We start from the raw sequence: 247,623 nt of genomic DNA, 5'->3' as shown, positions 1-247,623 counted from the left end.
GGATGGAGTTTAAAGTATTTTTTTTCTCTTTGGTTTTTAAACTTTCTTTTGTAACCAGCCTCCCCTTCGCCCAACAACGCGAGCGGACATCCAGCCACGGCGCGAAATGCAATCGTGAGGCTCTGCTGAGCTAGGACGCGGATTAGCCCCACCAAGTAGGTGGAGGTCCAAGGACCAAAGGTATTACAGAAGTGTAAACTCCAGAAAGCAGGCCTGCATTAACCTCCCTCCATTTATAGGCTCATGCTGTATCTGATAAGCTCTTTTTATGTAGGGTTCCCTTCCATCCTTAGAACACAAGCTGGTTTTGGAAGTGGCCGGAGCAAATTTGGCTGCAGAAAGGGTTGGTGACCCATCTCTGCTTGTGCCTCTGCAAGGACAAACCCAAAATACTCCTAGTTCTGCCCCAATGAGGAAACATCTCTCAATATTTATACTTCTAAAGGCATTTGCTATTTTCAGTTTTCTTCTAGAAAGTGTCTAAAACTCCCCAGAACGTGAAAATTTCCTCATGCCTTATCCCAAAGTGCACAGGCCTGTCCCCATCCTCCTGCCCAAGCTGATGAGGAATCACCACAGGCAATGCCCTCCCAGAGCTCTAGAATCCTTCATCATGACCCCCAAACCCTTCACCATCAGCACAAAACACATACTTGCAGAGATAAGCACCCAGGAGCAGCAAAACAGCAAAGGCATAAGCCTGGAGCAGCAGCAGGGAGGAGTTTTATCCTGGAAGTTTCCAGCTAATTCATTTAGGTCCCAGCTGATTCCAGTAAGCACCAGCACAATCAGCTAATGGTGGAAGGCACCAGCTCAGGACTGGGATTTCAGATCTTCTGCTGAGCTCTTAACAGACCTCACCCCATTGTGGTGAGGAGTGGGGTTTTAAGAAGAAAACAGCCAGGTTCTGCTATCCCATGAGCTGAGTCCCCTTTGTACTACAGACCAGTATGGGCTCACCCAGCCCACGAGTGCAGCTGCTGAGAGGAGCTCCCAGGCTGGTCACAAAAGTGAAGCTGCGTTGTTAGAATTTACTCAACAACCAGTGTGTGGGCATAGAGATAGAGCTCATGAATGAGAAACTCCCTGGTGGACTGGCAGGAGAGACCACCAGAACCAGGAAACTCTTGGTGAGGCCCAGGCTGGTGCCTGGGGTGTGATTTAAGGGTGAATCCAGTGTCATAGGACCTGAGCAGGGAAACTCAACTGCCTCACCTTATACCTCCTCCCAGCAGGCTGAACCCCTGGTTTCTGCACCTGTTTTTACAGCAACAGCACTTCTCACAAGCTGAGTCTGGTAACCTCCCTCTGAGCCTCTCTGCTTTTGGATGATGTGGGTCAGGACCATTGGCCTGAGCTGCAGAAGGTGAAGTGCATGGACTCCCCAAAGCACCAGGGCTGAGCTCAGAGCCCAGTGACACCATCAGCACTGTTACTGGTCCCAGGACCACCACTGGCTGCTGTGTCCCTGTCTTGGCACCAGTCTCACACCTAAATTCCAGTGTACGAGGGACTGAGCATCAGTGCTGGTCACCCACTGTCCAAGTACAAGGACAGAAGATGGCCAGTAGAAGGGAGAAGGGATTGGACACCATCTTATAAAGAAAAAGAGCTTTTAAAACTTAAAACACAACTGCCCATGAAAACCAAACATCAGAAAGGTGTTTTCTAAGACTGGAACCCCTGAGGCTCAAGCCCCTCTTTACTGAAGCAGGGAGGGTAGAAAGCCTGACTGCCTTGAATGAGCTCGGCCTTGGAGATTCAGCTGCTGCTGAAGTGTTTGCAAGCCACAACTTTGAACGAGGACTGCTTGAGGTGCTCTGAAAATGTTTTTCTTGATCCAGTTCTCATTCAATAATATTGTTCAGAGGTTAAACCTGGGTCTACAGTAGGTCATCTGCATCATTGACTTGTGTGCCCAAAATTTCTGTACCCTCTCATGGAGGCCTGAGTGCTGCTGGGGATCAGGTCTTACTCTGCAAGAAAAATTGAACTACCACAGCTTCACTTCACTCAGGACCGGAAGCTGCCATAGCACCGACACATCCTAGAGCAAACTGTTCCTGGTTTGATGGCCTGTGCTGGAAAATGGCCTTTTGACAGCTAGATGGCAAACAGTTCATCTCAGAGAAACCCCACGATGGATCCTGCCTCAGATCATCCTGCAGAGTAAGAGTTACTAGACTGGGGCCTGCAGCAATAGGCACAGGACAAGGACTGAAGGAAACTTGGGTTCATTGTGACTCTCCTGCTGCCTTTTGTGGAGATGTCCAGTGAGGATTGGTACCCTTCCTCTACAATCTGCCACTCACGGCCCACAAAGCCAGGGAGGAGGGCCAGGGGAACCCTCAAGGGCTATTCTGTCTATCCCACGTCAACAAGATGCTCATACAAGTATTATGGAAAAACAGTAGGAAATTGTCAGGTGCTGCTCCTCCTCTCCCTCCACTGATCAAATAGGCATGAAATGTGCCTCTGGGCTTTTGATCACAGGCCATGGTGAGGTCAGCAGCTCTTCTGTCTCTGCAGTGGAGCAGGAACCTTTCCACCTCCACCCACAGACCTCCCTCACCCAGCAGCTGGGCAGCCTGAGGTGTGTGAACCACCCCCAGGGAATGCAGCCAAGCAGAAAGCTCAGCCCAGAATAGGCCTAAGTGTCACCAAAGCTGCAGTTGAGAATAAAAACAAGCCCTGGATGAAAAAGGTGTGACGGTGACACGCAGAATGGCTGGTGAGCTAATCATGGCTGTAGAGAGGAGTTCATACTCCTCTAGATACAAGTCAAGTGCAAACTGCTTCCACATGTGCTGTTACTGGATCAATAACAGCCACACAGGTGACTACTTTACAAGGAAGGAGAAAACTTAGAGAGCTATAAAGAAAACCACAAATGTGATTTAGGTGGTGAAAGTAAATTTGAGAAAGCCTTTAACAGGCAATCTCTGAAAGCTCATCCAATGAGCTTATCAGAAGTTACCAAGGGGTGACTTGATTAATTAGCTTTGAAGGAAGGAAGGAAGTTTTCAGAGTAGGAAAATAGCTCTTTGATTTGGCAGAGAAATACATCAGAAACCAAAAAAATCAATAGCCAAGAACTGCCCCAAAGATACATTCTTGTCAGAAAAGCTTGGCTTGCTCTAGAAGTGAAGGGAAACTCACCTGCTGAGCTGGACAGAATAAAAGCCAGTGTTTAACTGAGCTGGGCATTCAGTGACAAGCCCTCTCTTCATAGCCAGGCTCCACCAAGCACCAGAATTTTATCCCTGTGGCTGTTCTAGAGCAGCTCTGCAGGCCCATGGAGCTCACTGTATCTCCCACTCTAGGGGGATACGGCATAGACTTATGAGTATTATGTTCCCAAGTGACATGAAGAGAGGAAAGGGCCTCAAGTTGCAGCAAGGGAGATTGAGGTTGGACAGTAGAAAAAACTTCCCTGAAATGGTTCTCAGACACTGGAACAGGCTTCCCCAGAGACATGGTTGAATTCCCATCCCCATAAGGGTTTAAAAGAGGCAGAGACAGGGTGCTGGGAGACATGGTTTAGCACCAGATGTGGCAAGAGTGAAATAATGGTTGGACTGAATGATCTTAAAAGGTCTTTTCCAACCAAAGCAATTTTGATCCTAAAGCTCCAGCAGTAGATTGGGATCAATGGTCCTGGTTAAAAACATCCCCCTAAGTGCTTGTACCTCAGACAAATCCAAACCAAGAACTTGTGAGTTTCCAGAACAATTTATTTACCTAAGGCAGGTCCTGTGCTAGCAGTGGTGTATATGTTGTGATAAACTGACACCAAGAGGGTTTAACAATTTCTTCATTTAATAAGTGATTCTCACTACATGGTATTGTACACTGTTATCTGTTCAAAAAAGATTAACAGGTTTTAAAAAACAAGATTCTGTGAGATTCATATAAACCAAGGGTCAAGATCAGTGCCTCCAGTCGGCTCCTCAAGTTCTTTCCCAGGTTTCTTTGTAGAACACAGTCTTTCAACTAAAAAGCACAAACCATTTGGGCAGATCTAGAACCATATGGGTCACCTCCAGCCGTCTGAGAGTGGCTGCAAGGCCTGAGGCCACCACCAGACCGTCCAAGTGATGGAACGCACGGAAACAGTACAAAAAGTGTTTACTGTGGCCAAGAACAGAACAGACAGCACAGCACTTCTGCTGCCTACTCCAGCCAGGACTTCCTCAGTCTTCGTGAGGAGGCGTGGACGGGAAGCCCTGCAAGCTCAGGGTGCTGGGGTGTGTACCAAGTTTTCTAAGCAAACTTTGGCTTCAGGAAAGACACAAACACTTAAAATAATGGCTTTAATTGTCATCTGAAGAATACGGAGAGGGGGGCGTGTCTGAATTAAATATACATCATACCAGTGATGCTGGCAAGGTTCAATGTTACTCCTAACGTTGACAGCAATAAAACTAACGTGTAGATGACGAGACAGTAAAAGAAAAAGCAATCCCTTTAAAACAAACTTGAATGTAAAAAAAAGAGAAGTTCACAGTGGTCTGTATAAACAGTATGTCATTCTGACAGTAACAAATCTCTACTCTCACAGCACACTAGTGCCCTCTTTAGCTCCTAAAGAAGAAAACAAGCATTGCCACTACTCTCCGGAGAGTCAGTTGTACAACTACCCATGATAGGGATAAGCTGCTGTGGAGTGTACAGCTGGAACACCAACGGAAGGGGACTTTAAAACTCTCTTTCCTGGGAGGGAGTAAAGTCTTTCATTCGCTGTTACAACCAGCAAATGCCATTCATCGAATCAAAAGGAAAACCACAAACACATTTATCTATTTTGAGCAAGCTGAACAGTACACATGACAGTTTAAAAATGGAGGTTATATATTATAGTACAAGTCCCAAGAAGGCAGCGCCAGAGTGACTATTTCTTCGCTTGTTTTGTGATCATACCCCTGGGAGGTGTTACGGGTCTGCTGGAATTGGGCTTCTTCTTCTCTGCAGGTTTCAAAATCTGCAAAGAGAATTCAGTTGTTTAGCAAAATATTTTTCTTGTCATCAAATAATTAATTCACTGATAAGGCTGTTAGATCATCTGGACAAGTCACAAATATGCCAGGAAGTAAGTGTTTCTACTCAGCCCTAGGGCAAGGGCTTAGGGAAGCTGGTTGGTGAGCCCATGCCAGTAGAAGCTGGCTAACAGCTGATGGATGATTTAATTCCAGCATAAACCAGTTCATCTACTCGTACCAGCATGGGCTGATCACATTCTCAAACACCTGAGTGCCAACAGCCCAGCCCTGCCCACATGAGATACCTGCAAAGATCTGAAACAAGCATTATTGTTTTGGAATAGAAAAGCATCAATTCAAAGCAGGACAGATTCAAAGTGTGAGGTAAGATCTTCAGATACACACCTGAAAAGAGCACATTAGAGTTTCATCCACACTCATCATGGCACCTGCATTATCAAATTCTCCACAGTAATTTGGGGCAGAGAAGAGAGTTACCAACTGCCTCTTTGCAAAGAACTCATATCCATCTTCAACAACCTTTAGGGAGAAGAGCAGAAATATCAGACCAGAAAACTTCTTCCGACCAAGGTGCAAAGCAGCTTTAACAGAGTCAGCAGATGGAAAAATCTAAGCAGCATGAGTTCCAAATTTTCAAATCAAAACAGGAATATCATGGCAGGATACAGTTCAGCAACAGCATCCTAGGTTCAAGACAATCTTGTTCAGAAACCAGTTTATATGTATTAAGAAAAAAATGCTCATTACAAGGGTTACTAGGCACTGGGAGAAGTTGTTCAGACAGTGGAGTCTGGGTATTTAAAACTTGGCTGGACAAGGTCCTCAGCACCTCAGGCTCACACTGGCCAGTTCCATGTTGAGGATATGTATGGAGGATTGGACCAGATGATCACCTCAGGTCCTTCTGAACCAACATTCAGTGGGTTAATGTACAGTACTGAAATACCTGATGAGCTCTGCATATGAGATCCAAATCATGTTTATGGAGAAACTTCGCAACCACTTCAGCACCAAACGTAAAGGACACTCCTCTGTCATTTTCACCCCATCCCAAGACATCCTTGTCAGGGTCTGACCACAGGAGATCACAGAGCAAACCTTGATCTGGTACATCAGTGGGGCGCATAATTCGCCTTATCTGCTCCATTGACTGAAGGTCTGGTGACAAACCTGTTTAGAGTTAAGGCAGTTCATGTTTTAGTCCAACATTCCTCTGCAGGACTGAGGTATCAAAGGCAAAAACGATCTGCGTTCAAAGCGATTCACCGCTGCAGTGTTACGCAGCTCGATGGCAACGTTAACTGACATTTAATCCAGCCTTTATTGCACAGCCTTTGTGACAGAGACAAGTCACTTGCTAGAAGCTGAAGCAAGAGCAGCAAAGCCATTTCCACATTTTACAGGATTACGATAATCTCAGTGTAATATTTTGCAAGCGTCTGTTACAAGAGCTGTGAAGGAAGAGAGGCATTAACACTAGACAGTACAGGGCATGTTTACTTTAGGGATCAGGCCTAGGAAGATGAAATACAATATCAAACAGCCCTTGTGGCATTTCTCACCCATGCCTCCACAGGCAACTGGAATTACTTGTGGGTGATAAAACATTTGGGTGCAGTATGTATTGGTACTTCTAAGAGGTGCATGAAGCAGGTATCACAGCATAACAGAGCCAGTTCCTACCACTGGAGTTAAATCTCTCAGCCTGGCTGGGGCTTTGAGCAGCCTGATTTAGTGGAAGATAGCCTTGCTCATGGTGGGGGGATTCTACTGAGCCATCTTCCAGTAATAATGCTAAACCATTCTATGAAAACATCTGTTTTCAGAATGTACATAAAACTCATGGGCACATCAAGTCTAAACAAACCTACATGGATTCTTTACTCAGAAGGATAAGGCCTATTTAACATGCTTGAAGTTCTGAAGCTTCTGCAAAGTCAACATGACATTGCCATGATAGATACCAGAGCATTTCAATTCCTATGTCAACCCAAGGGACCATAACTCACCCCCATGACAGCAGAATATTTTCTCATCCACAATGGCTGCAATGGGTAAACAATTAAAACAGTCTGTGAAGGTTTTCCACAGCTTAATATTGTATCTTCTCTTACCTAGAAGACATTTTAGAGAGAGAAAAAAAAGTCAATACGCTTTTCAAACAACTACAACCAACTTAACAATGCTGCCTTATGTTTAAGGGCTTGCCAAACATTAGTATTAAAGCCTACACACAACTGATCTTCTCTGCTAGCTGCTGACATACTTTATTGCTTCCAAGAAAACTGTGAAGGTCTCAGTGTGGCAAAGTGCTCTGAGGGCAGCACAGAACTGTGCAGTCCCAACACTGCTTTGAAAAATTATCCCTTGGAGAATGTGACCCATTTCAGGAACTCTTGCTATGTGATATTTCCTTCAGGAGAAGAGAGCAATTCTTGGAAAGCAGATCTTCTTTAAAATCTTGCTAGTTCTTCACAGAAAGTCCCTCCAAGCAAAGAGATGGGACTGAAAAATGAAACCGCGAAGATTATACTTTCAAAGGGACTCTCCCCCCAGACATGAACCCTGAACACATTTGTGATATATGACTAAGCCTGTGATTAATCTCTGAGGAGTCAATTCTGAAATACCAGACATCTTTGTTTCCTCTCTGAAGGAGAACAAGACATGGAGAGTACATCTTGTGAGCTGTAAGCCAAATACACCCCAGAACACAAGTTGTGCTTCAGCGCACCAGCGTTTTAACCAGTTAAGTCCTCTACATTATCTGGATCAATGAAGTCACACCCTTTGAAACATGCACTTCTGCTTCACAGCAGAACTACTTGTTACCTTAAGGTAAGGTTTACAGCACAGTCTTGGTCACAAGAAACCTTGATGCACTCATGGTGACAGATCTGTACCTTACCAGCTCAACAGGAGTGCTCATGATAACCAGGTAAATACAAGCACATTTCCTCATTGAAAGGGTGACACACTGGTTCCAGCAACAACTGCAGCTGAAACCACCCATCTGCAAATACCTGGTGCTTCATCCAAGCACACATCACACTGAAGGCTTTGCACAGGCTGTGTCCCATTTATGAAGGAAAATGCTCTTTCAGGCCAAAGCACCAGCACAGAATGCAGCAGGACCACATCCAGAGAAGGACAAAGTCTTTTTTTTTCCCCATTACAAAGTTACAGGTCTTAACGTCAAGAGGACTGCAAGCAATGTAACAACCACAGCAAAGACCAGCTCATTTTCCCAGTTAGGATATAGTACAAGTGTACATCATCATCCCTCAGATGAAAGGAATGGGAGCTTCTATAAAACACCAAAAGTAAAACTCCCTCCTAAAATAAGGTCTCATTAGATGACCCTGTCTTAACAACTTTAACTACATGTGCCAGTGAGAACTGAGGGTTTAGGCAGTGGTCAATAAATTGCCCTACCTGCTTGCTGCTTTGTAATGTGAAGCTTGGATGCCAGGGAAAGGACACATTTCCCCTTCTAAAACAGGCCAAGGGCCCCCCACAAGTGTGCAAAGAGAACTGCAGCTGGGTAAAGAACCACCTCACACTGCAACAGCACCTCCTTGCTCTGCTTCCCCAGCCAAAGACGCACACATCTGTGTTACTTACATTCATCGTAAAATCCATAAATTCTATTGATGCTGGCACATTCGTGGTTCCCTCTGAGCAGGAAAAAATTCTCTGGGTATTTAATTTTGTAGGCCAATAGAAGACAAATTGTTTCTAAAGACTGTTTTCCTCTGTCAACATAATCACCAAGGAACAGGTAGTTGCTTTCTGGTGGAAAACCTCCGTATTCAAAGAGTCGAAGCAAGTCATAGTACTGTCCATGGATGTCACCTGAAAGAGGATTCAGAAATTACACGTAAGGGACCCTCTGCTACATTCTTTTGTTCTATCTTCACAAAAAGCCTGCAATTAGGTGCTGTCTACAACACACTTAAAAATTACAGATTATCTTAATGTACATAAATGTATCCCATTCTGAAGTCTGACACCTGTGGTTAACTGCACAAAGATGAAGTTTGTAGCTACTTCAAAATACTCACCCACGTAAAACAAAATCAAGATTCCAAGAAACTGGATGAAAATATGACATACAGTTAAATGTTCTACTTCACTAGTGGCTGTGAGATCAAGAACCTCCACCTCATTCTTGGTATTTCCACACAGCATCAGTAGCATTGATGGAAAACTGACCACTTGAGGAATTTGCTTTGCATTGTACTATTGCTGATGCCTTTCTGAAACACCAATTCAATTCTAGCAGTGAAATGGTGTTGAAAATAAAATTGGTATTTCTGCCTTTGGTTTAAATTATGGTTTGGTTTCTAGCAAGCAGAACACTGGATCGTGATTTTAGACTACCAATGTTATAAATATTGAATGAGCTGCTTTCTCAGAGCAGAAGATGCTGTTTGCTGGAAGCTCTGAAAAGTGCACTTACTGAGGCTTTTTAATTCTTCATTCTTTTAGCATAATGAGACATCAACGTGTGTGCAAAATGAGCACCACTGTGTACACTTAGGGTGAAATAATCAAACTAGAAAGTAATTCCAAGAAACAGGACAGGAAACTGAGTTTCTAGCAAGTTTTTAAAATATTCTCTGAATGGAAGCTACAATAAACCCCTGCAGTTCTCCTTTATTTCCCCTTGCTCAGTCACGACTGGACCAAGCACTATGTCACTGATACAAAAACTCCTTCCAGTTCTTGTTTGGGTTTGGATTATTTTGGTCTTCACTCCAATTCCCATGTTTATTATTCCCTCCATATTTCTCTGCCCTAAGCAACCAATAGGGTTTTATTTTCCCCTCTTGCTACAGTTATTTATTAGTTCCACTGTTAATAAATGAAAGTAGCATCTGATATTTGTTCTCTCCTTAACGTCTGCATTTACCTAACACCCCAAATCAGAACCAGGGTACTCACCACAGATTTTCAGTGGAGCTTCAAGTTCTAGTAGAATAGGCTGACTCAGAAAGATTTCTCTGGATTTCAAGCACAGTCCTCTGATTTCATTCTCTTGAAGCTGGACATTTTTGCCTGGTTTTGATCCTCTTACTGTTAGGAGTCAGAAGTCAAGTTAGCAAAATCAACAATGTCCCTTGTGTTATTTAAAGAACCCAACTAAATGCCACTGTAATACAGAATGAGAAGATAAGGGAGTAATGTCAGTCTGTGAGGTGAAACTGTACTGCTGTGTCACACGTTCTGCTTTGGTTCTGTTATTGCCATGTAACAGAATTCATGCTTAACACTTCCCCCATCAAATGTCACATTTTAAATAGCATCAATTTAGTTCTATTTATTACAAAGCCATCTCTGACAATGTGACTACACATACATATTTATTTTTCGGACAAACTGGCTCTACACCTGTTCTCCAGAAAGCTACTTGAATTTAAGAGAAGTCTCCCATCTAATCATCAACACCATAGCACAAATGTACAAATTTCTAACTGTGCCCAAGACAGCATTTAGTGAAGAGATTCCAGCACCTACAGACACTGTGCTGCCCTGTGCTACGCTGCAGTTAGCAACCATGAAAGAACAGTAAGCACAACTGGAAGGTCTGAACTATAGGCAAGGAGACATTTTTGGATTACAGATAGATTAATTTTCTTTATCCCTGCCTTTGAGCACAGTGAAGAACAACTTAGTAGGAAATCTACCACTTCATCCCTCCCACATCACTGTTTCTATCTTCTCACTGCAACAATTCACAATACCTGGTTCCCTTTAATATTCCCCAAAGACAAGGGAACCAGCTTGACCTAACAAGTTTCCACAGCAGCAGCATATCTTTCTCTCCATTTATCTATCACTTCTACTCCAACTTTCTGTTCCCCAGAAATACAAAGGCCATTCATCTGGCACAAGTTCTGTGACTATGACTAAGTCATGCCACAGTTCTCAGGGTTAGGATGAGAAAACAAGAATTGTGATTATGCCATAACTGGTGAAGCTTGTTATATTTTTATTTGGTGTCACGACCAGTGACGACACGGAGAATGAAAGCAAAAAAAATCCTTTAGCAAATTCCACTAAGATTATAGAGTAAAAGCAGTCATCTTTACAACATAACCCATTGGTTTGGCTGCATCATGAATGACCTCAGAACTTTAGGCTCAGATGCCTGGCAACACTCTGACAACAGCTCCAGAAACAAAAATCACTGCACTTATAATGCTGTCTAGACAGGCAACTTACTGTGTACAACTCACTCAGCATTAAGACAGAATAATCTACACTGCTATCCAAAAAAGGGTTTGTCTTTAGTTTCAAAAAAGGCAAGCAAACACAAGAGCCTGCACAATATTATCTTCCTGCATTCCTGAGTAACTTTCAAAGTACCATTTCAGTCTACCTTGCCTGATACTGTTTAAGCTCTGAATGAGAAATCCGGATACTATGGAGGAGACAAATCTCTGTATGTCACTGTGGGCCTTGTGCTAGATGAAATCAAGAAGCGAGAACTGCTGGAAGTAAGGCTGGGCAGAGGGCATGTTTTAAGAAGCCCAAGAACAAAAATGGTTCTGTACCATAAGGATTACAATTTATCATTTGAACAAAAGCTTCCTACTTTTGTGCAAGCCTCTGATCTAGAGTAAAAACCACTGTTCAGGCAGCATGCATCTTATCTAGACAAAGAATGCAATCATGATTCTTTGATACCTATTCATAAAATCAAATGCCACTGGACATAAACTCTGCCAGCACTCATGGGGTTACCATCAAACCAGTTTGTCCATGTACACTGACTCCCAGAGATCCCAGTCAAGGTGGCACAGGCTGTCCCATAGAATCACTGTCAATACCCTAAAACATACTACCTTTCCTCAAACAAGCTCTGAAATTAAACTTTAGTTCCAATTACAGTATCTACTGACAGTGACATTCAGTTAATTGTAGGTCAAATGTTAAGGCTTCAACACTCTTATCTTTCAAGCACTACAAGTTCCTTTATCCACCACTGCTGATGTATTCTCACTCAGCACTGACGTTACATGGCAACACTGGAATTACCACTAAGCTCCATGTCTTCCATTAAAATATTGGAAGTAATGAAGCATATAAATGAAAGCTAAAGCTTTGTCACAGCAGTTTATCACACACAAGGCTTTTCATCCAGACATTTCTTCATCCGTAAAGTAATTTTCCAAACACTCCCGAGCAATGAGCAAGTCACTCAAAATGCCAAATAGCCACAAATGTATACAAGAAAGTGATCAGCTGGCTGGATTAGAAATGTTACATTTCCCCCTGCTCTTATTGAAGTTTATAATTTTTCTTTGCTTACAATCATTTAGGTGGAAGACCTTCAAGATCATCAAGTCCAATCACTAACCCAACATCACCAAGTCCACTACTAAACCATGTTCCTCAGCATCATGTCGATGCAGCTTTTAAATCCCTCCATAGATGATCACACTATCACTAAGGTTGGAAGAGACCTCGAGGATCATCAAGTCCAACCTATCAACACAGACCCCATGACTAGACCATGGCACCAAGTGCCACGTCCAATCCCCTCTTGAACGCCTCCAGGGACAGTGACTCCACCACCTCCCTGGGCAGCACATTCCAATGACGAACGACTCGCTCGGTGAAGAACTTCCTCCTCACCTCGAGTCTAAACCTCCCCTGGTGCAGCTTGAGACTGTGTCCTCTTGTTCTGGGATGATTCAACCACTTCCCAGGACGGCCTGTCTCAGGCCTTTTGAGATAATACAACATACTTGCATTCAGCTTTCTAAGAAACCAAAAATTGAATTTTCCATGTTTTGGTCTTGTCAGAAATTGCTAAAAACAAACTCTGTATTTCACATCATACATTAAAAAGTGTAAGATGTTATACAGACTCTGTAATGCACTGAGTCACTAAAGCTAATGAATAAAACATATTCATTGCTTTTTGATGAAGATTAGAGGAAAATGTTATGAACTACTGTTTCAGACCCAGCTTTCCTATGTTTCCCCAATATATTTTTGTGGAACCAGCACAGTCTTCATGCAGTCACCTACTTATCCTGACACGATAAAATGCTGCTTTGTTGCAGTTCCAAACTCACTATCAGACAGCAGAAGGAAGAAAGAACAGGACAATCCGATCCCATTCTGCAGCACACTGCCTGCTGGTGACATGCAGATCATGTTCGTCCAACGCGGAATAAACAGAACAAACAGGAGTGTTAAAATTCTTCTAATATCAACCTATGTATCCTGAAAAGCTGTGTGTGTGTGTGTGTGTAAGTTATTTTGGGCTTTAGGAGAATCAAATATGCAGAAGTGCACTTTGGTTTGAGAGAGAGCTGTATTTTTAGTGCAAGGATTTTCTCATCCCCGATGGAAGAGTTGGCAAGGAAATGCATGATGTTCAGCCTGAATGACTTTTTAAAAGGTTTCTCCGAGTCTTCAAGTCACTCAGTCCCACTGAGAAAGGCAGAAGTAATATACTATGAAAAAGATGTTGTGTTTACAGTTTCTTTTCTCTGCTTTGGAGCAAAACAAAGCAACTTGTTGAGGTCAGACAATATGATACTAATTGGCAGCTTGGTCATAAAAGTCAAAAGAACAGCTCGATAGTACTGAACGTGCACATTTGTTCTTCCAGTGCATAAAAAAATAACCTCTCAGAAATGACAGCCTGGAACTGACAGAACAAGCCAAAGATTAATCAGCTGAGGAAAAAAAGTCAGCTCATTTCAAATGATATTTTATTTATGTCTTGTCTCAACATACTGCTGCACTACTTCCAGACATTAATGTATTCCAGTCCTCATTTAGGCAGATGCTCCTCTTCTCAAACATCGTTTTTGTCAGATGAATGTCAAAGTCCATTCTGGGCAGTCTCCTAACAAGTAAAATCTCCACTGTACAAGCCTGAGAAGTTTACAAAAAGTAAGTTCTGCACTGCATAGAAAAGACTGCAGAAGAGATCCTTCCCTGGAGCCTGGATGATCTCTCCAGAGCTACTTACTTGAACGTAGGTTCCAACTGCTAAAATTAATGCTGCTTTCCAAGACAAGGAGGAGAACTGCTGGAAAGCAACAAAAGAGGCCAAGACCAAAATGAGTTAGAGAGGTGAGTGCAGTGAGGCAGCCGCCCAGCAGAGGGGGAAAGGAAGGAAAAGGCAAAAGAACAAAAACGGCACCCATGTCATTTTGGTGCAAGCACAGAAAGCTGCAATAGCCAGGAGCTAAACCACCACCTGACATCTCAGACAACTTTAATGCTTCCTTTGTTTAGAACGAATGGGTCAAGAACTGCAGGATCTAGACTGTGCAACAGCCAGCAGACCACATCCACATAGAGTGTAACAGATCCCTAACACCACACCCCATCACCAGTACCTTTCAATATTCAGTTTGGTACTACCATCCGTAAGGAAAGCAAATGCTGCTATAAAAGTGAGTAGATCACCTCACTCCAAATTAGTATGAAAGGGATGAATTCTTAGGAAAGCATTCAAAAGTATCAGTGATTCCAGTGGTGTCATTTTCCTTCAGTGTGACATTAAAAGCAGCAGCTGAAATGCTGCCAGCTGAAGTGCTAGAATCAAGTTCTTGAATAGAAAATATTTTAAAGAAAACAGTCTATCAGCAGGGCAGTTCATTTTCTGGCTTATTAAACCAGTCTCTCAGTTTTACCCTAATTTATGTGATGCCTACAATCCCAGAGACAGCTCCAAAAATACCACAGGTTGTTTTTAATCTTGTTTTTAGCAGTCCCTGATGACAGTTTTGCATTCAAGTTTTGCACCACATGCACAAAGGGAATAAATAACTTCCAAGCGGTTGACATTAAAAAAGGTTTTACTCTACTGCAGGCACTACCAACTTTGATCAGATCATTTCATATTCAAAATTGAAACTGAAAAGCAAATCCTCACTGCCTCAGCTTCTAAAAAGGAAAAGCTGGAGTCTGCTTTTTAGCATGACGGGAGTTCACAGCAGCATTATCAAACAAGATTCTGCGTGACTGAAAAACGTTCACCTTGTAACATCTTTCTGCACTGGAGAAAGCTACACAGCAACAGGTACTCGCATCCAAATTCCTCCGTTTCACTGATTGGACAACACAGAATTCAACTGATTTAGCTGAATCCCCAGCAATGACAGGAATCAAATCCTCATCTTCCCAACACTGAGCTCCTACTTCCCATTATTGAGACTGCAGAAGGTAACAAGTAACGTTAAGCTACACAAACAATGGAAAATTAGATGGTTTGAGGTTAAAAAGTGCTGCTTGCCTGTTAGAAAATCACAGTATCTGCACAATGAAATCTGACCATATTTCAGATGAACATCTGAGAGAATCAGATACTTACTGCAGTATATGAAGCTAAACAGCAGCTTCCTATCAAACCAATGCTGTATTAGGCAGAAAGGTGAAAAAAAATCAGAGAAAAAAAAAATCTCTGTTCTCAGCAGAAGTTTATTCTTTAGTTCAACTATTTTTAATAACTTGGATGAACCTCCTTCCCCATTTAAAGCAAATTAGAGAGAATATCTCCTTGACAGCTATACAACAGGCTTTACCGGGAATAGAACTCTGTGGGTGTATAAACAGCAAAGTTTTGAGGATTTAGAGTCTTTTTGCCCATTTTAGTGCACTAACCAGGATTTTGGCTCTCAGAATGGCTACCATCATTCTAGCCTCATGTGGCTTTATCCACAGCAGCCTCCATTCATTACTAAGTTTCCCCTTCATAGCATTTGCAGAGAGGCTGCAGCCCAGAAAACATTTTCAGTATGGTATTTCGGCTTGGATTGCACTTAAATACCTCGGAATAATGTTTTACCTTGTTATTTACTGTTACCGTGGTAAGGCCAGCACAGCTCAATCTTGGTTTGCAGATATAGTTCTATGAGCTCCATTCTCAAACCATACCCTACTTATCTGTGAACAGCTGCCAACACACTAGATGGAGGAAACAGATAAGGGGGTCAAGTTCTAGGAACACCACCTGACGCGACATGAAAGGAAGCCCTGCTCATGCTCAGGGAATGTCGGGATTTGCCACTCATTCTTTACCTGGAGCTGAGCAGGAATTCTGCCATTTCCTGCAACTTTCTGTGACCATACAGACACCACCGAATTTTCATCTCAAGGGAGCTTTCCAGCATCTTCTTGTCTACCATCAGATGGGTAAAGTTGCAAGCTCAGAACCATGAAACTACTTACAGCCTACAATACTCATCCTAGGAGAGTAATTTGCTCTTGTGTTTTCCCCTCCTTATTCCTCAGTACAGCGAGTTAGTTCCATCAATACTTGAGCCTTTATCCACTATCCAGGGCACTGAGAAAACATTTCAATACCCAATGCAGGATACTGTCATTTACTATACTTTAGAAGCATTTGTCTAGTGAAAACAGTTACTAAAGTGACAAAAATGAGACAACCTGAACTCATGAAATTGTTTCTGGCAGAACACAACTCTCATGAGTAAAGAAGCTAACAAATAAAAATTCAATTACAGAACAGAATCTGTATGTTCAAAGTTTTCACTGAACAGCTTTCCAAGGTTGAGAACAATGGTAGCAAAAAATGCTTTTTGTGACATTTCAAAGCCAAATGGCTCTGTACTACAAACATTTGGATCAAGACTCTTCAAATATTTACCTTAGAATGAGAAGCTAAATATATAATTCTAGGCCTTTTCAAAAACAAACTCATAATTCCAGCTAGCTAGCTTCATGTGGGTGGGAAAATATCAACTATTTTGGGGGAAAGTAAGAATAATCTCATTGAATCAGAGACATCAGGATTGAAAGCAAGTAAAACCTCTCACAAATACATCATTAATAGCCTGTATTAAGAATAAAAGCAAGAGCCACTTTACCTCAAGCATTAGGCTAGATCCCATTCCTGGTGTCACTCTTGGTCACTTCCACCAGTGCAATGCTAGGGCATGTTATAATCCACAAGTATCTAGAGTTTTGCACTGATTTGAAGTATTTCACCAAGAATCTCCCTAACACTTGGGTTTGGTACCTCTAAAAAGGAAGGGATAATACTCCCTGCCCACAGCCTCTGCATTTTACTAGCAAAATCGCCTAAAGTTAACTGTTAGAAAAACATATAAACAGTAAGAGTTTAAAGATGTTTGTAATGGAATACCAAACTGCTCTAAAAAGTAAAGCTTGCAGAAAGGTTTGGGCCCCCCAGTTTGTGAGTAAGCTGACTATTAAGGCAGATTTTGTTTTCATGCTCAAGTACAATTTTAATCAGTGCACAGCCTTGTCTGAAAAGGCTGTCACTGAAGTAGAGCTGTGATGCAGGCACAGCAGACTTTGCATTGCTAACACCATGCAGTTCTACCACAACCACTCAGAAGATTTGTTCCTTGCTTGCTCCAAATCTAAATACACATACTCCAGGTATTCTTCCCCCTCCACGTAATACCATGCAGATCTTCACCTTAGAAGTTCAAACCTGTCACCCATCTAGCCAGACCATTGTGATTTCAGAGAAAGGATGAATCAAGCCAGTTTTAAACAACCCAGGAGAATGGTGTTTGCACTGTAAATCACACAGTTCTGCACCCCATCAAAAAATGCAGCGTTGGCTAAAACACAGCAGTAGCATTTTGCCCTTTTCTGGAAAAGGAATATAAAAATGACAGATGCCAGAAAGGTCAATCATTACTCTGTCTGCCAAAGGCCTTTGTAACAGACATTTAATAAGCAACAACAAAAAGCACTAGCATGAGTTACTAAGTGTTTTAAATACTGCAAGCCAATCATTGCCTCATGGAATCCCAACTCCCAGCAGAAATGTCAATAAAGGAAAAAAATTAATGTCAGTTCTGGCAGCTGATACAACCTCAGGTAGCATCTTTAGTTGCATGAACCTATCTCTTAAAAGATCTTGTCAGTAAACCTTCTGAAGCCTGATTTACCAGCTCTCATCTCCTCCAAATGTTTAATACCAGTATAAGCTGGGCAACAACGTAACATATTGACGTGGGACATCTTACTACCTTGTGAAACTTTAGACAAGTAATTCAGAGCCACTCAGATCTCTTTCTAGGATGTTTTTGATATTAAGAATTTAAACTTTCAGAAAACTGAAAGAGTTAACACTAGGGGAAATGGAGCAAGAATAATAACCAATACCTGTAGTAAAGTTCAGCATAGATTAGTATGTCACCAAATCTATGACACATAGGATCTGACATCTACAAATCATACCACCAGTTTCAGGAAAATACTGGTCTACATTTATGAAGGGAAACCTTTAAAGATTTTAAAGCAGTAACCAGCAAAACCCAAAACAAAGCAGAGGAAAAGCGCCACTTACTTTTACTCATTCTAGTTCAACAGTCTCAGAAAACATCTACAGGATTTTAAACTCCAAATAATTTCTACAGTAGCACTATAGTTCCTCTGCCTGACCTTTTGCCATCCAAACCATTACACAAGCAACATCTTCCTCTAAGAAGGAAAGGGTGTAATAGAGCTGAAAGACATTGCTTCACCATTTGCCTCAGTAACATCTCAGATGACTTCATGCCAAATGGAAAAAAGTTAAATCCCTGACCAAGCGCTCTTCAAGTGGAAGTGCAGATCAGATGCATGTCCTGACATACACAAAATAAGGCTGGATCAGGCTACCTTCCTTCTCTGAATAATTATTTTTCTTGATATCCGGCTACTTTCCAGCGTCTAAGAAAGATCAGTAGTCCGGTGCTAACCTCTGCAACCCAAGGAATGGTGCCCTAAAACACGACCTGCAACTTCTATACGTTCCTTTGATTTAGGAACTCCCAAGCTACTATTTCCAACACAAAAGCACCAACAATTACAGGACAATAAGCGCGTCCACAGACTGTGAGAAGCACCGAAACCCAGCCCTTTACTCACACCTAAAGGGCCACCATATGTTACGAATTAAGAGCCAAAGTCCCATGATAGCACGAACGCAAGCAGCTAATCAAAACTAAACCCACGGTATCCTGAAACCCATTGCAAGTCTCCTTACGACTTTCTGAAACCCTTCCCCAACAGACTCTTTCAATATGCGAGGTCTTATTCCAGAGCCCCACGAGTACTCAGCCGAGCACAGACCCCCATGTGCATCTGTGGGAGGCAAGAGGAAAAACCCGGAGTGTTTAAAACACATTCCTACGAATACTAAATTAAGCCTCTTCCTAGAGCTGTAGGGGAGGAGGAGGGGGGCAGCCGGCTGGTCCCAGCACTGCACCGGGAGAGCAGAGGAGAGCAGAGGGCAAGAACAGCTCGGAAACACAAGCGCTGTGGGAAAAGTTGGGGCTGAAGGGCTGAGCCACCCGGCGCGGCAGCGAGCCCCGTACAGACAAAGCGCCTCGGGGCCCCTCCATTTTGGTCGCCCCGAACCCACCGGGCGGGCAGGACGCGGTGCATCACCCGCGGCGCTGCCTGAGGGGGAACCCACGAAGCCGCCGCACCACCGGACTCCCCAGCACCGGCCTAGTCACCACCGACCCCACGGCCGCCCACCCGGCGCCTTCCTCGGCCCTCACCCTCCAGTAGCCGTTGGATGATGCTGTCGATATTGAGCTTGTCTATATCCGCCATCGCCTCTCAGCGGCCGGGCGGACCTCTCCCCGCGGCTCCCCTCCCTCCGCTCGCCGCTTGGCCGGCCCGACTTCTCTCCTCGTTCTGTCCCGGTTTTCCCCTTCCTCCTCTCCTCCCCGCTTCTCTCCTTCTCCCCCCGCCCCCCCTCCCCCCTCGACCGCTGCTCTCAACAGAAACGGAGCTCCGAACAAAATGGCCGCTACGGCCTCAGCAAGCGAGCCTGGCGCACGGATACTAGGAGCGCGACGCGGCTCACCGGAAACCCTTTAGAGGCCAGCGGGAAGAGCGGGGCGGGGCAAGGCAATATGTTGAGTTCACTCTACGCTACGGTCGTAATATCCTTCCGCTCACGGGTGGGGAAGTAGTGCGGGGCTACTGCCTCTTCGAATCAAGGGGGCTGCAGGAGTTCGGGCCGTCCAAATCCAGTCATGAGCTGGACCGGGGAGGCCGTTTGGCGCATGCCGATGACGGGAGACGGAGGCTAGGGTTGGGCTTCTATCAGTGCTGCCTTCTCATGGCACTCGGTCTGAGGTTACGCTGCCTGAACCCGTGAGCGGGGAGCACGAGAGGTGCGCTGCTCTTCTAGGGCATGGCTGCTCCCCCAGCCCTAAAACACAGCAAGCAATACTAAAACCACGCCTGCAGCAGCTAGCATAGTCCCTTCTGGCTTCCTATGAACCCTGCCCTACTGGAGACCGATGGTTGCTCAGTGCCCATCAACAGCTCTCTCAGATCAGGACCTGGTTCCTGGTGAGGTGCCTGGCTGTGAGCTCCCATCCTGCTCCTGCTCGTTTGTAGGAGCTTCACCCCAGTCATCCTGTCTCTGCTCACTTCCAGGAGCTTCACCCCAGCCATCCTACCTCTGCTCATTTGTAGGGACTTCTGCACACTCAGCCATCCCATCTTGGCTCATCCACAGGGGCTTCTGCAGTCAGAGCAAGCCCTAAGAACTTCCCCCTGCAAATACTCTTAAGTAACAAGCACAGTGTTTCAAAATCCATCAAGAATATTTCATTGTTTTGTGTTACACTCCTGCTATTATTTTATCCTGTATGTTCCCTATGGCCTGACTACAAGCAACAAAATGAGGTTCTGCTCATAAATTGAATGGCATGGACTGTGCCAGCCTTTCCCACCATTTGGTTTGTATTTTTAGAATAAACCTTTATTAGAATAAACCAAACCAGGTTGGAAGAGACCTTCAAGATCATCGTGTCCAACCCATCAACTAATCCAACCCACCCAAACAGCTAACCCATGGCACCAAGCACCCCATCAAGTCTCCTCCTGAACACCTTCAATGACGGCGACTCCACCACCTCCCCGGGCAGCCCATTCCAATGGGCAATCACTCTTTCTGTATAGAACTTCTTCCCAACATCCAACCTGAACCTCCCCTGGCGCAGCCTGAGACTGTGTCCTCTTGTTCTGGTACTGGCTGCCTGGGAGAAGAGACCATCATCAGCCTGTCTACAACCTCCCTTCAGGTAGTTGTAGAGAGTGATAAGGTCACCCCTGAGTCTCCTCTTCTCCAGGCTGAGCAACCTCAGCTCCCTCAGTCTTTCCTCATAGGGGTTGTGTTCCAAACCCCTCACCAACTTTGTTGCTCTTCCCTGGACTCGTTCCAGCAAGTCAACCTCCTTCCTAAACTGAGGGGCCCAGAACTGGACACAGTACTCGAGGTGTGGCCTAACCAGTGCAGTTGCTTATAGTTTAACTTCTTTATTTACTCCTGCTTTAATTTGCAAGGATGGCCATATCCTCCTCTTTTCTCCCTTCCTCCCTTCCCCACATGAATTGCTCCTGCTATGCCCGCTGGATTCCTCCTGCTGACTGCTATACAATATTCATAACAGCTTATTGCTGTGGTGGGGCCAGAGCAGAGTTCAGGTTCACGAGACTGATAAAGCAAAGGACTTGCAGTCTCAGCACACCCTAGATCTGTCAGGAGGAGGGAGATAAGAGGACACAGAGTCTACCTGCAACACAGGCACTTGCCCATTGCAAAGTGCAGCTTCAATGCTCGGCTTCTCTGAGCAAACTCTTATCGTAACAAGCAGGCCCAAGCTGATATGTTAATCTTAGTCACGCTGGTGTAAGCCCAAAGTAACCCTGTTGAAGACAATAGAGTTACTTCAGATTTACTTCAACGTGACAGCCTTTGCAGATTTACATCTATTTTTGTGCTGCACCTTTCTGGGGAACATCCTCCCCCTGTCCCAGGTTCTTTGGCCCTGAGTACTCTTTTTCTTTCAAGTCCCTTCTAATTCTGTGGGCAAATTGTTCTCTTGGACTTAACTGAATTATTTAAAAAGGGAAATTTGTTCTGTGTTTCCAGAAGAACCTTGCTGGTCTTGTTTTCCTAGCTGAAATATCTTTGTCATATCTCAATCTGCAGCTGTTACTTGTCTCCTGGGACAAGTCTTTTGAGGATATAAAAACCTTTTGTAGGGTGCTGAGTGCCTTGCTGAGTGCCTTTCACACCTGTTAATGCACTGGGAAATGAGCTAGGGGGGGAGACCTCAGAACCTTCCAGAGTGTGGAATTCACTGGAAATGGTGTACTTCTGGAAGAAAGGATCTGGCCCTTCAAAAGAGACCAGGATGCCTTTTGTCAGGACAAAGAATCAATCTCACTTGCTGAACTGCCTCAGTCAAGGTCCAAAGCACTGTCAGCTCTTGTTAAAAGAGGTGTAGCCAAGGGGACGGGAGAAGAGTGACAGATAAAGGCAAATCTGCTGAGGTCCTGTCATCACCTTGCTATCCAATGTGCCTTGGTCCAGCTCTGCATCTCGACAGCAGCTGCCAACACTTGATGTCCTGGTCAGTGGGGGCTGCATTTCTGCACGGGGTCTTTTGCATTTACAGTTTTGCTATGCGGCCATAAAACTAACAACCCTTGCTTAGCCACGGTAAACTCTGTGATGAGCCACAGATTTTTAAAATAGCACTACAAAATTATGTATTTTTTATAAGCTGACTTTTCTCTGCTGGAATGAACAAGCCTTGCCCCACGCCTGATTAGAAAAGGGACCCAGCCATTGTGCTATAAATATTCTGCAACTATTTTGTTCTCCAGTGTTGCTCACAACAATGATTTATTTCTAGAGGGAGGAACAAGGAGGGAAATCCCTTTGTCCTTAGTCTGCACACAGGCTTGAAGCATTCCATGATTTTGAAGTTTATGGTTCATATACTCCCCCCCCCCCCTCCCTTCTTTCCATTCGTCTACAATTTCCTTTCTAGTTCGCTGAATACATGATGACGTAGGATTTATCTTGCTCACAGCTCTGACACTTTTGTGTCTTCTCCTCCTTCCCCCTCTAAATTCCACAAATAAATCACTGCTTTGGTAACGTCCCTTGGAAGCCTCTGTGTGAAATATCTTTCCCTACTGATTTGTCCTCGCTATCTCATGCACTTGCCACTTTGTTTGTTGTACAGTTGCTCATAAGCTGGCTAGGTTTAAATATATACATTATATATATAATACCCACCTACCTACAGGAGCAAAATAAGGAGCATTTCATTATTGGTCTGGGCATTATATAGCCAGAACATATACACACGCACACATATATGGTGTGGATAATCTCCTGTGTCTATATGCTAGACACACACACACACACATGTATGTGTAGATAGGTGCAGATAATAATGAAAAGCTCCTTATTTTATCCCTGGATGTAGGTGGATCCTAAGAAATGCGAGTCACTCCCCACTTCCCCTTGCCTAACATTACATATTTGCTAAGTCTGTGAAATTCAGTGTGGTTTGTGTACATTTTAAACACAGCTACACAGGCTGTTCAAACACTGTGAAAACAAAAATGGGTGACTTGTGGGTCAAATGTTATTTTCCCTAACTCAGCACACAACCATGATTTAAATGTTTCCATAACTCCTTCTGTTTGTGTCCAGGTTTCCTTGTGTTACAAGCAAGATAAAGCTTTTATCCACGCTTCTTGCTCCTGGTGGCCAAAACATTTTGCTTCTGGTGTCTAAACCATTTTGCTTCTGATGGCTAAAATATTTTGCTGACCCCCCAAGTTTTAGATGCTGCAGAGTTGCAGAAGTAGATGGTGCCAATTTGTCAGACAAGAAAACAGCAGCTGGAACGTGCAGTGAGGCTGATCTGGGGATGTAGGGGTCTGTGTCCTGTTTGGGAGGCAGCTGCTGACGCACAGGCAGGTGTTTTCTTAGTGTCATATTTTATTTACAAAACATGGGGTGTGATGATCTCCCTCCAGCAACAAAACCTGCAAACTGCAGGCAGGCAGCTGCACCATGCAGGACCTGGCAAAGAGCTTGGGGCCAGCTGCTGCTCCTGAACTTCTGGCTTTGCCTTGGGCTTTGCCAAAGCCTAAAATTACATGCGGAATAGCAGAATCCCAGCATGGCAGGGGTTGGAAGTGACCTCTGGAGATCATCCAGCCCACCCCCCTGCTAAAGCAGAGCAGGTTGCCCAGGATCACAATGTCCAGCTGTGTTTGGAATCTCTCCAGAGAAGAACTCTCCACAACCTCTCTGGCCAGCCTCCTCCAGGGCTCCCACACCATCACAGGAAAGAAGTTTTTCCTTATGGAACCTTCTGGGTTCCAGTTTTGCCTGTTGCCCTTTGTCCCATCACTAGGCACCACTAAAAAGTGACCACAATAGGGTTTTTCCTGCTATAACTGTTTGGGTTAAGAAAACACAGCACATCCCACCTTCTTAGTGATCTTCTTGTAGGAAACAGAGTTTTCAGGCTAGACCAGGCACAAGAGCTGTTGGGAGAACTCACCAACTGATGTATCTTGCCCCCATTAAGCATCCCTGGCAAACGTGCTGAAGGTCTGCTCTGGCACTTTGAAAAAGTGGAGAAATGAGGCTAAAGGAGACTTTGTCCTACTTTAAGTGGAGAACAGCCGTAGTGGATCACTTGACTTTGCCTTGGCAAGGAGCAGAGCTGCTGTCCTCCCCTCTTTGGTCAGGAATCTCTACGCTCCGCCAAAGCCTGAGTTTCATAACCAGCTAAAAAGCTCTCATGAGGTTCCACGAGGCTCCGCTGAGCTGCTCATGGAAGGGGAAAGGAAAAATGTATGTGGAAGTCAGTGTTACACATCCATCAAAGGGCTTTTCAGCCTTTCAGCTGGCTTATGGTAGGACAACTATAATTTGTCTTTTTTCTTTGTTGTGTGAGGGGCGAGGCAGTGGGGAGCTGTGTGGCTCTCCGCATGGCTCACCTCACTCTGCCAGCATGTGGGTACAATGGGATATGAATAGTCCCATGGTATGGAGCAGACTTTGCAAGATGGGGAGAGGCAACTGCTTCTCAGAAAGATCAAGTGGCACATTTTTGTGTAGCTCCAGCTTCCTGTGTCTTGAAGAAAGCACTTTTTTGGTGTTCCTCATTGCATTGGCCAGAAATGCATGTTAGCAACCTGGGATGTGGCTGGTTTCTTTGCTTCCTCTGATTTGACCCCAACATAATTCTGCTTCATGGATGAGCTACTTCTCTAATTAAAACTGATGAAAAAGAGGACCAGGAAGGCTGCCAGGGGAGTGGGAAAGTGGAAATAAGATGAAGGTCTGTTGATCTGCTCTTGATCAAATGACTGCTTTGACTCTGTGGACCCCAGAGGGAGACATCACTGAATATGAAATGCAGGAGTGAGAAAGGAATCTTCCACACACATGGGGATCCCTGACTCTACTGGGGATTTTGAAGTACAGATAAAATACATGGGAAATCTCACCTAGAGGTGCCTGCAGGCTTCCCAAAAGCTGGTGCGCTAAAGCCTCCCTTGGCCTGGGATAGGCAGCAAGTATTCAGAGTGCAGAGGCTTTGCTGATCCAGGTTTTGTTTTCCCTTATGCTTCTAAAAATCCAGAACAATCCCACTGATGGCTCCCAGCCACCTGGAATTTCTGCTTACATGCAGCACTGGAAAACGTGGTCAGCTGTGGAGGTAGGTGCCACGTGTGCTTATTTGTTTCTGTTCTCACCTCCTCTTTGCTGCTTGCTGCTCGCCAGCCTGGCAGATTTTCAGGAGCTGAGCTGAGCTCAGCTCTTACATAACATTGCGCCAAAATCAGTACAAAAGGATTTGGAGTCACCTTTGATCTCTGGGTTCCCTTCTGGTTTGTCCATGCAGCTCAGGCATGCTGTCGTGAGCTGCTGCTTTTGCCCTGGGGCATTCTCTGCTGTTGGCATCTCTTGGAACTGGGTGTAACATGGAGGCATCCAGCCATGCTGCTCAGCAAGTGCTGCCTTTGCCATGGCTTCCAAACAGCCAGTGGGTTCCTGTGCTGGCTCTCTTGGGCATGCATCTGCTTACAAGGACAGCATCTCCCAGGTTCCTCAGAGACCGTGGCCAGAATTCAATACTGTATAATTAATGGTAATTATCCAGCTGAGGGAGTGGGTACTGAACAGATTTAACTCATCTGAAACCTCAGCCTGAGTTGTACTGAGCTGTGTTCTTGGCTCAACAAACCTGCACCTGCATCCAGAGGATGTCTTAAGTGAGTTGAGGAAGCCCTCTTTCTTCTGGGATGGTCTCTCCTCCACATCAGGGACAGCTTCAGCTGGGCAAAGCCTCTGGCACTCCTTGGAAAGGTCATGGGTGCTCAGCCCAGCAGTGAAGAGGGAGATCTTGCAGATCTCCAGAATGTTAGAGAGCTTGCAAAACACTGTGGAGTGCACCTGATAGAAAGGTGGGCAGAGCTCACAACGGCACCCATGGCACTTTGGGTGCTGCTATGAGCTGATTTAAAGCAAATGTGACCCAGGTGCTTGCAGTCCCATCTCTGGGTCACAGCACAGCAGACCCAAAGCGATGGAGCCAGGCTCTCTCCCACGCTGGTCTCCAGCTGGGTGCCTTTAGTGATAAATCACAAGTGTTTTGGTTTGGATGTGGTGATAAATCTGAGGGTTCCAAGTGACAGCACACACAATGGTGGGGTTTAACCAGTAAATGGGACTTTTACGTAAATGCTCCCCTGCCCACATACGCTGGCAGGCAGCAGGTGAGACAAGAGCTGGAAACATTCATCTGTGGAGAAAAGGGAGCCCTGGAAATCTGCCACCTTTGTTCCAGTCTGCTCTCTGGGAACTTGGTTTTCCCCTTCTTTTCCCCCATGATTTACTTCATATGAGTTTTTGCCTTTTAAAACTAGATGCCTTGTTTGCAGTAAAAACACCCTGGGTGTGTTTGCTCAGCAGGTGAGATTCGTCCCACTTCAAGACTTAGATTTAGGTTAGACATAAGATTTAGGTTAGATTCAGGTTAGACATAAGTTCTTCACAATGAGAGTGGTTAAATACTTGAACAGGTTGCCCAGAGATGTGGTTGAGGCCCCATCACTGAAGACATTCAAAGTCAGATTGATGGGCTCTCAGCAGTCTGATCCAGTTGTCCCTGCTGAGTGCAGGGGAGTGGACAAGATGATCTTTGAGAGTCCCTTCCAACCCAATGCATTCTGCAAAGACTGGGATTGGGTGAGACTTCAGCATAGTATTGGATCTGGGTCAGCTGGATCGATGTGGGGCTGACTTTTAAGTTCTGCCTCAGAAGAAGAAGGGCAGTCTGGTTTTAGCATTTTGAAGAAGAAAACAAAGATTATAGGAACTGTCCAAACTGCAGCCAGGACAGCTTTGGTTATCCAAGGATCTGTGCAGGATTCAGATGTATCATCACATGTTGTTACCAAATTGCCATCCTGCCTTCCCATTCCCTGCCCTGCCATCCCATTAGTTAAGGGAAGGTGCACAAGTTAATGTGCTTTGTAGGAAAGACAGAGGAGTACAAAGGCAAACTATGGGCAGAGAGTGAAACCTGAGTATGTGTTGCCTTGCACAGTTGTGGCACAAAATGGAAGACGCACTGTAAACTGGAGAAGACTGTACCAGTACTTTCAGCTTGAGTACCCAGTGCTGCTGTTTTGGATTCAGCACGTGCAGCTTGGCCAAGCCCACCACAGGGACAGGTCCCTTCCCATTGCACACATGGAGGAAAAGTGAGTTTTGAGGCCGAAAGGCAATATTTTGTTGGAAAGTAGCTTATGAAAGTTTATGTGTGTTGGGAGGTTTATCTGATGATAACAACTTCTCCTGTGTACCTCCTCATGGGATACTTTTCCCCAGGTAATTCAGCCTGAAACAAGCATCCAGAGATGAAAGAGGAACATCTCTCAAGTAGGAGAAACCCCACCAGGGGTCAAGGAAGTCCCATGCACTTGGACATCTGGTTCTCTGCAGCCTCTACTGAAAGCAAAGGTCTTAGTGACCTTCACAGCCCTTGGGCTCGACTTTCACTCCTTTTCTGATATCATTTGACTTCCTGCAAAGGGTTTTCCTCTGTGCTAAGCTTACTGTGAATTTAACTTTTGTGACACAAGGAGAGGAAGAGACCAGTAAGAGCTGCTCTTGGCTATCTCCATGCACCAGTGGATTTACATCACAAGCTCCCCAGCAGAGATTTGCTCTGGACAGTGCCTGCATGGGGAATGGTCCACCCCAGCTCTTGGCTTGGTGACCCCCCCCCTTTTGCTGAGCCATTCTACCTTTTGCCACTTCTTCCAAGGCAACCTCTTACAAGTGTTGAATGTTTTTTTTCCTTGACAGCATGTAGGTCACTGGAGAGCCTCAGGGACCTAACAGCTGACATTCATCCTTGGTTTTGAATGCGTGCGTCAAGCTTTCTGGAGGCAACAGAAGTGCAATTGCTGGTGAGACCGACTGCCTTTTGTGTGGCTTCAATTAAAGGTCTTTCTCTGAGTGGGATAGATGCCAGAGCTTTTTTTCATTATTATTATTTTTTGTTGAAATAAATGGTTTTATTTAGATAAATATATAGCAAAAGAAAAAAAACCCATAAATCCCACCTGGCTTTTTGGAAGGGTTTCAGCTGGAACGTAACAGATCTCATATTCTTCCATAAAAAAGTGAGCTTTATTATTCAGCTGAACTTTTCTCCCCTTTTATAGCTGTGATTTGGCACCCATGAGGCCTAAGCAGAAGCAAGGTCACTGCCCTTCCCCAGCCAAGGAAGGAAAGCCACGGCACGTGCCGGGTCTGGTGACACAGGGACAACGGCTGAGGACAATCCTGGGAGAGAACAGAGGCTCTGGGCTGGCCCCCAAGACCTGCTCACCACTGCAGTCCGTGCAGGAGCCCTGGGGCAGCTCAGAGCCCCCAGGAGATGTGTGTCCTGGCTACTGCAGAGCCTGCCCTGCTGATGAAATGACTTCACAGCTGTGACTTCTGGAGAGGACCCATGAGGACAGTGATGGCAAAGCACATGCTTCTCCCAGCCCCTTTTGCTTTGTCTTTGCTGCTCTTTCAACCCAGGCTACTACCAGCATGAGCAACAGGTTAAAACAAGGCAAGCAGCCACCTCTGCCTCTCTTCACTTTTTTTTCTGCACCCTTTTAAATTCTTATTGCTGAATATCCTCTTTGCTCCTGAACCATGCTGCCTGGTGTCCCTTGTGCCATGTCTGGGTGCTTCAGTCCCTGCTGCAGTCTGCAGAGGAGGTGGTACAAGCCAGCAGCTCTTCACTGGGTGTTATGGTGCTTGACTGCAGACACATTTTAATTAATTTATTTAATAATTTTTAATCAAGATTGCACTTTCTTTTTGTTATGCACCCAGGTCAGGTTGTTTGGGGCTCTGAGTAACCTGTTCTAGTTGCAGATGTCCCTGCTGACTGCAGGGTGGTTGGGCTACATGACCTCTAATGGCCCTTTCCAACCCAAAACAGTCTGTGAGCCTATGATTCTCAAAGGTGCACACTGCGCTCTCTTCCCAGCCCTCACTGGTGAGGTGACTGGCCCCATCTCATCTGTACTCACTCCTTCCAGCAGCAGCAGGCCATGGCAGAAATGCTTCAGCAGCTGAAGCGCTTCAGCAGCTGAAGCACATCAGCCCAGGGTAACAATTGTGTGAGAAAGTGGTGAGCAGTGAGCTAATGAAGTCTGAAGGAAGAGAGGTGAACCACTTAGTGAAACTGTGGTACTGCTGAATTCCCTGGGGCTTAAAACTAGGACCCAAGGAGGGACTGGAAATCCCAGGGATGTGAATGACCAGGGTGATGAGAACATACCTGATCCTCATGTGGCAGGAGCTTGGCCATGCTGACCAGCTCGTTTGTTTGGTGGTTTTATTGTGCCGAGATTAATATGGAAATGGTCATAAATCCCATCCTGGCTGACCACACATCCCTGTGCTTTCACAGGTCCTTGTCTGGAAATGTCTTTTGGGGCTGTGGGGCATCGCTGACTCCCCCGGGTTGCAGTGGGAGCACAAAGTGATGCTTTAAATCCTCTGCCTGCTGCTCCCAGCTTCTCCCAAGCAGAGCCATTAAAAGCCATGCCATCAGCTGCTTGATTAATTGCTGCTCTTCTGTTTCACTTGTTTGATGATGATGATTTTCAGTGATGTGACTGAAACTCACCTCCCAGGGCAGAGACACTCTCAGGCACTGGAACAAGCTGGAGGTGTATTTTTAGTAAAACAGTATTTTCAGCTCAGGAGTTGAAGCATTTGGTCATTTCCCAGTTCCTCTCTGAGTCACACGCTAAGTCCTTTCTGTTTCTTGCACATGTTGAAGGTGACAATAATCTGGGAGTTAAGTTCTTGGCTTTAGGAGAGAGAAGGAAGTGAAGAGCAGGATGAGCTCTCCCTGCTCCAGGCGCTCAAGCTTGTGGCAAAACCTCCAGGGAGATCTGGTTTATTTATATTATTATAGAACTCATGGACTGGGAGAGGCACATGGCAGGATTTAAGGCCACCCCATGTTATTGTTTGGCTCAGATGAAAAAAGGTGAGGAATCATCCCCATTGCCATGGTCTGGAGATGAGCACAGCAGGGCTGGCTGCTCATCTATCTGTCCATCCAGGGCTCCTGCCAGTTCTTCCCAGACCCTAGAAGCAGCAGGCTTGTGGTACCAGAGGGGATGGGGGGGTGCAACACTGGCTGGTGAGCTAGGCTGCCCTCCTCTACTGCCACTTCAGCAAATATTCCTCTGCGCGGCTTCTCGCCTCTGCCTGCAGGCAGGGACTTGAGCCAGAAACGCTGTCAGTCAGGTTTGTCCTGCCAGCATCAGCTCACCTTGGTGAGCCCTGCAACGGTGCTCAACCTGCAATTCATCTCTGCAGCTGCCCCAGATGGATGCCAGCATTGTCAGGACTGGATCCTAAAAGCTGGTACCCTGATGCTTCCCTCTTCACCCTTACAGCCCAGATTTCCAAACTCTCCATCAGTCAACAGACACTTGGAGCACCCAGAAGTTTCAGCACAGGGATGGGGCAGGGGCTGTCAGCATGCTGGACTTGTGCCATAGGACCAGAAGGAAGCAATGTGGTTATGGTCTGGTATTTGCCTGCTGTGCTCTGTGCTGGGACAGACTCATGTCCCCTGGCAGGACCAGCTGTGTCCTGGGTGGAAGCTTGCTGTTGGAGCAGATGAGCTACTGGAAAATCTCTCTCAAACCCAGCAGCACCAGTTTGCTGCAGGTGAAGGGAGAAGGCTGAGCTCTGGCTGTTAGGAAATGTGCTTTTTCCACTCTGGTGGGACCACACATAACTCATTGTTGGTGATAGGAAGAGGACACATGTGGGGACAAGTGTGTGTAAGGCAATGTGGGGTCTTCCCAAAACGTCAGGGTCTTGTACTGGGCTGGAGCAGCGAATCCGGAGAGGACCAGACAGGCTGTCAGAAGCACTGAGCATCAAAGACTCTGTGTGGCCTCTGGAGCTACAGGATTTGCTTTCTTCTCCCTGGGCATGTATCCCAGTGTGTAAAGCCCCCATTTCTGATGTATGGGGGTCCACAGCCCTTCTGGCATTCCCACTGGAGCAGGAACGAAGGGACTATATGGCAGTGGGGCTATCTCTGCATGCTGCTGACTGCCAGCTGCATTGCCTCACTTACCCCCAGCTTTGGGGACACCAGTTTTGGCTGGAGGGATGGGTGGTACTCCCTGCAGAGCTCATCTGGGCAGAGAGAGGTGTCTGAGTGCCCTCTCAATGGGAGTATCAGAGCCTGTTGGGCAATTTTGCAACTCAAGAGAGGATTTGCCACCAGTGAGGGCTGTGCTTGCTCTCTAAGAGCAGCCGTCCAGTTACCACCTTTCTTCCTCTTGAAGGAACAAAGAATGTGGCAATGAAAATGTAGCTGAGGACAGTGCTAATTGCTTCAGAGTCGGCATGGTGGCCTGGGACTGAGGGGATAGTATGCTGCAGGGTTTAAAAACCACAGATGAGTGCCCAGTGGGATATTTTAGCATCTCAGAAGGAGATGGGAGCGGACTTAGTGCCAAGCGAGGGAGTGCACTGCACAGGCAGGTTTCTAGAAGCAGCATGAGTTGAGCTGGTAAATTATAAAATGCCACACTTGAGGTCTGTTATATAACATCCCTTTACAGAACCTGGGAGCTAAATATAAAAGAGAGTTACATTTTGGGCCTGTGTAAAACGATGCTCCAGAACGGGTTTGTGTGGGAAGGAGCGCTCTGCTGCGCTGTGAGAAACGGAAAGGCTTTCAGGACCCTGGGCTCTCTCCCAGCCTCCATAACTTGTTTTCTCTGCAACCCTGTAAAAACCATTTACTCCCCAGGTCTCAGTTTCCCTCTCCTTAAATCATGAACAAGAAACCCTTCATTTCTTTGCAGCTGCGTTGTCAAGATTAATTCATGTTTGCACAGTGACCTGAGAATCTATAGAAACCTGAACAGTATATCATTATCCCCATCTAAACTTAGCATAGAATATCAGCAGGCCAAAGTCCCCTCCCACACGGGAGGAGAAGTGATTGTGTCAGCATAGCCGAGAGGAAAATTCCAGCCACTGTTCCTAACCAAAAAATCCAGAAGAGAAAAGCCTTCTCAGGCTGAGACCATTTTGTTTTCCTGGAGGAAATTCCACCCTTCATTAGCTCTGAGCAGAAGGATCAGCTCCCACACAGATTGGCTCATGCTGAAGTGCAGAGGGGGCTAATGGGAGTTTTGTATGGCTCATCCTTCCCCTCTGGAATGGTGATGGTGATGCTAGGCTCCTGCAGGACCTGCTGCCACTGTCACCAGCTGCTGCAGGTGACAAAACCAGGACTGTCTCTGGTGGGAAAGGCAAGAGGCAGAGGAACAAAGTAGAAACGCAGATTGCTGATGTATGTGCTGGGGTCCAGCCTGCTTGGCAATGATTTTGGGGCTATTCTGCATTCCTTCAGCTCCTGCTCTATTCCTCTTTGGCTGTATTTCCATCACCAAGCACAGTGTGGCCCCCAGTGTCCTGCTTTGCTCAGCAAATGCTCCTTCCTGTCTGTGTTCTCCATGAAATGCTGGGAACAACCTGGCCTGTCTTCATTCTTCTTGACATCTGCATGCAGAGTGAAGGCTCAGTTTGGGCACTCGAGGAGGCCAGGTACAGATTAAAAGATGGCTGAAGCATGGATCATCAGATGAGAGCCTGGCTGGAATGAGGAGGGGATAGTGCTGCTGCAAGCCTTGCTCCCACAACTTGCTTACTTTAGAGAGAGCAAGGAACAGCTAATGGAGGGCCTGCCCTGGCCAGTGGAACTGGGAAGCAGCTCACCTGGGCTCCCATCTGCAGCTCCTGAGGTGGCTCACGTGCCATTTGTGCCTGTACATGGGAGAGTGGAACACTGCTGCATCTGCTGCCTTTTGCTGGAACACATACAATGCAGAGCAGCATAGGCTCAGAGGAGGGGCTGAAATCACACAATCATAGAGTGTGTTGGATTGTGAAGGGACCATTGAAAGTCATCTTGTCCAACCCTCCTCCAGTGAGCCGGGACACCAACTAGATCAGGTTGCTCAGGGTGCCATCAAGTCTGGCCTTGAATGTCTCCAGGTATGGGGCTTCCAGCACATCTCTGGGCTACCTGTTCCAGTATTTCACTTCCTCCTAATGTCCAACCTAAGTCTACCCTGCTCTAGTTTCAAACCATTACCTCTTGTCCTATCACCACAGGCCCTTCTGAACAGTCCCTTCTCAGCCTTCCTGTAAGTCCCCTTCAGTTATTGAAATGCAGTTAAAAGTTCTCCCTAGAGCCTACTCTTCTTCAGGCTGAATGACTCCCACTCTCCCAGTGGGGTATTTGTATTTGTAGGAGAGGTTCTCCAACCCTCTGATCAGCTCTAAGAAGCCTCATCACCTGATTGCATCCCTCCCTCCATATTTCACAGCCTGTGCCTGGCTGTAAGGTCAGGACCTGGCCAAAGCAGATGTGCCACCCCTCCAGGTACAGTGTGTGGATTCTTAAAACCACCTGATCAGCCAGGCCTGATCCTGTCCCTGTGAAACCCATCTCAATCTCTGGAAAAAATGTTTTCTGACAGGATGGAGATTTGCAGGGGAGTTGCCAAGCAACTGGTGCAGCTCTGCCACCTCCTGCTTCTCTCCTCCCTCTGAGCAGTGAGCAGGCAGGGGCTGGCTGCATCCCTGCATCCCTCTGCCCCAGCCAGCCTGGCACTCCCTGGCTGTGCCAGCCCGCCTGGGGAGGTACTATTGTGAAATTAGTACCACTGGTGGGTGGTGGGACAGGATGCTTCTGGCTGGTGGGGATGACCACTCCTGCCCACCCAAGCCATGGCAAACAGCCATCAGCGGCAGGGTTAGAAGCAGGCTCTTTCTTCCAACCCATCTCTGAGCTGTGCGTCTTCTTTTTGAACTAGTCCCAGAGATGTGGGCTAGCACATCAAGCAAAACACCCAGGAGAACTCATTATAACCCGGCTTTGATCAGTGTCACCTCTGCATTTCCTTGGGAGCTGCTTCAGATTTATGCTACGAGAAATACACAGCCTGAACACTTGGGATTGTCTTTTGTCAAAGTATCAATTTAAATCAACTCTTGAGTAACAACTGCTCGTTACAAAAATCAGCTGATGTCTCTCATAATGCCTTGGACCTGCAGCTAGGGCCATGAAGCAATGCCTGACAGGAGGGGAGGCAGCTGATAGCTGTGATCTTACAAAAGATCAGTTGCTGAGTGTGTGGCAATATACAGCACATGCAGCCAGCTCACAGAAATGGCAAATGGACCAGACTGTTCAGAACAATCTGTTCTTTCTCCAGAGAAGGGCTGCAGTGCTGGTGGTAGCCTGGGAAAGCAGCTATTCTCCATGTGAAGCTGGTCTGGAATTCTGCTTCAGAAAAATGGCAGGGCCAAGACAGGGCAATTACAAGGAGACACATCCTAAACCAAACAAAACAGCTGCAGGTGCTTTGATGGGCTGACTTTTCTCCAGGGAGGTTTGTGCTGCAGGAGCTCTGCTCTGCCTCATCATCCCATGGATCTGCTCACTGCAGGGAAATCCTGCTGATCCACCTCAGGCTGCTCCCCTGCACTTGGTCCTGCACTTGACTGCCTCCTGTTGTCACCTGCTGACTCTGGCATCAATGTCACTGAGCCAGGGGAGCAGCTGGTGCACTTAGTTTCTTGCCTAGTGCTGTGATTGATGTTGGAAGGGGATAGACCAGAGTGCCCATTCCTCTCCCTTAAAGCCAAAACTGGGGTGACAGAAAGGTCTGGGACTGTGCTTATCAACACCACACCAGGCTGGGCTTGGAGTGTAAACCCTCCAGGCAGATTTCTTTCAGTTATTCTGCTTTCCTTAGAGGGGCTTGTGGGCTCCCCCAGGATTCTTTCCTCCTATGCCCACCCTAGTGATCAAGTGTCCTTCATTTGATTTGGAAAAGTAAAAGATAAACTGAATGAAGATGGTGCAGAACGCCTGTACAGCAATTTAATTAATTGACTTTAAATATGAATTCAAAATAGTTTCCCTGAGTGATCTCATATAGGCAAATCCTCAGTTGCCTTAAGCCACTTGCAGAGCATCTTCAACTGATAAGGTATTCTTAGTCCAGACCAAGAGCGTTGCATGGGACAATGATCAGGAATGATTAATTGGAAATAGCTCCTCTAGAACAGACTCCTCTCTAACCTGCTGTGCTGCCCCATGCTGCTGAGCTCTGCGAGAGCTGACCGGGAGCTGTCAGGGTCCATAGGGAAGGGATTTTTCTCCCTGACTCCCCTGTGATGAGCTGCTTTCTCAGCTGCAAATCACCCTCCCACAGCTCTCCCCACTGCTCTCCAGCTAGATCTGGCACAGAGGGTTTCCAGCAGTGTCTACATTTGCCAGCAGACTTCCCTGGGGAAGAACAGGATCTGGGAGGTCATGGTGGGAATTTATTAGCTTGGCTTAGCTATAGCCAAGTGTCTCACTGGACTTTCAGAGCTACTACATTGCCTATCCCACCCCTGATCAAAACCCTGTGTCCTGCTTTGGTCTGATGCTGTAAAACGTCTCTGCCTCTCCAAAACTGCTGAGGGATCAGCAGTCCTGCTAAGAGTGTTACTTTGTGCAGCTTTGCCTAAAATCGCAGATGAAACAAAATCTCTGCCCAGAGAGCCCTGTTCCCGGTCAGGCAAGACTCTGTGTGACAGCAGCTTGTCCTTGAGTCCTCTGTTCTCTCCTCGTCCTTTAGCTAAAATCCTCCCCCAGTGTGCGAGTGCTTGCTTCGTGCTAGGTTTGACCTCAGGCCAGTGATATTTTCAGAGGTCTTTTCTTGCTCTCAGACGACAGCACGTCCTCGGCTATTTCACTTCGGCGTTTTGCCCCCCACAGCGGCAGCCTTTGAGCAGTAATTCAGCACCGTGTACCTGGGAGCTGCATAGAGGGATGAAGCAAATCCCTATTATTAGGCTCTGCTGGAGGGGCCGAGCCTGCAGTGGAAAAAGAGTTTCACTTTCCCAAGGTCAAGGGCTGGGAAACTTGCTCCTAAACGACCGTCTAAAAAATACCGTGTGATGCCACGAAGGAGCTGGTTCACTGCTGGAAATCACATTTCACTGGGTGTCAGCAATTCAGAAGAAGCCCATCTGCAGGAAATTACAATGACAATTTCCTCTGTGAGTGAAGAGGAATTACAGCTGTAATTTGCTGTAATCGAGGAGGCAGCAAACAGAATCACAGAATCTCAGCGTGGTGGGGGATGGAAGGGACCTCTGGAGATCATCCAGTCCAACCCCTCTGCTCAAGCAGAACAGGTTGCCGAGGATCACAATATCCAGCTGTGTTTGGAATCTCTCCAGAGAAGGAGGCTCCCCAGCTTGTCTGGGCAGCCTGTTCCAGGGCTTCATCATCTTCACAGCCAAAAAGTTTTTCCTCCTGCTCAGATGGAACCTCCTGGGTTCCAATTTGTGTCTGTTTACACTTGTCCTGTCACTGGGCACCACTGAAAAGAGTCTGGACCCAGCCTCTTGCTGCCCCCCACCCCTTTGGTTATCGATCAGCATTGAGAAGATCCCCTGAGCCTCCTTTCCTCCAGTCTAAACAACTCAATTTCCTCAGATGCTCCTAGTAAGTTTTCTAGACCCTTCTGCTGTGCTCTAGACCTTTCACCAGGTTCATCACCCTTCTTTAAGCACACTCCAGCACCTCAGTGTTGATGTATTTGTAACGGTTTTAGGACCAGCACTGATCTTCCTTGCTGAAGGTTGGTATGGGTCATGCTCGTGTGTAGATAATCACTCATCAGAAGAAAGAAACAAAAATCTGGGTAGAGACCATGCTCATGGGAGGCCATTCTCAAGCCAAAGCTTGTTAAGGTGACATCATGAGGCCAAGGTATCACTCCAGGCCCATGGGACAGCTTTTCAGCTGAGAGGGATCTAGTGTGTCTGAATTCAGGACCTCTTCTGTGAGGTTTTGCCATTGGACTGAAGTCTGAGAAGACCTTCCCTCATCACTAGCTGCTTCAGCAGTTGTCAGCATCCTCCTGCTCCTCCCAGCAGTGTTGCTGGAGCTGATGGGAGTTTGATTATGATTTAATCCAGGTTTTTAGAGGAGGGCAAAAGAAAGTTTTGACAGTTCCATATATAGTTCTCTGACTCACAGATTTCATGTGTCAAACAGTGAAGATGGGTTAAATAGAATTAAACTCTGGATTTGTTATAAATAGGCTTTAAGTACCATGAATATATTAGATTTGCATGAAAATATGGCCCTGATTCTCCAGCCTACCCCAGAGATTGTCTTTGATGTCTATGGGACCCTCCCAGGGTAGGTAAGCTCAGCTGAGAGCCAGCTCTGACCACCCCTTGCAGCCACAGTTTCACTGAATCCAGGGAGATGGGGAAATCATTGCTGAAGTCAGGAAAGATTTACATCTCTTGCACAGATCAGAATTTGACCTTTAAAACAGCACAAGGAGTTTTAATTAGACCCCAAATCTGCAGCTGAAGGAATAATTTCTCCATGTCAATCAGTGCTAAATGCACCTATTAAATCAGGGAAGATGGGTTATGAAATCCATGAAAATTGCAGGGAAAGTCACTTTTCTTCTCTTTCTCCCAGAAGATGGAGATTCACTGGATTCAGATGTTACAGATGATCCCACTCTGCTCCCATCACTGTTCTGCTCAGGCACAGGTTAAAGGACCATTCCAGACAATGAAGTCGCCCTCACTCAGAGCATCCCTGACAGTCAAGCATTGTTTGGGTGAAAAGAGTCACCTTTAGTAAAACATATGCTTCTGCAGTGAGTGTGACAGACACAGACCCTACCAAATCAGATCCTTCCTCAGTAGCTTAATTTACTGACTTCTTCATTGATAAACAGTTGAGAATTGGTGCATGAAGAAGGAACACTAGGGCACAAATCCAGGCTGTATTTTGAGCACGGACTAGTCTGAGCCAAGGGAAAACAGGCTTTTGAGCCACCCAGTGGCTTTATTATTGCAAAAACGATGTCCATTCCTGCAGCTCTACCTTGGTTCTGAAGTGGAGGTTTGGCCCTGTTTCTGGTGAGAGTGAAGAGAAGCAAACCAGAGAGAATGGACGTGCAGTATGACAACCTCAGTATGGACCTCAGCAAGGCCTTTGACACCGTCCCCCATAGCAGACTGCTGGCCAAGCTGTCAGCCCATGGCTTGGACGGGAGCACACTGCGATGGGTTAGGAACTGGCTGGAGGGCCGAGCCCAGAGAGTGGTGGTGAATGGTGCCACAGCCAGCTGGCAGCCAGTCACTAGTGGCGTGCCCCAAGGATCAGTGCTGGGCCCTGTGCTCTTTAGCATCTTTATTGATGATCTGGATGAGGGCATTGAGTCCATCATCAGTAAATTTGCTGATGACACCAAGCTGGGGGCAAGAGTTGATCTGCTGGAGGGTAGAGAGGCTCTGCAGAGGGACCTCGACAGGCTGGACAGATGGGCAGAATCCAACGGCATGAGATTGAACACATCCAAGTGCCGGGTTCTGCACATTGGCCACAACAACCCCATGCAGTGCTACAGGCTGGGGTCAGAGTGGCTGAGAGCAGCCAGGCAGAGAGGGACCTGGGGGTGCTGGTCGATGGTAGGCTGAACATGAGCCTGCAGTGTGCCCAGGCAGCCAAGAGGGCCAATGGCATCCTGGCCTGCATCAAGAACAGTGTGGCCAGCAGGAGCAGGGAGGTCATTCTGCCCCTGTACACTGCACTGGTTAGGCCACACCTCGAGTACTGTGTCCAGTTCTGGGCCCCTCAGTTTAGAAAGGAGGTTGACTTGCTGGAACGAGTCCAGAGAAGAGCAACAAAGTTGGTGAAGGGTTTGGAACACAGCCCTGTGAGGAGAGGCTGAGGGAGCTGGGGTTGCTTAGCCTGGAGAAGAGGAGACTCAGGGGTGACCTTATCACTCTCTACAACTACCTGAAGGGAGGTTGTAGACAGGCTGATGATGGTCTCTTCTCCCAGGCAGCCAGTACCAGAACAAGAGGACACAGTCTCAGGCTGCGCCAGGGGAGGTTCAGGTTGGATGTTAGGAAGAAGTTCTATACAGAAAGAGTGATTGCGCTATGGAATGGGCTGCCCGGGGAGGTGGTGGAGTCGCCGTCATTGAAGGTGTTCAGAAGGAGACTTGATGGGGTGCTTGGTGCCATGGGTTAGCTGTTTGGGTGGGTTGGATTAGTTGATGGGTTGGACATGATGATCTTGAAGGTCTCTTCCAACCTGGTTTGGTTTATTCTAATAAAGGAGTTTATTCTAACCAGGGCCACCAAGTCAGAGGAACAACTTCATCCCTGGAGAGGTTGTCAGTATTATACTGCAGAGCTGACAATAATGGAGGAACAGCAGGAAAAGCTCTGGGAGAAACCCCTAGCCCTGGCAGGATCCTTGGGCTACAGTGCCTTCCCAGCTTTGCTCTGCCCCCTGCTTTTGCTTTTTCTTTTCTAACACCACCTCCTGCTTTCTGCCATGAAAGTCATTCCCAATTCAATACATCCTCAGAGCCAACCTGGCTGTGAACTAGCCTGGAACTTGATGGCTGGCTTGTTAACTCCTCAAAATCTCTAGGATAAAGGGAGATAGATGCCCTGTGCTCACCTTCAACAGTTCTTTATTCCACTTCATCCCAGAGCTGAACAAGCAACACCAGGGCTACAAAACACAGCTCTGCTGCAGCCTCCATTGCTGTCTCATGCTTCTGATCTCCGGGGATCCCAGGGTTTGCTGAGTACCCAGGAAGGAGCTAGCCACATGCTCCAGTTTATTGGGAAGGGATTATCATGGCTCTTGTGACTCAACCCACAGCTCCTGTGTGCTTCCCTGCATAGAATGGGGAGAAGCAGGTGTGAATCTTCAAATGATTGCCCATGTTGGTGGCCTAAATAGCCTCTGTCCCCAAGGACCTACCACGAGTTGGCAGTGCCAACCATTGCTGCTCTCTCAGTGGTGGCACCTCAAGGACAGCTAGATGCTAGTGGCAATGAAGTGATGAGATGATTGCTGCCTCTCCATGAGCAAAACAGAGAAACAAGGCAGGATCTGCATGGAGGTAGCTGTAGGGCTGGTGAGGAATGGAGAGGAAGTGAGCTCTGCGGTGCTGAAGTGGTGCTGGAGTTGAAGAGGTGGTGGTGTAAGGGGAGACCAGTGGGCCTGGTGTGACACCTAGCCAAACCTTTGCTGGTAGGAAAAACTAATGGAAACCATGAAACACCCAAAATCTGGGGGGCCTGGTGCTGAGATAGGGTGTTGCAGGTGGGATGTGCTAAATGTCATTTGGGGTTGGTAGAGCAAGGTCCCAAAGTGAACCCCATGGCTGAAAATCCTCAAGGCATGTGGTTGACACAAGCTGCATGAAGGACCTGGCTTGTTCCCCTGATTGCCCCCACCATATCATGGACACTTCTTCCAGCTTGATTACCCAAATGCAACTAAACACACAGAGACCTCCCTCACTGCCCTCTGAGCTATGTTAGCTCTGGTGGCCTTGGACTAACAGAGCTGCATGTGGATACAAGCCTTGAAGGCAGTCCAGTGGCCCAAGAGAATACAAGAGGAGAGTGGCTTATAAACAGCTTCTTGAGGTGTCAGAGGACAAAGAAATGGGCTAGCTCCTGATTAACTCTGTCAAAAGGGAGGAGGAGAGCTATGGCTCCTTCATCAATGCCATCAAACTGAAGGCTGATCTGGAAAAGATGCAGCAGAGGATTAAGAATCTCCAGGTCTGTTCCAAGATCTTCATATCTCCCCTTTCACAGATGGTGCTTTTGGGCTGGGGTGGGCTTTTCCTCTCCCCTGTGTCCAGCATCAGTGCCCACAGCAGAGCCCGGCTCACAGCCTGCCGTACAGGTGGGATGTGGGGAATGCAAAGCGGCTGCCGAAACCAGCAGAGCAGGTGACTGAACGCTGCATTCTGAGAGCAAAAAGTGTCACAATGCTGCCACCGTGTACCCAGCACAGAGACTGCAGGAGCCAGGAGGGCCGAGAACTCTCTGAGCTTGGTGTGGGGCTGGCTGGAGTGAGAAGTGCTGACTGTTGTGGGTCATTTTGCAGGTTGGCAGTGCCAGTCATTGCTACTCTCCCAGTGGTGACACCTCGAGGGTGTCTGGACACTGATTACAATGGGAGTGATGTGCTGATCACTGCCTCTCCATGAACAAAAGAGAAAGAAACAAGGAAAAAAGCTCATGGAGGTGGATGTGGGGCTGGTGAGGAAGATGAGGCCAGCTCTGTGGCCTCAAAGTGTTGTGGACGATGGCTAAGTCCTAGATACTGGTGGGGATAGGGAAATCCTAAGTGCTGCTGGGGAGGGCAAATCCCTGGCTTCTTCTGGGGATAAGCATAGCCTGGCTGCTATATTGTGGCCACAGCAAAATGTTTCAAGTCCTCACTTTGGGGGCAATTCCAACACTGCAAAGGGAAGTAAGATCCAGTACAAAGAGGATTCCAGCTTGCTGTGGTCGTGCAGCCAGGGAGGCACTGGGAGCACAGGTCTCAGGGCTGGCTTTGAGGCATGCAAACCCCTTTGATCCGTGTAATGCAGGCTCCCAGCATTCTCCATGAGGGTGGTAGGTGTGCCTCTGCCATACTCCAGTTTCATTCTCCTGTCTGATGGTCACAATGAAGAACCTGCCCACACTCCAGTGAGACCGCATTGTCATGACAACCAGGTCGGTGGCCAGTTCCCTAGAGACTGGGACAGTGCAGGTTGCAGGACTAAGTTTCTGGTCTGACTCCTTGCTGGTTTCTCACCTCTTCTGTGCTTCCCACTGAGAATACGAGCTGTTCTTTGGGAATACTAACTATTGCTGCATCACATCCCCTGCCTGCAGAGGAACTGCAGTACACTGAGACTAGGTGAGCAGTGTCAAGGGGGACAAGAGAGCTCCAGGGTCTACAGTGAGGCTGGGGAGGACCAGCTTTGGAGGTGAGTGCTGTGGGATCAGCCCTAGTGCCCTCCCTGGCTGCAGTGGGACTGGGGCTATATCCTTTAATTCATCATGCAGTCATCTGTGGTTGTCACCTCATGCCAGACTTGTGAGCTGGTGCTGAGGAACGGGCAGGGAGACACAACCCCTGCCTCACCTGAGCTTGATTTCTTCCCTTGGATAGCAGGCCTGGTTCCGCAGAGACTTCCTTGTCCTCTTCCTGTGGTGTCTGCCGAGTAACCTGTGCAGTTATCTGGAAGAAATGAAGGGCTCAAAGGTAAAAATGGAAGCACAACACGAAGCTGGCTGTGGCTCTGTTGCTGTGGTCAACAGGTCCTGATTTTGGGGTCTGTTAACACCTCCTTGCTCTGGGCAGTGGTGGAAGCATGGGGTGGGTTACTCAGGACATTGCTCTGAAGAGGTTCAGAAGTGCTCATGGAGTTGCTTTATGGGGCTCAGTGCTTGGACTGGTAATGACTACCTCGGGTGGCTTGAAAGAGCTGAAGATGGTGACAGAGAGCTGGAGATGGTGGTATCATGATTCCCTGTGTTCAGGTCCATTATCTACCGCTGCTAGTGGTGTTTGCTCAAGTGACCAAACTCTCTCACTGCGTCAGCAGGGACAACCCTCTTCAAGGCAGAAGCTTGCAGAGATGCCTGCAAAGGAGGAGGCAAAACTGGTTGCAGACGAGATTAAGAGGCTACAGAAACAGATTGGGATTGCAGCAGAGAAGAGAAAAAGTTATGGAGCCCATGTGAAGCGGCAGTTGCAGGCCCAGCAGTGAGTGCTGCTTTGCTCAACTGCCTTACACTTGTAAAGTTCCTCCATGCCGAGGTCTGGGGCCCCAGGTGCTGAGATGGAGCACTGTAGGTGAGATGTGCTGAATGTCATTTGTGGTTCCCTTCTTACAGAAATGAAATCAAGTCGCTGACTCAAGGACACCTAGAGGTGGCATTAACAATGCGCCAGATCATGACCAGCAGAAGCCCCATCCTGGCTGACAGAAATCGTGTGAAGATCAACCGCCTCCTGCAGATAAAAAGCCAGAACGAGGCAGTGATTAGAGAGAGAAAAGCCCAGCTGGCTGAACTGGACAAGCAGGTAGGAACATCTGGAGCGTTCCCTGGCTGAGCATGGTAGAGCAGAGTCCCAGAGGGAGCCTTATGGCTGAAGCTGCTCAAGGGAGTGTGTTTTCTTTGGCTAAGTGTCCTGACAAGAGTTCAGAAGGTAGGGGTGGAGGTTAGATTTTATTTTTCTCTTTTCCTCTGTGTGTGCAGATACTTGAGCTGGAAAAAGAGATTGCAAAGCAAAAGCAGAGAACAGTGAAGGCAAAGCAAGCCAAGGATAGCAAACTGCTCCAAAAGAAGATTGAGATGCTGGAGAAGCGTCTCTACAACGTAAGCTACCAGTCTGCAGAGCTTTGGAGACCATGTGTGGGGCTATGCTGGGGCCTGTGTGCAAAGCCCCTTTTGGTCAGGACAAAGTGTTGTATTGCAAATGAATTTGGTTGTCACAAGCTGCATGAAGGACCTGGCTTGTTCCCCATTGTCTGATTGCTCCCAGAGTATCTTGGATGCTCCTTCAGCTTGGTGACCCAAATGCAGCATTTGTGCCCCAAATGCAGCATTTGTGCCATGCCAAGAAGCCTGAAGCTCTGCACCTGTTTAGTGATAAAACCAAGCTGCCTGAAGCCACTGTGTCTTGGATAAGGCCAGCTCCAGGTCTCTGCTGTGATCGGCCTGGCCTGCTGTTGCCCCTCTGTTCTTGAGAGGGAGGATAGTGCAGGGACAGCTTCAGATCTGCTGGGCTGTGTTTGTCTTAGCCCTGCTCAAGGTCTTTCAAACAGACTGAGGCCCCCAGTCAATTCCAGGTTCAAACTGTTTTCCTCCCCCTCCCCAGGTCACTGTCCGGTTCAATACCAACCTTGCCAGAAATAACAAGCTCCGTGAAGAGATTGAAAACATGAGGATCCAAAAGGCTGTTTTGGACAATGTCTATTGGAAGCTCCATAACAAGCTGGAGCAGCAGAGGCAAAGGATGAACACTGCCATGGAGCAATGTGCAGAGGCCAAAGAGCAGCAGTATGTAGCCTTGCAAACCCTCCCTAGCAAGCTTGGCACCAATGGGCAGTGCAAGGGATGAATGTTGATGTCAGGAGAGACTGATGTCAGCTTGAGAGGCAGGATCCAGAGCTGGGTGCTGAGAGTTGGGTTCCTGGTTAGTACAGAGAGATTGGTACCTCCAGGAAGATCTACTACTGCACCTATCTCAAATGTTTCTTGGAATGGGGTGAGGTGCTCCATGGAGTGATCTCTTTCCTCTGAGTCCCAACCTGAGCCCACATAGAGGGATGCAGCAGACCTAGAGCAGAGGCTGACTGGCTGTGGTCAAAGTGAGCCTGGCTTGCATAGCTGGGTGCAGTGTCCAAGTACAGCCCCTCTCCAAGAGCTATGTGAGCTTGCTGCTGGCCTTGGGCTAAGAGAGCTGCCTGGTGGGTGAGAGCTGGACAATGTGCAGAGCATCTTGGGGACTTCTCTGGCTTAAGCACTGAGAGGCATGGGAATGGCTGGGAATACAAGTCCTTAGTGTAACCTGCTGCTTTCTGTGTGCAGGGTGGAGGCACTGTCAACAATAGATGAGATAAAGAAAAGGAACCTCCAGGAGACTATCCAGTACAGGGAGGAGCTGGAGAAGCTGAAATATATCCCCATAAAGGAGACCAAACTGAAAAACTTCATGATCTCCAAATTAACTGATCGGTCTAGATTGGAGGAGAAAGGCAAAAAGGAGAAAGGTATCAGATGAGAGAAAGAAGGTGCAACTGACTCCACAAACCATGAGTCTGCAGGGCTGGTAGGGGGGCTGCCTGTAGCTCTGCACCCCAAGGACAGGACCTCTCCCTTGCCTGCAGGCTCCTTTCCTTTACCTAACAGAAGAAAAGGATGTTTGAGGCCACTGAATGAGGCCACCCCAAACCATGTGTTCTGGGGTGGTGTTCAGGGAGAGGGAGGGATGAGTCAAGGAGCTGCCTCCTTGTACAACCAGGGCTCCTTTTTCTCTTCCATGGGAGAGATCCTGCTATTTTTGCCCCGTTCCCATTCCAAACTGTGAGGTGCTTGCTTAATTTCTGAGGGAAATGAAGACACTTTGTGCCCCTCCTGCCCCAAACACCCTGCCAAACCTCACAGCACTCTCAGGGAAAGGCTCTGGAAAGGGCAGCCCGTGGGTAGACACATACCAAGCTCTCCAGCTCTCCCCCAGCCTTGAAAGCAGCCGAGCGAGCCAGGAAGAGACAGTGGGAGAGCATAGAGAGCCGGAAGGTGTGTTACAAGCGCCTTAAGGAGATGTCAGAGGACAACGACATTGACCAGCTTATGAACACCTTCATGAAAAGGGAGGACAAGAACTTCTCCAGCTTCAGCTACTCCATCAAGTTGCAGGATGATGTGGAGAAGTTGAAGCAGCAGATCAATGACGTCCAGGTCTGTTCCAAGCTCTTCACATCTCCCCTTTCTCAGATGGTGCTTTTGGGCTGGGGTGGGCTTTTCCTCTCCCCTGTGTCCCGCATCAGTGCCCACAACAGAGCGCGGCTCGTAGCCTGCCACACGGGTGGGATGTGGGGAATGCAGAGGGGCAGCCCAAACCAGCAGGGCAGGAGACGGAACGCTGCGTTCTGAGAGCAAAAGCTGTCTCAATGCTGCCACCCTGTGGCCAGCAGAAGCACTGCAGGAGCCAGGAGGGCCAAGAGCTGCCTGGGCCGTCTGGAGTAAGAAGTGCTGCATGCTGTGGGGTCATCGCCGGTCCTCCTGGCCTGGGGACAGTGGCCTCAGAGGGGTAAAGTGGGGTGTCTCTGCTGTCTCTATTAAACTCTATTAAACTGGCATTCAGCCAGTGTCGCCTCCATGTGCTTGTGTCACACAGATCAAAATTTCAGCCCTCACCACAGACCAGAAGCATGCAGAGAGGGACAGCCTTTGTGTCTTGAAGGAGCTGAAGGTAAGAAGGGCAGGATTTCCCTCTGCAAGGGCAGCAGAGCACTCGCTGTCCTGGCAGGTGTCCTAGGGATTCTGGTCCTGTCAGTGTGCTCTGGCCATCGGCTGGAGCTACATAGAATCATAGAATCAATAAGGTTGGAAAAGACCTCAAAGATCATAAAGTCCAATCTGGCACCCAACACCTCATGACTATTAAACCATGGCTTCAAGTACCACATCCAGGCCCTTTTTGAACACCTCCAGGGACAGTGACTCCACCACCTCCCTGGGCAGCACATTCCAATGGCCAACAACTCTTTTTGTGAAGAACTTTCATGGGCAGGAAAGGGCCCTGCCCGGGTGTCAGCAGCCCTTTCTGCCAGTGCCAGGTGAGAGGGTGAGTGCAGGGCTCCTGCCAGCTCTGGTCCTCTGGCATCTGTGGCATGGGGAGCTTGGCATCCCCTTCACAGAGCCTCTCCCCAGCATGGATGGGAGCATCCCAGAGCCTTTCCAGGGTTGTCTTCAGTGTCCAGACTGGAAGTAAGCAGCAATGGAGTGTAGGGAAGAGCAGGGGGCTGGTTTGACACCCACAAAACCTTTGCTGATAGGCGAAATTAATGGACACCATCACGGAGGCCAACTTGTGTGAGGAGAACTTGAAGGAGACCAGCAAAATCCTGGGCCAGAAAAAATCAGACATGGAAGCCCTGCTGAAAGAAATCAACGGCGACAATGAGATAATAGAGGAGCTCAAAGAAACAGGGCAGATCACCCATCACAGCCTGGTGCAGTTTTTTGGTAGGTGATGGCTGCTTGTCTTCTCTTGGGATGTGGCCCAAACCTCATGTGTCCAACACCCATCATCTTTTGTCCCTGCCTCATCACAGAATCAAAGAATCATTTTGATTGGAAGTGTCCTTTAAGAATATCAAGTCCAACTGTTAACCCAGCATGTTAAACCACCTCCCTCAGCATCACATCTGCACGGCTTTTAAATCCCACATGGGATGGGGACTCCACCAGTTCCCTGGGCACCCTGGTCCAGGGCTTGATAACCCTTTTGGAGAAAGAAATTTTTTCTAATATCAAATCTAAACCTCCTCTGCTGCTACTGGAGGCTGTTTCCTCCTGTCCTTTCTCTTGTTATGCATGAGTGTCCCTGATGTGACTTTGTGATGTCAAATGTCCATCAAATCCTGGAACTAACCCAGCTGGTGCTGCCTCCTGCCCAGGTGTCCTGGAGAGGATGACCAGTGAGCTGCTGCTGAAGGAGTCCATCATACGATATATATTAGCTGAGGGCTCTGATGAACCCCAGTCCTTCATCAGCCCACTGCTGGGTGGCACTGGACTCACCCAGGAGACAGATCGGACCCAGCTCCAGCTGAGGCCCCCATCCCTGGACCACGCTGTTGATGTTATCGCTGCCCGTGAGTGCAGGAGGTGGGAGGGAGGGAGGGGCTGTGGCCAGGCAGCCAGCCAATCCACAATTCCCCCATGGCCGCCTGGCCAATCCCCTGCTTGTCACCTGTCCTTCCCAGCCAATCCCAGCCAGCCTGTCCCACCCCACCGGGTATATCAGGGCTGGGTGTGTGAGGTGTTGGCCATTTTCTTGTGCAGTGGAAGAGCCACTGGACCACCAGCAGCTGCGCCAGCTGGTTCTGCAGAGCTACCAGCAAGGATCGGAGTTTTGAGAGCCCGTCAAGGGGTGAATTAAAGAAAGAGCTTCACTTCTGAGCTCCCTCTCTGCTTGTGTATCTTGGACATTGTTCCATCTCCCATTGTTCTCTGGAAGGAGCCCACCACCTTCTGCAGGGTTCAGAACCTCGATGGGTGATACTTTGACATGGTTTCTCAAACTGCCAACAGTAGCCATGGCCAAGGGAGGGAACAGCTGCTCCCCAGTGGGATGTTGTCCCCCTTGTACAACCCAATGTGCTTCCCACAGCTGGGCATCATGTGTTTGCTATGGAGGAGATGGGGACCATGCTCCTGGTCCTGCACCATGACCATTCCATGCAGCCCAGGGAGGGTATGGGAGGCCACATAGGGATGAGGGCACTTGCTGGGGTCCCTGCTATGCTGGGAGAAACTAGCAGTTCTCTGCTCCATAAAGTAAAACTGAGCTCCATGCTGGTCCTGATCTGGTGGGATCTGATGGCTGTTAGCCACAGTCCAGTGTGAAAGGTGCTGGGGGCACCAGGGCAGGGGGACTTGAAGGCATGTGAGGGTGATGAACAGTGGGGCTGGGAGACTGGATTCATCAGGGTCTGGGATGGATCTGGGGGCTCCTGCTTGGCACAGAGTCACCACACAGACACACCACGCAACCTTTCCCACCAGTGGCTGGGTTGTTCCTCTCCAGTTTAATGTGGATGCCACTCAGATGTTCCCCATGGGGAGGGGCAAAGGGACACTGCAAGCTGAAGAGAGGTGATGTTACAGTGCCAGCCCCAGCGCCAGGTGTGGGCTAGTCCTTCTCTTCGCCGTGTGTGATGACATGGACAAGGTTCTTGTAGTCCAGGTTGCCAGACATGTCTGGAGGGAAGGCTGTGAACATCTGATCGACCTGCAGGGGAAGATCTGGGGTGAAACTTCAGCACAGAAGGGCTTTGTGGCTGGGGCTGGCAGGAGGGCTGGGGCTCTGTGGGGAGGGAGGGCATGGCAGCCTGGCAGAGGGTGGGAAGGAGCTCCTACCTCTTCCTGGGAAAACCTCTCGCCCTGTGTCATCAGCATTTCTTTGATGCTGCAAAGAAGAGAACGCAGTGAGCACCAGGGAGGTGTCGATGGGGACACCTGCCCTCCCCCCAGCACTGTTGCACTCACTAGTCAGATTTCAGGCCTTTGCCCTCTGGATCAAACACCTTGAACGCATTCAGGATTGTCTCCTCCGGGTCAGCACCTGCAGAGAACATGGCCACAGGCAGAGGACACAGCAACTGTCACAGAAAGTAGTGGAAAAGGAAGCTAGCAGCAGCCTCCTGCTTCCCACTGGCTTTGGGGGAATGGCAGGGGACAGGTTGGGAAGCAGGGGGTCTGCAGGAATGCTGACCCTACACCTGGAACCTCGAGTGTAGAGGAGCAGATGCAGGGTTGTAGTGTGCCCATGGAGCAGGCTGTCACCACTGCCCTGGCATCTGGTGTCTATCTAATCTTTTGGGTGTATTTATAGAGCTCCAGACACAGGCCCTTGGGGCTATGTAGCTCTGTGGGGAAGCTGCCTGCCTTGGGTTGTGTAAGCAATTCAGGGTGCAGCAGGACAGAGCTGTTGAGTCCTGCTTTGCCAGGGTGGCTGTTGGTGCAACTCTTGGTGTCAGCAGCTTGTCCTCTCTTTCCATGGGGACAGCAGCATCACAGCCTGTTGGGTTTTTTACACAACTTGAGAAACTAAGGCACAGAGACCTGCTCACACCCCCCGTCAGGTTGGGGATGTGAGCCAGGTTTGGACAAGCAGTCCCAACTTTGCCTTTGAGACTGTTGGTATTGCAAGTCAGCATGAGTTTTGGGGTGCAGGGATGTCCCTGGGGGCAGTTGCTGACACTGCATTTGTCCTATCTGCAATGTCTCAGGACAGGGAGACTGCCCAAGTCCCATGATTTTGAGACAGACTGGTGCTTGGGGAGAAAGGTTTTTACTGGGAATTATCCCACCACAGCCTCTTCTGTGGAGCCACTGGGATAAGGTGGCACTAAAGGATGTTGGAGAGATGGATCAGGGAGGTCATTTCACAAGTATCTTGTGGTTGCCCCCAGAAGTCTCTTCTTGGCCCTCATTTGGAAGACATCTTTGCTCTGATTCACTTCTGGGGCTTTCCATACCACAGCATGCCTCACACTGACCTCCCCTGCAGCTGCCCAGGTGCCCTCTCACCCTTGAGTTTCTCCCCAAACATGGTGAGGAACACAGTGAAGTTGATTGGGCCAGGTGCCTCCTTTATCATCTCATCAATCTCTTCATTTTTCACGTTCAGGCGCCCTAGGGGAGAGCAGGTTTGGGTGAATTGCATGTCCCTGTCTGGCTCCAAATGTGTGCAGACCTCCAGCCTCTGCTCTGTGTGCTGGGGGCTAAAAGACCCACCACGGGAACCTTCCTCTGGAGGTTCTTCTTCCACCCAAGGGAAGTGGCACAACCCTGGGGAGCCATCTCTGCTTCAAGGACCATCAGCAGCAGAAGTAGGGAGGATCATGTGCTGGCAGAGGATGGCTGGGTTGGACATCTTAAACTCTCATTTCTTAGGCTGCTACTTCCTTCCATCACCACCCCACGAGCTAGGCAGCTTCAGCACTCCTCAGAATCATATCATAGACTTACAGAATGGTTTGGGTTGGAAGGGACCTTAAAGATCAACTAGTTCAAACCCTCCTCTGCAAACCCTCCTCCCCCCATGGTTAGGGACACCTCCACTAGACCAGGTTGCTCTAGACCCCATTCAGTCTGGCCTCAAACCCTTCCCACTGCTGTGGGAGCTGTTCCAAGTCACCCCACGTGGGATGTCACCACTTAACAGAAGTGGGTTGGGCCGGGAGGTTTTTGGCAGAACAGGAGATCCAGTTAACAGCTGGGATTGGGTTAAATGGGTGCTCACAGCTGGTTTCTCAATAGGTCTAATGTTGAAGTTTCTGGGGAGGGGAGGGCCCTAAAAGGGGGCTCACCGAGCGCAGCAAATGTGTCTCTCAGATCGGCCTTGTCAATGAAGCCGTCTCGGTTCTGATCCATGATGGTGAATGCCTGGAAGCACAGGAGGAGGACAGGATGCACAGGGAGAGGGAGAGATGTTGGCTCTTGCAAAGACTTTAATACCCTCCTCTTCTCTTCAACTTGGATGGTACAAGGGACACTTTGAGCACTCCCAGGAGGAGGCTCTGAGGGTCCTCACTCAACAAGGAAGCAACAACCTTCACCTTAATCCAGCAGCAGTCCTGGCCCCTGCACCTTTGTGTGGTGTGGTGTGGTAGCTTCCTACAGCACCCCAATCACTAATGCCAAACAAAACCCATGCCTTGGCCAAAACCATCCCACCTTGGCATGAGACCAAATGGGAAGGACAGCCTGAGCCACAAGCTCCCTGAGCTGGGACCAGTTATCTCTGTAACTGGAACCTGCACAGAACCATGTGCCAGCTGTGCAGGGGCTAAGTCATGAGGAGCTCCTGACACAGAGGCAAGAGCTTGCTGGGGGATGTGCTCCTGCCCTCTTGGATGCTGCCAGCAGGGTACAGGCTCCTAGGAAGCTTTGAGGTGATGCCATATTTGGTAACGTCACCGAGCTGTTGTTCTCACTTTTAAAATGAAACGACTCAAAACAGACCATGCTGCCTCTTGCTGCACACCAGATGCCACTGATCTGAGAGCACTGAGGGAAGAGCTGAAGGTCACATTGCATCAGGAGCCCTCAGTCATTTCTCCCAAACCCACCTACCTCTTTGAATTCCTGGATCTGGGCCTGCTCGAACATGGAGAAGACGTTGGAATTAGCACCTTCAACCCTCTTCTTGGCTTTCTTGGGTGCCTGCAGGGGTCCAAGTATGTATCACCACCTCACTGGTTTTTTAAGGTATGGAATAAAAGCATGAAACTACCCTATTCTTAGTCGTGAGTCCTTCATGGTAGCTTTGGGCTGGCACTTGGGGGCTTGGTGGTTTCCCTGTGCATTGCTCAGGAGCTCCAGACACATGCAACCCTCCAAGATACTAAGGGACATTACAACTCCTGCTTCAATTACAGCCCCATCTTTGCTTTCCTGATGAATTTAGGTAAATAGGTCTGCAGAAAGATGATTTGGGAAATCACTTGCCCACCAAAGGCTACAGCAGGTAAGAGGATTGTCAATGGAGTTGGGTGTGCCTGGGTGGAACACCAGGCTTGGGAACACTGCTGAGGTTGCACACAAGGACCATAGTCACTGGATGCTTCCTTACCCTGCTGTGCCTCTTGCTAAGAGCACAGCATTCCTTAATTAAAATATTTACTTACTAAAGAAATCTGCCTTCTCCTGCACTGAGAATTGAAACAACCAGAAATAGATCAACACACCTCTTGATCAGGAACAGAGGACAGAGCTGCTCACCCTCCCACCCTGCCCATAATCCTTCATTCCAGACATGTTCCTTTCCCTCTGATACAGGGGGGCCTGCCAGGGGAAAGCAGAGCAGGAGGGTTTGGGGTGACACAGCAGCCCTTCCTCTCACTGCATGCTGGGGGATAAAGAACAAAGGTGGTATTCGGACCCCAGAGTGGTCTGCCTTGGTTGGAAAGCTCTGCTAGCACAGGAGACACCTCTCCTCTGCCAATGCACTCAGGTGCTCCCGGACCTCCTCACCGACCCTTTTTCAGGGCAGGAGAGACCCTTGGCTGTCAGGTCCCTGCTACCTCCATCACCCCCTGCCTGATAAATCTATCTGGATTTTGCCTGTTCCCACTGGAGCTTCATATTCTGGGTACTCACCATGGCTTTGCACAGCTGCTGATGTTGCTGTGAGAGGTGTCTCAGAGGCAGTTAATCACTTCCCCTCAGCTGAAACAATAAATATGTCCCAGTATGGGTTAAAAATAGCCCCATGCCCACTTATGGCTGTAATAGGTAAGTTAGCCACCCCCCAACCCTCTTGTCTCTGACTTTCTCCATCCCTCTCTCTCTAATCTGGAATAGCAGCTTGTTGTTGTCACTGGCTGACGTGACATGTGAGCCAAGAGAGGGTTTCAAGGTTAACAAAGTGCCAGGCTGCCCTACTGCTCCCACACTGGAGATGCTAACCCATGGTGGGGACTGCACAGGAGCAGTCCCACTTGCATCTGGCACTTAGGCTGTGTCTGGGTTTTTCCACTCTGCTGGGATATGCAGGGATGACTTGGCCCAGAGGGTACCCCTGGCTACAGTCACCCAAGTCTGTGGACATGGATGTTTTGCCTTGGTCCATTGCTGGGAACTTTCATGTCTCCTTACAGACCTAGACAGCAAATCTGGGTGCTGCTTGGCTGCTGGTGGTGGAGGATCCTGACTGTCCTGGGTGCAATGGGGTCCTACCATTGCTTGTGATGCTCAAAGAGCAGGAAAAACTACTGGCCACCCTGTCATTGGATGAAATGCAGCACCCTGTCTGAAAACACTGGGACAAGGCTGGAGGTGGATGCTGAGCTCCCACAAAGCCAGGCAGGCATGAAGGGTTCCTCTCTCATGTGTCACCCCACACTGAGCCACCTGTCTCCCAGTTAAACCAAACACTTGCTTGCCCTGATCTCAGCAAAACACACACACAATTAACTCTTCCCATCCTGGGTGCTGGTAGCTGGTGTAGGGCCATGTCATACAGCACCCAAGAGTACCAGCACTCATGATGCCTGACCACCATTACTCACTGGACACGGCATGGCATGGCACAGCATGATTGCCCTGGACAGAGGGCACATTTCTGCAGCAGAAGCCACTGAACCTGGGGGCAGGCAGGCAGCAATCCTGGAAAACCTCTGCTGGGATGCAAGAGCTGACCCCCACCCTTGCAGAGTAGAGCCACTGTTGACTGGGGCAGCTCTGCTCTTGGTATTTTTAGCTTGCTAATTTTATCTCCCTTCCTTATCTCCTCGCCTTGGAGGTGTGGACGTGCTGGGCTGGGAATGATGCAGGGGGCCCAGTAATGCCTGTCAGCCACCACCACAGCCCCCTATGCTCTGGAATGCCTGGTATGGCTGTGACCTGGCGGCTGGGACACGGTGGGGGTTGCCAGTCTTGATGCCTAGATTGCTGCCTGGCATGGTCTCCTCGGCATGTGGAGTGAGTGGGGAGGGCTGGGAGAGGGCTGAGAACAAAAGGCAACATGAAATGAGATCCCTGGAGCTCCCAGCTCTGCCCAGACACAGCCCTCATTTCCCCAGAGGACACAAATACCCTGTTTAATCTCTGGAACTCACTGCTTGGTCACACCTCAGTGCCCATCGTCAGAGCCAGTGGGATGGCATTGCATGGAGGATTCAAGCAGCAGCAGAGAAATGTATCAGGAAAAGTGCCCAGAGAAGAGAAAACTCCTAACCCAGGAGTGATCACCCCATCTGGATGGTACTGCAGCTGAGGGAAGGGTTTCAGGATGAGTTTTGGGGTCTGTGTGAGCAAAAGGGCAGGTGAGTGCTGAGGGGCAGAGCTGGACAAGGACCAGTCCTGGGCACATGAGCAGGATCAGTCTCAGCATGCATGCTCCCTCCTCCTGCCAAGTTCAGCTGGATTCATCAGCCAGCCGAGCCCAATTACCTTAATTTGTGGCATTAAAGAAAAATCCATAAGCATCAGGGAAGCAATGTGTAGTGGCTTAACTGGACCAGTTGGTTGTGGAGCTGCTGGGCTCCATGTCCCTGCTGGGGCATGGCTGGTGGTGTGGAGACAGCATAATTTCTACCTGCCCAGCCTGGAAGAGGTCAGACCTTGGTGTTGCCCATGTTGTGGCTAGGGGTGAGATGGTGGCTGAGGGTCTTCAGGGTAGCTCCAGGCACATCTTTTCTTTTTTCTGCTGTGGAAATTGGGGAACTTCTTGGCATCCAGGAAAATCTGAGCGCTTTAAATGTGCACATAGGTACCTATATGCCTACAGAGCTCTGTAGTGAATAAAAGAGCAGTTGGGAAGTGACTGAAGCTTGTGGATGGTGTCAGGGACTAACCAGGTGTCTGTGTCATGTGTTTCACATGAAAAAGCCTTTCTAATTAATAGGACAGCTCCTCTTGACCTCCATAAAACATGGAGTCAAATGGATTTGATTAACCCCAGGTCTACCACTACCCAAAGGGGGCCTACAAGAAAGCCAGAGAGGAACTTCTTACAAAGGCTTTTGTGATAGGACAAGGGGGGATGGCTTTGAGCTGGAAGAGGGAAGATTTAGAGATTAGGAATAAATTCTTTACAGTGAGGGTGGTGAGACACCAGAACAGGTTACCCAGGGAGCTTCAAGATGCCCCCTCCCTGGAGGTGTTCAAGGCCAGGTTGGAGAGGGCCTCGCGCAACCTAATCTAGTGGAAGGTGTCCCCATGGCAGGGGTGGTGGAACTGGATGACCTTTAGGGTCCCTTCCAATCCAAACCATTCAATGACTCCTTTCAAGGATCATGGTCGCCTGAGTGTGACCTGTGCCTGCACCCCAGCCAAGTCCTGCTTATGGCCAATAATAGGCTCCCTTCACAGTATCACAGTATCACAGTATCACAGTATCACTTAGGTTGGAAAGGACCTCGAGGATCATCGAGTCCAACCTATCAACACAGATCCCATGACTAGACCATGGCACCAAGTGCCACGTCCAATCTCCCCCTGAACGCCTCCAGGGTCGATGACTCAACCACCTCCCTGGGCAACCCGTTCCAATGCCGAATGACTCGCTCGGTGAAGAACTTCCTCCTCACCTTGAGTCTAAACCTCCCCTGGCGCAACTTGAGACTGTGTCCCCTAAACCCAGGTAGCCCAGCAGCATCTTGCCAATGGATAGCACCAAGTCTGGACATAGACAGAGCCACTTTTGGGGTGCTCCAGTGCCAAGGCTGGCCAAGATGGCCATGTTGGCATGCTGGGACGCTCTGGAGCCAGCCCTGCGGCTGCTCACTCTGTGCTGTTGTGGGCTCCTTCTGAATATCTTCTGCTCCAGACAATATTTTTTTTGCTGTGATCAGATACATTTGACTAAACTAATACATATGTATTCACACCAGTACGTTCCCATTCAGACCAATGTAAATTACCTCTGACCAATACATTTTCCTGGGAAATCAATGCATTTTAACACGGGATAATATTTATGAAATTGAATTTTCTTTCTTTCTTTCTTTTTTTTTTTGTTTCCTTATTGAAGCTAATGCAATTCCCTTCTATTTTATGCATTTTTATTAAACTAATGCATTTTAAATTAAACCATGGTATATTAACTACAATGGCTGTTGGTACTTACAGTAAGATAATATATGTTTGCTGAAATCAATACATATTCCAAACCTGGAATTTCCAGTTAACAAGGCTAGATCACACATAACAAATGCATGTAGCTACTTAATTTGATGCTTATATACACTGCCTGGTTTATTTGTTTATTGGCAATGATTATTTTTAAAGGGAGAAAGCTTATTAAAGGTAGAAAGATGGATTCCTGCACTGCTCGGGGCTGCAGTTTGAAGCTTGCGGTGTTGGCCACCTCATCCCCAGCGCTCACAGCAAGGGGGGCAATGGGGGTGGCTGACATGTCCCAGTGCTATCTGGTGGCTGAAGCCCATCTCCTCTGCCATGGATGGCCTCTGCAACCTTGGCCACATCCCTATGCCTCAGTTCCCATTGCATGGGGATTTGGGAATACCTTTCCCTTCCCTTGGGCTTGCCCTTGCCCACCACACTCATCCCACAGCCCCTTTTTGCTGGCTTCAGGAGTATTTTGAGGTGTCCATCTCCCCTTGGTGTTCAGAAGGTTTCTGCATGTAGCAGCTTATCCCAGATAGATTTAATTTAGCAGCTTTTCCTGATTCAGCTCCATTTTCAGTCAGAAGGATGGGTCATGGCAATAATGGCCAGGAGGATTTGCCCAGCTCAGGGGGCTGGAGAAGAGCTGCCACCCACAAAATGGATCCATGGGCCACTAGCCTGAGGATGGGACAGCTGATGAGGATGAGGACAGATGATACCCCCCATTTCTGAGCTGCTGGCCCATCCCAGGGATGTGTCCCCAGAAAGAGGCAGCTGTCCTGGCCTCCTGAGTCACGCCATTGATGGGAGAAAGCCATAAATAGCAGCATTATCGGCCGTGCACTCGCCGAATGGCGCCAGAGTTGAGATAATTTGGGTGAAGCAATAAAAGAGGCAAATGAATTAAAGAGCATGTGCTAATTGTAGGGGGAATGTGCCTGGATAATAAGTAGCTGTGGCAGAAACGCAGATGGTGGAGGGGTCCAGGCACTCTCTCCATGTATTTAACAGGGCACACAGCGGGCACCGAGGGCTGAGGCCAGGCACAACTCCTTGCACACCCTGCAGGAGAACCGAGGGGAGATGTGGGGTGCTATGCCCGTCACCCTGCACTCCTGTACCCCTTATGTATCCCTCTATGTCCCTTATTGCCCCACTCGGAGTATCCCCCCGCGGTAAGCAGTCATGTCTCTCCCAGTGCCCCTCAGTGTCCCCCAGCCCACCCCGGCCCGCGGGATTCGCTGCTCCTGCAAAGACTACCGCCAGGTGGCGCCAATGTAGCGGGCGCTGTGCACAAGACGGGAGGGGAAAGAGGCGAGAAAAGGCAGTAAAGGAGCAGGGACACCGACAGGAGGGAAGAGAGCTGGGGGTAAAGGGACAGTGAGCTAGCAATGGGCCCTCGTGGCCAAGAAGGCAAATGCTCTCCTGGGGTGCATGAAGAAGATTGTGAACAGCAGGTCAAGGGTGAGTCTACTGCCCCTCTTCTCTGCCCCAGTGAGGACACACCTGGTCCAGTTCGGGGCTCTCCCAGAGAGACAAGGAACTGTTGGAGAGAGTCCAGTGGAGGGTCTGAAGATGCTGAGGGGGCTTGGAGCATCTCTGTGAGGAGGAAAGGCTGAGACACCTGCGGCTGTTTAACCTGGGGAAGAGAGCCTGAGAGGGGATCTTCTCAATGCTCAGCAAGAGCTAAAGGGTTGAGGACAAGAGGCTGGGGCCAGACTGTCCAGCAAAAAGGACGAGGGGCACCATCACCCATCAGCCCTGGTGAGCTTGCCACCAGCATCACTGCTGGCATGGGGCTCTCACTGTCAACACGGTCCCTTGGCTGCTTCGTGGGGCTGAATCACCGCACAAAGGACTTACCGTGTGGATCACAAATGGCAGGAAGGCAAGAATGAATTAATGCCTGAAATGGGAGTGTGCTGAAATCCTAACTTTTTGTTTTTTTTTTTTTTAAATACACAGAAAAGCCCCTTCCATATTTTAATTAAAAGCCTTTCAGAAGAGGAGGCAAGGGGCTGCCATTTACAACAGGCTTTTGTCAGGCACACAAAGCAAACCATTCTGGAGACAAACTGATTTATTAACCTGTGCCTTGCAGTGCTCCCCAGGGCGGGTGAGCTCAGTGTTGTGGTGGTGTGGTGGGATCAGGCTCCTCCTGTTCTTCCTGGGGTGCCCTGAGGCCAGCAAGGCGGTGCCAGAGGGACAGGAGGGCACAGGAGATGGAGCATGCCACCCCACAGCTTTCCATCCCTCTGTGCACCGTGGGGTGCAGACCCTCTTCTCTTCCTTACATCTCCAATTGATTTATTAATGATTTGACTAAACAGAAACATTCCTCCAAAGCCCACAATTTAATTTGCTCGCCAACGATGCCAAGTTAGTTTTATTTCTGATTTATGAGCAGGCTCTTCTGTTCCCTGAGCAGCAGAGTGGGGCAGTGATTTATGGGTGTGAGATCAGTTTTGTAGGCGGCAGGGAGAAGGTCCCCTCCCTGGGACCTGTCTCTGATGGTGTCCAGCAGTAGGTGCCTGAAGCATTTTGCTTGTGAATGGACAGAGCTATCTGCGTTTCCAGCATCAAACACTGAGAAACAGATCTCACCTCATCAAAGACCATTCATCCCACCTGGGTTTATTGGCCTATATATGACCACATGTCACCCCATACATAGCCTGAGAGAGGGATGGAGACAAACTCCCACGGAGGGATCCTCCCTTGTGCTGCATTCATCCTTTCTGCAGATTCAGAGGCAAAGCAGCACCCACAGCTTGTGAGTGTGGGGAGACACTTCAATACCATATCCACCTCCATGGGGTGTAGGGTCTGGCTCACCCCACACTGGGTCTTGAGGAGTGGAGCTGGGGTATGGGTTTGTGTCACAGCCTGGCAGGGGCTCCAGGCTGGTCTATGCACAGAGGTATGCACGTGTCTGCATGACAGCTTATGGGGTTACCTGCTCCTTAGCAGGAATATTAAAACTCTGCACTTGCTTGGTCGGCAAATACCTGCCTGCAGAATGTACCCCACGAGGCAGCTTGGCCTTTCTCTGATGGAAAAACAGGTCGTGGTCAGTAGAGCTGGGGTCCCTCCAGTGCAGACATGGCATGATTCTGCTGGATGCTTATTGCTTTCCACTGGGGAGAAGAAACTGGTGCTCAAAGCCCCGGGGGTGTTGGTGTGGCTGGTGTGACAGGATATGTGGCAACCTGGGGCAGAAACTATAAAAAGCTTTAATCTTCTTTGGTCAGAAAGCAAAGGGGGCATTTCTGGACAGAGATAAAAGGAGGCTGAGGGGAGACTTTCTCACTACAACTCCCTGAAAGGAGGTTGGAGCATGGTGGGGGTCAGTCTCCTCTCCCAATGAATAAGTGATAGGAAAAGAGGAAATGCTCTCAAGTTGTGCTGAGGAGTTTTAGGTTGGGTATTAGAAGAAACTTCTTAATTGGAAGGTTTGTTAAGCCCCGGATCAGGCTGCCCAGGGCAGTGGTGAAGTCTCCTATCCCTGGCAAGGCTTCAAAACCATGTGGATGTGGTGCTGAGGGACGTGGTTTGGTGGTGACCTGGCAGTGCTGGGCTAATGGTTGGATGGGATGATCTTAAATGTCTTTTCTAACCAGAACGATGCTATGGTTCTCTGTTGGAGCCCCAGTACTCTGGCTGTGCTCTGTTCTGCTCTTTATATGGCTTTAATTCAGAGCCCAGCTACCTGAAGTAATTAAAATGTCTAAATTCGGTCATTTTCATGGGCGTGCTGTGCTGTGCCTGTTTACTGTGGCAATTCCAGGGTCAAAAGCGCTGGATGGGTCAGGTTAGGGAAAAACCCAAACCATGAAACAAGCTGGAAAAAGTTTAAGCGTCGTCGATTTTCCTGGCTTCCCGGGTGCTGCTAACCCCCCGAGTCTATTTATTTCTTTTCATTGTATTTTATTTTTTAAGAATAAATCACTTGCACGGCAGGTCCTTGCCGGGCAGAGCCTGCGCGGGGTGTATGTGTCCCACGAGTCGGTGGACCCAGCTGTATTGAGGGGGGGAAGCGATCCCGGGGGGTGGACACGGGTGAGATGGGGTTGGTAAGCAATGCCCGAGGGTGGACTCTGGTGAGTTGAGGGGGAAGCGATGCCCGGGGGTGGACCCGGGAGCGGGGGGTGTCCCCGCGGAGCTCGGGCGGGGCCGGGCGGCGGGGCCGCCTCCGGCGCTGGAGGCGGCCGTTCCCCTCTGCTCCTGTCCGCGCTGCTCCGCGCCCCTCCGCGCCGCCGGTCTCCCCCAAGATGGCCGCCGACGTGGGATCGATGTTTCGATACCGGACGCGGTTTGATGTCCGCCGGCTCCAGGTTGGTGGCGGCGGCGGGGCTGGAAGGGAGGGGGGGAATCCGGGCGGCCGCCCCCATCCCTCCCTCCCTTTTCCCCCTTCGCTCCCTCCCTCCATCCCTCCTTCCCTCCGCCCTTCCTCCCCTTCCCCATCGATAGGTATCAGAAATTGATCCCCGCCGCCGCCGCTCTTTGTTCGGCACCGCCCGGGAGCATGGAGCAGCGCTAGCGGCAATGGAGCCGCGCCGCCCCGGCCCCCGCCCCGCCGCCCCCGAGGTGACAGCGGGGCCGGGGGGGCGGCCGCCGCTCCGCCCCGGCGGGAGGGAGGGAGGGAGGAAGAGGAGGGAGAGGGAGGGAGGGAAGTTCGGCGGTATGAAGTTGCGGGGAGCGCGGCCCCCCGCGCCGCTCCGCCAAGTTTCTTGCGCTCCCTAGCCCGGAGGTGCCCGCGGGTTGTAAAGTGTCCCCGGTGTGTGTCCCCCGCCTCTTCCCCGCTTCCCGGTAACGGCTCTGTAATTGCATCATGTTTGGAGCCGGGAGGGCAGAGACTGTTCGCTGAGCCGATGGCTGCGCGGTAGCCCGGGGGATGGCGGAGCGGGGCTGCCCGAAGCCCCGCCGCGCTCCCATTGTTAGTCGGCGCCGGGGCTTTGCGGGGCCAGTACCGGGGCTCGGGCAGCCCTGAAGGCGATGGGCAGCAAGCGGCTGCTGGCCGGGGTGAGGGCTGGGTACCGGCGCTGGGACCTGTGATGGATGCAGAGGGAGAGAGAGATCCTTTGTGGCTCTGGGCAGGTCACGGATGCCTTATCCCGCTGTAGTGCCCTCGGTCCGTGAAATTACCGGTAAGTCCTTTGTTAACGTGTCCAAGAGGACGGTTCGTCAGGGGATGCTGACAAGTCTGTGACCTTAAATAGGCACCTCTGTAGCGGGGAGGCGGATAATTACACAATAGCTCTCCCAACATAATGGGATGAAACCCAACCTGGATCTCCTACAAAAGCCTAAACGCTCATTTACATGGATATTAAATGGGTTTATCCCTGTAGGATATAACGGAGTTTAAAATGCAGCATGCTTCGTCGGGGAGTAAACAAATTGAAATGCGATTTATGAGGCTTCGCTCCCGTATCAACAGTTCCAGCATTTAATACATTTTGACTTTTAAGCAGATTACGTGCTACGTCTGCACTACGCGACCCTAAAAGTACCGCAGGTACCGCGTCCGGTCGGCTCGCCACGACTGCTCCTTTATGGCATTGTGGTGGGAAAGGGATCACGGCTCCGGGCGCTTCGGCTGCGAAAGCGTGGCGCTAATGACTTTTCTTGGGTGCACTCAGACCTTTATTTAAAGGCAAATATTGGCAGCTACTTTTGCGTGGAGGGTTGGGAGGTAGGTTGGGATGTGGGCAGCCCTCCTTCGCCGCCGTTCTGCATGACTGGGTGGTTGTGGCTGGAGCTGGAGAGGGAGCGGTGGGGATTGACTTCTGTCCAGGCAGCAGTTCTGCCGCCTCACTGGGACCACGGTGAGAAAGGTGACCTTGTGCCAGCTTGGCCTAATGCCCTCTATTTAAAAAAACAAAACAAAAGCCAAAAAAGGAAGGGAAACAATCCATTTATTATTCTTCCAAGAGCTTTTTCCTTTTTTTCCCACCCCCCTCCTCTTCCTTTTTCTTTCATGCATCTGAGCAGCTCTGCTGGCCTGGGGCTGGCTGGGAACGGCAGAGTTTGAGGAACCCTGATGAATGGTGGGCATATGTAAAACATGTAGATAATGTGCTACGTGGCAGCACCGTGATCGAAACGGTGTTGAGCCTTTTTACAGCAAATAGTCTCGGAAATGAGAAGAGATAAAATTCCATCCAAGATAATACCAGACATATTTCACTGGGTTACGAGATTGCTTTATTGTGTACATCACTAAATGCAGTATTTTTTTACGGCTTTCTTGTGTATGATAGTCATAGCGGGATTCGTACCTTTATGGGGGTTTTGGGGTTTAATTTGCTCGGGGTTTATCATGTTCTGGTTGGAATTGTGTGGATCACTCACTCCAAGTGCTGGATGCTGCTTTCATCTGACCCGTTCTGTATTAAAACCTGGGGGTGGGGGGAAAATAGGGAAGAGTTGGGCTGTGGATTTGGGATAATAAATACAGCCGTGAGTGAGGGGAGAGAGACCAGTTATAGCCATCTTTTATAGATGTCTTCACATCTCATTATGCAGATGAGCTCTGGCTGTATGGCTCCAGTGTTTGCTTCGCCAAATAAAATGCTCTTCGTTTTATTTCCTGTAATGCAAATGCTCCTGGCATGCCGGCGTGGAGTTGGGAAGAAACTTCAGCGGGAGCCTTGGAGCGTGGTGTGGTTGATGAAATGTTGGTGGTTTGGGGTTTTCTTTTGCTGTTGGAAGTTTAGGGGAGGAGGTAAAAAAAAAACAAACAACCCCAAAGCAAACAACAAGACAAAACCCCAAACCACAACCCAACACTGTGGATGTGATTAAAATATTATAACCTTATGATATTCTGAAGTGCATAAATTTTACATATCAGCTACAGAGGGAGTTTAGACATCCATTAAATGATATGACAGCTTGACTTATCTAAATGTGCTATCATTTAACAATGTGTCAAAATTCTTCTTTATATAGACGACAGCAGTAAATAAGCTATCAGTCCTCCTGGCTGAGGCTTAATTCTTGGAGCTTGGACTAATAAACTCAGCTGCACTCTTGTGGAGCAGCCCGTGGTCAGAATAAATGCAGTGGGAGGCCATGGTGCTTTGGGGGCTATGAACTTCACCTCTGCAAACTCCCACTGTTCCATGTGGTTTTTTTTGGCTCTTACGGAGAGACCAATGGGATCTTCCAGTGTCCTCCAGCATCCAATGCTATCTGTTCCCATCCCAGATTTGCAGAGGTGGGATGGTGCTCATGATCACCGTGCCCAAGGGGAAGAGGTGGGAGTCCAGGGATGCTCTAGGTGCCCCCGTCTCAGGAAGATTACATCTTTCCAAGCGGAAATCTCAGGGTTTGTGCAAATGCAGCCCATGCCTGGGGCTGGCTGAGGAGTGCTGTGGGGCTGTGACCATCGTTTGTGCTTTTCAGTGGCTCCAGTTGCTCCCTGGTTGTTGAGGTGTAGGTACTGTGGACTCCTGTTTAATATGAACTCAGGAGCAGTGGCACTAATGAAGCCTGGTTCTTTGCCGGTGTACATCTCGTGCTTGAGTGTATCTGGTGTCTGATTGTTGTGTGCTCTTCCTGTGAGGATCCCTGTGAGTAGGGAGGGTGTTCATGATGGTTCTCTTTATGTGAATTCTCCACCATCTCCTATTGTGTTTGTGCTCTGTACCCCATCCCTTGGCAGGGGTGCTAGTAATGTTTGTTTCATTCCTGTTTCCTTAGAAATCTGGGGCTATGGCAGCCAGAAATGTTTGTCCCTCCCATATGCCACCAGGAAGGTTCAGCTGAACTGACAACCAAGTAGTGTGGCCTTTTAAAACCTTGACAACTGGGGGGACTTGTATTTTTGGACATCACCAACACTGACCACTTTGCATTGTGCCCTTTTTTGCACACTTCCACCACAGCTCCCTTCTTGGGACAGATGGAGGTGCAGCATCCACCCCCCCATCCCACCGTTCCCCCCACAAATCCTTTATTAGAAGCAAATGTTTGGTATTCCCTAGTATTTCCAACTTATTTGAAGGGGACAACAAGATCGGCCACGTTCCTGGCCCACCTGCTGTTGGATCAATGTTTTGCATTGGCAGAAAGTCAGATCATGAAGTTCCTGAAGTGAAATGTGGTGGTGGTTTTTTTCTTTCTTTCTTTTTTTTTTCTCTTTCTTGTGGCTGAATAATTGAGATGCTGCCAGACAAGAAGAGAGCTGCAGAAAATGAGAGTTTATCTTTAGCTCCTCAGCTCTCACTTTAGAAACTGGTGACCCCAATTCCAGCCTGAAGAGTGACTTCTTCCCTAATTAATAAATCCATTAATTAATTGTGTGCGTGCTTCAGCCCATTAGAGATGTACATGCTGGCCTCCTGATCCAGTTTAGTGGATTGTCTCTGTGGCCTTGGAGAGGAGGGGGTGGAAAAAGGGGATTGTGACCAAGAGGCAAATGGGGGTCAGGCATGGAAATATAATTTGATTCTGTGGGACCAGAGGGAGGGAGATTAGCTCTGCCACCTCCTGGTGGGTTATCCAGCCTGGAGATGGATATGTAGGTGAACTGTGGGTTCAACCTATTGTAGGCGAACTGGCTTTAGCACAGGAGTTGGACTAGATGATCTTCAGAGATCCCTTCCATCTCCCACCAGTCTTTGGTTCTATAGGGACAGCAAACAGAGTGCTTGGGGTTGCTGCACTCACCAAAATGGGGGAGAGCATGTAGTGGGGGACAGTCATGGGATGGAGGCAGCTGCCTGCTGCCCTCAGCTCAGCCAACCTGGGCAGTTAAGGAGCCTCTTCCATTGGTGCCCTGTGTGGCTCAATGGTGAGAGGGGAGCCATTTCATTGGGGTTCCTGGGCAGTGTCATCACCTCCGGTGGCCACGAGTTTGGCAAGGCTCAGCAGGGCTTTTGAGCTGCAGGTGGAGCTGAATGTTAACATGTTTGGTGATCTGAATTATTATTTATGACCAGATTAAGCAAACAGCACACTCCCAGCCTGTGAGTCCTTTAGGAGGCACTTGCTTAACTAGATAACCTCAGTGGAGCATGCAGAACTCGCTATTCATCTCCCTCCATATGTTGGCACAGGAGCTGCTCCCTTCAGTTAATTTTTCTTGCTGTCTGCAGAGGCTTCAAATAAAAATGCAGGCATAATTGTTGTGTGCACCAGTCCCAGAGCTATGGTTTTCTCTGCTGAATGGAAAGTTAACTGCTGGCAGAAGAAACACCATCTTTAAATGCAGAAGGCTTTGCTTGCTTATGGATTTGGGGGCTGGTGGCCCGTCTGCTCCCCTATTTCTCCCTCCTGTTGTTGTTGGTTGGAGAAAATCAGGCTATTTGGCTTCCCAGGGTGGCTTCAGATCCCATGGGACAGCGACAGTGCTGCTCTTCTCCCCTCTTGGGTGCTGGTGTAATTGCAGTGCTGTTCAACCCTGGCTGTGGGAATTCCCATGTCTTGAATTTCAGGGAATTATCCCGGGAGCTGCCGACACAACATGGCAAATTGAAAATGCAGGGCCATTGTTTGCAGGGAGGGAGCTGCAGCATCCTGCTCCTCAACAGCTTGCCTTGAAATGAAATGAATTTGGGGTTCAAAAGTGATGGGGTGTGTGTGCTCCCCTGCTACCAGACCTCGAGGCAGAAACCCCACTGCAGCTCCCTCGCTGTATTAATGGGCTAACAGATTCCCTCTCAGGCTGGAGAAGGCACGTTGCAGGCATCCATCCGCCCCAAAAAACCTTGGGTGAAGTTTCTCAGAACATTTTGTGCCATCCTGCTCCTATTACCGAAAGATGTAATTCCCCAACTTGGGAGATAATAAGCAGGTATTGACTTCTGCTGGGGTCATTATCAAGATTTATTCAGTCAATATGGCTTCCTGGGTCAATAAATCTTGAGGTTGATAAAGGAGGAATATATACTTGCAGACTTTATTAAAGTTTTCCCCTTTCGAAACACTTTCTTGTGAGTGTTGCATTAGGATCTATGACTGAGTTTCCTTTGATTACCCTCCCTCACCCCGCCCCAGTTTCCTGTAGTTTTTAGTGTGTCTTGCCAAGACAGCAAAATCTGGGAAGCAGGATTCAGCCCCCAGCCTGGCTGGGCTCACTCAAGATTGTTGCCTTGCTAAGATTCCCTTCCCTTGGTTTGGCTTTGGCAATGGGGTGGGGGGCTTGGGGTCTGCAGGGGTTTTACCCTTGATGGGTGGGGAGAATGGGGCTCTGTGTTTGGTATTTGGTTTATCTGCAGGAGGCTTAAAACTCAAGATGCCTATTCTCAGCCTACCATGAAATAATGGAATCATGTCCCCTTCCTACCTCTGATTTAGGATGGAGTGAAACAGCTCCAGTGCTTGGGCTCTGTCCCAACATCAGTTTCTTTCCTTGGGCAATGGCTTTGTGCCTCAGTTTCCCCATTCCTGGGGCACAAGGGATGGAATATTCTTGCAAAGCAGAATTTTGGGGTGAATCACCCCAAAAAGTCTCCTGGCAGCATCAAGGTGGCTGTAGCCATGCCCTGGGTGGGTGGTTATGTGCTTGTCCATCATTTCCTGAAACAAAGGGCCTTCCGTAGACTTGTGTGTGCCATTTCAGGTGCCCACACAGAACATCTTGGGGAGCATCTCTGCAAAGGGGTCTGGGCTGTATTAGTGCGGTGAAGCACTCTCTCTTGAAGCCAACAAGCTGCCAGACATGGTGGGAGTGGTCATCACATCTTACCAAAAGGTGTAGAAAGCCTGGAAAGCCAAAGTGCTCAATATTTACTGCAGAGCTTGTTAATGAGCTGAGGTGCAGGAGCACCCATCCTTCCTAGGTCAGCCCCAGCCAGTGCTGGCAGATCCTGTCTGAAGTTCACAGAATCACTGAATAATAGGGATTGGAAGGAACCTTTGGGAATCTTCTAGTCCAGCCCCTCTCCTCAGTCAGGGTCACCCACAGCAAGTTGCCCAGGGTCACAATGTCCAGGCAGGCTTGGCATACCTCCAGAGAAGGAGACTCCACAACTTCTCTGGGCAGCCTGCTCCAGGGCTCAAGCACCCTCACAGCAAAGAACTTTCTCCTCATGTTCAGATGGAACCTCCTGGGTTCCAATTTGTGCCCATTTCCCCTTGTCCTGTTGCTGGACATCACTGAAAAGAGTCTGGCCCCATCCTTTTTGACCCCCACCTTTTAGATATTGATCAGCATTAAGAAGCTTGCTGGGACAACCCTTCCCAAGGAGGGCAATAACTGATCACCTCAGGCTTGCAGGCAGGAATCTTGCTGGAAGGACAGCGTGTGATGATGGGCTCCTTCAACTTCATCTTTGTATTTAGTATGATTTATTTTGGCCATTCCTCCTGGAGAGCTGCTCTGCAGTGTTCCCACAATTGGTGATTTTTCTTTTCAAGTTGAGCTCCTCGATTTCATGCAGCTGAACACACCAACACCTCCTTCCAAAATGGTTTCACTGCTTAATTTATTTTTTTTTTTTTCCTTCCTTTAGTATGGCTTTGCTGTGTAATTATTTTTTTGACTTCTTTGGTGTAGCACTTAATGATTTCCCCAAAGCTGCAACAGGACCCTGGAGTATTGATTTAGCTGCAGTTTAAGCGACTCGCTGCTAATGCGTGGCCGTTTTAATATTAATTGCTTGGCGTGTGTGTGCCTGGGCTGAGTTCTTCTGCAACACAGATGCCTTAAAAAGGGAAGGGAAAAAAAAAAGGAAAGAAAGAAAAAAAAAAAAAAAAAGAAAAGAAAAGGAAAAAGAAAAAAGTAAATAACCAATTTGAACCCCGTGTAAATATTCCTCTGGTGGGAGCTGGGCCGTGCGTCAGCCGCTCCGAGTACGCTGCCGTTGCCTTTGGTAACGCTCCTGCGGTTTTACACCGAAGTCAGGACCTGGGGCATCCTTTGTTTTCTTCCGTGGGGATAACATAATAAAGAATTACCTGGCGCTGGCAGCGGGGCTTGTAATGTGCGGTGTAAGCAGAGCCGCTGCTCGGCGCCGGGGCCGCGCCGTGCTCGCCGAGCCTGGCTGCAGAGGACATTTATTCTTTATTAATCACGCCGACGAGGAGAGCTGCCTTCGTCTGCGGCTCTCCGAGCGCTTTCCAAACATTGCTTCATCCCTGCGAGCCGGGTAAATGATTACCCGCCTTGTCCCGACGGTTTTTAAGCCAAGGGGGAAGCAGTGGGGGCTGGTGGTGCAGCCAGGGAGTGAGGGGCCCTGCCTCTGTGGGGGAATGGTTTGGGAGAGTGGTGTTGGTAAGTCCCTGGTGCTGATACTCAGCGATCCTCAGTATCAAGTATCAAGCCAGGTTGGATGAGGCCTTGGGCAACCTGGTCTAGTGGAAGTGTCCCTGCTCATGGTGTGTGGGGAGGAGGGTGTTGGAAATAATGACCTTTAAGGTCCCTTCCAACCCAAACCGTTCTATGAATCTATGAATCAACACAGGCTGGGGATAAAAGCCTGGAGAGCAGTTTGATACCTCCATCAATTACACAGAGGGATTGGGTGCACCCTCAGCAAGTTTGCCAATGATACTAAAATGAGTGGTGCAGTTGACACACCTGAGGGATGAGATCCATCCAGAGGGACCTGGACAAGCTTGAGAAGCAGGATCATGTGAATTTCAAGAGGTTCAACAAGGCTAAATGTGAGGACCTGCGCCTGGGTCGGGGCAATCCTTGGTATCAATCCAGGCTGGGACATGAAGGGCTGGAGAGCAGTCCTGTGCAGAAGGACTTCGGGGTACTGGTGGGTGAAAAGCTGGCATGAGGTGGCAATGTGTTCTCACAGCCCAGTCCCAACCCTGTCCTGGGCTGCATCCCCTGCAGCATGGGCAAGCAGGTGGAGGGAGTGGATTTTGACGCTCTGCTCTACTGGGACCCCACCTGCAGTCTGGGGCCAGCTTTGGAGTCTTCGGCTCAGGAGACCTGAGCTGGACCTGTTGGAGTGGGGCCAATCACAGCAATGATGGGAGGACTGGAAGCCCTCTGCTCTGGGGCTACACTGAGAGAGTTGAGGTTGTTCAGCCTGGAGAAGAGAAAGCTCCAGGGAGACCTCCTGGTGGCCTTTCAGTACTTAAGGAAGAAATCTGGGGGCAGACAAGCGGAAGGGGCGATGGCCATCCAGAGACAGCAGCATTGCCTACTCCATTCTCAGCCAGGTGCGTGCTGATCCCAACCAGCCCCCAGCACCAGTCCTGGCAGAGCTGGGGGTTGGTGGGTACCTGGGGCTTGTGGGTGCCTAGGACTGGTGTGACCTAGCTCCAGCACGTGTCCTGGCATCCGGGCCGGTGGCGGCCGTCCAGGGCCAGCAGCCTTGCCTGCTCTGTTCTCGGCGGGGCGCACGCCGCAGAGGTAGCGTCTCCTGCCACTGCACTTTTCTTTCAAATAAAAGCAGCTAATTAACATTATTCTTTAATTATTGCCTTTATCAACAAGGGGTCTGGTTTATACCAGCAGGATAGTCGCTTTCCCTTCCACTACCCAAGCGGATGCTTCGGTTCCTGTTGCTTTTGAAATGAATTTGATGTCATCTGCCCATTGTCACTTAATGGGGACACTTGGGTAATGATTGCGCGCTCCAGCCCTGTTAGCAGCACTGCGAGCGTGTAATTCAGCCCCTTAGGCAACGGTACTTTTGAAATCTCTGGATAGTTTTGAACTCTCAGTTCTTAATTAAATATGCAATTTTTCACGGTAACCAGGTTAATTCTTTTGTGTTGTGTTGTAATACTGTTAGGAATTTTCATAGTTCTTATTAAACATTATTCAGGCATTGTGAATTCCATAATTAAAAAAAATGAAAAGAACAAAGCTTGATTCACTTCTTCCTTTTCCCTGGTTAATTTATCAAATGAATTTTTGCAAATTTTTCTTTTGCTCCCCAGACAGCGTGCCAAGTGTTTTAAAGGGGAAGGATTTAATTGCTCTGTAGGGATTGGTTGGTTATGAAGGATTTGGCTGTTTGATTAGTAAACCCTACTGGGAATGGTTTAATGCTCCATGATCTTAAAAATTGTCTGATTGTTGGGCTCTCCAAGGATGTTTTCTCTTTCTCCTTCTGTACGGCAACAGCTTCGCACAAGTGTGATTATTAGATAGCGAGGAGGGAGCAAAGGGGTAGGTGGTTGGTGCTGGGTGAGCCTGCCTGCCTCAGCAGCGCCGAGGGAGCTGCTATGGCCACTGGAGTGATGGTGAGGACGATAATGGTGAGACAAACCAGTGGTTGTTAATTTGCATCCCTGCAAATCGCTGGCTGCACCAGGATTGGGCTGTTCCTGGGCTGCATCCTGTGCTTAGATTCTCTTCCAAGACTCATTCCCCAATATCTACCTTGTAATAGAATGAAATTACGCAGAATATCTGATTTACCAAGAGACAAACCTTGCTGTGCTCTCCGTGTCTGAATCACTCTGGTATCCCACAGGGCAGCATCTCTGCGTGGATGCTAAAGTGCACAGGGAAGTCTTGCTGGGAGACCTGGGATGCTGAAGTGCATGGGAAAGACTCAGTGGGAGAACTGGGATTCTAAAGTGCATGAGGAGGTCTCACTGAGGCACCTGGGATGCTGAGTGCACAAGGTGGTCTTGCTGGGTGACCTGGGATGCTGAAACAAACAGGGAGATCCTGCTGGGAGAACTGCATGAGGAGGTCTCAGTTAGGGACATCCATGCAGACCTGGAGCCAGGCAGAGGTGTAGGGCTGCTGTACCTGGGGCTTTAATCCAGGTATCTCATAGTGGAGGACTTGTAGAGCCCCAGTCCAGGAATTCCATGGGCAATCAACCTGCTCTGGCTGCAGAGCCTGGGAATGTCCTGCCAGAAGCCTTTAACCAGAGGAGCTTTACAAAAAGGGTGACAGGCACAAAAATGTGCTGCCTGTTTTTATGGTTTTGCTGGCAGGGATAGTACCCACTGCCCAGTTGTTGCTGCTCAGTTATTTCCCCCACCCCTGTGTGAGAGCAGTCTGTGGTCTGCCCTCATGCCACTGGCCCCGACACCTTCAACTGAGATTGGGATCCAAAATCAATGGAGGTGACGTTGGCACACTGACGTCAGGCACGTGGGGACAGGCTGTGACACTTTGGTGTGCCAGGGAGAGGGTGGCTCTCAAATCCTTGCTGGGGATGAGCTCAGCATTGCTTTCAGGGCTGCTGGTGAGCTTCCCTTGGGTGCTGCTCCTGCCAGTGGTGCTCTGGGTTCTTTTTAAAGTGCTTTTGGACTTAATATAGGGTGGGGAAAAAAAGTCAGTGTCTGATATTTTCAGTCACACCATGCCAGTTGGGGTCCTGCTGAGGTTGTGGGGTGAAGGATGGTGGTAGGCTCGCCCCAGTGTCTTGCTGGCACCTAATGGTTTTTTTTTGGGGGGGGGACAGGAGAGGTTTTACTTCCTGCTCAATGCATGGAGCATCCCCACGAGGTGCTGCTTGCTAGGAGATCGCAGCCCAGCTGGGATCGATTGTGGCTGGGCTGTGGAGGCTCCCCAGAGGTTATTTGGGCTTTAAGGAGAGGTCAGAGAGTCATTAAACTTATAAATATATTACAATTTAAGAGAAGAGCTGTCGTTGTCTTCAAGCTTGGTTTATGTGGCGCCAGTTTTTCCCCTTTCTGGTTCCTCTTTATGCTGAGTGGATCAACCAGCAGCTGATAACCAGGCTGGTTGATCTATCCCAAGGCATGTTGGGGTAGAAAATAAGGCTTCCAGCAGTGTTGGGCAAGGGGTCTTTGCTCCAAAACCCATTCAAATCTGTACTTAGAAACTACCATTCCCCCAAAATCTTTGATTTGAGGTTTGGGGAGTGAGGCTGCTGTGGTTCAGCTGGTGGCAATCTCAACTTCCTCTGGATGCTGGTACTGGCACGGGGTTGGAGCCTGTGCAGGTCTCCTCTGCATGCCAGGTGCTTTTGGGTGAACATGGGAGGTATGAGTCAGCAGCATGGAAGTGCCCAGGCTCAACACTGCAGCCTTGGCAGAGTCTGCAGTGGCCTGCAGACTCTGCATGGACCACAGGTCTGGTCTGTGCCAAATGGGTATCCCTTGAACATGGTGTGACCAAGAAGGAATGTCATCAGCCCACAAAGCAAGATCCAAGAGGCAACCTACAAGGCAATATCCAGCAGCAGGATCAACGCATTGCAATGTCTCCAGCAGTGTGTTGAGCAGTGTGGGTGAGCAATGCAAGAAGGGCTTAAAAATACTGATTAAAATGAAAAAAAATTCCCAGTTTCTCCCCCAGTTTCCCTGTTCCTCTATGAGCCAGAAATACTTGGCTGCAGCTAAAGCGGGGATGCAAACTGTTTGCTCTATGGAATAGTGGGTTCAGTTTTGGGACAAGAAGGACGTTGAGGTACTGCAGTGTGTTCACAGAAGGGCAATGAAGCTGGTGAAGGATCTAGAGCACAGATGTGATAAGGAGTGGTGGAGGGAGCTGGGATTGTTCTGCCTGAAGGAAAGCGAAGCTCAGGGTGAGACCTTCGGGCTCTCTACAAGTCCCTGAAAGAAGTTGGAGCCAGGTGGGGGTTGGTCTCTTCTTGCAAGAAACAAGTGATAGGATGAGACAACACAGCCTCAAGTTGTGCCAGGGAAGGTTTAATTTGCATATTAGGAAAAATTTCTTCCTCCAAAGGGCTGTCAAGCCCCAGACCAGGCTGTCCAGGCCAGTGGTGGAGTCCCATCCCTGGAGTGATTGGAAAGCTGTGTAGATGTGGTGCTGAGGGCCATGGTTTGGTGGGGACTTGGCAGTGCTGGGTTAATTGTTAGACTTGGTGATCTTAAAGGCTCTTCCAACCAAAATGATTCTGTGATTCTCTGAATTCTGCTCTGTGATGGTGACCCAGAGCTTGGGCAGAGACCGGCTGTGCCCAGAGGGCTGCCCAGGCTCTGCTGAGCCGGCAGTGTGGGGCTGCTCCCTGTGGTGCTGTGCTGAATCCAGAAAGTCCTTTGAAAAAAAAAAAAAAAAGAAAAGAAAAAGAAGAAAAAGAAAAAAGAAGAAAACCTACCAAAAAAGGAGTAGACATTTGCAAGCAGACGCCGGTAATGTATTCCCAGGCATGACACAGAGTGGCAGCGTGTCGTGAACCGCGTCCCTGGGGACCCCCGGGTCTGTGATATTGGCTTTAACCCCCACCGGCTCCGGTCGAGGCGTAAATTCATCAGACTTACGGGTATTGCTCTTGGACTACTGAATAATTTACAGTTGCAGAGCCCAGCCAGGTTCAGGTCATTGGGGTTCATGGGTTAATAACAGGTTTGGGTTTTGTTGTCAGCAGCTGCCTTGATAACATATGAAAGAATCCTATTCTGTTGATTAGATTTTGAAATGGATCAATTTTTAATCAGCAGAACATCTGACTCACTCAATAAGAGGAGTGTGCTGGAGACAGGACGAGGGGCTCGGTATTTACAGGATTGTTTGTTTTTACTCATACGCAAATCCTCACCGGGAATGGAGCCTGGCCCCTGCCTTCCCTCTCCCCGGATCCCCCAAAATACATCCTTGGGATTATCCATAGCCTCGTGCCAGGTATTTGATTCATCCACCGATTGGGGTAGGAAATCCATGACGCTGGTCTAGAGGTCTGAGAGCACACTGAAGCTTGGATTGAACTACCCCTTGTTATCGATGGAAAAACATTTACTTACCAAAATCTTCCAATCTTATCTAGAAAAGCACCTTGGGGGTGCTTACATTGCCCCTTCCCAAGCATCCCCACAGGGAGTTCCCCTCCCTGGAGAGCACCAAGAAGCACCTTCAAGAGGAGCTGGTGGGTTCTGGGAGATCAGAGGACAAACTCCAGTGGGATGTAGAAAGGTCCTGGCCAAATTGTTTACCCTGTAGAAAAGAAGGCTCCAGGGAGACCTTCTTGTGGCCTTTTAGTACTTAGAGGGACCTGTAAGAAAGATGAGGACAGACTTACTTCTTAGCAGGGCCTGTTGTGACAGGACAAGGGGTATTGGTTTAAACTAGAAGAGGGAGATTCAGACTGGAGGGAAGGAAGAATTTTTTTCTGTGGAGGGTGATACTCTTTGGGTGTGAGCAGAGTTTCAGAGGGAGCAACTTTGAATTCACCATTAATGCTAAAAGAGCTGGATTCCCATTAAAAGTTAAATACCAGGTGGGGACCTGGGCAGATGCTTCCTTTGTATTTTAATTATTCTTCATTACTTGGGGCATAAAAGGCATCCCAAACTTGGCATATGTCGTTGCATCTTGATAACTGCATGACTTTCTGTTCATAAAGAAATTCATTAAACACAGGGGTTTTTCCTGGGTGGAACCCAGTGGGTCAAAACTCAGACTTGAAGAAAAGACCATAACAGGACTCTCTGAAAACAAAACTCTGATATTTGTTTGTTTGTTTGTCTTGGTTTTAAACAGAAAAGGTGAAAGTTTTGTAAATATGCCTTTGGAAAGAGAGTCACCAGAGAGGGATGACTCTGTGGTGGCTGTCTGTTGCTGGCAGGTATTGATACAGATAAAAACTGATGGTAATTTGCATGGGTTTTTGCCCTGGGTGCTTTGGGATTTTACTTTTCAAACTTGTGCTTTCTGGCAGTCTCCTTAACCTAAATAAATATTGTTGCCACAGATCAATTAAGATCATGGCTTGAAGGTGTGTGGGGGGGGGTTGCTCCTGACAGGGCTTTTATTTCTCTCTCTCTCTTTTTTTTTGTTGGTTTTTTTTTTTTTTTTTCCCTTGAAGGAGTTGCCTCTTCTTTAAATTTGAGTGCCCTGATGAATTTACACATACAGGGCTCTTGCTGATTGGAGGAAGTAGTGGTTTAACCAGCGGGAAAAGTGTGCTCCAGATGGCATTGGAGATTCTGGTAGTGGGATGTGACCACGGATCTGAGTTCCCTGGTCTTGCTGGGTGCTGTAGTATATTCCAGCCCTGCATGAGCCCCTATGTCCCACGTGTTTCATGGAGTCTCATCATAGTGGGGGTTGAAGGGAACATCTAGTCCAACCCTGCTGCTAAAGCAGTTTGTTCAGGATCACAATGTCCAGATGGGTTTGAATCTCTTCAGAGAAGGAGACCCTACAACCTCTCTGGGTAGTCTGCTCCAGTGCTCCAGCATCCCCAAAGCAAGGAAGTTTTTCCTTATATTCACATGGAACCTCTGGTTTCCAGTTTGTGCCCATTGCCCCTTGTGCTATTGCTGGACATGACTGAAAAGAGTCTGGCCCCATCCTCTTGCCTCCTGTCCTTTAGGTATTGATGCAAAGCTCCCCTCTCAGTCTGCTCTTCTCCAGGCTGTTGTTTGCTGACCTTTGGCCACAAGCAGCCACACTTTGAGGTCTCCTTCACAGTGCCCAGTGTTATGACCATACCAAAAGCCCAAGAGCTCATTTCTGTAACTACCTAATGGGTGGTTGCTAATAGCCCCAGCAGTAGCTGATGGGCTTGTGCTCCTGTCAGTGACCATGGGCCATATATCAGCTTCTGATAAAAACATGAGCACCATCAGGAGGTTAAATATTTATATTATATCATCCCTGGCAGTTTTATTTTCTGGAGAGCAATGAGTGTCACAAGTTCATGACTTCAAAATTAAGTTTGTTTTAGTGCTTCTCTGAGCACTTGCAGGTGATTTTCTGAGATGAGTTGAAAGAAAAACCTTTCTGCAAAGAGTAGAGGGGCAGCTTAGCCTGGTTTGTGTTTAGCAGTGGGTTCTTGGTGATCAGTCTCTGTGTCCATTATTGGGTAGTGGGGAGCTGCCCAGTTCTTGTGTTTAAGAAAGGCAGCAGCCCCTTTGGTCAATTATTAACTCTCAGATCTGCCCTTGTGTTTAGCAGCTGGGTAAATGAGTTGCTGATGGGTCACCAAGGTTTAGTGCCATTGCTGTGGACAGGATCAACAAAAAGTTGTGCCAGGGCTGGCTGCTGCATGGCAGGAGCTGGGTCCTGCCTGTGGTGGGAGAAAATCACACCAGTGGGCTTGGAAATAATGCTTTGCTGTTTTGTTAGAGATTTCAGATCATTCAAAGGGGTTGCTTCTTTACAACTCAGGGTTCATTTTTGTGTTTGTGAATTTGTACTCAAGATGATCCCAAGGCTGGTGGGTACAGTACCATGCGTTGCTTGAAGGCTTCACTAGTTCCAACTGGAGTTACAGAGACAGCACATAGTCCTCTCCTTTTTCTTCCTTGATTTTTAAGCTATTTAGCTAGATATGAATTTAACCCAGTGATTTTGGACACCACAGGGTATTTAGGTTCATTAGGTCTTGCTTTGGGGGACATGTAGATTGCCTTCTCCTTGATGAAAACCCCTCCTTCCTAGCAGGATCCACAGCCTGAGCCTGGAAGGGTTTCTGTGGGGTTTTGTTTGTTTCTTTCTTTGCTTTTAAAAATTTTAGGCTAATAATTAAAGGATAGGAGAGCCCAGCATCTCTTTATTTAAAGAGCAGATGGAACATCCAGAATATTAGCATGTTCCTGGCTCTGAGAGCACTGGTGAGTCCCGGAGCTTGGAGTTTGGATGTGCCCCCCACTGACTAAATTATTGGGCAGGCAGCAGGCAGCAGCCCCATGGGGTGCTGGCTCTGCTGCTCAAAATTACAAGGGCATAGAATCATAGAATGGTTTGGGTGGGAAGAGACGTTTAAAGGTCACCTAATCCAACCCCCATGCAGTGAGCAGGAACATCTTCAACTAGAAGCAGGTAGAGGTGAGCCGAGATGATTTTTTCTGCTCTTTCTTCTTATTCCATGACTGAATTCCAGTGAGCTGCTTCAAAAAGCACTTTTGGGCTCTGCTGGGTCATACCTCCTTCCCATGATCTGAATTGGCAAAATCTGGTGCAGTGTAGCTGCCATGGGTTCACCTGGGTGTCCAGTGCTCTTCTTCCATCCCACCTCTGCAAAGAGCAAGTGAACAATCCAAGGTCCTGCAGCTTTTAGGGTTATAACCGGTGTGGGGTTTTCTGGTGACAAATAGTTTATAGTGATAGTCATAGAATTGTTTGGGTTGGGAAGGATCATTGAGTCCAACCATCAACCCAGCACCACCATAGCCATTAAATCATTTCTCAGAATGCTCTGTCCATGTGTTTCTTGAACACTTCTGAGGAGGGTGACTCCACCACCTCCCTGGGCAGCCTGTTCCAATGCCTGAACATTCTTGCAGGGAAGAAATTTTTCCTAATATCCAACCTGAACCTCCCCTGGCACAATTTCAGGCCATTTCCTCTCCTTCTATCACCTGATATCCCTTGTATCCCTTCTATCCCTTCACTAGGGGGAAGACAGCAACCCCCTCCTGGCTCCAACCTCCTTTCAGGCTAATCCCAGTCTGCTACTTGAAAAAGCTACAAAAGCAAAGTGCCCAAGTACTGGCTTCTGAGCCTGCCCAGAGCTGGTTGCTTCCTCCTTACCATCACTGATGTGGAGCTGCTGTGATGCATTTGAGGCTGTCACAGAGGGTCTGGATCAATCATCAGCAAAATCCTCATCTTTCCCCATTTTGTCTCTACCCAGCATCACCATCTCACAACTGTTGGTGTTTACCTCCCATGCTGACTCTTCATTGAAACCCCCTATTTTTCTATTTGTTGGTTGTTGGGTTTTTTTTTTTTCCCTTTCCTTAAGCAGCTCCAATTGATAATTTAGCTCTTGGATAAAGCAACTGTCGAGCTTTTTATTTCTCAGAGGCCAAACATTGATGTTGTGTGAAATGGGAGCTTTGAGGAGGCTTTGTATGGAACTTAGCTTCCTGAAAAATTTATTTCCTGCGACTGTGATCTGCAGGAGTGAATTGATGTTTATCTGGAGTCATTCTTGCCAGGAAAAAAAAAATAAAAATAAATGCATAACTGCACTTTCTTGGGAAGCCTTGAAAGGCCTTTTAAATAAGTGTCTAATAGTAGGCTTTCAATAGCAAGCAGCCAGCTTGATAGACACTGTACAGTATATGATGAACTATAAGCAGGCTTAATCTTTTTCTCATGTTTTAGGGAATGCTTTATAACCTCGTGGCCAAAGAATTCATGATGGCCAGGTATTTGAAGCTAAGCAAAATTATACTGGCTGTTACTGCTGGGGGATCGATACTGCTGCCGGGAAGCACGCGGGGCTGCGAGCTCCTGCTTGCAGCTCAGGTCCTGGCGTCAGCTGCTCCCAGGTGATCCTGGCTGTGGAGCTTGGATTGAGATGATGTGTCTGTAATGGGGCAGGGGGGTTATCCCTGGAGAGGGATGCTCAGAGGGGTTGGGGTTTATTACCCTTTGCAGACCATAGAATCATAGAGTGGTGTGGGTTGGAAGATCACCTCATTCCAGCCCTCCTGCCATGGGCAGGAATACCTTCCACTAGACCAGGTTGATGAAGGCCCTGTCCAACCTGGCTTTGAAGTCTTTCAAGAGGGAACATCCACAACTTCCCTGGGAAACCTGTTCCAGTGTCTCACCACCCTCACTGTAAAGAATTTCTTCCTAATCTCCAGTCTAAATCTCCCCTCTTCCAGCTCGACGCCATTGCCACTCGTCCTATCATAACAAGCCCCTGTAAAAAGTTCTTCCCCATCTTTCTTGTAGGCCCACTTCAGGTACTGGAAGGATGCTATAAGGTCTTCCCAGAGCTGTGTCTTCTCCAGGATGAACAGCCCCAACTCTCTCATCCTGTCCCCAGCTCTCTGATCATCTTTGTGGCCTCCTCTGGACCTGCTCCAACAGTTTGATGTCCTTCTTGTGTTGGGGGCTCCAGAATTGGATGCAGTTCTGGTGGGGTCTCAAGAGCAAAGACTAAAAGGGCAGAATCACTTACCTTGTCCTGCAGGTCATACTTCTTCTAGTGCAGCCCAGGACATGGCTGCCTTCTGTGCTGCAAGTGCAGATCGCTGGCTCATGTTGAGTTTTTCATGAGCTGGCAGCACCACATCCTACTCCTCAAGGCTGGTTTCAATCCCCTCATCAGCTAGTTTGTATTCGTGTTTGGATGTCAGGTGGGAACTGGAGGTCCTGGCACTGCACTGGGGTCATGCAGAGGTCCCAGTTCATTGATAGAACCTCATCTCAGGGCTTGGTGGGATGGAGCCAGCTCACCTGCATCTTTCCTTTGCTAACCATGGCACAAAAAGAGCAAATGTTTTCTGTCTTCAGTGTTTGCCTGAAGAAGAGGGTGCTGAAGTCCCTGGTGAGCCTCCAGCCACCACCTTCACTTTACTGTCGCTGGGGTAATCTTGGCCACATATTTCACTGCCCTCCACTGCAGTTGTGTTTTTCTGCTTTTCCTGCTTTGCTGGATCCTGGGAGCTCTGGCCAGGAGTCAGGGAATCAATAGGTGGTTAAGGTGATAAGTGGCTTTGCTAAAAACCAATTTTGCAAGAGGAGTTTGCAAAGAGGTTAGTGAAGAGGATCTGCATCCGTTCCTCAAACAGCTCACTCTGGCCAGCAGCTCGCCTCCGACCTGAATTAACCCAGGAAGCATCCTCAGTGCAGGTCGTGCTGCTCTTCTCCTGCCTCTGGAAATCCCTGTGGATCCTATGGGAGGGTGAGCCTGAGGAATAAGTCTTCTCCCTGCAGAAAGAGTGTCTGGGGAGAGTCACAGAGGTGCCTGCCTGAAGGCAATATGAAATTAAACAAGCAGAATTTGCTCAGCTGATGGCTTCTAGCTGGTCTCGGAGCCAGCGGCTCTGCCAGCATTACGGAAGCCATGTTTACACAGGGATGAAGTGTTCCCGCACGGCTCCTCCAGCACAGCCAGGTCTAAGCAGGCTTTTCTCTAATCTCCACCACGGCTGGCTGCTGCTTCCAACTCTATTTTCCCTTGAACAAACATATTCGTTGCGCCCACCATTAAGAAGATCCCACAGCCCATTTACAATGGGCATAACTGATGTGGTGCTGCAGGTGGGATGATGCTGTGCAGAGATACCATGCTGCCTCCTGGCTCCCAGCATGAATGTCCCCTGGGCTTGTGTCACCGTGTAGCCCCCTGCTACCTGTTGCTGCAAGTGATGGATTTGGGAAGCATGGGCAGAAATAGGGAGCAGCACATCTCAGTGGTGTTTCACCAAAGCAGGTTAGACCATCAGCATCTACTACATGGTCTTTTCAGAGGAGATGAAGCTGATGGCACCAAGATCTTCCTTTCTAACTAAATTTTGCAAATAGTATCATAGTATCATTCAGGGTTGGAAGGGACCACAAGGATCATCTAGTTCCAACCCCCCTGCCATGGGCAGGGACACCCCACACTAGATCAGGCTGGACAGAGCCTCATCCAGCCTGGTCTTAAACACCTCCAGGGATGGGGCCCCAACCACCTCCCTGGACAACCCATTCCAGGGTTTCACCACTCTCATGGTGAAGAACCTCCTCCTCACATCTAGCCTGAATCTCCCCACCTCCAGCTTCATTCCATTCCCCCTAGTCCTATCACTGCCTGAGATCCTGAGAAGTCCTTCCCCAGCCTTCCTGTAGGCCCCCTTCAGATACTGGAAGGCCACAATTAGGTCACCTCGGAGCCTTCTCTTCTGCAGACTGAACAGCCCCAACTCCCTCAGTCTGTCCTCATAGGAGAGGTGCTCCAGCCCTCTGATCATCCTTGTGGCCCTTCTCTGGACACGTTCCAGCACCTCCACATCCCTCTTGTAATAATTTCTGTCTGTTCCAGATGCAGGAGCACTCTGCATATGTGATGGTCCCTTAAGACACAATCCAACTTCCCACCATCTCCTTTGCTAAATCCAAGGGTCCCAGCTCCTTGGGGCTTTGCTGACCTGCTGCTGATTTCGGAGGTGGCTCCCTGTCTTTGTGGAAGTCCCTGAATTCTGCCTGCTCCTTAGGGCTGCCTGGGTGGGGTGTTTTTGGTGGTGCCTCATGGAAAAAGACTACTTGGGCTGTATCTTGTTGGGATGGTGTTGTAATGTTCCTCCCGTTCATCCCATCCCTTGTGCATCCTCATCTTTCCCTTGCCTAGGGTGCAAGGTGATGAAGATGTGGGCTTTCCCACCTACGTGTTTGATTTCTTGTGGGCAGAGAAAGGAGTTGTTTTTAGGCTTTCCAGAATGTCTCAGGCTTGACTCATCTTTTCCCACCACCATGTCCAAGGCTACAGAATCATAGAATTGTTTTGGTTGGAAAAGGCCTCTAAGATCAAGTCCAACAGTCAGCCTAAGACCACCATGGCCATTAAACCATGTCCCAAATGCCCCAAAGTCTGGCCTCGAACCCAGGGCACTGGAGCTGACAATGGGGTGAGTTGGCAGCATCATTCCCCTTCCCCTTGAGCAGCAGTTCTTTGCTTTCCCTCTATTTTCCTGTTTATCAGGTGGAATCTCCCCCTGGCTGGTGAGCCCAGGAGACAGGAGGCGCACACGCTGCTGTTGGGCTTTGCTTTCGTGCCGTTATTTATTACCACCTCTCTTCATTACGCATCCGCAGCACCAACGCTGTGGCTGAAACCAGCGTATTTATTATTTCATTGTTTTAATCATCGTGGGGAGGCTGTTTCTGGCTCCTGATTGATGGCAACATCTTATCTCCTCTAGTCAAAGTGTCTCCGCTTTGTGCAGTAATGAAATAGTTTGACACTTTGACACGAGTGTCAAACACTTTTCCGACGACGCAAACAGCAGAGACTTTGATCTAGGTGCAAACTGGTTTCATTACAACAAACAGGCCCCCCTTTCATCTGGAAATGGAGATAAGGGGTTTCAATCAGTCTGAAGCAGCAGCAGCTCTTAATGATTTAAAAAAAAAAATAAGCAAAAAAAAATATTAATGATAGAGTAGTTGAGCTCTTATGTCGTGGTATAAACTGGCCCTGGTGCTGTGGAGTGAAATAGAATCATAGAATCAATAAGGTTGGAAAAGACCTCAAAGATCATCAAGCCCAACCTGTCACCCAGGACCTCATGACTACTAAACCATGGCACCAAGTGCCACGTCCAATCCCCTCTTGAACACCTCCAGGGATGAGGACTCCACCACCTCCCTGGGCAGCACATTCCAACAGCTAAGAACTCTCTCTGTGAAGAACTTTCTCCTCACCTCAAGCCTAAAGTTATGCTGGCACAGTTTGAGACTGTGTCCTCTTGTTCTGGTGCTAGTTGCCTGGGAGAAGAGACCATCCCCCTCCTGGCTAAAACCACCCTTCAGGGAGCTGTAGAGAGCAAGAAGGTCTCCCCTGAGCCTCCTCTTCTTCAGGCTAAACAACCCCTGCTCCTTCAGCCTCTCCTCACAGGGCTGTGCTCGAAGCCTCTCCCCAGCCTCGTTGCCCTTCTCTGGACATGTTCAAGTGTCTCAATGCCCTCTTAAACTGAGGGGCCCAGAAGTGGACACAGGACTCAAGGTGTGGCCTAACCAGTGCAGAGTACAGGGGCACAATGACTTCCCTGCTCCTGCTGGCCACACTATTCTTCATAAAGGCCAGGATGCCATTGGCCTTCTTGGCCACCTGGGCACACTGCTGTCAGAGCAATAAACAGGAGAGAATCCTCCCAAAATAAACCAGAAATCTTCTCTTTTGGGAGATGCTCAGATTTGTTTTCCCTAGTATTTCAAGTTAGAACATCTTCAGAACTGTTTTTTCTGGAGAAAATGCAGCTTGTTTTTCATAAAAATGACCTTTTCCCTGAAAAAGAACCACTTCTACCATTAGCTTGCTTTTCAATCTACTCCTCTGATTTTCCTCCTGGCCAAGCCTGGAGAAAGCCTTTAAGTCCTGGAAAAAACCTTGAAGTTCTGCTGAGGGGGCTGGAGGGAGGAATCCCAAACATACCCCCATGCTGATAGAATTCTGATCACTCATGAACTTTTCTTTTTCAGCAGACAATTTTGAGTAGCAATGGGTAAAGTCCTTATCTGCTGAAAGGATGTTGGCCTTAGGCAGCCTGTCCTCTGCCTGAAGTTGACCCAAGTGTGTCTAATTCAAGGCAGCAGCACCTTTTTTCTCTTTGGAGTGTCGGGATTGTGCACAAATGCCCTATGAGCAGCTGAAGAGAATTTACTTGACGGATGGAAATGATGAGGTTACAGCAAACAGTGAGGTTTATGTGAAGTTTTCTCTTCCCTCTTCACTGTACACCATGAGCAATGTCAGCCCAGACACTGCCTTCAGTCTTGTCTCAGAAGTTTTGCTTTAACTGTTTTCTTAATCTTTTCCCTTTGAACATCTTGGAGTAGATGATTGTTCTAACTCCCTTCCAGCTGAACCATACCATAGCCCATCCATTCTTTCCCTTCTAGGATCAGCCTGGCACTGGGAGTAGGATTTTCCTTAGGAAGTGTGACAGCATAGGACTGTGTCCCCTCTCCTGAAGAATCACCATCGTAGAATCATAGAGTGGTTTGAGTTGGAAGGGGTCTTAAAGATCATTTAGCATAATCCTCTTGCCATAGGCTGGGATACCTTCCATCAGATAGTGACTGTCCATCCTGGGCAGCTAATCCTGGGGTTGAGATGTTTGGGACTGGACCCTCCCTGCCCATCTCAGCCCATCCCCAGCCAGGATCCATCCCATCCCCATTCACCATCGCTGTGGTGGTCCCTCCATGGGCTGAGCCTTGCCCTGATGCTGAGTTTGTCCCATGCTCTGCCCTTGGGCATTGCCCCACTGCGACATCTCTGCCCAGAACTGTGAGGTGAGGAAGCATGGAGGTGGTCACGCATGAGCTCCTTGCCCTCATCCCTACCCACTCTATATCAGGGTCTGGAGCACAGCAAAATCCTCCCTGGGAGATGCTGTGTTTGAAAATGACAGAGGATTTGGGGTTTAATTTTAGCCAGAGCATGTGGCTCATTTTTAGATGCTCGTCAAGTCATGGTGGCTTTGTTACAGTTGAGGAAAGAAGAAAAATCCCCCCAAAACTAAGAAGGTGACATGGTTTAGATGGTATCTCCACAGATGGAGCTGGGGAATTTAACATGAGAAGCTTTTGCAAGTGGCCCAGCCTGTGTCGGAGCGCAGCGAGCCTGTGCTGGTGATTAAACCCCACATTTCATTTTTATACACTGTGCTTAATCCAATAATGATCCCATGTTACAAACAGCAATAATATCTTTCAGCATAGTTAATCAGAAGAGACTTAATGCTGTCACTATTTATTAACCTTTGTTGAAAAGCAAGAAGTTTTCCTCCTAATCTGTGATTGTTGCTCTTGTCAGGCTCTATCAAGTGCAAACCAGATTTGGCATTTGTTAAAACGGGAAGGACGCTGCTACATTCAGTCTGCTGCTTCCCACCCCTGTGTGGGATGAGGTCCCATATGTGAGGTGTTTTGAGTGCTGAGGAGGACCATCCTGCCTGGTTCCATCCCCCATCCCCAGAGCTGCAGCTTTCAGATGGGTTACAGCCTTGTTTGCTGTGCTCTTCCAGCTCCACAGACCCTGGTGCTGAGCTAAAGAAGCTGCTTTACCACACTTTGGGGCTCTTCCTTGGCTGTTTGACCCATCTTCTTGCACCCCATGGGGACAGCAGGTTCCCAGCATGAGGAGATGGTTTCCTGGCCATTTGGCACTGAGTCAGCAATGTTGATCTCTGATGCTTTTCAGGAGGTTTAGTGGCTTCCAGCAGCGTCCCTGTAAGCGCAGGGAATGCCCTCACCTCACTGCCCTCATCCATGCCAAGGGGAAGAGTATATCACTGAGTGAACCAAGGGGTTAAGGGGGTTTTGCAAGGATGTGGTGACGAGAGCTATGCTGAGGTACATGGAGGTGCCTTGTCCGTCATGTCTGAAAGGCATTCCTTGCATCCCAACATTGACCCTGTCCCTGGTGGAGACAGGCAGGAGGCTGCAGGCAGCACTGCTGTTGAAATCATAGTATTATGGAATGGTTTGGGTGAAAAGGAACCTTTAATGGTCATCTAGACCAGCCCCCTTCAGTCAGCAGGGACATCTGCAACTAGAGCAGGTTGCTCAGAGCCCCAAACAACCTGACCTGGAATATTTTCAGGGATGGGGCATCTACCACCTCTCAGCAACCTGAGCCAGTGTCTCACCATCCTCAGCATGAAATATTTCTTCCTTATCCATTCTAAATGGTGGCCTGTGGTGGGATCTCCTAGGACAATGGCTCATGTGGCTTTGCAACGCTGGTAGCCAAAACATGGATTTGGGGGAGGGGAGCGATGCAGGTTGCGTGGTTTTTGAAGCTCCATGGTGATAAAAGGCCAGAACATGAAGGAATTCCAGCCTTTGCTGTTCTCCTGTTTGTCTCCTGTTGCAGGGAAGGCCGGTGCTGGAATTGGCTTGTAGGAGCACCTGGAATTAATGAGGCAGCTTGGTGCCGGGCAGAAATCGATGCTTCCTGCATTAATTGCACTGTGTTCGAGCTTCGGCTTTTTATTCTGAGTTATGTAGTTACAGGCAGAGACGTCTCTCTTCAGCACAACCCTTGGTCCCGTGGGAATAGATCCTTCTCCCTGTGCCTGTCCCCGCTGCCAGCTGTGGGACATGGATGCCCAGAGCTGGCCAGAGTAGGGAAACCAAATACCTCAGCAAAAGTAAACCCCAAATCTCTGCTTCCTTCTGCTGTAATTGGCCAAACGAAGAGACTGCCAGTGATGGTCAGGCTGGGTGTGTGGCTCATGGTGGAAAGGGCCATTGGCACCAGCTCTGTGGTACTGATGGGTCCAGAGCTGGTTTGTGATGGGAGATGGATGGGCAGGAGCAGGGCAGGTCTCTACTGAAGGTTGGTGTCTCCTTGCAGGTGGGTTTGCAGCAGCTTTTGCATGTATTCACAAATAATTTTGCAGTTCTTTGCAAACTATTTGGGGTTTTCTTTGGCATTACTTGTGATTTCCATGACTGAACACCCGTGAGGATGGCCACGCCCTCTAGAGCTGTAGGAGCCGTTTAGGAAGAGCAGACATTGCTGTTAGCTCTTATTTTTAGAGCAGACTAACTTTGATCACTATTCTGATCTCAGTTTGGACACGCAGAACAGGTGCAGCTGTTTTACACAGAGCCACCAAAAATCCCACTTTGCTGATACTGTTGAAGCCTAAACTTGGTATTTATATTTTCAGCAAGTTGTTGTCTATGGTATTGATTTCTATGCAATGTAGTCCTTGCATGAATAACTACCATAAATCTAGAAGCATTTACTAGCCAAAATAGCCAAGAACTCAGTCAAATCCTTTGTTAGACACAGTCATGGAGTTTGAATGGGATGGTGGAGAGCAGAACCCAAACCATGCTTTCCATGACTAGCTCTGAGTCTCTGCCAGCCAGCCCATTGATCTGTGATCAGAGGGAAGGGTTAAAGTAATGTGGTGAAATGAAAAAGTAGGGAATAAATTACAATAAATGGGATCTTTGATCCAGCCTGTCAATATTGGGGATGCAGCCTGTCTCTGCCTTCCCTGCCTGGCTGGAGAAATTAACTTTTGAACTTGATGGCTCCAATCTTTTTTCCCCTGACTTTTATCCTTCACGCTGATGGGCAGCAGGGACAGGCACTTGTTTGTTATCCTGTTGATACTGAGCCCAGGAAAACCAGGCTTTGTGGTCCTAAGGCTTACAAAAATAGTGTAAATCTTGTTTGGTATTTGTGAAATGGTGATTGTACAGAAAAAAAACCCAACCCAACCCTGAGCCCTTGCTGGTGCCGTGTGCCAGACGTGGAAGGCTGGAGGGTTTCTTGTGCTAAATTTAGCCATTTAAAAGAAGATTATGGACTATCCACTTGGGACTTTTAAAAAGGCTCTCCCAATAACTCTTGAAAGCCTGATGCCTTTAATCCTGAACTTTAATTTAAAATAAAGAAATCTTTTCAACTCGCCTCCTTCCCCTCCTCCATCCCCTTATTCCAGACGAAGGTTCTTTCCAACTTGCTTACAGAGCAGAGATGTGCTAAGCTCCTTTAATTTCTTATGAAGACGTTTATTTTTTTAATAGAAAGAAAAATCAAGACAACACTCGAGAGTATACACAGCAGTTTACCACGATAGGAGGAATTAATCAGTCTCTAAAGTTCAAAATGTACAAGAAGGGAAGGAAGAAAAAAACCCTGACTGATCAAACACGAGGCTCTTCTCTGCGATGTGAAGATAAAAGCCTTTTTCTCTGCAAGCCCCTCCACTATTGGCAGCCAGGAGGATCAAGATTATTTTTTTGTTGTTGTTGTTGTTATGGAAAGCTCAAGATAATTAATGTTGTTGAAAGAGGACCGTGGGGTTGGCGTCTAGCAGGCTAGCCCCCGAGTCTGGCATCTTGTGAAGCAGCAGAGTCAGGGAGGGAGGGAGAATGTTCCCCACTGAGGGAACTGCCACTTTAACGGAGCAATAAATAATACTGAGGGATAAAAAAGAGCATTTAAAAAGGGATGTGGTGCTGCTGGGGCTGGTTGAGCCTCTATTATCCAGCTCAAATATCCATGAGGACCATGCTGGCTTGGAAGCTTGCGGCATCCCACTTGTCTGGATGCTTTTTCAGGGCCAAGTACCTGCCAGCTCCTTCTGGATACTGGGAATTGCTGGATCACAGAATCACAAATTGATAGAGGTTGGAAGGGGCCTCCAGAGATCATGTAGTTGAACCTCTCTGCTAAAGCAGGGTCACCTAGATCAGGCTGCACAGCAATGTGTCCAGGCAGGTTTGGAATCTCTCCAGAGCAGACTCTACAACCTCTCTGGGCAGCCTGATCCAGGGCTCCAGCACCTTCAAAGTAAAGAATTTTTTTCTCATGTTTAAAAGAAACCTCCTAGGTTCCAGTTTGTACCTGTTGCCACTTGTCCTGTTACTGGGCACCAGGGAAAAGAGTCTGGCCCCATCCTCCTGTCCCCTACCTTTTAGATATTCATGAGTATTGAGAAGATCTCCTCTCACACTACTCTTCTCCAAGCTAAACAGCTCCAGGTCTCTCAGCCTCTTATGAGAGTGATGCTCTTCTCAGTACCTTTGTGGCCTCCATTGGACTCTCTCCAGTAGTTCCCTGTCTCTCTTGAACTGGGGAGCCCAGAACTGGGCACACAATATTCCAAATGTTGCCTCACTAGGGCAGAGTAGAGAAGGAGAAGAACCTGCCTTGACCTACTGACCACACTTTTCTTGATGTCCCCCAGAATACTGTTGGCTTTCTTGGCCATGAGGCTGTGTAGATCCACTCACTGGATGTTTGATCTTTCTGCTTTCCTAAAGCTCGTTTGGATGTGTCCTGTTACAGTGCTTGTGTTAAATCTGCCTGTGCTAATAATCAATAGATGTATGGTCACCCAGGCTGTTTATGTATCTCTTCTATCAAAGCCCTGACAACATGAGATCAAGATGCGAGCAGGCAGGCTCATGCATCGAGCGCTCTTTAAAAAGCAGGATGAATTAATTATGGCCATTAATGACTGGGGAGAGACTTTAGGAAGCTTCAGCTGATGGTTTGGAGCCTTGAACAAGAGACAAACTGAGGAGGTGGTATCTTACGGTGCTTCATCGCTGATGTTCCACCTCATGTACAAGACGCTGTGGTCCCCAGTTCCCATCTGTATGAGACTGGTTGATGATGGCCCTGTAGATCCAAGAGAGAATGGACCTGGGAAAAAGAGGTATCTAAATGCCCTCATTCTTAGCATTTGAGGGCATTTAGGTATCTCCTTTCCCCAATCCTTTGGGCCCAACCCCTGTGGCCGAGCATCCTGGTGGGATGATGCATGATCCCTGAGCTATGATAGTCCCTAAACATCCCACTAGTGCTGCAAGGGCACCATTACAGCAGTTGGATTTGCCCCATCAGGCTATTTACCCAGAATTGTGCTAATTACTATTATTTTCTAGCTGCTTGGGGAGGTCTTTCTGTCCTTTTTCATCCCTTTCTGAAGTAGCTAAGATGCCCCAGTTGAATTGTCCCATCCTTTACCACCTCTTCTGTCCCAGTTATTTATTATGCAGCATAACCAGAACTGCTCTCAGACAGGACTTGTCAGCTAGAAAAGACCCTGGGAAATGTTATTACTTGACAGAAGGGTGGTTTGTTGGTTGTGTGGTGGTGTTGTGTTTTGTTGGTTTTTTTTTTCCTCCTGAAAATATTAAAAAGTCATTTTAGTTTAGAAACCTAATTTTAATTTGGTTAGGTTTTAATTTAATTTAGTTTTTAAATTCATTTTCTGGCAGAACTCAATTTTTCAAGTGTAATTTGATGCCGTCAGTGACTATAATATTTAATGTCCTACCTATAAATTGCCAGGATGGATTTGAGATGATTTACAGGATTCAGGGGGGGATAAAGCTGTCTCCTGGCCCTGACGTGGGAGAGAGGCTGGAGGGAAAATGATTTTGTTGTGGCAGCCACAGTGGCTGAGGCTGCTACCCATAGAAAGATGGGGAAAAGCCTTCATTTTCCTCCTGGCTCAGTGCTGGCTGTGGATGGATATGACTAGGGGGATATCACTATGGATATCACTAGGGGGAATGGAATGAAGGTGGAGGTGGGGAGATTCAGGCTAGATGTGAGGAGGAAGTTCTTCCCCATGAGAGTGGGGAAGCCCTGGAATGGGTTGTCCAGGGAGGTGGTCAAGGCCCCGTCCCTGGAGGTGTTTAAGACCAGGCTGGATGAGGCTCTGGCCAACCTGATCTAGTGTGGGGTGTCCCTGCCCCTGGGAACTAGATGATCCTTGTGGTCCCTTCCAACCCTGACTGATACTATGATACTATTATGATACTATGAGGAGAGATGGGGTCTGTGTTATGTGGGGATGGGTGGGAAGAGAAGGCTTGCAGAGACAGGACAGGGGGCGATGAGTTTAAAAGAGGGAGATTTAAATTAGATGTAAAGTAGAAATGTTTTACACTGAGGGTGGTGAGACCCTAGCCCAGATTGCCATGGTAGATGCCCCATCCCTGAAGCCTTTCCAGATCAGGTTGTCTGAGTCTCTGAGCAATCTGATCTATTTGCAGATGTCCCTGCTGACTGCAGTGGGTTTGGACTAGATGACTTTTTGAAGGTCCCTTCCAACCCAAACCATGCCGTGTTTCTATGGGAGGTGGGGTCTGTGCTGGGTGAGGATGTTCTAGGGTGCTCCTTGGTGTTTGTGCTCTGTCTGTCTCTGTCCTGGGCTGAGAAGGCACCCTGAAAGAGTTGAAAAGGGTTTGGGATGGTGATGTTACCCCACAAACCTATCTGCTTTCTGAAGAGCAAGCCAAGCCCTTTCTGAGTGTGCAGTGCAGGTAACAGCCAACCACCCCAGGGGGTCGAAATTGGGACAGACCCTTGGAAAATCCAGTGTGATTGTGTAAAATACCCTCCCAATTTCATCCATCTAAACATTGCCTCTAATTACTGGATTAGAGAAGTCTTCAGACCATGTGTTGAGCGTTATAAATGGGGATAAGATGATTCTGGTAATGGCTTAATGAAACAGGGGAGGCAGTGGAGGCTGTCTACATGCAGCTTTGGGTCGGGGCCAGGTTCATTTGGCAGAGGAGGAGAAACCCCTTGGTGCTTTGAAGAGCGTGGTCATGGGGTTTGAATTTCCTCCTGTTTTTGGCTTCTGAGTAGCAGCAGTTGGCTCCCCTTGTTCTGTGGGGGATGTGCCAGCCCCTGGGAATTGTTGGCTGATGGAACTTCTCTTCATTGTGGATTTTTTTTTGGGGTGGTGTTTGTTTGGTTTTTGTTGTTGTTGTTGCTGGGTTTTTTTCAAAGAAGCACCCAAGATGTTTGTTAACAAGTGGATAAAGAGCATCTGGGGACATGTCCCAGTGTGGTTTGGGAAGCCTGGCAGTGGCATTGTCTGCCCAGGCATCACTGTGGGGCGAAGATGGTTTTGGCCAGGGCTCAGTATAGCCATATCTTGTCTCGTAATGAACTTCGGTGCAGTTGTGGGTTCTGCCCTGGAGGGACCTGAGGCATGTGGCTGCTTCCAGACTTGGTGCTCAAAGGACAGGTGTGATCCTGGCTTGTGCTGCAGGTGCTACTCATAGCTTGTAGCCCACCACAGGCTGTACAAACTCAAAGAAGCTGATGCTAGTGTGGAGTGGGATACACTGCTGGTTCTTCATCTGTCCAAGCACCACCATGCCATCACATTTCACCATGGTGAGCTCCATGGAGATTTCATCCTCACCAGCCTATGCCATGTGCTATAGGCTGGGAGGCCTGTCTCCCTGTGCCTGGCTTTCTGCAGTGCTGAGGCTTGTGCTTGGTGTTCATCCCCTTCAGTAAAGGATTCCTTTGGTTAATTTTAACCAAATTACTGGAGATTTAGGGGACATTCCAAAAGATTTAATGAAAATGGGCCAGAGAAAAGCACTCTAAACAGTTGTTCTCTATGGAGAGAGAGGGCATGGACACCATCATTATATTAGGCACTGGAGAATCGACATGGGAGCTGTCTGCTGTAGCCTAGGCTGTGCCCCCATCCTCCTGTGCCATCCTCCTCCCATGCCAGCATCTTCTACAGCTTCTCATGGTATCCCTATGCTGACTTTGGGCTCCTACCTGACCCAGATGCTGCATGGAATGTTCTCCCCACGCGAACATCCCCCAAGTTCAATCCCAAGGCTGACAAACCGATGCCGAAGGTGACATCCTCAGCACCCTGCCGAGGTGCCCGTCTCTCCCGGCGAGATGCCATCACCGCCTGGCGTCCCCCGGGTTGTCATGGTTACTGACGCATGGGACCCCAGAGACCCGGCTGGGAATTAATGGCAGCCTGGGATAAAGGATTCCTGTCTGGGCCAGGGTGATGGATTGCATTGATGTGCCATTTGTCATAGCGTAATTGTTCTGGCAAATGTAATACCCACTAGTATAAACATTGTGCTGCTTTGCTAATAAAACTGAAAATAGGAAGAGAAAGGATGATGCAGTGTTATGGTCACTTAAAGAGACACTGCCTCCGCGCCTCGCCGGCACCGGGGGCTTCTGCCTGCCAACCTGCCCTGTCTTGCCCCCTTCATCCGTAGAAAATGGGCAAAGCCACGGGAGAGATCCCCAGGGGATGTGTGTGTGGCTGAGGTAGTGATCAGCATCACTTTCTCCATCACTGCCTTTGTTTGGGGGGGGAGGGCAAACACCTTCCTTGCACCCAAAATAGGCAGGTGGGGAACCAGAGACCCAAGAGTGCCTGTGCTGGAGGCTGAGCCCATTCCTACGCCTTTCCTGCAGAGGCATTTTTTGTCTTGGAAGAGGTAAATGAGGGCTGTGGCACATTTGGCATCCCAGAGGCTGCTCTCACCTTTATAAAGAGGTAATCTGTGGTGTGGTGGGTGCCTGACCCTTGGTGCTGCCCCTTCCCCTTGTTTCAGGGGGCACCACAGTCTTCTCTGCCCTGCAGCTGCTGCCCAAATCCCCAAATAGTTTTGCTTTCTGGCTAACCAGCCCATGGATTAGGAGCCCAGGGGGATTTTGCCTAGGTCTGGGTTGCTCATCCTCCTGACTGCAGCAGAGCTAATGGAGAGGGGTTGGAGATCCCCTCCAGCCACCATTGCTCCTTGCCAATGGGACCCTCCATTGCCCTGGGGTGATCTGGTGGAGTCTGCACCAAAAAGCTGTGTGGATGTGGGACTGAGGGGCATAGGATTGGAATGGGTTGCCCAGGAAGGTGATGTAGTCACCATTCCTGGAGGTGTTCAAGAAGTGTGTGGACATGGCACCATGGGACATTGTTTTAACAGCCACAGTGGAGTTAGGCTGATGGTTGGATTGATGATCTCAGAGGGCTTTTCCAAGAGAAACAATTCCAGGACTCTTTGATTTAGTGGTGACCTGGCTGGGCTTCTTCCAACCAAAATGATTCTGTGATTCTATGATCCTCCCCACAGCTTGGCTGGGCATCAGATGATGACACTGTATTCATATTTCAGAGGACAGAACCATCTTATCCCTGTCTTCTCCCATTTTTCTGGCCTGAAAAGCTACAAGTAGGAGGCGGAGGAAGAACTCCCTTTGGCGCAGTCCTCTGGAACCCCCTTCTACATCCTGGGCTACTTTAGCCATGTGCTTTATCTGATTGTGTCCCCAAATTTTTTGAAAGTTTCTGGTTGACCTGATTCATTGGTTAAAAAGAAAAAAAAAGGAAGAAGAAAAAGAAAGGGGGGGGGGGGGGGGGGGAGGGAAAGAGCTAAACCCCCTTTCTGTGTTTGCAGTCATATGTAATTTTTATCTCTTGACCTTTAAACGTAAGCAGCAGTAAAATGAAGAACTATGGCAGTCATTTAACACCCTGCCTGTACTAACTGGTTTCTGCCTGTGAGCCGTGGTTTTAAATTGGCTAATGCAGAATACTTGCAGAGCTAATAATAATTCAGATTACTCCTGTCAGCTATTCTGGTTTCATGGGTAATTTAGTAGTTGAATAAATTTTTCAAAAAAACCCCTCCGTTCCCATGCCCTGTTATGAATCAGTAGATGGTTTACCATTGGCAGCAGTAACTGTAAGAAGATTTAAATTGCTACTGAAAAGGATTTGAGTGAAGGTAATGTTTTATAATGTTCTAAGCCATATGCACTACTTTCAGGCCTCATCAGTTTTACATTGATTCCTAGTGAAGTGTTTAATTGCATCATGAATGCAATATAATTCAGTTCTTTTTGCTAATATGGTATATATCTCAAAGTGATATACAGCACTGACAGTGAAGACTCAGGGTTTTCTTAGGGTTTGGAAACAAAACTCTGGGGGGGGGCAGCGTTTTGCGCTCGTGTGTGCGCGCGTCCGTGCCTGGCGGGGAGCGCGGCGCGCAGGGTGAGCTTTGGGCTCTGGGGCGGGTGTCAGACAGAACTTAGAGTAAACCAGGTTGGAAGAGACCTTCAAGAGCATCACGTCCAACCCTTCAACCAATCCAACCCACCTAAACAACTAACCCATGGCACCAAGTACCCCATCAAGTCTCCTCCTGAACACCTCCAGTGATGGTGACTCCACCACCTCCCCAGGCAGCCCATTCCAATGGGCAATTACTCTCTCTGTATAGACCTTCTTCCTAACATCCAGCCTAAACCTCCCCTGGTGCAGCCTGAGACTGTGTCCTCTTGTTCTAGTACTGGCTGCCTGTGTGTGGTGCTGAGAGCTGCTGCCTGGCCTGGGATGTCTGTATGGGCAGCAGCAGGGAGGAGATTTTACATATCTATATATATCGATCTATATGTGTGTGTGTATATAACACACACATAAAGTATTTATTACAGAATACAGAATTAACCAGGTTGGAAAAGACCTTTGAGATCATCGGGTCCAACCTATCATCCCACACTATCTAATCAACTAAACCAAGTGCCTCATCCAGTCTCTTCTTAAACACCTTCGGTGATGGTGACTCCACCACCTCCCTGTGCAGCACATTCCAATGGCCAATCACTCTTTTCTCTGAAGAACTTCTTCCTAACATCCAGCCTAAACCTCCCCTGGCACAGCTTGAGACTGTGTCCTCTTGTTCTGGTGCTGGTTGTCTAGGAGAAGAGACCACCCCATATATATATGGATACACACACACATATATATATGCACACACACACATATATATATAGATATGTACATATATAAAACTGTGGAAATAAATAAATGTGTATGGATGTATCCATGTGTGTATGCATATATGAATATATAATGTGTGTGTATATATGGATATATAACAAGAATGTGTGGATATATCAAACTGCTGGAGTGAGTCCAGAGAAGGCCACAAAGATGATCAGAGGGCTGTGTGGGGACAGCCTGCAATAGTTGGGGCTGTTCAGCCTGGAAAAGAGAAGGCTCTGAGGAGACCGTAGAGCAACCTACCAGTACCTGAAGGAGGCTACAGGAGAGCCGGGTTGGGACTTTTTACAAGGCCTTGTGGTGACAGGGTGAGAGAGAATGGATTGAAGCTTGAGGAGGGTGGATTTAGACTGGATGCAAGGAAGAAATGCTGTACAGTGAGGCTAGTGAGACACTGGAACAGGCTTCCCAGGGAGGTCATGGGTGCCCTTTACTGGAGGTGTTTGATGCCAGCTTGTATGTGGAGGTTGGAACTAGATAATCTTTAAGGTCCCTTCCAACCCAAGCCATTCTGTGAATCTATGAATCTATGAATCATAGAACTATTAGGGTTGGAAGGGACCTCAAGGATCATCATCATCTGCCATGGGCAGGGAAAATGTTACATCCTGACTACTGTGATCTCAGCTGAAGCTTGACAGGCAGCTCTGCCCAAGCCCTGGTGCTGTTTTGGTCCTTCCTGGCTGTGCTCACACCTGCAGTGAGTGATGGTGTCTCAGTCAGTGACATGAACCTAGTGCTATCGGAGCCTGGTGGGCCGCAGACTAAAATAAACGCTTTCATGTTAAGGCAAAGACAATTTGAGTGAGTCCATAAAATGCTAGTTAGGGGTGTGGTGGATGGTGAACCAGTACCCAGCTGCTCTATACCAGCATGAGGAGGTGGCCATGGTGATGCAGCCTGGGAACTGCTCATCCTGATGTAAAGGCCATTCCTGTCCCACTGCCAACATGGCTGAGCCGTGCAGGATTGGCTCCCCCTGTGCTCCATAGGACAGGGGCTGTGCCCTTCCCTGTCTCTTTGATGCTTGTGCACGATGCAGCTTCATCAGCTAATTAAGGGCCATGCTGGGGCTGGTGGAAGCCCTGCAAAGTCCTTCATCTTTCTGATGGGGAAACTGAGGCAGGCTGGATGCTGGCTAGGGTTTTCCTGTGGGAGAATGCTGGCTGCAGCAGAGTGAGTGTCCTCCATCCCTGCTGCAACCTCATCCCACTGCCTGCTCAGCTTTAATTCCCAGGTTGCCACGTTTTGTGAGGAGAAGAGCACTCAGTGCTGAGGGGGACATAGCATCACAGAATGGTTTGGGTTGGAAGGGACTTTTGGGAGGATCTTAATAATCATCTAGTTCCAGGGACACCTTCCACTAGATTAGGTTGCTCAAGGCCCCATCCACATCCTCCCTGTGCAACCTGTACCAGGTTGACCTCACAGCTTGGGTGCTGCTGTGCAGCTACAGCTTTGGCTTTTGGGAATCTTTTGGCTTAGATGAACAAGTTACTCATTTAGGATGCTGCACCCTTTATTTCGATTCATATCTCATCATAAGTAGGGAGGTCCTACCCTGATGCTTGGCACTGTGGGGCTGGGGGATGTCTGGGGGAGGTTGGTGAGAGCAGGATCTAACCTCATATGTGGAGTATTCCCACTGAAGTCTGCTCCTCAGGTGTGGTGTTCCCCACCCGGCGCTGCTGGGGCTGGGATGCATGCCGGCGGTAGAGCCTAATGTGATATCAAAGTCACTAACATGATTATGCTTATATATCATATTAGGGAAAATGAATACTAATTCAATACAAACTACTAATTCAGTAGAACAGAAAATTGCTGAGAGAATAGAAAATTGCTGAGCGTGCCGAAGCTGGGCATTGCTGGAAGGAGCTGTGCTGCCTGCCTCTCTCTGGAGCTGTTTGCAGCAGTGTTTGGTGGCACAGTTGGCTGGAGCATCCCCGGGTGGGTGCTGATGCCAAGCTGGGGAGTGGCTCCAGAGATGGCTTTGCCAATTTTCTGGGATGAGAAAACCCCCTGTGCTTTTGAGCCCAAAGCTCACAGACGGGTGAGGAGATGTTAGGTGGGACCTGCGGGAGAACTGAAGCAGAAGAACAGGAAATGGCTGCGGGTGCTGGAGGCGAGACGGAGCTAAAGCTGGTGTGGATGGGTGAGCAGCCCTGCTGGGGCCATCCACCACAGCCTGACAGAGCCAGGATTTCAAGATGTTTGTTTTTTCTCTTGTGTGCATCACATCTCATTCCTGGTGCTGAGCTTGAACTCCCTGAGGTTTGGGGAAGCATCCCTGTCTTGGGGACCATGACACTGACTGGGCCTTCCTCTTGTCCAGCCTTCCTCCTCAGCATAAGCTCTGAATTTCTTTCTTCTTCTTCTGGGAACATGCACTTCTTGGCATCTTGGATGTGCTCCCCACATCAGTTGCAGTGGAGTCTTCTGCTCCTTGGGACAGTCTTGGGCACCATGTCTGTTCCCACCAGCAGCACTGTGGGTTTGTACAGGGGGTGTAGGGAGCGTGGTGAGAGGCAGCTGCTAACACCAAAACTGCGTTCCAGGCTCTTTGGTTTAATTGAATTTCTTGTTCAAATTATTAGTGCTTGTCCGAGTTTTCAGGCCACCATGCTTCCTGGAGCTGCACAGCATCCCTGGCTTGCAGCAGCTGGCTTATCTCTGGAGCTGGAGTGGGTGCATGGCTGGGATGACCCAAATTTCCCTGATTTCCTTCTGAACAAGGAATTTTCATTTCAATTTATTGCATCTACTGTGGGTCATCTGCATGGTGGGAGCCGAGCAGGGTCCTCAGTGCCTGACCCTGCATGTGGCCCCATCCCATGTTTTGCAGCTTTGGACACGGTGAATGGGGCTGGTTTGGGAAATGCCAGGTACTTACCTGGGTTAAAGAGAGCTGTAACTGGGACATGCAACGTTTCCGTACTAATATGGTAGGAGAGTCTGATTGTATTAGCAATTTCCCATCAGATCATGTCATACTAGTATTGTATTGTATTAGTATTTGTTTTCACTAATGTGATGTGAAAGTTGCTAATATGATAAGACTCCTGCATTGTATTAGTGAAAACAAATATTAATGTGATAGGATGGAAAATAGCTAATAAGAAACTAAGTTGCTAATCTGACGTGATGGATCTCCTAAAGGAACTCATTGTAGCTTCCCTGTACTTTTCCAGAACCATGTTCAACCCTGCTTAGGGTGAGACAGGAAGGCAGCAGCACTGGTGTGCAGTGTTGGTGAGTTTTCAAGGGATGAATTCATCTGGAAAGAGAGAGTATCTCTTTTGGGCTTAAATCCAGGCTTTTGTGGGGCAGGGAAAAAACAAACAAGCAAACAAACAACATGCTTAAGGGAAAGCCCTTGTGTACCAGGAGCTCTTCCCAAGGGTCCTGGGGCAAACTGATCCCTGGAAAAACAGAGCAAAGATTAATTTACAGAAAGCAGAGCTGTTCCTCCAACTGGAGGCTGCTCCAAGGTGTAGTTACATCACAGGCTAACTGTGGTGAGACGTTTATGCATTGGAGCATCTCTGCGAGGAGGAAAGGCTGAGAGACCTGAGGCTGTTTAGTTTGGAGATGGGGGGCTCTGCTCAGTGCTCAGCAGGGTCCAAGGGGATGGGGCCAGACTCTTGTCAGTGGCTCCCCGCAACAGGACAATGGGCAACAGGCACAAACTGGAACCCAGCAGATTCCAACATGTGAGAGAACTTCTTTGGTGTGAGGGTGCTGGAGCCCTGCAGCAGGCTGCCCAGCGAGGTTATGGAGTCTCCTCCTTTGGAGAGACTCCAAACTCTCCTGGACATTGTCGTCCTGGGCAAGCAGCTGTGGGAAGCTGGAAGTTGGAGTGGATGATCTCCAGAGATCCCTCTCAACCCCTACCAGCCTGTGATCCTCTGCTTGTCAACAGTTGCCTGATTTTATTTTATATATATATATAATTTTTTTCCCAGCCACTGGAACAAAATATCAATTGCTGACATGGAGAGGCAGGGTAGCTGAACCAGAGCTAAATAAAAATAAACATTAAACAATTATTGGAATTTAGGTTTATTTAAAAAATCAGCAGGGTTGAGGGACGGGAGCCACCTATTAGCAAGGAAAACAAAGCGAAGCAAAAAAAGCTATTGGGCTTTTTAACAACACGCTGTTTCTTGGCGGAGGCTGGGATTTGGGCTGTGCGCTCGGTGGCAGCCCTGGATGTTATTGATTAAAGATGATGTAGCGGCAGCGCAATTATATCACAGTTTGCGCTCGCCGCGGTGGTACCGTTGGCCTCTCATTTGTCTGTCGGAGATTGGTTTGTTTGCCTTGCCCTTCCCGGGTGTCACTCACCGCTTCCGTGCCTCGGGTCCCCCCGGCACCAGTGGAGGATGCTCAGGGCAATCAGGGACCGTCCTTGGAGGTGTTTTAAGACCAGGCTGGATGAGGCTCTGGCCAGCCTGATCTAGTGTGGGGTGTCCCTGCCCATGGCAGGGGGGTTGGAACTAGATGATCCTTGTGGTCCCTTCCAACCTTGACTGATACTATGACTTGGTTTTGGTGGTGAAAAGGTTTTTAACTGTGTTCCGTGGTCATTCCGGATTCTGCACTGTCAACAGCGGCGATGCAAATAATAGAGGAATATGAACCTGGGCAAGCTCAACAGGTGGGGCCATGAACCTTATGAGGTTCAAGAAGGCCAAGTGCAAGGTCCTGCACCTGGGTCAGCACTATCTCCAGTATCAGGAGAGACTGGGAATGAAGGGCTGGAGAGCAGCCCCGTGGGGAAGGCCTTGGGAGCACTAGTGGATGAAAAGCTGGACATGAGCTGGCACCATGGACTCACAGCCCAGACCCAAGCCTGTCCTTGGTCTGATCCCCAGCAGCATGGGCAGCAGGTGGAGGGAGGGGATTCTGCTCCTCTGCTCCTTCTTGTGGCTTCTTGGAACTTTGAGGGGCCGGTCAGTGAGCTGGGGACAGACTTTTTAGCTGAGCCTGTTATGACAGGACAGAATGATCAATCTAAACTAAAAGAAGGAGTTTTAGACTGGAGAGAAGGGAGAGATTTTATTCTGGTGAGGGTAGTGAGACCCTGGGCCAGGTTGCCCCGAATAGATGCCCCATACCTGGAACTATTCAATTTCAGGTTGTTTGGGGCTGTGAGCAACCTGCTCTTGTTGCAGATGTTCCTGCTGACTGCAGGGGGGTTGAAGTAGGTTACCTTTAAAGGTCACTTCCAACCCAAACCATTCTGTGAGTCTATGATTGTCTTTTGGGCAAAATCAAGCTGTCCAGGGTGCATCCACAGTGCTCTATGCTTTGTGTTTCCCCAAGGCTGGAGGGGGAGAATCCCACTTGGGATGCCATAGCAGGCAAAACCACAGGGAAAGGTAGTTTAAAAGCATTTCCAGAAGATTCCATGCAGGTATTGAGGCTGACAGAGAGACGATGGGAACGGGCTGCGTGGCGCGCAGGAGCGAGCGGGTAGCTCGCGGGGAGCGTGCATCTTCAAATCAGTCTATAATGCAATCAATTCTGTATATCCCTAGTGAAACAGCAACATTTATTTAACGTCTTTTATAGAGCAGCTGAGTTTTATCACAAATCACATTCCATTTCTATTCATTGGGGACCCCTTGAAGGCTAAAACGCACTTACTTTCCTCCGAGGAAGTTTACCAATTCTTCAATAAAGCCCCATTTGCCTCTGTATGTAAAATTGACACATTTATTGAATATTAAACATTTGCTGGTTGCTTGTGCGCTTCCTTCGACTTTATCTGCTGCCCTTAAAAGTCGTTAAGGGAAGGATATATCAAACTCATGATGAAAGCTTGCTTGTGGATGGAAAGGGGGTGCTCAGACCCACCAGAGACTGGAGTACTGTGTCCAGTCCTGGGGCCCCCAGCACAAGAAGGACATCAAACTGTTGGAGCAAGTCCAGAAGAAGCCACAAAGATGAACAGAAGGCTGGAGTACCTCCCCTATGGAGCTAGGTTGCAAGAGTTTGGGCTATATAGCCTGGAGTAGAGAAGGCTCCAGGGAGGCCTTATAGCAGCCTTCCAGTACCTGAAGTGGCCTACAAGAGAGCTGGGGAGGGACTTCTTACAAGGGCTTGTAGCGATAGGGTGAGAGACAGTGGCTTTGAGCTGGAAGACAGTAGATTTCAATTAGATATGAGAAGAAATTCTTTTCAGTGAGGGTGGTGAGGCACTGGTCCAGGGAGGTTATGGATGCCCCCTCCCTGGAGGTTTTCAGGGCCAGGTGTTGGAGAGGGTCTTAAGCAGCCTGGTCTAGTGGAAGGTGTCCCTGCCCATGGAAGGTGGTGTTGGAATGAGATGATCTTTAAGATCACTTCCAATCTAAACCATTTGATGAGTCTAGGATGATTCTATGATTCCAGGGCTCCATCCTCAGGTCATCCCTCTTTCCTCACCTCCTTCTTGGCAATAGCCATTTGGCAGTGTTTTTTTACTGAATCTTGTAAGGATTTTCCATGGATAAAATCTGTTCCGTGTCGGGTGCTGGTCAGGGTTGTGCTGGGTTGCAAGGGATACGCTTTCCTAATCCAGAGTCAGTTGAGCTAATTAACAGGAGGTCCAATAAAACAAGTTTTTCTTTTATCACTGTTACTAAGTGCTGTTGTAAATCAATTAAAATGTATTCTAGTAATTCTGTTTTTCCTTGGCGACTCTCTTTAAGGAGGCACTGAGCCCTTAGCAGTATTTTGTATGCATTTGCCCTGTGCCTTCATGGCTGAATATCCAGCTGCTGCTGTCAGGTTTGGAGCTCAGCAAGGAGCAGAGGAGCACAACCCTGCCCCACTTTCTTCCCACAAGCCACATGAATGTCGCTCCATTTGTTTGGAGAAAGGTACAGGTTTTTTGAAGGCAATGAAGAGGGAATTATCTTTTCCTTGAAACATGGATATTCATGACAATGATTGTTCTGATTATTAATTGCCAAAGAGGCAGCTGTGTCCTTTGTGCGTGTTCCCATAGGTATTTTGGGGGGAGTATTAACTAAGGAGGATGCAAGAGACATCAATGTGTGATGGTCCATCAGTAAATGGATCTCTAGGTTCATTCCCAAATGACATCACATACTATGTGTGATAGGAAAAGCCTCAATGGGCAAAGGAGAAAATTTGCCAGGAGCAAAAACAAATTGGGGATTCAGCCCTTGCTGCAAGCTGTTGCTTCTCTCTCTTATTTCCCACCTTTCCCCCTCTTTAATTCACATTATTTCAAGGAGGATTTACAAGCTGGGCCAGCTTGCCCTGCTCTAGGGATAATGTCTCCCAGTCCACTGGCTAATTGAGGATGCTTCATTAGATGGTGAGGTGGCTGCTGAGTGGTTTCACTGACTCCCGAGTATCAGTGGAGCACGAACAGCCATTTACTGGTGTCCAACTTGATGGCTCAAAGCTCTACCTTCTCCTGTCAGCCTGGAGAGGTGAAGGAGCTTCTAAATCCCCAACAGGCACAAGCATCCTCCCTGCATGGGTTAACGCTGTAGCTCCATGTAGGATTTGTTTGGGCAGCAGGAATGTCCCCAGTGCATCCTGGTCCATTGGTCTTGCTTATGAAGAATGAAATTGTTCGATTAATACTTTGCTGATCACCAGGATGGGACCGAAATATTGGACTGGGGCTCTTTTTTGGGGGGCTAATGTTACCAGGAGCAATAAGAAGCATTAAAAATGATATTAGGGTTACTTGGTTGTTTTTAAGGGTTTCATTTTGTCCCTCCTTTGGAGCAAGGCAGCTCTTACACACCACAGGCGTGCAGGATGGGGTCTGGCTCCTGATTTGTTGTGATTGCTGCATGATGAATTCTAATGCTGGGATGGAAAATGAAGCTCTCAGGGTTGAGCCACCCCAAATTGTCCCAAATGGAAGAGCAGAGGAGCCAGCCCATCATTGCCACACAGGCAAATTTTCAGGATGTTTGTTAATTTAGAAAAGAAGCTGGCATAATAAATGTCACCTAAACAGAGCTCCAGCAAACATAAATCATCTTGAGTGTATAATAAAGATAATATAGGGCTGCCTCTTTCCAGCTCCTGTCTCACTGCTGACCAGGAGAAGAAGCCCCTTTGCCAGGAATCCTGCTGCCAGCATGACTCTCACCCCTGGCAAAGAACTACCCCAAAGCAGCTCCCAGCACAAATAACCTTTGCAGTGCACCAAGAGGCTCTTCTTGATGGGTGAGGGAAAGTGCTTAAAATGCTTAGAGGGAATAAACAGCTTTTAATGAAGTTACATTGCCACATAATGGGTATCATAAAATTGCCTTCATAGTACAGGGTCCCAGGATGGCTTTTATTATCGACTGAGCAGGAATCCTGTCTGTAAAGCTCCAGCAGCTGCAGAGAGGAGAATGCAAAGTCTTCTTAAATTACCTGATTGAAATAACCGGCAAATATTCTGCTTTGCTGCTTTGTTGAAGGCAAAGCTGCCTTTGGGGTGGTCTGTCAGACCTGGTTTGCAGCTTCTGAAGAACACAGGAGTTTCATTGCAGCAAAACAGATGTTCATCTTGTTTCTCTATTGGCTGTTTGATGAGAAATTTATTGCTCTTCTGCTGGGCTGGAGCTCCTCTGCTGCGGAGTCTATTAGGCAGCCCTGGAGCTGGCGGGGAGCCAGGGAAGCCGCGTTTTGATGAAACCCATGAAAAAGCCTCAGCTTGGAAGGCGCCAGTAATAATGCATCGGCTAGACTCTTCGGATCGGGCGATTGATTGCCCGTGATTTGATTTATTGATCAATACCCTCAAATTTGGCGTCTGAGAAGCTGAACTAATCTTTAACTGCTGTGAACATCTCTGCCTGGTGGAGAATTAGAGCTGATAAGGAATGTATGAAAGGAATCTGAGCTTATCTTAATCACACAGTGCCCCGGCGCTGCCTGCGCCGAGCGGGAGTGGATGTGTGCAGAACACAATCACCAGGCAGAACAGAGCAGATCTATAAATTGATGGAATTCAAAGCCTCCAGCATCGATTACCATTATAACAAACAGTGGCGCGCTGAATGTCTGATTATTTTTAGACAAAGATTCTGTGCTCTCAGCAGCAATTTTGCTGATGCTGTCACTGTGTCAGATGTCTGTTGTTGATTGCAATTAGATGAGATACCAAAAAAAAAAAAAAAAAAGAAAAAAATTTAAACTATCTCTGCCTATAGTTTTATTTCCACTTATTAAATCTCCTCCTTTGTTTGCCTCCTCCTAATGTCTGCAGCTGGATGAAATATTGCATTACCAGAAGAGATCTCTTCTATTCAGTTGGGTATAATCACTTTACAGATCATTGGATTATATCTGATATGGTTCAGATAATCCTGGGGAAATGTGGGACATTTACTCTGCCTTGCTTAAATGCGCCCTGGTTTAGGGTTTGGAATGTGAATCTGCATAACATTTGGGTTTCTGAAACAGGGCTGCAGCCCTCTCAATGAGCTCATGCTATTAAAACACTAATCAATTCCCCGTGACGTCAGTCGCTTTCCTGCCGGTGCCGAGCATTAGGTCCAACGTGGATTTATCCTGTCCTTTTTAAACGGCTTTTGAAGCTGCCACCGCATCAGCTTGAGTGGTTTAAGGAATGAATATTGTGAAGCCGTGATGGGGTGTGGGCAGTGGGAAGCACAGCACGCTGTAGTTTGGTTTTGCTGGGGCTCTGGGTGCTGGGGTCTCTCCATTGCCAAATGCATCCATTGGTGTGATGCTTTCCAGGTTCTCTACAGTGCTGCTGTGTGGCTGAGTGGCCTCATTTAGGACCAGTTGGTGCTGGGAATGGCTCTGCTGGGGAAATGCAGGTGACAAGGGTAGGTTCTGAGATGGCTCTTTCTGATGAGGAAAGCTCTTTGGGAACCCTCCTTGAAGGCCAGTGAGTGTTGGCAACTGTGGGTCTATGCAGGGATGCCAAGATATCGGGATTTGGATCTTTTCAGAGCCCTATTGGACTTAACAGTGTTCGTCCCACTGGGTGCTGAGCCATCTCTCTGCACCCCACAGTGATGCCAGTGCAAGGTACGTGGGGCATTTCACCTTTTTATTTTGACCCAAGGCAGGGAGGACATGGGATTTGTTGTGTGGCAAAGCGGTGGCCATGGCCCTGGCCCTGACCTGGCTGTAGAGGGAGCAGGATGTCTCCTCTTGAACGTGACCTCATCTTGCGCAGACACACGCAGCTCCGGGGCTTGATGGAAAAATGCACCGTGGTGGAGGAGTTATGTGCTGCTGGCAGCTGGTGTTTTCTTTCTTTGGGAAATCTAATATATTGATTAGCTTTCTTCAGAACAGCATCAATAAAGCGTATAATGGCATGGCTGGTGCCTCCGGCATCTGCTCCCCTGGTCTGAGCCCCCCTGGAGCCGGGAAGAACCTTGGCTGCTCTGTGCCAGGCTCCACGTCCTAACGACTGCTCCTCCCTTTCCTGGCAGCTGCAGGCCCTGCTCTGCCTGGCGAACGTGCTTGGCGGGACACCCTGGTGCTCTACAGGGAGTTTATCCTGGGCAGCCTTCTTCCTTCTCCTTCTTCTCCCATCCCATGCTTCTGCATCAGCAGCTTTGGCTCAATGGGCTCCAGGGCAGCGGCACTTGGCCAAACACTGGCAAATATCTCCAGGGTCTGGCCACACCATGGGGCACAACTGTGGTATGCTTCTGTCCTGGTCATCCCCACCCCTAAGCAGGGAATGCCACCAGCAGGGCCACTGTCAGGCAAGGTAGTGGCACTGGTGATGACACTGTGCCAGGGATGCTCACTGCATCCAAGATTCCTCTCAGAAGCACATATATGCTCTTCCCACACCATTGTGTTATGTACCCTCCCAGCTGCAGTCTGGCCCATGGATTGCTGCTCCAGTCCTGTGGTCACAGCTGGGGAAGATGGAAGGAGATACCTTTTCCATTAAAGTGTCTATGAGAGTTTAGAGGGTGGTTTATTGTTGTTTTTGTGGTTGTGTTGTGTTTGGGGTTTTTTTTAATCTGATTGATTGCAATAATGAATGGAGCCCAGAAACCGGCTGGAGCAGCAGCTCGAGGCTGGATGCTGGAATTAAAGTCTTAGTTGGCGTCAACCCCTCTCAACTATTTCAGCTTTCAGCTGTAAAATATACAGAAAGCAAGTGGGATTTCATTTAGGGCTCTCCAAAGCCCAGATCTGCCCAGAATCATGGCATAGCTTGGGTTGGAAGGGACCTTTAAAAGTTATCTAGTCCAACACCCTGCAGTCAGCAGGGACACCTGCAACTAGAGCAGGCTGCTCACAGCCCCAAACAACCTGACCTGGAATGGTTTCAGGGATGGAGCATTTCCCACCTGTTTGGGCAACCTGGGCCAGGGTTTCACCACCCTAAGTGTGAATAATTTCTTCTTTAGATTTAGTCTGAATTTCTGCTCTTTTTAGTTTCAAACCATCAACCTTTGTCCCATCACAACAGGCTGTGTTCAAAAGTCTGTCCCCAGCTTCTTGATCAGCCCCTTTAAGCACTGAAAGGCCACCAGAAGGTCTCCCTGGAGCCTTCTCCAGGCTAGACAGCTCCAAATCTCTCAGCAAGGCCTCACAGCAGAGGGCTTCTAGCCCTTCCATCATTGCTGTGGCCTCCTCTGCCCCCCCTCCAACAGGTCCCTGTCTCTGCTGTGCTGAGGACTCCAGAGGTGGCCCCAGGACTGCAGGTGGGATCTCAGCAGAGTGGAGCACAGGGGCAGAATCTCCTCCCTGCTGGTGTCTGTAGGAGCAGGTGCCTCACTCTTGATCAAGAGCTCTTTTATATACTGATGGCTTCTTTATTTCTTTGCGCTTCTCTGAAGAGCAAATTCATCTACAGCCATGGCCCATCCCACCATGTGGTACCTTGGCATTGTGTGGCAGGTGAAGGCAGCACCATCTTAGATATGTTTTTTTTTTCATTCAAGTCCAGTCTGCTTAGTAAAGGACTGGTGGAGCATCCTGGTCCCCCACTGCTTTGGGATGGAGGTGACTGGGCTGCATCCTACCAGCCAGGAGCCTTGGAAGGATTTTCTCTGCTTCTTGAGCATCTTTTCTGCGAGCTCTTTTCAGAGAGAGATTTTCAAGGAAAATTGACAGCTGATGACTATGGGAAGATGTTTTCAAAAGGAGAAACAATTTACAATAATTAGAAATTTATAAAATGTCTTTAAACATGGTGGTAATAGGGATAAGAAAACACTTGCTGCAATGTAATCAGTTATTAGCAGCTGATCATTTATCTCCATGGATAGTTGCTGCTGGTACATGAGACACGTAATAAAAGGACTCTTGATTAACTAATTTGAATATCTTTTGAGAACAAATTCTGAGTTCTCTTTTTTTCCCTCCATTGTAACGGATCCGTACATCTGCGAGATAAACACTGAATGAATATGGAAATGAATCTGCTTCGGGAAGCCTCACCCTCCAGCACTGCCGGCGCAGCCCTGGCCTTGGGAAGTCTTAGGAGTGGCTGAGGAAATGGGGGTTGTTAGTCTGGAGAAGAGGAGCCTGAGAGGAGACCTCATCTCTCTCAACAACTCCCTGAAAGGAGGCTGCAGTGAGGTTGGGGTTGGTTTCCTCTCCCTAGTATCAGGTGAGAAATGAGAGGAAATGGCCTGAAATTGTGCCAGGGGAGCTTTAGGTTGGAGATAGGAAAACTTTTCTTTGCTGCAGGAGTGGTCAGGCATTGGAACAGGCTACCCAGGGAGGAGGTGGAGTCACCATCTCTGGAGGTGTTCAAGAAACGTGTGGCCATGGCACTTTGGAACACAGTTTAATGGCTGTGGTGGTGTTGGGTTGATGGCTGGACTTGATGATCTTAGAAATATTTTCCAACCCAAAGAGTTTTATGATTCTAAGTTGCTCTAATAGATATGATAAAGAAGGGGCCCTAATGAAACCAGTTGGGAGAAGCTGAGGCTGTGGAATGCAGGAGAAACATGGGGGTTGCATTTGCAGCTGGAGTTGTTGGGATGCAGGATGCAGGCAGGCCAGGCTATTCCCCTCTGTCAGCCTCTGTGTGGGAGCAGGATGGTGAAACTCCAGGGCAGTGGAGCTGCCCATGAGCAGCCACCGGTACAACACATGTTGACAGCATCCCTTGATACATGGGTTCTTTAAAAGCAGAGCCTTTTCCCATCTTCCTGGGAATGGAAATCTGATGCATGTCTCAAATCTCTGCCCTCTACGAGATCCCATTACAGCTCCTTTGATAACATGCTCTAAACCTTGATTCCATTTTAGATGCCAAGACTTCACTGAATCACAGAATCTCAGCATGGTGGGGGTTGGAAGGGACCTGTGGGAATCATCCAGTCCAACCCTCCTGATAAAGTAGGGTCACCCAGAGCAGGTTGCCCAGTATCATGATGTCTAATTGGCTTTGGAATCTCTCCAGAGAAGGAGACTTCACAACCTCTCTGGGCAGCCTGCTCCAGGGCTCCAGCACCCTCACACTAAAGAAATTTCTCCTCATTGAGCCTCCTGGGTTCCAGTTTGTGCCCATTGTTTCTGCCCCTTGTCCCATTGCTGGGAACCACTGACAAGAGTCTGTCCCTACCCTCTTGCCCCCCATGAGCCCTTTAGCTCTTGCTGAGCACTGAGCAGATCCCCTCTCCATCTGCTCTTCTCCAGGCTGAAGAGCCTCAGGTCTCTCAGCTGTTGCTCCTCTCAGAGATGCTCCAGGCCCCTCAGTGTCTTTGTAGCCTCCACTAGACTCTCTCCAATAGTTCCCTGTCTCTCTTGAACTGGGGAGCCCAGAAATGGAGTGAGCACTTCAGATGTGGCCTCAGTAGTGCAAAGTACAGGTAGAGGAGAACCTCTCTCAAGCTGCGGGCCACACTTGTCTTAATGCATCCCAGGAGACCATTGGCCTTCTTGACTGTGAGGACACATTGCTGGCTCATGTCCAACTTGTCCACCTTATGGCTCAGCATCTGCACTGCAGGACCATGCACAGGGGGCAAAGCAGAGATGGCTGCTGGGTGGGTTAAGTGAGGTCTGGTCTCAGGCTCAGTTGGTTTCTCTCCAGTTCCCAGCCCACGGCATCAGCCATCAGTGAACCTGCCGCTGGCTCAAGAGCAGCTCCTGCAAATTATTCATCATCCTCAGCCACTAATAGGCTCCATTCAATGCCTTCTCCCTCCTCCCAAACGTTGTGGTTCACATGGTGGCTGACAGCAGATTCCTTTTGGCAGCAGGAGCCCCAGATGTTTTGTAGTTCTGCATTATTTTCTTCCCAGGATCCCAGTTTTCCCCTTCTCTCTTTTCTCCCTTCTCCTTTTGCCTCCAACCCTGGTTAGATCCTGCCATGGCTCAATCTCTGTCACCCAATATCCCCTCCTAGTGTGACCAGTGATGCTGCTGAGAGCCAAGGTGCTGGATACAGGGACAGGAATGTGATGCTTGAAGATGTAGGCACTGCTCCTCCTCAGTTGTATTTACTGCAGCAAGGAGCAAAGTCCACGTAGCTGTGGATGCAGTTTACAGGTAATTAAACTCAGCTTGGTGAGGATTTAAACATTAATATTGATGCTAAAGTTTTTAATAAAATATAGGTGGAGAGAGAGGGAGAGAAAGAACGATCGATTCCGAGAGGCTTTCTATTTTTTCTTTTCTCCTGCTTTATTGTCATGGGGAAGGGTTGATATATTGGTGAGCACGAAACAAGGATGTCCTCTGCTGGCACAGTGGGCTGCAGATGGGGACAGATGATCCCAAAAGGACAAGTTATGTCCAGTTCTCCCAGTTCAAGAGAGACAGGGAACTATGAAGAGGGAGTCCAGTGGAGGCTACAAAGATGCTGAGGGGTCTGGAGCATCTCTGTGAGGAGGAAAGGCTGAGAGCCCTGGGGCTGTGGAGCCTGGAGAGGAGCCGCCTTTGAGGGAATCTTATCAATGCTCAGTAACAGCTAAAGGGCCTGTGGGGTGCAAAAGGATGGGGCCAGACTCTTCTCAGTGGTTCCCAGCAACAGGACAAGGGGCAGCAGGCACAAACTGGAATCCAGGAGATTCCATCTGAACATGAGGAAAAACATCTTTGGTGTGAGGGTGCTGGAGCCCTGGAGCAGGCTGCCCAGAGAGGTTATGGAGTCTCCTTCTCTGGAGAGATTCCAAACCCACCTCAACATTGCAATCTGGAACAACCTGCTGTGGGTGACCCTGCTTTAACAGGAGGGTTGGGCTGGAAGATCTCCAGAGGGTCCCTTCCAACCCCTGCCATGTTGAGATTCTGTGATTAATGACAAAAATGCTTTTGGGACTCATCTGTATGGCAAGGCCATTCCTGACCTTTCCTCTCTGGTGGGCACAGGCTCAGCCCTGTGCTTGAGGGCAGTATCTGTTTCTTGGGAATGATGTTGAGCCTCTAAGGTTTCCACACGCACGTCTTTATCTCCATCACATGCAGATCAAGAACCGACCCCACGAACTACACCACTGTCTGTGTGTCTGGGTTGTGTTACCAGCATCACTCCTCTTCCCAGCATAGTCCCAGTGGGTCTAGGATGGGGGTCCTGGAGGTCCCCTGATTTCACTGCAGTCATCCCTTCCCCAAACCATGTTCCCGTACTGCACCACAAGGCCATTAAAAAGCTGCTGACGGCCGTTTTTCACTCCCTGCTTCTCTGTATACACACAGGACTGGGGTTTATCTGCTTTCTCGCCAATATTTTTTTATATAACAGTGAAATATTTATATTGTCCAATAAAAGGCAGTAAGCCGGCAATCTCCTGCAAATTCATTGGAGACCAGGAGCTTCGCTGGCTGCGTTTCGCACCCGCCGCTGACCCCTGGTAATTGGCTCCATACATCTTTAGCATCATGGATTTACATAAGGCGTAGGGAGTGATGGATGGCTGGGCTCACCCCACCTGCCCCGCAGTACATCTACCAGGGGATGGTGGTGGCCACCGTGTGCTGTGTCTTCTCCTGCTGCGCATCCCACCGCAGCACGGCCAGATGGGGTTTTAGTGATGCCAGGGAGGAAGCGATCCCCTGTGACTCAGGCAGTTGTGGCTTAAATCCCCCGTGGTGCAAAGCTGGCTCCATGCTGAGCGTGGGGGTCACAGCCCACAGATGGAGCAAACTGCAGGTCTCACAGACAGGACCGGCTGAGGTGGCAGCTCCTTCCCTTACAAATCCAATTTGCCCTAAATATGCCTGTTTTGGGGGCCAGGTGAGTTGGGGACGGGCCAGCCACCAAGCCCCACGCAGGCACCTCCCAACCTCCCGCAGCAGCACCTTGACCCTCAATTTATCAAAAAGCAATTAATAGGCTCCCTGCTCCCTGCTCAGGTTTTACGGTTCCTGTCTCTTCCCGCCGACTGCAGGGCAGTAATTAGAGGCTGTCTAATGAGGTTTCCACGGCAGGGATACATTCTCTCGCCATATCTCCCCAGCAGACAAAGGCTTTGCCACCCTTTATGGTGCCAGAAGAAAAAAATTCTTTCTGGCTGTTTTCACCACGATAGAAGCCGGATAGGGACCAGGGCATCCCCCAGCACAGCCAGGCTGTGGGATTTACCTGTGAGCACCCAAGAGGCTGCAGTGCAGCACATCAACCTCAGCATTTTTTCCTTTTCCTTTTTCTTTTTTTCTTTTTTTTTTTGCTATTCACCAGAATTAAAAAGCCATCTATATCTTAAACCCTTATTTATGAACATTTAAGTGTAAGTCAGTCATCGTTGGGTGGCTTCCCTCCCTGCTGATGGATGGAATCTGGCACCGGGGTGGACCGGGAGGGAAATCTGGCAATACAATATGCTGTGCTTGACTATTTTGACACTCGGAGTGCGATGTTTTTTTACAGTTACTGATGAGCTTATGGCACTGCTCCTTTTGGAGAAGCGTGGAGGAGGCTGGGGCTGAGAATATTGATTAGCCAGCTCCTGATTATCTCAACAACTCTCTCTGCTTGCCTTTTCTTTTGCGGGGAATACAGAATTTCTTCAATTATTCATATAAACCCCCTTGTCGATACTGCCAACGCGCCCTGGCTGCGCCACACAGAGCAGAAGCAGGCTGGGGGAATTATATTCCTGCAATCTTAACCCCCCCAACCTTACTAAAGCACCTTTATTTTAATATTTTTTTTGTCTTCCCCTTCCTCTTTTATTTTTTTCTCCTCCTCCTTTTGTTTTTGTTTTGTTCCAGAAGGAGCTTCGTTCCGCTGCCTCGGTGCTGGCAGCATGGTGGGGGGAAGCGCAGGGTCTCAGAAACATTTAATTGAACTCAGCTGGGAATTAAAGAAAAATGTACCTGAGGTAGTTGAGATTTGCTGGTGGGGAATTAACTCAGCAGGAGGGTGGATTTCCCACCCTGGCAACTAGATTTTTGAGAACTGACTGAGATCAATCCCAGCACGGTGGGTGTTGCAAGGGGCTTCTCAAGATCATCCAGCCCAACCCCCTGCAAAAGCAGGGTCACTCACAGCAGGTTGCTCAGGATCACAAGGTCCAGGTAGGTTTGGAATCTCTCCAGAAAAGGAGACCCTACATCCTCTCTGGGCAGTCTGCTCCAGGGCTCCAGTAGCCTGACAGCAAAGAATTTTCGCCTCACATTCAGTTGGAACCCGCTGGGTTCCAGTTTGTGCCTGTTGCCCCTTGTCCTGTCACTGGGCACCACTGACAAGAGTCTGGCCCCATTCTCTTGTCCGCAACCCTTTAGCTCTAGCTGAGCACTGATCAGATCTCCTCTCAGTCTGCTCTTCTCCAGGCTAAACATCCCCAGGTATTTCAATGTTGCTCCTCACAGAAATACTTCAGGTCCCTAGATCATGGTGAACCTGTTGTCCCTCTGCACTCCTAGGTCTTTCTGCATGGAGCTGCTTTCCAGCACCCGCAGGTCAACCCCTCACCTATACTGGTGCAGAGGGTTATTCCTCCCCAAGTGCAGGACTCTATACTTGCCCTTGTTGAACTTCACGAGGTTCCTCTCTGTCCAGCTCTCCAGAAGGGAAGCTAATTAGCCACAAAGATAAATGATAGCCTGTAACCTTGTGTTACGTGGAATTTCTGTCTCTTGCTGACTCCACTATCTCCATTGGATGGACAGAGCTAGGTCCTGGTGGGGACAGAGGGACTTTGTGAGGGGACACAGCAGCCTCCTGGATGCCTCCTGGCAGCACAGGAGGAAGCTTTGGGTTTTGAGTTTATAAAAAGCAAACGTTGAGCATTCGGCACTGTGCAAGATGCTGGCACCCAGCTCGCAGCCCAGATGGGGGGAGACGAGTTGGTTATGATAAAAAAAAAGGCAATATAAAATTAAAAAAAGATGTGAAGGGAGTCAAAAAAAAAAAGAGCAATTCTAAAATAGCTTTTCTTGGAGGCTGTGTGGGGAGGGGTGTTCTCTGCCTGCCTGGGTGGGAGGAAAAACTGGCAACCTTATGGGGGGATGCTCAAAGGAGGGGTGGGCAGGGGAGCAGGCAGGACTTGCCCTTGCTCCCCCATGATCCCATCCCGCCCCATTGGCTCCTGGTGGGGTTGAAATAAGAAGGGATGAGCCCTGGGTGGAATGGACTAGATCTGACTTGGTGTGGCCAAGACACAGGGTCATAGTCCCCATCCCCTGAGGGGTTTCTGCAGCTGATAAAAATCTGTCTTCTTTGTCTCCTGGAGAGTGCCAAGTGATCCTTATGCCATACTTGTGTAGGGGTGCGGGCAAGGCCCTATTGCTAACAAGCTCCCTGATTTATCCTGCAGGACACCAGGGATGGTGGCCCTGCTTGGAGAACTTTCAGGAAGGAGAAGGAGCCATCATTGCCAGGAGGTGCCATGGAATGACTAGGAAGTGCTGTGGTGTGTCCAGAAGATGCTGTGGAATGGCTGTGAGATGCCACAGTGCAGGAGGTGTCATAGTGTGGTTGGGGGGTGCCATGGTGTATCAGGGGATGCTGTTGATGTGACTGGAAGGTGCCAAAGCGTGGCTAGGAGGTGGCATGATGTGACCAGGAAGTGCCATGGTGTGGCCAGGAGGTGCCTCAGCATGATCAGGAGATGCCATGACATGTCCAGGATGCACCAGATGAGGTTGCAACAAGCAGTCTGAGGAAGAGCCAAGCACTGGGGTGGGCCTACATACTCCTAGCCTACCACATGGCTGCAGAATGCATTTCACTTCCTCATCCAGGCTGACCCAGGTGCTCCTGAACCCCATAACCTTACTGCATCTCTGTTGCTCCGTGAATACCTTGGCTTTGCTTCTTGATGCTGGTGAGGTGTGTTGCACTTCAGGATACCTCTTCTTCTCCCTGATTTCCTAGCACTCTCTCTTCAGGGGCTACTTTCTCAGCTCCTCTAATGTGCTTCGATGGAAGCCCCTGGAGAGCTGCCGGCACTCGGAGCTTGCCGGCAGCGACACATTAGGATCTGTCATCTGCTGAGCATTACCTGGTTTTAAATCTGCCTCTTTGGAGCTACGGAAACTGCATAAGAAAATATTAAAGTAAACAATAAGTGGATTTACACAAATGCTCCTGATTTCCATATTTTTCATCACTTCATTTTATTACCAGGTTTACTGATACGCTCATTTATTTATAGGGCTATCCAGTATTGATTCATTCCGATGCACTATGCATAAACACATAAAAGAGAGTGATAACAATAGGAATACATTTTCAGTCCTTTAAATACTGCATTTTTTCAGATAGTCTTCATTAGATCTGCTCCAGGAGCGTGAGTGATGCCCTTTGGGGAGCCCCAGCCTGTTCCCCAACCCAAGTGGCTCAGGATGGGGGATTTATAGTGCTGGGAGAGCGTGATACGATTCTCAGCTCAGCTGCCTGCCTCTCCCCTCTCAGGGTGCTTTTTCCAAAGGATGTTTTAGGGGATTTTATCCCAAAAGGTGGATTCCAGTGCCTTGAGGCTGGGTTTCTTGGTTGCTTCTGTGCCAGGTGGCGTGGGATGGGGACTTGAGTGCTGCTGAGGGCAAGGCTCCAGGAGCCATGCAGACTCTTTTTTTGATCCTCCTCTTTCCCCCCTTTTGTACCCATTTTCCCCTTTTCTTTTTCTTTTTTCTTTCTTTCTTTTTTTCCCCCCCTAAATCTTCTTGTCCCACTATTTTCTCTCACTGTCCCCCCACCCTGCTTTTTCCATTTTCCTCTTTCCCCTGCCTTTTCCTTTTCCCTTACTTTTAAAGTATTTTGCCCTTTTTCTCTATTCTCTTTTCCCCTCCATTTCCCCCCCACCTTTGCCTTTTTTCTCCCCTTTCCCCTTCTTTCCCCCACCTTCCCCTCTTTTTTCTTTATTTCCCCTTTTCCCCCCCATCCTTTTCCCTTTTCCCCCTTCCTTTCCCCTTATCCTATTTTTCTCTCTTTTTATATTTTCTTTTTTTTTTGTTTCCTATTTCATCTTTTCCTCCCTTCTTTCTCCCCCCTTCTTTCCCTTCTTTTGCCCAACTCTTCCCTTCTTTTACCTCTCCTTCTTTTCTCCTCCCCTTTCCCCCTTTTTTTCCTCCTTCCCCCTTCTTTCCCCCATTTTTAACACAATTCTCTAGTACTTCCCCCTTCTTTCCCCCATTTTTAACACAATTCTCTAGTACTTCCCCCTTCTTTCCCCCATTTTTAACACAATTCTCTAGTACTTCCCCCTTCTTTCCCCCATTTTTAACACAATTCTCTAGTACATTCCACCTCACATCCCACTTTCCAGCGCTCACACATTTACCTGGGAGAGCAGTGTGCTCCATCCCTTGCTTCCTGGGGGGGAGCCTGGAAAAGCTGGGTGATGAAGAGAGAGCCTTTCCCCTCTGCTCCTCCTTCTACATTGGAAGGGAAGAACGAGAATAACGTTGAGATCTTAACCCAGCTGGCAGCGGATGGACTCTGTGGACCGTTTCTCTCTGCCATTCCCAAACACATCCCAGATACATTTAGGCTCCTAAATCCTTCCTCCCTCTATATATTTTTTTTCTCTTGGGGAAAGGGGACTGGAGCCAGGAGGATAGATTTTACCCAGAGTGAATAAACCCAGCTTTTATTTCCCCCCCTCAATTATCTCCAGGGCAGCTTCTTTCTCTCACCAGAAGCTGTCCGCGACGGCGCTTTCATGGCAACAGCTTGAGACGGCCAAAGTTTGAATCTCCTTGCGACGGAGAAAAGAGCAAAGCGAAAGCCCTGCTAATTACAAAAGTTGCTTTATGAAAGATAATTCAAAGCAATAATTTAGCAAACATAATCAAGTAGCGCAGATGGGGATTTTGATGAATAGTTTGCAACATGCAATTAGCAGCTCTTGCAGTTACATATCATTAACCCTCAGAGCACAAAAATTATTTTCTCATTATTAGATGAAAAGGTAAAATTAAGCTGACTAGACAGTAAAGGAACAAACTACAATTAATTACCTTCATTTATTACAGTCATTATTTTAAACTTTTTTTAATTTTATATTATTTTTTTTTTTAATCTGATAGATAGATGAAAACATCTAAATTAAAAGTTTTGTTCTGCTAAGCGCGAGGTGAAACTTTGAGATGCTCAGGGTGCGACTGCCAGCGCTGGGGGTGCTGGGGCCAGCCCAGCTTCATCCCAGCTCCATCCCGGCTCCATCCTGAACCTGGGGACCACTGGGAACTCCCTTCATCACCCCACGTCATCCATGCTGAGGATGCAGACATCTCTGCCCAGCTTCTCTGCCTCTCTGCACTGCTGTCACCCAGGGAATTCTGCGGAGTTTTGCAGGAAAATAATTAGAATAGAATAGAATAGAATAGAATAGAATAGACTAGACTAGACTAGAATAGAATAGACCAGGTTGGAAGAGACCCTCAGGATCATCGCATCCAACCTATCACCCAACACCACCTAATCAACTAACCCATGTAACCAAGCACCCTGTCAAGTCTCCTCCTGAACACCTCCAGTGACGGCGACTCCACCACCTCCCCGGGCAGTCCATTCCAATGGGCAATCACTCTCTCTGTGTAAAACTTCCTCCTGACCTCCAGCCTGAACTTCCCCTGGTGCAGCCTGAGACTGTGTCCTCTTGTTCTGGTGCTGGCTGCCTGGGAGAAGAGACCAACGGCTGCCTGGGAGAAGAGACCAACCTCTGCCTGTTTACAACCCCCCTTCAGGTAGTTGTAGAATTTTGCAGGAAAATGGTTTTGTGGGCTTGCAGGGAATCTGGTCCTGCTGGGAATTAACCTTCTTGTGCCAAATGGTCAGAAACCTTCTTGCTCCTTCAAGTTGCTTTGGGTTCGATGCGGAAGCTTTTTATTTTGGCGTGTGTGTCGGTAGCAGATGGTTTGGAGTTGCCAACTGTCAGCAAATGCACTGAAAAAAATAAATGAAGAAGAAATATGGGAATAAAAAATAATGAAGGGGGGTGAGGGGGGGGGGAAGGAAGGGAAAAAAAGGAAGAAGAAAAAAAGCAAGAACAATTTTCAATTAAATCAGCCAGTGAGAAGGAAGTGTATTAAGTTACATTACTGGAGGTGGTAATATAAGGTTGGAATATTTTCCCTAATTGCAACACGACGGCAAGAGGTTATAGCTCACCTCAGGGTGGGTGTCAGGAAGAGGCTCACCAAGGGAATCCTGTGGTGTGGAGAAAGGGAAAAGCCCTGTCACCTTCTCCTGGTGCCAGCCGGCTCAGGATGCTGTGGAAAAAGGGAAGAAAACGAATCCAATGAGCTGAGCATCCCCTGCTTGTGTTGGCAGGAACTTTGCCAAAGCATCATTGAACTTGTCAGGAAGTATTACAACAAAATTAAGAACCAGCAGCAATTTTCTTGCGTTCGGGACCCTGAGCTTTATGAAGTAAATTATTAATGCTTTTTTTTTCTCTCCGTTAAGCAGTTATGTGCAGAGCTCTCGCTGCATTGCTCATTAGAAATAACATCAGCTGAAGAACTTCGATTGATTCTTTCTCTCTCTCTCTCTTTTTTTTAAAGCTCTGAATCAGGAACGTGAACAACATCTTTCTGTGATGTTCCCTTTAACTAGAATTTTCAGGCTTTATTTTTATATTATTGATCTTTTTGGCCTCCTGAAAATGGGCTGAGCTGGTGCTGCCTTCAGAGGGGTGGGCAGAGGGTGGGAATGGGGGACTGTGATGGGTCTGTGAAAGTGTGATGGGTCTGTGTGATGGGTGTGTGAGTGTGCGACAGGTCTGGGGGAGTGTGAGTGGTCTATGGATGTGTAATGGGGCTGTGAGTGTGTGATGGGTGTATGGGTGTGTGATGGGTCTGGGAGGGTGTGACAGGTCTGTGAGTGTGTGATGGGTCTGGGAGGGTGTGACAGGTCTGGGAGGGTGTGATGAGTCTGTGTGTGATGGGTCTGTGGATGTGTGGTGCACCTGTGAGAGTGTGCGGTGAGGATGTGAAGGCACAATGTGACTGTGTGATGGGTCTGTGGGTGTGCAGTGGGTCTGTGTGGGTGCGTGATGGGTTTGTGGTTGTGTGCCAGCCATGTGCCGTCATAGCCTAGGCCAATGGTATTCTGGGATGCATTAAGAAGAGTGTGACTATAAGGTTGAGGGAGGTTCTTCTCCCCTCAACACTGCCCTAAGTGAAGCCACAGCTGCATTACTGAGTCCAGTTCTGGAGTGACAGAGTCCAGTGGAGGCTCTGAAGATGCTGAGGGAACTGGAGCATCTCTGTGAGGAGGAATGACTGAGAGACCAGGGGCTGTTTAGCCTGGAGAAGAGCAGCCTGAGAGGGGATCTGCTCAATGCTCAGCAAGAGGTACAGGACCTGAAGGGGGGCAAGAGGGCCAGACCCTTTTCAGTGGGCCCTGGTAACAGGACAAGGGGCGATGGGCATAAACTGGAAACCATTTAAACACCTGCCCAAGGACAGCAGCTTCCTCCCAGGCTCTCTCCCCTCACCCCTCTACTCTCCTGCTCTCCCCAACTTCTTTACACATCAGCAGAAACAAAAAAGAAAAGAGAAGAAATAAAAAAGCGAGGAAAATAGCAAGGGCTTGAATGTTATTTTTTCATCAGTTTTCTTCAACATTTGGGGTCTCTGCTGCCTCTTTCTCCCCCGACAGCTGTTCCTCTCTGCTGAAAAAGAGCTCATTTGTGGTTTACTGCTACCAGTATTTAGATGGAAATAACCCACTACTTATCCTGCACTTGATCTCATGGATATAAGAATAAACTCAGCGCCGGTGCGATGCAAATCCCGCGCCTTCGGAGGGGAGCTGCTCAGACAGTCGGTCCCTGCCGCCGTGCCGGGAGGAGGATCGGCTGTGCCGGGGGAGTTTTACCATTTTGTCAGTCAATTATAATAATATTTCTGCTTCCAAATGTTTAAAAAGTTGGCTTCGGAAGGTATAATCATGGCACAGAGGCCAGCCTGACAATAGTAATTAATTAGGCTATTACGCATTCTACAGTGATAATTGCTTTGCTGGAAAGTCACCAGCCATGAAAAGGACCCAGCGCGTAAATGTAATTTATCACACGGCGGCGATCCTGCGCCGCTGCCGTGCCTCACCTTGAGCCCGTGGATGCTGTGGAAGGGAGATGGAGGGGGGAAAAAATAGGGATTAATAGTATGTGGATATATAATGTGGAGGCAGAGCTTTGTGGGCCGAGGGAGAGTGGCTGGCGGTGGGTTTGCCATCGCTGATGGGCATTGCAGCGATGAGGGGAGTGGGGATGAAGCCGTCCGGACCCTGCTGAGCCACGGGTATTCAGCTCCCCCGGTTTTTAGCCTTTTTCTCCTATTTTTAGCAGGATGCTGGGGATGTTAGCATTTTTTTTATTGGAATAGAATAGAATAGAATAGAATAGAATAGAATAGAATAGAATAGAATAGAATAGAATAGAATAGAATAGAATAAACCAGGTTGGAAGTGACCTTCAAGATCATCGCATCCAACCCATCAACCAATCCAACCCACCTAAACAACTAACCCATGACACCAAGCACCCCATCAAGTCTCCTCCTGAACACCTCCAATGATGGTGACTCCACCACGTCCTTGGGCAGCCCATTCCAATGGGCAATCACTCTCTCTGTATAGAACTTCTTCCTAACATCCAGCCTAAACCTCCCCTGGTGCAGCCTGAGACTGTGTCCTCTTGTTCTGGTACTGGCTGCCTGGGAGAAGAGACCAACATCCGCCTGTCTACAACCTCCCTTCAGGTAGTTGTAGAGAGCAAAATGTTGCTCTCTTAGATGGGGGTACAGGTTTTTCTGACCCTGCTGAGCCTGGGCTGCTTGTGGGGACATTCAGTTCTGCCATTTTTCACAGATTTATAGAATGGTTTGGGTTGGAAGGGACCTTCAAGATCATCTAGTTCCAACTCCCCTGCACGAGCAGGGATACCTTCCACTAGTCCAGCTTCCTCAAGGCCCCATCCAGACTGGCCTTAAATACCTCCAGGAAGGGAGCATCCATGATGTCCCTGGGCAACCTGTTCCAGTGTCTCACCACCCTCACTGTAAAGAATTTATTCTTAATGTCTACTCCAAATCTACCCTCCTCAAGTTTTAGCCATTTTTTTTCCTCATTTTAGCAGGGTGTTGATGGTGTTGCTCTCTCAGATAAGGGTACAGGGTTTGGTCCTGACCTCTGCCACAAAAAAAGCAAGGATTTGAGGGGTTTTATTACAAAATCTTGATTTCAGGGCTAATGTGGGCTTTTCTAGATATTTATTCAGCTCTATATGAAGAAGAGCAGTGTGGTTTAGGTTGGATATTAGGAAAAAATTCTTCCCTGAAAGGGTTGTCAAGCCCTGGATCACACTGCCCAGGGAAGTGGTGGAGTCCACATCCCTGAAGGGATTTAAAAGCTGTGGAGATGTGATGCTGAGGGACATGGTTTAGTGGTAACCTGGAGTGCTGGGTTAAAAGTTAGACTTAATGATCTCAAAAAGAATCATAATTCTATCTTCTCTGAGGTGGCATCCACCAAAGGGTGCAGAGCAAAGGGCCAGCCCTGATATGTTCTCACCTGTCTGTCACCTGTGCCTGCCACCCATGCAGTCCCAACCTGTGCCAGCAGGGAGGAACTGGCCCAGGCCTCCCAATTGGGCTGTTTGTACTGAATTTTATTCCTGAAGTCAGATCACAGAGCCAAAGTGTTTTCCAAGAGGAAACCTTGAAGCCTATCCCTCACCTCAGCAATCCCCATGGAGATCTGAGAATCCTCTGCTGGGAATATTGTGGCTCCAGGGTGGGCAGGAGCCTTCAGCAACCTCACACTGTGCTCCCATGAATCTTGCCTCTCTGTGGGATCACTGGGGACAATCCAGCTTTCCATCAACTTCATGTGAAGGCTTGACCCACCACTCAGTCCAGCCCCATCCTGGGAGATGCATGTGTAACATTTTCCCACTCACTAATTACCATCAGCAACTTAACTGGAGCCATGGGAACTGCAGTTTTCTACATAGCATCCAGGGCTATTTCATCATAGAAGGCATTTGGGGACCATTTCGTCAGCTCCTGCCCTGTCCTGCTGTGCAAATTCCCTTGGATGCAATAAACTCAGGAGGGTCATAGAGGGTTGATGCCATGGAGCTCCCCAACACAAACTGACTGTGGCAGGACAAGAGGAAGTGGTCTCAAGTTGTGCCAAGGGTGGTTTGGGTTGAGTATTAGGAAAAATTTCTTCCCAGAAAGGGTTCTCAGGCCCTGGAACAGGCTGCCCACTGAGGTGGTGGAGTCACTATCCTTGGAGGGATTTGAAAGACTTGTGGAAGTGGTGCTGAGGAATATGGTTTGTGGTACCAGCTTAGCACTAGTGGTGGTGCGACTGCAAGCTCTTTGTGATCAGTTGGACTCGATGATCTCAAAGACTTCTTCCAACCTCAACAGTTCTAGGATTCTGTGGTTCTCTGAACATCCTGATGGATTCTGTGGTTCTCTGAACATCCTAATGGATTCTGTGGTTCTATGAACACCCCAACAGATGCCCTGGCAGGGCTCCCAGTGTCACCCCAATGCTGGTGCATTCAGTAAACAGGCTTCCATCCTGCTGCCATACACAGGCAGCACCGCTCCCTGCTTGCTGCCTCCCCCCTCTCTTCCCTTCTTTACTATTATTATTTTAAAGCACCCCGAAGCCAAGCATTTTCGCAGAACACTGAAGAAAAGCCCCCAGATTCCTCCTCCACTCAAAATGCGCGCAGAGAAAGTAGGTTTGTGTACGAGAGGCTATAAAAAGCCCGGCTTATACAATTTTAACAATAGAAAAATGATCTTTGTGCTCCAGTGCCTGCAAGCGGGGAAGGAGAAGGCGGTTTGCTCAGGTGGCTTCTGGCTTACAAATGAGTGCCTTGTGTTGACTTTGAATGACAAACCAGCGCCAGCCGGGCAGGTGGGGAAAGCCAGGAGCTCTGCTGGCACTGAGAAGGGAAAGATGCTCCAGCATGGGGGAGCTGCCACTGGGCTGAGGTGTGAAGTTTGGGCTTTGTTTGATAATTAGCCCATCGGTGGCTTAGGAGGGGATTAATTGACTAGTCTGCCTTGTCCACCGTCACTCCCATGTCCTTCTCCATGGAATTGCTTCCCAGGAGGTCAACCCCTCACCTGTACTGGTGCAAGTGTCTATTCCTTCTCAGCTGCAGGACTCTACGTTTATCTTTGTTGAACTTCATGAGGTTCCCCTCTGCCCAACTCTCCAGCCTGTCCAGTTTTGATCCATTTTGGATCAATTTGGTGTTTTCCAGTTGCGAATGGGTCACCTATATCCCTGGCTGCTGTGCCTATTGTGGCAGGGACACAGATCTTTATGTGCCACCAGCAGCCAGTCCCTTTTCAAATGGGGTTGGATGTGCTGAGGTAGGAAGAGATCCCTCGGCCAACAAAGTGCACTGGAGCCCGGTGGGCAGCAGCCCCCTCCCTGCAGTGTTGGCGTGCCTTGAAAAATTAAGGGGAGTAAATGATTCATGCTCATAAATATTGGATGGGAGCGGGTGGCAGATTAATCTCTTGTTGGGTTATTAGCAATGCTGTGTGCCATCTCCCCGCCCAGCCCAGGCCAGCAGCACCAGCACCTGGGCAGGGACACGAGCGAGAGGAGATGTCCCCATCCCAGCATGAGCAACGCTTCTGCTCGTGGATCATGCTGGGAGACGGTGTCTGGGGAGGCGCCGCGTGCTGGATGTGGCCCGGCGAGCGCAACAACGGGCAGGCTGCTTTATTTCTTATTTAAGCGCCGACATTAAATTATAATTTTCATTTACTCAGAGCACATCAATGATTCAGGGCGACGTGACATGGCAGCGGCGTGAGGAGTTTAGCCGCAGGCAGCGAGCGGCTGCACGGGGCGCTGAGCTGTGCCAGTGGGGGGACCCGTGGGCCAGTCATGGGTGGCATCAGTTGCGGTGGCCCGGGAGAGCTCTTTTCCTCCTCCAAACCCATCTCTGAGCCTCTTTTTCTATCTCCCCGCAGGTGATCGCACTCAGTAAGAGAAGCAAGGAGGCTGAGACGGCTTTCCTGAGCGTGTACAAGCAATTAATCCAAGCTCCAGGTAAGCAACGTGGTGGCGACCTGGCTGCCTAACGAGTCGCTTGCCAGTGCTGAGAGGAGCCAGCGAGGATCCTGGCAGGGCTGCCCTCCCCATCCCTGGTGCGGCCGGCATCACCAACCTCTGCTCACTGCATGGTGCTCTGGAGATCCCAGCCGAAGAGAGGAGTGGAAACAGCTTTTGCCATCGCTGTGTTTCAGCCCCTGAGCCAAATGCATCTTGACATTAGGAAAGGAATACATTTGCTCAGCCCTTGTAATAACACTGCGGCTATCCCCAGTTGTCTGTTTGACGGTAAGTTAACCAAAGCGGCCGACCACTGTCTCGCAGCACGGCTCCTGCCACCGGCTTTCCTCAGTTCATCACTGGTTTGGGGTGTAACACACACCCCCGCCATCTGGGGCACCACTCAAAGCAGGAAACCAAGGCACAGGGCAGCCCTGAGGCTTGTGTTGGTGGAGTTGGTGCTAGAGCTGGATGAGGGGCTGTGGGTGAAGGGCTAGGAACCCACTTCCCTCTGCTCCCCACTCCCCGCCATGGGCTCTGCCATGCTCTGAGCTGGGGGGTTGGCTGCGGTGCGGAGCATCCCCTGTCATGGTGAGAAGGGAGAGCTGCAAACTGCTGAAGATGCGCAGAAGGGCTCCTGCAGGGCCACTAATTCATTTTCCAGACATTTAGGAATAACAAAATGTTTTAATGATTTCTTAGGGGAATTAGGGAGACATATTTTTGTCCTCATTAAATTTTCTCCTGTGCTACAAGAACCAAATGTCAGCTCAGTTTCCAGAACCCAGTTATCTTCTTTCCCCACCTCCCCACACTCACCTGCCGTGCTCCTCCTGCCTGCACACGCATGCACATTGATGCACACTTCCCCACACCTCAAAACTGCTCCCCTCTGCTCTCTGTACCCCTCCTCTTTCTCCTCCCTTCTCTCTGCTCTTTCCCAGCACCCACCTCTTGCTTCCCTCTCCCCACACCCTCCCGCCTGCTGTTTTGTCCCCTGTCTGTTACGTGTCCGTGTGTCTTTCGACAGGCAAACTCTTTGTGGAACACTTTCCAAGCACCACATAAGTCCTGATTCGACATTTTTTTGCTTTGAATGGCTGCTGTCAACACAAATCTCTGGCAGAGACTGTAACGGAGCCTGATTGCTCAGCAAGTATTTTGATAAGTGAGCTGGCTGTGTGTCTGTAATTACGGGAGAAAACCGTAAATCTTTTGGATATTGTTCACACAGATGTGGCGTGAAGGGAAGGGGGGGAAGCAGTAAAATGTGGTAAAAGCATAATTAATGTCATTGTTGTTGGGGATGATTAGATTTAAGGCTGACGTTGACTCGTGGAGGGCTTCGTAGGATGCATTTGAGCAGTTTGGGATGGGGTGATGGAGGAGGTGCTGCCCTGGTGGGAGAGGTGACAGCACCGTGAGTGTGCTGTACACGCACCACAGATGAATCGTGCAGGCACCGCAGATGCCCCGTGGGTGGCCTGTGCTCTTCTCCGAGCCAGGCAGCAGCATGGAGATGTCACCCTTCAGCTCCTGGCACAGAGACATCTGGTGAAGGCTGGGTCAAGTGGCCAGGCCCTGGCACAGGAATGAGCTGCTGGTCCTCAGACACATGAATGCTCCCAGGAGTTTTGCATACCCAGGAAAAGGTGATGAGCACCCATATCACCACTGCATGAGTACCTCAAGCTGCTCCAGTGGCTGTGTGGTGCAGTGATGAGGATGTCCAGAATCAGCAGCCCAGACCTACTCCAGCACAGGGAAAAGCCGCGAGCTCAAATTCCCTATGTCAGGGCTAGGGGTACCAGCAGGAACCCCTGCCCGCTCTCATCCCTGCTGCAGCATTGCCGGTGCCACCAAAGGACGGCCAATAACGCCAGCTAGTGGCAGCCCTGGTGATAACTCTAGTGTATAGGTACAGTGCATGAGCGTGCGGAGCAGTAGGTGCCTGGTTCTGGCTGGAAGGTTCTTTGTGACACAGAGTTGCTGATTCCCAGATGAGCTGTCTGTGTCATTGGTGGGTGATGCCATGCTGTGGCACCCAGATGCAGTGCTAGAGGGTGTGGCACCCTGACCTCCTGTTTTGGCACATGCCTCTCTCGTGTCACCCATCATCTGGTTGTGTGGCTTGTGAGTCACTGCTTCTCAGATGTACCATTTCCTCTACCCAATCCTGAGGGTAGCCAGGACCCATAGCGGGACTGTCCCCTGTGTCCTGGGCAGTATACTGAGTCCTCCCCTGTGGCTCAAAGTGTGACAGCATGTGGTATCCGTGATGGCTCAGTGTGAGCAGGTGATGTACTTGGTTTTGAGAGCTTTCACTCTCCAACCCTGCAGCAGAAGGGTTTGTTTGCAAGTAGCATGAGCACAGTGTGAGCTTGGTGAGAGCTTGGTGTGAGCTTGGTGCCTGGTCCTGGCACCCCTTGGTGCATCTGGATGTCTCACATGTGGTGGTAGAGATGTCTTCACACCAGCCAGGTGTATGGAGTAGAGCTGGAGCACCACTTATTCTTTTCCCTTCTTAAAACTCCACTCCTGACCACTTCATGCCAGTATATCAGCTTCAACTGGGATGCAGCACACTAGGGGTTCACCCTGGCTGTGTTGTGGTGGTAGGGCTGTGGTTTGTGGAATGGAAAACAATGACCCAAGAAAAATCCCCAGAGCCTCGTGCCTTGGCCGGTTCCTGCTGTATCATTTCCATCACAGAGGTGGGATAGGTTACCCATGCAGATCAGACAGGTCCTGGCCTGGCCTTTATCCCTATGGAGGTGGCTTGTGGGCTGAGGGGGTGCTGGGGAGACCCCATAGCCCCTGTCACCTGTAAGCTGAGGCCCTAGAGCACAGAGTTTAATTAGCCATATCGTTAGCTCAGCTCAGCTCATGTTCTTACAAGTGTTATTAATAGCTGTGGAGCATCCAGTCTGGTTGGGGCCATGCCATGTTGCTGTGACCCTCCCTTTGATGGTGAAATCTGGCATCCTTTGGGGGCAACCAGCCTTTGGATGCTAGGATGTGGCCTGCTGTGAGCCAAAGGGTGGCATGAGAGCCCCAGAGGGTCCCAGATGGAGCAGAGTGCCTGTTTCAGTGCCAAAACTGGCAATGTGCTGGCAGGGCTCAGTGCTTACCTCTGGATGTGTCCCTGTCGTTGGGATCTGGCCAAAAAACTCTTATCTCAGCCCATCCATAAGGTCTCTGTGCTGTCCAGCAGAAATAAAGGGGCACAATCCTTGTGAAGAGGGATTTCCCAGGGGCCTTTTGGCATTAGTGTGTTTGGTTTGGCAGTTGCTGGTCCTGCAGGGAAGCCACTTGGTGGGTGCTGTGATGGGGCCCAGAACCACACAGCAGTGATGCTGTGGGATGGGAGGGCAGTGGCAGCTTGGTGGGACCCCCAATCCCGTTATTGGGGGGGTACACATCTTCGTTTCTCAAGGAGCACTGATGCTGGACACTTGCAGAGAGGATCATGGCCTCATTTCATGAGAAATGATCCTGCATCTTTGACATTCACTGGGCTGTGCCAGTGCAGTCCCAGACCACCGCAAACCCCATGGTGGCACCAGATTCCCTTCATCCCACACTGCTGCCATCTCAGATGGGGACTTGCTGAGCAGAAGTGCTGCTCCATGTCCCGTTTGGAGCAGAGTCAGCCAGTTGCTTGATTCTTTTTCCATCACTGTTACTATTTTTTACCCTTTGGTGCCTGCCACACATCCATGCCGTACAGTATCGTGCCCAGCTCCATCCCACTTCATGTTTGACTAACTTTTTGACCCTGGGGAATTCAGATCTATTTTCTTTCCTCTTCTTTTCTAAAGAAAAACCAAACCCAAAGCCAAACCAAAACCCAACTCCAAACCTATATTAACCTGGCTCAATAGGAGGCATTTTCTTGAACTTATTAAAAAATCCAGACTTGTAAATTAATTTGTTCATGTTGTACAATGGCAGTGCAGATGGACTCATTAGCATGCACACAACAAATAATTATAGATGAATTTTTAGCTGGCCTGCTTAATGGGCTTGCTGGGTTAATTATGTCAATGTATAATTACATCAGCCCTGGGAGACATAATGGCACACCCTGCTGAGCAGACACTAGCTAATGATGGTGTAATGCTGACAGAGGGAAGACGAACGGCTCGGAATGCACCTGCTTACCTCGGCACAAACCACCATTGTCTGTGCCCAAACTGGCCAGCGCTGGTGGCACTGGGGCCACCGGGGATTTGGGGGCTACCAGCTCGTGGCACTTGGGCCACCCGCTCACTTGGGAAGGTGATGTCCCCCATGCAGCCTCACCAACGCTCCAGGCTGGTGATGGAAAGCATGGGGATCAAGGGGTGTCCATGTGAGATCAAGAGGTGTCCCAGTAGCACCCAGCATCATGGGAGAGCACCTGGTCTGGTTTGAAGCGAGGTGCAGAGAGTGGCTGCCCTAAGGTGGGCAGCAGGTCCCCAGGGAAGTGGGAGAGGGTCAGTGTTGGCATCCCTGCAGCTCAACACTGCATCCCATGTCCTGCAGACCCTGCTCCTGTGCTGGAGGCTGCTCGGAGCCTGGAGGACCGGCTGCAGCAGCTCCAGCGCCTCGAGCCTGAGCCACCCCCACTGAAGGACCTCAGCCGCCCCTGGAAGAAGCACCCAGAGCTCATCATTGCCAAAGGTACCATCCAGCACTGGCTAACCTGTCAGACAAGAGTGTCAGTCCCCAGCCAGGTTCCCCTGAGTGCCTGTGAGCATCCCCAGGATGCAGCAGGTCTAGGGGCCAGGACTTGTTCCCTGGTCCATGATCCAGGCTTGATGGCCCTTGCCACTGTCCCCAGCATGGCTGTGTGAAATGTGTCTGTCCCCCTGCAGAGCGCAGAGACAGGACGTCGCCGGCAGCTGGGCTCGCAGCAGCAGCTGAGCCCCCGCTCTCCGGCACTGACAGCAAAGCTCCGTGCACAGAAGCCTTGCTGCAGAGAAATGAGGCAGAAAAGCAAAAGTACGTGAGTACAGGGGACAGGGACCATCTGGGGAGCTGTGGATCATGTGGCTCTGTCCCCACTGCTGTGTCCTGTCTGTCCTTCCCTCTGCACCTTCTTTGCTGTCTGGGTTAAGGGCAAACTCATCCTGTCCAGAAACCTGATACACAGTCCTGGGTGCTCTGAGCGCCTTTCCTCCACTCCCTGATCCATCCATCCATCCATCCATCCATCCATCCATCCACCCATCCACCCATCCATCCACCCATCCATCCACCCATCCACCCATCCACCCATTCATCATATTTCAGAAAGAGTGGTTAGGCATTGGAATAGGTTTCCCAGGGAGGTGGTGGAGTCACTGTCCCTGGAGGTGTTCAAGAAATGTGTGGATATGGCACTTTGGGATATAGTTTAATGGCCATGGTGGTGTTAGGTTGAAAGTTGGACTCGATGATCTTAAAGGTGTCTTCCAACCAAAACAATTCTATGATTCTATCACCCATTCATCCATCCATCCATCCCTGATCCCACATTGATTTTGGGCAGTAGTGGATGTGGGCAGAGCCAGGCAAGTCCCTCCTGACAGCCCCTTGCACCATTTCCCTAACACATGTTGTTGCTTGGGGTTCAGTCCAAGTTGGGGGATGACCCTCATTGAATGTCCTTTTAATTTGGAAGCTCCTGTCTTTCTCTAGAACCTTCATTGTTATTCCTTAACACGCTGCACGGGGAAACAAATGAGGAATCTTTAAACCCTAAATTGCAGATCTCTGCAAGTAAGTTCCTGGCAAGTGCAGGCTATAAATAATGCAGAATAACTTTTCCCTGATTGCTTCCCCCCCCAATTAATTACCAGAGAGGGGGGTTGCTGTATCCCCCATCAGAGGGGGCTCAGCCCCAGGGATTAGAACCATTTTTAGCCCAAAGTGAATTTTTTTTACACCCAGGGCTATAAAACTCTTAAAATCAGGGGATCACATGGCTTGAACTCAGCCTGGCATCCACCAGCAGGTCTTCCACAGTGTCAGCAAGCAATGGGGTAGAGTGAGGGTCTCCACGTTCTCTGGGGTGGCCGTGAAGTTGTCATGTCCATGGTGCCACCAGCCTATCACTGATGCCTGTCTCTCACAGGGGGCTGCAGGAAGCACAGGTCACTTTGGCTGCCCGGCTTGGGGAGGCAGAGGAGAAGATCAAAGTGCTCCATGCAGGTAGGGGAGCCCAGGCAGGGGCCACTGGCCATGTGGGACCAAACCCTGACCTTGCAGGTCACCCTGCTCTTCCTCTTCCCAGCACTGAAAGCCACCCAGACAGAGCTGCTGGAGCTGCGGTGTAAATACGATGAGGAAGCTGCATCCAAGTAAGTTGAAGGTGATGCTCGGTCATGCCCAGAGGCTGTTGGTGTGCCTGAGGCTGAGCTGGGGCACCTGCAGCAGTGCTGGGATGTCCCTGTGGTGCTTCTAAATGGCTTGAGGAGCTGAGTTACTTTAGGCGATTGCAGCAGCATCCCAAGTCACAGGGTCTCCCTGTGTGTAAAATGTCAGCCTGTGACCTCAGCTGCAGAGCTCACTCACTGGTCATGGAGGTCTGTGCTCATGCCTTTTTGCCTGCTGATGCTTTCTCCTTTCTTGTCACAGGGCAGATGAAGTAGCCATGATCATGACAAATCTTGAGAAAGCCAACCAGGTGAGCTAGGAGATGACTTTCCAGCCGGCACAGGGCGTGTGTCCTGCTCCTCTTCCACTGTGCTTGGCCACAGGTTCTGGGGCTGATGGAGTTCACCCTGCAGACCTCAGGTCCTGCACCCACCACAGCAGCCCGAGCATCCACATGGCCTGGTATATGTCCCCAGAAATGGTATGAGCTGGACAAGCTCCAGGACTGGGAAGCCCTATCAAGAGAGGGCTCTGATTTCCTTCATCATTGGCTCCTCCAAACCTGCCCACTGGAGCCTGCTACCCTGTGTTGGGGATCATTGGTGCATTTGAGCTTCTACCAGGCTCCATTTTGGCTACTGTAGGTGGTGTTGGTCACCTTCAGCCTCTCCCCAGTGCTTTAGGGCATGACTGACCACAGCCTGATGTTGCTTTCTGGTGTAATTACATCTGGTCCTGTCCAGTTCTATTAATCAGCGTTATTTAATTCTGAAAATGTAGGTACAAATAAATGTGTGTGCATAGTAGAAGAGGCTTAAAGAGCAATTCCCACAGACATTCAGACTTTTGAGTGGAGAAAAGCAGTGTCCTGGAGGTGGGCTGGAGCTGGTGCCCAGGGATTGGAACTGGGAACTGTGTTAGGATGTGGGTAGCTGAAATACATTGGGGGAGGCTTATGGTGTTGATGGTGGGATGCTCAGGAGAGATGTGGGTCAGTGCAAGTCCCAGGCCCCAACTCTGTGCTGTATGGGGTGGGATGAGCTGCAGGTGCCCAGCCTGACGTGCTTTCTGCTCTCTTGCAGCGAGCGGAGGCGGCACAGAGGGAGGTGGAGAGCTTGCGGGAGCAGCTGGCAGCCGTCAATAGCTCCCTGCGCCTGGCCTGCTGCTCCCCAACAGGCACTGCTGGGGTGAGAGTACCCATCAGGACTGGGATCGCCCTCTCAGGGCCAACAGCACCCCATCAGGGCTGGGAGCACCCACTCAGGACCAACAGCACCCCATCTTGGCCATCAGCACTCCCTTCTTGACTGGCAGCACCACATCATGGCCAGCAGCATCTGTCGTGGCCAGAAGCACCCATCATAAATAGGAGCACCCCATAGCTGCCAGAAGCACCCCAGCATGTTTGGGAGCACACTGCTGCACTCAGAAACACCCCACTGTTTCAGGGGCACCCTTTTGCATTCAGGAGCACCTATTATGTCAAGGAGCAAGACCAAAATGGCTGTGTCCATGGCATTTTTCCACCATGGAGGTGGTAGCATTGGCCGTGCCCTATCTGCAGCTCCATCCTCCTTCAGGGAGGGGGTTGTAGACCCCCATAGCACCTGGGACACCTGTAAGGGCAGATGAAAAGTCTGTCACTTCCCTGTGTCACCCTGGGTCCCCATGCCACAGGACCAAGTCCTGGACTCAGCTGATCTTTGTGGGAACACACCTGGTGGGAGGCCCATATTCCTGTGCTGGGACCCTGGGAGCTGATGGTATCCCCTCTCCCGGCAGGACAAAGTGAACTATTCCATGTGCTCAGGGTCAAGGCTGGAGGCTGCTCTGGCTGCCAAGGACCGGGAGATCCTGCGGCTCCTGAAGGATGTCCAGCACCTCCAGAGCTCGTTGCAGGAACTGGAGGAGTCCTCTGCCAACCAGATTGCCGAGCTGGAGGGGCAGCTGGCTGCCAAGAATGAAGCCATCGAGGTACACCCATGGGGCCTGGGGGGTTTCCAGGGAGGGCGTCTGTGGGACCAGCTGTGCTGAGTGTATATTTGGAACCAGCTGCGAGGACTCTTCTCTGTTCCACAGAAGCTGGAAGAGAAGCTGCAGGCACAGGCAGACTACGAGGAGATCAAAACAGAGCTGAGGTATGGCTTGACAACCATCCCTGCGTGCTGCCTTGTCTCCTGGCTGGCTGGGTGCTTTTGGCACCTATGGCACACTCAATGGCAGAGGTTGTTCAGCCTGGAGAAGGGAGACCTTGTGGCTTTAGAGGGGCAAGTAAGAAAGATGGGGACAGGTGTTTCAGTAGGGCCTGTTGTGACAGGACAAGGGATTATAGGGTTTAAATTAAAAGGGGAGATTTAGACTAGAGAGAAGGAAGAAATTTTTTACACTGGTGGTGGTGAGATACTGGCCCAGGTTGCTTAGAGAAGTGGTAGCTGCCCTGTTGCTGAAACCATTCCAGGTCAGGTTGTCTGGGGCCCTGAGCAGCCTGCTCTAGTTGCAGATGTCCCTGCTGAGGGCAGGGCAGTTGGTCTAGGTGATCTTTAATGGTCTTCCAACAGAAACTAGTCTGTGATTCCATGATTCTGTGAAAAGCTATGCCCACCAAGTCACCCCTCTTGTCTCCCTCCCAGCATCCTGAAGGCGATGAAGGTGGCCTCTGCCAGCTGCAGCCTTCCCCAGGCAAGTGCCACGGTGGGTGCCGACCTGCTCGCCAGGCTGGAGCACACGTGCCAGCCCTGCCGCCGGTGCCTCCACCACCCTTTCCCATCTCGGCTTGGCTCCTTGCAGAGCATATCAAAGGCGGAGGAGGCCCTGCTCCTAGGGAAGGAGGCTTTCTACCCCTCCCAGAAGTACCTGCTGGAGAAGCCCAACCTCCTGGCTAACACTGGTAGGGTCACTGGGAATCCTCAATCCTCCGGGGACCATCCCTTGGTGGCAGGGCTGGATCCTGCCCCGGCTGTGGGAAGGAGCCCAGAACCAGCAGTGGAGTGGAGGGATGGACAAGTGTGGGAAGTCAACTGGGGGAGCTGAGGCAGGACCTGCTTCACTGCGGGGCTGGGCTGGGGCTACAGGCCAGGGGGACTCTAGTGCGTTTCCCTCTCTCTCTCATACATCTCTAGAGGAGGATCACTCTGAAGATGAGTCGGGAAAGGATTCGCTGGGCATGGAGCAGCCGTACCCATCCCCCCAGCACGCCTCAGCAGACGAACCCACTTCCCCCACTCCCCTTCCACCTCTACCTGGCACTGGTTTGGCCCCTGAGGGCCCCCGGACTTTTTCCATGTCCCCCTTCCCAGGGGGCGAGCGACTTTCAGGGGACCCCAAGACCCCCCACCTCCCACCACCCACCTACAAGAGCGAGAGCACTGGAGGAGGACCATCCTTCCCCTCCACCTTCTTTGGGGCCAAAAGCAGCACCATGCCCCCCAGCACCACCCCAACCACCAGTGCTGCCAGCCCACCCGGCGAGCCATCTGAGGGCAGTGCCGGCAGCTCTGCCGAGGAGGAGCAGCTGGACACGGCCGAAATCGCCTTCCAGGTGAAAGAGCAGCTGCTGAAGCACAACATCGGGCAGAGAGTCTTTGGGCACTACGTGCTGGGGTTGTCACAGGGTTCTGTCAGTGAGATCCTGGCCCGGCCCAAGCCCTGGCGCAAGCTGACGGTGAAGGGCAAGGAGCCGTTCATCAAGATGAAGCAGTTCCTCTCCGACGAGCAGAACGTGCTGGCCCTGAGGACTATCCAGGTGCGCCAGAGAGGTGAGTGGTTGGGGTGGCCCTGGCCAATGGGTCCTGCCCTGGGATGCTGCAAGCAGTGCTGTGGGATTCCCTCCTGATGCCCCCCAGTTCACCCCAGCAGCACCCCAGGGTGCCCAGTTGTGTGGTAGGAATGTCGCCACCCCATGGTGAGCTGGCAAGACAGGCAGGGCCACGCGTGGGGTCACTGGTGGTACTCAGGGATTGTCCCTGGTGGTCCCTCCACTTGGTGTGGGGTGGGATGGAGCCACAGCAGGGCAGGATGGGCCCTGGCAAATGGCAGCAATTACAACAACCCATCGTTGTGGAAGTCACATCCCCAGCCGTGTTTTACTCATTAACTCTGCCAAGTGCCATTCAATTATTCATCAGGCTGGTTCGTGGCATAGCAATCAATGTGCCAGGGAGTATTTCCTTAAAGTACTGAAGTCCTAATGCAGCAGGACCCTGGCATGGTGTTGGCACCACCATGAAATGGTAACACCCAGCTCTGGGGATGGTGGGTTGTGGCCCTATCTCAGCAGTGGCAGCAGCGGCAGCTGGTCACTCAGGCCCCCATGGTGGTTATGCTGGTCCATGCATCTGCTGGTGTTTCAACCCAGAGGGTTCTGATTTATGCTCTGGATCCAGTTCAGTATTAATCCTTCACCTGCACAGCCCGGAGGGCACAGTGCCAGACATGGGGGACATGATCACTGTCCTTGTATCTCTGCCTAGCACCCTGTGTTCCAGTGGGGAGCAGGGGCCTTTGGGATGGGGCAAGCAGGGTGGCTGGGAAACGATGTGCTGGAGGCAAGAGCTGGCAATCAGGGCTACTGGGGCTCCCCGTGCTCCAGTTGGCAACTAATCAGGAGTGACATTTGTCTTAAAAGCAGCATCCCTAAAAATAACTGAACACAAGGAGAAGTGAATGCTTCCTGGCACACAAGTGAAGCTTGTAAAACCAGCACCAGTGACAAAGCTGTTTTCCTGTCTCTTTGATCAGGTAGCATCACACCACGGATCAGGACGCCCGAGACCGGCTCTGATGATGCCATCAAAAGCATCCTGGAGCAGGCAAAGAAGGAGATCGAGTCGCAGAAGGGAGGTAGGTGCTGGTGTGTGGGTGGCCTCAGGGGTGGTCAGACTCTGCAGCCCTGGGAAGCTTTAATAAGGAGAAGAGCAAGGTCCTGCATCTGGATTGGGGCAATCCTTGATATCAGTCCAGGCTGGGGGATGATGAGATCAAGATGATCTTCGAGGGTCCCTTCCAACCTGATGCATTCTGTTGTTCTATGATTTTTAAGGGTGGCACTGGGTGCCCAGCACCAGCCTAACCCAAAATGGGCTTTGTTTGGCATTTCTCCCACAGACATCCATATGGATTTGGGACATGGTGGGTAGAAGAAATGCTGCTAAATACTGTTAGGGATGGAAGACTCCCCAAGCAGCAATGTTTGTACCTGGGCTTTCAGAAACTTTGGATCTACTCTTTTCTCCCCCCATTCCCCAAACAAATGATTAAAAGAGGATGCAGGATCCACCTGGCAGGAGGAATCACTGAAGCAGCTGCTCTCACAGTTGATTACTAGAAATGAAAGACACTAAAGCAGGTTATCTGCTGAGAGAGCAGAATCCCAGAGAATTCAACTAGACAGGAATGGTGGAAAACCAGATAGGGAAAACAAAGATGTTTGTTACCTTCATTGGTGATGAGATTTATTTTGCAATCTTCAAAAAGAAAGCTCACTCTGAGTCAAGGGTGTTGCAGCTTTAACTTTGTGGGTGCTGCTGGTCCTGCTGATCTGCACCTACATGGGACATCCACCTGATGGAGAGTGCTCCAAACCAGACCAAGAAAAGATCCCTTTTCTCCTGTGTTCTCAATTATGACCACATGGAGGAACCTCACAAAGTTCAAGAAGGGCAAGTGTAGAGTCCTGCACCTGGGGAGGAATAACCCCCTGCACTGGTACAGGTTTGGGGTTGACCTGCTGGAAAGCAGTTCCACAGAGAAGACCTGAAAGTGCTGGGGGTCATGTTCACCATGAGCCAGCAATGTGCCTTTGTGGCCAAGAAGGACAATGGTCTCCTGGGGTGCATTAAGAAGAGTGTAGCCACCAGGTTGAGGGAGGTTCTCCTCCCACACTACTCTGCCCTGGTGAGGCCACACTGCACTCAGTCCAGTTCTGGGCTCCCCACTTCAAGAGACGCAGGGAACTACTGGAGAGGGTCCAGTAGGGGCTACAAAGATGCTGAGAGGACTGGAACATCTCTGTGAAGAGGAAAGGTTGAGAGACCTGAGGCTGTTTAGCCTGGAGAAGCACAGTCTGAGAGGGAATCTTTTCAATATTCAGTAACAGCTAAAGGGCCTGTGGGGTGCAAGAGGTTGGGGCCAGACTTCAGTGATATCCAGTCACAGGACAAGGGGCTATGGGCACAAACTAGAACTCAGGAGGTTCCATCTGAACAAGAGGAGAAACATCTTTGGTGTGAGGGTGCTGGAACCCTGGAGCAAGCTGCCCAGAGAGGTTGTGGAGACTCCTTTTCTGGAGATTCCAAACTTGCCTGGATGTTATGGCCCTGGGCAATCTGCTGTGGGTGACCCTGCTTTATCAGGGAGGTTGGGCTGAATGATTTTCAGAGGTCACTTCCAATGCCCACCATACTGGGATTCTGGGATGCATGCTACCCCTTTGGGTTCCCCTCACCCTATTTCTTTGCAGGGGAGCCCAAAACACCATCATCATCGCAAGCAGTGGCCAACGGGACAGGTAGCAGCAGCTCAGAGGATGCCATCAAGAGCATCCTGGAGCAGGCACGGCGGGAGATGCAGGCACAGCAGCAGGCACTGCTGGAGATGGAGTCTGGGGGCAGCGGGCACCCTGAGGACACATCACCAGCTGAACGCTCCACACTGGCCACTGTCAACCAGAACATTGTTCCCACCTATGTCAAGCAGGAGGAGGGGAGTGCGGCCAGCCCCAGCCCCCAGCAAACACCTCTGGCTGTCCTCTCACCCGCTGCCTTTGTCCAGAGCATCATCCGGAAGGTGAAGTCAGAGATTGGTGATGCCGGCTCCTATTTCGACCAGCACTGGGCCTCAGAGAGGAGCCTGCTCAGCCGACCCTACACCTCTGTCTCACCTTCGCTCTCCTCCTCCTCCTCGAGCTACTCCAGCATGGCCAATGGCCGGGGATGGCCACGGGGAGAGCCCAGTGAGGGTGGTACCAATGAGGATGAGCTGCCACCAGCAGATGATGAGCCCCACCGGCTGTCGGAGATGAAGACGGAGGGAGCTGGCACGGAGCCGGCGGCTGGTGGTCGTCTCTCCTACTACCCTGCCTACGTACCACGGACCCTGAAGCCCACCGTGCCACCACTCACGCCAGAGCAATATGAGATGTACATGTACAGGGAGGTAGACACTCTGGAGCTGACTCGGCAGGTCAAGGAGAAGTTGGCCAAGAATGGCATCTGCCAGAGGATCTTTGGAGAGAAGGTACCATCCTGGAGAAGGGGGGTCTCGTGTTCCCTCTGTTCTTTGACCCAGATCCTGGGACTCACCAGTGGCCTCTTCTAGCTCCTTCCAGGGTCCCTGGTCTCCCCACTGGTTTCCTCCTTGGAGGATGCTGAGTCCTCAGGGTCTGACCCAATCCCAAGAGGTCTCTCACAATTGGCCACCAATTGGTTGGTGGAACATCCCACCAGGAATGCCCTGTTCCCTTCAGGGTCCATCTTCCCAGCCTACTGGCTATCCCAGGGGGACCTACCAGGGTCCCAGCGCCCATGGCTAAGGGATCCAGTCATGTCACGGGGCTGTGAGTGTGGCAGCTGGTGGCAACCTGCCTCCTCTCTCTCAGTATGGGGACAGAGGGTAGGCAGCAGCTCAACCCCAAGGAGTGACACCTACGTGGTGTCCTAGGTGCTGGGGCTGTCCCAGGGCAGTGTGAGCGACATGCTATCGCGACCCAAGCCATGGAGCAAGCTGACGCAGAAGGGTCGGGAGCCTTTCATTCGCATGCAGCTCTGGTTGACTGACCAGCTGGGCCAAGGCATCAGCCAGCAGCCAACAGCCTCCCAGGGTAAGTGCCACTGGTGTCCCCATGGCCCCTGTGTGCCATCACTGCCCCTGATGCTTTTACACCCATTCGCTCATCCCATCTGCAGCACCAGGAAGAGCTGCACCCAGCACCTCACACAAACCCCAGTCCTGGGAAGCCCTTTTCACCCCCCTATCCTCTGATGAAACCAACTAATTTTGAACCCCCTTAATTAGCCACTTAGACAATTTAGGGCTGTTGTGCGGGTCCTCAATATTGTTTTGTTAGAAATGGGTTTGAAAAATAAAGGAAAACCACAATAAAAATCTTTGGCTTCATGCCTGGCGTAAAGTAGTAACTTGGGGTTTATTTTTATGTTAGTGGTATTTTCTCTCTTTAATTATTCCACCAGTACCTCCCACTTTGCTGTAGCTGCCAGAGAGACTTGGCTGGCATCTCCCCTCTGTAGATCTCCTAAATAACATTCCTGTTCCCAGTGTCCCATCCCACTGTCCCTGCTGACCCCTCTGCCCCGGTGTCACACAGCCAGCCCAGCGGAATCCCAGCCATCCCCCTCGCCACCCCCCAGCCCCACTGAGCATGAGAAGGGTTGCCAGGAACCTCTCACCCTGGCCTTGGAGAGCAGCAAAGAAAACCAGCAGCCTGAGAGCCGGTCAACACCTGCCCTGGGTGGAAAGACATACCCCAACAACCAGGGACCCATGGGCATCCAGGAGATCGTCGCCATGTCCCCAGAGCTGGACACCTACTCCATCACCAAGAAGGTCAAGGAGGTCTTGACGGACAACAATTTAGGTGCGGACCCTTTCTCCACCCTGGGTTTTCGGGAGCTGCTGGTGAGGCTGCATGGATGCATCACCCTGGTTCCCATGAACACAAACTCTGTTCACTGTGGGGGACCCCAGCATGTTGGGAAGGATGCTGGCTGGGATATGGGGTGCTTCCACTCCATGGGGAGACCGAAGTGCCTGTTCTACTGCTCTGCCCTGTTCTAACCACCTCTGCTTCTCCTCTGCCAGGCCAGCGGCTGTTTGGGGAGAGCATCCTGGGCCTGACACAGGGCTCGGTGTCCGATCTCCTCTCCAGGCCCAAGCCGTGGCACAAGCTGAGCCTGAAGGGGAGGGAGCCCTTCGTCCGCATGCAGCTCTGGCTCAATGACCCCCACAACGTGGAGAAGCTGCGTGACATGAAGAAGCTGGAGAAGAAAGGTGAGGGTCAGGGTGATGCCACCCGCTGGGTCTGGGGAGCTGGCTGAGCTGGGGGCAACTCGTGCTGGGGCGTGAGCAGCACGCAGCTGTGTGTCCTCTCCTGCAGCCTACCTGAAGCGTCGCTACGGGCTGATGAACACCAGCTCAGACAGTGAGTCCCCCAGCGCCCGCTCTGAGTGTGCCAGCCCCAGCCTGCAGCCACAGGACCTCAGCCTCCTCCAGATCAAGAAGCCACGGGTGGTGCTGGCCCCAGAGGAGAAGGAAGCCCTAAAGAAAGCCTACCAGCTAGAGCCCTACCCCTCCCAGCAGACCATTGAGCTGCTCTCCTTCCAGCTCAACCTCAAGACCAACACCGTCATCAACTGGTTCCACAACTACAGGTATGGGCTCTCTTGTGCCTTAGACAGACGGTGCTGTGTCACCAAGATGGTGGCACTGTTTCCATCCTTCCCAATCTCTTGCCTGAACTGGGAGGTGCAGACCCACATGTGGTCACTGGTGGTCTCCAGGTATTGGATTGCAGCTGAAACACTGAGTGTGCCTCCCTAGTAACAAGTGACAGGAGGAGATGAAATGGCCTCAAGTTGCACCACAGGAGGTTTAGGTTGGACACGAGGAAAAATGTCTCCTCTGAAAGGGTTATCAAGCCCTGGACCAGGCTGCCCAAGGAGGTAGTGGAGTCAGTGTCCTTGGAAGGATTGAAAAGCTCTGTGTATGCAACGCTGAGGGACATGGTTTAGTGGTGACCTGGCAGTGCTGGATTAACGGTTGGACTTGATCTTATATGTCTCTTCCAACCAATGCAATTCTGTGTTGAGCATTTAAAGACATTATCATGATCAACACCAGTCACTACCAAGCAGGTGCTCTGTAATGGGTGGAGGAAAACCTCATGGAGGCTTCTGGAGCACAGAATCCATCCCTACAGCAGCCTAGTCCCAGGGAGAAGCACAGGCTTTACCATCAGGCAGAACTGCAGGCAGATACATGGCTCCTGAATCCTCCTCAGACCTACACCAAGAGCTGCCTCCTCTCTGAGGCAACACCCCTGTATAAACCAGTATCAAAAGCTGTAAGTGCTTGTGTCTGGTCCACAGAGCCTCCAAATGACTCCATCTCCCCCCAGGCAGCATAGAGTAACTGGTCAGTATTGCTGGAAGCTGGCTGAGGTTTCTTGCATGAAGTCATTGCGTGGGAGAGCTTGAAGATTCAGGCATTTTGGTGAAACATCTAATGGGGCTTTTAAACCTGTGACTTTTCCTCTTGTGTGATTCCATGAAAGCCCCTCGAGCTCTCAGTAAACACAACTGCCTTAAAATAAACCTTTGAAAACCATTATGCATTGAACAACAAAAAAGGGTAGTGGAAAACACTTGGAAAACTGGGTCAGTTCAGCTGGAAACAGCCCAAAGTGTGGCAAAATCCATTCCCCATGTTCAAGAAGCAGTGATTTTCCCCCCAAAAGGGTTTTCAAGACCAGCAAGGTGGACTTTGAGTGTTTGACCTCTCAAGTGATGTCATCACATTTTTCTGTCTGGAGAGGCTTTTTCACAACTTGATGGTTGGTGGTCACTCTGTGGTTGTGTCCCAACAGGTCACGGATGCGCCGGGAAATGCTGGTGGAGGGCACGCAAGACAATGACACAGACCCAGAGCAGAGCAGTGGGGTGGCCATCCCTGGGCGCCGGGCCCCCCACAGCCCCGACTCGGACGCCGAGGACCGTAAACCCATGTTTGGGGGGAACGAGCACCCCTGCTCCACCACGGCACCCATGAAGGTGAAGGAGGAGCAGGGGGAAGCGGGAGGCTGGGGCCACCGACAGGACTCACACAGCCCAGCTGGGGCGGCTGAGGGGACAGGACCTCCCCAGGAAGAGCCGGGGTCTGCTCCCCACGCCACCACCCCCAGTGCCGGTAGCCTCCCGCGGCGAGGAGGCCATGCTGGTGCTGCCACTGGAGGACCCGCACCCCCACACACACACCTCGACAGCTCCCAGTCCTCGTCAGGATCATCCCGTTGCAGCTTGGAGGTTTCCCCAACATCGCCCTCAGCCGCATCCTCTCCCGGCCTCACTGGCTCAGCCTCACCAGGGCCATCCTCTGCTGGGCCAGTTTCACCGGCACTGCCGCCAGCCCCCGGTCCCCGGCTCAACACCAGTGTCCAGCGGCGCCATGAGAAGATGGCCAACCTCAACAACATCATCCATCGCTTGGAGCGAGCTGCCAACCGTGAGGAGGCCCTCGAATGGGAGTTCTGAGCCCTCCTAATGCCCTAAATATATATATATCCCCCCCCTCCCCCATACATATATATATATTTTGTTATATATATATAAAACACCGAGAGGCAACCGGCAGCTGGCACCATGGAGGGGAAGACCCATGGAAAGGGGGGAGGTCCCCACTACAAAGTTGATTCCCTCCTCCCAGCTTTGTTTTCAATGTGAAAAACTGGGAACAATTTTAGAAAAGAGAAAACAAAAAAAAAAAGTTAAAAAAAATAAAAAAAAAAAGAAGAAGAAAGAAAGGAGAAAAAAAAAAAAGAAACAGACAAACAAAAAAAATATTTATAGACTTCTTTTAGATATTTTAATAAAAGGATACTTTGGAATTTATTAACAGCCTAAGCTGCTTTGATATTAAAGATAGCTCTAAAATCAAGATGATGTAGCAGTCGTGTCATGAAATGTACACTGAAGTCTTGTAGTTTGCCACTGGATGAGATTAAAAGAGAAAGAAACAAAACACACACACACACACACACACACACAAAAAAACCAACAAACCCCCACCACGAAACCCAAACCCACAGAAAAGACTTAACTGAGCAAAGCCATCAAGAAGCACTATGAGACTGACCAAATAAACTGTTCCCACCTCTTGTCTGTAAGACACTGCATCGCTTCTGCCCCGGCCAGAGACTGCACCATAGTCCCTGAAGACTCTAAAGCAAGACCCCCTGATGCCATCGAGTGTCTGTTTAGTTCTGGTGGTTTATGTTTTTGGAAACCTTTGTAACGCAGAATGTCCCGTGCGGTTGTGTATGTTGTAGAAATGTCTGCAATAGCCTCCTGGAACAAGATGTAGCATGGTCCCAGCACTGTCCCTCATGCCTCCTCCAGCCGGCAACCAGTGGCAGCCCCGGTATGGCGCAGCGTAGCTCCTGCCAGCTCCCAAAGGAAGAGAGAAACTGATGGAAAAGCAAAGAACTCAAACCCTGCTTGCCATTTTGGGAGTGAGATGCGAAGAGGTAGCTGGGTGCGAGGCTTGGGGATGGCTCTGGCTTGCTGGGGTTGGACATCCGTGGAATCGTGGTTCCCCATGCTCTGTTGTAATCCATTTGGGAAAGGAAAAGAGCTGGAGCCTGTGAGCTTTGCCCCTGGGGCACTGGTGCTTGTGGAGGAGCGCCCAAAAATCATGAGCCACATGTTCATGGGGGGCCAAACCCTGCTTAGGGCTGCTCCTAACATCACAGGTGGTTTTGAGGCTGAAGCACTTTTTTTTAGGGTGAGCACCTGGGCAAGAGGATTGTCCCCTCACTGCAGCCTTGTCCCCAGGCAGTGGCTCCTGCTGGAGCTTGGGATGAGCCCCGAGGTGTCACACCAGGGTTCTGCTAGAATTGGGCAAGCTCAGATCTGAACTGGGCAAGCTCAGGCCTGAACTGGGCAAAAGCACCATCACACTTTGGCTTTCCAGGGCTGACCCTGCATGAAAGTGCAGAAGCTTGGTGGTGGCAACATCCTGATGTGCTCCCCACCACCTCCCTGACTCCACTACAGCCAAACAGCCTCTGCTAACAAATTGCCTTTAAATAATGCGAGGTGGCCCACGCTGGGCTGCGGTGCCCTTTCTCCTGATCATGTGGCATCAACCACCAAGGGCACCACTGCTGGGAGGTCTCCTCTGCCAGGCTCCAAGGCTATGCATCAACTGATACCACACTGTCTACATTTTTATTGCAATCAAGGTATTTTTATATCTGGGTGGTGGCTCAGGAGTGATGCTAAACGTGGTTCTGCTAAGGCATGGCTCTCCTTGCCCACCTACCCTGCCCCAGCAAGCCCCAGCTTGCCCATGGCCACTCTTTTTCCCTGCCACTGTGCTGCAGAAGGTTGAGGTGCAACCATTGACTGCTCTTCTCCGTCATGTGCTAGTGGGAGCTTTAGTGGAACAGGATTCAAGGAAGCACTTAGGAGAGTCTTGACCACGGCAATCCTGTTGTATTAAAGCTAGCGGGACATACTGGTCACATTTTTGTTAGGCTCATCTGCTGTACTTCAAAAGTTTCTATGAGATCAATGAACTTTGTTTAACAATTTTGGAAGGAACAAGTTCTGTAAAGAGCCACTAAATACAGAAGTTGGATACGACTCTGGCCTTGGGGTGTGCTTTGTCCAGAGGTGGCTGGGATGGGAGCTCCTCTTGCCCTGATGGGTTGATGTTTGCTTCCTTGGAAGTCACAGTATTCCAGCATGGTGGGGGTTGGAAGGGATCTCTGGAAATCGTTTTGTCTGAGCCCCCTGCTAAAGCAGGGTCACCCAGAGCAGTTGCCCAGGATTGCAGTGTTCACAGGGGTTTGGAATCTCTCACTGCAATAAACATCTCCCAGGGACTGGGGGGAAAAGAAGAGGATGTTAAATGGGGTTAGTGCAGCTCAGGGTGAGATTCTACCCCGTGAAAGCCTTGTGCTCATCCCAGGTGCAGGTTTGCTCCTTCATTGTGAGGTTCAGCTCAGTGTTGCCCAATGTTAGCACACCCCAGCAGGGCTCTTCTCCAGAGCTGGCCATCACAGGGTGAGTTTGGTGCTTCTGACATGAGGTGGGTGTGTGTGTGTTTGATTAATTAATAAATCCATATGTTGCAGATCTGTTCAGGCTTGTTTGTCGGCTAACATGTTGGGAAGGATTTAGTTTTCAATGAATATCTGAACGTCTGGAGAAGCTGGGCTGGCTGCCATGGAAACCCCAATCTTCCTCTGCAGCTGACTCATGGGGCCACATTAACCATCTGGAAGCTGGGGTGGTAGCTGCCCGCAGCAGCACCACTCCAAAAGCTGAAACATGGAGTGAGGTGCTGGGCCTGGGCAGGAGCAGAGCTCTATGCTCTACAGTGCTCTTGGTGAGCAAGTCGCCCTGGCTGGCTTCATGCCTCAGCTGCCCCAAGAAATGTCCCCCCCTAACCCACTGCAAAACCCTGTGTTGGCAAGTATATGGAAATGTTCACATAGGTGGGATGTTGTGGGCTGATACATGGGGTATGGGGTTGTGTTGGTTGCTTCCATAACTGAATATTCCACTTGGAATCCTGGGTTCAGTGTTGGGCTACTCACTACAAGGACAAGGAGGTGCTAGAGCAGGTCCAGAGAATGGCAATGAAGCTGGTGAAGGGTCTAGAGCACAAGTCTCCTGAGGAGCAGCTGAGGGAACTGGGGTTGTTCACCCTGGAGGAAAGGAGGCTGAGGGGAGACCTTCTGGCTTTCTACAACTCCCCAAAAGGAGGTTGGAGTCAGGTGGGGGTTGGTCTCTTCTCCCATGGAAGAAGTGATAGGATGAGAGGAAACGGCCTCAAGTTGCCCCAGGGGAGGTTTTAGTTTGGAGATGAGGAACAATTTCTTCCCCCAAAGTGTTGCTCCCATTCAGACTGCCAGCTCTTTTCCAATGTCCAAATCCCCATGCTGGGCATGTTTGCCTGGTTGTTCAACTTGTCACGGAGGGCAGAACCATGTTGTCCCAGTCACAGGACCACCCTGGTGCTCTGTCCTGATGTCATCAGCTAATCTCATCACATCTCATCATCTCATCATCTTATTCCAACACCTTTCATCCGTCCCAATCCATCCCACCCATCTCATCTCATCCTACCCCTGTGGGCAGGTGGGGGGGTTCAGGGCATTACACGACCCTGGCATTGACCATCTCTCACTCAGGCAACATACCCTGCCTAACCCCATGGTCATGGTGAGGACAGGAGATGGGGAGAAAGTGGAGGATTAATTTTCACCTGGGCCCCATTCCCAGGGACTTAAAATGAGAACTAAGGCCAGGAAGGAATTTCTGGAACAACTTTTATTGTAGCAAAATCTTGTGCCTGTCCCAAGGGGGTAAAGGGATCCACAGCCACTCAGCCCAAACCTGGGGCACCCTGACTGCTGCCCCTAGACCCAGTGTGGGTTACCCTACCTCTGGGCCAGCAGCTTTAGTGTCCATATAATCCGTTAGGGAGATAAAAGAGAAACATCTGCATGAGACACCAGCTTTGCTCTGATTTGGCACATGAATCATTAGACACCCTCCATGCTGACACACACGTTCCTGTTCCATGAGTGATGCTTCCCCTTTGTGAGACAGCCCAGGGATGATACCCTGCCCCAAAATATCTACCCAGCAAGGTGGTGTCCACAGTCACTGTGTTCCCCTCAGATCTGTCCATACCCAGGTTCACCAGATGGGCCATAAGCAGTGTAAAACCACCAGGGCTGGGTGCCACCAGCTCCAGGGACAGCCAGGGACACGGTGCTGCTGCCATTAAGGAAGGGCTGCACTCGCTGATACTTAAATTTTCAAACCACATCCTGCCGGAGCAGAGGGATCCGGTGGAGCTCAACCAACCTCAGCCAGTTGCTTGCGCTGGTGGTGTAGTGTGATGTCACAGCTGGGCATGGGAGGAAGAAGGCAGCAGGCTCCCTGGCTGTGAAACACTCAGGGGCTCAGGACAGGGAAATCTCATCCAAAAGCATTGTCAGCACATGATCCTGATGTGATAGCATCAAGAGGTCCCACCAGATCCAGTGCAAGGGCTCATTCTCAGGAGGCATCAGTCAGCAACTAGTTTCATTTGCACAGGCATGGCTGAAGGAACGTACCCCTGCAGGGAGCACCCATTGCCTAGCACAAGATGCCCAAGAGCCTGGAAACCCTAAGAGCTTGGTAGCTTCACATTTGGCTGACAGTACACTGAGCCCAGCTGCCATGGGTGCATGGTGCTTTGCTGTCACAGAGCAGCACTGGTGTCCCTTTGTGGCACCATCAGCAGGTGTCCATCACCACCACAGACTAGGCTGCACATCCTTGGAAGAGGAGGGGACCAAGGTGGCACCAAAGGTGATCACCTCCTCTCTGCCACAAGTTGTGGTGGGTCACCACGGCTCAGCCATCTCTCAAGGCTGGGGGCTACGCCGCCTCTCCATCCAGTCCTGCCGTAGCCGTGCCACTTCCTGTCCATACTGCTCGTGGAGCTGGCAGAAGCTGGACAGGCTCTCTGCTCCAGCTGCCCTACTGCTGCCCACCTCACTGCCTGATGCCCGCCTGCGTGGTGGTAGTGGTGGTGGCCGCGGGTTCTCTTCACCATCATGCTCATTGCAGCCAGAAGTATCGGGTGGCCGGTGCACTCCTGGTGTGTTGTTCCACACTGCACAGCCATTCTCCTTCGGCAGGACAGCAGGCAGAGCCGGCAGGCGCTCTGGTGCCTGCTCCAGCACTGAGGACTTCAGCTTCCAGGAGCCAGATGGCCCCTGGTAGCCCCCACATCCACCAGCCATACCCCAGCGCATCTCCTCCAGCTGCTTCTCCAGCTCCCGCACCACCAGGCGCATGTAGTCGAAGCTGGCTCGGGACAGTGACTTCACCCATGACTCCATGGCGGCCTGGCTCTCAGCCACCAGCACATAGGTGCGACACTTGGCGCTGCCAAAGCGGATGGCAAAGGCGAAGTTCTCAGCTGAATCACAGAGCTCCACGTTGCAACCTTCCAGCACGATGACACCCACCGGCTCCCGGCTCTCCCGCTCCTCGAAGTAGAAGAGCATGTTGCCCTTCAGCACGAACCATCGGCGGTGGTAGGCCGTGTGCCGCTCACCACGCTTGTAGAGGAAGCCACTGTTGTCCGCTGGCGAGTCACAGGTGGCATAAAAGGCCAAGCTCCTCTCATTCAGCTTCATGGCTCCACGCCCTGTGGGGACAAAAAGGTGATCAGCCACCCCCTGGCACCCCACAGATGGGTGTGCCCTTAATTGCATAGTAATAAGGTATCAGCTTTTTGTTCCTGGTGGCACCAGCCCTGGAGCCCAGGAAATGGAGCAGGTGAATAAACATCCTGTGACAGCCAGGATAATTCTCCTCCCAGCCAAGGTTCCATGCCTGGGCAGAGGATCTGGGCTCCCTATGTACCCTAAGGAGGAGTTTTCTCACCTAGCTGAGTGTTTTCCCACGGAGGAACTCCACACAGAGCCTGTCACGTATCACCTGGTGCAGGTCACCTTACCGCAGGCGCTGTGTTTTTCCTGTGCCGCGGTGCTCCTCCCCATGGCACGCTGGGAGGGTTTATGGCCTGTGCTGCAGATCCGGCTGCTGCTCCAGAGAGGCATGGCCAGGAACCCCGTCACCTGGGCAAGGCCACCTCTCCTCTTGACCCCTAATCATTGGTGGCCTCACCATTCCAGGCTGTCCACCTACCTGCACTCCAGCAGCAGTCTTCAGCATCAGTGGCACGCAAGTGGCTGTGGATGCTGTGGGTTCCAGGGGAGTAATGTGGTCGTAGGTGCCAGCACCGTGGTGTCCCCACTCTGGTCACTGGCTCCAGCACTGAAATGCCTCTGGGTTTGGCAGACCGCCCCAGCCTGCGGAGCACAAGGACCTGCAACGGGGGTGATATTTTCCTCCTGAACCTTCTCTCAGGGTTCAGGGAGATAAGATGGGGGATCTGGGGGTGCCCAACGCCGGGGGGCAGTGGGGACCCCTTCTCCCTCCCCAGGCGGCTCCGGGACCTCTTTGGGATCCCCAAAGCCTTGGGGGGAGTTGGGAGCAGGGGACTTCTCCGCTCCTGGCCCCGGGCGGCCCCGCTCTGGCTCCTCTCAGCCCCGCTCGACCCCGCTCCGCTGCGGCGCCCTCCGGGTCCCGCTCCCCGCTCCGGCCTCGGTCTCGGTCGCGCTCCGGCCACCTCTGTCCTCTGCTCCCCGCAGCCCCGGCTCGGCCCGGCCCAGCCCCGGCAGGCGGAGCGCTGGTCCAGGCGGCTCCTCCTCTGCCACCGCCCATCACCGCGGCCCGGCGGGGGAGGAACCGCTCCGGAGCAAGATCCCGGCGCTGGGGGAGTCTGGGCTCGGCTCCAAATCCTCGGAGGGGCGAAGCCCTGGGAGCGTGGATCTGGGGGATGTGGAGGGTTGGGGCGGGTATGAGAATCCAGGAATCGATGAGTGGAATTCTGTGGGGATTTCTGCATGGAGGTGTATGCAGAGATGTCGGTGTGGATGTATGCATGGGTGCATGTATGGATATACTCACGGATGTAGGCATGGATTTCTCGCTGCTGGTACCCACGTCCCAGGGCAGCCATAAACCATTCAGCTAGGAGAAGCCTACAGGCTGACTTCTGCTCCTGCCTGGCCTTCCACACTGAAAGCCTCACCAGACCAAGGACCACCTCTGTCCTCATCCTGTTCCAGTAAACATCAGTGTCAAGGATTTGCTCTCCTTAGCATTGCCCCTTTCCTCCAATTTGTTTGTTCCCCGCTCAGCTGTACATGGAGTGTATATTCTAAGCAACAAGCTGATGGTGCTTATTTTGCAGGCCCTCAACTAAGAAACCCAGCTGTTGGACCACCCTTCCCCACAGGTTGTTGTCTTCATTGCTTGCCCTTATACATGTCCTCACTGCCCTTACATGGCTGCTTAGGGCTTTGCAATCTTCTGCTCGTGGCTGTGGGTTCAGGATCACCAAGGGTTTTCCCTATTACCTACACAACTTTCTCTTTCAGACCATCAAAAGGGATTTAAACCAGCAATAAATCCATCTGAGCTTTATTTTCCCTTCTGAGAGGAGAAAGCTCTGTTCAAGGCTGCTGGTGGGAAGTTTCAGGCCTCTCTGCATCACTTATCTCCCCTGCCTTGCCAACTGGTGCCCTTTCACATGGCAAGACTAGGAGGGGGAAGGATGGAGGGGAAAAGCAATATCCTTATGAGTGCAGCCGGGAGAACTGAAAACAGGTGCTGTGCTTCCAGCTCTGCCTTCCCTTGATGGAGCTCCAAATCCCTGGCTGTTTCTTACAGCTCCATCAGCTGCTTTAGCTGGGGTCCTTAGAACCACAGAATCATTTTGATTGGAAGAGATCTTTAAGATACTCAAATAAACCATTAACCCAGCACTGCAGATCACCACTAAACAATGTTGCTCAGCACCACATCAACATCTCCTTTAACCCCCTTCAGAGATGGTGACTTCACCACTTCCCTGGCTGTCCCCATTGCTCCTCTGCTGCAGCTGCTTCCCAGGAAGCCCTTCAAAAACTGTTTTGGAGAATCATCTCAAATCCAGTAAGATTCCCTGTGGGTTTTTTGCTTCCCGTTGGGTCTCCCCTGGGACAGCCGCACATCGTTGCACTGGTTCAAACACTTCCTCTTCTGAGCAGCCCTGTGATATTTTCTATGTTTTTCCCCTCAGTGAGAAGCCCACAGCCCATGTCTGTTTCCCCTGCAAGGTCTTGCTGGGAAAGTTGGGAAAAATAATTCCCATGCTGAGCTTGCAGGGAAAAGGGAAGAGGAAAAGGGTCTGAAAGGAGGTGAGGGGCTGCTGGACACCATCCGGGATATGGGCTGCCCTTGGTCTCCACTTCCTGCTGCTCTCATGGCTGGTGACTTGGCTGTGGTTGCACAGTGTCAGGGGCTTGATGGCTCAGAGAGGTGAGTCTGGGAGTTCTGAGTCACCATCAATGCTAAGAGAGGACCTCCTGCAAATTCGGGGGTTATGGGGGCAGGGGGGTACCAAGGGGCTGTTGAATGCCTGGTCCTGTGCATGTCCCCAGCCAGCATGTGGAGGAGATGGGTGAGGGTCTCCATTGTGACCATCACCAAATGCTCCTCTGGGATCCCAAATGGCCCCAGAATTGGGTTCAAGGTGAACAAATTTTGGCCACCACAGAATCTCTAGCATGGGGCTGACACAACCCTCCACGGTGCATTTTGGGGTGCAGACACCCCTGTCCCACTCTGGACCCAAGCAAGATTCACCGTCCCACACAGGTGTCCAGCCTAGCAGCCCCAGGGGTCGGGAACTGAGCTGCCCCGGGGCCTCCCCACTCTGCTGCTGGGGCACGCGGTCCCGAGGATGGTGCAGTGCGGCAGGAGCCCGGGAGAGGGCGGCTGGAGCCCAACCACGGAGCGCCGGGCACTGTGGGGCTGCGGGGGCAGCAGCCCATGGGGCGCTCCGCTCATCACCGCCCTGCCCATCACCACCTAGACTCTTAACACCAGCCCCTCACTACCCAGCCCATCACCACTCTGATAATCACCAACCTGCCCATCAAACCCCTATGCATCACTACCAAGACATCACAAATCTGCCCATCACCACACAGCCCACCTCCATCCTGACCACCACCACCCAGTCCATCACTCCCTGCCCATCACCATCCTGCCCATCCCTGGCAAGCCTTCTGAAGGGCCACAAGCTAAGATTTTGTGGAGCATTGCCAGTTCAGCACAAACCTCCATAGCCAAGCATCACCAGATGTCACCCACAGACCTCCTCATGGCTGAGTGGGGGGACCCTCATCTCAGAATGGGATGACAGAGGTCACCCACAGCCCATCATATCCCTCTCCAGGAACTGCAGATGTGCCACTTCCAAACCACCCCACGCATCCTGAAAACACAGCACGTGGGAATTGAAGAGGCAAGTGGGAAGGATGTTTGGAAGCAGGGGAAGACAGCAGCAATGGTTAAAAGCTGAGGCCGGTGCAGGGCGGAAGGGAAGCGATGTGGTGGTGGAGGGGTGTGCGTGTACAAGGGCATCTGCGCAGCTCTGCATAAACAAACAGAAAAAGCAGAAGTCAGTGGTAGTGAATTAGCAGTTGGGGGCTGTAGAAAATCCATACAGGAAGCAAAACATAGGAGAAATCTCAGGCCACAGGGGCTGAGGGTGCTGAGAGGGCGGTTTTGAAATAGCTGGAGCTCAGAAAGAAAAGTGTGTGCTAGCTGGAAGCCAGGACAGCCCAGAGCAGGCACCCATCGCTCATCCTCACTGGAAAAAAACAAGGAAAAAGAGCCAGAAGGTGCAATTATGCATAAAGCAACGACGGGAGGAATTAAAAAGCAGCATTTAAGGTAAGATTTCATCATGCTGGCTGCTCCCAGTCACTTCCCTGTGGGGTTTGGGCGGGGGGGGGGGCTGGCTGACTGCAGAGTTACCTGGACCCCTGGAGCTGGTGATGCCCAGGAGGAGAGTGTGATTATAGCCCTGTGGGAAAGCTCAAATCTGGTCCAGGGAGGGGTCAGCAGGACTGTGTCCACACCAGCAGCAGCCCAGGGCTGTGCTCTGGGGATGGCCTGTCCTGGAGCATAGCAACAGCATGGAGCTCCTGATTGGTTTTTCCTTATCAGAAGGAGATGGATTGGGGATGGATGGGGCAAGTCACTGGGGTGTATTTTAAAGCATCACCAAGAGTGGAGCCCACTGCTGGTGGCACACAGATGGCCCTTCACAAACAGATCAGAGTGCCTCATACCTCTCTCCAAGGGCAAAAATCCCGTGGCTTCCATATTCCCAAGACACACAGATTGATGGTGTGGTGTCTGTAAAATCCCAGCTGCCACCTCCCTGGGTTTCCTCAGGCTTGGTGTCCTGGGCAAGTGCCAGCCCCCAGGCAGGGCTGCGCTGCATGTCCAGTATGAGTGGCACCTGTGGGGGCAGGTGTGTGTATGTGTCTTTTGGGGCAAGAAGACCCCTCTCCATCCACAGCACTGTTGCTGCTCAGGGAGGATGAAGTCCTGAAGGAGCTCTTGGGACAGCTAATCACATGGGTGGGATGTGCTGATGGGCCACATGTGAGGGTACAGACCCCAGACCAGCCTTTTCCTGGAAAAAAAGGGCAGTGAAAGTTCATTGTCCTCCCATTTCTGATGGCTTGCAGAGTGGGCAGCTGCAGCTCTGTGTGGCAATCCTGCTCCCCTGGGATGGGATGGCAGAAGGATGGCAGGAAGATGCCTAAGCCTGGCCTGTGTACACTCACACCAATCCCCAGCCCTTCTTGGGAATGAAGGGACACTGTGAATGCTCTGTCACCTCTGAAGCCCTCCCTCACCCATGGTGTGGAACAGCTGTGGGACCTGTGGCCTGATCCGCTCCCACCGGGCATGGGCAGTGCCTCGTGGTGCCTTTGCAGCAAAACAATTTGCTTGACCAAAAAGCAAAGAACAATGATGAGAAATGGGGTTTGAGATGGTGTCTCGCCCACTGCCACCACCGCAGAGGTCCCTTGGGTCCCAGCCCGTGGTGCTGTGGGAGGACGTGGCTGGGCAGAAACAGGAAAGAGGGGTGTTTTCCTGCACATACCCCTCCCGAGCCCCCAGACGACCCCATGTCCCATGCCCGGGCTCCCTCCTGAACCCCGCAGGGCAGGGGCCAGGCTGGAGTTGGGGCAGAGGGTTCCGGAAAAATAGTAAAAGTGAAAGAAAAATTGGTAGAAGTCATAAAGCCTAAAAAAAACAATCAACAAAAAAAGTATACATAATAATATAAATAAACCCACACCGCTACGAGCGCAGCTGGGCTGTTTATGCCGCTGCCTCCGCGGGCGCGGATGAGATAAGATAAAAGGCAACGGCGAGGGAGGGGCTGCGCGGAGTGGAGCGCACCCGCGGAGCGCCGGTGCAGCTCGGGCGGACTGACGAACAGATAGCCGAAGTAGACGGACAAACAGCGCGGTTCTCTCCACTCCGCCCCCGCGTAGCCTCCACCCTCGGCCGCGCCGGCCCCACTTTACATAACCCGTCCCAAGGCCCGGGGGTCCGCGCTCCGCGGCTCCGCTCGGCGGAAATGCGGAGCCGCCTGCCCCAGTTTCCTGCTTGAACCAGAGCCGAGCCGAGCCGTGCTAAGCCTGTGCCAAGCCCATTTCGAGCCGTGCTGTGCCCCTTCCGACCCGTTCCGAGCCGTGCGCCTTGTTGCGTCCCCGGGCGCTCCGCCGCGCTTCACCATGGGCGAACGGCAACCGGACGCCTTCTCCTGCAGGTAACGGCGTTAACAAGACCGAGCCGGGCTGAACCGGGACGGGTAGTCCCCAGGAAACGGCCGCTGCAAAGCGAAAGTGGTGACGGCGGTGGCGGGGACCGGGCGGGCGTGGGTAGGGAGAGCGGCGGTGGCTGCTCTGGCTGCAGTTCCCGGAGCTTCCCCGGGACCCCCGGGCGTGGATCCGTTGCCCCCACCGAGCCCCAGCGCGATTCCCCTGCTCTGTCAGAGCCTGACTGTCGGAGCTCTACCCACCCCCCTGCACCCCTTGTCTGCCGGGGGTACACTTTTATCCTGCAGCCGTTCCTTCGGCTGCGGTCACCCTGGGGTCCTCAGTAACCCCTTCCCCCTGTGGGCACTGCCTGTCCTAGTGTCCTGGACCTATCCCATCCTAATCCTAGGGTCCACCATCTTTCGAGCACCCCTTTACCCCAGAGGACCCCATCCCTCTCAAGGTCCCCTTCACTCCCTTATCCAGGGGTGCAGGATGCTCTGAGCCAGCCCTGTCCTCCCCCCGCTCTGAGGGCCCTGCAGCCCCTACTATGGGGGTCACCCCTCTTGAAGGGCATAGGACCTTGTGGGGTAATGCCCACCTGCCCCAGCCACCCTTATGGGATGCTTGCCTGGCTGTGGGAGCCACACCCTGCCTGCCCCCATGCTACCCTCTTTCCCCTTTGCTGCCCCATCCCTGTGCCCTCTGCGAGTGCCAGGCAGAGGTACCAGCCGGAGCTTGCCAAGCAGCTTCTCTGGCTTTCTGCTCCCTGCAGACTTTGTTGGCTCGTGGTCTCTGCCTGGCTTGGCAGGAGCAAGGGTGTGGAACACAAGGCCAATGCACTGGCGGGCAGCATCCCGGCAGCCTCCCTGTGCCCTCCCAGCATGCCCTCTCCCGCTCGTGCCAAGCCCCAGTGGGGTCACCCGCAGAGAGCTGGGACCCGCTGGCTTTGGCAGTGGCAGTAAAAGGGTCAGCACTGTCCGGGCAGGGATTTACTGTCAAGGAAACGGAGACGAGTTGTTGAGCTGCGATTTTGGTACTGTTGCAAATGGATTCAAGATGTGCTGGAGTTGTGGGCTGGTGGCCCGGGGACTTTTGGGGTTGCTGGGCTTAGGTAGAAAAAGCAGTTGGTGGAAGAGGTGCCTGGTGTGGGGACCTGGCACTGCAGGTTGTCACATGACCCTGTCTGCTCTTGGGCTTTGCTGGTAGGTTATGGGATTGGAGTTTAAAGGCCTGTGACATTACTGGCAAGTTTCACTTTGACTTGTCTGAGACTAGATCAACACCTTGGATTGCTTTTTAACTTGCTTTGAGTGCAGGAGAGCTTTGATCCTGTTGTTCTCCCCACCCCCAAAAGGGATTTAATTTTCTCCTTTGCCCTTATGTGTTTATTGCCTTGGAAAAGACATGGGTTGGTTTTGCTACAGCCCCTGAGCAGCGGGACTGCAGCGGGTATTGCGCTAGATTGAGATTCGAGTGCTGCTGGCTTTTGAAGTGTCTCATATCCTCTTCCCCCAGAGCAAACCCTCCCCCTGGGGATGTCAGGGACTGATCCTGGCACTGCCAAGACATCATGACAAATCCCAGCGGGTGAGACAAAGCGAAAGTGCAAGAGCTGGTGCTGGTGGGGTTTGTGGTCCTGCCAGCACTGCTTGCTGCGGCTCAGTGAGGAGGAAGGGCCCAATCCAGCCCTGGGGGTACTGCTGTGGAGGGGAGAGAGAGCCAGGCTGGTGAGGTGCTGAGCTGCTGGCTGCTCACCACTGTCCCTATGGGTGATGTTGGGGACCCTCAGCCAGCTGCTCCCCTGAGAGTGTTCCCTGCACCCTGCTTCTCCCACACCTACAGTGCAGCAATTCATTTCATGCAACAAAACAAACCCTGTTGAAAGAGGCTACACTTCTGCCAAGCTTTTTGCTGCAGACAGTGGGTGTAAGGAGAGGGTGATGGTGTAAACTGGGCTGCAGGGTGCCAGATGCTGCGGTGATGGGTGCTTGGGCTGGTGGGAGCAGCCAGAAGGTTTCTGGGGAGCTGGGCTGGCCAGAAACTGGTGAGCTGGTGAGTTCCTGTGGATCATGCCTGTGTGGAGCTTGTGTTTGGCCAGAGATGAGTTTGGGACGGGCTGTTTCCATTCCATCTCTCCCAGTGGGGCTATCAGGGGAAGCCAAAAGGGTGAATTTCCCTGGATTTAGAGTGCTGTAGTATCACCAATGTCCCCAAGGGCTGCAGTGCTGCTCAGCTCACTTAGGGCTGTAGATTAAGGACAGCTCTGGCCTTTAATATGGCAAATTGTGTAGTGTGAGGTGGTGAAATGTGAGTTATGTGTATACCTGGTGAGAAAGTGGGGACAGGAGAGCAAAATCAGCCCCCCCAAACTTCTGACTTCTAATCCAGTTTCCTAGGAGCACCCAGCCTGTGTGGGTGTGCGGTGTGGGCAGTGTCTCCAACCTGCTCCTCTTGCTTTAGAATTTGTCAGTTTGCTGCAGCCAAAGGAGAGAGAGAGAGAGAATGAGAGAGAAGATCCTGAGGCACCCTGGGGTCCTCCAGCTTGTGTGGAGTCAGCTGGTGTGTCACAGGGAGTTATGGTTCTGGGCCATCACCCTCTACAAAACCCCAAAGAATCCACACCGTTGCAGGGGTGCTGCTCCCACAGGGAAGGGCAGGATGGGGCTGGGCTGTTTTTGCTGTGGGTTGTGCTGTCCTGACACACAAATGGTCTCGGCTGGTTTGTAGTGATGCTGTTAATGTGAGTGCTGGGTTGGAGTTTTTTTGGCAGTGGGGGCTTCACTCTTCTTGTGTCCTGTGGAGTCCCCAGGCTGCCCTGGCTTTGTGGGCTGGGGCTTTCTGTTCTACTCAGGGGTAAATCAGCAATATTTACCTTGCTGGTGGAAGTGGGCTGCTGGGAGGAAGATGAGTCTCAGATAAAGGGCACCAGTCCCTCCTGCCTTGCTGAGCAGCTGCATCTTTGTGCCCACCCCCAAATGGCCACCTCGTTTGTCCCTTTCTGTGCTCTCAACCCAGGGTCACATCCAGCCAGTCCTCCAGCATCCTCCATCCTGGTCCTTGAGGCATCAGGATACAGGGTGGGGCTGCACCAGCACGATCCTTGGGGAATGCTCTGCACCATGCATCCCTTGTGAGTGAGCCCATCCTTGGTGGACCAGATACCCCTGAGGAGCTGTATTCCCCATGGGACCAGCATCCTCCTGAACCCCTTGGGGACCTGCACCACCCCCAGATCCCTTGGGGGCCCACATCCCCCTATGGATGCCGCATTCCCCTGAACCCCCCAGCACCGGATGCTCTCCCATTGAAAAGTGCTGTTCATTGTAACTCAGCCTTTTATAGCTGCCTCGCGCAGGCTGCGGGGCCGTGCCAAGAAAGGCTGCTGCCGGCTCAGAATAGCTCTTTTCATGGAGGACATCCTGGGAAGAAACAATGTTCCTGCTCTTGGGATTGTGGGAACTTTGTATTACTGCCATTTGGGAAGCAGGGAGAGCTGCGGGGCCGGCCAGGGCGTCTCCCAGCCCCTCATTTTGCTCCCTCCTCAAAATAGTCCTGGGGGGTGTGTGTGTGACTTTTGAAGGAGTCCTTTTCACCTCGAAAGGAGCTGAAAAACGCCCCGGGTTGCTTCCAGAATGCTGGGGTTGGTGCACAGTCCTTTCTGGGAGAGCCAGCACATATATCCACTTTCCTATTTGGATTGCTAGTGTGCATTGCCCTGCTGTGGGGGAGACGCAGTGAGGAGCTGCGGCTGGTTTCATTTTCGGATCATGGCACACTGGCCCTGCTGCACATGCTCCAGGGCTGGCTGTGGCTGTGCACACGTGGGTGTGAGCAGGGCACGGGGCTCGGTGCTGTGGTCTCTGCTCCATGATGCTTCACTTCAAGGCTGGATTTGCAGTGCTGGGTGCTGGAGGGGGCCTGTCCTGTGCAGCCACAGCCTCCTGCGTGGATGTTTGTGCAGTGGGAAGGTGGTGGGGTGGATCCTGCGCCTCCTTTGTGGCAAGACTGGCTCTGAACCACTCATCCCTCAGGAGAGGATGGCAAAGCTGCACTGCTGCCTCCTGGCATTGCCAACCAATTCATTTACTGGGATTTTGGCTACCACAGAGGCACAAATAATGCATTACTGGATCCAACCCATGGGTTACCATCCCAGCTGGTGCCAGCACCTGCTGCCGCAGCGACCAAGTTGGGCAAGAGTTTAATGAGTTCTGCTGGGGGTGGCTTGGCTTCAGGGCTGGATCCTGCACAAGACAGGGCTTGCCATCCTAGCCCACATCAAAGCCAGCCTGTGGCTGGTCCATCACATCCTGCTCTTCCTCGAGCTCCTGACCCAGCACCCCCAAAACAGCCCTGAGATGAGGTTTGCTGGGTGATGTACAGCTCTTCCAGCAGCCACAGGAGATGTTAGCCCCCCCCCCCATCCCAACCAGCCCATGGTGTATCCAATCCTGGATTCTTCATTCTGTGCAAATTAAAGCAACTGGCCGTTGTTGCAAGTCCTTTGGCTTGGGACTGCCCCACAGGATGAGTGGGAGCCCCTCATAGGACTATGTTGGGTTTAAGGGATGCAGATGTAATTTCTGCCTTAAACCCTCTTGCTGCTGAATTCTGGTGTTGTGGAACACAACAGAGTGGAGCAGGGAGAAGCCCACCTGGTATCTGACACTTGCATCCCTGTGGCATGTCCCTGCTGAAACCTGGGGCTGGATGGAGGAGCAGGATGCCACTGCAGCAGCTCAAACGTAGATTCATCCAGGATAGTTGGGATAGCTCTTTCCACCTAGGAAGTGCGCTGGATGAGAGCGGAGAGGATGGCATTGTGGTTTGAGGCACCAGTTGGTAAAAGCATGCTGCTACTGAAGATGGCCTTTGTCTGCTTCCCACCATGTGGTACAGGTGAAGCTCAGTGTTCCCAAGCAGTAAACTCCCAAAGCTAGTGTGGAGCCTGAAAACTTGGAAGGTGGTTTCCAAATCCTGGGTGGCTCTTCAGGCTGGCAGGAGATTCCCGTGTGGACAGCCCTGCTTCCCTCTGCATTTTGGGGGAGCATTCTGCCGAGTGTGCTGGCAGCAGTGGCGGCCACAGCGATGATTCCTGGGTGCCGGGAGGAAGCGGAGTGCAGCTGGAGGATGCTGAGTCACAGGCAGGCTGGCGGCACTGATAGACACGGCCACACACGGGGGCCCTGCTGGGGAGTTCAGCCGGGCCATGGCTGGGCACACGCCTGCCACCTCCACACCATCGGCTGTCCCCAAGCCTTGGGTGGCTCTTCTAAGAAGCCGAGGCTGGTGGGGGACAGATAACATCTCCCCTTGCCTCAAAACTCTGCAGGACGTGCTGGGAAGGGCGGCGGGTGGGCAGAGATAGAGGTCCGCTTCCCGGTGTTATCACCGCCGGGGCTGCAAACACGATCTGCCCTGCTGGCGTGCCCCACGTCACCTGGCTCGCTTCCTCCCAGCTTCATTGTCTTTTTTTTCTCCAACTTTTCCTCCCTCCAGCCAAATACAATCACTTTTCCTCCCTGCCCCAGACAGAGGTGGCTGGAGTTCCTGGGAGGTGGTGGTGCCCATGCCAGCAAGGCAGGATCCAGAAGGGGGTTGGCCAATGTTTCCTGCCCAAGCAGAGTGCACGGCCCCGATAAGTGCAGCAGGCGAGCGGGAGGCTGGGTGGTAAGCAGTGCAGTGTAGCCAGACTGGCTGTGGGGAACGCTGCTGCCAGGCACGCCAGAATGGCTGTGTGCCGGCCATGGGTGCTGCCAGATTGGCCTGGCAGCAAAATCTGCTGAGGGAAAAGATATGTCCTGGTTTAGCAGAGCCCAGCAGGCCCCAGAGATCATCCCTCTGGACATGCGCTTGTCCCTGGCTGTGCTGGCAGCAGGGCTGCGTCTCTCCAGGCCAGTGGGGCCACATGGATCTGGCAGGCAAGGCAGCTCCATCCTTGGATTTCTGCAGCTTTTCATGTCATTTCCTCCCCTCCCGCCCCCGCTCCAGCTTTATCAGCTCTGTTGAAATAGGTCCCTGGAGGGAAACCCATCGGCGTGGTGAAGCCTTGGCAGGAGGAGAGCGGATGCGGCTCGTCCAGGCGTCCCCGCGGGGTGTTGGGCAGCTGGTGGCAGCTGTGCTGGCAGGAAGCCGTGCAGACACCCACCCCGCACTGGGACCTGCCTGGCCCCCACCTCCCAGGTGGGGAAACTGAAGCACAGCCCTGCCAGGTGGGGAACCCTGAGGCACCTTGCATGGCCACTGCTGCAGCTGGGTAGTGGGTGGTGAACCTTAGCAGTTCTTGCATGGTTGTGCTCCTCACTGGGCAGCTGAGCAGCTGCATTGTGTCCCTCTGCTCTGTCCCGGTGAGTGAAGTGGCTTTGGTCATGGTGTGTCCTGGGCTGCTTGCCCTGTGGGTGCCCTGGAAGGTCTCACTCCTGGGCCAGGGGAAACCCCCAGTAGTGGCCCAGGGAGCAGATGAAGGGCTGGAAAGCAGGCATGAGGAAAAGGATTTGGGGTGTGCTGGTGTGTGAAAAAACGGACATGAGCTGGCACCATGCGCTCACAGCCCAGTCCCAGCCATGTCCCATCCCCAGCAGCATGGGCAGCATGTGGAGGGAGTGGATTCTGCTACTCTGTTCTCCTCTGCTGAGACCCCGCCTGCAGTACTGGGTCCAGCTCTGGAATCCTCGGCACAGCAGAGACAGGGACATGTTGGAGTGGGGCCAGAGGAATGATGGGAGGGCTGGAAGCCCTCTGGTGTATGGCCAAGCTGCGAGTTGGGGTGGTTCAGCCTAGAGAAGGTAAGGCTCCAGGAGACCATCTGGTGGCCTTTCAGTGCCTAAAGGGGGTGATCAGAAAGTTGGGGTCAGACTTTTGAGCAGGACTTCTTGTGACAGGATAAGGGGTGATGGTTTAAACTAGAAGAGGGAGATTCAGAGTGGAGAGAGGAAGGAAATATTTGACACAGAGGATGGCCAAACCCTGGCCCAGATTGCCTAGAGAGGTGGGAGATGCCCCAAACCTGGAACCATTCCAGGTCAGGTGGTCTGGGGCTCTGAGCAGCCTGCTGTAGCTGCAGATGTCCCTGCAAGGACACGGGTGGGACTAGATGACTTTTGGAGCTCCCTTCCAACCTAACCCATACCACAATTCTGTGATTCTACACATCTGGAGCGGTGTGCAGCTGCACTGGCCAGGGTGCTGGGGAGGTTGGCCGAGTGTCAGGGCCAGGTCGACACCAGCAATGTTCTGTGTCTTGCAGCGCGGCCGCCTCGCGGGAGCCACGGCAATGAATGGGCACGCTCTGCCAGCCGGCACGCCAGCGCATCCCCGGGGCTGGCATGAGTTCTGTGAGCTGCACGCCATCAGCACCGCCAAGGAGCTGGCACGGCACTACCTGCGTTTTGCCACCGAGCACCCGCACCATGACCTCCTGGCCGCGGAGAACTTCTCCGTGCAGTTCACTGACCTCTTCCAGCAGTACTTCTGCCATGAGGTGAAGGAAGGCTTTGCCATGAACCAGCTCCGCATCCTGCCCGCCGGCCCGGTGCGGGATTACCGGGAGACACACCGGCAGCACATGGATTCCTCCTTGGGAACGGTGGTGGCCACCAAAGCTGAGATGGAGCAGAGTACCCGTCCTGAACAGCCCAGCCGAGGCCCTGAGGCCACCCCAACAGGGCTGCGCAAGTCCTGGAGCTCAGAGGAGCTGGTGGGGCCGGCACGGCGACCATTCTCGCTCAGCCAACTACGCAGGAGCTGGCGCAGCCTCTTCCGCCGCCGGTCCTCAGATGCTCTTCCCGGGGATGGGGACGGGGAGGCGGCACCAGAGGCATCTCTCAAGCCAGGACTGGGCAAGCGCATCCTGCCGTGGGGGCTGTCGCGGGAGCAGCCCCCCGAGGTGCGCAAGGAGGGGATCCTCAAGTACGGGCTGCTGGATGAGAGCTCCTTGGACAGTGGAACGCGCTGGCAGCGCTGCCGCCTGGTGCTGCGGCGAGCGGGGACACCTGACAGTGAGGAATATGTTCTGGAGCTCTTCGACCCTCCCAAGGTAAGGCCCTGCTGGTTCTTGCTCATTTTGGCCAGGCAGTGCTGTGGATCACTTGGCAGCGGGTTAGGGACAATGCTAGGGTTGATCCTTCAAGGAAGAGTGGGGCCGTAGTGCATCCCTGATCACAAAGGTTTCTCACCCTGTGTGGTGTCTGGGCACTAGGACAAAGACCCAGATGGGTTTGCTGTGCCACTGCAGCCACTCAAGGCTGCACCCTATGTGTTTAAGACTTCTGAGAAGCAGAGCTGAGCTACTGCAGTGTGCTCATCTTTGGGGGGTGAAAGATGCTGTGCCTGTGTGCCAAAGGTGATGTGCAGGTGAATTATTGCCACTGGTCAAAATGCAATTGCATTTCTTCCTGCTGGGACCTGAGGTTTCCAGCTAGGAGTAGGAGCACCTGCCTTGTGAGCTGAGGCTAGAGCTTGATCACCACTCATCCCCAAACCCAACAGACCTGTCCCAGCAAGGTTGGGAGTCACTGGGTCAGGATAGAGCCTGAAGGCTTCCATCCCACTCATCCCCAGCCCTGTGGACCCGTCTCAGCATGGTTGGGGGTCACTGGGTCAGGATAGAGCCCAGTGGCCTCCATCCCAGCAAGGCAAGGAGGCACCAAATCTGGAGATCTGCAAATTCACCCTCTCCCCACTTTGGCATGGCCTCAGCAGCCAGGACATCTGCTCACCTGAGCAAGCTGGGAAAAGGAGGATAAGAATGAAGAGCTGTGCTGCCTTCTGCTCCCCGTGGGGCCTCTAAGGGAGCTGAATTTTACTTTTGTGGCTGGAAATTGAGATCTCAGCTACCCTGGGGAGCTCCCGTGGTGCTTAGACCCAGCTGGAGTGGAGATGACGCAGGATGTGAGTGAGCTGGGGAGCGATGAGGGGGTAGAGGGGGGGAGCTGGGGTGTTTAAAAAGACAGTTCCTCCACATGGCAGCTCTTACGCAGGCCTGGTGGGCTGGGTTTTCTCTTTTTGCTTTTTTTTTTGGTGTGTGCTTGTTCAACTTTGGTGACTTGACTTGTGCTTTGTAAGGAAGGAGCCTTGAGTAGAGCCTTTGAGCTGCCTTTGCTGCTCAATGCAGCCCTGGGGCCAGGGAGCAGCTGGCCAAGTTCCTGCTATTTCTGTCAAACCACCCCAGTGTTAAATATTATTTAATAAAAAAAGAAATCTCAGAAGCACCACCAAAATTGTGCAATCTGAAAGTAAAAGCAAGTTTTGTTCTGGCGGGTCAGGGGTAGCGATTATCTGTCCCAGGGGGAGTGTGTGTCCCCATCCTGGGGCACAGGGAGGTCTGGCTCCCATCAGCATTGCTTTGGGGCTTCTTGGAGGGTGCTCTCAGCAGCTGGGCAGTACCCCTTGGTGCTGGCATGGTGCAGGCTCTAGTCACCCAGATGGCTCTGGGCATGGCACTTGGGGACATCGTTTAATGGCCATGGTGGTCTTAGGTTGAGGTTTGGACTCCACAATCTTACAGATCTTTGCCAACTGACAGAATTCTATGTTGGACCTTGCTTACAGGGAACAGCCTGGTGGGGAGGGGGTGTTGGGCTGTCGCTGGTTCAGGTTCTGCTGCCAGATTTGCTGCAGGCTTTGCTCCTCCTCATCCTCACTGGCTGCTGCCCAGACTTGTCCTTGTCGCTTTCCAAGAGCCAAAAAGTGAAGCAAGGGGATGCCCTCCCAGGGGCTGTTTACTCACCATCACAGGGGGACTTTGGCAGTTGGCATCGAGCATACCCTTCCATGAGTACCCACCTGTGCTTCCCAGCCACAATCATGCCCAGGCACCAACCCTGGGTGTATTTTTTCCTCCCTGTACACGGTATGGCTGCAGTGGATTTGGCCAGCTCCATGCCAGGTAGGAGCCCTGGTGACCCAGCCCAGCTGTGGGGCAGAGCTGAGCCATCCTGGCTGCTGAGCCTGTCCCCAGAAGAATTTTGGGCACAGCATGGGGAGCAGAGCCAGCACCCCACTGGTGCTTACACACTGCAGCGGCACCCTTGTCCCTCAGGACAAGAGCCTGGCTGGGTCCCCACTGCATCCTGTCTGCCACCAGCACCTGGCACTGCCAAACTCAGCTTTTTCCCCTTTTCTATTTCCCTTTTTTTTGTTAATTTTTGACCCCTCCCTCCCCTGGGAAGCGAGCCCAGCACACAGCACATTCTTCCTCTCCCTGCAGCCCCTGCCCAGCTTTGATCCATGGGGAGGAGGCATTTAAAAGGAGACATTTACTCAGTTCACCCAGCGCTCTGCAGCTTTACTCCTTCCACTTTGCAACAAATCTCCATCCCATGGAGATTACCCCATCCCCATGAGGCCAGGGACCCTGTGCTCCCCCAGGACCCCCAGCTGGGGAGTTTCTCAACCAGGCCTGCGGAAGAGGGGGATGTTCCTCACCGGACTCTCCGGATTAAATTGCTTCCTGTGCAAATACTCTCAGGGCGGGTCCTTCCTTTCTAATTAACTGAGCTGAGGCCAGATCCTGTCTTGTTTGCAGCAGAATCCATCCTGCTCCTTTCTCAGTAACTGCAGCTGGATTCTGGGGGTGGTTAAAAACCCTGCACTGGGCTGGTGGGTCCCATTCCCCAAACCCAGCAAGGGGACAAAGCCCAGAGTGGGGGCAGGAGAGCAGCTTTGTGGTGGAGCTTTGTTTTGTTTAAATTTAAAAATAATAATAATAGAAGTTATTTATTATTATAAATATGTTCAGCCTGAAGAAGAGAAGGCTCCAGGGAGACCTTCTGGTAGACTTCAATGCTTAAAGGGGATGATAAGAAAGCTGGGGACAGACTTTTGGTCAGGACCTGTTATGACAGAACAAGGGGTGATGGTCTAAACTAGAAGAGGGAGATTCAGACCACAGAGAAGGAAGAAATGTTTTATACTGAGGGTCATGAGAATCTGGCCCAGGTTGCCCAGAGAGGTGGGAGATGCTCTGACTCCAGAACCATTGCAGGTCAGGTCATCTGGGGCTCTGAGCAACCTGCTCTAGTTGGGGACGTCCCTGTTGACTGCAGGGGAGGTGGACTGGATGACCTTTAAAGGTCCATTCCAACCCAAACCATTCCGTGGAGGGAGTCCCCTTCCCTCCATCCACAGGACACTCACAGGACTTTGCTGCTGCCTTTTACCCATGTCATGGATCTTTCTCTGATTTGAAGATGCTGTTGATCATCATGAAAGATGAATGGTTTCAAATAAGCAATGTTAAAAAAGGTCCCTGGGGACTTTCATTCCTCGCTGCTCTCAGGACCGCTAGGCTTGGTCACCTCTGAGGTCTCTCCAGAAGCAGCCTCCTTTTCTGCCTTTAAATAATATATTGTAATTGGGAGTTCACCTCAGCCTCCCACTGGGAAGGGTTGTCAAGGCCTGGACCAGGCTGCCCAGGGTAGTGGTGGACTCCCATCCCTGGAGGGATTTCAAAGCTGGGAAGATGCAGTGCTGAGGGACATGGTTTAGTGACGACCTGGCAGTGCTGGGTTAATGGTTGGATTTGATGATCTTAAAGCTCTTTTTGAACCAAAATGATTCTATGATTCCATCAAACCAAGCTCCCACATATTCAGCCCCTTGCAATGACCTTGGAGAGGCAGAGTATGTGGGGGAAAGGGATGTGGCCCCACATGTGCCACACCATGACTCAGCCACTGCCCCAGCAATCTGCTTTTGGCAGTTTTTATCTTATTTTAACCCCTGTGGTGAACTCCAGCAGGGCCTCTCTGCCTAATCCCATAACGTGCCTGGCATCAAAGGGAGCAGGGCCCTTTGAAGGGCCCTAATCCCATTTGCTGCTTGGGTGGTGAAGGGCTGAGTGCTGGTGAGCCATGATGGAGCCACCAGCAGTCCCTGTGGCACTGCCTGCCATGGGCATCCTGTTCTCCATGCTGATCTCATGGGAGCATTAACTGGGTGGATGTGGCTTCCTATGCTAGCAGCCACTGCTGGCTTGGTTTTGGCATCACTCCTTCTTTTCCTGAGTGCTGGAAAAATGATGTTGCACAGGTGGGATTTGGAGATACTTAGATGCAGAGGTTGGATCCCAGCTTGGATCCCAACTTGGCTGCAGGGCACTGATGGGCTCAGAGCACCCAGTACAGTGTGGGAAGCACCCAGATACCCACTTTAGAGACATGCTGGAGGGTGCTGGTGTGCTGGGGAGAGGAGGGGAGTGAGGGTGTGGTGCCAGCCACCAGTTCCAGGATGAGGGGATGATGCTCTATGGCATCTGGGGCTAGAACCAGCACTAGTGGGACCATCTTGGTGTCCCACTGGTGCGCATGGAGTAGAAGGCTGCCAGGGTGTCTATAATGCCTGTACATACATACATGTATATATACATCCTGGGTGGATGTATATATGTGCACAGGAAAAACAGTGAAACCCTGGGTATAGTCCCAGGGGTGCAGCACAAGTGGATTCTCTGGTGTCTGATGGTGGGGGTGATGCTCATCGCTCCTCCCTGCTGTCCATGGAGGCACTTTCTCCTCCACCACACTATTTATTCTCATGCAGTTCATAGGATCAAGTAGCTCTGAGGCCTCTCTGCCTCCATAAATGTAATCCAAAGCTGGTGAAAGTGGTTTGCATGTTTTAGGGCATCCCACTGTGGTTTTGGGGCTGTTCCATCAGCCGAATGATCCCCGGCCCCGAGTGCCTTTCCTGTGACCGAATCCTAAACTCCGGCAAAACCCCCACGATTTGTAGCGGAAACGTCCCGAGCCCTTTCTGTGGGCCAGATGTTTTCACAGGAAGGGGAAGGGAAATGGGATTTGCATTTGTGCTGGTTTCTTGATGGCATTTTAATGAAATCCAGCGCATCCCGTAAATTGATGGCACGCCGAGACAAGCTGGGAAGCCTCCTTCCGCCGAAAACCCTGCGGTGCCTGTGCCATGGCTCCTACGTCTTCAGCCCTGGCCACAGGAGGAGCAGTATTTTTATCTCAGCTCAGCATGAGACTGCTTTGACTTCCTTTTTTTTCCCCTCTTATATTTCTTCTCTTTTTTTGGTTTGGTTTTTTTTTTCCCCTCCTTTTTTGTTTTCCTCTTCTTTTTTTTTCCCCCCTCTTCATTTTTTCCTTCCTTTTTTCCCCCCTTTCTTCTTTTTTACTTTCCTTTGTTTTTTTTAACCCTCTTCCCCCCCATCCCTCCCCCCTCCCCCTTCCTTTCACCTGAAGCTGGTTTCTCAGAACTGCCACCTCCTGAGCAGGCAGCTCTTGCACCCGCTGGGCTCTGATTTCAAGCACTTGGGGCTGTGCGTGGCAGCTGGCCAGGCATGGAGTTGGGGGACGTCCCAGCATTGTGGTGGTCCCAATCCCCATCCCACCTCCTCTTGGATCTGCTTTGGACTTCCTGAAACAATTTGGGCTGCTCAAATGTGGTTGTAAGTGACTCGGCTGAGGATATATGAAGAGGGGGTGGTGGAGAGAGGATCTGCTGTTGGTTTCTGCCCACAGGGATTCAGAGGCCACATTTCAGGAAGCCTTGACCCCAGCAGCAGCTGCGTTTTCGTCCTTATCCTAGGCAAATCTCAGGCAAAATGGTTGTTTCCTCCCAGGGGGATCTGTTGCCTGCAGGCTCTAGCAAACCCCGGAAGGTTTGCTGGAGCCTGTGGACAGCAGATGCCTCACGAGAAGGATTTTGTTGGTAATGGGACACATCTCAGTGCCCCATCATCACCCTGGCCCCAGGAAAAATCATCAATCTGGATCCCATTTGGTGTCCTCTATCCTGTGAACCACGTGTGTTCCTGCCCTCATCCTCGTGGTTGGCCCAGGGGCGAGTTGCATCACACCACGTGTGCTTTTCTCTCTTTGCTGGAATTAAAATGTCAGAGTATTCCAGGCTGGAGGCAGGAGGCTGCAGCCTTGATCTTCCAGCCAAGAGTGACCCTGTTGCATTGTCTCTTGGTGGCTGGACAGAGCTGCATCCTTCTGGCATCTCCAGGACCTGCTTCCCTCTCCTTGCATCCTCAGGGACCACATCCCTCTCTTGTCATGTCTCTCCTGCCACGTCCAGGGATCACATCCTTCTTGTGTCTCCAGGGTCAGCATCCCTTTCCTGGCATCCCTCTACCAACATCTCCAGGCACCACATCTCTTTCCTGGCATCCTTCTCCTGGCATTCCCATTGACTGCATCCCAGGGGCTGCATCACATTCCTGGCATCCTTTACCTGGCATCTCCAGGGAAAACATCTTTCTCCTGGCATCCTTCTCCCAACATCTCCAGGCAGCCTTAGGGACCACATCCCTGTCATGGCATCTCTAGGGGCTGTATGGCATTCCTCACATATCTATCTTGGCATCTTTATCCCTGCATCCTTAGGGACTGCTTTCCTCTCCTGGCATCCTTAGGGGCTGCTCCACTCCTAGCATCCTTATCCCTGCATCTCCAGGGACTGCATCTCATTTATAGCATCTCCAAGGCTCACATCCCTCTCCTGACACCCCTTTTCCAGCATCCTTGGGGGGCAGCACATCCTTCTCCTCATATCCCCAGGGCAGAAACCAGGAAACCTTCCGCGGGATAAGAAGGGGAGGGGTTTGGTAGAGCAATTCCTCTGGGAGAGGTGAAACCACAGCCGGAGCCGCCCCGAGAGCCGCCCGCAGACTTTCACCGCCGGGCGTCTGCCTTCCCCGCTGGGCTTTCGGCGCGGCTCCGCTCGCCGTTCTTCGAAGGCGCTCGGGGTGGCTGCCCTGCTGCTGTTGGGAGATTTTGGTGGTGATTTTGCCCGCCCCCCCGCCTCCATTTCCCGTGTCCTTCCCCCCCCCTCCCCCCCCCCCCCCGCCTGCCCCGTCTCTCTCTTTTTTAATTTTTCTTATTTTTTCGTTTTCTTCGTATGGTAGGGTGAGGGCGCATGGGGGAGAGGGGAGGAGGGTGATGAGACAAAAGGTTATTTGTCATTTATTAACCACAACTTTTTCCATCCTTGGTCATGCACGGAAAAAACACTTTTAGCAGTGTAACCGCAGCCTCGGAGTTAATTGCTGAAGAGCAGACTTTCTTATTTTGGAAACTGTGTTGCTGGGGATGGAGCTCGCTGGGGCTTGGTCGGGCTGGGAGGGGAAGGGTGTGGGATGGAGCCCAGACCTGCTGCTTCCCCTTCAGTGCTGGCATTGTTGGGGTAGCAGAAGAAGGGCTCCGAGGTGAAGGCTCCTGGTCAGGCATTGAGCCAGGTTGCCCAGGGAGGTGGTGGAGTCCCCATCCCTGGAGGTGTTCAAGAAACAGATGGCCGTGGCACTGTGGGATGTGGTTTAATGGCCATGGCAGTACTGGGTTGATGGATGGGCTTGATGACCTTAGAGAGCTTTTCCAACCCAAACAATTCTGTGATTCTGGTTTCCTTTATTTATACCTCCTGTCCTTGAAGATCCACCTTGGGGGGTAGGTTTTACCCCATCCCTATGACCCTCTGCTCATGGAGGTGATGCTTCACTGCCAACCAGTGCATGACTGCTGCTGGTCAGGGCCATCTCCTCAGGGATGCTGCAGAGCTGCTCAGGTTGGAAAGCACCACGTGCAACTGGGGGAGTGAGCAAGAAATGGAGATATTAAGAGAAACTCAGGAAAAGGGACTGGGAAAACACTCAATGATTGCTCTTCCCTCCTCCTCTCACAGCTGGAGGTGCGAGGACCCACAGGATGCTGGTGGGTGCAGCCAATGTGAGGTGCCCAGCAGTGTTTTTGGGTGGTTGTCTCTTTCTTTTTCTTTTCTTTCCTACTTTTTTTTTTGTTTTTTCCACGGCCCAGGATGTGGTTGTTTGAGGCTGAGTGCTGCTGCTTTCAAAGGTAAATATTTATGAGAGCCTGCGCAGGCAGTGCGAGGTCTGGAAGGATTTTTCCCACCAACAGGGGCTTGGATTCATCCCAGCTCTGGGATCTGAAAGGATTCTTCCCAGCAACAGGGGCTTGGGTTCATCCCAGCTCTGGGACCTGGAAGAATTCTTCTCAGCAACAGGGGCTTGGGTTCATCCCAGTTCTGGGATCTGGAAGGATTCTTCCCGGCAATAGTGTCTTGGGTTCATCCCAGCTCTGGGATCTGAAAAGATTCTTCCTAGCAATAGGGGCTTGGGTTCATCCCAGCTCTGGGATCTGGAAGGATTCTTCCCAGCAATAGTGTCTTGGGTTCATCCCAGCTCTGGGATCTGAAAAGATTCTTCCCAGCAATAGTGTCTTGGGTTCATCCCAGTTCTGGGATCTGGAAGGATTCTTCCCAGCAATAGTGTCTTGGGTTCATCCCAGCTCTGGGATCTGGAAGGATTCTTCCCAGCAATAGTGTCTTGGGTTCATCCCAGCTCTGGGATCTGGAAGGATTCTTCCCAGCAATAGGGGATTGGGTTCATCCCAGCTCTGGGATCTGGAAGGATTCTTCCCAGCAACAGGGGCTTGGGTTCATCCCAGTTCTGGGATCTGGAAGGATTCCTCCCAGCAGCCAGGGCTTGGGTTTATCCCAGCTGCAACCAATGCTTGTGATGGGCTTTATGATACTCACCATCATCTTGAGATGATATTAAAAATCAAAGCATTGGGGTCAAGGTCTGCTGCAGGGTGCAGCACTGGGCAGGTGGCAGGTCCTGCTTTGGGACTGCAATACCCACCTAGGGAGCATGGAATGCTTCCACATGGTCCCTTGAAGCTCTTGCATTATCCTTGGTGGTAAAACCCCCTGGGTAATGGAAAATCCTGAGGTCATGCACAACCCCAGAACATTCTGGGGACCCTGTGGGGTCCATGCTGGGCACCTCACATCCTCTAGTCTTCTGGGGTCGGGCTTTGGGGTGACTCAGCCCCCAGCTGCAGCCGGCTCCTGCCTGCGAGCAGACACCTTGTTTACTTTCCACGCTTGTTATTTATTCCAGGAAATCATCAGAGCAGCCCACGCTGGAAGGGACTTTGGCTCAAAATAAATCAAAAGCCATAAAGGAACTGAGAGACAGTGCCTGTTCACAGAACCCCCGTAGAGCTCCCAGATCCCTGAACCCCTGCTGGGAATGTGAGCCCCTGGGCTCACTGGTTTGGGGGCAGTGGAGGGCTGCAGGGCTTTGGGATGGTTTGCAGGGTTTTTTTTTGTTACTTAGAGGACTTTGGGGTATTTTGCAAAGGTGTGGGATGGTTTAGAGGTGGTTTTCAGGCTTTTGGGGTGGCTTGCAGGTTTTGGAGGTGATTTTCAGGGGGTTGGGCTGGCTTGCAGGATTTTGGGGTGGTTTACAGGGTTTGGGGGATGGAACATTGACTCAGTGGCCACTGCCTCATTCAGTGGAGGTTGATCAATGCACAGAGGGGAAACCAGCCACCGGGATGAGGGGAGAGAGTTTGTAGTTGGACACCCCCAGATCCCTCCCTCTGGGTATGGCAGCAGCTCCTGGGGTGATGTTTGCAGCTCCCCAGGTTTGATTTGATTAAAAAGGGCCTCAGTGGGATGCTGGGGTCTGGGCTGTGGTTTCTCCCATCGCCTTTCATGGTGCTCAGCAGCCGCTGGTGATGGGAACAGAAGGTGCTTTGTGCCCTGGAGGCAGTGCTTCAGGCCAGCACAACAGTGCCTCTTGTCAGCACTGAGTCCGGTCCCCTCAGGGGTAGCTCTGTCCCATGCCCAGGGCTTTGGGGCTGCTCAGAGATGGGGATGTCTTGGAAACTTTTGGCCTGCTGGTGGGATGAAGATATTGGATGGGGTTTGGGGTGGGCAGTGCAGGTGATTAGCCAAGATCTGGTGAGGCTGATGCTCACACAGCAGCCCACAGCAAGGATTACCACTTGTGCTTCTCTGCTTAATGGAGGCAGGAAACCTACCTTCAGTTCCCCATGCCCAGAATAGAGAAGCCTGTGATGGTTCTCACTTCAGCTGACAGTGGGTTTCAGAGTGAACAGCCCTGGCATGCAAGCAGAGAAGCAGGAATGTGCCACCCTGGGAGACCCTTCAGTGGACATGGAAGAGCAGAGGTGCATGAGAGGCCAGGGTTGTGCAAGGAAAGGGCCTCATTCCAGTACTAACATTGGCATGAGGTGAAGCTCTTCTCTTAGGATCAGCTCTGGTGCAAACATCTGAGGAGGAGCATTGGGATTATCTGTGCTACAGCCCCCTTGAACACTGGGATTAGCCACTGGAGAATGGAGACTGGGATTAGCTGTGCTGCAAACCTGTCACTCTGACTGCTGGTAGTGCAGATCCCTAAGGCTGAACCCCAGGATGAGGCATGGTGCAAACACCCAGGGACACTTGCTGGGATTATCTATGGTGCAAAGTCCTCCAGGATGAGTGCTGGGTGGAAAGTCCCAAGGACAAACTGGGATTATCTGTCAGGCAAAATCCCCAAGGATGGATGCTGGCATTACCTATGGTGCAAACCCCCAGGATGGTCATTGATAGGACAAACATCTTCCACTCTCCAGCGCGACCCATGGTCTTCCCTCTCCCAGCCTCATGAGCCCCTGCTTGTCACCCCAGTGCCCTGTGTGTGGGCAATGGGAAGTGGTTCCCCTCCCCCTTGCCAGGAATCCTCTGGCTTCAGGGAAACTTTGCAAAATTCCCCCATGCCATGGATGTGGGACATGGTTTTACACTGGTATAACCCAGTCCTCACACACTGCAGATCTTGGTGGCTATCTGTCCAGCCGTCTGTCCATCCGCCAGCAGCCCGATGGGTCTGAGCCCTACCCAGGCACGCTGCAGCTCTGGCTGAGGTTTGTCCCTTGCAGCAGGGGCACAGGGGAGGCTCTGTGATTTACAAGAAGCGACAAATCTCGCCCCTATCCATCGGGGACCTTGCATAAGGGCTTGTGGCTCTTCCTCCCCTCCTGTGGTGTGACTCAGAGTGGAAGTGAAAGAGTCAGTGTGGGGAACCCCCCTGTGTGTGGAGGGGCCGGCAGCAGTGCCTGCCACTCTCGAAGGATTTGCTCTCAGTGCCCACAGTCTCAGCATGTTGCCACTGCTGTGCCCCAGCCGTGCCCCTGCTGTCATTGCTGTGCCACTACTGGTCAATAATTGTCATCATTTCTGTGCCATGCCACCACCATCATCACAATGCCACCACCCTCACGGCCCTGTCACTTCCATCATCGCTGTGCCACCACCAGTGTTGTGCCACCACTCTCATTGCTGTGTCACTTCCATCATCACTGTGCTGCTGTCATCATTGCCATGCAATCACCATCATCACCATGCCACTGCTGCTCTGCCACCACTGTCATCCCCATACCACTGCCTTTGCCAGCAGGGCACTGAGCACTGGCCAGATCTGTTAGGAACAGTGAGTGGCCATGGCTCCGTCCCATGCAAACCAGCATCACAGGTCTTGGCAGTGCTTTGGTGGCCAGCGGAAATCAGCTGAGCTGGGGGGAGTCTGGATGGACAGTGGGTGCCAGCACCCTGCCAGTGTGTGGGTCAAATCTAGAGTCTCCTAGGCGTGGGCAGTATACTGTCCCTCTCGTTCCTGGACAGCCAGCTGCCGCCTTCTTTTCCCCATCCAGAAAAGCTCTCCCAGCATCCCTGTGCACCCATGCTAGTCCTGCTCCTTAGGGCACCGGCTCAGAGCATCACAGCATGAGCTTTCCTAGCTGGGCTGGGAGGAGTTTTACTTCCAAAGCCTCTCCATAAATCCAAGGTATCTTTGTTGGGGAGGTGTGGGGGGACTCACTGTGCTGAGCTAGCCCTCCTGGATGGTGGTTTCCCCACCACTGGTCACAGGTGAAAGCAGGAATGGTGAGTGGAAAGGTACTGATCAGGCTGCCGGATGAAGGCTCACCATGGGAGGATAATCCAGCTGCAGTAGATCACCAAATCACCAGCACCACAGCCACCACATGCTGGCCTTGAGCAAACACAGGTTGTGAGGAAAGCAGTGGGTGCAGGCACTGCGGTGAGCTGGGACTGGGGCTTTGCTTGGCGGAAGCACAGCAGCTCCTCTCCTGCAACGCCTGAGTGCAGCTGTGACCTTGGCCTGACCTCCAGCTTGTGCTCCTGGTGCGACCACAGTGCCAAGCTGGCACCGGTCTCCTTCCTATATTTGGCAGGTGCTGGCAAACCCCACTTTCTCCCTGCCACCCCGCCCTCCCCAGGTCCTCCCCGTGCCATGCTGCTTCTCCTGTGCCACAGTGGTTCTCCCCATGTTGGTTATCCTTGTGCTGTGCTCGTTTCTCATGTGCTGTCTTGATTCTTCTAATGCCCTGCTGGCTCTCCTGTGCCATGCTCATTTTCCCCATGCCATACTACTTCTCCAAGAGGAAGCAGTCTCAAGTTGCCCCAGGGAATTTTTAGGTTGGATATTAGGAAGAATTTCTTCCCCAGAAGGGTTGGCAAGCCCTGGAACAGGCTGCCCAGGGCAGTGGTGGAGTCTCCATCCCTGGAGGGGTTTCAAAGCTGTGTAGATGTGGTGCTGAGAGCCATGGTTAAGTGGTGACCTGGCAGTGCTGAGTTAACGACTGGACTTGATGGTCTCAAAGGTCTCTTCCAACCAAAACAATTCTGTGATGATGGTAGCTGTGCCCTGGGGGCTTGGGAGTGCAGCTTTGCAAGAGATCATGTCCCTGGGTGCTTTTAGGGTGGGTGCTCAGATTTGTGCTGAGCTTTCCCCCCTGTTCTCAGGATACTTTGGGGAGCAATAGGATGAAGTCCATGGGTTGGGAGCTGATGCTGGCTGGGCTGAGGGGAGAGCTGGGGCAATCTGCACTTGGCAGTGGTGGGGTACTCAGCTCCACGATGGTACCCTGGCACCTTTCTTGGTGAGAAGGAGGCAGCTGAGTACTGGCTGAGCACTCACTGTGTTGAGTGTGCAGTTTTGGTTACCTGGAATTGCCGTTCTCGGTACCGGCTGCCATCGAGCAGGGCATCTTGCGGCGAGGCGCGTCAGTTCGGGGGGCGGGGGCACCGCGCCTGCGGCAGGCACTTCTCCGAAGCCAGACTGGGTTTTCGGGCACCCTATCTCTCTGCTGCATCATTTCCTTCTCCCTTTGCACTCTCCCTGTCTGCAGGGAAGGATGTGGAGGGCTTCACAGAACTCCCCCCCCCGCCTTTTTTTTTTTTTCCAGGAATTTCTCATTTCCTAGGAAAGCAAAAGGCTGAGCCCCAACCTGCTGATATAAAACCAGCCAGGCTGGCAAGCTGGGCGATGTGCTGGGTGTCACAACCTCCATGTGGGAAAGCAGCCAAGATGGGCAACTCTTTGGCTTTCTCCCTGGAGGACTTTGCTTGGGTTGTGGTTAGCTTCCAAAGAAGGGATAAAAAAACCAAACCCATCCTTTAGGATAAGACCTCAGTGGCACCGTGGCACCTCCTGGCCCCGCTGGTGACACTGATTGCAGCTAGCTAGCTGCAGCTGCAATCAGTGTCACTAGCGGGGCTTGGGGAGGGTTGCCGTGGCAGCACCAACCCTGTTGCACATTGACTTTTGGTGAGCAACTTCTAAGAACTTTCTTTTCAGTGCAGCTGATAAGAGCTGATCCCTCTCACGCTGCGTTTCCGGCCCCAGAGTACATTGAGTCCTCGGTCGAGTGTGTCGAGGGAGGGAGGAAAGGGGAGGGGCAGAGGGGGGTTGGGTGGAGAATGAAATTAAAAAAGCGACCAAACATGGTTTGCTTGGGTGACCATGGAGAGTGCTGAGGTGCCAAGAGCGTGGTAGGGTCATGCAGGTGGCTGGGGAGATGATGTGGATGGCAAGATTGGGGTGAAACAAACATTGGTTGGCAAATGTTTGTGGGGTGAAGCACCCACAGTCTTGGCTGTGGGTTGGAGGGGACCACCAGAGCTGGCATGGGTTAGGAAGGTGCTGGAGTTACTGTCACTGGAGGTGTTCAAGAAATGTGTGGACATGGTTTAATGGCCATGGTGGTCTTAGGTTGATGGTTCGACTCGGTGACCTTAGAGGTCTTTTCCAACCAAAACAATGTTCTGATTCTGTGACTGAGCCTTTGGGATGCTGAAGCTACTGTGTGAATCATAACCAGCCAAAATTTTGTCATGCCACACTGGCGTCAAGCCTGGCACGGAGATATGAGTGCCTGGCATACACCAGCAATTGCTGCACAAGATGGGCTGCATGCTTGGCTCTATCCATGGGGATAAGCATGGAGGGGTCAACTCCATCACCTAGTGCAAGGGTCCCCCCGGGGCCATTTCACACCCAGGAGGGTCCCCAGCACCCCAGATACAGCCTGGTACCAGTGGCAGCTGGGCAAGTGCCATGTGACATGGCCTCACAGCGGTCAGCATCTCCCCCGCCGGTGTGTTGGGTGGCAGAGGAACTGAAAGCTGCTGGGAGGGACATTGTTAGCCTTCTGGAATTGTTTGCTCAGCACTTTTTCATCTGCCTGTGTCAGCATCAAACCAGCCACAGCAACCTCTCAGCAAGCCACCACTGAGCTGACCCTTGCACCCATGACTGGGGTGCTGGCTCTCTGCGCCCCGATTTTCCCAGTGGTGCAGGCTCCCTGGCACATGGTGCCATGCTGGGAACCCCTTTCTCCCTCCTCTCCTCCACCCACCCTTCTACTTCTGGGTCCTTTGTGGGCCGCCTGCTCTGGGCAGCGCTTGACCCACTCAGGGTTCCCCAACAGCAGCTGAGCAGTGCCCTGCAGGGTATTTCCTTGCCACATGGGGCATTTCCTTGCCACACTGGGTATTTCCATGCCCAGAGGGTATTTCTCTGCAGAGCAGGGTATTTCCTTCATGATGCTCTTGCCTCATGAGGGTGGCTCTTGGCAGGCTTGATCCCATCCTGGCAGAGCAGTAGGCTGTGGGGGGTATGTTTTGGGGTGTGAGAGGTGGTGGGGCTCAGCTCAGCCACCGTGTTCCACTCCACAGGGCTCGAAGCTGAAGCTGCACGCTGCTTGCTCTGCCATCCAGGAAGTGCGCAGGTGCACACGCCTGGAGATGCCTGACAACCTCCACACCTTTGTCCTCAAGGTAGGGCCCTGCATCCAACCCCAAGGCTTATCCCTCCCTCTGGCATGCACATAGCTGCCCAAAGCTCTTTGTGGTAGTGTGCCAAATTTTGGTTCCTCTTCCCATCCAGGGAAGGAGTGCACAGGGGGATGTGGTGTGTAGGGCGGGGGATGCTCTGTCCCATCTGGGGGTCAAGGTCAGTCCCTGAGCATGGGTGAGTGGGAGAGGGATGCACATCTCTCTCTCACTGAAGCCCCTGTGTCCCTCTTTGATGTTCCCCAGGTCACCAATGCTACCGACATCGTGTTTGAGGCGGGGGATGAGCAGCAGCTCAACTCCTGGACAGCTGAGATCCGGGAGTGCGCACACAGAGGGTAAGCACTGGGCTGTCCCCAAGCCTGGGAATGAGGGCAGTCGCCCCATGTCCCCAGCATCATTTCTGTCCCCCAACCACTGGTGCTCAGCCTGGCTTCACCTGTCCTTGGTAGGTCTGATGTGGGTGACCCTGAGCTCCTGGCATGTCGGCATCCTGACCCTGCAGCCACCAGCCCCACCAGCAGCACTGACACCCTCAGCCAAGGTGAGCAGTGGGGACACCCATGGGACCTGGGGACAGGGCAGAATTGCTGGGTGCTTCCTTCACTGCATGGGGGTCCTTGCCGTGCTTGGCCAGGCTGATCGGGCAGGGCAACAGAGCCAGAGGGGAGGGGGACAGAGGATCCCCTGCATCCCCAGGGTGCTCATCCCTGTGCCCTGGCAGGGGCGACACCAGGGTGCCCAGGGGAGGCGGCAGGGCCGAAGATGGAGCAGTTCCTCTCCTCTTGCCCCTGGTTCCACGGACCCATCTCCCGAGTGAAGGCGGCTCAGCTGGTGCAGCTGGGGGGGCTGGAGGGCCACGGAGTCTTCCTGGTGCGGCAGAGCGAGACGCGGCGCGGCGAGTACGTGCTCACCTTCAACTTCCAGGGCAGAGCAAAGGTACAGGCAGGAGAGGGGCTGGGGAGGTGGTGGGAATCTCACAGGAGCCCCTCGGGGAGCTGCGGTGCAGTCCATGCCCCATCCCACCCCGAGGAGATCCTCTCCTTTCTTGGTCCCGGCCCTGATGCTCGCAGAGGGCTGGTGGCCCCATGGCCACTCCTGGCGGGGAGCAAAACCCCTGCAGTGAGCAGAGTACCGCGGGCTGGGGATGCAGCACTTCATGCTGAAGCCTTGTGTCCCACCCCAACCCCGAATATCCCTGTGTCCCTCCGTCATCTCCTCCAGCACGGGAGCCGCTGGAAGGGTAACAGGTCCCTGCTCCTCCCGCAGCACCTGCGGCTGGCGCTGACGGAGCGGGGCCAGTGCCGCGTCCAACATCTCCGCTTCTCCTCCATCGTGGAGATGCTGCACCACTTCCACCGCTACCCCATCCCGCTGGAGTGCGGCACAGCCTGTGACGTCCGGCTGTCCAGCTACGTCGTTGTCCTGCCCCAGCCCCAAGGTACGTGGGCATGGAGGGACAGGGACATTCCCATGGGGTGAAGGGATGGGGAGTCTTGGGGAGCCTTGTCCCAGTGGGAAGGTCCCCGGGGTAGATGTGGGTGTCCCAGGACTGGGCAGGGCTGAGCCCTTTGGCCACAAGCGGTAGTGGGAACTGGCATCATCTAGGCAGGGGCACAAAAGGTGACTCCCGAGCTCCCAGCTTCCTCTTTTGAGAAAGGAGAAGCTGCCTCAAACCACCGGCCGCTCCTGCTCCTGGGGTGGGGGTGGGATGCTCCTTGCACCTTAGGGTGATGGGGCAGGAGCATGCCACCAACCAGACATCTCCCCTCCACCCACAGCTCCTGGCTCCAGCACCACGGTCCCTCTCCCCTTGTCCATCCCCAGCTGGAGCCCTGAATTCAGTCTTACCCCCCACACCTCCTCCTGCCCTCATGGCCACGACGAGAGCCCCCCATGTCCCCCTTCGGAGCAGATCTTCCACCTGGTGCCACCCCCGGCCGAGCTGGCGCAGAGCCTGCGCCCGAGCAGGGCCGCTGCGGCTGCCGGAGCCCGGCACCGCGATTCGGACTACGAGGTGGAGGCACCGGGGCGGGGCCACGTCCGAGCCATCGACAACCAGTACACGCCGCTCTGACGGGCACCGGGATGCACTTTCAGGTGGAGAAATCCTAGAGACCTTCCGGATATTCCATCGAGAGAACGAATGTACCTAGTCTCTTCCTTCTGGTTAGGGATGATTATTGTATTTTTTGCAAGGAAGGGGGTAATTTCTCACTCCAGTACGAGTGTGCTCCCTCCCTTCGGCCTGTTAAAGGGCCTTTTAGTTGTATTTCCAGTTGTTGTTTGTTATCAAAGCTTTCTGGTTACTGTTTACACACACCGCTCGTGCCTGCATCCGTGCCGAGCACTGCGCCACGGGGCTCGGTCTCCTGCCTGTCCCTGACACGGCAGCATCCTTACAATTGGAGAGAGAGGGGAAAAAAAACCCAAAACATGGGGGGGGAAAGAAGGGGAGGGTGCGGGAGGGGGGAGGAAAGCCCCAAAATAATAGTGAATTATACAATGCGGGGGGGGGGGGGGAGGGGCGGCGAAACACACACACACACAAAGAATACACCAACAAAAAGGGGGGGGGGGGAAGAAAAGGAAACCCCCAAAATAATAGTGAATTATACAATTGGAGAGAGGGGGAAAAAAACCCATAGAAAACACCCCACCCCCACCCCCCCTCCAAAAAAAACAAAGAGAAAAAAGAAAAGGAAACCCCCCAACAACAATAGGGAGTTATGAATTCATCGACCAGTTGCTGCTGTGGGCCAAGCCCAGTCCTCCCCATCCCAGCTCCTGCTGCCAAACCCTCCAGCAACGCCCGGACCTGCCGGCGCTGAGCTTCCCGCGTCGGGTGGAGATGATGATCAGAGTTCGGGCTTTCTTGTCAGATAAGGTGAAAACTGGCTTTTCTTGCTCTCCTTTCTTTCTTTTTAAACTCAGCACAACTGCAGTCGCTCCCTGCACTGAGCCAGAGCAATACTCACAGCATTAGCCTTGCTAATTAAGAGGTGAACACTAACTGCGCCATCGTTGATAATGTCACTAGCTGAGGACTAACGTGGAGACTGATGGCGAAGCGCTCCCCCCGGTGATGGAGGGATGATTCCAGTGGTGGAAGTGGTTTATCCCAGTGCTGGAGGCTTTTGAACCTGTGATGGAAGTGTTTTGGAGGCCTTTTATCCTGGTGGTGGACGATTTTTCCGCCATGGTGGAGGCTGCCTCCGTCAAGGGACAAAATTTTTGTCCTCATGACAGAGGCTTTTTATCATGGCGATGGAGGAATCTTTATGCCCTCATAGGAGCAATTTTATCCCGGTGATGAAGGCTTTATATCATGGTGATTGAACTGCTCCAACCCCTCTGCTAGGGGTGGAGACACCACCCAACCTGGTCTAGCGGGAAGTGCCCCTGCCCATGGCAGGAGGTGGGGGGAATTGGAACTAGATGATCTCTAAGGTCCCTTCCAAGTCAAACTATTCTATGACTCTATCCCAGTGATGCATTTTAGGCACAACTCTAGGGATTTATTTGGTTTTTTTTTTCCCTAACCCCTATATTTTTTTACCCCATTCCCCCACTGATAATACCCTACAGCAGAATTTGGCAGTATTTGAAGCTATGCAACAGCCTCTTGCAGGTGAGGAGGGGAGGGTGTCCCTTTGGAATGTGTCTCCTCTCCTGGAGGAAAAGCCTCTCCCAGCCCTGCAGAGGGACTGCACCCTCTGCACCCTGCAACGCGCCTTAGGTGGAGGAGGCTGATGGATCAGCATCTCCACAGCTGTAGTTACACACCCAACAGCCACTTGCACCTCTTCTGCTCCCCCCGCCCCCCCAGGAACACTGCTTGCTTGCACAGCGAGTTGCACGCCAAGCAAGACGTAGGCGCTGCCATAATTCCCACGGGAACAACTGTGCATCCCTGGGGCTCCATGGCCCTCATCCTCAGCGAGGACACCCGCACAGGCGCTGGAGCCGGCAGCACAGACGTGGCCCAACCTTTGCTGCCACTTCCAGGCTTGGTGGCATCGAGCCCTGGTGCCACTCTACCTGGGGCAGCTGGCGCAGCTGTGCCAGAGGAAGTGCTTCTTCGAGCTGCTGTTATTTTAGGAATGAGGAAGGGGCTGGAGCTGTTGCAACACAAGGGAGAGGATGTTCACAGCCTTCAACTTCCAGATTTCTCAGCACAGGCCATGCTGCACTCCCCAGGACTACTGGATGCAAAACTCCCCTTGAAATTTCATTACAAGAAAGCTTTTATGGTTCTTTTCCTTGAAATTGCTGTATTGGTGGGAGCCCTCTGGAGCATGAACATGGAGGAATTCATTTTAAAGCAAGCAAACAAAAAAAGCCTGGTTGGGGTTGAGTGAGGGAGTTTGGTGAAAATCCAGCCTCCAGGCAGGGCTTTGCTGTTAAGCCAGTGCGTGTGAGCCTAGCTGGCAGCAAAGCCTGAGGAGCTAAGCTCAGCTCAAGGTCAGAAATTGAAGGGCAAGATCATGGTGCTGTTGTGCTGGGCTGGGCCAGGAAGGGCAGATGTAGCTCAGGCAGGAGCCAAGATCAGGCAGGGCCAAAATAACCAGAGCCAAAGGCAGGCCAGGGAGCAGCTGTGAGAGCAAATCTGGTTTTATTAGTAGTCAGAGGATGAGGGCTGGGAGAAACTGGATACTATCGACTTGAGAAACCGCTTTCGATTTGCATTTTGTGCCTCCTCAGCTCTTGCCCCAGCCTCTCCTGGCTGGCTTTGTGCATTCAGAGCAGGCAAAGTCGGTTTTTTTTTTCTCCCTTTCCCCTCTTTAAAATGACTTTAAAATGCTGGGCCGGGGGGGGGGGGGGGGGGGGCATGGGGAGCAATCCTGTATTTCAGCAGGGAGCAGTGTTTCCCAGCACTGGGCACACACCATCACACACTCACTCTTGAAACTGGAGCATTAAGAGCAAATTGCAGTGGCTGGTCACACCTCCAGCACGGCTGGAGGAACAAAGCCAGCCCTGTCCTCGGCTGGAACTCCTGGGCTGTATCCACATCCCCTTTCCCTCCCTGGAGCAGCACAAAGGCTGCAGCGAGCGGCAGGAGCCTACAGCCAGGGCTGGCTTGTGCCAGACAAGTCAGCTCCCTCTTCTGCTAATAAATCACTCCCCACAGTCTTGCATTTATAGGGACGAAGAGGGGAAGGGGATGAAGCACAGCACGAGCTGTCAGCTCCTTTACCTGCTGGGGTGCGTGGTTCCCAGGGCTCACACATCTCAGGAAACACTTTTCACATGCTAAATCCTGCTCGCAACGAGCTGACTTTAGTCCTGCTGAGCTCCAAGCAGCCCCCCAAAAAAAGATGAGGTGGTCTCGCCTGAATCACCCCTACGCTCAGAGCATCTGCAAGGAAGAAGGGGCTGGGAAAAGGGATGGCTGTTCCCAGCTGGCCCAGCTCCTGTCAGCGAGCTCAGATGCTGCTGGGATGGGTTGTTTTGGCATGTTGGGGCTTATTGTTGGAGCGCCAACAACTCGACACGCACACGCATGTGGTTATTTTTCACCTGCAGTTTAATTGTGAGGGGTTCCTCTGGAAATTGCTGTGCTTGATTAGGAAAATAGACCTTGGGTTCATTATCTCCCCGTCAGCCGCTTCCCCTGTGCAAACAATCTCCTGTTCCCCCCAGCAGCAAGCAAAAAAAGTCACTCTGATTATTTAATAGAATTATTTCCATCTCAATTCTCACTGACAAGACAGCCAAGGGCTTCCCAGCCACCCAGCTCCACCATCTCTCCACCTCAGTCCTCTGCTCTGCTGCAGCTTGGACCCGCTGTGGTCCCAGCCTCAGCTGCACCAGGACCCGAGGGGTTTGGGGGCCACTTCCCCAGCTCCTGGAGGGCTGAGGAATTCTGTTTCTCCAAGAAACCCTCTGGCTTGTGACACAGGTCAGAGCCTGAGTCACAGCCCTGCCTTTGCTCCTGCCAGCACACAGCTATCCAGCGCCTGTGGTACCACAGCCATGGGCAAAAAGCATGAAACCATTCCATGGAATACAAGCAACTTGAAGGAATTTTTATAGTCTTCTAGCAAGTTGGGAGAAAAGCCTAGGACTTAGCAGGGCTTTTGGTGGGATTTCTGAAGTATTAACATTGAGTTTGGGGAGGAAGGAAGCCAAGGGCAGAGCCCCCACATCTGTGCTTCAGAGGAGAAAGAGCATTTCCTAGAGCTGAAATAAAGTCAGGTGTGACCAGGGGCTTGTGCCTTGGCCTCGGAGATGTGTGTGTGAAACACCAGTTTGGATCCAACACAACAAAGCCATAACCAGCAGTGACTCTTGGTGCCTTTGCCCGATGACTGCTCATGCAGCCCCCCCAGCCCTGAGGAGAGGCCCATTTCAGTGACTCAGGACAGCTGGGTTTTGCAATAAAGGTGAAAATCAGGCAGTGCCTTCACTGTGACAGCAGGGAGCTGGCTTAGTGCATAATCCAAGACTTAGGTCCAACCAGAACTTTTCCCCATCTCCATCTTACACTTCACTTGGTGTTTGCTGACAAACCCTCCTAAGAGTGCCTTGTGCATGTCCCTGTGGGTGACAGGTTCCAGAGAAGTTCAGGCAGGATGCATTAGTCAATCTCTTCATCCTTCCCACATCCCAGCTCTCAGAAATGGCACCAGCACTCCACAGCAGGTTACCAAACACTGACACCACCGTTGCCTCAATGATGGCTTTGGCACGAAAACTATTTTGGGGCAAAGCTTTCAGGAAGAAGTCCAGGGGTGAGGCCGAAGCTTCTCATTTCTTGCAGCCTCCAGGCCACAGAACACTGCTGTCATCCAACCACTGCAGTTTTACTCTAACAAGTAAATAAAGCCTTGAAATCTTGACTAACAGGTTTGAGCATTCCAAATTTTAAGCTTGTTTGATGCCAGCAGACCCAACCTTCACCAGCATCCACCGGAGGTGGGGAGGCGACTGCGCATTCTCTAACTCAGCCTTTAGCAGGATGATTGAAGCCAACAGTTTGTTGGATGAAAAGTGTTAACTGATCTGAACATTCTACTTTTCACCTACACAGAATTATCCTTCTTGTAGAGTAGTTGGTTGGTTTTTTTTCTATGTATTGTTTCTGTATGTACTGTACAAGTAACTTATTCTTGAATAATGCAATTTTACCATAATATTAAAAACAAATCTGCTCTTAATAAACTGTTTTCAGAACTTGTTTCTTGCTTTTAGTCTTTAATCCGATTCTCTGTAGGTGCCTGGATACTACTTTAGCAGATATTGGATGCTAAAAGACAGAAACTCTGCCTTAGAAATGAAAAGCAAGCTGTGGGTAAGCTGTTCCTTCCTGGACACATTCAATGAGCCCTGCCCCAAGCCACCAAGACATCCGTGCTGGTCTCATGCCCCCTGCTGCCCACCTCAACAGGAATGGGTGATACTTTACTAGGCTGCTGACCTAGGAGGATTGAGACAAAAGTTTAAGTGCTGTTTATGTTCCCCTGTGGATTTTTCACCAAGCCATGATGTGATGTGCTGTCCATGAAAGCTTGTCCAGTCTGCTTGCACTGCCTCTGAAGTGCCACCATGCTGTAACCCAGTTCGAGCATCACCTTCAATTAGAACTGTGTTATAACCCAGTTTAACCAGGATCACCTCTGGGCTAGAACTAGAACCCAGTTTAACCAGTATCATACTTTGGTTGGCCATCATAAGATGCCTGCACTGTACAGAACAGTTAGGAAGAGTACAACACAGCAGCAACTGGCCTGTGCATAACGAAAGCAGGTGGTAGCGACTGCTTTCTCCTCTCCTCCTTACAGTACTTTTGCTATCGAATCCTTACTCTGATTTCTTCCTTTCCTTCTGCAGCATCACCAAGTCCTGTTATGGTTTTATCATCTTAAGACTCAAGGCCCAGTCATAGAATCATGGAATTGTTTTGGTTGGATCAGACATGTAAGATCAAGTCCAACCATTAACTCAGCACTGCCAGGCCAGGTCATCACTAAACTGTGTCCCTCAGCACTACATCTCTGTGTCTTTCAATCAGCTCCAAGGAAGGGGATTCAACCACCTCCCTGGGGAGCCAGTTCCAGGGTTTAAGAATCCTTTCAGTGCAGAATTTTCTTCCAATATCCAACCAAAACCTTCCCTGGTGCAAGGTGAGGCCGTTTTTTCTTGTCCTGTTACTTGGGAGACCAAACCCACCCAGCTCCAACCTCCTTCCAGGGGAGTCAAAGAGCCAGATCATCTCCCCTCAGCCTCCTTTTCTCCAAGCCAAGCAGCCTCAGTTCCCTCAGCTGCTCCTCACAATATTTGTCCTCCAGCCCCTTCCTCAGTTTACATTACCCTCCTCTGGGCAACGGACCTGCCTCCAGGTCCTCAACATCCTTCTTGCAGCGAGGTCCCCAACACGGAGCCCACCGCGAGTTGCGACATCTTCTACGCCAGAGCAGCGCAGGGGCCGAGGAATTAAGGAACTGAAGAAATGCTTCAAAAAACCCTCGAAACAAACTCCTGCTCTCGAAACCTTCCACTGCTTTTTTGCCAAAGCCCTGCAAGTCGAAGCTGACACAAGTTGGGTTTTGTGGAGGTGGAGAGGGGTGGAAGGGGCAGGGCGGGGGGTGTGTGTGTGGGTGGGGGTGGCAAACACACACGACACGGTAGCAGCACAGGACAAAGACACAGAGCAAAAGCTTACCTGGGCGATAAAGGAAAAGCTTCTTGCTGCCGTCTAGGGTGGCAAGCTGGAGAACACAGTAAAGTGAGACACGGGGTAAAACAAGACGCAGACACCGAGTGGGGTTCAGTTTTTAAAACTTTTTTTTTTTATTTTATTTTATTTTTTTTTTTGTATTTTTTTTTTTTTAAGTTTTTATTTTATATTATCTACAAAGTAAAAGTTTGGTTTTTTTTTTTGTCAGGTTTTTTTTTTGTGTGTGTGTGTGGGTGGGTTTTTTTTTGTTGGGGGTTTTTTCCTTAACTTAAAAGTCACATCATCACTGTCTCATCAAACGTGATTTATAAATAATAATTCATCAGTTTGACGATTAGAATGTTTGCTCTTTTTTTTTTTTCCTCTTTTTTTTATCCTTTTTTCCTCTTTTTTTATCCTTTTTTCCTCTTTTTTTATCCTTTTTTCCTCTTTTTTTTTTATCCTTTTTTCCTCTTTTTTTTTTTCTCTCCTTTTTTGTTGTTTTTTTTGTTGTTTTGTTTTGTTTCTTTTTTTTGTGTCGTTTTTGTGTTTCTTTCTTTCTTTCTTTCTTTTCTTTTTTTTTTGGACTGAACCTGTTTCAAGTTTAGTTTAGAAGTAAAAGGGATCGCTCCGAGTCTTGATTTTTTTTTTGTTTTGTTTTGTGTCGGGTTGGGTTGGTTTTAGTGAACAATAGCAGCAAGAATCGCTCTTGTTACTTCTTTTCGCTAGCTGAGGAGTTCGTAACTTTGAAGGGTCATTAAAAAATAAATAACTTCCAGTTTGTTTTGTTTGTTTTGTTTTGTTTTTCAGCAAGCAGAGTTGGGGGGGGCACTTGCAGGACTCAAAAAAACAGATACAGTGCATGGAATTATGGAACAGCCCACAAGTTCCTAAACGCCTCTACTCAGTCCGAATCTCTCCCACTGCAAGATGAACTGTTAGCATTCCTAGTGGATGTTACAAGAAAGAACCAAAAAAAATCAATTTTGTGTGTTTTTTTTTTCCTCTTTCCTCTGTTTGGCTTTTTTTTTTGCTTTTTTGTTTTGGTTTTTTTTTTTTTAAACAAAATAAAATGAGATTCTAGAGTTTTCTGTGCTTCCAGTTGGCAGAAGCAGTAGAAGGAGGGTATTTGGCCTACAAAAGGTATCCAGCCTTTCAGTTATTCCAGATGAGCCTTACAACTGCTGTTGGTGGTGGGCTTGTACTGTAAAAAAAAAGTTCAAATGTAAATAATAGATTGGCAAGCCACACAACAGTTTGCTAGTAAAGTGGTCACAGGACAACTACTGAGCTCAACTTTTGCTTTATTCTTTTATTTTTCTTTCTTTTTTTTTCTTTTCTTTAATTTCTCTCTTTTTCTTTTTTTTTTTTTTGAGAACAAAACAAAACCCTGCACATCAAGATGTCCTCTGGATGTCTTTTTTTTTCTTTTCTTTTCTTTTCACTGTACCTAAAAGCCTCAGAAAGCAGCCTGGTTCTGCTCACACATTCCCCACCCCCACCCCCCCCCCCCAAGAAACACGCTCAGGTAACTACACATCACTACGAGAGTTTTGAGAGGCTGTTTTGGAAATGAATTAATAACAACACCCGGGTAAGGTTAAAAGTTAAAGCAGCAAGCAGTCATACACAGCACCACCTTCTCCCCCCAAAAAGTAAAGCTGCAGAATGTTACTCTGGATTAAAGATTAGACTCCAGCTGTCAGGAAGTCTAACAGCCCTACCCCCACGCAACATTTTTCATTCCTATCCTCAAGACCCAGCACTTTTCAATTGAATACCACCCCCACCCCACCCCACCCCCCCGCCCCCAGCTTGTTATAAACAGGCTACACACAGTCCATCCCCCATGGCAAAACCACGGCAAAACCTGGAAGAACACAGTCCCACAGCATCCACATCGTTATCCACTTCTCTACTTTGGCTAGAGAGAAGCAAAACTTTTGCTAAATTAGCTCAACCTTGTACAATTAGCTCAACCTTGTACAATTAGCTCAACCTTGTCTGCTTATCTAGGCCCAGCACATTTGAGCTGGCAAAAGTAGAAATGCAAAATGCAGGAACGCTCTGCCTTCAGCAGTCTGCCGCTCTACAAGGACATCATCAGCTGGTTTGGGTTTTGGTTAATTTTGTTTTCTTTCTTTATTTCATTTTTCTTTTTTTTTTTCTTTTTTTTTTTTTTTTTTTCTTTTCTCTCCCCAAATCTGGTTCATAATAACTCTCCTCACTCCCACGACCTGGCTCAGTTACGGTGCAGGTCTCCCGGGCACACACTCCTCACCTGAAGGGTGCGTCATATAGGGGAAATGTGTTGTTGTCGAGACTGGAATGGGCTGTAGTGCACTTTGAGCGATGGCGGCTTGGGGACCACCAGGTGGCTGTGTCGTCATTAGCATCATTGGAGCATGGGCAGTTGGGTGAGAAGGAACCATTCCTGACTGTACATGAGCCTGAAACAAAGAGCTCTTTAGTATAATGGTCACAAGGAGGCATCACTCCTGGCCACATGACTGTCAAAAGTTTTCTCCAGCTGTACCAGTAAATCCAGAGATTTACTCCATTTTAACTAGATTAGCTATAGGGATTAAGTCAGAGATCTTAACACAAAAATAACTGGGGGGGGGAGGAATAAAAGAACAACAACAACCAAAAAAAAACCCAACCCACAAAAACATAACAAAAAGGGGGAAGAAAAAAAAAAGGGAGGGCAGGGGAGGAAAAAAAAAAGGGCTCAAATCCTTACTGCTGGCTCTGAGTCACATTCTCAATTGCAACCATTTGGATGGTGAGTGCTGGGAGAAACTGCCAGCATTAAACAGTGGGATATTTAAACAAAAACCCCCAAAACCCTCAACACATCTTCAAAACATCATTGTATGACCTAGATCAAAGTACTCCCCATGCAGAGAAGGTACTGGATGCAGGTAGGACCTTCACAGGCACTGGGAGCCCAGTGTCCCTTCCCTCGGCTGCTCCTTACACAACTCCACGTTGGTTCATGGCTCCCTACCCTAGAAACCGCTCCCCCCCGGTGACCTATGCCCACATTCTGGTTCATCTGAGCAGTCATTGCAAGATGAGTGATTTCATCCCTTTACACTGTTAGGTCAGCTTTGTTCTGTTTCCAGTTAAGCTCATCACAGTCAAGGGCCTTGTGTAATCTAAGCAATCATAGTTAAGTCTCAGCGGAAAAAGGAGATTAATCTTCAGGATGGCTGATCACCTTCTGGCAAACAAGTTCAGTAACTTGTTAGTTGGCTTCATTAGCTCAGAGTGGTTCGTGACTCTAGAGACCATCTTTTTTTTTTTGGTATAATAAGCTAGGAAACACTAGATTCTTAAAAGCACAACACATTAAAGAACTCTTTGAGCTCTCAGCAGGTTTCTCTTGGACAAAAAAAAAAATCAAAAGCATTTGTAGCTAAGGTTTGCTTTGTCCTTCTACCAGATCCCAGTGACAAGAGCACTACAGTGCAGTAACTGCAGCCTCACAAAAGTTTCACATGCCAGTAAAGACAGATAGCAGGTAGTGGCTATAATTTTATTTCTTAAAGACAAAAGGGTTACTTGACTCATCACAGACATTCCTCAAACTCTTTATCAGACTTCCACTGTATTAGTAGCACTCAAGAAGCCTTTGAAGGCAGGAACTGCAATTCAAATCTCACTCTTGCTCTAAAAAAGGCTTAGAAGATAAGGCTGTGAAACAGAAATACCTTTCAGGATCAGCACCATTTTTACTTTGACAAACATGCTATTACAGCAGCCATCACCATAAAGCAGCTGTACTCAACACACACATGGGGTAAAATGTTCTGCTGTGGCTCAAATGCTTCACAAACTGACAGCTGGCAGTACTCTGTCGTGAATTTTAAAGTACTGTTTCTCAAGTGAGATCTCTAACAGCTCAAGATTCATCTGATAACCTAAAGGGAAATTCATCTGATCCCCTGTGTTAGCCTAACTGAGATTCCTACTACTGCATGGCATTTCAGAATGGTATTCACAAGTTGGAAATGAGGCTGCTAAGAAACTATTAAACCCCAGCGATTAGTTTCCCCACAGTGGAATAATCACACACATTTCAAATGTCTTTACAGAACTGTAGTTATTCCTTCATTAGAGACTTTTGAGGGAACTACTTCATTTTGAAACATCAGTTAGTCTGGTGTAAGTATTGTGGATTATAGATGGAGTTTTAATCCTAAAAACATTACCAGAGAGGAGACTGTGGAAGTCAAAACTCAAGGGTGAGGCAGCTTTGCCTGTGATTGGTAAAGAATCCTGACTGAATGGTCAGTTCTGACTCACACTTGCATCTGATTTGCTTTAGAGAGGTTTGCTTAAGTGCTTGGCACACAGAAAGGCAGCAATGGTCACATCCTACAGTGTGTACAGCACAGTTCAGGTATGGTTTTACCTTTAAGCTGACCTCAGAACGAATATGTTTTGTGTTTCAAGGGATGGCACTGAATGTGCCACTAAGCCAGGAGCTTGCAGCAAGACCCTTCTGAAGGGCTGCATGCAAGGCACCTTGAGAAGCTCTACAACCTGGGCATTCACACCAGCGCCACCACACCAGAGCAAAGATCTTGATCCTGGCAGAAACCAGAACGTGGGAGGACATGGCAAGATGCCACAGTAGTAGTCAGGTTTGGACATCCTCTCCTTATCCTCCCAGAGTAGAAAAGCAGAGAAATTAAAAGCCTAAGAGAATTAAAAAGCTAAAAAACCTCAACATCAGTAAAACAGCTCCTAAATACCTATGAACTCATTGGCTTAACTGACTGTCCCAGGGACCAAAGCAAAGATTTTCATCAGAATTCTGCAAGGGATTGGACACCTAATTAGACTAACCTCCCTAATTAGTTAGTCACGATATCCCAAACTATTGTTAACCTGTATGAGAAGGAGTAAGCCAGACACCAACTACTTGGTCTGAAGAAGAAATTGTGCAGGCAAATTACTGATTAACTTGGCTCCTTGACAAAGAACACTAAATCCAGGAGTTTAGTAAACGTCAGGAAATCTTTGTAACACTGCTTTAAGCAGAGCTCTTTATTAATCAATCATGTGCTTCCCTTCCCAAAATCCTTGGGTTTTTTTTTTCTTCAGTGAGTTGACCACAAGAGAGCAGTTAAGAAAAGTGAGTTTATGGTCCTGAAGCAAGGACTGGTAAGTTGCCCAATAATCACAGGGGATCTTCTGCATAAGCAGATTGTTTGGAAGCGCACAGACACACACACACAGAGGTTTTCCTTTCAGCAAGGGTTGTCTTGCAGTCATCTGCACTGCATCTCACCTATCTCCCACTGCAGTGTCCTGCTGCTCCCTAGCAATCCTGTGTCATACCCTTTACTGGATGTATACATTTGACTACAATGCAGAGCCTACAACTGCCACCAAAAGCAGCAGTTCAGCCCTCCTCCTCCACTCGGCTCTCACCTCCAACCTTTCTGTATGTCAGCTCTTCCTGTGATCATGCAGTGAACCTGAGTAGTGAACTGATTTGACTGAGAAAATAGCCTAAAATGGGGGTAGGGGAGGCAAACTTCAGCTGAATCATGTCCCCAGTCTGGTTTGCTGCATGGCCCAACAGTTCTGTGAGAGGAATGGTGGGGCAAGACAAGGATGGGAGCCGGGAACTGGGAAGAGAGCTCAATTTCTTTCAGTAGCAGTGCCAGGTTAAGATGGTCTTCATTAAACTACAGTTGTAGATGCACTGGGTGTTGGAAGCTGAGGTCCAAATATCTTGTAAAATTCTAAATAAAGGCAATGTACAGACAGAAACCTAAATAACACAACAGGTAGTCTGTGCTGAGAGGTGACAGAATGGAAATCACTTCAGCAGGCCCGACTGTCCTAACTTTTGTGGCATTAAGACATTTAGTCTTGAAGGTTGTTAAACTGTGTTTACCTGGGGGACATGGGCCATGTGTGGCGGATTGGTATATGCAGGTTGAACATGGGAGGGATGAATGGTGAAGACTGTTTGTTGTGCTGTAGGAAAACTATTTTGTGGAGACTGCGTGTTGGAGCCTGGCGTCATGGAAGGTGGGGTTGGAGCTAGACCTGCGTGGTAAATTGCCGACTGCTGCTGTGGGTTTGCCAGGTGGAGTGCCTGAGCAGCCTGGTGCTGATGATGCTGCAAGAAAAAAGAGAGAGAGAGGATCATTTAGGTGTGGTCTAGAAGAACAAAACATTTACTCTGCAAACTGGCATGAAACAGGTTTGCCAACTGCTCTCAATAGTGATTCTTTACATGGCAAACCTAAAGATCTAAGGTCAGGAGGAAACTAAATTCAATTCCACCAAGCTCATTTCCTCCTTGAACTATGAAGTCGTGTGAGCAGGAGTCTGGAAAATAGAACCTGGACTGCCAAGGAAAACCAGGGAGAATATGCAACCATGGAGCCAGAGCCAGACTTACTTCCCAGTTGTGCTTGGCACCCCAGAGCTATTACCAATAAGTAACTAAGGCTTGCAGTACTATCACAAGGCCGATTTTGTTTTCAGCTGCATGACTAAATGCAATCAGATGCTTCTCAGCATTTATCTGTTGTTTCCAGTTGTAATTTCGCTCGTATTAAAGCTCTGACAAAATTAAGATCCTTCCTTAACTGTAATAGAGAAACAAGTTATACCTTATCCCTTGAGAGGAAGGAGAAATGAGTGGTTGGACTCTGATGTTGGTCCTTACTAAGGACAAGGAACTGCCACAAGGTTCCTTGCTAACTTGTCATGAGCCTACCACTATTGAGTCCTAGCCACTACAAGGAGACAAAAATTACACGATATAGCTCTCCTTCCTTCCAGAAAACAAAAGGGAATCTAGACAAGTCTTGCACGATGTGTGTCACATGCAACTCATTTGGGCAACTGCTCCATCCTAACATCGTTCTTTACAAAGAAACCAATACCAAGAACCAGACAGATGCAACATCTTCAGCACAGCTCGTTCTAGACAGACATTCGCTCGATTGAGTTCTGTTACCTGCACGGGGCTAGGAGCAGGGTGGCTTCCAGCATGTTGGCTTTGCTGCTGGCCAGTTGGTGTGGCAGAAGGCTGAGGATGCGGAGGATGCGGATGCAGGGTAGCATTAGGGTGGGCATACTGCTGAGCAAGTGAGCCAGTGGAAACTAGGATGAAAAAGAGGAGTATTTAACAACGGATACACAACATGCACCTCATCAAGTCACCGTCTGCACTTGGAGATTTCACTCTCTCTCTCAACATACTGCAAATATATTCCCTCCCCCATCTAAAATCAAAAGTATTTATCTTGCAAATAGCCAAGTATCTTACCTTGCTTTTGTGTAGTTTGGTTTTGCAGGGAAGTCTATAAATAACCATAATTAGACAGTTCATCTTCCCTAGTTTGACAATGCAACAGCTACCACATAGAAAAAAAGCAGCATTTCATCTTTTGGTTTGTCAAACAGACCAGTTTAAAATACCAATTTTTTTAATGATTTTTTTTTTTTCCCCCATTTTCAGACAATTTAGTTTTTTTTCCTGAAATAGACTTTTTTTCAAAGGTGTTACAAGCCATTTTTATTTCCACCATCCAAAAAAATGCTTTGGCCTTATACCTGGCTAACCTCACCATGCTACTCTTCTGGAGATTGCTCACAGTCCAGTCAGTGTAAAGTATATTCACTTAAGAGCTACAGGTACATACAGTACACACCTGTAACAGTTGAGGTAACTGAGGCTGCTTGAGCATCAAATTTTGCTGAAGCCACTATCTTGTACTAAAATAGCCTCGTCTTGCCTCTCCCCTCAAAGCCAATTGCAATCTGTTCTGGATCACCACCGTTCTGTGAGCTTCTCAACGCTGCTGTGAACTTTTTAATTCCTTCAAACAGTAGCAAATAAGGTAAGAAATTCCAAAAAAGGTAAAAAAAACCCAACTTCACAGCAGAAAGCTTCCACACCAGTGAAACCACATCTGTTGCTACAGCCATACCAGTCTCCAACAACAAACTAATGTCAACAAGTCCCCTCTTGAGAAGTCCTGCTCTGTTCCGTGCCACACTAATTGTTGGGGTTTTTAACTTCTGAGGGCAACTAAGAAAAGCCTCAACAACAGAATGTCTTCCTTTAAACACAAAGCATGCAATGGGAAAGCAAGACCCCATGAAAATGAAAATGCTTTGCTTATTCCCCTCTATGGCTTGTAGATCTTGTGCAACGACCAGTCCAGTTCATAACCGCACTCCCTGCACATGACAACGCATGCTGCTCTCTTCAGCCTTACAGCTTGTCAAGATCAAGGCTGGTTTTGCTGACAACAGTGACAAAACAAGTCAAAGCAAACTATCAACCTGTTCCTGAATAGTCCCTGCAACTGCTCCCTATTTGTTTTGGTACCTTTTTGTTGCTCTGATTGCAGTTAATTACTGCTTACTGTCGGGTTACAGCTTTGTTCATGGGGTTTGTATTACATGGGAACTCAGTGGCTGATGTGTCTCAGCACACCTTTAGAACTGATGGGTTTTCTGGAAGTGTTTTCCTGCTCTGCTGAAGAAACCAGAAAAGTAGGGCACAGGTGCACACTTCAAGTGCAATCCCCACAGATTCACAGCTAGTGAGGTGTGCTACCCCATTTCTGCAAGTAGCTGCTGCAGCTTGGGAGGAGTTTCAATGTGTTGGGCTCCAAGTCCATGAACACACAGAACTGCCCGAGGGTGTACGAAGGATGAGAGACAAGATGGGTGGAGAAAATGGACAGAAACATAGCTGCATCTGAAAGCACAATAGTATTCAGCAAAAGCAAGACTCCAAAAGACAGAAACTCTACTGTGCTCTACTAAGCAGCCCTGACACACTACCACCCTGTGCAAATACTTGTTTTCCTCCAGTGTGGCTTGCTGTAAAGCTTACAGATGTTAGTTGTAACATTTAAACTCCCATGAATCCGGTCAGTATATTCTTGCCTACTTGAGATTTGTCTCCCCTGTACAGGTCACTATGGGGGGCTCTTTGGAAAATAACTGCTCACCACATTTAACTTAATCCCACCCTGCTGTCTTGAAAGCTCAGATAAATCTTCGCTGAGCAAACAGTCCAGCAGTGATGTGCACCACAGTTTCAGGCTGTTAACGCAGATGAACTTCATATAGATCTGCAACCCTGAGTCCTTGCAGTTTGAGTTGATCCTAATATGCCTGAGCATGCAAGTGTCTTTGATGTGGAGCACAGAAGCGTGTGGAGCACTATGAGCATTTCTGATTGAGAGGGGGGGTGAAAACACCTCAGTATTTTCTCTGCCCACTGGCAAAACTAGCAGTATCTCCACCCACAGCACTTTATCTTTTCAAATGCAAGGAAAAAACTTCTTTTTTTCCCCCCATATCACTACTAAAATTTATTTTGCAGCAGCATCACCCCACCAGGCTCCTGTTTGAGACTTTCAAACATTGCTACATGGAACTCATCAATGGAAATACTGATCATTTTCACAATATGCATTTTACTGCTTTCTGCAGCAGGGAAATTTCTCAAGCTCATTATTATACACACTCTGAAGAAGACCAGAAGTAGTTATCTCTGTCAAAGTAATAGAAATAAATGCATAGAGGGATTGACTTGCTTGCCAAAGGGCATGCTCCCAGAAATCTTCCTCAGCTCTCATCCCACTGCCTCAGCCACAGAGCTGGCATGCCTGACTACAAATTAACTTCGACTCCATTCCAGAGGTTTTAAAACATATATGAAAATTAATTCCAAGTTGTAAGATAGTCAAGGCTTCCCACATCCTGCCACATCATTTGTTAAGAGGCCCCAAAATAATGTGGTACTCCTTTAAACCATTTGTGCAATTCAGCTTTCATTCTTTATAGCCAAGAGAATAATAAACCAAATTATTCTGAAGCAGAACTGTCATACAATAAGACTTCACAATGGACTTCTCTCTTTAGAAATCAGTTAAACTGAAGAACAGTGCCCTAAAGAACAGAGACAGAAGCAGGGGGGGGAGGATTTTTTATCACAGTAGCAGCTCTACCATAACCTTCTAATATCTTTTATCCACAGCTTTGCATTTAAACTACCAGATGTTTTATAGCAAAATACTTTTCTTTGCCTAGCTTCTCCTCTCCCCCATTTTAACAACTTACCCTCATAAGCTCTGCAAATTTGGTTAAAACTAGTTCAGATGCTGCTGCAAATTATGTTTTAATAGTAATATTGTAAGTGCCTTTCAGAAAAAAAAAAGCTATTTGAACCTATCTAAACCCTGTACAGATACTGCATCCAAATCAAGAAGGGTTCAGGAGAGGCAGCAAGCCTGAAATATGTGCAGAGATCTCTGCTAGTTCCAAACCAGAGTTCAAACTTCAGCTCTCGAAATGAAAAAGCTGTTCTGTGTTTAGCTGGTGCAATTAATAGCTCATGACAAGCCAATGAAATCTAGGAGACTAAGGAGCCTGTGAAAGGAGTCTTGCAAAAACAGCCATGAGAAATGCACCTGCTTAGCCAGAACTAAAGCACTTTCACTGCGACTTTCTCCAGCCATTTCTGCCTGTTCAACACAACAGCTCACTACACATATCAAAGAGCAAACAAGATAAGCAGGAGGTGAAAAAAAAGAAAGAAAGAAAGAAACGAAACTACCAATTATCCAACATTTCCCCCCAACTGTCAGCCCTTGGGAGATTTTTTCCAAATGGCCATCTAGTATCCAAGAAAGTGCTGAGAAAGCTTGAGGAAAGGACACAACAACCCTTCGTATCTCCTTGCTTCAAGTAACCTCAGCTTAGTCCAGCACAAATACCCTGCTTTTCTCACCCTTTATGGCTTCAGTTCCTCTCCCTAAGAAACACTCCCTGTTCTAATCTGCTTTACTTCTGCATGTTTTTGATCAAGTAGGTTCCTAACATGAAATATTTAGTTGCACTAACCTTGCAGAGATACATGGTGAAGATAAGTGACTCGGTAATGAAGGGAGCAAAAAATATTAGATGGATCGAAATTACTGAATTCAACTCTACAAAAGCACAACCCAGTATTCCAAGAGGCAAACAAGTAGCAGCCAGCCATCAAACCCACAGAAGGAGCTGAAATCAAAAGAGGTGAGAGCAGCAGAAACCCAGCAGGGCTCCCAGCTGCAAGGGTAAATGCAAAACCCACATCATGTAATTTCATCTTTGCCCTGGTAGGAATTTTGACGTTGCCAATGGTGGTCATCGGTGGTCATCATCCAAAGATGCACTGAAGAGCCTATTTTCAAGAACTGACCAGTGAACAAACTTCAAAGCTATTGCCAGAGCCAGTAAGATGGTGAGGATAACTACATTTAAAAGACCTGAATGGTAGGAAGCAAAGAAATAGCAAATGTTTCTTTCATAACACAAACATTTAAAGAAGCCATTTGACACAGGTAGAGTGGACTTCACTTCAAAGGATATCCACGAAAGGAACGAGCTTATCAAAGCGATTTCAGTGCACCAAACCAAGATGCGTGAAAACAGGACAGGCCAGCAGCATCCTACACCGCTGCTTCCTGCAGAGCCATTTTTGTGCAAGCAACACAGCGAGCCTCCTCCAGAAGAGGGGTTTGGAGAACGAGTGGCATTTCTCACATCCCTCTTGCATGAGCTAACTTTAAAAAAAACCCCAAAACCCACAAGAGTGCCTGGCATAGGCTGCATGGACTTGAGACACGGCAACGAGTCTCACTGCAGGCTAGGAGCAAGCACAAAAGCAGCCTGAAACTGCAAATCCTTCTTAGCCACATCTTGGGTGACAGTTACAGCTCATCCTGCAACCATATCCCCCCGAACTAGCTTCCCCCATGTGCTATGAACAACATCAACATACAAGGCAGTGTTGTTCACTTATCTGCCTTTCCCAGAACACAACTGAAGGATTAGCTGCTGTGTACTGGGAGCATGGAGAACACTGGCCCCCTCTCCCACAGCTTCCACTGATGTAGGTCACCAGGAACACTGCACAGGAGCACGGCAATATTGATAATGCTCGTCTGCCAAAGAGGAAGCACCTGATGCTGTGCACCAGCAAGGAGCCCTCTTCTTGCCACTCCCTTTTTAATAGTGACATTGTTCACAGCATTCCTTCAGAGGTACCTAAGTAACTCTACAGAAAGCTTCTTTCACCTCAGCTGCCACTCAAGTGATTTCCTCCCAGAGGCTCAGAATTTTGAGCCACAGCTTTTTTAAGAGATGAGGCACAAGATACTTCTCCTTTTAGGAAGCCAATGAACTTGTCAAGTTTTAAAAGTCCCATTTTGGCCAGGAAAGAAAAGGAGCGACGTGCTTCACCCAGGTTTTAAGCAGAGGCTATCCACACGCAGCGCTCACTTCTGGTTGCAGATGAAAAGACTGGGTAGTAAAGTCAAGAGATTAGTTGACATGCAAAATACATGTTAAAAAAAAACCCCAACAAATCATCTTCCTGTGGTCATACAGATCTGCTCAACAGCTTCATACACCCCCTCCCCCATCCACTGAAAGGAACCTTCCTGCATTTTCCACATACTGGTTTGGTGCAAGGAAACTTGTTCCCTCAACACGTCCCATTCCTTTTAACATCTGTTCTTTAGAAACTGCTTTTCTGTACAATCAAAATTAGTACAAAAAACCCAACTCACTGGCAAAGTAGAAAGAAGGGCCTGTCTCCTTGCTGTATGGTATTTTGGGACATGCTGAATTTGGGAAATAGAAAGGTAAATTAGCCTCTTGCCACGTGCATACTTCCCGTCTTCTGGAAAGGTCAGCGTCATTTGTAATGGTTTTATTTTAATTCTTTTATTTTCTCTCTTTTTCTTTTTAAAGATTGTAGAACCATGCAGATATATATATATTTTTTAATGTTATCTAGGTACTGTTAGAGCTGAATATTTAGTTTTTCATGATTGGAGATGAAACAACACAAGTCTCAAGTAAGCCTTCCTTCTTAACTGTGACACTGAGCTCTTCAGTTCTTAACACAAAAAGAAACTTTATGTCAATTAATGGTCTATTACAGTCCACTGTAATGAGAAGGTTAAAAAGTAATTACACTAAAGCAGAAATTGGCCCTTTGCTTTTTCAGCTCTATCGCTATCACTCTTAACATTTCCAAGACACCTTTGGTGACTGGTTCACTCTTAGTCCCTGGAGAGTCCTCTGAAGTTTATATTATATCCATCATTGTACTACCAGGGTAATAGAATTTACTCTACTGCTGAGACAGAAACCAGATAAAGTTAGAGACAACACCAGACTAGTAAAACATATGCAGAAGGGGAAAGGGGAAGGGAGAATGGGGACAGGAATGAAAGCACAAAAAACAGGAAATGCATCTGTATAAAACCAAAGTCTGGTTTTACACAAGCTTGGTTTTAAACACAGAAGTTCAGTTTTTCAGAGGACTCCAGTTACTGCAAAAACACAGGCAATTCAGCTACATGGGAAAGCTAACACAAGTTCATTGTCACAGGTTTTAACACATCCACCCACTGCTTAGGTAACTCAATTTTCTAAGAGCACAGGTTTAGGTCTTCTTGTGACAGAGACCAAACAAACTGCAAACCACGGCCAGCAAACTCCACCAGCCCAACGACATTGGTATCAGGGAGATCAGACAGAGCCAACATCTGAGACAGACAGACAGAACACTCTGAGAGCAGCGAGCGGTTTGGCAGGGTAAGAACGACAGCTCCGTTGGGTAGGTGCGGGCAGCAGTTAGAGGTGTGTGTACTGCTCTGCTTCTGCAGTGCCTGCGTGTCAAACGTCCCTTGGTAAGGGCATCTAAGTGGTCACGGCTCCAGGAGTTACGAGCTGAAGGGTGTGATAGCCTTTTTTATCAGCTGGCTGGTAGACAGGAAGAAAGAGCTGCTTGAACATTGTCCTTCCCAATTGTGTTGTGAAAGGAAAAACCCCAATGACTTAAACACTCCTCCATCATGGGTTTAGATGGGTCTAGCGGTGACCATGCAGCTCAGCTGCTCTGCTTCTCTTGAGCTCTTGTTAACAGCAGGTTGTGAAACAGCAGCAGGACACTAACAACTGACAAGGAAATCCCAGAAGTGCAGAAATATCCCATTAAACAGCACTGGACAAAAATACTCCTCTTTAAACTGCAGGAGCGCTTATCAACATGTGCGGGTCACAGTACGTACTTTGGATTCAGCTATCTCTTCAGGAGACAGGAAGGAAACAAACCCCAAACTTTTGGCAGGGAGGGTAGTTCATTTAATGGCTCAACAGGCATTTCTCTTCACTGGCAGGCAGTTACTACTCGCCACAGCCTTTCAACTTGTCCCAAACCAGCAGTGAAGATAGAGTTTCAGGTCTCACCAGAAAACATTTTACACCTTAAGATTACTTCATAACACTTCATAATTCATTGACTCATCCCCCAACCCCCACATCTCAGTGCAGTTGTCCTTGCAGATATCTTCTCTCTACCACATATGTAGGAAAAAAATGGAGTTTGGCGAGAATTATCTCAAGCAAAGCACTTGTACCTTGAAGGGGAAAAGGGCAGTGGAGCCCACTGAATCCTGCTATCCACAAGGAAAAATGTATCTTAAAATAAGTAATTAACAAAATTAATCAAATAGCCATTTTAAAGAGCCAAAAGGAAATCTGGAGCAAGTGCTCCAGAAATCAAAAGCAGCAGTGGTTGTTCTTTCTCAGGAAGTTGTTATTCTGTCCTTTCAAATTAGCTCTAAGAGAGGACCAGAATCAAAGGGCATTGGTATATTTACCTCAAAGATACTGTGGGCAAACTTAAGATTCCCAAAACAGAGCATAAGTTATGGATACTTTCTTACAGCCACTCAGTCAGATGTGGATGATGCCAGCACGTTGTTCTTTAGCCATGTATTCCATAAGCAGCTTCACATTTATCACCTTTGCCATTGCTACATTTTTCCCAAGCATTCACGTATGGCTAAATGGAAGCTGAAGTGAATATGTTACAGATGGATACGCTGAGGCACCACAATCCATCTAGGCAAGGTCTTCAAGCACTCAGCACAGGGAAAACTTGCAAAAATCTGAACTAAGCCACTGCTGCACTATATCACAAGTCATTCTGTGTGCAGCTAACTGTAAACTCTGTAGGTTAAGGGTGTATTTCAGCCAATTCGTGTTTGCTAGGCAATAAACACTTCTGCACATGGCAAGAACATGCTCTTAAAAATGTGTCTCAAGGAGTTTCATGATCCAGCAGGGTTGAACAGCTTCTAAAGTAAGAATTTCAAGCCCTTGATCATTTACTGGGAAGGTGGGAGAGTATTTACATGAGTCACCAAGTAGCTACTTAAAAGAGCACAGGAGGATGTGTAATTTCTGTTAAATGAGGTGCTCTTGGAAAAGTAATATTTAATTACACAGCAGGAAATACCAAAGAGTTCTCAAGTTTGACCCAACTTAGCTGTTTGCACTGGTGGGTTGTGACATACCTACAACAGATAAGCTGCAAAACCAACACAAAATGAGATCTAACAGTTGCAAGTTAGATTATCAATGAAAAAAAAAACCAACCCTATACAGACATCTGATCAAAGCCAGCCAAGGGAACGAGCTTGTACTTCAATGCTGTAGAGCCCACTGGTTACAGAAGATAAGGATGGTGCACAATGGGAAATTGCTAGGAAGTCACATGCAACCATTGTGAATCAAATCTCAGATTATCTCGTGTTTGGTTTTATTTTAATCAGGATTCGAGAGGAGAGTTTTCACCAAGAAAGGTCTGCAAGCCTTTGATCGTTCACTTTGTGGGAATTCTATTTAATCTAATGAAAAAGCAAACAGAAGATCTGTTTACACGGACACCTCAAGCACAAGAGTTGAAAAAGATCAAAGTAATACAATTAGCAAGGACCTGTGAGAGACTCAATTTCTACAAGTAATTTCCATTTCAGGATCAGCACAAGCGAGCTGAAATATTCTTCCTCCAAGTGTCAAAAAAGGTTTCTCTCTATTATTTTTGCTTCTCAGCTATGTTACCATCCCACTGCAGACATCTGACAGGATGTTTTCAGATGGGTAAGACACAGACTTTTTAAAATCAGAACGAATTTCACACTAAGCTTCCAGCTTCTTAGCCTTGGTTAAGTTTCCATGACACATGATGGACTTCCATTAAGCAGCAGTGTAAAACTAAGCACCGGAAAACATACAAAGATGTCTAAAGGTACAGAAAATCTTTTATTAGAATCTAAATCAATAATATACGTGACCCAATAAAAGTCTTCCTCAGATGCTATAACAAGTATTGAAATGCCATGTTTTTCAAGAGACCATCTGCTGTTTTGACATTTTATGACAGTTTCCAAGCCTTCTAGCAACCTTGATTCTACCTCTTGCAATAGCATGTTTTGCAGTGAGTTTTCTCCTCCGAATTGGGCATTGATTTATCATACATTTATCAGGCTTTCCAAGTTGTTGGGTTTCTGGTTTGGGCTTTTTTTTTTTTGTCTCCCCCACATTTTACTTTGTAACAAGGTAACCCACACTTTCAGCACTTCACTCTAATTGAAATATGCCCATCTGATAATGCTGGAGACTAGTTGTCAAAGCCAGAGCAATACATGAGCCGTTTCATATACTTAATTTCTTGACTTACCAAAAAAAGGAAAGGTAAGCAACACATGTTTTATTTTGCTTAAACAGCAGTGTTCATACTGTTAATAATGCTAGTAGTATCATAAAGACAGCATTTCACTAGTTGTCAGAACTAAAGTCAAGTTGTGAAACTTAGGTCACAGCCTTGCAATAAAACAAGTTCTAATTATCATCAAGAAAACAATCAAGGAATGTTGTGTCAAGAGCATCAAGAGAACTCGAACAAACTTCTTTCAGCAGATATTCTTTAGCAGCTCCCAGGTTGAAATCTCATCTTGGTCACTGGCATCCTACTGAAATCAGCATACTTGAGTTGTCATTTTAACCCGGTGGGCTCAGTTTTCAATGCTCTGCTCATCAGCTTACGAAACATAAACCACATTTACTGGTGTAATCTGAACGATACCCAAATGTTTGAAGCTTGAGACTATACACATCCCTGGCACAAGGTAAGGACTTAAAAAGTTACATATAACACAAAACGTTTCCTACCATACATAGCATGCGTCTGTTCATGCGCACCATACTGTGTTGCAGAAGAAGATACTAAACCCGGCTGTGCGTGTGTTGGTGGTGCCATCATTCTAGCGTTGCCCTGTATTACAGGGCTATAAACATGAGGATGCTGCAGTCAGAGAGAAGAAAACAGGCAGTTAATTGGGGGACTTGTACAAAGACACGAGTGTCACCTAAACAGTCACGCTTCAAAACAGCAGGAGGTTGGCCTCACTGAAACGCAGAGTGAATCGGGTATCAACAGAGAGATTTCAAACTATCGAAACTCAGCTAAACAGGTTTCAAGCTGTGACAGTTCAATTAGTAAAACTTCAAGCTAGCATAATTATCCCAACTGCTTCTAAAAATGTGAAGCTAGAAACGGACAAAGAGCCATTGGCATATCTTGCTTCTTCTACCCTGAGAACACAACAAGCTTATGTACATAATTATCCCTCAAATTGTGCCAGGGGAAGTTTAGATTAGGTATTAGGAAACATTTCTTTGGTGCAAGAGTGGTCAGGCATTGGAACAGGCTGCCCAGGGAGGTGGTGGAGTGACCGCCCCTGGAGGCGTTCAAGAAACGTGTGGACATGGCACTTTGGGACATGGCTTAATGGCCATGGTTGGGTAAGGTCAACAGTTGGACTCCATGATCTTAGGCGTCTTTTCCAACCAAAACAATTCCAATTTTACCACACCAATGCTATGATTCTGTATTTAAAAACCCTTGAAGTAAGAGGAGTCACAGAACGGGTTGGGTTGGAAGGGACCTCTGAAAATCCTAATTTCCAAATCCCCTCTGCTAAAGCAGGGTCACCTAGAGTAAAACAGCCAGGAACACATCCAGGTGGGTTTTGAGTGCCTCCAGAGACAGAGACTCCACAAACTCTGGGCAGCCTGTTTCAGTGCTCTGCCACCCTCAAAGTCCACCAAGCAGGTTATTCTTAGAACACATAACTAGCAGATGTCCTCGCCGTGACCTGAGAGGAATTCTTCAAAGAGCTAAAAAGGTAGTATCAATAATAAATGCCAACTTCTAAATTGACCTTAAAATACGTTACAGGCTTTGAAGCATAATAAAACACCACCAAGTATGCTCCAGAGCACACGGACTGCTCAGACTGACTTATGACTGGAGACAACAGGGAATTTAGGACTGAGCTGCTGAATTATTTCCAGTTTGCCTTATCACAGACACTGCAAAGGCTTACCTGAGATTGGTAGTGTGGCACATGCTGCACAAGAGGCTGATTAGGAAACTGTTGGGGGCTATATGCAACATATTGTGTTGAATAAGCAGGTGGCGTAGCTACAATTGGAGGGCCTGCTGCAGAAGCAGGATGCATCATGGTGCTCTGGTGGTGTTGGTCTTGCCGTTGCTGTGGCATATTTGGTACTACAAAGCAAAGAGTGACTCATGTCAGAAAGGCAGGATGAAGAATGACCATCTTCCTGAAAGGTTTTACATTACAGTGCCACTGTGACCAAGTGGAACACCCTCACCCCTTCACCTTTAACCACCTATTAGAGCTCTGTCAAAAAGGGGAACAGGGTGTAAAGGAGTTCCTCCTTCCAAACATTTGATTTTCATCACTGCCTTTGAGCTATGTATACAGCCACAAACCCAGGCCTGATTCTTTTTTTGGAGAAGGAAGGACAAGAATCAGTAACAGAAGAGAAAGGTTATATCAGGATAACAACATTAACCAATTTGATCCTGTCCCCTTCAAAAAGCTTAATTCACCCTCTACAGGAACTACTCAGCATCTGTTCCATCAGCTGGAAAGCTAAGTCTTTTACAACTACTTGTGCTCATAGCTGAGGAGAGCAGCATAAAGGTCTCCATGCAGCTGCCATTTGAGACATTCACATGTTTTAAGCTTTGTGCTACCCCTCAGGGAAGCAGAAAGCAACTTTGAGGTCACGGTAAACACTGAAGGGGACAAGTCAACCTATGAGAAGAAGAGCAGTAGGAATAATTAAAGGGAAGAAAAGATTAAGAGAGCAGAGGACTGTAGTGTGGGGCCACCTGAGCAATCCTGGTAAAGACAACCAAGCAAACCACAGCGGCAGGGCACTCAGAACAAACTAATTCAGCCTACTAAGCAAGAGGGCACAAGAGTTGAAGGTGAGCTCCTTGCTGCAGTGAGACTGCAACTAAGGACTGTGCTAACTCAAGCGCTTGTAAACTCCACTGCAATGTAGGCCACTTAGAGAAAAGAAAGGAAGGAAATGCTGGAGATGTCAGTAAAATACCCTCAGTGATGACTGTATTTACGCTGCAAATCAACAATAGAAGAAAGTAAATATAAGATGAGACCTGGAACAGCATAAAGGCACTGAACTTCAGTGCCTGCAGCTTCTTCAGGACTATGCCACATATGGAAGGGCTATGCAAAAGAATAATGAAGCTTAAAAAAACCCCAGGGACTCAAAATAGAGAGTGGGCTCACATAGCAAGTGAGTACACAGTAACAGATTTCTGCTGAAACAATTAGTGCTATGAACTAAAAGATTGCCTGGGTCAGGCCACAGTAGTCAGTGTGTATTAAAACAGCAATACATTGCAGGTTTTTGTCTTCCCCGCGTTCATAAAGGCTGCTTGTTAATTTCTAAACAGCAGAACTGCTCTTTTAAACAATTTCCTCCTCCAGTGACTGGAGCTGCAGCACTGGAACCCATCATCATGAAGCACTGCAAGAAAGCATGCACTGTGTGGAGTCAGAGCCCGATCTGAAACACGACTATAAAAAACAAGACCATCCTTCTTCTGCCCCTTCGCTGCACTGCACAGAGGACAGGGCCTCTCGCCACACATGTTCTGCTCTCCATAGCCACAGGTGTCATTTCTTCAAACCATGGTATTGTTAGTCCAGCTGCTCAGTTACTGGTGCAGAAGGAATGAAAAAGAACAAACTGGAACCAGCAGTAAGTTCTTTCCAGAAGAGCAGCACAGCATACTCTGAGGACAGTGATTTTGCTTGTTGACAAAAATCACAACCTTTTACTGAAGCACTATTCAGGGCTCTGCTGTAAATCAGTACAGAAAAACAGCAGAGAAAACCAGTACAGGAAGCTTCCTTTAAACAAACCCATAACATTTGTGAAATACAGGAGATTATTGGCTTACCCTAACATTCTCAGCAACAGAGGTCTTGGCTCATTTGTCTAATCAAACTCCAAAGCAAGCAACTCCCCTGTACTCCAATTTATCATGTTTTGGCTGAATTAGTTTGTTTAGAAATTAATTAGTGCTCTTACCTACTTCTCTATATAATAAAAAAATAGCATTGAAAATATCAATCAGAAGCAAAATGGATTAGAAAAAAAACACACAAACATTTGTCATTTTTCCATGCTGCATGCAGACTAAGAACCAAACAGGCAGTATTATTCTCACCTTTACCTGCTCTATATGTCTTGGCTTGGTTCACTGGCATGGGCGTCATGGGAATAGGATACAGAGGCTGAAACAGAAGGAAAGTTGAAACTATGACATTCCTTTAAAAAAAACCTGTGTATTGGGGTGAGGGCCCCACTCAGCTTTGATGTGTTCAACTCTGTTATGCTACATGGTTTAGTGAACTCTATCTAACCTATGATAATTTCTTGGATCACTGTGATTAAGTCTGTTTTACAAACAAGACCATATGGTTTGCAGCAACCAGTCAAGTAATGCTGCTGCTGCTACTTTAAGCAATGTACTAAATCACATGGCTTTGTAACAGAATTAGATTTGAAATCCTAGTGGTCCTTACAGTGACCAGAAACTTATGGGACACAACAGGAAACTAAGGATGAAAGAAGAGCTCCTTAAAACTTAAGAGAGTGAGTCTGTGCTTGGAGGACTGGGGAGGATGTTTGCACAGGTTAACAATAAACAAAAGAGCTCCTGGAATTTCAGAATCCCAGCATGGCAGGGGTTGGAAGGAACCTCTGGACATCATCCAGTCCAATCCCCAGCTCAAGCAGGGGCACCCAACAGCAGCTTGCCCAGGATCACAATGCCCAGGTAGGTTCAGAATCTCTCCAGAGAAGACTCCACAACCCCCCTGGGCAACCTGCTCCAGAGCTCCAGCACCGTAACAGTTAAGTTTTCCTTGTTTAGGTGGAACTTCCTGTGTTCTAGTTTGTGCCCATTGCCCTTTTACTGTTGCTGGGCACCACTGGAAAGAGCCCAGCCTCATCCTCCTGTCCCACACCTTTCAGCTATCACTGAGCATTGAAAAGACAGAAACCCTCTCAGGCTTCTGTTCTTCAGGCTCAACATCCCCAAGTGTCTCAGCCTTTCCTCCTCAGAGATGCTCCAGGCCCCTCAGCAACTTTCTAGCCTCTGCTGGACTCTCTCCCATACTTCCCTATCTCTCTTGAACTGGGGAGCCCAGAACTGGACACAATACTCCAGCTGCTGCCTCACGAGGGCAGAGTAGAGGGGAAGAACACCTCCTTCAACCTGCTGGCCATGCTCTTCTTAACGCACCCCAGAGACCACTGGCTTTCTTAGTCACAAGAGCATACTGCTGGCTTATGGTGAACTTAATTGTCCACCAGGACTCCCAGGGCCTTCTGCTTTCCAGCAGGTCAACCCCTAACATGTTTTGAGATTATGACAACACCTTAGCTTGAGAGACACCACTGGGGAAAAAGTCAGTATTTAGATAGCTAAAACCTAACAGCAATGTAATTGTGTCCACATTTACAAGAATAAGACAAGCTGTATCAATTCACTGTTTTAATTTGCATCTCCCAAGTCTCCTCAGCTTGCTGACAGTCATCTGAAGTGTGTTACCAAGTCTGCAGCACCAGCTTCACATTACCTGCACGCCTGGACTCACTGGAACCGGGTACATCATATTTGGTGCAAAACAAACAGGCTGAGTGTACACTGGGGTCGGCTGCTGATGACCCACCATGGAGGGGCTAGGCTGAGCTTGAGGACGAGGGGAGGTTGGTGTAGTAGAAGGTTTCGGCTACAAAGAGAATTTAGCAATGCATATGGCAAGGTTAGCTTGATTAGTCTCCAAGGAAAAGGTCTGCTTACAAACATCTACTCAAAGGCCATGTTAAACAGCATCAAATAACTTACCTGAGCAAAAGATCGAGGGTTGAACTCTTTTGCATTAGGGTTAAGTGTTGATTTTCTAACTTGCCTAAAGATAAAGAACAGAGAAGGATGTTTAGTGTCATTTGTTTACAACCATATCTGCAGAACTCTGAATTTTTAATAGTTAGGGAGAATGAAATACCTCATTTCCATCTGTGAGTCAGATTTCTGAGAACTCAACACATGGCATGCAAAAAGCCACTCCTTACTGTATTTATCCACTAAGAAGTTTTCCTGCTGTTGATACTACAGCTCACATGAGCCAGGAAAACATTTAGGTAAGCATTTAGATACAAAATTATGCATCAACAGGACTAGAGTTCTACATGGAGCTCTGCCACTCACTGACTTAGGAGATGACTTTCAGCAGAGTCCCCTGACCTGCTGTCTAACAGAGCACTTACACTGAACACATAGACAGTAAAATATGACACATTCGTAATACAAATGGCTAAACACTACTACCAGATGTGCTTACTCTGAAAGGTGGAATACTCACTCAGAAGTATCTTTCTTCTCCTCTTTATCCTCTTTATCTTGTTTACTCCCAGGCCCAGAAGTCTGTACACCTTGTGAAGTTACCTCAGGGCCTCTCTTCTGCTCAGAACTATTACTTATTGAAGGAGAAATACTTGGGCTATTAGGTTTGCTACTGCCACCGTTGGAGTTAGTATTACTGCCAGTTTCTATGATAGATTCTTTAGGGGTTGATTCTGTCTTTTCTTTAACTACATCTCTTGATTTTTCACCTTCTCGAGTTTTGTTTAGCAGCTGATCCACTGCATCTGAAGAGGAACTTGACTGTAACTGAAAAAAATGAAACAAACAAGGAATACATTCAGAAAATCGATGTACACAACTAGGGAGAGACAATCTAACGCTACTGAATCCACAGAGCAAAATACAATCCCAGAGGCCTCAATCATCTGGAAATGACCTTTTAAAACATACACTTCCATTTCTACTAGAAAAGAAATCTATGAATGTTGACAATGTTTTCAGCCTACACTGTGAGAAAAGCTATTCAGCGACTCAGCTGACCTATATGTTGATTAGGAAGTGACAGAAAAGCTTAAGGACTCTCTGGACTCATCCCCCGGTGTGATTTAACCCTTAAATCTAAACTGATTTAATAAAGTATTATAACTAGGAAATAATTAATATAAATTCTTCAATTTTCCTCAGTAAATCCCCTAATTTAACTTTGAAACAGCTCTTCCATGTAGAGCATAACTGTGATAGAATTATTTGTACCTAATGATCAAACAGGTTTCAAGTACCATCTTCTGTGTAGTCAATAGGCACATTTACATGCATTAGGCAATTGTACCAGCAAGAGGCAGCATTGATTTTATATTACCTAGCATGAATTCTTACAGATATTTTCATAAATTCCCACGATTAGTAAGGATCTGGTTTCCTGTTAACCACATGCAATGTATTCAATTCACTACAACAATCCCAATTCACCCCAGAACTGTAATAGCATTGAGTTAACAGAGAGACTTACCCTAAAGTCATTCTTAAATTTCTTTAAATCATCAATCTGTTTTCTATGTTCCGAAACAATCGGAGATACACCTGCCAAACAGAAAACCAACACTGTCCAAGCATGTCTAATACAAACTCTGCACACAACCCTTTACATTTCTCCACTTGCAGAGTCATGTTTACAGATGTAACAATTATGTACAGAGAGCATTTAGTCTGTGACTTGGTGACATTTGTAATTTGGTGCAATTCCATGAAGTCTTGTGTGTGAGCACAAAAAAATGCTCTGTGAAACCAGAGCATTACATAATTGACATATCTACCACACCAAGAGAGAAGCCCTGAGGTGCAGGGACTGCAGAACTCGGCTGAGTACAAAGCAGCATCCACTAAAACTCTCAAAACAGAACATGCCAGCATTTCAAGACACAGCAATTAAAGGTGAAATGCTGATGGGAGTTCAACAACATGAAAAGATTCTTTTGAGGATGGAATGAACAAGTAATGCTGCAGAGAAAGCCAAGTTTAAGGCACAATAGGAAAAACTGTAATTATAAAAAACCATGCTGACCACAATGCTAAGGAGCATTGTGAACAGAAACACTCATTTAGTCCAAAAAGTCAAAAAACAGCTCTGTGAGTGAGGAACAAAAAAGAAGGAAAAGGGACTAAGAAAACCACCAAAACCCCAGGCACAAAGAAATTACGCCATGTGTATGAGCATCTCCACTCTGTGTGTTGATGAAATGAGTCAAGGACAACATTTCAGGGCCTGTCACTTGACAACTGCCATGCCCACGTTTTCACTGCAGAACACGCAAGACAAACTGCCTTAGTCCAAATATTCCTTGAAATGCTAACTAGGGCAAGTCAATATAACAAGTTTAGTGCTTGGAATTCCTACATTTCTCAAGGATATATGAAAGTTTTGGATACAAACCTTTGTTTTCAGGTTTAGGAAAACTAGGAGAAGTCTCACTTGGTTTTATATTCTCTTTGTTTCCAGCTGCAGAGTTTTGCCTCTGGTCCTGAAGCCTAGTATCTTTAGCTGGAAAAGAAATTGCCAAAGTTACTCTCTTATACATAACTCAAAATCACCAGAGATGGCAAGACAGAAGATAGATTTAACCATGTTTACCTTTCAAAATTAAAACCCTAATGTTAAACATCATCTGTAATTCAGTCAGAATCTGGAGGATTATTCTCCCCACCTTCCCCACTCTACCATCCTCAAGCCAGAAGTCCCAGACAACAAATCCCTCCCATCTCAGAACCTTACCTAGGCTGAAAAAAAACCTACAAACTGAGAGTACATTATTTTCAATAGTACAAGTTTTTCATGCTGAATGCTACAAAGATTTGAGAGTTCTGAAACATCTGACTGTTGTTCCTGAATGCTGGGAGCGTACACCCCCCACCCCACCCCCCGCCTTTCCTTTTGCTATGCCCAAAATATTCTGTAAAACCAGTAGTCTGTGTTTTTTAAAGTTAGAAAACACCCATGAATTCAGTTTATAAGGTTAAATCCTCTATTAAATCAAACACCTATAAGCCCATGCTTCTTGATGGGTGGAAAAATTAATCATAAAGGCTTATCAAAAAGCCTCCCTCCAATATTTAAAGCCAGTGTCATGTGAAAAGGGGAACTCGCAACACAGGAAAATTAAATGCATCAGAAGTCTTCCCAAAAGCAGCTCTGTTCATCTAAAAGCATTTCCACTGTCAGGGGTTAGGGAAAGGGAACATTTGGAAGCTGTTGAGGGTAACTCACCTTCACTGGAAGGAGTGACAGCTCTGTTGGATGCAGGGCTGGCAGGTGTAGGAGAGGCAGCTGGAACAGGCATGGCAACAGATTCAGTGGGAATAGTACCAGGCTGAGGAGAAGGCAGAGCTGGTCCCGTGGGAGTGCTGCTCTGCCTTGGAGACCTAGGCCTGTGTGTTTTGGGGGATAATCTTGGAACTAGAAACAAACAGGAGAAAACAGTTATAGGATAAGCTTCCTCAGCTGCTCAGCAGTTTGCTTACTTTTAAAATTACTAAAAACATGCTTTAAAATACTTAGTAGAATATGATATAGTAACTGAAAACCTGTTTACCTTTCAGGTGCATGTCCTAGCTCTTTACAATGCAGCATTTTAGGTAAGTGGTGCAATTTTCCTGCAGATTACCCCCTAGTACACATCACTGCCCTGTAGTCCCACAATGACACTGCAATATGCTCCCCAGGCCCCCAGTAGTACAACTACAACAGCTCACATTAACACAGTTTCTGGCAGAACAGAAAAGGTGGTCAGGTCTCCACACAAAGATGTAAAATAATTGTTTTTTTTTTAAGGGTTGAAAAAACACATCCATTTTACAGGGTCCTCTTTTGGAGGTTTGCCAGCTGGAAAAAAAACAACACAGCCCATTGAAAGAAGATTGCTTGGTGTATATTTGTGCCCCTGTGTTAAAGAAGCAAGGAAAGTTGCACGTTCTTTTAGCAATAAGTTGTACTTCCTGCTCATCTCTCTGGGGCTAGTTACTTGCTTTACACCACATATTAACTTGAAGTGAGTGAGGAGGAAGAACTAAGTCATTTAACAGTCCTGCTTGGATGTTAATAATATATGAAGTGGGGAGTGGAGAGGGAGGATGAATCAAATAACATCAGAACAGAAATGTTTAAATCTCCACAAGGCAACAGGTCTAGGAGGCCTAATTCACACCTGCTTTCTGAAAAATGCATTCCCACTGCTCTCCTCTAGAATTCTAGCATTGCTAGGAAGTGTCAAGACATCAAGCTGGCACTCACTTGCCCTTTTAGCAAAGAAAGTTGGTAACAACTCACTAGTACATGGCCTCAACCCCAAAAGCTCAAGACTAGGGCCTGTGTCACATGACTGAGCTTTACATTTGAAGTCAAATATTAAAAGCTAAAATAAAAATTAACTGACTGAAAAAAGGAGACACTGTGTCTGCTACCACAGTACTTAGACAAATACAAAGTGACCACTTAGAGCCTGCAAGGTTTTTAAAGGAAAAATATATCCAACTTAACTCAAATATCATTTCACCTTCTACCATCAACCTTCCTCTATCCAAACACATCCTTCATTGACCAAATTCAGTGATGCAATGGGGTGGATAGAACTGTTCTTGTCTCCTTCAATAACTTCTTCCAACAGCTAATCCCCACATTTTTCCTTCCTTTCTCCTCATACAGCATCTAACCTATCTCCAGTGAGAGCAATATTGCACTGGAAGGATCACCTCACCCACCATTTAACTAAGCTATTTGGGAACTTCTCCTACTTCACCTAAACAAGCTAAGTTAGCAGACCAGTGTTTATTCAGAGCCTGGATTGACTAGAAAGGCAGTGTTCTGCTTAGTATTTGCACTCTAAAGTACCCCTGGCAAGCCATCTGCAATAAGCCAAGCTTTACCTACCCCCACTGACAACTGATGACCACGTCCCACCTGAAGGGCTGCCTCGTGCCACTGCAGTAGTAGATGCTTCCCCTGGTGCATTATGAGATACAAATTCTAAGCCACTTGAAATTGTACCCCTACCAGTAGAGACTCTGTGACCTCGAGGGTGCCGTTGTGCCTTAGGAGACATCCGTGGAGGCCCTGAGAAAAAGAAGACAACCCCACACAATAAGTACTTCAAGTCCATCACTAAACAGCACCCAAACATACTGTTTTAAAACTGAATTTAATCTAGTATCTTTCAATAATGCAGTAATACATAAAACAATTTACACTGATATTGACCAGAACCAGGGATCCACCAGACTAAAAAAGCCAAGTCATTGGTCCAGCCAGACTACCAACACACTCATCACCTTGCTATGACAGTTCAAGTTCATTGATATTCAGAAGCTTTATCAGAATCAAAACAGGTCCTGGATATAAAATACTTGAAACCAAGTAACCAATATTGCTTACTAGAAGGCAAGCTGAAAAGTTTAGTGGCCCAGCTCCTTCTGGATAAGCACAGTTTCAGGCTATCAAACATTTTCCAGAAAAGAAACAAATTTCCAGTGCTTTTGTCAGGTGGTCAGTGATACCCAACATTTATTTACAGAGCAGTCACACTGGCTGACCAATGCTCTTGGGGAATTTCAGCAGAGCATTTTGTACTGAGGCTAAATTGCCTGCAGCAGGTCACAATTAATTTACAAGTCAGCAAAACTACAACTAAACAAGTTATTGTTATCCCAAGGTTCAAGTCATGCATGTTTAACGCCCAGAGGCTAAAGTCAGAAGTGAACACAGTAATTCTGAACAGCTCATACAGCTGCCACAGAACAGTTATGCTCAAGTCTAAGCAACAGTACAGTTCCTACACCCTAACAAATATTTCCTTTACAAGATCAGACTCAGATGTTGATACTTCAAAAGCAATAACTGCGTATGAACCGAAGACAATCTGGCTGATTACAGTTTGTTTTTAATGTAGGTCAATAACAGTGAGAAGTTCAGATAATGGCTTTCTGGTTTCAGATCAAAGTTCTAAAATATCAAGTACCCCTTCTGGTTACATAAAGCTTTAAATGTCAGCCTCTATTTTAACCATCAATCTAAAAGCACACTTCAATCCAAATGCTATACAGCAAGAATACACACATTCCAGCAATCCTGGTAGTAGAAATTAAACATTGCAGTAGCAGCAGTTCACTGCATGCCTGACAAATCAATTGCAAGCACTAAAAAATAACTTGAACTTGCATGTGGATTCTCAAGATCTTCCCACATTAAAAAAGCTAACATGGGTGAATTGGCAGCAGCACATCATCCAGACAGGCCCACTACCATCCACCTTCTGGTTATACACCATCTTGGGCATTTATCAGGCAAGCTGCAGAACGCTGGTACTGATTCCATTAGCGGGATGACTGTTCTCTCTCGTGACTCCTCCAGTGGAGCCAGCTACAGCACAGACTCCGTATTCCCAGGGAGTTTGGTATAACCACTTTGCATTTTTTTCAGGCTTGCTGGATGTGTTGTACAGGCTTGTTTTTAAAGTGAACCTAGACAAAATAAACATGTTAAAATGTGTTCCTTACTGCACCCCCCAGAGGAGAAATTAATTTGGTTCAGATACCTGTGCATACAGTTACCAAAGACTCCTGAGCTGGCCTTTCTCTGTGTATTATGGACTATTTGTTGGCTTTCTGCTCTGCCTCAGTGCAAACGGATCTTAGCTTCTCTATTGATTCACCTTTGAAGCAGTTTATCCTATCCCACTCCTCAATGCACTTCTCTGTATACAGGATTTTTATTACTGTTATTATTGTTGTTGTTTTACAAAAGCTAATTCAATTATTTAGTTGATTTGAAACTTTCTGTGGAACAGCTGTATTAAAAGATTTGGTATTTTATATGAATTTATGACCCTAAAAATGCTCTCTAAGGTTATTGGGTCCTGCCTGGCGCTGTTGGTTGAGTTAAGACACTGAGCAGCGTTTACAAAGCTGAGTTTATTTCATACCAACTTGGGAAATGCCACAGCTTTATTTTGTTTTTGTAAAGTTCTTCAAATAAAAAGGTTAATAGAAATAGTCTGATAAACTAAAGTTAAACACAAATTATAGGTTAAGTAATGAAGAGGAAAAACAATTTTGTAATTAAAACTCACAAAGGAGTTAAACAAAGACAAACAAAAACATGAACAAATTGTGGTATTGTACCTTCTGAAGACATGCGTTTAGGCATAGTAGAGACAGTAGCTGGAGAACCATGAGCAGAGGGGTGAGACGGGGGCCTGGAGGGCCGCGAGGGGGGCCTGGAGGGCGGCCGTGTAGGGGTGGCTGCCCGAGGTGGAAGAGAGTTGGGACCTGACTGGTAGCGAGAAGGTGGGCGAGAGGAAGGAGATGGGCAAGGCGATGGCCAGGGAACACCTGACAGAACAAATGATATGAAGGAAAGTATAAAAACTAAAGAAAAATTATGGGGAAAAAGGTCAACAGAAAAAAAAAAGTAAAATATGACAAAATGATTTTTCATGTTTAACCCTTTGGGGAGTAGATTCGTTTGTCTCTGCAACCAATAAAACAGTCTCTGCAAGGTTATTTCCTCCACTTCAGGTCAAATTTAACACTGGAATGTCACAAACTCCCCAAAGGGTTAATTAGGATCTACAAATACTACTAAGGAATAGACAGTAAAGTTTGATCTGTTAGCCTATCATATATATGTTCTACAGTATGCATCACTTGACAAGGTCCTTCAATAGCTACCAGAGGTTCTCAAACAGCGGTTCACAGACACTAGCGACTATACAAACTACTACTTGCAAACCAAATGATGAGCAATATCAATTCTAGGAACTGTATCTTTACAAAAAACAGCGGTGTTCAGTGTCTGGATCCTGATCTTTATGTCTTTTATCAGTTATCTAAAGTATTGATGTTGTATTTTAAGCTAAGATATAGGGTTGGTTCCAAAACAAACTGAATTCACAAGCCACCCTGAGTATTTTAGATATATGGTGTTCATTCAGCAGAGTAATAGGATGAGAGAAACCACAAATATTACCAACAAATGTCAAGGTTAGTGTTGCTTGGGCAAGACTCAGTTGTACATCCTTCACAGGGCTGACTCTGTGTTCAAGAAGGAAGTCTCACTTACCTTTAGATGTTTCTCAGACTTCCTCTCCAGACAGAGGCACTTGAGTACTATAAGTTTTTCATTTATTCACAGCAACCTCATCAAATAGCTTTTTAACTTATAATGCCTCAAGGATAGGCTACTGCTGAAATCCATCTCAAAAATGGTGTTTGACTTATGAAACACCAATTCCCGCCACAGTGCCTAATGATGTGTGTTTATGAGTATCACCCATGTGTACAGCAGAAAATACCCAAATAGCTCTTTGGAGAGAAGGTTTTCCATTTCTTTTCCCCTAATTCTTCTCTTCCTTTCCCAACAATGGTTTTTTTTTTTTCCCCCTCCACAACATCACATAGTGAGTTGCTTGATTCATTTTCATAGGAAACAGAACAGATCTGTGCACCAGAAAGGAAGTGATGCTTCCTTGGCTCCCTTTCACTAGGTGTCAGCATTGCTGCTCCTCCACAGAGCTTAGCAGCAGCACTACATAAAGCAGTGTTTTCTCTTTAAAACCACATACTGCACCATCATTTAAGACAAAGGTGTTTGAGAAGGAAAAGAAGTAATATTTCTGCTCTGCAAACCTACACAGAGTGCAGCCAAATGTGTGTTCTATTACAAATAAGTTAAATCAAAATCACCACCTCTCTGTTAAATGATGAATGCTCACCTGGCTTATAGAATACACATCCTAAGACCACACCATAAGCAGTTTCAGCATAATTAGATAATTGACATTCATTTAGACTTCAGATACTTGCCTCCGTTAACTACTCTTTGATCTGCTCCAGAGTTAGGACTGAATTCTGAAGTATGTGATCCAGACCTTGAAATTGGAGGGCCTGATCCAGACTGGCCCATCCTTGGTGAGTTTTGTCTTCCACTCCCCCAGGGCAAGACATCTCTATTCCTCTGTCCAGGTGGAATGTATTTATTTTCTCTGAAACACAGCAAATTTCTATCAGTGACAATGAAAAATACTCTGTATCAAGTGCTCTGCTGCTGTTTTCTATCCTTCTCAAATCAAACCAAAAGGAAAACTCTAAATACTATCAGATGTTGACCTAACATTCACCTCATGAATTGGCTTTTGATACTGACCACACAGTCCACTTTCCAGGAGCCCAGAGACACGGAGTGATTTAGCACTAATGCCTGAAATTCTCCATGACATACTGAAACCACTGCCCTTTACTGTAAATTGGTATGAATTCACCACAGTGACATAGCAGAAGGGGGAAGTCTATTTCACTACAGAGATAATACAGGGCCAGGCAGAGGTGTGTAAGTCAGCCTGAGTGCCAAGAACAGCACATGATTGTTTACACAAGGCTCCTAACCTAATCAGTCCTGCTGAAAAAGCACAGTTTCAATGAATAAATTGCTACTGTACCAAAATACCTCCATCATTTCAATAAAAATACTATTCAGAGCATTTGCAAGTACCTAGTGTTCACACCATGTCCTTCTCGTTCATTAGCATTTCTCTGAACAGCAGTGTATTTTTCTTCTTCTGTTCTTTCATCATTTTCCAAGGCAACCCGAGCTTTGTATTGGGCACTTGATTCAATTTCCTCTGCTAATTGAGTTGCTCTGGCTTCCCGTTTTAAAAACTCTTCTGAATTATCTCTTTCTAATGGCACCCTAAAAAGACAATGGAAAGGAAAAGAATCTCTGAAATGCATTCAGAAGCACAAAGGAGCTACAAAAATTACAGTGTAAGTTCTAATCAAGGCAGAGTCAACAAAAAAAAAAAGGAACCTTGCTTTTAGGCCAGTAGACTTGCTGTCTTTTAAGTAAGTCAATATTCCTGGACTGGGTTGATATTATGTGCAAATTCAGTGTCCTCTACCTGCCTGGAGAGCTGAGGTCAGGGTGCTGAGCTTTTCCATATGATTTGCAAAATCCCCAGTCCCTAAAGCTATGCAAAGGCTCCAACTCTTACCATGGTTGAATACATTAGTAATAAAAAGCTTTAGTCTGTGGTTTCAATAGAAACCCACTGACAGAGACCCCACCTGAATGTCTTTAGCCAGTCACACATTCCCAACAGACACCAGAGTCCCCACCCCTACTGAAATTAAAAGTTACATGCTTAATCCTTTGATAATTCCAGCCAGAGAATTTCAGCTCTTCCTGTTATGAATAACTGCAGAAAAAGATGAATGCAATACATTAGAGCACAGGACCAGAAACCCATGACTCATTTTGCCATGTCCTAGGACCTCAAACCCATTCATTCTCTATATCTATTTTAGGTAAGATCATACTGCAAAAAGCATATGTAGCTTCTTTAGGAAAGCCACCAAGTGAGATTTCTATACACAAGCAATGAAATAATGAATGAGAGAACCAGAGATGGATATCACACCTGGCACCTCCTTCTGTCTACCCACAGATCTGTGTTCTACCTGTTCTAATTTTTGTTTAGTATCATGTTTTGTGGAACACCCTTGTGCTTTGCTTCAGATTCTAACATTGAGCATCCAAAGTTCATAGACTCATAGAATGGTTTGGGTTGGAAGGGACCTTAAAGATCATCTAGGTCCAACCCCTCTGCCATGGGTAGAGAGACATCCTACTAGACCAGGTTGCTCAAGGCCCCATTTAACCTGGCCCTGAACGCCTCCAAGCTTGGAGTCTCCACAGCTTCCCTGGGCAACCTGTTCCAGTGCCTCACCACCTTCAAGCTGAAGAATTTCTTCCTAATGTCTAATCTAAATCCAGCTTCTTCCAGTTTGAAGCCATTAAGTTGTTTTATCCAACCTTACTTTAGAATAAATTACATCAAGACACAGAACAACCCAGCTGAGGCTTGGACCATGCTATGCTGGACGTTACATAATCACTACTGCACATAGTTTGAATAATATTAAAAAGAACAATGAAGAAAGTAGGTGGAGATACAAGCCAAGTATGAAATAATATATGCAAGATTACTTAAGTGTTGGTGGCAGAGCTAGGAAAACAAGTGTCTTTGCCAAATTACAAGCCAGCACACAGCTACTGCATCACAAGTTTTTGGCCAGTCAAGGCATCTACTGGTGTTATCAATGCTAACTGCAAGACTATTGAATAAAAACCTTACCCTTCAGCGTAAAGCTTTGGCTCAAGGCAGGCAAGAACACAATGCATACAAACCTGAAGTCACGGGCCTCGCTTGCTCTGTATTAATTATACATACAAGAAAGGAGACCACCCAAAACATCCTAATTTATTTCAAGTGACTGAAGAAAAAATATGAAGGGATGTATATGCAGTAGCACCGATGGCAGTCTAGATAAGCAAAAGAATGATTTTACCACTTCTCAGAGGGAAAAGGCTATTAAAGATGCTGAAGCGAAAGGCAAGATGACACTGTTCAGAACCCTGGTGATGAGAGAAGCATGTACAGCAGCTGATCAACATACTAATGCACTTCCTAGAACACAAACTTGTACCTTTGTGCAGTTTGACAAACTATAGCCTGCTAAGGCTTAGCTCTAGGAAGAGAAAACAATCACACAAATCCTTTACAATCCTACAATTGCACATATAAGCATTTAGCTCCTCTGCTGCTCATCCCACACTTGGAGAATCAGGAAAAGAGCTTCCCAGTTTAGCAGACCAATAGGCAAAGCAAGTTGCTTGACTTGGAAACAAAGGAAGTGGTCTCTGGCAATTTAAAGCCACCTTCATGTTTTTAATCTGTTTCCATTAATATCCACAAAGCAGAAAGATGGAAGACTGAAGTTCAAAAGTACAAAAAGTACTTAAGAGCAGTGAAGTACAGAAAGAACAGCTTCCCCAGGATTCAAATGTAAGCCGATTAAGGCACTTTGATTATCACCATGTCACAGGGCTATTTTAACAAAATTGTGGCAAATAAAGTTGTTGAACCAGAGACCCATAGATAAGTGCTCCAATTCCACACACAAAAAATGCAAATGTTCACTACAATCCTTTGACTTTCCAAAAGGAGTTTACACTTTGAGGGTTAAAAGAGTGGGAAAACATTAAGGACGCTTTACAATAGCTGTTGAACATCTGGAATGGATTTGTTTTGCAGTTGATGTTAACATTATAGCTGCAGACTACTGGGAACAGGTCCACGTTGCCAAAGCAGCCAGAAGAGGTTTTACACTACTCCTATATTCCAGTTGTTGTTATATTGTAACTAAAACTTTAGTTTAGAGCAGGACAAGTCTGCTAAACAAGTCAGCCACAGCACAGGACCCCCACCCCACCTTCGTTGTGAGAAACACTTCAACACTCAATCGTCTCAATAAAACGAGGATTCAGTCAAACAGTTCTGCTAGGTTAAACGCAAGCTACAGGTCTAGCAGCTCTGTAAAGACAATTGAGCAATTTGGTTATTTCCCACCCTATTCCTAGAAGTTTTTGTAAGAAATGATCATTATTGCACGCCTAAATTCAGCAAATGTTGCAATGGGAATGAACTGCGCCCATTTAAGGGAATACACAATGATTACTACATCTAACTCTTCACAGCACACTGGCAAGGTTTCTCCAGCACTATTCATTCATTGGTTTTTCAGTTACTTGATTCCATGACTTTAGAAAAGTATGTAAAATTATCTTCAGAATACTTGTCAAAGCAAGGAGAAGATTAAACACAAATCTAAATAACAAAATGCTTCGGAACTTACGTGTAAGAAGATAAACTGCTGTCGTAAGTTGATACTACACCATAATTTTCTTCATTGTAACGAAACATGTCGTTGGGATCCCATCCATTAGACTGGAAGAAAATGATTGTTTTGCAAAATGACACTGGAAACACATTCCCTTACAATTAAGGGCTGATGCATTCAACCTTTTTGCCTTTTTTTCCTGCGTTCACTCTCCAGACAACAAAGTTACTAAAGCCACAATCTCCTTTCAGCAATTTTGTTCATCAGCTGCCCAGATTTTTACCCTCCAAAACCTTTTCTTTCAATTATTTTTTTTTTTAGTTAGTTTGTTGAGTGGTTTTGTTTTGGTTTTATGAGGATTTTTTAACTGCCATGCCCACTCTGCACTAAAGATTACTGGCTAGCAAGAAATACATACATCTGCCAAATTCCAAGACAGCATTTAGCTACAGCATCACAAATTTTTCCTCACACACCTTTTTTGGCCAGTTACCTTTCCAAATGGACACTTCTGAACATCAGAAGTGTCCCTGGCTGTGGCAAGTGCTGAAACTTTTCCAATGCAGTTGTCTGAAGACATACCCCAAAGGCAGCAGACCCCTTGGTAAAACTGCTCTTACAGCACTCAAGCACAAGAAATGTTTGGAATGTTGTATTAAGTATTCTAATAAATCTCAGCTGTACAGTATGTACACTAAAATTGACAGGATAACTGTTCTACCCAGACAGAGGTAATAGGCACCCCAGTAACATGACTGGATTTCCTTCTAATCAGTTAATTTTATCTAACATATTGCAGTCTGAATACCTTACTAAAGAGAACTCCCAGTTGAGTAAAACCTGACTGCTATGATATAGAAACATCATCTGAGATCATACTCATCATCTAACAAGACATAGTCTACAGAGATTGTATCTCTGCTTATTAAGTCACGGGTCAGACTTCCATCAATTTCCCTCATCTTAGCTCAGAGAATGTTTGCTAAGCACAATTTTGCCATAACTTCTAAATGCAATGATAGTCAGACAGGAACGTTCTGATTAAACATAAATCACTTTAGAGTATTGCTGAATGTGGAGTCCTTAATAAAGGCTCCTCTTTCAGCCAGCCCATGACTCAAATGTGTCCCTTACCACAGCAGCTGCCATTTGTCAATATTTGCCAAAAGTGGCATCTGAAATCCTGCCATTCTTATTCAAATTGTTAAAAAGCACTGAGGCAGCTGCTAGCAGAGACCGAACATAGAGCTGTGCAACAGAGGCCAGCAATTTTAGTCAAAAGTTTATTACAAGATTAAAATTAAGTAATTATTGCATGGCACATTCCAAGATAAAAAAGCATTACTTACAACATCTGTCTCTAATGCCTCAAGCTCCTCGGTAGCGGTGGTCTCTCCTCCATCCCATGGTTCAAGATCCTTCTCCTTGTGTTCTCCATTTACTTTAGCACTGATGGCTGAGTCAGTAAAAGCATCTACAAGGGAGTGAGGAGGGATGGGGGTGAAATCAATTTGGTTAAGCATAGGAAGATGTACACACTAGTTTATCTGAGGAACAAGCAAATGCTACTGAATCACAGGCACACTGAATCATTCACCTTCTCCTGTAGCTGCTGTATTCAGTAGGACTACTGAAGAAAGGTTCCTGCTTCAAATTTAGGATAACTATACAAGCACAAACTAACTTCTGATATAGCTAACAACAGTAATGACCTTTGGTTATTGCAAAATGTTTTAGACAAACTCTATGTATGTTTGGGGAGCAGGGGGAGGAAACAACACAAAACCCAACTCCTCCTGGATCCCCACTCCTCCAGAAAACCCAGGATTTGTAAAATATACTTTTTGAACACCTCACTCAATTGCCCATTAACAGATTATGCAAATATCAACAAAGCATGAAAGCAACTCAGTCCTACTCCCTAAATGGGTAAATAAAGTTTCCCTTCAAATATCAGGACTTCCTTGCCTTCCCACAGCTCCTCAGCACACCAGCATGCACACCACCCATGCTTTTAGTCCCTTGGCAGTGTAACTCCATTATCCATTAGCTTGGTGCACAGAGGTGTCATCTTTCCTCCAAGAGCTTTTTGAAGCAGCAGCTTACCCAAGTCACACAGTGAGGCTCAGAAACTCCCTTCTTGTACTCAACAACATATGAAAATAAATAAGCAGCAAGGGTCTGCTGTTGTTTGCAAGATTTATGAAAACATGTATAAAAAAAAATAAAGACCTTTAAAAACATATATTAAAAAAATAATGAGCTTTTCCTTCTTATTATTCATGTTTAATTCAAGACAGACTTAAAGGAGGACTAATACCAGAGTGCTGTAAAAATGAAGTACGAAGCCATTCATCAAGGAAGCCAAGCTCTTTTATTTGTTAAGCAACTGTATCTCAGAGCTGCCATACTTAAACAGAAGGAACTTTAAAACAATAAAGTAAGCTCACTCTAAGGTAATAAATAAATGAACCTACAATAACTAAGCTCTCCATTTAGAATTTCCTGTTATCATTCTATTGATAAAATAAGGAGCAAGTATGTTGGACCTTTAGAGAAGATGAGACCAAACCATGAGGCAGTGCCAGCTATGGTAGAATGTGGCTTAAATTAACTTCTGGCAAGATCTGAAATCTTCCTAAGAAATAATGCACTTTAAAGCCATCATGAAAAGAATTCCCAAGATGTGAAGCTGGCCACTGATGTCACAATTTTTAAACAATCACTGAAGATGTTTTTTTAAAGGCAGGCTGTCAGCAGAGGTGGTTATTCCTGTTTTAGCCAGTTTCACAGTGAAGTTCTGCACATTACAGGATCACAGAACGACAGCAGCTGGAAGGGACCTCTGAAAATTGAGTCCAACCTCCCTGCCAAGACAGGTTCACCTAAAGAAAGTCACAAAGGAACTCATCCAGGTGGGTTACGAATGTCTCCAGAGACTTGATCACCTCTCTGGGCAGCCTGTTCCAGCGCTCTTTCACCCTTAAAGAAGTTCCTCCTCAGGTATAGATGGAACTTCATGCTTGTAGTTTATTGGTATAAAAGTTACCTGTCTGCCTAATTCAACACTATCTCCTGAAATGCTTGCTCAACTCACATCAAGACCAAAGGAACTATGGGTAAGCAATTAAGCACTGTTAATAAGCTGATATGGAACAAAATGTTACAAGTGTATGAAAAGTAAGAGACATTTATTAGCTAAACATTCATTTCAAATACAAAAGAATCAGTAAAGTAAGAAAAGAAAGCCAGATGAAAGACAGACACCTAAGGAAGAAAACCATTGTTAGGGCTCAATGAAACTGCCAAATCTGCCCCACTCACCCAGCAAGATGTCACAGTGGCACCTAAAGCTGTGGCAGTACCTACACAGGCTGAGGTTAACAGACTTTATCTCATCACTAAACGTGATGCCTTTAGCAGTCACACTCTGAGCTCACTTGTGAACTGGTGTCAAAGTAAGTTGTTGTGTCACTGCACTGCCTACGTGCTGATGCAAAACTGCAATTGTTGCCTTCTCAGCTCTTCAGAATATAGGTAAATGTCAAGGGTGAGAATAAAAGTCACCAACTAACTGCAAGAGATTGGAAGTGACCCTGCAAAGTTACACATGCATGGTTTACAGCGCCATCAATGTGCGAGCAAAGGTAATTAAGGTTCTGTTATGTATTATGGTAACAAAAGCATTATGAAAGGCAAGATGCACAGACAGAGTGACTGCCAAAAAAGTTACCTGTTTCTGAAGGAACTACAACAGATATGGAGAGAGGAAAAAAAAAATGGGAAGACATCAGATGTAAGCACAGGTGGATTTTTCCACATTATACAGCTGTATTCAAGCAAAACTAAACTCTTTCAGTCCCTTTCTCACACATTCAAACTGATGATAGGTATCTCACATTATAAAGATCATTTCCATAGTAAAACCTCAGCAATGCTCCCACCTATTAACAGCCCCCCATTTATTTCCCCTTTTTGCTTCATAAAACCCCTTCCAAATAACCTTCAGATTTCTAAGGGGGACCAACTTGAACAATAATGACTCCCTGTTTCCTTCCACACAAACAGCTTTTGAAATATAACAGAAGATACCTTTAAATGTCTGAAACTACACAGTAACAACACAGTGCTACCTCAACCCACAGGTAAGTAGTAACTAAAGAGAATATTTAACAGTGAGGCCAAAGTAAAGCACTTATATTTGGCAACTCTACATCCCATAGCTAACACTGCCACAATCCATACAGCCCAGTGCTGCCTCTGGGCTAAGTGGCATTAATTCAGTGTCTCAAGTCTGATCCTCTCAAATTGGACATTTTACACCAAATGTACTTGGGAGGCTGCTTATGTCACTTAAGAAACTAAGAGATGTGCTTCTGCATTACTTCAGTGGGAGCAGAGGAGACTCTTCTTCAGTAAGATTAGATAAATATGAGTTAGGAGGGCTGATGACAGCATCTCATGGAGGAGACATACTGTATTTTAGAAGGGTGTTTCCTAATGTCTATTACATGACTTTAAACTCCATACCCCACTGTGCCATTTTGGATACTGTGAATAAAATACTGGCTTAACAAGACTCATCAACTCAACCCACTAATTTTCTTATTTAAAGAGCCACATAAACATTCAGTAGAGTGCTATTAAAAATTCTAATGATATGGATGAACTGGGGGAAAAACAAACCCAAGTCAAAACAAAAACTCCACTACCTAAGGAATGCTACAGATCTGAGCCAAGATGTGCACAGTCAATGCTAAGCTTCCCAGCAGAATCCAGTATATTATTTGGTACAGGAAGCTCCTCTGCTCTTCATTTCTCTCCTACTTGAGCATGAAAGTCACAACTCTCAATGTTGAGACTGCAACATTAGTTTAACCTCTACAACTCAAAGAAAATCCAGAGTTAGGAGAAATTCAAGCTACAAAGGCAAGACTTCTAGTCAGACAGTGTGGTCTCACGAGCATTCAGGCAAAGTTTAAACGTAGCAGAACGGTACCTCAAGGCACAGATCGCTATTTTCCTGGAACAAACAGCCAGGCAGACACATGGGACATCAAGATTAAAAATGCAGCAAGTCAAACAAGGTTTTACCAAAATTAATGAGCAACACAAATTGAGAACATAGGTAAAAAAAAAAAGACCCAACCAAATTCTACAAACACTTCTTTCCAAAACAAAAATACTGCTCTTAAGATTATTAGTAAAGTAGGAGCTAAAACGTGAACTGCTGCTACAAGTAGTAACAAAAAAAAGATACTGACTGTACAGGCACAGCCTTCCCCTTATCTGGGGCCTCATCTCTCTAAGCTGCTGAATGAGTAATTCACATGACACCTTGACATGGCCAAATTTTTTAATACATTCCTTGTCTATATGGTAAAACCCAAGTTAAAGATCAAATGAAAACCAATCAGACAAAGAGCTTGAGTTCTAACACTCAATTAGCCCCACATGCCTCTGTACCTGCTTAATGTGACATCTCCCAAGCAAAGGAGTTTGGTATCAAAGGCTTTGCCACTTGTTTTAAAGCCTGAAAACTGGAAGAAAAAAAATCCCAAGGACAATTCTAAGTTAACAGAAACTCCTGTTAGGTAAAGGCAAATTAAATATTACAGAACCCCTGCATGGTGGGCATTGGAAGGGACGCACTCGCCCGGTCCAACGCCCCTGCTCAAGCAGGGTTACCCAGAGCAGCTTGCCCAGGATCACAAATTGGGCCATGTGAGTTTGGAATCTCGCCACAGGAGACTCCACAAGCTCTCTGGGCAGTCTGCTCCAGGGCTCCAGCACCTTCACACCAAAGAAGTTTCTCCTTCTGTTCAGGTGGAATCTCCTGGATTCTGGTTTGTTCCCATTGTCCTGTCACTGGGCACCACTGTAAAGAGTCTGGCCTTGTCCTCTTGCCCCCTGCCCTTTAGATATTGATCAGCATTGAGAAGATCCCCTCTTCAGGCCGCTCTTCAGACTGAGAACAACTCAGCTTGGACAAATTCTTCAAGTACGTGCTTTTAAATGAGCTCAAGTAAAAACTGCCAGAATAGAGCAATTAAGAGTCCGGGTTTAATTAATTTTGGTGTTTAACACGTTTGGTTATGCAAACATATTTTGAGCTACTAATGGAGAAGAACACAAATATGTAATTAAGTGCAGCTCAGCAGCTCAAATGCTATTAAACCAACTGGCATGGTGTGCCAAGGTGATCGTGCTGCAAGCTTTGAGCAAGTTTAGCACAGCCCAAAGTAAACTGAGGTTTCATCTTAAAGATTTCAACAGTAAACTCTCATTTGTTTTGTAACTACTCACTACTGATTTGAAACATTAAAACCAGTTACCACCAGCTTTGCAGAGCCAACATTTCCTTCTTTTGTTCATAATATGCCTACTGCTATTCCCCTTGCAGCACTTTCTCTGGAAGGATGCCACTTGCAGTGCTAATTCAAGGAAAAAACTGAAATAGCCAATTCTCTTCTGCCTTTTTTCACTGGATTTGTGGTATTTTTCTCAGAGTGCAGTAATGGCGCCAAAAGAACAATAAAAACATTGTAGAAGGCCTTTTACTTTAACAGCAGTTATGGTGTTGAATTGTCTTGTCCTTAAAGAGAAGCCAAGAAGGCAGTTCTGAAGCCTCACTCAGATGTGAATCATGCAAACCAGCACTGATCACATTCAGTATTACAGGAAACACCGCAAGGAGCTTGCTCTGTAGAGCACAGAACTACATCCCCTATCTCAATCATGCAGCCCAAGCAAGTTTGCAACTAGGAGATCCTGGTATTTCACCTTTGCCTCAGAAGGTGAAGCAGAAAGATGCTTCATGCTAACAGACAGCCAAGGATTTCATCTTGCACATCAGAGGGGATTTAGCAGTCGATCTGTGCTGCCGCATGCAGCAGACAGTGTCTGGCCCTCTTTAAATGCAGGCAGAATAGGCTGAAAGGAGGCTGCTGGATATAATGCAATTTCACCTCAGTTTTCCAATGCATGTTTCATTCATCAGCCTGACTGTAGTGCAGAAAACCCTAATTCCAGCGAGAGACCCTCGGGTGACTCCTTTCTATTCTTGCTGGAGCCTAACAGGAGCCTACAGAGCACAAAGGCCTGTGCAGACTGACAGAGCTGCAATGAAGGCCCAGGAAGCAGAGACAGATTGATTTTTCAAACATGAACTGTTAGAACCTCCCTACCTACACACACCTATCATTTTTTCTCTCAACCCTTCCAATTTCTACAATCTGGGCATGCACCACACTTTCTCCACTGGTGAGTACAAAGGTGCAGTGTCATGCTTGGCACAAACAAATCTAAGACCGCCACTTCCAAACAGGGTGGTTTCACCCACCCCAAGCCTCCCCCTGCTCTCACACTAGTGATGTCACTGCAGGATGGCTTATCAGCTCACTGCTCCAAAGCTGCACAAGTATGATAGCAATGAAAGGTGCCTGGCAGACTTATTTCAGACGGTTCCTTCAGACACAAGTCTATTTGCCACTCTTCTGAAAGGGGAATCCATCTCATTTCCTTTTTCCCCACCAGCTGCTGCTTTTTTCCAGTACTCTTAACAGTCTCTTCCAACTCGGTCAGACAATGCAGCTAACATCTCTGCTGTTCAAGTCTGAGGGTAAGGCAGAATTTCAAGACCCATAGTCAGGAGCACCATTTGTTCGCACTCCTCCAGCTCAGCAGAGAAGCAAATGCCAGAGCAACAACCACAGAACTGCAGATACCTTTAGTAAACCAGGATGCACTAAAATGCCCAACAATATCTTTTGCAGAAAACAAGTTTACTTTAAAGCCTCCTCAGAAGCCTAGTAATCTCCTAAGGAGTAAGAGAAACTACATACACAGACCTCAAACAACCCTGCTCTAGGTAAGCCTCTTCTATGGCAACAGAGTGCTTGTGAAGTGCCCTTTTGTTTAACTACATCTTTAAAGAAGTGAGAGCGAGCTGCCTTTCCAACCAAATATGTCCAAATTATCTACTAACTTGCCTGTGAAAGCCAAAAAAACACTGAGGACTAGGCAATTAAAAGATATTTGCTCCTGGGCTAAGGGCAACACTGTCAAAACTTCTCTGGGCACTAGACAGAAGGTATTCCCAACACAAAAGCAGCAAGGAGCCACACCTCCTCACCTAATTCAGTCTTACTGTGAAACACACAGGCTTATCTGACATGGGGCCATGAAGATTTGGGTTTATTTGTAAGAAAAAAACCAAGGCCAGCAGTTCCATGCCAGCAAACATGTTCATACACTCCCATTCTTTTGAATCCTTGCTTACTTGTATTTCCCAACAAGAAGAGAGCCCTTCATTGCTCTAATTTGCAGGTGTGACCAGAGAGTGCCTTACATGTTCAAGTGTCATTTCAAGATAGCACACTTTTGAGACAAAATGGAAAGCAGATGAATTTACCCCCTCTAAGTTATCAAGTTTTGCAGCCTTCCAGTTTATCTTGCTCCAAGTCTCTACAGCTTTGTTTCAACTCTCCTCTCCAGCTACTTAAGAGATTTAGATTCAAAGTCATTCTACTCAAAGCGAACTGAGCAACCGTTCAGCCTGAAACAGCTGTTTTCTTCTACAAAACTTTCACTGAGTACTTATTCCTAGAAGTTGTATTCTTCATTCCCTCAACTCCAAATCTACAGAGAATGGGCAATGGAGAGCCCAGTTTGCACTTAGATTAAAGTGATGCTCATAGCAGACTTATTATAATAACAGCTCTCCTGCAATTTAAATTCCAAGTCCCATCCAGAACCTGGAACTTATCTGCATTTCAATGCTGCATTTACTCTGACATTATGCATCATCTTCTGGGAAAAGCAAATTCCTTGAAACAACAAGCCTCTCATTCTTCAGCTTTAATCAGGCAAGAACATATGCACGTACAAACACAAGGTGAAAAGAGAAAGAGCTCATTAAATGTCCACCAGTCCCTACGCATCTCCAAGTCCCTGCTAGATGGGACTAAAGCATGTGTGTCACAGCAATCACTTAGCTCCCAGGGACAGCTGTGGATCAACTTGACAATGTACATATATGCAACTTCCCTCCACAGCTCAGAAAGCTGTTATTTCTTTCACTCTTTAGCTCAGCAAGTCAAGAACACAGGCATTAAAACCCTTCAGATTTGCTTGCCCCCCAAAGTATCTGTACAGGAAATGGAGCTGTCTGTAGAGCCTCTTAGGTTCCAGAAAAATAATTAAGGTCTTGAAGGTCAGACATTTAAAATATGAAGACTGCCCATAAAAATCATTTAATCTGACACTTTCAGAGACATCTTAAAGATTTTATGATCACTTGCCTGCACCCTTCACTAGGTGCTGTATTTTGGAGAGCCTCGTCTACAGAGCTACAAGCAGTGAAGCAGAAATTAAGAGCACAAATAGTGAATTTTCTAAGAATTTTGAGCTCCATTTGCAGTAGTATTTTTAGCCTATTTATATGAATGCATGATAGAAACAAAAATGACTTAACTAAATATAGACCTTATATATACGCCAACTCTGAACAATAATCCTCTTTATAAAGAATTTGTATATTCATGGAGTCTCATATAACATTTAACAGACTAATTTAGAAAGACATTTACAGAAAACCCACCCAGCCTCCCACTACATCTGCAAAATGTTTTCTAACACCACTTTCCAGATACCTAAAACTGCTTCAAGTGCACCCTCACAATGGTTCACAAAGGTTCTCCAGTCTATTTTATTTCTCTTTTTTTAACATTTTTGATAAACTCATCATTCCAGGAGGTGCTGAGCATCTGTTCTTTCCATTGACTTTAAAGAGGTATCTGAGTGGTTTGCATTCATTAAGAGTCTAAACGTGAACTTCAGTGTTTGGATCTTAAAGCATCGACTTGGGCAAAACTCTGACTCAAGACAGGGACAACTTTAAAAACAAAAGACAGGGACAACTTTAAAAACAAATATACCTCTTCTGGCATAATTGGTATCCATATCCTTAAAATGCACCATAACAAAGTCTGAAGACTTGAACAAGATACTCTCTAGAATGTCTTCACGTTTTGGCCCCAAACTGGATTCCGCAGTTTTCCGATGAGCAGCATCAAGCACTAAATCACACTATTAGAGACATAAAAAGAATACACTAGCTTAATGCACAAGAAGCCACTCCATGACTTCCATCTACTTGCAAAAAACCCCAGGTATTTACAATGTTAGTCTGCTCATTTACAGTAATCTGCTTCTGCAGAGCTAGACGTGAACAGTTACACCACTCATCATAAATATTCACATTTTAATCGGTGATTAACATTGATCCTACTACCAAAGCACTAGGACCTTTTAAATAAAGGAAGAGACAAAATGGAAACAATTACCTTAGGACTGTAGGTTTTAAAAACTCCTTCATATATACCACCATTTTTCACCTGTACTTCACATTTGGATCCCTAGAATGCAAAAAAAAAGAAGAAGAAAAAGAAAATGCAGCTTTCTACCAGGACTGACAAATGACTGAGAACTGTGAAGCTGTGACATTTGAGTGGTTTTCTTAGGCATATTTTTCATATAAGCATAAGACATAAAAAATACAGCTCAGTTTTTACTCAAATCTCCTCATTCAACATTTCTGCTTTTATAAATACACCACTGTGTGCTGCAGATGCAAACAGCTGGATGAGTACCAACATATTTGTTGTGAGGGGATTGAAAGGTACTCACAGAAAGGTATTTGGTACTCTCAAGACTTGACCAGTTCTGCACAAAACCAAGTTTTTGGGCAAAATCAAAATCTGCACTTGTGCAGGTACAAATAAAGCTGAAAGCTTATCCTGGACTCTAGTAGACGTGGGACAGTGTCTTCATTATGAGATGTCAGGACTTGCTTTAAAATCTAGGGAGAAAAGCTTCCATTCCCTGTACACAGACTCATTTTATTTATCCAAAACCTCTCTAAAGACAGAAAATTCAAGGTAGGATCAGTGCACTTAAGAAATTTGCTTTACCCCCTACAAATCTTAAGCTTTCCAAGCTAAAAATATAGACTCTCACAATGGTTCTTTAAAGTTCCATCTTGGCCAAACACTCCTACTGATGAAGTTCAATATTCAGTCCATTCTATTGCAATTAATGGAGTGGTTAACAATTCTGAGTCACTACAGAAAGTGTTTAATCATCCCTTCCAAATAGGAAGACTTACAACAACTGATGTAAGGATGTGAACCATTCTCATGTTCGCATAGATGCCATCAAAAGAAATCTGAAAAATTAAAGAGGATGTTGTCAGCAACATAGGAGAAGTATCTAACTATTCAAAAAGCCAGTGTGCCCAAAATAATGCAGGCTTTCACCAGTGCACACCAGTTCCTATAACCATTGGTCCAAAACCTTAGATGTCATACATAGAACTTAAGTCACATGAGATTTCCAGAGCACCATTCGCCCTTTTTCTGATTGTGAAAGGTCTGAGCATCCTTCCAAACAAGATAAATGTTACCGAGTGCCCCTAATGTCATTCACTAAGGGAATTCTCCTGCTGGTTGGGTGAAGCTCATATGCAGACTCCCAACTGAAGAAGTCCTGCTACCACTCCCCTCTGGTTTTATGGCCATCAACAGGATAAGCTGCTTCAACAGCTGTAGAAGCACAAAAGTACTTCCAGGGTCTGTTGAATAACATCCTTTCACCTATCAGACCTGATTACACGCATTAACAGAAGCTAAGTTCATCAACTTATGGAGCATGAAAAAGCTACAAAACCCAGAACAAAAAAACAGAGTAATTCACTGCAGGGTCAGGATTTGAGACCCTACACTGGGATAGCTGACCAAGGATCACCCAGGTTGCTAGATGACAGATCAGCATCCATGAAGTGCCAAGGATGTCTGGGTTTTGTGACATCTGGTATTGCTCCTTGTCAGCTTCACAATGCAAAACGAGATGCTGAAACACACAAGGACCCCCCCCATACTTTGAGCTTTTTAACTGACAAGTTATCTTTTAAAGTGTCAGCTACTCCATCCACTTCCTCCTGGTCCACACCTTCCTGGGATGAAGAGACAGGATTCGTGATGCTCCTATGCTCAACGCTCAGTATGGATGACATAAAGATGAACTCTTTCATGATGTTTAGTGTTTGCACATGACTTTTTTCACCACTCTTCCTCAAAGCTGCTTTGTTTTTACTAAAGTGTCTTGTTATCTTCAATAAACATTTATGTAAGTAAACTGTAGTCCTTTCAAACCTTCCTTCCTCAAAATTACCCTTGAAAAACAAGCCAGTAACAAATTAGCAAATATTTGATTAGTGCAGTTCAAAGATCCACTCTTTAAATTGAGATCTACATCTTCAGCTTTGATAAAACAAGTCAAGCCACACCTATACTTCAACAATATACAGCTCCAACAGTAACTAAAGCTATGCATTGAGATTGCTGATAACACTGGGTTATCTGGTTTATAGTAAAGCTAAACAAAATTGTTATTTTTGTTTAACTAAATGCTGCCTTACTGTCATCTGTTTGAAGGAGAAGCCAATGTTGGAGTCTTTGGAGAGGAATTAATTCAAAAATGTTGCCTTAAGTTAAATGTTATCTGTATCTACAACTATAATTGCAAGAAAATGCAGAATATTTACATCAGTGTAGTTAAAAGTTTAAGTAAGCCTCCCTCCTTCACCCTCCTAAGCCACTTCAATGATGCAAGATGCTACATTTTTAGAGAAGCATATCTCAATCTGAAGTATTCACTATGGTATCCAAAGGAAAGAATTGAGAGAACATTCCAGTATCTACTATTCTATTATTGATACTTGGGTTTGCTGTACAGGAATTGTTTTCCTCCTATCTTAAAAGTGGTACAGTGCGGGGGGGAGGGGAGGGGAAATACTTACCGTAGGCTGAGGCGGTCCTTTGCCACTGCTGCGACCTCTGAAATTAAACATATACATGAGATATGATTAAAAACTGCCAAAACTGGTTCACTTCTTAACAAGTAAGAATTCAAAACCCATCTTAATTTAGTGGTAAGAATAGGATCAGAGAAAACCAGCATTGCCCCAGAGACGAACTTGACAGCTACAGGGCCCATGGCATTTATCCACCAAATTACTGGCCTACAAGCAACTAGCATTGGTTAGGAGGCAAGAGGTTTACCTACAGTAAAGAATAAACCAAAGAAAATACTAAGCCAGTGTCCTTGCAAAATACATTAAAAATAAATTATTTCTTAAGCAGAATCCTGTAACTAAAGCAAATTCTGAAACTTATTGGCACACAAACCCATAAACTCCCTTTGAGGCCCAATCCCTACATAGCACAAGGTCCCTTCTGTAAGATCAGAGGCTCAACACACCTCTGCTGTCCATCTGAGTAAGGGCCACCCAAATAACTGACCCACGCTGCAAGTTAGAGGAGCCCTGACTGCAGAGACCTCCTCACAGTTTGCTTATTACTATCACAACTATGGAGAGTCAAACTAATGTCAGCCCTCACTCACAGACTACTTTTAATGCATATCCGGCATTCAGGACACTTAAAAATATTTTATGTTAATCTGCATGCTCTTACTATCTCACAAAACAAGATGTAACAACAGTCTGTGCCCTTCACCTCAGATATTTGAGTCCCATCAACACCCTTGCAGCTAGCAAGTCCAACATCTACAATTCTTTAGTGCTGTGTCTTATTTCAGAGTCAATTCCTTGCACCAAGTCCTAATTCCAAATACTCTTGCAGTGATTCACATTTGTATCATGATTTCAGGAATCCACATTAATGTGAGGCAAATGAAGTCTTCTACTTTAAAAAAAAAATCCCTTTTTAAAATAGATCCACCTTAAACATGCACAACCATTTAATTAAAGAGACCCAAAGAATCACATCTGTGTTTCCAAACATCCAAACAACAGTGAAATCTAAACCCAGCTGAATGTCAACTCCATTTAATTGCTTTTGAAAACACTAAGCTGTGGTTGAATACGACCTTGCTCTCAAAACATGCCCTTATAAATAGGGCTCAAATGTTAGTCAAGAAATCAAATGGACTTCTAATGAACAGAAATAAATTCTGCAGAAATAAGCAAGTTCATCAGAGAACCATGAAAGGCCTTAATGAGGAAAAAATGGAAACCCACTAAACTATCACCTGACTTGTTTAAGAAAAGCTTCTGAAACAGAAACAGTCTCACAGCATCAGGCACACTGATGACTTTGCTGACTGGCATCAACTGCAGATTTTGGGTGTCTTGCTGATATTTTCAGAATACTTGCAGAGTAATAATCTCACAAATAAACCCTAATGCAAATAACCTTTATTAATTACCTATCAACCATAACTTTCCAGAAGGCAGCTTCATGACTTCAGGCTTGCTTTGGAGACAAGTGAGTCTCACCATTTACCAAGCCTGCCACTTAGCAAATGGCCACCTACAGCACAAGGCTGAAGTGAGCCCTTCCTGAGCCTGGAATATAATATTCAGTTGAATGATTCTCTTCTTTATGAAGTCATCACACCAGATGTGAAACACTCAAATAAAAGAGAGGTACACTCCAGTTCTGACTTTTCCTTCTATTACAAATCAAAAGTGTCAACAACATGGTCTTTCAAAGAACACAACCAGAGTCAAGCTGTTCCCTCAGCTGGTCTCAAAGATTTTAGAAGATAACTGTTTCTACATCAGCTATAAAATATCAAAAGTGAGAGAGTTTTGTGTCTCTGAAACAGAAAGCACTCCCTTTTATTTCTTCCAGTTTAGTGGTGACCTGGCAGTGTTATGCTAATGATTGGACTTGGTGATCTGAAGGGTCTCTTCCAACCAAAACGATCCTGTGATTTTAGTAACAAGTACTCAGAGAACATAAATAACTGGGTTGCTAAACTGGTCAGAAAGTCTGGAATATTCCCTTCAATCAGCAACCCATCTAGATTGTTCTAGATTCTCCATCTCTTGCCACATTTCCAAAATTACTGCACTTACCCACGTTTCTTTAAGAAACAATCTGACTGCACACATCCACGCTGGCAAGAGGTTCTAACTTTTCTAACCAGACCATGAATTAAGCCAGTTGCAGATATCCTCTAAGCTATTCAGGCCTCTTTACAGTCCTGACCTCTTGTTTTCCAGTAACAACTGCTTAACACAAACCATTACAAGAAAGAAAAAACATTCACCAAGATGAAAAAGAGACCAACTCTGCCAACGCTACACAATTCAATCAAAACTGTGTCTTCTGCTAAACCCAAGGCCATCAGCTTGAGGTTTATATTCCAACAATTGAAGACTCCAGTTCAAACTATCCTTTGAGACATCTTTGATGAATCATATTAAAAAAACAAAATAATTAGATTTTTTTTTTTAAAGCAGAAAACAAAAGCAGTAAGTAGGTGGTCTTTTAAAACACTGGGGTAGCACTAAAAACAAATATGGAGGTGGAAGAAACTAGAAGGGGTCAGTAGCAGCTATCTAAACCACATCCTGATTACAGTAAGTATGGAGAATGAAGTACATTTTGTGTTGCAGGAATGTGGTTAAAGGTAAGCATGGGCACAGCAGCTTGGCAAACCCAACTTGTAAACCCCTTTGAGGTAGCCAAGTCACAAAAAGTCAGGAAAATGCTGCATCAGACAAAGTAACAACCAGATAATTAAACTTAGTAGCCAGCTCACTTCAGGCCAGAGGTTACACCTCAAGAGTCAAAGTCTCCATAAGTGCTTGATCCCAAATGCTGCACCACAACCATTCAGGAACCTGCATTTTTCTTCCACTTTTCATGGGCATTTACTCTCCTATTCCTCAGCATCCCTCATCTCCCACCCTAATGTTTAAATGCCAAGTAGAGCATTTGTATAAGCAAAGCAAGGTCATGCATTTGTATTTTTCCAGTTATGTGAAAATAAATGCAAGGACCATGAGTCTTGCCAGGATGTGAAACAAAGTCTTGGGTTTTCTCTCCAGCAGCACCTTCACTTTGAGACTAAGCCACAAACACAACCATACTGGATTTCATGTCTAGAGCAGAAGTGCAACTACAAAGACTGTGGAAGTTAGAGTGAATGGATGTTTCTGGAGCACTGGCTGACATTACTACAGCTTTGAAAATAGATCTGCAGGATACTCTGAACAACTTGCAGAGAGCTGGTAAAACTTTCTGCTAAAGGAGGAATCAGAAGTACAATTTTTTATTTAAATGCAGCATCTGTCTATAGCAGACAAGAGTCAAAGCTGACAAATTGAAATAGCAGAAGTCCTGCAGTGTTGTTTTCTGTAGTTTTCCACAATATTCACATTAATAGTATCAACTTCTATCTTCTTAAAAGATGAAACCTTCTGAAGCATCTGAGTATGTAAGGAACCTGACTCAAGTTTGACCTAGTGCACATCTGTAACCTGTTGATGGACTTAGTGACTTAAGAACCTTCTTCCTGTACATTATCATGAACCAGTTGTTAAATGAAAAGTTGCTCAAAAATCAGGTACACAATATCACACCAAAGTGTACTAACAGTGATAAGGAAAGAGACCTGCAGGTCATCCATTCATTGTGCTCAGCAGTTTAGCAAAGCTGCATTAAAACCAATGCACACAAAGATGTGAGAACCAACCAGAAAAACTCTGAATGAACACGAATGAACCTCTAGAACAGTCACCTCAACAGCCTCAGCACTCAACATTCCCCATTACTTCTGTATGAACATAGTGGATACCTCTCATATGCCCTTCAATTAAGCCTTTAGATAGGCTAATAACAAAAGATGTCAAGGAAAAAGGAAAGTAAGAGGATGCAAGAAGCATTAAGTCTCAAAATCAAGTTACATAAGATGGGCTCATTCCAGTTTCACCTTTTCAGTGGGCAAAACCATTTAGAAAACCCAGTAACTTAAGAGTATTCTTAAAGAACTTCCAAGTCTAGCTAAGCAAGAAAGTTGCCAAATAAATAGGAGAAAGACCTTATGCCACAAATGTAACTAGAGACGTAACCACCCAAAACGAGGTGTTTAGCCTTCAGACAAAATAACTAGGGATGAAAATGGGTAACAAAAAGGATGCAGTGCTGAAGGAATGCTGGGGCAGATGCAACTTTCAATCACAGTGCCACCAGCCTTCCAGGGCTTGTGTAAGGGTAAAACTGAACCAGAACACCAAAAATGGGTATTAGATAATGGTTTGACTAACCCAGAAGAGCAGATTTGTGTGCAAGATCTACATTTTCTCCCATTACAATTCAACCTGCTCTTGGCATCCCCCCTCCAGTCCCATTTCCCATCTGCCATGTTCCACATGCAACTGATATTAAACAGAGGCACTTACTGCCTTTATTTAAAAAAAAACAAAACAATGAAAACCAACCAACAAAAACTATTAATACTTGTTTGTTCTGATATACCTTTGAGATACCTTGATTTGTGTTTTTTTCCCCTTTATGCAAAAGAAATTAACATTGTAGAATACTGTAATGACCACACAAAATTCAACCTTTTCTGATACAGAATACATATACCAATCATCATGAAACCATGGAAATAAATATAGAGAGCAAAGCTGACTCTCTACCCACTGTCAGAGGCAGAAGGACTAAGTCCTTAGCCCAATTAAGTCTTACAGTAATAAACACAGAGAAAATTAGGTCCAGGACAGTTAACTCTCAACAAGCTTTCTACCCAAACCTAAGCATTTAAAAGCAATGTAGCCATGGGAAGTAACATTCTTTTCCATTTCAAGATAAGAAGGGCAGCACTGCAAGGAAACGAGCTGCTAAGAAGAAAGCCTGGAATAAACTGGAGATGTTTATGTTTCTATTAAATATGATCCTTCAAATATTTAAATTTCTATTAAATAGTATTGAAATCATGATGCAGAGAAGCTAAAAAAGAAAAGACATTTGATTTTTCCAGCAGAAAAGCCACTTAGGTTTAAATCTGCAGTCCCCTAAAGACAGGAGTTTTCTTTAGGACAGCACAGGAAGTTCTCTGAAAGCATTCCACAAGGCTCCACCAGCCCTGGGAACTGTGATTTTTTACACTCTGCTCAGAATTAACTTGAAAAATTGATTAATAAGAAAAAAGTGTGAACAACTCTGAAGGAACATGTCAGTTGTTTAGCAGCCCCACTACAACTCCCTAAGGAATTCTGAAGTGGAATTTATCCAACAAAACTGAAAAGGCAACACTGATAAAAGAAATTCAGTGGCTTGAATCTTAATATTTGGGAGGGAAATCGAGGCTTGCATGCCCCCTAATCTACAGAGGCAAGTGTCACCATCACAGTGAATGAAGGAAAAATAAAGCTGTAGGTTTTGTTGCCCTTCACGTTAACCTCTACAGTGCCACTGTGTGTTGGCAGGAATAACTGTTTAGCAAAGCACAGTAAACATCATGTTCAGTGTAAACAGCCATATGTAAAAACCATTAAATCATGGCAGTGAGGTGCTGAGGTATTATTGTTAGTATTTATTTTGTCCTTTGCAACCCTACCAAAGCATTCCCACTTCCAGTTTCACAGACTGGTATCACAGCAAAACCCTCTTTCCAGCGATGGCCAACAATGGGACCACTGTAAATTCTGTTTTATGGCCAAGATGCAAAACCGAGGGAGAATAAAAGTCGAGTGAAAAGAGCAAGATGAATAAAACTTGAAATGAAACGGCTCTGAGTGACCATGACCTTCAAAACTGTTACCGTCCTGCTCTGATTGTTTGTTATGACCCCCAGAGCACTGGAAAAATTCACAACACTATAAAGTTCATTTTTTTTTCAGCCCCTTTCTCTCCCTCAAATATGTGTTAATTTTTACAGCAAATGCTCCGGGAGCAGAAGCAGGACCAATCTTCCAGAGGCTGTATGAGACAGCAGGGCCTCCGCAGCGTGGAAGATGTGGGGAGGGGAATCTGAGCCTGCTAAGGAGGGGGAAAAAAATAAAAATAAAGGGGAAAAAAAGAAAGGGTGGGAAAAAAATTGACCCGATTCCCCACCCCCTAAATATGGGAAAATGCAAAGCCGTGCTTGGAACCCCCATCCACCGGCGGCGAGGCCGAGGAGCGCTCCCGCGGCCTGCCTTCCCGCGAGAATTTTATTGCGATTTAAATAAATAATTTTGTATGTGTTAAGATGAAATAAAATGAACCCCTGTGAGCTAGGAGGGGCTCCTCCACAGGCCTGCGTCGGCTGCCACAAGGCAGGACCCGCTGCTCACCCTCCCACCCACCCCCCGACCGCCTGGGACCACCCCGCCGCCCCCCGGCCCCCAGGCCGCCGCCATCGCGGCCGGCACCTTCCCGCCGCCGTCCCCCCGCGCACGTGCGGCCGCCGGCTACGGCGCCTCGCCCCCGCCGCCCCCCGCCTCCTCTCCCCGCCATCGCCTCCTCCTCCTCCTCCTCCTCAGCAGGCGGGTCACGTTGGCCCGGGGGAAGCGGCGCCCCTCGCCCCCGCCGCAGGCCCCGCCAGGCCGCGAGGGTTTTCGTCCCACCGCCCCGCCGCGGAAAAAAAAAAAAAAAAGGAAAAAAAAAGGAGGTCCCGCCTTGCCCTCCACCGTCCCTCGCCGCCTGAAGGGCACCGGCCGCGGCCCGGCGTGGCGGCCTCGCCCCGACGGCACTGCGGAACCGGCAGGGCCCCCTCGGCGGGCCTGCGTCCGCCCCGCCCGCCCGCCATGCCGGCTCCCGCCCCGCCGGGCGGAGCCCCCCGCGCCGGGCCGGGCCATGTCCCCCGCCATGCAGCAGGCCCCGCTCCCCCTCCCGGCCGCGCTGCCGCCGCCGCCGCCCATGGAGGCCGGTGCGGGGAGAGGGGGGGGAGGGAGGGGGGGGGAGAGCTGCGGGGGGAGGGGGAGCGGCACCCGCGCCGGGCTCTCCGCGGCAGGGCCAGGCACTCAGGTCGGGCCTGCCGCCGCCACCGCGCACCCACCTGCCCATGTTCTGCCTCCCGCCGCCTGCGGCTGACGGGAGGCCAGGGCCGCCGCCGCCGCTGCTGCTGCCGGGGGGTTTGCGGTTGTTGCCGGCGGCCTGAGCCGCCGCCGCCGCCGTTTGCTTGAGGGACATGACGAACAGGGAGAGGGCCGGGGGTGCGCGCCGGGGCTGGGCGAGGGCCGGTCCGCAGGAGGCCTCGCTGCGCTGGCGGGGCCGGGGCGCCGCTGGCTCGGCCGGTTGCTCCCAAACAGTGCGAGCGGGGCGGAGGGAGCGGAGCGCGGCGCGGAAGGATCCGCGGAGGGGGGGTGGGGGGGGAGAAGGCCGGACCGAACCGGCGGGTGAGGGGAAGGAAGGAGCGGAGGGATGCGGCGTTCACCCCTCTCGCTTCTCGAGCACCTCGGCGGTGGTAACGGGGTGGTGACAGGGCGGGGAGCGGCGAGGCGGTGATTCCGGAGCGGGCGGCAGGCGCGGACTCTTTACGGGAAGTCGGAAGGCTCCGCGGCTGTGCTGTGGCGGGTGAAGGGGCGGAGGCGGGAGGCGGGGAGGGGAGGGGGACACGTGAGGCGGCGGCGCGGGACGGCGGTAGCTCCCGCTGCAGCCCTGGCCCGGCCCCGGTGGGGCCGTGAGGCCCCCGCGGGTGCAGTCTTCCCCTCCTAACCCTCACAGTCCGCCCCCGCCTTACACCCCCCCGCAAAGGGCAAGCCCTAGCCGGTGCCAGCCGCGTTCATGCCCCCGGCGCGGACGCTGCGGCGGGCAGGGAGAAGGGGAGGGAGGACGGCCCGCAGGCCCCGGCCCCTCAGGGGAGCGTTCCTTCTCGCCCCGCGGCGCACGGCCCTGCCTTGCGGCCTTCTGTCTGCACCGCCCCGCAACCCTCGGCGGGGTGGGCGCCACCCGGACCTGCTGCTGTCCGCCGAGGCCCCGCTCGCCCCCCTCCGCCGGCGAGCAGGAGCGGGAGGGAGGGCGGCGGGCAGGGCCCGGCAGTGCATCGTTCAAAAGAAACCCAACATGGAGAGACACCAAAAGTGAGAAAAAATGGCCGAGCCGCCGACTAGCTGTGAAAGGCGAAATGGAGAACCTCGGCCCCGCTGTGTTTGCCAGCCAAACTGCACCCGTCTCCTGCCTTTAACCACAGATCTCCCTTTAACCACTGAGATACCGAACTACCACCAGTGAACACTGACGTCACATCGCCCTCCACCGTGGAGCCAGCCGTAGGAAAGCAAGATGGGGCCCAAGGAATTGCCACGTTCCTTGCTGACAGCCCTCACTATTAAAGCTTTATGGTGTTTGTTCCACGCACACACCCCCAAACTACTGCAGCTCGAAGAAAATCGGCATTGAACTGAGAATATTTGAGCCCAAGGTTCTTCTACTGCTCCATGCTGTTACCTATCCACCACCACCAGATTACCTGCAGAGATCCAAGCGGCAGAGGCTATTAATCTTTGCCACATCTGTGGTAGCTGCTTTACGCAGAGCAGTGGTTTCACCAACTCATACCAACACGTTAAAAAAAAATTAAAGCCTGGTTTGTCCTGCTAAAAATCTATGTACATACAGGATTAGTAAGAGCAGATGTAACTTGAAAACCAAGAGCTAAATTGATTTATAGCCATGGTTACTCAAAACGCTCAGGGTTTAATCTATTCATAGAAATGCTCCAGAAATCCCACAGGATTTCAAACGTAATAAAAGGGAGCTGTGCTCTTAAGCAGGCATATTTATACACCTTGCTTGTAAAGCAACAGCTTTCCCATGTGGTTGGGAGAGTTGTGGGTGGCAACACACAATGGTAAAGAAGATAACAAATATTTAACAGCTTTCTTAAATTAGCAAAGTTGGTTCCCCCCCTTCCCCCCTACCCCCCCCCCCCCCCCCCCATACTTTTGACTGTTAAACTGCTTGGTTTACCTTACAGGCCCCCAAACCCTTGTGGTTAACACATTATTAGCTAGATAACAGATACTGGCCAAAATGGACTGAGCACAAAGATTTTTCTCAGTGAAAATTCTTGCCCTGAACAAGCAGCACTTCTAAGAAAAGTAGTTATTTGTTTTCTTCTGGATCACTCACAGGACACTTTGCTATTTCACAGCAATGCAACAAAGAGAGAAGGATATGGAAGATTTCTGCAGGCCAGGAGGTTTCATAGGAGACACCGGCACCTGCAGAGCTGAAAACAAGTTGTGCTACTGCTGGCCACCAGTTTTAGGCACATTTACTCTAAAAGCAGAAGTCTGCTTTGCTGCATGTGATAAGACAACCAACATTTCCTAAGATCAGCTAAGACCTTTTGAGATACATACACACATATACAGAGATATGTGAAACCCACTGAATTTTATTAACTAATACTGGACCTCAAGTGAAGAACCTCCCAGTGCTGCCACAATAAGAGAAACACAGCAGGAAAGGAGCTTGAAGAGGCAAAATATACTTTGATACTAGCTCAAGCCATAGCCAGCAAAGACCTTTTTAAGACCACACTGACTTACTCAGTGTGCTTCATCAGCATGCTTTGGATTTGAAAGTAAGTTGCCAAGAAAAAGCACAAGGAAGTCTGATAAGAGACTGATTATAACTTATCCAGGTCACTTTAATAGTTGGGGTTTTATTTTAAAGACCATTACTTCACTGCTTTTTCAGGTAAGAGTGTTTACAGCATAGCAATTAGTCACTATTGCTGTGGCTAAAGGTTAAGGACTATTAAAGAGCCTGCAGCATTCTGAAGTGACAGCCATACTCTGGGGTCCTGCTGGTGAAGATGGAGCCCTGGATATTCAAAGATATCAAAAATACAGAAGTTCCCTGGGCTGAGATAGGTTTCAAGATAGGATGTGAACACACTAAACTACCTAATGGAGTGACATTGCATGGGTATGAACACACTAAACTACTTTTTAGGGGTGACATTACATGCACCAGGAGCAGTATGAATAAGACTCGTGTTCATGTCTGCAGCAATGACTCAAGTGCAGTTGCAGTTTGACTTGTTTTCTCCTTCAATGTCTTCTTTGTTTGGTTAAGCTCTGTTTGGCTTTCATTGTGCCCTCCCATTTTTGTTTGTCAAGCATCTTCATTAAAGAAAAGAAAACAAATAAATAAAAGAAAGGAGAAAAGAAAAAGAGAAACACACACACCCCCCCAAAAAAAAAAACAAGGCAATACATATTAAGTGTAGAAGAAACTAAATGAAACAGCTTCAACAGTCAGGGCCACCAGAGAACCTGCAGGTTGGTTTCCAGCGGTGGCCAGCTTCTTTGGTGAGCAGCTGCTCCTCACCTTTCTGTTGTGAGCAGACATCTGCAACACTCTACCCAAATTCCCAGAGTGATAGGATCACATCATTCCCTGTACTTCTGCCTACTCTCCTTTGCTAGCCCCCCATTCCCAATAGGCTGTAGTTACTCATTTATGGTTTGGCTCTATCTGTTTCTCACTTGTTTGCTGTTCCCCACCCTTATGACTGCAAGTGTTGCTGCAGATGAGGTTGTGACAAAGGACAGCCAACAGTGGGTGCAGTGGTCTAGCTGTAGAAACATTCAGGATTGAAAGGCAAGGAGGAAAAGCAAGGATTTCTAAAGGAGAATCTTATGGTGTTCTGCCCTTCCTGCTCACTTTCCAGGCTGGAGCTGCTCTTTTTCAGGACTGCTCCTTCCATTCAGGTTCAGGACTCCGTGTGCAGGCTGCATTTGCATCAGCAGATGAATGAGCCTGATAATATCACCACTTACCAGGAAGTGCTATGTGATGTAACATTTCCTTGATCTAACCTGCTGTTAGGTGGTTGTGCTCTCTTCCTTTAGCTACTCTGGGTGATCCTCAAGAGCGTGCAACAAGATGAAACACGCCTGCCTGCAGAGGGACAACCAGCAGCAGGCTCTTGGCTTTTATTTTAAGTGAAATCAGCTGCTACAGAAGCTGAGCGAACTGAGCATTGCTACACCTGAATTTTCTCTCCCCTGAAGAGTTGTGTTATTTCCTCCCATTATCCCAAACTCTGTTCTTGGAGGCTAAGGTTTTGTGACCAGTGCTACAGGCACAGGATCTCCAGACACCCAGAAAGACATTAGGAAAACAAATCAGGTACTCTAACAAGAAGCACTTCCCAGAGATATAAGATATTACCTCATCAGCAAAGCTGCCATCAGTTTTAACTGATGAACATGCTCCTGGCCAAACCAGAAAGAGGAGCGTGCACAACAAGGAGCAAAATCAAACCCCAAACCAACCAGGTGGGATAACTTCTGCCTACCTCTGCCTTGCTTCCCCACTCTAGGCTCTATGTAGTGTCTTCTCATAGAATTGTTTTAATTGAAAGAAGCCTTCAAGATCATCAAGTCCAACATTAACCCAGCACTACCAGGTCACTGCTATACTGTGTCCCTCAGCACCACATCTACACAAGTTTTCAGTCCCTCCAGGGATGGGCACTCCATTGCTGTCCTGGACAGCCTGGACCAGGGCCTGACAACTATTTGGAGAAAGAAATTGTTCCTCATGTCCAACCTAAACCTCCCATGGCACAATTTTAGGCTGTTTCCTCTTGTTCTATATCTTGTTCCTTAGGAGAAGAGACCAATCCCCACCTGGCTTCATCCTCTGCTCAGGGAGTTGTAGAGAGCCAGAAGTTTCCCCTCAGCCTCCTTTTCTCCAGGCTGAGCAATGTCTTTGCCTACAGCCCCTTGGATTCACAGCTCAGTCCCAAGCAGAGGCCAGCTCATCTACAGTTACAGATACAGTTTTTGATCTGCTCTTGCATTTTCACAGCTCTTTCTTACCAGTTTGTCTCAGTCCACCAGCACCCCCCTCCAGCTCAGTTCACACAGGGTGTGGATGACAGATGTGCCTGCTGAGCCACGTTTGCCAGCTGCTTCTCCTGCAAACAACCCACAGGAGAAGGGAAATGCCAATGTCCACAGAGCACAGGAGAGACACAGACGTGCCAGAGCTTTTTGCACCTATAATCAACATTTCAATGAACCTTGCTCTCCATTTCTATTCACCCTGGGCACTAAACAAGGACATTTCCTTCCTCAAGAAGTAAAGCTCCAGGACCTGCACAGCAATGCTCTAGCTCTGTACAATTGTTTCAGGATAGAGCTGCAAACTGGGAGACGCCAGCTGTGCCCAAACTGCCCAGCAATCTTCTGCCAAGCACTTTGTGCTTTTAAGATTTCTCATTTTCACCAAAGGGAGAGGGAAACCCAGCCTCGCCCCTGCTCAGCAGCAGCACACAAAGCAATGGTTATGCCAAGCTTTAGCTCTTAAATCCCTCAAGATCTGGTGCTCAGAGTGCATAAACAACCTGTGCCTCACAGCCTCGCCGAGCTGCACCTCCACGTTTCCCCAGCACAACCACACAGATCCACCAATGCCCATCCTCTCCCCGTCCCTTTGCTGAGACAGGCATGCCAACAAGAAAGCCAGTTGCCATGGCATTTTTTCCCCCTACAGACAGATGTCCATTAAAAACCCAGTCAGCCTCAGGTTTGCTTCACAGAGCAGCTTTCAGTTATTATTGCCAGCCCACAAGGAATTTCCACCCTGCCCCTTCACCTCAGATGTTTCGCTGCACTTCAGGATTAATCCCAGGGGATCAGAAGGAAACTACCACAGAACAGGTACACTGAAAGGACAAATTTAGGGTTGTGACCATGGTTTATGTTTTTGGCAGATGACTGCCACATGGCAGCATTGGGAAAGAGTTGAATTCGTTACCTCTGGCACTCTTTCCCTTGTTCACTAAGATTCTGTGCTGAAATAATCAGGCAAATTGGAAGTGAGATGCAGAGCTTCTCCCTTCCTCTGCCACATTACTCCAGGGCTTAGATCCAGGATTTTGGCTTCAGGAGGAACCTGCTTGCCCAAGCCAGAATCATCATCTGAAACTATCTGTAGAGAAGGGATTCCCACCACCCTGTGCAGAAACCCCAGGCAGCGTCAGAGCAGGACCAAGCAGTCTCAGCAAACACGTGTGGCAAGGAGTGATGTCTTCTTCCTTGGGTACAAGGCCACAGTTATAAATAAAACTGGAAAAAGGGCATCATGGGTTCCATGCTTTCCCCTCAGGCCATCCCACCTGCAGTGTGGGCCAAAGCCCCCTTGGAGGTGTCCCTTAGAAAAAGCAGGAGAGCTTCCTACTGCAGAACTGGCAACACACCACCAGCATTTCCACAGGGTTGAGCTTCAAGAGGGAATGGTCAGGTATTTTTATTTAGGCTGTAACAGTACTAAATGTGTGAGAGCTAGATGCTAAAACTCAACTCTGCAGTGAAATTAGTTTTTCTTCCTCAAGCACTGCAGTGCTAGGACAACTGTTAAAGAAATTCTCTTTGTGATGTCCAGCAAGGGATCTCCCCACTTATATCTGGGTCTAAACCTGGCAGGGCTTCTAAAGTGTTCTTCATTTAGCCTCTGGCACTGGGGAGATGTCAGCCTTCTGCATGGGAGCTGACATTTTGGAGCAGTTATTGCAGCTCAGAGCCCTGCATCCGGGCTAGTTGGCAGCAAGTTTTCCACAGGAGCCTGGATCTTTGGTGGAGCCAAGTGTCCCTGCTTCAGCTGCAGGAGCCACAGCTCCTGGGCGTTCCGCGATGCACCGGGGCGGAGCACAACCCCAGCTGTGGGGTCCCGAGGGGACGCTCCCTTGCAGGCTGAGAGTCACTTCCCAAGCCGAAGCAGTTGGATTGCTGCTCTCGGTTACAGCCGGCGCAGCTGCAAATATGATCAAAAAGATCTAATCCTCTTAACTGCTTCTGCAGCAGGACTGCGATCGCTGCAGAGCAGAACGCTCTGATTGCAGTGTGCTGCCTGCATTCCCACCCAGCTCCCTACAGACTTCGGATTTTACACCACCGTTCATTCCTCCCCATGGATTTCTTGCGAGGAGGAGTAGGTGTTTGGCTCCTGGTGATGAAGCTGCAGGGGTATGGCAGCAAGAAGTGGAAGCCAGAAGCTCCTGGGGCTGTGCTCAGCTCTTGGTCCTCCCTCATTGCGCAGGCAGGATCCAGTTGGGATTTTTTCTTTGCTCTGGTGAAGCTGGAGCACATTCTAAAGCTGCCAGGGAGAGCTGCTTGGAAAAATCCCTCTTCTCATGCAAGCCCTGCACCTGCAGAGGGAAACTCTTGGCATGGCTGTGCTCAGACAGACCTGTCAGCTCCCCCTCCCTCAGCACAGTGCCACTGGCTCCAGCAGCACCAGTGGCTCCTGTGTACAACTCCAGGTCACCCATCTTGCTCAGCTGCATCTCTCACTTGGCTCCTCCAGCCCTTGCAGAAGTTTTTCCAAGTGGGACTCCACACAGACCATGGGTTCAAGCCAACAGTACTAGGAGTTTCTCCAGCCTATGTTAATTCTGCTTGGACTAAGATTACCAGGAATTGTTCTAGGAGATCTAGTCACATTTTATATGATAAAAAGATATACTAGGTTGGGGGTTTTTTTTTAGGATTACAGAGGTCAGACATGAAGACCACAAAGTTACTTTGGAAGCTCACTCACACCAGTGGCAGGGATGTCCCACCACCCCTAAAAGAAGGAGCCAACCGAGGTGGGCTTCCTTCCTTCCTTTACGCAGCAAAAGAATGCAAGTCTTCACCTAAGAGCATCATCACACATCAGCAGGGACTCATCAACACCATGAAGTCACACAGAAAGAGAGGCACAAGGGAAGAGAGAGACTGGGAGGCAGAGGCTTGTCCACTGGTGTCAAGAACATCATCTTCACATCCAGAAAACCAAGGTATGTCCTATACTAACATTGTCCTGAGCCATTCCCACCACATCGGGACACTGATGATAGGCAAGAAAAGCAGCTAAGCTATGCTCTGCCTCCAGGAGCAGCCCTCCTTGAATGCATGCAACAGCCTGACTGCTCACTTTGGGGCAGCCAGGTGGATTTTGTGAACACTTTGCAGCCCCCACCAGCATTTGGTGGAGTACCCATCACTCCTGTCCAGTGCAGGTTTCTGTACACCCCTAAGCACAAACATTGGTACTCAACTTGAGCACTTTTGAGTGCTCAAGCTTGCAGAAGTATTGCCTCTGAAATTACACCTTCAGGTAACAAGGAATACTGAGGGCCCTGCACCAGAGAGCAACACAGTCCCAGAGATCTTAGGTGGGGAATAAAGCACACATAAGATGATAGCTTATTCTCCCCCCCCCCTGCTCTCAAGCCCACACACCCAGATAAACTCTACAACCACAAAATAATCACATTATTAAACTTCCACAAAATACCAAAATCCATCTCCTGGTGAGCTCAATCACCTCTGCACCAGCCAGCAGCAAAGCTTTCCACTGCTTCCCATCCTCAGCACAGCCCAGGAAACCCTCCACAAAGAACCCCCACTTACCCCCAAGCCAGCCCCAGCAAGGGCACAACCCCTTCAGGTGCAGCAGCTTTATAGGAGCTATTGGCCCTGAAGAAGGCTCAACAGAGACCAGTTTCCTGGTGGGGAAGTAAACATTGTTCTCTGTGAGGTGTTTGATGTTCCTAAACAGCTTGGAATGAAAGGAGTTTGACTCTCCAGCTCCCTGGGAGAAGGTGGAAGGAAACCATGCGAGTGTCTTGAGGTTTGTTGTCTATCTCAATTAACCAATTACTTCCAGGTCAAGAAGGGGCAAAGCTATAAAGGCTGCTTGCTGCTATAAATAATGTTTGCACAAGGGGGGTGCAGGAGAAGGAAGTGTTAGTGGGACTGAAATGAAAGTAAGTGTCCCTAACTGCTTCCTTCTTTGAGCCAACCTGGTACTGTTTTGCCATTGCCCCTCAGAGGCTGAAAGGAACCAGTGCCTAGGGCTGGGAAATGTGTGCAGGAGCTCAGGATGAGGAATGCACACACCGGTGTCCCTCCTGTGCTGCAAAACTCCCCTCCAAACACCACTGACTGCCCTGCTGTAGGATCTGCTGTGGAGAGCTGGATGCTTCTGCCTTTAGAATATAGAATA

General features: G+C 48.6%; 7 protein-coding genes across 27 annotated transcripts; 3 read left to right on the top strand and 4 right to left on the bottom strand.

Annotated features, from left to right (window-relative positions):
- Positions 1-3,713: 3,713 nt before the first annotated feature.
- Positions 3,714-19,715, bottom strand: PPP1CC (protein phosphatase 1 catalytic subunit gamma). Its single transcript, XM_068163413.1, has 7 exons — positions 19,526-19,715; positions 9,948-10,079; positions 8,625-8,855; positions 7,010-7,114; positions 5,947-6,170; positions 5,385-5,519; positions 3,714-4,981 (listed from the first exon to the last, which is right to left on the bottom strand). The coding sequence occupies exons 1-7, from the start codon at positions 19,578-19,580 to the stop codon at positions 4,892-4,894; spliced, it is 972 nt and encodes a 323-aa protein (XP_068019514.1). The 5' UTR covers positions 19,581-19,715; the 3' UTR covers positions 3,714-4,891.
- A 23,037-nt stretch (positions 19,716-42,752) lies between these two features.
- On the top strand, positions 42,753-47,948 carry CCDC63 (coiled-coil domain containing 63). Its single transcript, XM_068163265.1, has 10 exons — positions 42,753-43,060; positions 43,192-43,381; positions 43,558-43,677; positions 44,180-44,361; positions 44,893-45,074; positions 45,542-45,762; positions 46,202-46,276; positions 46,863-47,052; positions 47,487-47,684; positions 47,875-47,948. Exons 1-10 carry the CDS (start codon positions 42,753-42,755, stop codon positions 47,946-47,948), a joined length of 1,740 nt encoding a protein of 579 aa, XP_068019366.1.
- A 638-nt stretch (positions 47,949-48,586) lies between these two features.
- Positions 48,587-52,800, bottom strand: MYL2 (myosin light chain 2). Its single transcript, XM_068163412.1, has 7 exons — positions 52,699-52,800; positions 51,673-51,762; positions 50,907-50,982; positions 50,125-50,229; positions 49,081-49,156; positions 48,952-49,000; positions 48,587-48,823 (listed from the first exon to the last, which is right to left on the bottom strand). The coding sequence occupies exons 1-7, from the start codon at positions 52,699-52,701 to the stop codon at positions 48,725-48,727; spliced, it is 498 nt and encodes a 165-aa protein (XP_068019513.1). The 5' UTR covers positions 52,702-52,800; the 3' UTR covers positions 48,587-48,724.
- Positions 52,801-60,408: 7,608 nt separating this feature from the next.
- On the top strand, positions 60,409-142,948 carry CUX2 (cut like homeobox 2). 5 transcript variants are annotated; one of them, XM_068163410.1, is made up of 20 exons: positions 60,429-60,506; positions 122,890-122,968; positions 127,499-127,636; positions 127,831-127,957; positions 129,072-129,148; positions 129,231-129,297; positions 129,575-129,623; positions 130,396-130,500; positions 131,096-131,287; positions 131,393-131,451; positions 131,944-131,992; positions 132,101-132,200; positions 132,433-133,068; positions 134,051-134,152; positions 135,771-136,546; positions 136,970-137,129; positions 137,634-137,903; positions 138,128-138,316; positions 138,423-138,696; positions 139,911-142,948. In XM_068163410.1, the coding sequence occupies exons 1-20, from the start codon at positions 60,444-60,446 to the stop codon at positions 140,572-140,574; spliced, it is 4,176 nt and encodes a 1,391-aa protein (XP_068019511.1). In that variant the 5' UTR covers positions 60,429-60,443; the 3' UTR covers positions 140,575-142,948. The 5 variants fall into 5 exon arrangements, with proteins under 5 accessions (XP_068019512.1, XP_068019511.1, XP_068019510.1 ...); XM_068163409.1 differs by lacking the exon at positions 60,429-60,506 and adding an exon at positions 60,903-61,319 and having other exon boundaries at positions 122,890-123,259; XM_068163407.1 differs by lacking the exon at positions 60,429-60,506 and adding an exon at positions 60,903-61,319 and having other exon boundaries at positions 122,890-123,259; positions 131,944-132,004.
- Positions 142,949-144,374: 1,426 nt separating this feature from the next.
- On the bottom strand, positions 144,375-147,288 carry PHETA1 (PH domain containing endocytic trafficking adaptor 1). Of its 2 annotated transcripts, none has more exons than XM_068163405.1 (2): positions 146,503-147,288; positions 144,375-146,263 (listed from the first exon to the last, which is right to left on the bottom strand). In XM_068163405.1, exon 2 carries the CDS (start codon positions 146,250-146,252, stop codon positions 145,473-145,475), a length of 780 nt encoding a protein of 259 aa, XP_068019506.1. In that variant the 5' UTR covers positions 146,253-146,263; positions 146,503-147,288; the 3' UTR covers positions 144,375-145,472. The 2 variants fall into 2 exon arrangements, with proteins under 2 accessions (XP_068019506.1, XP_068019505.1); XM_068163404.1 differs by having other exon boundaries at positions 146,767-147,288.
- A 2,778-nt stretch (positions 147,289-150,066) lies between these two features.
- SH2B3 (SH2B adaptor protein 3) lies at positions 150,067-177,554 on the top strand. Of its 9 annotated transcripts, none has more exons than XM_068163396.1 (10): positions 152,195-152,311; positions 157,835-157,973; positions 158,318-158,515; positions 159,550-160,338; positions 175,122-175,223; positions 175,485-175,576; positions 175,691-175,782; positions 175,963-176,177; positions 176,508-176,679; positions 177,020-177,554. In XM_068163396.1, the coding sequence occupies exons 1-10, from the start codon at positions 152,277-152,279 to the stop codon at positions 177,313-177,315; spliced, it is 2,130 nt and encodes a 709-aa protein (XP_068019497.1). In that variant the 5' UTR covers positions 152,195-152,276; the 3' UTR covers positions 177,316-177,554. The 9 variants fall into 9 exon arrangements, with proteins under 9 accessions (XP_068019502.1, XP_068019504.1, XP_068019497.1 ...); XM_068163395.1 differs by having other exon boundaries at positions 176,463-176,679; XM_068163397.1 differs by lacking the exon at positions 175,122-175,223 and having other exon boundaries at positions 176,463-176,679.
- A 7,129-nt stretch (positions 177,555-184,683) lies between these two features.
- On the bottom strand, positions 184,684-238,938 carry ATXN2 (ataxin 2). 8 transcript variants are annotated; one of them, XM_068163387.1, is made up of 24 exons: positions 238,667-238,936; positions 231,666-231,702; positions 229,974-230,033; positions 229,153-229,224; positions 228,745-228,895; positions 220,156-220,280; positions 218,822-218,913; positions 215,619-215,816; positions 214,934-215,112; positions 213,251-213,460; positions 211,005-211,187; positions 209,346-209,534; positions 208,515-208,622; positions 207,594-207,664; positions 206,583-206,890; positions 206,066-206,129; positions 205,797-205,949; positions 204,380-204,446; positions 202,191-202,375; positions 200,974-201,106; positions 190,895-191,040; positions 189,818-190,045; positions 186,182-186,350; positions 184,684-185,104 (listed from the first exon to the last, which is right to left on the bottom strand). In XM_068163387.1, exons 1-24 carry the CDS (start codon positions 238,798-238,800, stop codon positions 185,076-185,078), a joined length of 3,291 nt encoding a protein of 1,096 aa, XP_068019488.1. In that variant the 5' UTR covers positions 238,801-238,936; the 3' UTR covers positions 184,684-185,075. The 8 variants fall into 8 exon arrangements, with proteins under 8 accessions (XP_068019488.1, XP_068019490.1, XP_068019491.1 ...); XM_068163389.1 differs by having other exon boundaries at positions 204,386-204,446; XM_068163390.1 differs by lacking the exon at positions 184,684-185,104 and having other exon boundaries at positions 186,051-186,350; positions 211,035-211,187; positions 238,667-238,938.
- Positions 238,939-247,623: the final 8,685 nt, after the last annotated feature.

The sequence above is a fragment of the Melanerpes formicivorus genome, unplaced genomic scaffold (assembly GCF_026170545.1).
Source record: "Melanerpes formicivorus ecotype bairdi unplaced genomic scaffold, bMelFor1.0.p_v2 SCAF_72, whole genome shotgun sequence".
Taxonomy (NCBI): domain Eukaryota; kingdom Metazoa; phylum Chordata; class Aves; order Piciformes; family Picidae; genus Melanerpes; species Melanerpes formicivorus.
Note: the sequence above shows the minus strand (reverse complement) of the source record. Positions and strands in the feature narration are given on the sequence as shown.

What these genes read in the sequence shown, in the direction of transcription:
- CUX2 (XM_068163406.1), top strand. Translation starts at nt 123,100, where the DNA reads ATGGTGCTCTGGAGATCCCAGCCGAAGAGAGGAGTGGAAACAGCTTTT. An exon ending in CCCCAACAGGCACTGCTGGG is followed by an intron (nt 130,501 to 131,095) that starts GTGAGAGTACCC and finishes CTCTCCCGGCAG; the next exon opens with GACAAAGTGAACTATTCCAT. An exon ending in AGAGGATCTTTGGAGAGAAG is followed by an intron (nt 136,547 to 136,969) that starts GTACCATCCTGG and finishes GTGGTGTCCTAG; the next exon opens with GTGCTGGGGCTGTCCCAGGG.
- ATXN2 (XM_068163386.1), bottom strand. Translation starts at nt 238,800, where the DNA reads ATGTCCCTCAAGCAAACGGCGGCGGCGGCGGCTCAGGCCGCCGGCAAC. An exon ending in GGACATGGTGTGAACACTAG is followed by an intron (nt 215,113 to 215,618) that starts GTACTTGCAAAT and finishes GCTGTGTTTCAG; the next exon opens with AGAAAATAAATACATTCCAC. An exon ending in TAAACGCATGTCTTCAGAAG is followed by an intron (nt 211,188 to 213,250) that starts GTACAATACCAC and finishes TCTTTTTCTCAG; the next exon opens with GGCCTCCACGGATGTCTCCT.
- PHETA1 (XM_068163405.1), bottom strand. Translation starts at nt 146,252, where the DNA reads ATGAAGCTGAATGAGAGGAGCTTGGCCTTTTATGCCACCTGTGACTCG.
- SH2B3 (XM_068163395.1), top strand. Translation starts at nt 152,277, where the DNA reads ATGGGCGAACGGCAACCGGACGCCTTCTCCTGCAG. An exon ending in GGCGAGCGGGAGGCTGGGTG is followed by an intron (nt 157,974 to 158,317) that starts GTAAGCAGTGCA and finishes CTGTTGAAATAG; the next exon opens with GTCCCTGGAGGGAAACCCAT. An exon ending in CGGGAGTGCGCACACAGAGG is followed by an intron (nt 175,577 to 175,690) that starts GTAAGCACTGGG and finishes TGTCCTTGGTAG; the next exon opens with GTCTGATGTGGGTGACCCTG.
- CCDC63 (XM_068163265.1), top strand. Translation starts at nt 42,753, where the DNA reads ATGACTACCTCGGGTGGCTTGAAAGAGCTGAAGATGGTGACAGAGAGC. An exon ending in GAAAGGCAAAAAGGAGAAAG is followed by an intron (nt 45,075 to 45,541) that starts GTATCAGATGAG and finishes GCTCTCCCCCAG; the next exon opens with CCTTGAAAGCAGCCGAGCGA. An exon ending in GTGTCTTGAAGGAGCTGAAG is followed by an intron (nt 46,277 to 46,862) that starts GTAAGAAGGGCA and finishes CTTTGCTGATAG; the next exon opens with GCGAAATTAATGGACACCAT.
- PPP1CC (XM_068163413.1), bottom strand. Translation starts at nt 19,580, where the DNA reads ATGGCGGATATAGACAAGCTCAATATCGACAGCATCATCCAACGGCTA. An exon ending in TCATATGCAGAGCTCATCAG is followed by an intron (nt 5,520 to 5,946) that starts GTATTTCAGTAC and finishes TTCTCCCTAAAG; the next exon opens with GTTGTTGAAGATGGATATGA. An exon ending in CTCTAATGTGCTCTTTTCAG is followed by an intron (nt 4,982 to 5,384) that starts GTGTGTATCTGA and finishes TTCTCTTTGCAG; the next exon opens with ATTTTGAAACCTGCAGAGAA.
- MYL2 (XM_068163412.1), bottom strand. An exon ending in AGACACATTTGCTGCGCTCG is followed by an intron (nt 50,230 to 50,906) that starts GTGAGCCCCCTT and finishes GCTCTCCCCTAG; the next exon opens with GGCGCCTGAACGTGAAAAAT. An exon ending in GTTTGGGGAGAAACTCAAGG is followed by an intron (nt 49,157 to 50,124) that starts GTGAGAGGGCAC and finishes TGTTCTCTGCAG; the next exon opens with GTGCTGACCCGGAGGAGACA.